Source organism: Apodemus sylvaticus, chromosome 17 (assembly GCF_947179515.1).
Source record: "Apodemus sylvaticus chromosome 17, mApoSyl1.1, whole genome shotgun sequence".
Taxonomy (NCBI): Eukaryota; Metazoa; Chordata; class Mammalia; order Rodentia; family Muridae; genus Apodemus; species Apodemus sylvaticus.
The window spans coordinates 52,817,177-53,102,737 of NC_067488.1; the positions used below are offsets into that span (position 1 = coordinate 52,817,177).

Consider the following 285,561-nt stretch of genomic DNA (forward strand, 5'->3'; position numbering starts at 1 on the left):
GTAGCTACACCCTTAATCCCAGTACTTCAGAGGTAGAGGCAGGCAGGTCTCAAGTTTGAGGCCCGCCTGGTCTACTGAGTGAGTTCCAGACAGGGCTACGCAGAGAAACCCTGTCTTGACACCTCCAACCCCAGCCCAACCCCATTGGATCTCACTTTGATTCTTAGTACTCACATGACAGTTAAAAGCTGGCTGTAACTCAGATCCCTGGGGAGCTGATGCCTTCTTCTGGTCCCAGAGAGCACTTCAGGCTACACAGACATTTGGGCACTCATATATATTGTCTTAGTCAGGGTTTCTACTCCTGCACAAACATCATGACCAAGAAGCAAGTTAGGGAGGAAAGGGTTTATTGAGCTTACACTTGCATGTTGCAGTTCATCACTAAAGGAAGTCAGGACTGGAACTCAAGCAGGTCAGGAAGCAGGAGCTGATGCAGAGGTCATGGAGGGATGTTCCTTACTGGCTTGCTTCCCCTGGCTTGCTCAGCCTGCTCTCTTATAGAACCCAAGAGCACCAGCCCAAAGGTAGTACCACCCATAAGGGGCCCTCCCCACTTGATAACTAATTGAGAAAATGCCCCACAGCTGGATCTCATGGAGGCACTTCCCCAACTGAAGCTCCTTTCTCTGAAAACTCCAGCCTGTGTCAAGTTGACACACAAAACTAGCCAGTACATATATACAATTTTTTTAAATCTAAAAAAACAAAACAATGGAAAAACAAAAACAAACTAAAATCAAACTGATCCCAAGTCACACAGTGTGGGTCAGAATCTCTCTCTCTCTTTTTTTCCTTTTTTGGTTTTTTGGATTTGGTTTTTTCGAGACAGGGTTTCTCTGTATAGTCCTGACTGTCCTGGAACTCACTCTGGAGACCAGGCTGGCCTCGAACTCAGAAATCCGCCTGCCTCTGCCTTCCAGAGTGCTGGGATTACAGGCGTGCGCCACCACCACCCGGCTGGGTCAGAATCTCTTGTGCATGAGATGTGAGCACCACATGTGGTTTGTCCCTCCACGTGCTGGGATGTTTGAGCTGGCTGTCCCTCAGGCACCTTTATGATCTGTCAGGTGTACCTGTGTCCCTACGTTGACTGAGCCATAAAGCTCTAAGTCGCAGCCTTTCCCCGGCAGGCCTTCTTCCTAGTCTTAGAGAGCTAGAACCTTCTGCATGGATGTGGTTTGGGCTGTGGCACACTGCTTTGGTCATCTTCAACCACACAGCTGGGAAGAATCCTGCTGGGATTTGCATGATCTGCTTCCCCAAAACTGCTCTGTCCACAGTTCCTTGAAGAAAACACTAAGTTTCATATGTTAAGTGCTGATAATATTCAAAACCACTGATGTTTGAATAATCTTCCTAAACCTTGCGTTTCACTGATTACCTTGGGAATCTGAATTGTTGACGGTACTGGGAGAATTCCTGGCTCTGAGTTGAACTATGTCACACACTTATGATTTAAGAGTGTTGCCTGGGGCTGGAGAGATGACTCAGCAGGTAAGAGCACTGACTGCTCTTTTGAAGGTCATGAGTTCAAATCCCAGCAACCACATGGTGGCTCACATCCATTGGTAAAGACATCTGATGTTCTCTCCCTGATGTTCTCTCCTGGTGTCTGAAGACAGCTGCAGTGTACTTACGTATAATAAATAAATAAATCTTTAAAAAAAATAGTGTCGTCTGCTCACAGCTGCTAAGCAATCGACCTCTACCAGCGGTCCGCTGAGGGGTGTCTGTGTGTTTGTGTATGCTTGTCTGTATGTTTGTGAGTATGTGTGTTTGTGTGTATGTGTCTGTGTGAGTGTCTGTCTGTGTGTGTGTCTGTGAGTGTGTGTGTCTGTGTGTGTGTCTGTGAGTGTGTGTATGTCTGTGTGTGTGTATCTGTGTGAGTGTGTGTTTCTGTGTGTGTGCTGTGTGTGTGTCTGTGTCTATGTGTTGTGTATCTGTGTGTATATGTGTGTGTTGTATATCTGTGTGTATGTGTGTCTGTGTATTTGTGTTTTGTGTCTGTGTTGTGTTTCTGTGTGTGTATCTGTGTATGTGTGTGTTGTGTGTCTGTGTGTGTGTCTGTGGAAGAGACGCTGACTCCGGGGATGAAGCCCCATCCCTTCAGTCAGGCTGCGCTGTCAGCCACGGTCGGGCTGTGCTTGTCTGGGTATTCATTTTCCCAATCAAGATGCATTCTAATTGGTTTGAAATCAGGCCTGTTTACTCTTCATAAATGTGTTTCTTAGAGTTCTTTTTTGCATCAGCAGATGAAAAGGGCTCAAACCAGCTGTGTCACCTAGACAAACTATTTCAAGGTTAAGGATAGAGCTTTCAGACTCAGGGGGAGCTTAGTATGCAGGGTGCCCTGGACTACACCCCTAGCAGCCCCTCCAGAATTCAGGCTTCCGTTAAGATACACATTTGTCTTTAAAGCCTGTTGTTACAAGCCGTAGAAAATGGCTCAGTGGTTAAGAGCACTGGCTGCTCTGTCAGAGGACACAGGTTTGAGCTCCAGCACCCACTTGGCAGCTCACAACCATCTATACCTCTTCTTTCCAGGAACTGAAGGCCCTCTTCTGACCTCTGAGGACATCAAGCATACATGTAGTACACAGACACACATGCATACAAAACACCCATACACATAAATAAATATTTTAAAAAATTGTTATTATTGGGGGTGCACATGTACCAGACAGCTTGTAGACATCAAAGGGAGCTTTTCAGGATTCTGGAGGTCAGTCTTTACCTGGCTGTTTCCAGGTAACTGTGGGGCAGAGCTTAGACAGCATGCTAACTAAGAGCCCTTGTAGACCCTGTCCTAGACCACACTGGCCTGGGAAGTGATGACTTCCCAGGGTGCTTTGGTTTCCTGATCTCCAGCAGTCTGGAGCAAGTTCACACCCCAAAACTCACCACACCCCCTCAATTCTTCCCACAATTATTCATCATCCCTCCTTCCACCAAAATACTGTTCTCAAGATAGAGAGGAGGGAGAGCCTCTTATCTTGTGGACCAGTGATGTGGGTGTGGCAAAACAAATTCAGACTCAGGGGAGAGTATTTCTCCGCAGGGCACTTGTCTTCCTGCCCACAGAAAAAGCACTTGTCCTTTTCCCTTTCTTTGTTGGTGGAGGGGGTTCTGAGTAAGGGAGGCACATTTAAAGGAACTCCCTCATCTATCCTTTTAAAAACTAAGGGGAAGTCTCTTCAGGGATTGCCACGGAAGACCAGGTGCCAAGTTAGTCACCCATTGCTCATCTATAAATTATTTAAGAGCATGAAGTGTATTCGTGGCTTCAATTGCCCAGGTTTGCAAGAGGAAAACTGCAGAGGGCTTTGCTGCCAAATGCAAATGTGTGCTGTCTCCGCGCTGCGGCTTCTAGAGTCGTTTGGATGAAAGGCTGTTGGTCTCTCCCACTTGCTCATGAGACGAGACGTTCCCCCACTCTCGTGGCGGTGGGGGAGAGTGCTGAGGCAGTTTGAAGATGCCAGGCTGTCTTGGTTGTCTTCTCATGCACTTAGCCTTTCCAGTGAAAATCACGGACGACTCTCCTGCCAAATCACTAAATTAGCAAACTGATTAAATAACATGGCTCTGAACGCTAGTTTAGAGGTTCTGATTACAGGAGGCTCCGGAACGCCACCCCGAAGTGCAGTAAGATTGCTTCCGTGGTGTAATCTGGGGAATCAAGCATTTTCTCCATCAGCAAATCCATTAGCTCTGCCCGTCCCTTCTCGACACACTTCTAGTGCTGCCAAAATTGCTTGGAGGTTTGGAGGTGAATCTCAGGGTGTCAGATTTCTGCCCCTCCCCAAGGCTCCTCCCCTCACCCCAAACCTTTAAAAGCTGTTTGTATAAAATGTATGTATATTTGGAACTTTTTAGTCATAGGAAAAATAAACGAGAGGAAGGTTACCATTGTGAAGCGGTTTGGATGTGACATCTTCCCCCAGGCAAATGTGTTTGCACCCTTGGTTCGAAGTTGGTGGCCGGACTTGAGAAGTCCTCTGAGACGCTGGGTCTAGCCACTGGAGATGGCTCACTGGGGGCAGGTTTGTGCACATTTCCAGGTCTGGTTTGGCTCCCTGTTTTCTAGTTGGCTTCAGTGATGTGACCTTGTGCTCTTTCCAACATGCACCCCTCCTGGCCTTCACAGGTGGAAATCCCCTGGAGGAATGGTGACCCTTAAGCCCCCTCCCATGGGCCTGGAGAGATGGCTCAGCGGTTAAGAGCACTTCCAGAGGCCCTGAGTTCAATTCCCAGCTACCACAAGTGGTTTACAATCATCTGTAGTGGGATCTGATGCCCTCTTGGCTTGTAAGTGTACACGCAGATAGAGCACTCATATACATAAAATACACACATTAACCAAGGAAATGAATATATAAACAAGTCTTCCTTCTTTAAGCTGTTTCTGTCAGGTATTTGGTTGCAGCTGTGAGGAAGGTGGGAGACTGATGCTGCACACACGTCAGTAAGCGCAGAGCCCTAACGTGAGGGAAGCGAACCGTAGCTGAGTTGAGCTGGCACTCCCGGAGGGAAGACGTCCAGCCACAGCCTGCAGGTTATCTGGCACAGAGATGCCACCCACTGAGCTATTTTCAGCAAGGCATTATGGAGGTTAATTTGTGTGTGTGGAAATGCCAACACAGTGGGGCATACCTGGGTGACTTCTCGTCTCCCTTGAGTATATATACACCTGTGAGGTTCTCTCCTGGGCTGTGCTAGGAATATGTGTTCAGCAGAGCTCACTGGCGCTCCTGTACCAACCCTACCCCCACCGCAGTAACCACCTTAGCGGATAATGGAGACCTGCTGTTAACTGCTAGCGAGGGCGTTCATGCAGGCAGAGTTCTTTTGTGTGCACCTGGCTTCCTGTTGTCTATCAGGATACAGATATGGCCTTGATGGAAGAAACGTATGGTATTGAGAGGTAGGCTCCACCACTGTGGACTCTAACCCTCTAGAACAGTAAGCCCAACTAAACTCTTTTCTTTGTTGCCTTGGTCATGGTGTTTTTCACAGCAATAGAAAAGCGACTAATGGCTGAAAAGATTGCTCAGTGGTTAAGAGTACTGACTGCTTCAGTAGATCCTGAAGATCTTGAGTTCAATTCTGAGCAACTACAAGGTGGCTCACAACCATGTGTACCAGGATCTGACGCCGCCTTCTGGTGAGTCTGAAGACAGCTACAGTGTACTCATATACATAAAATAAATAATCTTTTTTTAGCCGGGCGGTGGTGACGCACGCCTGTAATCCCAGCACTCTGGGAGGCAGAGGCAGGTGGATTTCTGAGTCTGAGGCCAGCCTGGTCTACAGAGTGAGTTCCAGGACAGCCAGGGCTATAGAGAGAAACCTTGTCTCAAAAAAACCAAATCCAAAAAAACAAAAACAAAAACAAAAACAAAAAACAAAAACAAAAACAAAAAAAACAAAAAACAAACCAAAATCCAAAATCCAAAAATCCAAAAAAAAAAAAAAAAAAAGGAAAGAAAAGCAACTAATCTATACCTCTATACCGCCACTGAGGCCCAGCCCCAGTCCGGGCATGGATGGCATATTCATTCAGGGAGATAATATGGTATGCAAACTCTGGCTGACTGCTCATCCTTCCCCCACCTCTAATCTCTGTCTGTTCTGCTTATGCTGAAGTTTGGGGCCAGGTGAGAGGTGCTAGCATTTGAAATACCGCCATCCTAGGATTCCTGTTCTTATAGCAGAACTCCAGTTCTGCTATAGCGGGTTATCTGTGTGTATTGCCCTGTGACTCTGGGTTTATGGAGAAGGTGACAGGAAGGTAGATAACTAAGGTTTGGCAGAGACCACACAGTGTGGAGCCCAGTGTGGGGGCCACTGTGCAGCAACAGCTCTTAAAGTGTGGTTTTCTGTCCTTCGCTTGGCTTACGGGGCCCGGCATCTCTGGAAACCACAGATCAAAAGCCAGGCAAGTGGATTCTGTGACAGGAGCAGCTGTGCCTAACCCGATTTTCCTAATTATCCTCTAAATGGGATGCATCCTCCGAGTCACGCAGGCTGTGTGCGCTGCATACTAAGAGGCAGAGGACCGCCTCTGCGGAGACAGGAGCGAGATTCTCATTTATGCATCCCTTTACGTCCTCTCTTTAGGCAAGATTAGTGTTTATGTTCACTGAAGTCTGGCATTTTGGGAAGTTTTCCTTGGGCCACAGATAGGTAAGCCAGCCAGGAGGGAGAGCTTGAGAGTCCAGTGGGGGCAGTTAGGCCAACATTTTCCTTTCTCTCTATAAAGAAAATGCAGATTAAACCACAGCCATCAACATGTGTGTTGTGCATGGGTGCATAGGTGCATGTGTGTGTGCATACACACTAGTGTGTGGAACATATATGTGCACTCACACATGTACATGGGGAGGCCAGAGGTCAACCTCAGGTACCATTCCTCAGGGCCCATCTGTTTTTTATTTTATCTTTTTGATTTAATTAATTAATTAATTAATTAGTTTATGAGTACACTGTAGCTGTACTGATGGTTGTGAACCATCATGTGGTTGCTGAGAATTTGAATTCAGGACCTCTGCTTGTTTCGGTCAGCCCTGCTTACTCCAGTCAGCCTCCTTCACCCTGGTCTAAAGATTTTTATTTATTATTATAAGTACACTGTAGCTGTCTTCAGACACACCAGAAGAAGGCATTGGATCTCATTACAGATGTTTGTGAACCACCATGTGGTTGCTGGGATTTGAACTCAGGACCTCTGGAAGAGCAGTCCTGTGCTCTTAACCCCTGAGCCATCTCTCCAGCCCCAAGGTGCTCTTTTTTGTTTATTGTTTCTTTTTGTTTGTTTTGTTTTTGTTTGTTTTTGTTTGGACAGACAGGGTTTGCTCCTTGTAGCCCTGTCTGTCCTTGAACTCACTCTGTAGACCAGGCTGGCCTTGAACTCTTAGAGATCCTTCTGCTTCTGCCTTCCAAGTGCTGGGATTAAAGGAGTGGGCCACCACCGCCTGGATATAGCAAGTGCTCCTAACCGCTGAGCTGCGTCTGCCACCTGTCCATCTGTCTCTTTTGTTTGTTTAAAGGAGGGTTTCCCGCTGGGACTGGGGCTTGCTGAGTAATCCCGGCAGGCTGGACAGTGAACCTCAGGGATTTGGAGTATCTTCGCCGCCTGCCTCAGGGCTGGGATTACAGGTGTGCACCTCCACACACTGCTTTAGATATAGATGTGGGGGCGGGGCTTGAACTCAAGTCCTCCTTACTAGCCGGCCATCTCCTCAGCCTCTAAGGCTGTTTTCAGTTGCTGTCCGTGGCATTTATGGGCTGAAAACATTCATTTTTAACCATTGCAAGAGTCTCAAATCACCTCCCAAACTGCACTGGCTAAAAAACCACCTCATTCCGCAGTGCATGAAGAATAGGGTGAACATGCGCCTCTCAGCCCTCACCAGGGAAGGGTGCTACATCCTTCACCAAGAAGCAAGTATTACAGACTTGTATTTAACATTGGATTCTAGCCTCTGCAACTCAAATGCCAGGACCCCACTGTCCTTATAGCGCGTGTCAGTTTTCCTGACAACAAATATCCCCTGTCTGTGGGTTCTCTTCTAGAAACACAGGGCCCCTGTCAGAAACTGGAGTCTGAAGCCCCTTTGTGATGTAAGGCATTTTAAAAAGCGGGACTAGGGCTGGAGAGATGGCTCAGCTGCTAAGAGTGCACACTGCATGTCTTAGTTACTTTTCTATTGCTGGAACAAAGCACTCTGACCAAAGCAAGTTCTCTCCTCTCCTCCTCTCCTCTTCTCTTTCTTTCCTTCTTTCTTTCATATTTATTTATTTATATTTTATGTGCATTGGTGTTTTGCCTGCATGTGTGTCTTTGTGAGGGTGTTAGATCCCCTAGAACTGAAGTTGCAGACAGCTGTTAGCTCTCCTGTGGGTGCTGGGGAATTAAACCTGGGTCCTCTGGAAGAGCAGCCAATGCTCTTAACTGCGGAGCCATTTCTCCAGCCTCTGACCAAGGCAACTTATAATAAAGGAAAACAAAATTTAGGGCTTATAGTTCAGAGGAGCATGGCAGCATGCAGACAGGCATGATGCCGAGGCATGTGATCTGCAAGCATCACACACACACACACACACACACACTCACACACACATACACACACATACATACATACACATACACACACATACTCACACACATACATACACATACATACACACATACACATATACACATACACACATACACACATGCATACATATACACACGTACACATATATACACATACATACACATACACACTGTTTCCACACAGTTCGCCTGCCTACACCATGCAGGTCACTTGTTTGCCTGCCACATGGGCCACGGGGATGCAGTGGAGATGCGGGCCGCAATGAGATCACACCCGGCCAAATAGTTCCCCCATATGGGGCTTTATTTAAGATGGGGAAAGGTGTAGCGGGCAGGAAGAAGGAAGGAAAAGAAAGAGAGAGAGGAGAAATGCTACCCAATTATATACGGGTGATGACGTAAATTACAGGTAAAGGTGGGCCATCGAATTCTGGGTATATGGCGGCTGTTGCCTTGACTAATTGTCGCATATATGATGTCACAGGTCTCACAGGTCTCAGTACTAACACACACATACACACATACACACATATTCACACACATACATACACACATACACACATATACACTCACACACTCTTACGCACACCCATACATATACACAGACACATACACACACATACACATACACACATACCCTACAGACAGACACACACACACCCTACAGACAGTCACACAACCTACAGACAGACACACACACACCCTACAGACAGTCACACAACCTACAGACAGACAGATACACACCCTACAGACAGACACACACACACACCCTACAGACAGACACACATACAGGCACACACGCTATAGACAGACATACACACATAGGCACACACCCTACAGACAGACACACACACCCTACAGACAGACACACACCTTACAGACAGACACACACACAGGCACACACCCTATAGACAGACAGACACACACAGGAACACACCCTACAGACAGACAGCAGACAGGCAGACACACACATACACTCACACACACACAGACACACACACACACACACACACACACACACACACACAGACACACACAGAGAACTAGTAGAATGGCATAGGATTTTGAGACCTCAAAGTCAGATCCCAGTGACACAGTTCTTCCAACAAGGCCACATCTCCTCATCCTTCCCAAACAGATCCACCACCTGGGGTCCAAGCATTTCAATATATGAGTCTGTGGAGGCCATTTTTATTTGAACCACCACGCTACTGTTATAGGGGCCTGGGTTTGGGTCCCAGTAGTCACACCAGCAATAACTTCAGCTCCAGGGAATCCATACTTTTCTATAGGGTTGTGAGGCACCTGCACTCCTGTGTATAAACCGACATGGACAGACACTCACACATATATGTAATTTAGAGTAAAATCTTTTTTTTAAAAGACAGGATTTGATCTGTCTCTACAGTATTCAAAATAAAAACTAACAAAGGAATTTGAGACTTCCGTGTGCTTGCTGGTCTCAGATAACATAGTCTCATCGATTTTTGAGTCAATGTCCCCTCCCTGTGCCCAGGACAGCATCTGATGCCCGAGTCTCCGACCTTGGTTGTTCTGTACCCTACTAGGACCAAGACAGCTCTCTTCCATTTTCTTTCCGGTTCCCAGTTCCTTCTCCTTTGTTCCACCCTGGTCAGTGATCCTCCATCTGGAGTGAGCTGGGGCCTCCCAAAACAGTATGCATGTCTTATGGGAGCTCCTCTACTGGACTCCAAGACGCCATGGGAGCAGGGAAGCCCGACAGCTTGCTCCCAGCTCTGAGGCCCCACAGTCTCTGTCCTGGTCGGCTGTGTCCCCATCTCACAGGGGGTCAGGAACTACATTTATGGTCTGTCAATGTTCTCGCAGTTTGTTAGCAGCATCCATTCTATGCCTTTGGTCCCTTTGACCTTCCTGTCCCCTAACCCTGGCATACACTCTGAAGGAGTTTGCCAATATCCTCTGAAAGTTCTCTTCCCCATGTTTCCTCCCCACCCCACCCCCCACCATCCCCACCCCGTTCCTCTGACACACCTTTGTCAGGTATATTAGTCGCTTTGCCTGTTACAAATGCAATTTAAAGAAGGATTCATTTTGACTTGCAATTTGAGGGTGCAGACCATGGAGCTGGGGTTCTATACAGGTCACTTTTTCTCTTCTCTTCTCTTCTCTTCTCTCTCTCTCTCTCTCTCTCTCTCTCTCTCTCTCTCTCTCTCTCTCTCTCTCTCTGTGTGTGTGTGTGTGTGTGTATGTGTGAGTGTGTGTGTGGCCTTCTATGTCCAATATATAGCTGCCCACAGAAGGTGTGACCCAGATTAAAGGTGGATCTTCCCACTACAAAAGATCTCAATTTAGGATGGGTCTTCCCCCCTCAAATGATTTAATTAAGAAAACCCTTCACAGGACCGCCCAGCCGTCACGTAGGTTCTTGTTAACTCTAGAAGTAGTCAAGTCAACAACCAGGAATAGCCATCACACCTTTTTATTCATTTTGGAGTCCAGCTCCTGGAGGTGGGGGTGGGGGTGGGGTGGGGTGGGGTGGGGGTGCAGCCCACAATCGAGGCTGGGTGTTGTCTGTCCCTCCTCAACCCAAAGGAGATAGATAATCCTCTGGGTACGTCAGAACTTTGTTTCCAAGGTGATCGGAGTTCTAGAGAGGTTGACAATCAGATTAACCATCCCGTGGCTTTTAGAGTAGTTTGCATTTCTGAGATTTCCGGGATCCTGGGGTCGGTCTCCGGCTACCCCGCGGTTAAGAGGGAAGGCACCTTAGCATTGAGGAGCCGGCTAGGGAAAGCCAAATGGCCTGTGCTGCCAGGAGGAGGGTGGCTTCGTAGAGATAAGGGCGGTCAGGAACTGGGCCAGGACGAGAGAGGCCGGTCCTAGGCCTGTGAGTTTTCTTCCGACCCTAGTGGAGGGAGGTGACTCCTTTTTCCTGGTCTTCAGAAACCATGCCTCCCCCGCAACTCTGTCTTCTCGATCTCTTCCTAAATCCTAGCCCTCTCTGACCCTTCTCCTCCTACTGGGATCCCCGCTGCACCCATCCCCGCCATGGGCTCTTAACTCTTTAGACACTGGGCACCCTGTTTTCCATGACAAATTCCAGGGAGAGCCCGGGCGCATCGCAGCTGAAGGGCCAGCTTGGCTACATCGCTTCTGCCAACGTAAAGTGTGAGTATTTCCTGCACTGAACCGAAACCGCTCACCAGAGGGAGTGAGGCTCTGAGCCGGTACAAAGGGAGAGGAAGAAACACCTCCCCCTCACCCCCATGACTGGATGCAGCCCGCGGCTTTACGCTCGCCCGGGTCCTGATAGCTCCTATCTCTGCCGAGCCATGCGCCCAACCTTCTCCAAGAGCCACAGGCCATTTGCTTTCCCTCTGCCTACGCCTCGGTTCCCATGCTGCCTCTACTCCTCAGCGTCTCTAGAACCACGTTCTGGTGCCCTCCTTGTTCCTCACCTACTGTTCCCAAAGCAGCAACAGTCAATTTTGTGTAACACAACCCCGGCCATGTCTGTTAGCCTAGCATCCTTCTCTGGGCCGTGCTGTCCCTCTCTGATTCTTCCAACCCGTGGCCCCCATGGAAGCCTTTGCCTGGGCTTCTTTTGGTGGCAAGGGTCACTGTGTATGAGGCTACTGTCCCACAAAGGCACCCACTACACCCCCAAGCATCGACCCAAGGGATGCCCTAGTCCTGCGGCAGGATCCTGGCCGACAATCAACATCTGACCGTACTTGTTTGTGGGACTAATTGATTCCCGACTTCCAGCACGGTGAGGCCGCATAAAAGGGGGCCGGTCGTGCCTGGCACTACGCGCAGGGTCCCGCTGAATTGCGGGCGGGGAGCTCAGCTGCAGCACCGGGACCTCGGGGTCAGTAGGCAGGGGCGGGGAAGCCGCGGCCGCGCCCTCCTGGCCACTCCCCGGCCGGCGGTGGGTGGCGCGCACTCGCATATGTCCTCCGCGCCACCACGATCGCCCACCCCTCGGGCCCCCAAGATGAAGAAGGACGAGTCTTTCTTGGGCAAGTTGGGCGGCACGCTGGCAAGGAAGAAGAAGACCAGGGAGGGTGAGTGTGCCCCCGCGTCCCTTTGGCGCCAGCCGGGTGCCAGCGGTGTCCCCCGTGTGTCCGCTCCCTGCCCGCCTCGGCGGCGCCAATGAGCCCTCCCGTCGCGTCCAGGCTGCGCGACCTTTGAGACAGGCCGGTCCCTGTCCCTAGGACCTTTGCGGTGCTGGCCCGGTGCCCAGGACATGCGTCCTGCACTGGACACAGGCCTAGTAAGCTACGGTTCCTGTGTGACACTCTCGTCACAGTGATTGGACACATGCTGGCGGAGAGGATCGGCTGCCGACTGCGTGATGCCTGCAAGCAAGGCTCCGTCCCTAAGCTGGGAGTCAGTGAAAGGGCACAGGACCCACAGGCCAGGAGCCTGGGAAACCTGGAATCAGTGCAAGGGTGGGGGAGGGGCGCGCGGGGGTTAGGTCATGCCCCGTGCGCTGGAAAGTAATTTTAAAACGACTTTTAAATTTTAAACTTTAAAAAAACAAAACTGCAAGGGATCTAAGTTATGCACCCTGGCTAGTGCCCTAAGACATCGCAGCTCCCAGCACTCCTCTTTCAAAAACATTCCTGAATTTTCTATTGTTTTGACCTGGAGGCTTTTGCCCCTAGGCTGAGATTCTGGGCGCTCACCCAGAAATGGGAGGAGGGGCTTGCTGAGAAAGGACAGGTAAAAAGAAGCTTCTGAGACACATTTCCTGGGGATCATCTGTTAGGGACCACCAAGTTAGGGTGTGCTGAAGGTCTCCCCCAGCCATTGGAGCCAGACTGACTCCTAGAAAGCCTGCCTGGGCCTCCAGAGACAAGCCCTGCCTAGGAGGTGACTGATAATCATCCCGTGGGCACAAAGGACAGGGATGATGTATTTGCTCTTAAAGGAGCCTCCAGGCCCTAAATTATGGGCAGATTCATTCTGGCCTTTCAAGGTATGTTGAAAGGCAGGGCTTGTAGGGAAATGCAGAACTTGTCTGGAAGTGTGGTACTACCTACACTTTGATAGAACCCGTGAAGATACCGTGGCCCCCACATTCTGCCCAGACTTGCCTTCCCAGGCCTTCCACCCCAGAATGCCCTTTACCAAATAGATTGTCCAGTTCCCTGAGGGCAGGCAGGCCTGATCTTCTTCTCTAGGGTTTATCCTAGGGTTTATTTTTAAGGGAATGGACTCTTCCCATCTCAAGTCTCCCATTGCAGACCCTGTGTCTCCATCAGATCTCCTAAATGAGACTTAAGTCACCTCCCTTGGTCACCCACTGCTGTCGTTGGTTTCTCAGTGCCGTCATTTCAATCCTGCCTAGAAATCCGTTTTCTTCTCACGGTTAGGACGGCAACAGACCTGAGTTCTTTCTGTCACCTGGTTTGGTTTTTGGTTTTGAGCTGGCATTTTGCTGTGTCATTGAGTCTGGACTCAGCCCTGGGTTCCAGTGATCCTCCTGCCTCAGCCTTGCCTGAATCCGGAACTGCAGGTGTGTGCCACCCTTTTGTGGCTTACCATCTATGTGAATCTGATGTGGTTTGGATACATCAAGGCCTTGGAAAAGAGAGGGGAGGCTCAATTTTTCAGGGCCCTGGGAATGGGTGCCTTAGGGTCGAGGCCTATGGAAGGCCCAGGATCCTAAGCTGTGACTGTCTGAGGGCAGGGCAGTGGGGTGGCCATGTTGTAGATTAAACCTAAGAAAGAAAATCTTTCATAGAAAACCTTGTTTAAGCAGTGGTGGCGCACGCCTTTAATCCCAGCACTTGGGAGGCAGGGCAGGCAGATTTCTGAGTTTGAGGCCAGCCTGGTCTACAGAGTGAGTTCCAGGACAGCCAGGGCTACATAAAGAAACCCTGTCTCAAACAAAACAAAACAAAACAAAACAAAACAAAACAAGACAAGACAAAAACCAGAAAAGCATGTGTAAGACTATGAATGGTTAATGCTGCTGTGTGTTTCATGTGTGTACACACACATATACAGACCAGAAGTCAATGCTCGGTATCTTCCTCAGGTTCTCACTATTATCTATGTATCTATCGCCTATCTACCATCTGTGTATTTATGTGTCTATCTATGTATCTATAATCTATGTATCTATAATCTATGTATCTACATATCTATAATCTATGTATTTATGTATCTGTGTATCTGTCTATGTATGTATCTATGTATCTATAATCTTTGTATCTGTCTATTTATGTATGTATGTATCTATTATCTTATCTATCTATCCATCTATCTGTTATCTACTTGTCTATCTGTCTATCTATCTGTCTGTCTGTCTGTCTGTCATCTGTCTATCTCATCTATCTTTCTACCTACCTACCACGGCTGGCCATGGAATTTATAGACCAGGCTGGCTTAGTACTTAGAGACCTGCCTGGTTTTGCCCTCTGTGGGCTGGCATTAAAAGTGTGTGCTTCTACACTGGGTTCCTTCTTGTTTTTTGAGCCAAAGTCACCCACAGAACCTGGAGCTCTTTGACTGGGATCAACTCGGGTCCTCTGTTTTCACCTTCCCTGACTTGAGGTGACAGGCAAGCCACACCTGCCTTTTGACTGTTTTTAAAACTCACCAGTGCTGGGGATGGAAGCACTCATGCCAGCCCTCTGCCAACTGAGCTGCCTTCCCTGCCCCTGTTACAGCTTCTCCGAGGTGGCACTTACACTATTGGAACACAAGGGCCGCACCAGTGAGGTAATGAGCTGGCCTCAGTTTCCAATTGCAAGTGCTTCTTTGCTTTCCTTTTATGAACTCTTGTGTGTCCAGAAGATGGAGGGCCAGGCTGGCCCAGTTTACCTGCACCTGGAACCCCAAGCAACACCTCCCCCTGCCTGCTGCTTCTGCTGGTATTGCCATCCCGAGAGTTAGCTTGGCCTTCTGCCTCAGTTCTCAAGGCTGGGGTACCTGTCACCCCTCTAACCAGAAAGTCACAAACCCTAATTGGTCTCTGAGGCAGGAATAGAGGAAAGGCTCAGCCTCAGAAGGGCTGAGTAGCTTCCTCGTGGTCCTTCCTCGGGGGAGTGGAGAAGGAATGGAGGGCTAATGTGAACACTGTGTAATGAGGTCTTGAATAATTGAGCACTGAGAACGGCCAGTATTTCTGCCGACCTGTTGCCTTGGCAACTGGCCCTCCTGACTGCTCTTGGCCTTAACTTTGGGCCATGGGAAGTAATGCACCGATGCCTGCTGGGGAATGACCAGCGGATGGGCATGGGGCTTCCCAGCCTGCCAGTCAGAACACCTAGCTGTGCTTTCTCCTTTGTTAGAAAGTCCAGGGTGGACTCTGGACATTTCCTGAGCTGAGGACGCCGGGAAGGGGGAGGGGATGGCTGGTTAAATTCAAGGTTTGGGGATGTATGGGCATTCGACCCCACCCTGCCTTGCAGAGTCGCAGAGATGGGAGGGACCAACTGGGACAAGTGCTTTGTCCCATTCCAGGAGGTGGGGGTAGGGTGTGGGGTGAGTTAGAATACCCAGCCCAGGAAGTGTCTAAGAATGAACAGGGCGTGATTCAGCCCAGTGGAGACTTGGTGGTGTCCCAGGGTGGCCCGGTCAGAAAAGGGAAGTGTGACTAAACTGTGCACATTGGAAAACGGAAGGGACCGCCTACAACACTCAGGCCTCCCTATAGGGAGTCTCAGTCCGGGCCCTGAGAGGTCAGGGGCCAGTGTAAACCTCTGGAGGTCAGGGTGTGTGTGTTTGCGTGCATGCGTGTGCGCGTGTGTGTTTGGGGGAGGGAGGACTAGGTGCTGAGGAAAGATACACCTATCTGTTCTATCAATTGTGTATGTATGTATGTATGTATGTATGTGTGTATGTATGTATGTATTGTCTGTGTATCTACTCTACCAATTGTCTATCTATCTATCTATCTATCTATCTATCTATCTATCTATCTATCTATCTATCTATTTATCTATCTATCTACATGCACCCTTGTTTCCTAGCAAACTGGAGTGAAGAATGGAGTTTGCCCTTCCTACCTCATCCATTCTTCCAGGCAGTGTGGAACTTCATTTCAGTTCTAAACCAGCTTGAGAAGTTTTCGTCTCAAAGCCCACAGCAGACAGTAGGCCTGCTCTCACAGTAGGCCTGCTCTCACAGTAGGCCTGCTCTCACAGTAGGCCTGCTCTCACAGTAAGACTGCTCTCACAGTAGGCCTGCTCTCACAGTAGGCCTGCTCTCACAGTAGGCCTGCTCTCACAATAAGACTGCTCTCACAGTAAGACTGCTCTCACAGTAGGCCTGCTCTCACAGTAGGTCTGCTCTCACAGTAGGCCTGCTCTCACAGTGTGTAAGGATCCCTCCTGCTCTGCCTGTCTGGCCCTCCCTTCTTCAAGGCCCCCAAACTCTTGGATTTTTTTTGGAAAAAGATTTTATTTATTTTATTTATTTGAGTACACTGTAGCTGTCTTCAGACACACCAGAAGAGGACATCAGATCCCATTAAGGATGTTTGTGAGCCACCAAGTGGTTACTGGGAATTGAACTCAGGACCTCTGGAAGAATAATCAGTGCTCTTAACCGCTGAGCCATCTCTCCAGCCCCTGGTTTTGGTTTTGTTTTTGTTTTTGTTTTTGTTTTTGTTTTTTTTGAGACAGGGTTTCACTGTGTGGTCTTGGCCATCCTGGAACTCACTCTGCAGATCAGGTTGGTCTCAAACTCACAGAGATCCGACTGCCTCTGCCTGCCGAGTGCTGGAAGCCACTCCTGCCTGGCACCTCTTTGATTTTTTTTAACAATCTCCACAGTTTGCCTTTTCTAGACTCCTGGACTGGAATCCTAATGCTTGACTCGAGGCTTTTCACATTGGCTGCCTTCACTCACTGTCCAGTCTCCTCCCTGTGTCTATGGGCTACTGCGCCTGGCTCACACGGTGCTGAGAGTCCCATCCTGAGCCTGGTGCGTGCTGGGTGAGCGCTCCACCCCCAGAGCTGCATCTCCAGCCCCAAGCTTCTGAAATTTACTCAGCGCTGGCTGTGAAAGAAGAAAATATAATGCAACCAACTTGTCGATGTCCCAGGGGATTCTAGTAGGAAAGGGGGAGGGAAGCCAGTGCCCCTGAGGCCCAGACCTTAGGGAAAGAGTTGCTCCTAGATCTGAGGGCATCAGGAAACAAGTGGCAGACAGCTGGCTGTGTGCTGGGGACCCCGGGAGCCAACCTGGCTCAGGTCCCATACTCAGGAAAGCAAGGCTGGTTGGGGGAGCAGTGAGTAGATGTGGTGACTGGGCTTCTTGGGGATACACAGGTAGATTTGAGGGGCTGGGGTTCCGGCTGGAGCTAATGACCTGTTGTATTGTACATTGTATTGTACATAAAACATTGACCAAAAACAACTTGAGGGAAGAACGAGTCTATTTGGCTACTACTTTGTGAATGTTTGAATATGCTTGGCCGTGAGAAGTGGTCAAGCGTGGTCTTGTTGGAGTAGGTGTAGCCTTGTTGGAGGAAGTGCGTCGCTGTGGAGGCGGGCTTTGCGGGCTCCTTGTGCTCAAGCTCCGCCCAGTGTGGAAGAGCCCCTCCTCCTGGCTGCTTATAAAAGAGTCCCTTGCTTCTGCCTTTGGATCAAGATGAAGAACTCTTGACTCTTCCAGCACCAGGTCTGCCTGGACACCGTCATGCTTCCCACCATGATGCTAACGGACTGAACCTCAGAAGCTGAAAGCCGGCTCCAACTAAATGCTTGCATTTGTAAGAGTTGGTCATGGTCTCTCTCTTCCCAACAATGGAAACCCTAAGACACACTTCCAGGTTACAATCCATCACTGAGAGAAGTCAGGGCAGGAAGAGAAGAGGGAGCCACAGAGGAAGGCGGCTAATTGGCTTACTTGCTGGCTTATGATGGGCTCAGCTCATAGAGCCCAGGCCCGCCCGCATCAATCATCAATTCAGACCAGGTCAATCTGGTCAAGGCAGATCCTCCATTAAGGTTCTCTCTTCCCAGGTGTGCCAAGGTTGACAATGAGACCTAACCAGGACTTGTCTTTGCTTGAGAATAAAAGATGGCCGGGCGTAGTGGCACACGCCTGTAATCCCAGCACTCTGGGAGGCAGAGGCAGGAGGATTTCTGAGTTGGAGGCCAGCCTTCTCTACAGAGTGAGTTCCAGGACAGCCAAGGCTACACAGAGAAACCCTGTCTCCAAAGAGCCAGAGAGAGAGAGAGAGAGAGAGAGAGAGAGAGAGAGAGAGAGAATAAAAAGATGGCTGGCTGTAATTAGGCGGAGGGAGGGGAGAGTGCCCAGAGAAGACCCCTCAACAAGGCCCTTTTGGGGGAGTGCAGGGTGTGCCTTGTGTCTGGGCTGTGTTTTGACATGTGGGGCCACGGTCAGCCACAGAGGGAGATCCTGGGGGTACACAGCAAGAATGACCTATTTGAGTGACATTCATTAGTGGCCTTGAAGGCCAGTTTGGAAGCCACCTGATGTGGATGGAGGAGGAGTCTGCTTCAGCCCTGTAGCCTCAGTGGGGTGGAGAGAGGAGGGGGCAGGGGGATGCCAGCAGGTGAGGAATGGAAGCATGTGCGCTGTGGTTTCTAGAATGTTCTGGTGGAAAGAGGAACAGGGAGCTGCGAGGCTCTAGCGACCTAGCCAACAAAGAGAACCTGCTCCACAGAGCCTTTCTCTGGGTACTGGGATGGAGTCAACTGTGTCATGCTAAGTCCTGGAGTACCAGAGAGCTGAGCTGTAGCCCTTTTCTTCCCTGATGATCCTTAAGGAGGCCATCTTGCTGGGGCAGGGTGGGGGGGCAGCTCCTGGTTCATGAAGGAAGGGCCAGTTAGGTGGACCAGGCCCTCACTCCTGTGTCCTCAGGCTCTCCAGCCATCCCTTTTCTGAGGTGAGGTCCCCAGTACACAGCCAACGCTATCCGCCACCTGTTTTCCCGATGCTGTCAGGTCCAGGAGCACTGCTCCCTTGGGGCTTGGGCATCTCCCGAGAGGACATGAGGGGGGTTTTTATGGGAGCTGTGTGTGGCTTCATCAAGTTTCTTGTCATTATTTTTCTGACCATAACAGTAACCCAGGCATTTCTTCGAGTGTCCTGGTGAGTTCTGTGGTACTCAGAGAGCATCTTGACCTGTTGTGGGTGCTTTTCTTGACTGCCTCCTGAGAGGAACCAAGGCTTCAGCTGAGAAAAAGGTCCCTCTTGGCCCTGAGAACTTCTCTTTCAATCTCTACCTCTCTGAGCTAGGCCTTTTCTTCTATTGTAACACCACGATTCTGCTGCCTAGAGGTCATGGTCTCCCCAGAAACATCCAGTCCACCAAGCCATCAACCCAGTGATCCTTAGAGGCACCCTGCTTTGAATTTCCATCTCACCTGTCTGGAATTAGTATTTACGGAACCCTCCGGAGGCTGCTCACCCAGTTGCTCTCATCCAATCCTCAGAATAATTAACGGGTGTTTAGACACTGTAATGGGCCAACACCTGCGGCGCTGGTTCTAAAGTGCTCCTTTGATTGATTCCGCCCTGCTGTGCCTGGCCGAGGTCAACTCTATGTACCTAGCTATTTTCTTCTTGGCAAATACATGATTCATCACAGGAGAAAAAAAAAAAAACCTGCACTCGAAGAAAACGTTTTCTTCTCTTTACATTGGCTGCGTGTTTCACTTTTTAGGAAAGTAAACGCCTAATGAGTGCGTTTGGGTTGGAAAACATCCCAGTCTTATGAAGTGGAATATAAACTCAGCTTGGCTTAATGGTGTTAATCTTATCTATGCAAATGATGTTGGGGGTAAGAGAGTGCAGTCATGAGCAATCCGTTGCAGGCGTCTGCACCATTAATTCTTAGTAACACATACTCAAAAGAGGGGCGTGCCTTGCTGTGGGGACCCACACTCCATGCTGTGGGATCTCACCTTCATTCTTACTGGGTGGGGCGGGGTGGGGTGGGGCGGGGCGGGTCGGGGTGGCAAGGCCAATGGAGGTTAAGTGAATACTGCTGAGCTGGCAGAGGTAGAATCACTGTCCTGCTGAGCTGGTGCTAGTTGGTTTGTAGAGGCACAGCTGTTGGGCCTCAGGGGCATCACCGTGAGGGTACAGAGTTTACAACCTGGCTGCCGGGACCCGTGACTTCATCTCTACCAGACTCCATGTCTGCCACCCTGAACACAGCAGCCTCTTCCTTAGGATTCCAGGAAGGAGCCATGTCAGCTTGGGGCGGCTGCTAAGAAGTGTTCTTTACTGATGGATGCTGATAAGTGGTTGCTTTGGTTTGGTGGTAGAGCAAGGGGTCAAGTGGATTCCCACTTGGGAGCAAACTTGCCTAGATAACAGAATGTGTGAGGGTGTGTCGGAGCCTTTGAGAAAAGGGTGCTGGAAAGCCAGGGTCTCTCCACTTATGTGAGTGGTATTGCTGGAACAGAAACCTTCCTGGGCTCAGATCTTTTCAGTAGCCCTGGCTGCGCTGTCCTTCAGAGCTCCATCGGGATGCAGGTGGCTGGATGCTGAGTGGCCAAAATCTCTGCCTCAAGGAAAGCCAGGACCCTGACTGGATTCTAGTAACATTTCTGTCGCTCTGGCCAACACGCTAACAAACACAACACAAGGATCCATTCTAGGTCACAATTAAGTTACAGCCCTCATTGGTGGCAGTCGGCAGGGACTTGAAGCAGCAGCCACAGCCAGTTAAGCACAGGTTCAATGCCAGCTCAGTCCTCAACTTTCTCTCATTAATGGTTCCAACCAGGGAGTGCCTGCCCACTTTCAGGCTGGGTCTTCCCACATCAATTAAGGCAACCAAGACAATCCCCAACAGCAGTGGTTCCCAACTTTCCCAATGATGCATCCCTTTAATAAAGTTCCTCATAGTGTGGTGACCTCCAACTATAAAATTATTTTCCTTGTTACTTCATAACTGCAATTTTGCTACTGTTATGAACTATGATGTAAATGTCTGTGTTTTCTTAACGGTCTCAGAGGACGACCCCTGTGGAAGGGGTTGAGACCCCACAGGTTGAGAACTACTGTTCCACAGGACCAGCATGATGGCTCAGTGGTTAAGAGCATAGGCTGCTCTCAAAGAGGACTGGGCTTGGTTTTCAACACCCTCATGGTAGCTTACAACCATCAGTAACACCAGTTCCAGAGGATCTGACACCCTCTTCTGATATCCATGGGCACACAGCACCCATTACCCCCCCCCCAAAAAAAAGACAGTTCCCCTCAGACACACCCACAGACCAATGTTGTTGTCTAGAGAATCCCTCATTGACACTATAACCAGGCAATTTAGAGTATGTCAAGTTGACAATGAACTCTAAACACAATGTCCCCCCCCCCTGTGACCCGGAAGTACTCTCTTGGAAGCCCTTGCTCTGTGCCTATGGTTTGTGCCACACGCAACAGATACCCGAACCCTCTGCTGGGTACCACAACTTGAGGCCAGTGCCAGGAAAGCTGGAGGTCTTTGCTCCAGCCTGCCTCTCCATGGGGTGTCAGTCAGCCCAGCCAGAGGGTCAGGGAGCCTTAGCAGATGCTGGGTTATTTCCTAGGCTTATGTGTTGGTTGGGGAACACAGGGGCCTCAGACTTAGCTCTTCTGAAATACCGACTCTGGCTTGCTATTTGAGCTCTCCTTGCTGGCTGACTAGCACACATCCTTCACATGGGTTTCCCCAGGCAGCGCCGCCTTGGGAGTTTATTCTTTTTAAAAAGTGTTGCTCTTTAGAAAAGTTATGCCTTTTTACACTTCTTCTCATTGAAAAACTTACAAATCCCAAGAATCTAGGCTTTACTGTCAAGGTATTGAAAAGTTAAAGAGGCCACAAAGATTTTTACATCTCCTAGGGCTTGTGTGTACCACGTGCTTAAGTCTAGAGGCTTCTGGAAGCAGCTGCCTGCTCGGTTGCCAAGGCTCAGGTTACTGCAGGGAGCTGGAACCCCCCCAGGCCTAAGCCTTAAATGTTCGGATGGAGCGGTCTCCAGCTCAGCCCACGTGGTGTGGCTTGACCGATTTAGTATCAATGGGATTTGAAAGACATATTGCCCAAAGATTAATTTGTACTTTTCTTTCTCCTCTTCCTCCTCCTCTTCTTTAACATTGTCTTTCAAGGTAAAGGTTATAGGTGTCCATATTTGAAGTGTGTGTGTGTGTGTGTGTGTATGTATGTATGTATGTATGTATATGTGTGTGTATGTATGTATGTGTATGTGTGTTTTAGTTTCATTTCTGTCATTGTGATAAAAATATCATGACTAGAAACAGGTTTATTTGGCTCCTTTTTTTTTTTTTTTTTTCTGAGACAGGGTTTCTCTGTGTAGCCCTGGCTGTCCTGGAACTCACTCTGTAAACCAGGTTGGCCTCGAACTCAGATCCGCCTGCCTCTGCCTCCCAAGTGCTGAGATTACAGGCATGCGGCACCATACCTGGTTTTATTTGGCTTATAATTCTAGAAAATTTCTAATTATGTGCCATCGGATAGCTGGTCACATCACATCGTATCCACAGTCAAGAGCAGAGAGAAAATGAATGCATGCATACTTAATGCTCAGCTCAGTTTCTCTCCTCCGGTCCAGGGCCCAACCCTAGGGCATGGTGATGCTCACAGTGGACCATGTCTCCTTACAAACCACAGTCACAATGTGCACGCGTACGAGCTTGAGTATTTATGCTTATACGTATAAATGCATGCATGTGTGTGTACGTATTTTTATTTGTTTGTTTATTAATTCCTTTATTTATTTGTTGAGACAGGGTTTCTCTGTGTAGCCCCGACTATCCTGCAACTCACTCTGTAGACCAGGCTGGCCTTGAACTCACAGAGATCCACCTGCCTCTGTCTCTCAAGTGCTCGGACTAAAGCCATGCACCACCACCACCAGGCTTATGTTTATTTTTGATAGAAGACTACCTAAATTGTGAGAGAAACAGCACATGAATTGAAAAACAAAGCAAGCCAGAACAGAAGCCAAGTGGGTGGTCACAGTGACAGGGTCACTGAGACTCTGGGTCCCCTGCCACTCATGGCCCATGCTCACCTCATGAATGGCTGGAAAGTGACCCCATATGGTGATTCCTGCCTTATGGAAGGACAAAGGCTGGGTGCGGTGAGGGTCTCTTGTCTCACCTCAGCTGGAGGCACCCTCTCCTTTAGAAGATCTAGCCCTGGCATTTGTGTGACACTTAGCACCAGAGTCAGAAAAATGCTGTGGGAGTGACTGGCTGCATTATTATTTTTTTAAGATTTATTTATTTATTATGTATACTTCTTTCTGCCTGCATGTATATGCATATACATTATGTACACATCTTTCTCCCTGCAAGTATATGCCTATAGGCCAGAAGAGGGCACCAGATCTCATTATGGATGGTTGTGAGCTGGGATTTGAACTCAGAACCTTCAGAAGAGCAGTCAGTGCTCTTAACCGCTGAGCCATCTCTCCAGCCCCACAAGAAGGTTCTTCTTGGAGGAGAGTGAGAGGTGGTAACCAGAGAGGGGGCTATGGAGGGGGCCCAGGAGCTGAATGAGGAAGCCAGAAGCGAGAGTTCCTAGTAGTGTCCTGTGCCTGTTCCATACCCTATCCCCTCCCCCCTGTTCCACCTCCTACCCAGAGCCTGGAAGGCTTCAACTCTGTAGTCTTCTGACGTCCAGAACTCCAGGTTTGCAGGTCTCTGTGGTTTTAAGTGTCTGATCATTTCTCAACACAGTCAACTAGATTGTTGGGTGGATCCAGAGATGGGAGCCGGGGAATATGACCACTGTGGCCTCCTGCAGAAGGCAAGGGAGTCTTTATATGTTCCTGCAGGCTTGTGGATATTAACATAAGGCCTTGCGGGAAGTGGGAGGGGGGTCACATGAGTCACACAGGTGCCGACATCTTTGTGTTTGTATTTCACCCTCAGCCAGCCCAGTGTCACCCCTTCCCATCCAGCAGAGAAGAGATGCCAGGAGGGAAGAAAGGCTGAGCTGCTGGTCCTTGGAGGGAAGCCATAGAGACACAAGGGGACCACCTAGCATGGCTGCTTTGCTGCGGGAAGGCTTTAAGGAGGTCTAAGGACTGAGAGCAGGAACTGGGTCCCCAGGGCTCATCCCTGCCTTCTCCTTCCTGGGATAGCCTGCTCCAGGCATGCGTATGCTTCCACAGAGACAAGGGGAAGGTGAGCCTCTCCTGGGGACATAGGACGCTCTTCAGCTTCCTGTGTGGCTGTTTGAAAGCCCTTTGCCGGGGGGGGGGGGGGGGGGGGGAGTGTTGTCCTGAGACGGATGCAGGAGACTTGTTATTAGTGTAATGAGATTTTAATGATTTGAGATGTTGTTGGAGCAGCACACATGGAATTTTAATCTCGTTGTAGGCAGCTGCTGGTGTTTTTGTTTTATTTGTTTGCTTGGGCCTCATTGTGAGGATGCATTTCTACAATTATTAGTTAGTTTGCTCTCACAGAGATCTGCCTTTATGCTGCTCTTAATGTTCATGTTGAGAAAGTCTTGGGAGGGAAAAGAATATATGCTTTAAAATTGTACATATATAGTAAATATATTTATGTTATATATAAAACATATATAAAATTATATATGTATTCTTTTTAAAGCTGGAAGCTGCTGGGTGGTGGTGGTGCTCGCCTTTAATCCTAGCACTTGGGAGGCAGAGGCAGGTGGATTTCTGAGTTCGAGGCCAGCCTGGTCTACAAAGTGAGTTCCAGGACAGCCAGGGCTACACAGAGAAACTCTGTCTCAAAAAAAAAACAAGCAAAACAAAACAAAACAAAACAAAACAAAAAAAGCTGGAGGCTGGCTTGACCAGATCTAGGATGTGAGGGTTTCAACTTCTGTTCCCTATTCATAATTGCCACAGAGTGGAAACAACCCCAGAGCTGTTAACTGAAAACAAAATGTGGTATAATCACAAAATGGAATAGTCTACAGCACTGAAAAGGGAGGAAATAATGATATGGGCTACAACATAGATGAACCAGGAAGATAATAAGAATAAGAATCTGTTCACAAAGGATGACTATTGTGTGATGAAAAGAATCCAGAGTAGCCAAAATTCATAGGTCCCAAAGTTAGACAAGTGGTCGTTAGGGGCTGAGGGCTAGAGAGTGAGTGCTCGTGGGTGCCTTGGGGACGAGGAGGATGTTTTACGTTGAGGTGGTGATGGGCACATGCTCTGAATATTCTGAAAGTCACTGACTCGGGTCTTCAAACAGGAGAATTATACAGAGTGTGAATCCTGCCACTATTGAGCTAGTTAAATGTAGAACTTTACAAACATGGAGTTCTGGCTTGCCAGCATCTTCCTTAAGTTGTGTGTGTGTGTGTGTGTGTGTGTGTGCATGTAGCCACATGCACACAGAGGTCAGAGGTTTACCCTCAGGAGGTGTTCCTCAGGTGTTGTATACTGTGTGTGTGTGTGTGTGTATTTGTTTGTTTCATGACGGGGTCTCTCTGGAATTTGCTGATTGCACTAGGAAAACCCTGTGGATCCTCCTGTCTCCACTCCACCCCACCCCCACCCCCACCCCAGGCTGGGTGTTTCACGCTGGCTGGAGGTGAGACTTGACGCGCTGAGTGGATGGCGATCTTCACTTAGTGTGTGGCTTTAAGCAGACACAATCTTCTCGCTGGGGTCTCAGAACAGGGAAACCCCGGCCGTGATGTGGTTCTTTGACCCAGTGTTGGCAGTCAGAAACTAGGTCCAGCACTCATTCAAACGTAGACGGTGACTGTCACCTCTCTCCCCGCTGACCTCTGTCTCTTTAGAACTTATGATTGAGCTCAGGACATTTTGCATTCGAGGCAAACACCAGATTTCCAGCTGGGTCCGCACCCAGGAACCAAACTTTTTTCTTTTTTACTCTTTTCTTTTCTAAAATTAATAAATCTCAAAAAAAAAAAAAAATCCTGTTCCAATCATGTATTTATCTGGGTCTGTCTGCCTGAGTATGAAGTGGCCAAGTGAGGGGTGCATACCTTTAATCCCAGTGTTCAGAAGGCAGTGAGCTGGCCTGGACGCTGCCCTCGGGCCAGGGGAAGCTAAGGCTGTGCCCAGCTGCTGTGGGTTCAGTCTTGCCCATGAGGCAGAGAGGAGTCACATGGAATATGGAATCAGCCTCAGGAGAGGCTGACCAGAGAGGGAGACAGGCACTTTCGTCTCTTCGCTGGACAAGGTATCCAACTCTCTGAGGGAACAAGTCAGGAGAGCCTGCCTCCCCGGCTGGGTAGAACAAGGCAGAATGGCCTCCCTGGGTGGGCATTTTAGGTCTCTTGATTCTCTGGAAATTTAATTTTTATGTGTACGGGTGTTTTGTCTGCCTGTCTGTCTGTGTACTTGTGTGCAGTGCTTGTGGAGGCCATAAGAGGACACAGAATCATCTGAGACCCAAGTCACAAACAGTCTCAAGCTGCCGTATGGGTCCTAGGATTTGAACCCAGGTCCTGTGGAAGAGCAGCCATTGCTCTTAGCCATGGAGCCATCTCTCCAGCCACTGCTGTGGGATTTTTTTTTTTTTTTTTTTGGTTGAGGGGAGATGGAGCCTTTCTTGGTTTTGGTGACCTCAACCCAGAGAGCTAGGTACTGGACACTGATGGTCATCAAAGATGCTCCAAGCTAGTGGTGTCCTGATTTGTCTGATGCTCAAAAACAAACAAACAACAGCAACAAAAACCCAACAGGGTTAAAGAGTAATAAGCGATCAGAGTGAGATTTATTAAAGTGAGGAGACTCCAGGAGAGGGAGAGGCTTCCGGGGAGGAAGCTGAGGGACTGGCCCGGCCATGGCTTTCAAGGGTTCGCAGCAGGGACTGGACTGCGGATTGTCTTCAGGTCATCTTTATTGACATTGGTCATTTTGGAGCACATCACAGGCTGAGTGAGTGAGGAGCCCATGTGTTCTGCGCATGCTCTCTGAGACCAACAGAAGACTGGAGACCCCCCCCCCCACACACACACACACACTGGGGATGGGGTCACATGTGCTGTGTGACTGACTCATGACCTCCCGCGGGTCCTCGGCCTTCACTTCCTATAGGATGCTAACTCCTAGCTAAATATGAGTCTGGCTATTTGAAATTTTCAGAGAACCAATGATATGTTTAAGGGATCTTGGGAATCTTAAGCACCGCCCACCCTCCTTCCCCCTCTTCTCTCTCCCCCTCCCCACTGCCTGCTGTGGAGCCCAGCTGCCAGGCTAGGTCTCTGGTCCAAGGACTTTGCTGCCTTCTTCAGCCTGAAATGAATTTCATTTTACAGATAGGGAAACTGAGGCCTTGAGAGAGGCAAGAAGCCTGATCTCTCATTGAGTGATCTCACAGAGTCTTGTCCCCATGGGAGACTTCTATGAGGGGTCGGTGGCGCCAGTGAAGGGCAAGCAACCATGACCTCAGTCTCTGAGCCTGAGTTTAGCCTCTGTCTGAGAAACTGACTATTGCTCTACACTTTGGAGGAGGTGGCTAAAAATCGAATGGGGGCTTCACACAGGCCAGCCAATCACCAGGACACAGAGGTGTGTGCCCGCCCCATGGGCTTTCCTTTCTAACGAGCGTATTTACCCACCATTGTGCGATGGTGGTGAAGGCCACACAGGGTGAGCGTGTGCTGAGGTCGACAGGAGATATTGCATTCCTCTAGCGGTAAAGAGCCCTCTGAGGCCGTGTCCCCGAACCGTCAGCCCTGTTTACTGGTTATTATTTTCCTTGTGTTGGAGTGATCTAATTTTAAACACCATTTCAGAGCACATTGTAGGGAGCCCAAGGGGCCGCAACAGCCCTAGACAAGGAACTGGAAATCAAACTCCAAGTGGCACCTTGTATCTGTGAATGGAGGCAGGCGGCAGCCTGGGAGGTGGCTCATCAGGGGCTTAGCCGGGCACAACGCAGAGGGAGGGTGTTGTTGCTGTTGTGGTTGTTATTGTAGTTGTTGTTTTTCCTACACTAGAGACCATGCACGAGGCTCTAGTGCAAGTCAGGTGAGCACTAAGCCATTGATCTGGCTGCCTCCTGCACTTTATTTTGAGATTTGATCTCACCCCATTCAAGGTAGCCCAGGCTGTCCTTGAATGTCCCTGTCCTCTTCCTCAGCCCCACATAAGCTGGGATCTCGGGTGTGTGCCTGCCTCCTGAGATGAGGGAGTGGGCAGAACAGGCAGGAAGTTTGCCTTTCCACCTGCCCCACCAAGAACCAGCCCATTGGACCTTTGGGGTTCTATTTCATGTCTGCTTTGACTTCTAGGTTACACACAAGGCCCCAGGAACCTGCCAGCTTCCGGACTTCCTGTCCCTCGCTGTCTGTAGTTATCAGTGTGAGGACAGTTGATCTCACTGGATTTGCCTCTGGCCAGGGTGGGGCTAATCAAGAGATGATCTCAAGGCCACGCCTTGTCATGCCTTCTTGAGTTTATTTATTTTTTAAAGATTTATTTATGGGGCTGGAGAGATGGCTCAGGGGTTAAGAGCACTGACTGCTCTTCTGAAGGTCCTGAGTTCAAATCCCAGCAACCACATGGTGGCTCACAACCATCTGATGGAATCTGATGTCTTCTTCTGGGGTGTCTGATGAGAGCGACAGTGTATGCACATACATAAAATAAATCAATAGATCTTAAAAAAAATTTATTTATTATTATATGTAAGTACAGTGTCGCTGTCTTCAGACACCAGAAGAGGGCATCAGATCTCATTACGGATGGTTGTGAGCCACCATGTGGTTGCTGGGATTTGAACTCAGGACCTTTGGAAGAGCAGTCAGTGATCTTAACTGCTGAGCCATCTCTCCAGCCCCCTCCCTTCCTTGAGTTTACATTGCTGTAGATACTGGCCTGGCTCTTTGAGCCCACGTTCTTTTCTTTATTCTTAATCTTTATCTACAGCTGGGGTCTTCTGTAAAAGGTACAATCTTCAAAGTGCATGCCAACTCTATTGCAGCCACTGAACTGTGCTGTGGCAACTATAGTTGGTGTGGAAACAAATGAGTCTGGCTCTGTTTCAATAAAGTTTTATTGACAAATACCGGCTGAGGGCCAGTTGCCCTGAAGCATCATCAGCAGAGTCTTGGTCTGAGCCATAGTTTTGATGCCATAGATCAGAGGCTCTAGTTAGTCCTCTCTCCTTTTCAGTGTGTGTGTGTGTGTGTGCGTGTGTGTGTGTGTGTGTGTGTGTGTGTGTGTGTCTGTCTGTCTGAGCCTGTGTGTGTGTATGTCTCTCTTCCTCTCTGTGTGCATGTATGTGTGTTTGTTTAATGCACTCTCCTGTGTTTGTGTGTATCGCTGTGTCTGTGAGTCTCTGTGTGTGTGTTTAATACAGCTACCTATGTGTGGCCAGAGATCAATGTAAATCTTCCTCTATTGCTTTCCATAGTATTAATTAATTAATTAACTAATTAATTTTTGGCGAATGAGTGCATTGCCTGCATGTATATCTTTGTAACATGTGTGTGCCTGGTGCTCATGGATGTCCCCTGGGACTGAAGTTACAAGTGCTGGGAGTCAAACCTGGCTCCTCCGGAAGAACAGTTAGTGCTCTCAACTCCTGGCATCTCCCCAGCCCTGCACCTTATGTTTTGAGACAGTCTTTCACTGAATCTGGACCTGGGTATTTAGGCTGGGCTGGTCGACCACTGAAACCCCAAGATCCCCTTCCCCAGCGACGAGGAAGCACCCAGCTTCCGTGCGGGTACTGGAGACCTGAACTCGGGTCTGTGAGCCTGACAGAGTCCTTTATCAACTGAGCAACCCCCCACTCACCCCCAGAGCGTGGGTACTTTCTGTGGACTGTCTTCAGTAATTCCAAGGCTTCTGTGTGAGTCACCTGCCTGTGACAAGCATGGTAGGCATGATCCTTGGTTAGAAGTTCAAAACGTGCAGGGCATGCAAGCATGAGGACCTGAGTTCGAATCTTCAGTAGCCATGTAAAAGCTTGGTTCCAGTGTGGCACTTAATCCTCCGATACACTTCCCAGCCACCTCTATTCTGCTTACCTAGTATTTACAAATAAGTTCAGACAGCCCTATCCCCCACGCTGTTCTCCGAGGACTCATGTATTCCAGCCTAGAGGCTCAGCAATCTGGGTGGGGCTCAGCCTCTTTCCACCTCCCTTGCCTCCCAGGGTTTTTATTTGCTGTGTTTTGAGATAGCCTCGGAATGTAGCCCCCAGCTGGCCTTGAACTCAGAACCCTCTCACTTCTGCCTCTTGAGTGCTAGGGTCAGAGGATTTCCCTCCGACATTATCTCTTTTCATTTCTTTGCCGCCTGTTTCCGCACAGCAGAGATGCCTGGTTTCGAAGTGTGTGGTTCTATTATGAGAAAATTAAACACATTTAAGAGCAAATTAAATTAGAGGATTCGTGATCATTAGCTAAGTAAATTATTTATTTTTTTTAAGTAATGAGCCAGGCAGGGTACTGCGTGCGGTGGCATGCTCAATAAGTATTTATTGGTGGGAGCGATCGTTGCATGAGCCTATCAAGTTGCACGGGAGGGAATTATTTGCCTCTGAAACTAATGGGATAGCTGAGGGGCAGTAACGGCTACTAAAAATACCATTTGTGTTTATAAAGCCTTCAAAGACAGAGCACTCCAGAGCACTCCGTGCTGGATCTTGGCCAAGGGAGACGTCTGGGGACAGCTGGCACACTGAGTCTTGTGTCATCTGAGAGACTTTGTGTCCTTGGTTGGGACTGTCCTTGCAGCCCTGGGGCATTTGTCAGTACTATGAGGAGATTTAGCCTTGCAATGATTTTCCCTTGGCCACACAGGGAAGGGAGATGGTGCATAAAACTGGGTGCTCTGGAAGGAGGAGGTAGTTAAAAGTGTGTGATAATTCAGATACGGGGCAGAGCCATTCAGAATCGAGACCTGCCTGGCAGAGGAGGGAGGCCGGAAGCCAGAGAGCTTGGGGTTGGGGCTTGAGAGCGTGAGCCCATAGGTTTATGTTCTAGGGAATCACCAGTTCAGGTGATTCTAGGGAATCACCGTTCAGTCAGACATGTGAGGTAGGACCCAGAATGGTGGGTGACCATTCTACCCAGCCTCCCTGAGCAGGTGCCTTGCTTAAAGTTCTCACAGGCTCTCTCCTAATTTTTAGTTGCCTCCTTGTCTAGGATAGGGGTCATTCTTGGTTATATAGTGAGGTTAAGACTATATTTCAAGCCGGGCGTGGTGGCGCACGCCTGTAATCCCAGCACTTGGGAGGCAGAGGCAGGCAGATTTCTGAGTTCGAGTCCAGCCTGGTCTATAGAGTGAGTTCCAGGACAGCCAGGACCACACAGAGAAACCCTGTCTGAAAACACCAAAAAAAAAAAAAAAAAAAAAAGACTATATTTCAGGCCGGGTGGTGGTGGCGTACGCCTGTAATCCCAGTACTCTGGGAGGCAGAGGCAGGTGGATTTCTGAGTTCGAGGCTAGCCTGGTCTACAGAGTGAGTTCCAGGACAGCCAGGGCTATACAGAGAAACCCTGTCTCAAAAAAACCAAAATCAAAAAAAAAAAAAAAAAAAAAAAAAAAGAAAGAAAGAAAAAAAAAATCCACAAGACGGCTGGAGAGATGGCTCAGCGGTTAAGAGCACTGACTGCTCTTCCAGAGGTACTGAGTTCGATTCCCAGAAACCACATGGTGGCTCACACCATCTGTAATGGGATCTGATGTCCTCTTCTGGTGTTCTGAAGACAGTGGCAGTTGTACTCACAGACATGAAATAAATAAATAAATCTTTATAAAAAAATCCACAAGAAAAATAACAATAATTAGAAAAATAATAACAAGACATTAATGACAGTAATAATAACAAGACATTATTAGCTCTGCATTAGCACCCAGCACTGCTATCTGGCTTGAGGAGTGGGGTTCGCTCCATTCTCCTTCTGCAGTGACCACCGGCCCAGCTACCCAGTGAATCCTTCCTGTCTCTTCTAGCTGCGGCCTTTGTCTGTAGTCTGCCTTTTGTGACACGTCTTTCCGGTATCTCATGGTGTTCTCCTGGGTACCTCTGCCACTGTCACGATATCCTCTCTGTGCATCTGTGGGCTGTGACAAGCGACAGCCTCTCTATTTAATCTGCTGTCACCTCATCTGGAGCCTATCTTTAAATGCCTTATTTTCAAATAAGTAGATTCTCAGGTCCCAAGTGGACGTGAGTTCCAAAGGGCATTTATTCAACCCACAGTGACCAGGGCTCTGTTAGTGACTAAATCAAATCACCCCTCAACTCTAGTGCATCCAGGATGGCCCTAAATTCACTATACAGCCAAGAATGACCTCAAACTCCTGCTCCTCTCTGCCTCGTGACGGGTTGACGGGCACCTATTGCCACGCCCCTACCTTATTATTGGTTTTCTAGCTATTATTTCCCACGATGGGAGAAAAAGATAGTCAAAACAGCTGCTTATAATTATCTGGGCTCTGGTTTGTTTCAGACTCTTGAGCCCCAAGGGAAGGAGAGAGGATTTGCCCTTGTCTAGTGAGGAAGACTGAGAGGCCCTGTTTGCGCCCACAGTACCCAACCCCAGCCGCTGTTGGGTTCTGTTAACTTCCCTCTGCTGTGCTGTTCTGTGTGATATGGTTTCAGCCGTGAGATAAATAATCATTTTTCTGACATGCACGCTGTTAAAATGAAGACGGTCCATCGCCAGCCTCGGGGACCTGAATGAGCTGGCACAGCACCCAAGCGTGCTCTTAGGGACACAGGGATACCCCTGGCCCTGATGCGAGGGTGTGCCCTGTTGAGGGCTGAGTGCCGTGCATTGCATGTGGATGGCCTCAGCTTAAACTTCACGAACAGCTTCCTCCCAGAAGTTCGGCGAGACTTCTGAGAGGTTGTTTGACAGGCGCAGGCTGTGTGTCATTAAACACAGGCGAGACCTGCTGTCACACGGCTTTAAATAGCGCTTGACATTCTGCCCGTGGCAAGCATGCTGAGCAGAGTTGGGGGGTAGATGTGACATCCCATGACACACTTTCCTCCTTTCTAGACTTCCTCTGCTTATCCTGTTGGAAGCTCTGTTCTTCCCTGGGTCACAGAGGCGGGAACAGTGGTCAGAGATACGATACGTGGAGCTCACTGTTAGGACTTCTTGACTGAGTGTCACGGAAGCATCATTAACCTCGGTCTTAGGCCGAGAGGAATTAAGATCCTTCCTTCCTTCCTTCCTTCCTCCTTCACTTCCTCCTTCTTCCTTTTTTTCCTCCTTCCCTTCCCCTCCCTATTTCATTTGAAGCCCAGGCTGGATTTGAACTTGAGACCTGCCCACCTCCTTCCTGAGTGCTGGGAACATGAGCATGCTCCACGGTTCCCTGCGGGAGGATTTCTACGGGTGACCCTTGAAACAGCCAGGCAGGAGAAACTAGGGCTGAGCTGGAAGATGTGTGTGTGTTCTTAGGATGCCGCGTGTTTCTATGTAGATACCACAAGCACAATGTCAGCCACCTGTGAAGAAGCTACTTAAGAGGCTCTGGGCTTGACTTAGGCAGATCATCGTATAACCAGGCTGGCTTCCTGTGCTCCTGTTAAAGACATTTTCCTTAGCGCATTGAGCCTGTGGAGAGCCTGGAGTGGAGGTGACCTGTGACCTGTGTGACACCTGTGAGCACATCGCTGGGCAGGTGGAGGCCAGAAGCATGGGGAAGATCAAGGCCATCCTTGGCTACATGGTGAATTCAAGCTTGGCTCAACAGGAGACCTAACACATATCTCCAAAAACAAACTCTCTCTGTCTCCCTCTTTCTCTTGGTTCATTACCATGGAAACCCCAGATCGCAGTTGTCATTGAGGCTACCTAAGGCTTCTCCATCAGACCACTGTTGGCCTGTGTTTGGGAGCCGGCGGTCACCCACCCAAAGCACAACATGTTCAAAGACCACGGCACTAAACGGACACCGACACGGATACTTCCTCAGAAGTAAAGGCTGACAGCGAGGAGGCAGAGGGCGTCCATTTGACTGTAGCAGGGTGCTTGTACCCCAGGAACTTAAGCCTCCCGCATCACCGAGATTGTTCTCCAGGGTCTGACTCAGTACCGTGAGCACGCTTCTTTCAGCCTGGATTTTTTTTTTTTTTCTTTAGCGAGTGGGTTTGTAAATTCAAAACTCATGGAACGATTTGGACAGCATTTGGCCAGGTTGTTGGGAACTTCAGGAAAGCCACTGCACGGACAGGGCCACAGGTGCCTCTGTGCCTCTGTCACCACGGGGAGGTGTGTGGGGATCTCTTACCACATCAAGCAGCTCTCTGGAGACACCACCAGGGTGTCCTCCAGGTCACTGTGTACCCAGAGAGCGTCAGAGCTGAGGGTTGAGGCTCAGCCCTCAAGACTCCCTCACTTCCACTTCAGGTACAAGCGCAGGCTGCTGGGGCTGCGTTTGCTTCATTTGTGGAACCCCGGAAAGCGGTTCTCTTTGCATTTTTTTTTTTTTTAAGATTTTTAAACATTTGTTTTATGTATGCAAGTACACTGCCGCTGTCTTCAGACACACCAGAAGAGGGCATCAGATCCCATTACAGATGGTTATGAGCCACCATGTGGTTGGTGGGAATTGAACTCAGGACCTCTGGAAGAGCAGTCAGTGCTCTTAACCGCTGATCTGTCTCTCCAGCCTCTCTTTGTTTATTAAGAAAGATGAGGATAAGCCGGGCAGTGGTGGCGCACGCCTTTAATCCCAGCACTTGAGAGGCAGAGACAGGTAGATTTCTGGGTTTTTTGTTTGTTTGTTTGTTTTGTTTTGTTTTGTTTGTTGTTTGTTTGGATTTTTCGAGACAGGGTTTCTCTGTATAGCCCTGGCTGTCCTGGAACTCACTCTGTAGACCAGGCTGGCCTCGAACTCAGAAATCCGCCTGCCTCTGCCTCCCAGAGTGCTGGGATTACAGGTGTGCATCACCACCACCTGGCTGACAGGTAGATTTCTGAGTTCAAGGCCAGCCTGGTCTACATACAGAGTGAGTTCCAGGACAGCCAGGGCTATACAGAGAAACCCTGTCTTGAAAAAAACAAAAGACAGAAACAAACAAAAAAAAAAAGGAAAAAGAGAGAAAGAAAGAAAGAAAGAAAGAAAGAAAGAAAGAAAGAAAGAAAGAAAGAAAGAAAGAAAGAAAGAACAGAAAAAGAAAGAAAGCGACAAGGTAAGAGGAGGCGGTGCTGGACGACTGAACACAGGAGCATGCCTTCTTCTGGAGTTCAGACAGGCCACTGTCCCAGCATGAGGGTGTGTCTTGTCAACCAGGGAGCCCTTCCAAACTGCCCTAGGTCAGGGATTTTATAGAGGCAACACACAAAGGCAGGACAGAAGACGCAGGGAGCTGGGGTTTCCATGCTTCCCTAGTCTCTCCAGGACCAGGAACCTCCACAAGCTGCCTCCTTAGAACAACAACAAATGCTCCTGTCGCTTGGGCAATTCCAAGGGTTTTAGGAGCTTGGGTCAGGAACCCAGGTACAGTCTATATATGTATTAAGGCAAAAGCGGTTTTATCAGGCTCTGCAGTGCCCGAGATACTGCTTCCAACCTCGATCTTGTACAGGCTAAGAACACCATAAGCACCCCCACCCCCACTCCTGCATTTCTCCTCCTGATGCTGGGTTAATGTTCTCAATTCATCAACAAAACACAGCCCAAGGCAGGAGACGTTTATGTGGGCTTGTGGGGCAGAGGATTTGTCCATGCATAAGGGAAGTTGCAATTGCTGCCTTGCATGTCTTGGTGGGCCCTCGCCCCTGGCCCTTGTCTGCTGTGGGGCTGCTTAGGACCACCTGTCCCAAAGCTGGGGGAGGTCGACCTCCCTGAGGGGTGGCTCCCCCTCTCCTTGCTGAACCTACCTGGGCTGTGGAGCGTCTGTGGAGCACCGAGAGCCCACTCTCAGCTGATAGGCCAGGAAGGCTGATGGGGCAGAAAGACCCTGTGACTGTTATGGTGGGCGTCATGACGTCAGTGCGTCTGGGCAGACACTGTGTGAGCAACTCCTGCTCTTCCAGTGGTATGGAGGTTCAGCGTGTGTGCCACACGCAACATGTGGTCTCCTGTGGTGTCACTGAAGTTCTGTCACGCTGCACTTGGGTTATTAATACCAAGTGTACCTGCTGATCAGGGACAGCTCACTGTGAACTAGGGGGACAGCAGCCCTGTCCAGTCTGTGTTTGTCTAGCATCCTTTGGTGGCTTTGGGAGATCATGTGGAGTCATGGATCCACGATGTCTAGGTGCTTTTTAAGCATGGTCCTTAGTCTGAAATTGCCTGCCAGGGTAGGGATGCACATGGTTGTGGTTATACTTACAAGTGATAGCAGCTGGCGATCTTCTGAGATGCCAGGCATTATGTGAGTTCGTTGGTCACAGAACCTGAGAGGTGCGTGGGGGTTACTGTCCTCACTCTACAGTTGGCTGCAGAGTGGCAGGAAGGGCTCAGAGCCCAGAGTGTTCTGCGACTGCAGAAAAGCGGATATATTGCAGGCAAAGAGCATAGAGTTCTACCGTGCTTCCTCTTCTACACTTCCAAAACCTTCTTTTGCAAAAAAACAAAAGCAGAACCAAGAAGCTAGGACCGCTGGTACATACCAGTAATCCCAGGCTGAGGCAGGGGGATTAGGGGTATCAGGGCATTCGGAGTGCATATAGAGATCTGTCCCCACAAAAGCAAAACACAAAGCAGGCGGTTCCGCTTGACTTAAACTGCTGCTCAGATCTGATTTCTGTTGTCGTGGTAACGAGTGACAGGCGCTCAGTACCCTCGTGTTTGGTCTTCTGTGTACTTGACAACTAGGAGATGCTTGTTGCCTGGCCCTCCGTGCCTGTGTCACGTCACCTTCCACTGGGGCTCATAGAGGTGTCCCCAAGCCAGGGCAGACCTCTGCCCTGACCCAGTCACCAGCCCAGACCTCAGGAGATACTTGGAGTTGGGAATTTTCTGTTTACTTTCTTATAGAGTTTGGTGAGTCTCAAGCCACCCCATGGGTGTGGTTGGCCTTCTCCATTCTCAGTGCTGAGCCACCGGGGTTTATGGGGCTGGTGGGTGGAATTGCTACTATGGTTCTGAAGTTGCACATGATGTGGCCAGTGGCGCTATCTTGTTAAACAGCCCTGGCCTCTGTGACTTCCTCAGGGACTCCGCAGTTGCAAGTCATGGTGGTGACCCTGGGATCCTTATATGGTACATTTGCATCCCCCCTGCCTGGGCAGCGCCAGTAGCTGCTTGCCTTGGGCCTGGAGAGTACTGACAACCCTTTGGCTGCACGCTCCTGACAGACAGTGAGTTGTCCTCTTTCTCAGCAGAGGCTAGGCTCAGCTAGCCCTGCTGTGGCCCTGGTCTGTGGGAGTTGCTTTGCAAGAGTGAACCCTGGGCCAACCTTTTCCTGGGAGGGTGATGGGATGCTAGGGGTCGGGGGGTGATGGGAAGGAGGACCCTTGGCCGTCTTGTGGCAGTCAAGGGAGAAGACGACATGGTTTGTGGGCTGAAGCTTTTGTCACTCTGGTGGGCTATGTGGATCTTTGGCGTGAGAAGAATGGGAATTGGGACATTGTCAGGGACAAGCCATGGTTAGCATTTGTGTGTGTGTGTGTGTGTGTGTGTGAGAGAGAGAGAGAGAGAGAGAGAGAGGCAGGGAGGACTTTGTGCTCCCTACCTCAGTGGTCCTATAGATGGAACTCAGGCTTGGTGAATTCCATATTTCCCTGCAGAGCCATTTCTCTAGTCCCATCTTGTCACTGGAGTGGCAGGCCAGAGAGAGGCATTTAGCAGGGGCAGGCCTGGGGAGAAGCCTGGCCTCCTGTCCCACTGCAGGGTGGCCCAGGGTCCGTTTTCTCTCTTTCTTTCTTTTCTTTCTTTCTTTCTTTCTTTCTTTCTTTCTTTCTTTCTTTCTTTCTTTCTTTCTTTCTTTCTTTCTTTCTTTCTTTCTTTCTTTCTTTCTTGTTTTTTTTTCAAGACAGGGTTTCTCTGTGTAGCCTTGGCTGTCCTGGAACTCACTCTGTAGACCAGGCTGGCCCCAAACTTAGAAATCTGCCTGCCTCTGCCTCCCAAGTGCTTGGATTAAATGCATGCGCCAAACACTGCCCAGCCCAGCCCTTCCTTCCTTCCTTCCTTCCTTCCTTCCTTCCTTCCTCCCTCCCTCCCTCCCTCCCTCTCTCTCTCTCTCTCTCTCTCTCTCTCCTCTCTCTCTCTCTCTCTCTTTCTTTCTTTCTTTCTTTCTTTCTTTCTTTCTTTCTTTCTTTCTTTTCTTCTTCTTTCTTTCTTTCTTTCTTTCTTTCTTTCTTTCTTTCTTTCTTTCTTTCTTTCCTTCTTTCTTTCTTTCCTTCATTCTTTCTTTCATTCTCTTTCTTTCTTTCTTTCGTTCTTTCTTTCTTTCTTTCTTTGATGTGGGAGCACTGACCTCTGAGACCTTGTAACAGTTCTTTCATAGTAGAGGAAACTGGAGCCCAGAGAGGTTAAACAACCATACTCAGGTCCCTCAGCAAGTGGCAATGGGAGGTAGGATCTGGTCCAACTCACTGGCTCTTAGTAGGGGCTCCCAGCCCCTCCCCCCACCCCCAGGCTGTTAACCCCTTGTGTGACTGATACCATGCCTATTTGGCATATGAGATGTGTGGAGTTCTTGTTGCTGCTTTGGAATCTCTGACAAGAGCCGCTTAAGGAAGGGTTATTTTGAGGGTTCAGTCCATGATGGCAGGAAGGCACCCACAGGCAGGAAGCAGAGAGAAGCTGGTATTGAGTTCTTATTTGTTAGTGTGTGTGCGTGTGGGTGTATGGGTGTGTGCGCACTCAAGTGCAAAAGTTCTTCAGAACTGACTTGGCTGAGAGTCAGCACTTTCCTGCCTCCCCTCAGCCCATCCCTGCTCCTGGTCAAGTGGCCACACCCTTCCAGCCTGCTGTGGTCCACAGCAGGGAGGAAGTGGGTGGCAGGCTTGGGTAGAGGTCTGCTTCTTGCTCCTTGGAGCTATCCTTGAAGTCTCTGCTCCTCCACCCCACCCCCCAGCATCTCTCTAGACTGGGGACTTCTAGCTGGATGCAGGAATGGGATGAGGAAAGAGGAGAATAAAGATTGGGCGGCTTTCTGATGGGGACGTCATCGGAGCTGCACTTCCCACCCCTGGCTTATGACACCTGTGCAGGCCACAGGCCCTTATGTTTCCGTGGTCGTTCATAAGTCCCCCACATGCCAGAAACAGGAGGATGGAATCTCATCTTCCTGGCAGGACAACCACCTTCCAAACACGGCTGGCCGGGGCCTCAAGGAAGCCTCAAGGAAGCTGGTGGCTTGTGTGTGGATGTGAAAATGTCCACACAGTTCTCAAGAACTTGCTACCCAGGGAATGGAGCAGGGTAGAGAATACGCCCCGCCCTGTTGGTTAGGGGCCAAGGAGGTTATCTTGGGAACGAGGAGGAGAACACAAAGTTTCAGGAAGAGGGAGGTTTGTGGGGCTCAGCTGTGGCTGCAAAGGGCAAGCAATTAGCACTCCCCCACCCCCACCGACTGCTCCTGTGAGCTAAATGGCCAGGCAGGGTGGAAAACTGGAGGTAGCCTGGTCCCAACCGCCCTTTAGCCCAAGGCGGCTAAGCCCTGAGAGGCTAGCTCAGGGCAGTGGCTTCAGGTGCTGAGGGTGGCCATCCTGTGGTGTCTGCACATAACAGCCAGTGCCTGTTGGGAAACCTGTTTTCTAGAAGATTGACTTCCCCTGACCTCAGTGTCTAGGAGTAGGACCAGTGGTTGCCATGCTGTGAGGATCAGGGAGGGGCGGTGTTATCTACAGTGAGGTCAAACCGCTCTTCCTTGCTGTCTAAAGTCCTGCTTGGGCTGTGTAAGGTGCTGGTGACCACTCTTCTTGTCTGTTTTCTTCCTTTCCTTCTGGTTGTTGGCATTTTTTTTTTTCTGAGACAGGGTTTCTCTGTGTAACCCTGGCTGTCCTGGAACTCAGTCTGTAGACCAGGGTGGCCTCGAACTCAGAAATCCTCCTGCCTCTGCCTCCCAGAGTGCTGGGATTACAGGGGTGCGCCACCACTGCCCAGCCCTTTCCTTCTTTTTGAGACAGGGTCTCTCTCTGTAGCCCTGGCTGTCTTGGAATTCTCTGTGTAGAGACAGGTCTGGCCTTGAACTCACCAAGATCCACCTGCTGGGATTAAAGCAGCCTGTCACCATGCCCTTGTTTGTTTCTCTAGGGGTGTGGCCACAAGGCTCCAGAAGCTCCTTAGTTAGAACCGGAGTCTGTTAACTTAGAGTCCGGAAATCATCAGTCAGGATCAGGGCTGGGCTTTCCAGCCTTCTGGAGGCTTCTCTGACCTCTTCCAGTTCTGAGAGGACCTGAGCTGTCCCGCTGCTACCCGGGCTAACTCCAGCATACAAAGGCCTTTTTTTTTTCCACCCAGAAGGGGAATCACCATGCAGCCATCAAAGATGCAGGAGAAAGAGGTCCAGGGAGCTACAAAGAGAGTTGCTAGGAAGGAACGTTAAGTCAGGCATGGTGTCAGATGCCTGTAATCTCATCTTTTGGACCAACGAGGCAGGGCGGGGATTATGAGTCTGAGGCTAGCCTGGGGTACGTATCAAGATTCTTCCTCAAAGACCAAAATAGGGAAAATAAAGGCAAATAAAAGGCTGGCTCGAGCTGCAGACCGCTAGCCCAGTTGCTCCCGAAGTCACCGACGTTCAGCCGGCTGGTCTCCGAGCAGTTTGTGAGCACTCTGCGTGACGCTGTGAACCAGGAGACAAGCAGGCGACATGCCCGCCCTTTACAGAAGTGATGGCAGCTAAACCTTTGTCGCAGGTGTGCCAAACCGTGCCAATGCCTCGGAAGAAGGGTGCCGGCCAGGGAGCAAATGTGTTGGGGGAAGTGCGTGGGGTGCTTTGGTTCCAAGAGTGTCAGCGGCAGACAGTGTGTCTACATAAGGCTCTTAGCCATGGATCCTCATCTGTCAAGCGTGTAGAGTCCAGTGTTAGCGTTCTGAGCACCCACCCCCACCCCCACACACTGCCCCTAATCCAGGTCATTACTTTTTTTTCTTTTTTTTTATTCGATATATTTTTTATTTACATTTCAAATGATTTCCCCTTTTCAACACCCCCCCCCCCCCCCACTGCCCGAAAGTCCCGTAATTGCTTTTTATCTCAGCAAAAGAAGATAAACCAGACTCAACTCCCAAACCGTGTCTCATCAGACTGGTATAGTGAAGATGACCACTAGAGGGCGCTATGCACACGGCGTTCCTGCTCTCAGCCCAGTAGGGCGGGGGCGGGGGAGGGTGTTGGTTCTCCCGTGGCAGGTGTACAGTAGAGCCCTTTTGTTGTTGTTGTTAATGCCTTAATGATTTAATTTTCTTATTTTCTCAGCAGAACCGCTCTGGATTTCTGGGTATGTGGGGACATTACCGATCAGATTAATTAATGCTAGATCCACAGCTGGGAAGCCGGCCTCACCGGCTCTGCTGAGAACTTACTCTCCCGCTGCCGTTTCTGTTCTCTCTTTCCGGTTCTGCACAGCGCGTTTCGCTATCTGTGTTGAGCTTGACCAGGCTTGTTCTGCTGCTTGGAGCGACCAGCAGATTTCATTCCCAGCCTGCCTTGGCGAGCAAGCACCGTGTGCAGTTTTCTCAGAGGGACGGTGTGATTTGTAATCACCGCAGGCAGGGAAACCTGCGTTCTGCTCTTTCATTGTTTCTTTCTTTCTTTTGGGTTTTGGGTTTTGCACTCACTCCCCGCCCCCGCCCCTCCCACTCATCTGCACCCCCTCCAACCCCAACCATGATTAAAATCACTTGTATCATTGTTGAAAAGGCAATGTGATTGATTGAAAGGAGTGGGAATCAGAAACAGCCCTTCATAAACCAGGGACTCCAAGGCTTGCAGCAAAAGGCCTGCTCTGGCCTGGGGTTAAAATTCATTGATCACCTGAGCTGAGGGTCTGGACCAAGAGAGTGGGTGATGAACAGTGGAGCCCTTCTATGCAGGGCTGAGGTGCGGGGGAACTTGAGCTGCTCGTCAGAGGTGGGGAATCAAATCATAGGGCTGAAGTCCTCTAGACTAGTTAGTATGTAGTGTGACTCTGGCTGGGCATGTGTCACATACTGTAGTCCCAGCACTTTGGGAGGCTGAGGCAGGAGGATTGAGAGTTCTGGGACAGCCTGAGCCACCGGGCTGGCTAGTTTTTTGGCAGCTTGACACAAGCTATAGTCATCTGAGAGGAGGGAACCTCCAATGGGAAAAGGTCACCATAAGGTTGGGCTGTGGGCACACCTATAGAGCATTTTCTTAATTAGTGATTGATGGGGGAGGGCCCAGCCCTCTGTGGGTGGGGCTATCCCTGGGCTGGTGGTCCTGGGTTCTGTAAGTAAGCAACTAAGCAAGCCAGTAAGCAGCACCGCTCCATGGCCTCTGCCTCTGCTCCTGCCTCCCGGTTCCTGCCCTGCCTCAGTTTCTGTCTGACTTCCTTCAGTGATGAACTATGATGGAGAAGCATACACCAAATTAACCCTCTCACCATAGTAATAGTAACCCTAAGACAACCTCAAAAAAAAGAAGGGGCTAGGGACATAATTCAACAGCAGAGCGCTTGCCTAGGTGTGTGACTCCCTAGCGGCGACCTCGGCACCTGATGGTGAGGTTCCAGCGGTCTCTGACCTTTCCCAGAGGCCTGCTCCACAGCTGAGGCCCTGCCCTTCCTTTCCCCCTGGACTGGGCCTGCATTTTCAGCTTTTGAGCCCAGGTGGCCCTGAGCCTCCCATAGTCACTGCGCTTGCTCCAGTCTGACACCCGCTCTTTGCAGGGACTTTGGAGGGCCTATGCCTTTGCAGGGCTGTCTGCAGCCAGCACCAGCCGTGTTTCGCCCTGCTTATCCCTGTAGCCTGGTGGGCGTCCGCTGGAGACCTTACTACCCACACTTCAGGTGCCTGGGCAGAGAATCCAGGAGCTTCGGAATTGGTTGAGCCTCGTCTTTAGGGTGGGTGTTTGACACCTGGGTCCTTTGGGAATTGGTGGTCTTGGCACCTGCTCCCCGAGTCCCCTGAGCGTTGTTTGGTGGTGAGGCCCTCTGCCCTTGGCACTGGCAGAGAACTGAGCCTTCCAGAACGTCGACTTGACTCAGTTCTCTTCAGGTGAGCTCAGGTGGAGTGGGTGAGTCTACGAAGTGCCAGATGTGGCCCAGCTGTGTGAACGGGCGAGGCGGAGACAGAGAGACCTAAATCTCATCCTTAGGCACAGACAGTTGTCACAACAGCCCGGTGATCCTGCCCGCCTACTACCTATCCTCTGTGGTAAGAGAGGCCATGTCCACAGCTGTTCTGTGAGGCTTTCCTCCCCATTTGTCTGTCTGTCTGGCTTGTAGGGACCTTCAGAACTCGGAGATGACTTCTGGGCATGCACAGGCAGACGGAAAGTTCTGGATACATTTTCAGCAGTAGCCATGGGATGTGGGGCCAGGGAGGGAGCACAGGCTGAGTAAAGGCACTGTGGTCTGAGCTCTTCTCTGAGGGGAGACAGCTTCCACCAGAGGCAGCAGAGGAAAGGGGGCTGGAAATGCCATCTGGGCCAGGTGGCTGGTGACACTTGGCAGGTGTGGACTGGATTCTGGAGACAGTAGAGGACTGTGTTGGAGGAAGGACTGGATGGGTCAGTGGTTAGGGAGTACAGTGGGTTAGAGTAGGGCATACCTGATGTATTGGAGACCAATCAAAGCTCACATCTGGCTGACAATGGGCTAGCCTCCAGAATTCTCCCTGTAGTGTCTAGAGCAGTGGTTCTTAACCTTGCTAATCCTGTGACCCTTTAATATAGTTCCTTGTGTTGTGGTGACACCCCCCCCCCCAACACAAGGAAATATATTCTTTAGTTGCTGCTTCATAACTGTAATTTTGCTACTGTTTTGAATGGTAATGTAAATATCTGATATGCAGGATATCTGATAATGCAACCCCAAATCACAACCCTCAAGTTGAGAACCGATGAGATAGCGGGTGGGTTGAAGAAGACCACGAGGCTTTGCATGTGAGGAGACAGCTGGGCTGCCTTTTATCCCTTAGAAACCATGTTCTCTGTAAGTGAGCTGCCTTGGTCCTCCCGTCTCTGATTCAGCCTGCCCAGGGGGCCTATATGGTAAGCTTGACATTTTATTGTGAACCTGGAAACCTTCTTCCTATTCAAGTCATTTATCTGTAGTTCTAACATTTTCCTCATCACCCTGGGGAACAGAGGAGAAGAAAAAGACTCTGTTTGGGGCCTGAAGGAATTGTCTATTTAACCCTAGCTCCGAGCTTCAGCTACACACACACACACACATACACACATATACACACCACACATACATACACACATACACCACACACACACATACACACACACATCACACACATACACACACACATCACACACACCACACACCACACACACACACATCACACACCACATACACATACACACACATACACATATCACACACACACACCACACACATATCACACACACACACATCACACACACACACACATACATCTCTTTCTCTTTCTTACACACACACACACACACACACCCCACACTACCCCCCCCACATCACACACACCACACACACATACATCTCTCTTTCTCACACATACACACACATCCCACTAAGCCATGCACACACAGACCACACACACACACACACACACATACCCCATATCAGGCATCAAGCAGTCATCAGACCCAGCTCCTGAGAGATGCATTCTGCCGGAATGGGGGTCTCTGTGTCAGGGAAACCTGTGTGAATAGTTGGCCTGCCCTTCCAAATAAAGGAGGCTGAGATTGGCTCAAGGCTGGCTGCCCCAATCAACCCCTGATCTCCCGGTAGTCTCCTTCCCCTGGCCTCGTCAAGGCTGCACCGTGGTAACTGGGTTCTTGGTGACCCACAACTGCTGGGCTAATGTGCTATAATGGGAGGCCTCTTTTCCATCAGTGAAGTGGCCGGAGGTGAACTGTAGGTGACAGCCACTCTCTGTGCTCTGGGTGGCTGTCCCCGGCTGAAGCTCTTTGCTATCTCTACTTCCCATGCATCCTGGGTACACATGTGCTGCATGCGTGACCATGGGGACGCTGTGAGACCTGGTTCTGGGAACAAGGAGGAGAGTATGTCCCTAAGCTAAGAGTTTGCCGCTGTCACATGAACAATGAACTGTGGAAACCTAGAAGGGTGGCCGTAGCTCCTTCCAGGGTGGTGGGTACATTGAGAGTGTATCCTAGGTCCTTCTAAAGAGGTGAGATAAGAGAAGGCCTCTCCCAGTGTCTGGAAGTGTAGGGCTATGGTCTACAGGACCTGACTCCAACCGGCTTTGAGGGAGAAGGTTCAGGAGAGGGGAAGGAGAGGGCACTGCTGTATTTGTGGGAGTTTGGTCTCTCATCAGGAATCTTTGGGAACCCCCACAGGCTTTACTCGAGCTCTCCACCTTGGGCAATGACAGGGACAGCTTGGAGTGTTGGGAAGATGGCTGAGTCTGATGGGATTAGTTAACCGAAAGGCCCAGAGCGTCCCCGGTGTCAGGTATGGCTATCTGAGCCGGAGCCTGACGGCAGAGCACGGGCCCCGCCCTCCAGTAGCCTTCCTGGATCCCAGAGGCTCTCAGGAGTCTCAACTGGACGCCATCTGCAGCAGTGGCTCCTGATGTGGGCCGCTGGCCTCCTTTTCAATGTACCTTATTAAAATGCACACACTTTTATTTTTAGTGTCTGAGCCTATTTTGTCTTGTGAAGTAGAATGGAACCTTATGCCCCAGTGGAACAAGCTCATAAGTCAATGGTTCAAGCCCCCGGTGCATCCTGTTCCCAGGCCTGGCCAATGCAGCATGGAAACTACCCCGTCTTAGAAATTTCTGAGTTAACACACTGGAGCGTCCTACGCTCAGTACCCTCGGTCTTGGTCTGTGTGAGAAGACCAAACCCATCTCTCATGAACAGCAGGCCAGCTGGGCCTCTTGGTGGTGAAGAGGCCATTTCTCTGATGTTTACCACACGGTGTTTGAATATCATTCCTTCTTTGCCGCATCTGGGTCAGACACTCTTCTTGGGCTCCTAGCCTAATGGCCCTTCATGCTAGGTGTGGCCTTGCCAATCCTGCATGCTGTCCTCGTGTTCTGTGCTGAGCCTGGTAAGTGTGCGTGTGCAACTGTCAGGAACAATTCCCCTCCTTGAGTTCTGTCCCTCACCTTTGGCATGTCTGTGGATGTCAGAAAGGTCACCGGCAGCGGTCCGCTCCAGCTGCCCCGCCTGCGGATACTTCCACTCATACTTAGATCTTATTTAGGTCAGATCTTGACTTGTCTGAGCTGAAAGAGCCTCCCAGTTTTATTGTTTTGCTTTGAAGAAGCTCTTCATGGATGGTGAATCAGACCGGTCTCCGGAGTTAGGAAATTCACAGAAAACTCTTGTTTCCTGGCCTTGTATATCAGAGGCGCCCTGGGCTCTCTGCTGCTGGCTCACGACCCCCAAACGCCCCTTGCCGAGAGCGGAGATGGGCTTTTTGTCCCATCCATTCTTCTGAGGGCTCTGTCTTTGAGCAGATCTGTACAGGGCACTGCTGGGCGCCAGCCTGTGGCGGGCTGGTTAAGTGGCCCAAATTGAGGCAGCTTTGCCACCGGTTTCAAATTCTTCTTTTGATGTGTGGCAGGTGTGGCACGGCCCTATTTTGTGAGATTTTTTTTGCTTTGATCCTGGTCTGAGTGGGTTTGCTGAGATTTTCCCCTGCCACGGTCCTTTGTGAACACCAAGACGGTGTATATAAGGTCTCTGGGCGGTGTGATGCAGATGCTGTGTGGATGTCAGTAAGTGGGGTCACTGTGGCTCTGGGTCCCAGAGCCTGCATGCCCGAGCCCCCCTTTAGGACTTTGTGTCCTAGCAGATACCTCCTTTCACGGCGAGGGTCTTGCACCCAACTCTTCCAGAAGACGTGCTCTATCCCTTGGTCTGGGAAGCCGAGAGAGGGTGCAGGTACTGGCCAGCGTTTCTCCTCCACCTAGAGGGAGGCTTGTTCCCCTCAACCAGTCCGTTTGCAAAGCCCTGTTTTCCTAATAATGTCAAAAGGAAACAACAAAGGCTGCCAAAAAAAAAAAAAGAATCCTTTTTTTTCCTTAAAAGCCTGGGTATAAATAATAAATAAATAAATGGAGCCATACAAAGAGAAGGATAAAAAATAAAATCAAAGCTGTGAGAGCTGCACTTGGCCTGAGGTATAAATAGCAGGCTCTTAGGAGGCGCCCGGGTGAGCTTCTGAAGTCATCTCTTCCGTCAGTGACTGTAAGTCAGGAGAGGAGGGGGCTTTTTTGTTTTCCTTTTCTTCTCCAGGTTACTTTCTTTGAGGTTTTAATTGAGAACTATTTGAGACAGGGTCTTCCGTAGCCCAGGCTAGCCCCCAGCTCACTATGGGTCTGAGAATGACCTTGAGCTGACCCTTCAGCCTCCATTTTCTCCATGACAGGGTTAAAGGTGTGCATCCCCACGTCTAACATTTTGCTTTTTAAGCCTCGCCAGGTCTTTGGAGACCTGTGGGCAGAGCAGAGGCTTGTCTCAGTCACACTCTACGTGCTCTTTTCTTCTCTGTCTTCCCCTCCCCTTCCCTGACCTCCAACTCCTCTGCCTTCCCAGGTCTCCCAATCTCTCTCTGGCCTCCATCTCCCTCCTAGCTTCCTCCTCTAGGTCCTCAGTCCTGAGGCAGGGTTGTTAAGGCACTCACAGGACCTAGAGGAGGAAGCTAGGAGGGAGGTGGAAGCTCTCCAAGGGCCCTGCAGACTCGGTGCAGTAAGAGGGCCCCTTGGCCAGAGGACTGGGGTGGGTACCTACTCCTCAGCTCTGGCTGCTGGGTGGCTCGTGGACAGGAAGCTCACCTCAGAACAGTGAGGATGCTTGGGAAAGCCAGGCCAGCAGGCTCCTGTGAGTGCCTTAACAACCCTGCCTCAGGACTGGGACTGGGCACGGCCAGCAGCATCTCACATCTTTGAAGTGTGAATTCACCCTTCTGGCATCTGGACCATAACTTTAAACATCTCGGCATTCCCGAGACTCGCTGAAACCCACTAGCTCGTTGGGCTGGTTGCTGGTGGGGTAGAAGGGACTGGCTCTTGGCGGGCCCTCTGAAGCTGCCCATTGGCTTAACACTGGAAACTGTTCAGTGCAGCGTGGGAGACCTAGAAGATCCAGGCTGGGGTGATGGACCCTTCTATGCTTGGCGTCTGTGGGTCCCTGGGCTGGGTCCCTCCCTCCACACTTTGCTCTGCAGACCCTAAAGCTGTTCCTGAGTCTGGCCTTCTTTCAAGACGGGTTGTTGGATGCCTCCCTAGGGAGTCTCCCGTGGGTCTCCTGTGGATCTTCCGTGGGTCTCCCGTGGGTCTCCCGCATGACAGACCAGCACCTCCTCCTTGTTCTTCCACAGCAGTGGCTCCCCTGAGCCTCCTCTGGTACCCACCATCAGTCACAGCCGACCCTGCAGGTTATACCGTGTGTGCAACCCAAGTCATGTCCTGAGTGCCCCAGACCCCATTCCTCTAAAGACTTCTGTGAGCAGAGGGTCCTCCCACGGTTGTGTTCCACTGGGGAAATTGAGGCTTAGTATGTGGGACAGTAAGGTTTGAGCGGGGACGTGGTGGTTTTGGCCAAGTTGGCAGTGCTTTTCCTGGACTCTGAGTTTGTATTTCCCCAGAGGCCTTGAGCAGGAAGGACCACCCTGGGGAGAGCGTGTGGATCGCAGCCTGGCAGGCTCTGGAGTGTACTTCTTGTTTATTAAGGTCACGCAGTCCCTGGCCCTGTTTAGTATTGTTTTTGATGTTCAAGGGCAGTGTGGAAATTTTTATTTTATGTAACCTAGTTTGGGGGCTTTGATAATGGCATTCCACCGCACCCCACCAACTCTGAGATTTCCGAATCAGGGTCACAGGCCCACCCGTGCACCAGCTTCATGCCCAGGCCTAGGTAGGGGGCTGATGTGCGTAATCGCTTCAGGGTCTTTGTTGCCGTTGTTTTAAATTTCATTTGTGTTTCTGTGTCTGGGCGTGTGCAGGTGGCCCTTTGAGGGCCATCCATTGGCTTTTGAGGGCTTTTTGTGATGAGATCTGTCACTGGGACTGGGGCTGGTGGGTTAGGCCAGGCTGGCCGGCCGGTGAGCTCCAGGAAGCCACCTGTCTCTGCCTCCCTAGTCCTGGGATTGCAGGGACCATCATGCCTGGCTGGTTTTTGTGAGGGTTTTGTTTATTTGTTTTTGTTTTGAGACAGGGTTTCTCTGTGTAGTCCTGTCTGTCTGTTTGTCATGGAACTCACTCTATAGACCAGCCTGGACTTGAACACAGAGATCCTCCTGCCTCTGCCTCCTCAGTGCTGGGATCAAAGGCTTGAGCCAGTACCACCAGCTATGCCTGATTTTTGCGGGTTGGGCTTGGCCCCTCATGGTTTCTCAGCAAACACATTGCCCACCGAGCTATCTCCCTAGCCCAGTGCTCTGTGGTCTTTCTGAGAGGAATGGTGGGCTCCTTTGTGTGATTCTCCTGTTGGCTTACTGAAGTCTCCCTGGAAGACCTTTTTATTCTTAACCCAAACTGGCTGTCATTCTTGGGTTTTTGTTGTTGTTGTTTTTGTTTTTGTTTTCCCCCAGAGACTGGGTTTCTCTGTGTAGCCCTGGCTGTCCTGGAACTCTCTCTGTAGACCAGGCTGGCCTTGAATTTAGAAATCCGCCTGCCTCTGCCTCCCAAGTGCTGGGATTAAAGGCGTGCGCCACCGCTGCCGGCTCTTTAATTCTTCTTAGACGGTTTCCCTAACCACTGCACATGCCTCGACACGGGACCGCTGTGTTTTTCTCTGGGAAGTTAGCTGGGTGGGATTGGAGAAACGCAGGTCACCAGGCTGCTGTGGAGTTGAATTTCCTGGAGAGTTGTCTTTTCTTCCTCATTCTGACACTCTCCGTCTCATCCATGAAGCGCAAGGAGTTTTTTGGAATTTGGTTTGTTTTCTAAGTGAGCCTATGTCCCAGGAAGGACTTCTGTGTATCTCTGGGAGATGGGGCAAAGGGAGTCCACAACCCTTTGGTGGTCACCCACGAAGACCCATGAAGCTGCTTGATGTCTTCCTACTTCCCTCTAGAGTCATGGCAAGGATTAGGGGATTAAGAAATGGCTCAGCGGTTAAGAGCCTTTTTAAGACTGAATCACATTTATGGATCCCCATGAGTGTGGCCAGCACAGTTTTTCCCTTTTTTTTTTTTTCCTTTCTGAATCTGTGTTGTTTTCTATTTTGGCTGTTGTGAATAATGTGGCCTTGAACATGAGTTTACAAGAGGGTCTCCTTTTCCAAAAAAAAAAAAAAAACCTCTGACCATCAGCCTCTTTGAGGACGTTAGGGTTGGCTTTGTCCTTTGGAGGCAGAGGATGGCTTATCCCAGAGCTGCATTCACAGCCATGTCCCGTCCTGTTCCAAGCTGCGGACTGGTGTTCTTCAGCCTGCCTGGAGACCTAGGAGAACAAACAGGAAACGCCAGCTGAGGCAGTAGGGTCAGAACAGTTACCAGGACTGGCTTGGGGTCTCCCAGCCAGCAGGGCAGGGACTCCTGTTCTGAAGCCTTTGTGGTATACGTTATGCTGACTCTACCACCTGCTGTTGTAGGTTCTGGGTGACCAACATGTAAGGTGCTAAAGCATTGAGGTGACTGGTATTTCAGGAAGAATTTAGAGGGGTTGTCTTTGTCTAGGTTCCCCTGGGAAATGACAAAGTGGTGGGACACTTGTTTCTGGAGACAGGATATGTGGTCAGCAAGTGCTTTATGCCCCCTCCTTCTCTCTCTCTCTCTCTCTCTCTCTCTCTCTCTCTCTCAGGTCTGTAAAAAGTGGCAGGTGGTAACCTGTCTCTGTCACCTCTGGATCTGGAGACTGACCCACATTTTCTGCTCTCAGGGCTTCAGATGTGGTAGAACTTTCTGTAAGCAGAAAAAAGCCAAGCCTTGCGTCTATCCAAGCTCTTGTGTCACACTGTGTCTCTTGGGCCACACACATACCTCATGGCTGTGACCAAGGGCCATCAGAGTTTCTGGGGAGATGAAGGATCCTGTGTGGTACCATAGGACTGGGGTGCACACTGTCTGAACCCTGCAGCCACTCCCTACCCCAGCCCACATACCTAGTTTATGTGCAGCTAGCAGTCTCCGGGCCTGTAAACCACCAGCGTGGAATCTGGGCTCGCTTCCTTAGGCTGTTCTTTTTCCTACTGGCCCTGATCCTGATCCTGTTACCTTCTATAGAGAGTTAAGATCTTAGGAGGAGGCGCGCCCGTCCAGGGGCCAGGAGAGATGGAGATGGTCATAAAGATTGAGTGACTTATTGCCTGGAGCACATGTGTCTGTGTGTACACCTGCAGAGTATGTGGAGTATCTGGGGAGAAAGAGGGCTGTGGACCATGCCTTTGCTGAGCCTTTGCTGAGTTCAGGACATTGTCTGAGCAGATTTCCATGCAGACCCAGCTATCAGCAAGTGAGGGCTGGTTGGTATCACTCTGTGGAGTCCACGTGGGGAGTGAGGTGGGAGGGGACATCCAGGCTGCCTGTGGGTGGATGCCCTCTAGGAGGTTAACTGTTCCCAGGGCAGAGAGCTGAAAGGGTTGTGCCCAGCAGAGAGAAGGGATGTGTCCAGCTGAGGTGGCTTCTGGTCTGAGACTCTAGTCTGTTTAAAAATAGATGTAAGGAAAGTATAGAACACAAGAGTTTGTTGCACCTTCATCAGACTTCCGTCCCAAAGCACGTGGCACACTTTAAATTCTGGTCACCCTTGTATGCAAGTGGGCCTGTTTATACCTCGGCTCTAGGACCCCAGATACAGCTCTGCCTAGAGAGAGAAGAAATTTCTATCCATCTTCTCTGGTCTTCTCGGGGTCTAAGCTTTGTCTACCAAAGCAGCTTCAGGCAGGTCTGGAAACCATTAGAAACAACCAGAAGCTTCCAGAAGCTTCCAAGTCTCAGTTACATGTTACAAAGAACAGTGTGGACAGGTGGCCATGCTTGGGAGGCATCAAGAGCTCCTAGATGTCAGGTAAAATGGCGGACATTCTGGGCTGGGAGGACTTTCGCCGTTCCAGGCTGCCCAGCAGAAGGGGTGTCTGTGTCAGTGGCATGTTAGACGCATGGGACTTTCCTCTTGGGCCCCCTGCATCCTGACCTGGTCTCTCTTTGCTCAACAGTGACTGACTTACAGGAAGAAGGCAAGAGCGCCATCAACTCTCCAATGGCCCCGGCTTTGGTGGATATTCACCCTGAAGACACCCAGCTAGGTACCATGGCCACTTGGCTTCCTTCGGGGTCCCTCCCTGCTGTGGGACTCTACGTGGGTGGATGGTGTTTGAGAACCGGAGTCCTATTCCGAGATCTCTAGGGAGAAGCTGGCTTCTGCCCGACTCTTCCAGCATAGGTTTTATTGATACCGGGTGTAGATGACTAGCATTGGGAGCACGGCTGCTTATGGTCCCTGATCCTGGGAGTGGCTGTGCAGGGCTGAGCGAGCAGTGGAGGAGACGGAGGAAGAATTGGCTTGGCTACTGAGGACTGGATAGTGTTACTCCAGGAGTTCCAGGGACAAGGTTCTGGCTTGAGATAGCTGACGGCTGGCCTAGGAGGTGAGGAAAGATGAGCGTTGGCTCAGAGTGTGGACCCTAATGATCCCCTAGAGGAGGAGGAGGCTAGGGGACAGCCACCCCTGGAGGACAGTCTCCCTGAGACGAGTGGGCCTGTCTTAGTCAGGGTTTCTATTCCTGCACAAACATCATGACCAAGAAGCAAGTTGGGGAGGAAAGGGTTTATTCAGCTTACACGTCCACATTGTTGTTTGTTACCAAAGGAAGTCAGGATAGGAACACATCACAGGACAGGAACTCATGCAGGGTAGAAACTTGGAGACAGGAGTGGATACAGAAGCCATGGAGGGATGTTACTTACTGGCTTGCTTCCCCTGGCTTGTTCAGCTTGCTTTCTTATAGAACCCAGGACCACCAGGGATGGCACCACTCACAATGGGCTGTCCCCCCTCCCTTCGCTAATTGAGAAAATGTCTTACAGCTGTATCTCATGGAGACATTTCCTCAAGGGAGGTTCCTTTCTCTGTGATAACTCCAGTTTGTGCCAAGTTGAGTACAGGGTCAGGACAGGGCCCTAAGGTCTCAAAGTATGAAGAAATTAAAAACCTAGGCACACCCTATATATCTCCTTGGCTGCCACAAAGAGCCATCCATGCTGGGCCTGTGACTGGCCATGTGGGAACTGTGATTGGGGAAGACCCTTGGCCCCTTGCAGGTTGATGACAGGATGTCAACCAAGGTTCTCACTCTTCCCTGGCTTTGTGTTTTGGCAGCAAGTCAGTGTGGAAGGCAGGTTTGGGACACTGCTTATTTCCAAACCCTGGTGCAGAGGGAGATCCCTGTCTACCCAGATTTTCCATGACAAGGTCATTAGCGTCTCATGGCAGAAGCAGGTGTGGCCCAACCTGTGGTCCATGATGTCTCTCCCCGCAGAAGGGCGTGCCTCTGTCACAGCTTCTGCGGCTGCTTGTTGCAGCAGGTGCTTCCGGGCTATTCTTCGCCTGGGAAGCCGGACTTCCCAGCTCCCCACCATGGTCAGCGGGCCCACGGCATCCTGGCTTCTGTGGGACACAGGTCTTTTCTGTTCTGGTTCCTGTGCCTTCATTCCCTCCCCATCTTCCTGTCCTGCTCTCCCTGTGAACTCCATTGCACTCTTGTCCGTTAGAGCCAGACATGGAGGGGAGACGCACGGGGGAGATGGGTAAAAGGTCATCTCTCTGTGTGTTTTGGCTATTTCTAGTACTTCCGTGCAGATACTGTTTTGTATATGACACTGCCTGCCCATCTGTTTCCTTGTGTGTTCCGAGGTCCCACACAGCCTCCTGTGGACTAATGAACAGTGGCCCAGGAGGTATTGCTGCTCATAGCTCTCTTCAGCCCTCTGGTTCTGGCAGGGCACTTTTGAAGCCACTGTGGGTGCCACCCTCTGTCTTTTCTCTACCCATGCCATCGTGGCTTAGACTTGCTGCTAAAGCAATTTGAGCCCAAGACTGAGGAATAGTTTGGCTTCATCTCCTGCTGCCCCATATGATCTATCTCTGATCTTGGTGTCTGGCTGACAAAGCCGTGTGAGCTGTTCTCACAGAGAACACGATGGCCTCTGCCTTTCCACCAGCTTCCTGACTCATGTGAGTGAGCAGAGAGTCCCCCACCCCTGGCATCTCTGTCAACCTTCTCCCAACCGCCATTCACTCTGGTCCTTTCTGTCTTTGGTAGAGGAGAATGAGGAGCGTACCATGATCGATCCCACCTCTAGAGAAGACCCCAAGTTCAAGGAGTTGGTCAAGGTGAGTTATAGTCTGATGTAGTTGGAACATCCCTGATGGTTCCAGGCCTTCTTCTGGGGGAGCAAGATTCCTGTGGACACAAGAAGGACCTGAGCCTCCAGGCTCTTGAGAGGGCCATTGAGGCCACATTAGAAAGGGGTGGTGAGGGGTAGAGTGGGCTGAAGAATGGATGCAACATGAGTCTTCTAGGTGTGTCCATGTGCTAGGGCGTGCTGTCCAAGACCTTTATGGGCTGTCGCATGGTCCTCACTAGAGCTGTGTTGGGACTGTTTGGAGCCAATATAGCCTACCTACATGTGTGGTTATCTATAGCTTCATGGGGTGTGGATTTAAGATGTTTGGGGGAGCAGGTTGTTGTCTCCCCCTACTAGAGCCTCATCTGAAGAGGCCTTGGTGTCCTAGTTAGCTGTAACTGTCAACTTGACCCAGCCCTGGAGCTACCTGAAAAGGGAGTCTCAGTTGAGGGATTTCCAAGATAAGACTTGACCTATTACATATCAATGGGAGGCGGTCTTCATTGTTAATTGATATAGGTAGACACAGTCCACTGTGGGTGGCACCATTCCCTCGGCAGACAGTCCTGGATTATATTAGAATGTTAGCTATGCACAAGCCTGTGCGTAATCCAGCAAGTAGTGTTCTTCCAAGGTTTCTGCTTCAAGCTCCTTCATGTGTTTCTGCCCTGCTTTCCCTTGGATCGACTGAGATAGTAGTGTAAGTCAGTAAAGTCTTTCCTCCCCTAAACTGCCTTTGGTCAGAAAGTTTTCACACAGTGTCAGAATGAAACGAAAACACTTGGGGACCATGTGTGGTAGTGTGAATATCAGCCAGGTAGCTTTGTTCTCAAAGGTCACCGTAACCAGCAGGTGAGTGTGTGGCTTAGTGATAGTCAAGGACATCTGTCTCCTCTTCTCTAGCACGTGGCTGATCCTGTCCAGGGGCAGCCTGAGGCTTTGATTGCTCAGATCTAAGCCACAGTAGGGCTCCTGAAGGCCACCCACCAGAGACAGAGGCAGGCAGATGGTGTCCTGACTTAGAGACCCAGAATTGGCTTGGGTCACCTAGGTGTTCTGAAATGTTGCGTGTGACAGACAGTGTCCTGAAATAGATGGCTCTCTTCTGGCTGTCCCACCTTTACTGCAGCAGAGAGCCTGCTGCCACTCCTTGTGACTGAATTTCATAAGGGCTGATTCAGGGGAATCAGGGTTGCTTGAGAGCTAGGCCCTTTGTAGAAACATGAACTGGAAATGTCTGTCATAGCCATCCAAAGACAGTGACTCATTTTCTTTTTAATTTTTCTTTTTTGGACAGGGTCTCACTATGTAGGAGAGAAGGAATTTATTTAGTTTGCAGTTCTGGGTTACAGTCCAACACTGTGGGCATGCCAAGGTGGCAGGAGCTTGACGTAGCTAGTCCCACCCACAGTGAGAGCAGAGAGAATGTAGGTATGCTTCCTTGTTTGCCTGATGTGCTCAGCTGCCTTCTCCATTCTTATCCTATTTGGGACCCCATAGGTCTAGGGGTCAGTGCCGCCCACAGTGGGCTCAGTCTTCTCACATCAGCTAATTAGGACAGACCCTCACAGACATGCCCATAGGCCACCCCAATATAAGCATTCCTCTCAGCTGATTCTCTATTGTGTCTGGTTGGCAATTGAGAGTGTATTACCATTGTATTGGGCAGTGGTGGCACATGTCTTTAATCCCAGTGGTCTGGAGACAGAGGCAGGTGGATCTCTGAGTTTGAGGCCAGCCTGGTTTTTAGAGCAAGCTCTAGGACAGATTTCTCTACATGGAAAAATCTTGTCTCAAACAACAACAACAACAACAATAACAACAAAACCAAACCAAAACCAAAACAGACAAACAAGCAAGAAAAGGCAGAATAACCGTGGCACCTGCGCAGAGGGGCCTAGGCTCTCTGCAAGTGGAGATGCCAAGAAAGGGGAAGCGAGGCTCCAGCTGCTAGGTTGGATGAAGGAGGAAGCTGTGTGCCAAGGTCTGTGGGAGCCTCTAGAAGCTGGAGGAGGTTGGGAAGCAGGGTCCTCTCAGAGCCTCCAAAGGGGACAGCTCTCCTCTCCTGACGTTTGACCTCAGCTGTGTAACAGGGGTTCTGGGCTTCCTGCCTCCAGCACGTGAGAGTCCATGGGATGGTTGTAAGCCACCAGAGCTGTGGAAGTCCCTGGAGCAGCCACAGGAAGCTCCTCCACTGTAGCTGACCACCCACCCGGGCCAGGTGGAGCGTCTCCACACCCTTGGCAGTGGCTGAGTTCCTGAGATGCCCTGTCCTTCCAACCATCCTGTTGGTGGCAGCTACGCATACGGGAGATCAAACTTCTCAAACCAGCCTGAGACCTCCTCTCAGAGCAGGCCGGTCTTGACCTAGCACTTTCAAATCTGAATGAATGTAAATACCGTGGTCAGGAGAGCAATCTGGGGGACTCATCAGCTGGTTTTGTGGTTGTGTTGGGGGTTGTGCAAAGTGTCAGACTCCTCAGTCAGGGAGGCCTCTGAGAGAGACAAGTGTTGGGTATAGGGTTATACCTCTAGGTATAAGGTTAGTTTCCTAAAGCCACGGGCAATTTCAGGGGATCCCATGCTACCTTAGGGTTGATAATTCACCAAAAGGACACCAGGCCCTGTAGGAAACTGTTGTCCTTTTGGTCACAGTTATCTGGGGGAGGGAGGCATACTTGGGAATCAGGATCTAGGAAATGGATTGTGGGAGAAGGGGAGAAAGGGTAGGGGCTGGGTAATTGCTCCTCTATGCAGATGGTTCTAGAACCTTAGTGCTTAGGGTTATCATGTGTGTGTCAGTGTTTCAAGACATTGTCCATGCTGCAGACCAGTGGCCCAGCTTCCAGAGGGTCTCTGTGGGGATCCCCATGGGTGTACACTGTGGAGGTGCTGTTCAGGAGCAGGCTTTGTGTTTTGTCTTTTAACATTTCCTATAGCTGGGGGTAACACCTGGGACTCGGCTCCGTTGCTGAACCATGTGCCTGACCCCACCCCTAATGAGATTTTTTTTTTTTTGCGTGTGTGTGTGTGTGTGTGTGTGTGTGTGGTTTTTTGGTATTTTTTGAGACAGGGTTTCTCTGTGTAGCCCTGGATGTCCTGGAACTCACTCTGGACACCAGGCTGGCCTCAAACTCAGAAATCCGCCTGCCTCTGCCTCCCAGAGTGCTGGGATTACAGGCGTGCGCCACCACCACCCTGCAAGATATTTTAAAACTTAAATCTGTCTGGAATGTTGGTCTGAGCAGGTCAGAGGAAGATCTGGCTGGCAATCTTGTCCTGGTGGATATGGTCATTGTGGCCGTCTGTCCTCCACAGCCTCTCCCAGTCTTTGGGACCAGGGCTGAGGTTCTGAGGAAGCCTGGCTGGCCTTGTTTCTCCCTCTCCTGGTGTCTGCCCTCCCTGACTTCCCTCTGGCATCTTGGTGGCCTTCTCTGTCACCCACTACTTTACGATTATCATCTTCGCAGTGCTGCAAGCTGTCCTCTACCTTTTGTCTGAAGTCCCTGGCCCTGGCTGGGCAGGCACTGGAATGAGGTTGACTATTAAAAACTATTTTGAGCATCTGTCATGCTTATTGGGTTGTTAAGGGGCGAAGGTCTAATCCCGACTCAGAGGAAAGTGGAGTGCCTCCACCCCCGGCCATTGACTGGGTGATGGGCACCGAGAGGGACCAGGTCTGTGGGGAGCTGGGCATTGACCATCTGGGCATCACTTTAGAAATGGACCTGTATTCTGTGGGTCCAGGAGCCTCAAAGACCCTGGTGTCCTCTACTGGGGTCTCTTCCTAAGGCCATTTACTGGAATCAACAAGATTCCCTATAGGGGGACAGGGTGTTGGAGGCTTATGGCTGAGATACTTTGTGGTATTAACCGTTCTGTTTAAAAGTGTCCTGCACTGCTTGGGAGAGGCCTCTGTGCTCAGTGTCCGATGGGGGATGCCATTTGGACCTTGTCCCCAGGGCCTGGCCCAGAACTTTGAAACCCTCAGAGTTGGCTGAGTGTGAGATCTTCTCCATAGCACACACTCTTGGCCACACTTGGGTCACTGATGATGAGGGCATTTGGAGAGGCCCCAGTTAGCTTCCGACGCAGGATGAGCCTAAGGAGACCCACGCAGGCATGGTCAAGGGCTTGGCACTATTCATCTCTGGGAGGGAAGCGGTCCGGAGGGGGGGTTATTTTTTTATTTTTTTTGATGACCAGTGACTGAGCTGGTCACCTGGGATGCTCGACTTTAGGCAGTGAGTGTCACAGCACTCTGACTACAGACCCCTGAGGTCAGAGAATTGCTGTCGGGATGACACATTTTGAAGTTGGAAAGGAAAACCCTACACAGCCCTTAAATTAAGCACCTTGGCCAGAAGCATCTAGATATTTCACGCTGGGGTGTGTCTCCTTCCAAAAGCAGATTTCACATCTCACTCTTCAGTTACTGGGCAAGGCTCACCCTTGTCCTGAGACTGTTTTCTCTCCCCTGGGGCCGGGGTCCTGTGGAGGTGCTTTGCCATGCTCAGGGCCCTCCGACTCCCACTCTTTTCAGTAAGGTGCGTCTCCATCCCTTTGGGGACAACACAACCGGGACTCTGTTTGGAGGTGATTAAACCGTAACTGTCATGGCTCTAGGGAAGACAGACTGCAGACCCGATTATAATTCAGAGGGAACTAAGGGGAAAGTAATTTTTTATTCCGGTTAGAGCAAGCTCATAGAGCCGGCCGTGATCGAGTGCCGTGTAAGGATGTAATTAATATATGTCCTCCTTATTCGCCCGCAGGTCTTGGAGCTCGCCGATGAGCGCGTCCCTAAAAATAATGGCTGATGCTATCTTTAAAAGCTATTTTGTAAAACGGAAGATTAAGAAGGACAGCCTGGAGCAGAGTGATGGGGTGATGGGTGGTGTCCCCAAGTCAGAGCCACCTCTTGTGGGAGGAGGGTGAGACTGGAGAGGATTTTTGCCTCCTATACCTGAGAGCCTGACCTGTTGTGTAGACTTTGGTTTTTTTAATTTGAGCTTTGGCCTTTTGTTCTTGCTTCTGGGCTTGGGGCAGGTCAGAGATCTAGCTATGGGGCTGTTCATTTTGTTGTTCTTCTCTAAGTTTTCGATTCTCGTAGAGGAAGCATTCTCTCGAGATTTCCTAGCAGGGCTGTGTTTGAAGAAGGAAGCAAAGTCCTATAGAAAGGCCTAAGCCCTTTCTAGATGTGAGTTTCCCTAGGCGGTTCTTTGGCTTGTTTGAGACCTCGAGTCTGCTCCTGTTGTAGCCACTGGGGACAAACAGCTCACTCACCAGCTCACACAGTGTACCTGGGAGAAAGGCATGATGAGGGCAGAGTGAATATGCAATGTAGTTAGGTAGCAAGGGGGTGCCCCTCAGCCTCACCCCCTTCTGCCGTTCCCTGCAGAGAAGTCAGGGAGCTGGCATTTAAGCAGACCTGGTCAGTACCTAGGCAAATATCATAGCCAACTGCCCAACAGCAGGTGCAAAGGTCCTGTGGCATCCAGGTACTTGGCATGTTCTAGTGATTATTGAGATGGGCAGAGTGACGAGAGCCTCGTGAGCATGCAGGGGGAGTGGCCAGAGACACGGCGATAGATGTCCACCGTGTGCACCTTCCACACCTGCACCTTTCTCAGCCTAACACCCATGACAGGTAACTGCCCTTGTAGGCAGGGACTGTACTGCATCTCTTCATTCTCACAGCCCAGGGTGGCACTTGGCGTGGACACTCATTCACATTTTATCCTCAGGGGAGACCTGAATGAATGAAGGCAATGAAGACTCAGCAGGGTTCGCAGCTGGAGGTGGGGACAGCTGGTGGAGCACACACTTTCTTTCCCTTCTTGACGACAGGCAGAGAAGACGCACCCTTCTCTGTGTCCTTCGAGGGTTTCTGTTGCTTTGGAGGACACCATGACTGACAGTACCTTTGGAAAGGGAAGACTTACAGCTCACAGTCACTGTCTGGGAAAGTCAGGGCAAGAACTCAAAGGCAGGAGCTGATGTAGATGCCGTGGACAGATGCTGCTCCCTGGCTTGCTCAGCCTGCTTTCCTGTTGCACCCAGGGCCACCTGCCCAGGCGTGGCATTATTCATAATGGGCGGGGCCCTCCCACGCCAATCATCAATCAAAGAAATGTACCACTGGCTTGCTTATAGGCCAATCTCGTGGAGCCTTTGTCTCTGTTGTGGTTCCTATTCCAGGAGACTTTGGCCCTGTAAATTGATGTAAGCCCAGCCACCACAGTAACCATGGTAACCTCATCACGCCGTCATTTTTTTTTTTTTTCATTCCTTGTGAAGTTGAGATCTTACCATTTTGCAATTTGGAAATCCTTGCTGTGGTCTGCAGCCCCCAGTATGAGAACCACCCTTAGACCCTTGAGCATGAGGGGACAAGTGGGTAGCCAGGATATGGTCCTTTGTGACCTGTTTCTTCCACCCAGGCCCGACCTCTTAGCTTTCATTGCCTAGAGGAGACAGCCAAGTGGTCAGCGAGCACAAGCCAGTCTGGTGCCCAATAAGCCAGAGAGCTGGAAGGGCTCCAACTCTGTCTCCTTGGCCCTTGTGCTTGGACAGGAGGACTTCAAGGGTGGCCCTTTACCCTAGATACGCGTGAATCATAGGCTCTGGGCTCCCTGTGAGTATCTGTCTGGGCTGCTCTTCTGTGGTCACTCGGAAGCTAGTCAGGACTTGATGGGTCAGGACTTTGTTATGAGTTTTTCAGGTCACTGCTGCTTCGGGGAGGTAATGAGACATTGCTTTTGGGTTTTGTACACTTTGATCCTTCCGAGAATGGTCACAGACCTCCCCCTCGCAGAGGCTAAGGGGTCCGATGAGGTAGCTTAATTCATTTTGCTGGCAAGGAAAAGGCATCGTCTGAGAGTCATGGTTACAGCCTGGGTGAGCATTTGCTTTATTCTGGGTGTTGACAGTGAATGAGTACTGTCCTTGGGAAGTCCCCTGTCCAAAAGACACTCGACAGCACAGGTGGCTTGCTTCCATAGTGTGTCTCCCAATGCGCAGAGTGGAAAAACCTGCTAAGAAAAGCCTTTTGGAGGTGGGTCTGGAAAAAATGGAAATGGACACCTTGACCATGAGTGTTCCCAGCAGTGTGATGAACAAAAAGTGACAAGACCCCAATGGTCTGGTGGTGGGGGAGACAGATAAGATGTACCTATGTTTGTGTCATGTGGTGGTAAAACATTCAGGCAGAAGTTAGGGAGAGACAGGAGTTGTTGTGGGATGAGTTTCAAACATTGCGCTAATGGAGAAGCCAGGCGTGAGGGAGGAGTTGCATTCTGCGGAATCTCATTGACTACAGGAGAAGGAGAGGGGCAGAGCTGTGGAGGACAGGCCTGGACTCTCTACGGGACAGGAACCATTTTAACGTGGATCGGGGCGATCACCACACAGCTCTGGGATCTGAGGGGTTCAGTAGGTCGATTCTTCATTGGTCAAACAGTCTACAGGGTGTGGTGAACAGAAGCCGTGCTGTGACTTCTCAGATGAGCCTGGCACTCTGGACTCAGAGCTGCTGAAGCGCAGGCCAGGAGGGGACAAGTGGCTCATGGTCCCCTTTCCTCTCTCTTCCCAGCATTTACTCATTTAGCACTTGCAAATGGAATATCTTTACTATAAATGTAGCAGTTAATGAATCTGGCGGCTCTATTTCTTTATCTTATTCTATCCCCCAATAATTACACAGAAAAACCAGTATTTGTTTAAAACTACACCTCAATAGCCTAGCAGTTAAATGGTGGATTCTAAACTTGTGTGCTAATCTGGTCACCCCCACCCCATGATACTTGCGTATTATTATTGATCTGGCTACTGGGGCTTCAGGTGTGTCTCCATGATCTCTTACCAATGCCTGTCCTCACGGCTTCGAATCCTCCATCCTTGCTCCTTCCTCTCTTTGGTGGACATCCCACCCTCTTCTTAATTCTGCCCAGCCATTGGGTGATCGGCATTTATTGACAAGGCAGAGGATAAATGCCAAGAACTGTTTACACAAACTTGAGACAGGAGATTCTTAGTATAAGCATTCCAATGCCATGTCCAGACTGAAATAAGATCTGAGGGCAGAGAAATCAACATTTGAATATCCTAAAGGTAAACTTTACACAGTGCACAAAAATGCAGTACCGTCAAGCGCCCACTGCTTGAAGGTGGACTTGTGAGCTCTTCTGTGGGGAGAAGGAGAAAGGTGTCAGTGTCATCCTCTCTCTACCCATGCCCTCTGCAGGTGCCCAGCCTGGTCCTGGCGGGGTCCGCTGGGAGCTGTTAGGAAGTCCTAGCTCCGTGCATGGGTCTAGCTCTCTACTCCTACCTTGGCCATGGACCAAGAGATACTTCTTGTCTTCCGTGGTCACCAGGCAGGTGTCAGGTAGCCCGTGTGTGTTTGGGCCGCTGCCCACCTGCACCTGCTCTGACCCTGGCTTTATTTAGCAACTCTATGACAACGCCTCTCTCCGGCCCCAGGTGCTTCTGGACTGGATCAACGATGTGCTGGCGGAGGAGCGCATCATTGTAAAGCAGCTGGAGGAGGACCTGTACGATGGCCAGGTGCTACAGAAGCTTCTGGGTGAGTGCCAGGACCCCACCATGTAGCACGATCCTTCCTGCCCCGGGCTCTTGGGAACAGACCTAAAGCTTGGCTTATACCTCCTGGTGGCCCCATCTGTGGTTTCATTGCTGTCGGTCTCCATGGTTTCTCTGCTGGCCAGTGCACACCTAGCCCTGGGGCTGCAGCAGGTCCTTTCGATGCTCATGCCATCATGGACCAAAGAAACGGCCATGGTTCAGAGAGGGGTCAGGTCCCTTATCTCATCTCTCAGGCTTGTTGCAGGATATATTAAAAACAAAACAAAACAAACAAACAAACAAAAAACGGAACCTGCCAACTCCCCGTGCTCCAGCCGCCAGCAACTCTCTCCTCTCTCCAGCGACACCTCACCCCACCCCACAGCATCTGACTCTCTTGTCCCTTGAGCTGCTAGTTTCCGCTCTGCAATCGGTGGTCCCACATTCCAGTAACCAAGTAAATCAAAACTTAAAATTAACCAATTAGATTTATGTATCAATAAATTCTCAATTTACAAGAGTCCAATACAATAATTTCAGAACCAATTGATAATGATAAAAGCTTTATCCCAATTATTCTAACCTTATGATATCATAACCACCCCTGGCTGGTTAAAGGCAAGCTGGTTCAAGTCTACCTCCATCTTGGCCTTTCTCCTTTCTCCTCTGAGACCTTCTCTGTCTTTGCAACTCTTAGCCCCCTCCCCTTTCCCTGCCCAATCACAGGCCTCCTGTTGCCCTAACGTAATTGGACATGGAAAATCCTGCGACACAGGCCACCGTGTTTCATCTAGTTATAAACACTGTTAGGATGGGGTGGGGTGGGGGGCGCAGAGGGTTGGTTTCCAACAAACCCATGTGAGAGAACATGTCATTGTCCTGACTCAGAGCGTGTCATTGTCTTGACTGATGCCTTACTGTCCCTAAGTCCTGGCTGAGGATGATTGAGTGTGTTCTCCAGAGAGATGGGTGGAAGAAAAGATGGTCAGGTGGGCAGCGTCTCCATCAAATGTTCCTAAGCTTTGCTGAACACTGGGTTCTGGGTCAGTGAGTCACGAAGCAGACGTCGATCTACCCTGCCCTTCTGGGGCAGGCAGTCTGTCTGAGCAGACAGTGACAGATGCTGTGGGTCTCAAGGGTATTTAAAGGCCATACAGGTGTCATATGGCTAAAGTGGGTGGCCTTACAAAGCACTGGGGTCTGAGCCTCAGGGGAAATGAGGGAAGAGCAGCCAGGGGAACGGAGAAGAACAGAGTCAGGCAGCAGGGGAACGGAGAAGAACAGAGTCAGGGCTGAGGAGCAGCAAGGTCATACACGATGCTTCATCCTGGTGCAGTGACTCATTCCTGATGTCCTAGCACCTGAGATGCTGAGGCAGGAGGATTGCTAGTTTAAGATTAGCCTTGTACATATCAAAAGCCTCTCTAAAAAAACAAAAAACAAACAACAACAACAACAACAAAAAAACCCCAAAACAACAACAACCCACAATGGACGGCAGCCACAGGACCGGCTCTGACGGTGGCTGGCCCTGCTGTGAGCATGTCTTGTGGCCTATGCTGTCATCTCTGGCCACCTCCATGGCTGGGGGAGGTGGCGAGGTATTGGCTCTCAGGCTTCCAGCTTCTCTCTCTCAGCTGTTTGTCAGGTGCCTTGGGCACACGTCCTGTTCATTTAGGTTCTGCTTTTCCTTACCCCAGCAGGTTCTCATCGCAGCCCAAGGGCAGGCCCAGGGATCCAGCCTTTCCAGATGCCATTTCATCCAGGGCATTTTACTCCCCCCCCCCTTCCCGTTTCTCTTTTCTATCTCATGACATCTTTGAAGGGCTTAGGCATCTTGTTCTATAGAATATGGACCAATACAAGTCATATGATCACTCTTCTGCTTTTCTTTTTTAAAAGTTTATTTATTTTGATTTTAAGTGGTGAATGTTTCCAGGGTGTCTGTGTACCGCTTGCCTGCAGTGCCTAGGGAGGCCACAAGAGGGCATCAGATCCCCCTTGAACTGAAGGTTATGGTCGGTTGTGAGCTACTCTGTGGATGCAGGGAATTAAACCCAGATCTCCTGAAAGGCAGCCAGTGCTCTTAACCACTGAGTCATCATTCCAGCTCTAGGTGCTTTCCTTAGCATTACCAAATATGCCTTTTTGCCAGGACCGGGGCAGAGCCCACGACTTCATATTGCCTAGCGTGTGCAGTGTCAGGTTATTGACGGTGATGGCGAAAGTCAGATCCTTAACCAGGGTGATGGCTGGCAAAGGAGGGGGTAGCGAGATTAGATTATGGGGCTCTGAATGGCTGTGTGGCCATGGTAGCCCGTCTGGGGAGCTCATGGCCCAGCAGAGTTCCATATACAACCTTGGAGGCAGAGGGTCTGTGGCCAGACGAGCAGGACACGGAAGCTGAGGCAGGTTTGTGGAGCAGGGAGGGAGATGGGATCTAGAATTTGGCTGGGCTGGGAAGATAGACAGGGTCAGACCTGGTAGACAAAGGCTTTCCTTCCATGTCTGTCACAAGAGCCACTGGGGGTTTGAGCAAAGCCATACCATGACTTGTCTTTACAAAGGTCACTTAGGCTTCTGGGTACAGAGTGGGTAGGAAGGAGGGTTTGGGGTTGGAGTTGGGTGAGGCTCAGAGTGCTGTTAGCCGAGCCCCAGGCTTCAGAAATGGCTCTATGCAGACAGGTATTGGGAGAGCAGAGCTGCCGCAGGATCGGAGCGTGGAGGCCAGAGATGTGGACTGAGCAGCTAGTGAATGATGGGTAGGATTTGGGGTGAGTCTATCTGTGCGGAGCCCATTGCTGGGACAGGAGTACTCCCACCGAGAGCAGCCACCCAGAGGTGGTGGTTCCTGGAGAGAACCGTTTCCTGGAGAGGAGTTCCAAACTCCTCAGTGGGCTGAATACCAAACAGCCAGGAGTGAATCCCAGACTTTGAATAAGGCTCCCTGGCTCAAAAATGAAGCTGGAGAGTTGGTAAGATGCTTGAAGGGCGCTAGCCCTAAGCTGATGGCCTTTGATGCACGAGGTGGTGGAAGTAGAGAGCTGACTTCTGAAAGCTGTCCTTTGGCATTTATGTGCCTACTGAGGCACGCATGCCGAAAAACACAGGCTCTCCCACACCTAATAGATGAATTAATTTGGAGACGGAGGTTGAGACAGGTTTTCTCTATGTAGCTCTGGCTGTCCTGGTACTTGCTCTATACACCAGGCTAGCCCCGAACTCAGAGATCTGCCTGCCTCTGCTTTCCGAGTGGTGAGATCAAAAGGGTGTGCCACCATTTCCCAGTTAATAATTTGATTTAAAGCATACGACTAGACTGTGAGGATGGTTTTGTAGATGCCCAGGTTTTATCATGAAAGCATCAGAGCTTGGCTTTGCTCTGCAGTGTTCCTCTACAGGCACGGGTGTGCTGGAAACCGTGTGTGGTACTCTCGTTGGTTCTGTCTGCTGCCAGCTGCTTACCACATGTTCAGACTGAGCATCTGAGATGACGGACCCCCAGCTGAGCTCCGAATGGTGTGTCACAAGGTCACAGTGGATGGTGAGGCCACCCTGGGTGGTCCACCTGCCTCCTCTCCAGGACTTTGAGTGTGGCACCGACTTAACTTCTTTCTGACTTTTGGACCTGGTGATTGGAATGGTGATGTCAAGGCATGAGTGGGCGTGTGTGTGTGTGTGTGTGTGTGTGTGTGTATGCACGTGTATGTGAGTGGAGGTCAGTGTCAGATGTCCACTTGCTCCCTAGCTTATTTCTTGAGACACAATCTCTCACTGAACCTGAAGTTCACCGGTTTGGCAAGATTAACTAACTGGCCAGTGACCTCTAGGGAACCTCCTGTCTCCACCTCCGCAGCCACCCCTATCTGCCAAGATTACCGGCAGACATTGCCGTACCCAGACTTTCCTCTTGGAGCTGAGTTCAGATATTTTTGAGCCACCTGACTTGGGTGCTGGAATCTGAACTTGGTCTTCATTACTGAGCAGTAAGCACTCTCAATCTCTGACACACACACCCCCAACTCACCACAGCAATGCCTTTTCATTAGAACAATCCCTACAGTTAGCCCCTTCTCTCAGCATCACAGGATATGCTCTGACTTTGCATCTCTACTGGCCAGGGTTGATTATCAACCACATTGATGTGTCCCTCTTTTGAGAGCAGGTGTTGGTGACCTCTTGGGCACACCCTTTTTGATTCCATCTTCTGCTTTCCGGGAAGCTACAGCACTGGCCTGCAGCTGAAGTGGCTGGGAATCCCACCCTGTTGCTTCTCCAGGCCCTGGAGGCTTGAGGCTAGAGGCTTGCCCAGGCTCTGCTGTCTTTGTATTGTGAAGTGCTTTTTATCCCCTCTCATTTGAATATCTCCACTCAAAAAAGCAGCTTGCAAGCCTCTTATGTCAAGTGGGTTGGACGGAGAAAAGGACAATGGGAAGAGTATTCAGGGATGTAGAGGGTGGCTGAACATCTTTGCATGGTTGTGTGGGCAACACTCTTTCTGATAAGATGCCAGGCCTCGCCATAGAGACCAGAAGATTCCAGAAGTGACCTTGATGTAAGTGGTGGCCTCTTGGGCTTCCCTAAAGCAGAGCTAGATCAAATAAAGTGGCGCTGGGCAGAGCAGCAGGGCCCAGGCTGATTTCAGTGGCAGAGCCAGGACTGGTCAGGATGAGGAGCCAGCAAAGAAGTCCGGTGAGGTGAGCTCGGCGTGGGGAAGGGACCCCGGGAGTGTCACGTGGGAGGAGGAGGAAGTATTCTTTAATTTTTTGATTTTTTTTTTGCGTGGGTGTGTACATGTGAATGTGGGTCTGTGTGTGCTGTGGTGCGCGTGTGGAGGTCAGAGGGCAACCTCAGGTGTCATTTCTCCTTCCCCTGTGTATGAGGCAGGATTTCTTTGCTTACTTCTGCTAGATGACCCATAAGCCTTAGGGGTTTCTCTTGTCTGCACCCTGATTCTTGCTTCTAAAGGAATTCTGGGATACAGATGTATACACACACACACACACACACAAATGTATGCACACATGCACAGACACATCTGGTCTTTTGTATTCTGGGGATAGAAGTCAGGTTCCCACACCTCACAGAGCAAGGGTACTACTTGCTGAGTCTTGTCCCAAGCCTGAGGAGGTGTTTCCAGTGGATGAGGCCTTTGGACTTGGCTGTGTGGCACTCATCAAGGGTGAGCCACCGGGACACTGAGGGGAGCCCCTATTCTTGAGAAGGAATGCTGGGAACAACTGGGGAATCCCCATGGCAGGCTGGGTTTCACTTCAAGGCTGGGTGGAGTGTCCTGGGTCAGCTGGTACTCACTGGGACATCTTTAGTCCTTCTGAAGGACGCTACCGCCCTCAGGTGCATGCTGTGCTTTCTCTGTCTCTTCCGGGTTGGAAGATGAGGCCATGGCACATCTGCCACCCCAACTAGATCGCTGTGTGGTTGATATGCAGAGAACTCTCTCTTCCCTGCCTTGTGGAGTTGCGGCATCAGGGACACCTAGGGCAAGACCATGGAATGCAAGACCGGCCTTTTTGGGCTAGGTCATCTCCCCTAATCCCACATTGACATATTGACATCAGTGCTGGCTAGTTTTTAATGTCAACTTGACTCTATCTGGAATCATCTAAGAGGAGGTGCCTCTCTGAGACTGGACTGAGGTAAGCCACAGGGCAGTGGTTCTCACCTGTGGGTGGTGACCCCTCCGGCAAACTTCTAGCTCCAAAAATATTTACAATGCGATTCACAACAATGACAAAATCACAGCTATGAGGTAGCCATGAAAGTAATTTTGTAGTTGGGGGTTGGGAGTCACCACAACTCAAGGGTAGCAGCATCAGCTAGGCTGAGCCACTGCTTTAGGGCATTTTCATTAGTGAGTAATATCTCCAGGTTCCTGCCCTGTTTGAATTCCTGCCCTGACTGCCTTTGAGGGTGGACTATGATTGGGATGTGTAACAAATAAACCTTTTCCTTTCAAGCTGCTTTTGGGTGTGGTGGTCTGTAAGACCCCAAAAACTGAGGGTACCCCAGCACCCCACACCCTGGAAGGCGACACCCAAATCACTCTCGAGAAATGGTCTCGATGCAATAGCATGAGGATTTCTTTATTCCAGAATTCTGGGTTCCCTAGCCGTGCACCACGCAGGGTTAGAGGACTATGGACCCTGAGTGCCGAATTGCGACAGCTTTTATAAGTTTACAACAGAGCCCGTGAATCACAAACCAATCATTTCTTAGCATGGAGAGCCTGTGAAATGGGAGCCAATCGCGACAGCTTTTATAAGTTTACAACAAAGCTCTTGAATCACTAACCAATCATTTCTTAGCATGGAGAACCAGGGAGCCAATTGATTTGTACCACTCCATAGTTTTTAGGCCAACCAGTTTAAATTATCGGAGCCCCGCGCTCAGTGAACCAATTAGTTTTCTATAATGTCTACAGCTGCGTGAACTCTTGCTTAGGGGTAATGGCGTAAGTTTACAGAAGATAAGCTTAGCCCATTTCCAGTTACCCTATGGGGCCAGGATCACCTATTCAAGGCCTTTCTGCTAGGTCTAAACCAAGGGCGGGCTCTGGAATGTGACCTTTTACCTAGTTTCTAACAAATGAGATAGCATTTTAAACTCCTGATTTCTTGGGGTCATTAGAGTTAGGCTGTATTATTTTCTATCCTTTCAGGTCCACCACAGTGACCTTAGCTAAGGCAACATCCAGACCCTCAGACCTTAGATTGTGCCTGCATTTAGAGACAGATTTTAAAGAAGTAATTAATTTGAAATGAGGTCATAGCCATGCTGCTGTGACTAGAGTCCTTAGGAGAAGGGACTAGACGGGAGGTGTTGCATACCCAATCCCAGCATGTGAGATGCTCAGGCAGGAAGACTGAGCGGTCAAGGCCAGCCTCAGCTACAAAGGGAGACCCAGTCTCATAAAAAAAGCGTGTGGGTGGGAGCTTAGAACACAGCCGCACACAGTGGGGACACAGAGAGAAGCCATTGGCAGAAAACAGCCAATTCCTTGTCTCAGACCTCTGGGCACAGAGGTGGGAGGAGCCTCTTGTAGGTCAACACTTGGTTCTTCCTCATAGCCCTCGCTGACTGGTGCAGTCTCCTCCCCTCCTCTGCCTCCTCCTTGCCCTTCCAGGTGACAGGGCTGGTGGCGTGGGACAAGAGGGCCTTCTGGGTTCTCTTTGACCCTTCTTCCCCCACAGCTTGCTTTGTTCTGTCCTTGGTTGCTGCACACCCGTGGGCCTGGCTTGTGTGTATTTTCATGTTGTTTATGTATGTAGCCGTGGGTGTCTCTGTGACACAGGTGACAGGAGATGAGAAGCCAAGGACACAGGCACTCCCATTCCCAGAGGCAGCGTGGCATCACCAATGTCTTCTCCGTCACGCCCACCTCCGTCCTGTGTCTGTTTATGATTCTTGACTGTCACATCCATTGTCTGTCCCCCGACTTAGGGCCTCTCTGGTTCATGCTTTTCCAGCACCTAGGGTAGCCCAGAGCTGTTTGTGTAGTGAACATGCGATTGAGAGGCTGTTCTGTGTGCAGTAGACGGTCGTGTGCCATCTCATCCTGCAGACTGCAGAAGAGCTGACACAGCTAACTGCAGGAGCCAGAATTCGGGGGTCAGGAACACTGAAGTCCTGGACCCGGTTTAAATGTGTTGGACAGAGCTTTGTGTGACCTCAGCGGGGTTCACAATCTCAGTGACACGGGGCTGATGGTAGGCGTGCATCCATGGCTAAGGACGCTGTAATCACACTCTGGGAAATTGCCTCCAGCCACCCTGGGTCTGGGCCTCTGCTAGTTGGCAGAGGAGACCTGTCAGGAAACATCACATCTTGGAATTAAAGACTAGGAGGGAGCAGGGCTCCCTGCTTTGAGCAGGGGCCCGGAGTGGAGCAGCGCGCTGGCGGCCGGCATCTGCGGCTACCTGCTCTCACCTGCTCGTTCCCAAAGGAAATTGAAGGCGGCTGGGTCTCGTCCAGGTAATTGAATTCCGAGTGAATGTGGCAATTCTCACTAGAGTTCTTCCTGCTTGCTCTTAGAAATGACATAGTCGCCAACTCGGCAAATCTCCCATCAAACTTCTCACGGTGTGAAAATGTTAGAGTCAGGGAAGCGGAGCCTGCGAGTGCAGGGAAGCAGCACGAAGATTTTCTTACTGTGTTAATGAAAATCCTCAGCGTGGGACCCCACTGGGGCACCTCACCTTCCCACACCCCCTGCATCTCCCCCCTGCAGCCAACCCAGTAACTTCCTCTCCTGCACCCACAACTACACCTTTTGCTTTTGTTTTAAAATTATTGACAGCACTAGTGCCTTTGGATGGTGTTTTGAGGGAGTGTGTGTATGTAAAAGGTCAGATGACAACCTTTCTTTTTTTTTAAGATTTTATTTATTTTATGCATATGAGCACACCACCATTGCTCTCTTCAGACACACCAGAAGAGGGCACCAGATCCCATTACAGATGGTTGTGAGCCACCATGTGGTTGCTGGGAATTGAACTCAGGACCTCTGGAAGAGCAGTTGGTGGTCTTAACCGCTGAACCATCTCTCCAGCCCAACAACCTTTCACTATGTAGCCCTGACAGACTCAGAGTTTGCTATGTTGTTCAGGCTGACCTTGAACTCACAGAAATCCACATGCCTAATTTTTTTTTTGAGAATTTTATACTATCTTAACACCATTTCTACCTTTCTAATTCTTTCCATGTTCCCCAGTCCCTCTCAAGTTCATGACTATTTCTTCATTATTTTTACTTCTCTGTCTGCTTGCCTGCCTTCCTGCGTGCATGCACATGCACGTTTGTGTGTGTGTGTGTGTGTGTGTGTGTGTAACCCAATGAGTCCATTTCCTTCTGTTCACGTGTCTGTGCATTTAGGGCCGACCACTCAGTATTGCGTACTCAATTATGGGGCTCCTTCTCCATGGAGAAGACTGGTATTCCTTCTCTCAGCAGCCATGGGTCTTCTAGGGGTGGATGGGGCTTTGAGATGTCTCCATCCATGTTGGCATGTCACCTGGTGCTGTCACTGTCAGGTCTCAGTCATGAGGTCAAGGTTTCCTGTGTCCAGCTTTCTGGACACATCCAGAAGGTCCTAGCTAACAGCAGGCCACAGGACAACTTTTGAGTCAGCAGCTCTCCTTCCACAGTGGCTTCTGGGGCCTGACTGTCAACACACTTGCTCCCCAGATATATCTTGAAGGATTCATTTCTACTTCCTGCACATAGGCTGTCCCAGGTGCCTGCCTCATCCTTAACTAACCCCCTTCACTAGCGGCAGGACGATCTCTCAGTAGAAATGGCTACCCTAGTCCGGAACTTCCCCGCCCAGCACAGCACCACTGGCCCAGGGGTTTGGACTAAGAGGCTGGACTCCTAGTGCTTCTGCTCCAGCCAGGGTACAGGTGGCTCCAGCCCTTCCCCCTCCCACCCTCTGCCTAATGGCAAGTGTCCTTGTCTCCACAGAAAAGCTGGCGAACTGCAAGCTGAATGTGGCAGAGGTGACACAGTCCGAGATCGGGCAGAAGCAGAAGCTGCAGACAGTTCTGGAGGCCGTGCAAGACCTGCTTCGGCCTCACGGCTGGCCACTGCGTTGGAACGTGGACTGTGAGTGGCCTCTGCATGGGGTCGTCCCTGTGGCCATTGGGTCCCATGTGGCCTTGTGGTTGAGAACCTGTCCTGCCAGAGGCCAGGTGGCAAAAGAGAGGTCTGAGGGATCTAAGGTGGGGAGCTCCCAGTTAACAACACAATTACACACCAGTGCTCAGTGCTCCCCCCACCCCGCCTGTCCTTCAGAGGGCCAGCTCCAGGACTGGTTTATTTTGTGTGGGTTTGAGTGCATGTGTATGGAGGACAGAGGTCAACCTCAGACAGCACCCCTCAAGAACACACACCTTGTTTGTTTGAAGGCAGCGTGTGTCACCGAGACCTGCAGCTCACCAGTGAGGTGGTGCTGGCCAGTGACCTCAGGACCGCTGCCAACTCTCCAGTGATGGGATTACTCCGATGGGGTACCACAGTTGGCTTGTTTTAACTCCAACTGGAGTCCTCATGCTTGTGTGGCAACCATTTTTAAGAACTGAGTTGACTTCCCAGGCCTTGTTTTGTTTTCAAGAGTCTCATGTAGCCCAGGCTAGCCTTAGACTCAATAGGTAGCCAAGGCTGGCCTTGAATTCCTATTCTCCTGTCTCCACCTTCTGAATGTTGGGATTACCACGTTTCTAGTCCAAGGAATTCTAACCACCAAACACCCGGTACAGTTGAACAAAGTGAACCTATCTGGGGGTGGCCCACTGAGACAGATGCCCAGGAGCCCATGATAGCCCAGGAATGTCACTTGTCCACTGGCTTGACAGGGTTTGTGTCATCACAGAGGGAGGGGGGGGGGGCGCGGGGGGGGGGGCACAAGATGACTGGAAAAGGCAGTTGCTTCTGTCCTATGTCCCTACTGCCTCTGGCTCTTTGCAAGGCAGATGTGATATGGTAGCGTGCCAGAGACTGCCCTTCAGGGCCGGGGATCTGTGGCCTGCATAGAGAGTCCAGATCTTGGCTATGGGGATGGGGCTGGCTCTGCCCCTGATTTCTTGGCATAATTTTGGGTAGACCCATCCTTCCTCCCCGGGTGCTGGGTCGGTGGGTAGGAGATGTACCACCAGCTGCAAATCTCTCTAAAGGTTTGCTCCAACCCAGCCTGAAGCTTTACATTCAGAGAGTCAGGGCAGGCAGCAATGACTGACTGCAGCCTAGAGCAGTCCCTATCCTTGTCACCCATCCCCATGGGGACAGCCGACTGCCTAGTGGCAGAAGTTAGTATAAGTTAGCCCGGTGCTAATGATAATGATGTGTTATTACGGTAGGTATGTGGCTGTGACATGTCCTCTCTGTAACCTGCAATTCTTGTCTTTAAAAGAGTGCTCTTAAAAGTGACTGTCAGGGCCTGGCATGGTTTCAAACATCTTTAATCCTAGCCTTTGGGAGGCTGAGGCAGGTGAATCACTCTGAATTTCAGGCCAGCTGGTGTAGGCCAGCCAGGGCTATATAGTGAGACTCTGCCTTAAGACAACAAACAAAACAAAACAAAAAACTAGAACTATGGTTGTCAAGTTGCCTTGGAGAAACAGGAAAGGAATAGAGAGGAATCAGGCATCAGCAGACAGGTGTCCTGGGACCTTGTTATCCCTGTCTAGCTGAGGTCTCTTTGTACTCCCCCAGAGGTCTCCTTAAGAGATACCCTCGAGGGGCTGGAGAGATGGCTCAGTAGTTAAGATACTGCCTGTTCTTCCAGAGGTCCTGAGTTCAATTCCCAACCACATGGTGGTGGCTCACAAGCATCTGTAATGTGGTCCGATGCCCCCTTTCTGGTGTGTCTGAAGAGTAATCATAACATAAAAGAAATAAATCTTAAAAAAAAGACATACCCTTGAGATGGGTTCCTTGCTCGATACATCATCTGACCTGAGGCCTCTTGTTTTCCTCCCTCTCTATCCCAAAGCTATCCACGGGAAGAACCTGGTGTCCATTCTGCACCTCCTCGTGTCCCTGGCTATGCACTTCAGGGCCCCCATCCATCTCCCTGAGCATGTCACCGTGCAGGTGGTGGTCGTCCGGGTGAGTACGCTGGGCCGTCCCTTTGCCCATCTCTGCTGGCGAGGCAAGCCAGCTCCTTCTTCTTGTAGTTTTCCAGCCCCACCCCCCATTCCAAGAACCTACCTTTCTATTTTTCCCTCTTGATAAAATGCATATCCCACCCCGGTTCTTCGAGAAATGATTGGAGCAGGGACAATGGCGTTGATTTCAAGAGTGGCACACGGGCGTTGAGGTCTGATTTCCCAGATTTCTGGAGAGAGCGTTCATTTCTCTCCGAAGCCACCGGAGTCGGAATTCAATCCCCTTGAACGGGCTGCTCATTACTCGCTGGAGGAGGCTGTGACCGGCAGAATGAAATAGACGCCCAAATTAAAGGCTCTCCACATTTGCTCCGTATTATGAGCCATCATCCCCCATTATCTCTTTTTTTTAGGTTCATTTCTCTTGATTTACCCAGAGAAGAGAGCCAAGACCTGGGGTCCTGCTAATGGGGCTTGGGGGGCAGGCGTGGATGTGCCGTGCGGACTGTCCTGTGCTTTAGAATTCAAGCATACAAGAGCTGACCAGGCTTGGCTCCTGTGCACAATTTCATCGGGAACCGTGTCTTAAGCGCCTACTGGGTGCCAGGCATTTGCCTGGACTGCTGGGGACCCTGAGTGAGGATACCCCATTTTGGCCTAGAAGAGCCATCCTATCTGCCAAAGGGCTGAGGTCACATTTGGGACCTGTATGTCTGTGTTTACATGTCTGAGGCACTCGGCTACACCCTGTTCTCTGGATTTTTAACTTATCTGTTTTGTGGTCTGTGGTCCGCGGGGACCTGGCTGAGCCTGTGTTTTTCTGAAGCCATCCTGGCCTCTCTACCACCCTGGGAGCTTAGCGGTACCCTGCCGGGAAAACCCTGTTTCACTCGAAGCGGAAGGTCACCTGCCGTCTGTCCCCCTTCCTTCCCAATCAGGATATTTGTGGTCAGCGAGCATGACGCAGACTCAGGGGGACCATTCCTGTGGCCCTAGGCTTGGCTGCTGGCTCCTAGGCAGTGGGCCGGGAAAGGCTTCCCAAGGACACATGGGAAAACGGTTCCTAAACCTACCTACGTCAGCCCAGGCCTCAAGAGTACTGAGCGGGCTCGCCATCTGGGTATTTTCTTTCAGTCTTACACGCTGGTCCAAGACAAGCTTGGGTTTTTGGAAAATATGACTGTCCCTGCAAGCCCCCTCCAGCGTGCTATGCCTTGACTTGGCTTCCTGGGTTGTCTGCACCTAGCCCAAACTAGAAGAAACTGGCCAAGGAGGCCCAGCTGGGTGGCAGATTCTCAGCTCCCCAGGCCCTACTCAGAGCTTCTTTCTGCCTCTCCTGAGAGTCTCCTCCGGACTGTCTGTGTGCTTGCCCGGGTGACCCTCTCGCTTATTTGAGATGGGGCGAGGTGAGACTCGTGGCGTTTCGTGGCTGGAAGGCAAGAGAACCGAGCCTTGCTTAATCGCCAGCACTGGAAGCAGAGGGCAGACCTCTCGATTTCTCAGGGCTGCAGTGATCAGCCTACAGACTCGGAGTGATGTTGCTAACCTTTCAATTATCCAGCTCCTAGTTTACCAACGGCGTCGCCAATGCCCAGCAACCAACAGGCACCTCATTCACGCTTATGCAAATAAGCGAACCAAATACCCAGACTCCTCCTTGGCGGACTCTGTTGAGTGCCGGTTAGAACGGGACAGGGAATGAGCCACGAGAAGTCACCAGCTGCATTTACTTGTTAACAAGGACCAGGCCACAAGATCCCTGGGACCAGCTCAGGGAAGGGTGACAGGGCTGCCTGGTTAGGACTCAGATTCCTGTCCCTCAGGACCTTCAAGCAGGGACCTGTAGTTACGGCTTCTTTGGCTGGCCTCTGGGAACTTCCGGAGTATGTGGGCTGCCACCTCTCTTCACCTCTGCTCTCCTACTGCTGCCCCTGTGTACCCACCTGGCTTGCTGGGATGAGGGACCACTAACTGGAGCATCCCGTGGCGGGTAGATTTCTTCTTCCAGCACTTCTGGCTTCAGGAAAGCAGACCTCTTTGCCCTCTTCTGTTTCTGTCAAGGCTGGCTGTGTTCAGCGTCCCTCATTCATAGCCATGGCCCTCTGTTTCTACTCTTTCCTTTTGGGGTGACCACTCACCCCAGCTGCATCACTATGTGGTCACTCTTAACTAGTCTTGGAAGCTGAGAAGGAAAAGCAGGTTCTGACGTTCTGGGGGATCATGTTTGGGGGAGCCCATTTGACCAAGTACCCACATGTCCTTTCTCTGGACTCTCCCCAGCATGACTCGTGTGTGAACTACCCATCTCCCCTGACTCAACTGAAGAACATGGTCTTTACTTGGTGTTCCTTGCCTGAGATGTTTCTCTCAAGCCCTGCCTAGTGACTGTATTCCAGGGTACCACAGAGGACAACTTGGGGGTAATCCCAAGCACTGAAAGGGTCTCCCTTGTGGTCACCTGGAGTATATCTGTCCAGGAGTAAAGTATGCACTGGAGTACGTGGCCCTTTCTAGGCTGGCATGCTGTCCAGGGTCACCCGTGAGGGGACTTCCCATGAGATCAATATGTGTTCCCTACGTTGCTCCTGCTCTGTGGTCCGTGTCTTGATGACTTGTTTGCTTTGGGGTTTTCAGAAGCGGGAAGGTCTGCTGCACTCCAGCCACATCTCGGAGGAGCTGACCACGACCACAGAGTAAGTGGATGGCGGCCGTGCCTCAGGGTTCTACCTCACACCAACTGGCCCTCAGGGACACAGGCCTCATGCAAGGCCCCAGGCCCCAAGCTCTGACTTCAGCCAGGGACACTAGCCTGGGGGAGCCTGTATTCTTCCCTACTCTTCAGTCTTAGAGTGGGCATTTTTGTGGAGGGATTTACCTGCCTTCTTTCTCCACACGATTCCTCCCAGGCTTTCTATGTCAGTCTCTCACCTCAGAGAGTCTCTCACCTCAGAGAGAGTCCTACGTTCCTCAGCACCTATGTTATAAAACAAAACAAAACAGTTCAGGTACAGGGTTATGTATCTATAACCCCATCATGGGGGGTGGCAGAGACAGGGGGATCTCTGGAGCCCATTGGCTAGTCTTTCTAGCCAGATCAGTGAGTTTCAGGTTCAGTGAGAGACCCTGCCTCAAACGTAGGGTGGAGAGTCAGTCTCTGGCCTCTACATGTACACACAAACAACACACACACACACACACACACACACACACACACGCACACACATACACACCACATACATTATACACAGTTTTAAAACAATTTAAAAGTTTCAGGGGATACTGTTTCGTGAGACACCACCCCTGAGTCACTGCATTTCCTCACAAGCCCACACTTAACCATAAGAATGGGCTCAACCAGACAGTTCTTGCTGTGCCTGGTCCTGTGATGTGTACATCTGAGGGCTTCCCAGAGTCTGGTGGACCAAGGAAGCGTCTCTTACACACTGCTAAGGTCAGATGCCAGCCCCAGAGGCAGCCTCTGGAACACAGCTTCTGTGGGCTGACCCTGAGGAGACACTTCCCAGATTTCACCTTAATGATGCTGGTGTCTTGTTTATCACGGCTGATTCTTCAGTCCCAGCTGACCAGAGCCACGGATTATTTTTAAAATATCGCATAAATAGCCCCCTAGAGTGTTTGAAGGACTCTTAAAATTCCCTCTGAAACTTCACCAGCCAGGTCTCCCAGCCTGTTTTCCAAGTTCTTACAAATGCTCTTCATCTTTAAGGATTCAAATGGCTTTTCTAGTCATTTCCAGACTCCTTCCATGGTCACTCTCCATCTCAGTGTTCCCCCCCCCCAATGCTGCGACCCTTTAATACAGTTCCTTATGTTGTGGTGACCCCCAAGCATAAAATTATTTTTCATTGCTACTTCCTGACCATAATTTTGCTACTATCATGAATCATAATGTAAATATCTGATATGCAGGATATCTGATATGCGATCCTGATGAAACGGTCATTTGACCCCCTAGAAGGATCTCAGCCCACAGTTGAGAAACACTGCTCTATCTGGTGGGCGTGGCTGCCAGAATCAACGTGCTCCCAGTTCCCATGATGAAGGATGTTCCAGGGTGGTCAGGAACGAGGGCAGTTTGCTGTCAGTCTTGTGCTGATTTAATCACCCGCACATGCCCCTTGCCTCTGTTAGGCTAGAGCAGGGCATGTGTGTCCATTCCTATTGGGGGCCCTGGGGCTGGGTGCCAGTCTTCCCCTCAAGACTTGGTCTAAGTGTCCATCTGACCCTTTCTTCTCCTTCACAGGATCATGATGGGCCGGTTTGGTAAGTACCCTGGCTTGGAGTGGGACAAGGTGAGACCCCTGGGTGCGCACGGGTCCAACATCGAAAGCTCTGGGGTTCTCAAGGTCATACATGTGAATCAGTAAACTTGGGTGGGAGGAGCAAGGTTTAGGGAGGGAGGGGCCAGCCTGGTGAAAGTCTCTAGTTTACCTGCAGGGAGGGAGGGAGAAAAGGAGGGAATTACCCTCTCATCTGACCCTGTCCCCTGGGCAAGAGAGAGCTGACAAAGGGATCAAAAACCTGTGGCTTTGTTTAAGTTCTCAGAGGTGATTCGGACTCCCTGCATAGGCTGGGAGGCTGATGTGGGCAGAAGTTTAAACAGAAAGCTACAGTAGAGTGTTCTCTAGCTGGTGGGAAGGGGAGAGGCTGTTAGAGGGAAAATGGAAGCCAGATAGAAGCTCAGGCTCATTTCCGGATGCGTGACTGACCCCGGGGAATCCTTGGGAGTGAGGGCAAGTGCCACCTCCAAATCCCAGTGCCCTTCTCTGACCTGGAGGTTGTAAAGAAGGGCAGGAGGAGGAGTCATCTTAGCACGCAACTCTGATGGTCTGGAAGCTCTTGAGTTTGAGAGAAATCTGCGGCCACGTGGTCCCTGAGCCTTTTCTGATGGACAGGTGCTATGCTTGCTGGGAAATTTCCCAGGGGAGCTGGGGTGGCAGACATGGGTCATGTAGGGTCCCTTTGGGTGTCCAGGTGCAGGCTAGTTTAGAGATATGTCTCTCTCCCTGTCACCTCCTCTAGGCAGAGGAAGCTCTGAACCCCTGGGGATCGCAGAGGCGGGAGAATGATGAATGGGGACCTGGGCGTGTGGCTTTGGCACTTCTGTGTTGGGTTGGCCCCTTTTTCAGGTTCAGAGGATTTGAAAAGACTTGGCTCGTTTTGGGGGAGGTGACCCTGGACCCTGTTGGTTTCTGGGGAGCCCTGACAGCTGGGAAGAGCACCTGGTCAGGTACACAGGGTCTGAGAGCCAGGTGCACCAGGACTCGGTCACAGTGCTGGGGACATCTGAGGCCACAAGAAGCCTCCTCTGAGGCTGTACTCACTTCACTTCTTGCAGGCTCTGGCGTAAGATGAAACAGGCTATTAGCTACTGACAGGCAATTAGTTCCGCCCCCGCCTCGCACTTCTGCTGACGCAAGGAGGTCTCCTGGTTACGCGGCTGACAGCCTTAGGTTTGGTACAGCGAGCCCCTGGGCTCCCAGGCATCCTCCTGGGGGAGCAGCCCATGGCTGTCCCAGGATTTCTAGTCACTGCTGATCTCACTGACCTCGCTGCCCTGCCCGGGTCTGGTCACACTACTACCGCTGGGGTATAGTTGATTCCCACCCAGCATTTATTTTCGTCTTAAGTACGTCTTAAGGAGGAAGGTCAAAGCATCCCAGGATTCCCTCCAGTGTTGGCTTAGCTATCCCTCACCAGGGATCCCCAGTCACAAACCAGCATGCACCCGCCCTGCTACCCTTGGGTTGTCTTCGTTATGCCTAGAATCATCTGACAAACCTTGAGCCAGCCCCGCTCCCAGGAGCCTCCGGGTTTGTGTGTGTGCTCCCCTTGCCTCAGCACACTGGTGCTTATGTTATGTTTGTAGGCACATCCATGCCTCTTCCTCTGTTCAGGGCTCTCAAAGTATCCTGTAGGCAGCCACTCACCCCAAGCCTGCATGATCTCAGCAGCCCTCCCTGAACCACTGTCAGGCTGTGAGGAGGGTCTAAGACCGCAGGCTGATCCTCCTAGGCTGGGCCTTGCTTGAACGGGTTCCTTCGGCCTCCTTGGCCTTCAAGGATTGTGCAAAGGTAGAGTGTTTCCTCTCTGGTCACTCTTCCCTAAGGCCAGAAGTTAAGGGGTGCTCAGGCTCTTCCCCTCGGCATCTTGTCCCACATGAGGTACAAGCAGGTTTTTCTCTCCCTGGAAACCAGTCTCCTGGGAGCTGGGAGGTTAGAGTCTGATCTCCATAGCAACGCCTTCGCCAGTTGCCTTTTCTCTAGCTAGTGGCCCTTCCTTCCTGGTTCCCCTCCTCCCCCTGCCCCTTTCCCACTCGGGAGCCCTTTCTAGTGCTGACAGGATCAGGTGGGCAAGGGCAGAGGCCCCTTCTTACTCCCAGGCTCAGATTGCTGTGACCCAGCCGCTAAAGGCTGCAGCTCCTGTCAGCGGCCTCCCCCTCTTGTTCATGGGTGCAAGCTTGGGTGCTGCCAGAGACTGACCTGACAGTCAGTCAAACCCCAGAAGGTGAAGGTTATAGGAGGAGACCTGTGGAAAATAGGGCCCCCCCATCCTTGTGGGGGGTGGGGCGGCGCCTTGATGCCAGGTGGCCTTGCTCACTGTGGTCCCAGCCTCTACTGCTTCCAAGAGGAGTCAGAAATGTAGATTAGGGGAAACCTTCTAGTGTAAATGAGGCTGAGTTAGGCTCCAGGTACTGATCCGGGACCCTCCTGTCTGCCTTTCCAAACTAGTGACTTATTCAGTACAGGAGGGGAATTGATGGGGACCCAGACATGCGCAGGAATTGTCCCTATGTCCCCACCCTGACTCTTGATGCTCCCAGAGGTAGTGGGGGAACAGACACCATCATTCCTATTTACAGAGGAAGAGCCCTTTGGTTAGGGAGATGACCTAAAATCTATAGGCTTTCTTGTCACACGGGGAGGATTTGAACCCAGCTCTGCCCTGTCCCCACCATCCCACATCTGCCCGTATGGAGCCACATTTTGTGTCCTCTTAGGCCCAGGTACAGGCAGCCAGCGTGGGAGGCGCCCAGCGGCCTCCCACACAGCACTCTGCCAGCCCAGCAGTGGCCCAGCTAAATAAACCGGTGACGTCAAGAGCCTGAGCTCTTGGGGCCTTGCCTAAGCCGCTTTGCAGGGCCGCACTTCTTTGAGAGGACTAAGCTCCTTTTGCCCCTTTACAGATTGTTTTCTGGGGGATCATCTGACTTAGCTGATTATGGAAGTGAGTGACATCTGGTGCTAACTGAGGGTGGCTTTTTGTCCCCATCAGCCCTTAGAGGAAAGCACTACCTCCCTTCCCCCGCCCCTTCCCCTTCCCTCCCTCTTCAGAAAGACGTGCACTCATGAATACAAGCAGATGCAGAAGGTCCCTTCTCTCCCGATAGCCCCTCCCCCTCCCAGAGGCTGAGGAAGCGGTCCCAGGTTAGATGGAGCTGCCTCCAGACCCTGGCTGGAATCTCTGGCACCTTTAACTACCACCTTTGCCAGGTTGGTAGGGGCTTTCTTTAGACCATCCTGTTTGGCTCTCCCAGGAATCCTGGCTTTCTCAGCTCACCCCAGCCTCTCCTCCTCCTCCTCCTCCTCCTCCTCCTCCTCCTCCTCCTCCTCCTCCTCCTCCTCCTCCTTTTCCTCAGCAGCCCCTACCCCCTGAGGCGGGAGAAGTCTCCCAGTGCCCTACTCCTCTGGCCAGAACCCTGTGTTGGAGCTGGGAGTGAAAGGCCTCTCTGCTAGCTCCTTCCTAGAAGCGTACAATTTCCCAAGAACCAAGAAGACAGAAGCCAGGGCCCAGGCCCTCTCAGTGCCTCCCTTCCGCTGCAGTTGCAGCACGATGTTGGTTCTGGAGCCCCCCAGGCCTGTGCTTGACCTGGGGTGCAGCCATCTCTCCCTATAACTTCCGTGTTCCCACTTCTTCTAGATGTAAGCAGACATTTGGGTTCAGGGGGGCACCTCTGGAGGGATTCCAGGTTCTTGTGTCCCAGACCAAAGAGCCGAGCAGAGTCACACAGAGTCAAGCCAGAGCAGACTAAGGGACACCCACGTCTAAGTGAGAAAGTGGCCGCCTCCAATTGCAGAGCTGGGCTTTCCTGTTACCTTACAGCCGGCTTCCCCTCCTTTACATAGCGAGGATGTTTTGGTTCATTTGCATAGAGTAGCCTTTTCTGAGTGTGTGCTATTTGTCACATGTAGTTCACACAAATTCATGTGTCAGCATGTCTCAGTAGCATCTTAAATCTGCCCCCAGGGGTGTGCCACACTGTTACAATGAGCCCTAGGCCACCCGCAGACACTTTTTCAGATCTCATTTGTTTTTCTTTGTCAGCCCTGGTGGGCTAGGGGTGTCCATTGTGGTTAGGGAGGGCTTTGGGGGTTCCAGTGTTCCTCCAAGCCAACTTGTTCTTTTCAGATGCTAATTTTGCAGGGGCCTTCTGTCCTCTGGTGGCCTCAAGTAGGGAATGATGGGGACTTCTGTGCTGATTGTTTGGGTGGCAGCTTTGCAGTTAGAGTGAGTAAGTAGGTCATGGTTCACCAGGGAAGAGGGAGGTCATGGGCTACCTCAGGGAGAAATAAGCAGCCTTCAGGTATCCTGCCGAGGACTCCGAAGGCTCAGGTGCCTTCACTGTTCTCCTGTGCACCTCTGAGCTTTCCCTGTCGCAGGAGTCACAGGCAGGGCTAGGAGTAGGAGAATCATCTATCTCTCCTGGAGAGTTAGGAGCTGAAGGGTCGGCAGACAGTACTGCAAGGAGAAACTGTATTTTCAAGCTGTGTTATATATAAGCCTGGGCCCTTCAGAAGAGGTGACCTTGGAGAGCAACCTGGGGAGTAGTGAGGCTCTGTCAAAGGCAGGTTAGTGCTTGAGGGATGCAGATATGCAGAGAGGCCATTTTATAAAGGCTGGGAGATGTGTGGGGGCGTGGCTATCTTGGTATACCCACGGGAGAGAGGATGGACCACAGTCTAAGAGCTATGAGAGGTAGCGTTTTGATGGGCCAGAAGGGAGAAGTTGTCCAGTTGCACATCTAGAGATTTCTGAGGTCGCGGGGCAGGGGTTACAGTAGAGTTAGAGGCTGTCATCATCCAGAGGTAAGAGGAGATGGATCAGGCATGGGGACAGCAGAGCTGGCCAAGTAGTAGAAGAAGGGGGAGTCATGGTTAGTGACATCGCTTAGGAGAGGATGTTTCAAGTACTCCTTGAGAACATGCAGGCGCCCGAGTGTGACCTGATATCCCGTACCCAAAGCTTTATTGCTGTCAAGGAAGCCCCGAGCTGCCCCTGTTCATAAGGCAGATCATGACTGCTGATTTACTCACACTCGGAGGCAGTGTCAGCCTGCAGGCTCCTCTGCTCTGGCAGAAACCAGAGGCATCAAGCAGGCTGGAACCCCAAGGCAGAGCATCCAGAGAGGTCTATTTCTAGAACTGATAGCTGAAGGTTGGGGATCAGGGCAGCCGAGCCCTTTCTAGAACTCTCTGTGTTCTCTCTCGAACGTCACGCAGAGCGGGATGCCTTCGACACACTTTTCGACCATGCGCCGGACAAGCTCAACCTCGTGAAGAAGGTAGATGACCTCACTCCCCAGACTGCCCCACCCCCCACGGGACCTGTGCCCATTCAGACTCTGTCTAGACTCTTTGCAGACAAAGATCAAGGCAGGCCGAGATGGGGATGAGAGACATTTGGAATTTCTCAAGTTTGCCTTGGGTATTGAGACCCCTCTCAACAATGTGTGCTGTGGAGGTGCTCTCTTACATGTAGACCAGACCGAACACACAGCTTGGTTCTTGTTGGCGCTGGCTGTGCCATTAAAACTGGGGCTGGCTTAAAAGCATGGGGTTTGACACAACCTTTTTGCCATAGCCGTCAGAGGAGGGTTTGCCAGCCTGCCTACTGGGGGCTCAGGGTGAGCGGAGAGGTCTGGAGAAGGTTGCTGACACTGCCTTTGCCTCTCTGCCTTGACAGTCCCTCATCACATTTGTGAACAAACACCTGAATAAGCTCAACTTGGAGGTGACTGACCTGGAGACCCAGGTAAGCAGGGCTTCGGCAGAGGGTCCCTCTGGCTCGCGCTTCTTGTAGCTCTCAACTCAGGTGGGGTGTGGGAATAGGCAGGGCCACCTGGTGTCTCTCCAGGGGAGCTCCAGCCTCACCAAGCTGGCTGCTTAGACCCTCTCTAGCTTCCTGTAAACTGTGGCAGGCAGAGACTGAAGACCGAAGCCAGGGGGTCTGCAGGGTGGGAGTCCAGAGTCACAGTGTGGGCAGGCTGGCTCCTTCCCACTCTCGCTGGGGCTTCTGCTGCGTTTCTGCAGGCAGGCTCCGGTGTTCTTGCATCCGTAGATGTATTTCTTCCATCGCCGTGGCCTCCTCCTGTGTCTGTATCTGTGTCTGCATGCCGCACAAGGCTCTCTGTGTCCCTGCTGCTTCCCAGAGTTAGGGTCTAGAAATGGATGCCTGACAGCAAACAAGTGGTCTGCTGGGATAGAGCCCACGCCAACGACACAAGGGCAGCTGACACCCTGCGTCCAAGCGAAGTCACAGGCACAGGGGCCAGGGGTTAGGATTCCAGCTTATTTTGGAGAGAGACAGTTCATCTTTTAGCGCCCAACCCTAAGACTCCATCCGACCCTGCCACAGGTCCTTTGACGTGAGGGTCTCTGGGTCTAGAATTTTCTGTGCCCTCTGCTTCAGTGGTGGAGACATAGCGGCCTCATATTTTATCCTTCAGCAGTATGGAGACAATGCCCCATCCAACCTGGGGCCAGCGAGATGGCTCAGCTGGTGAAAGTGATTGCCAAGCAAACTTGACGACCTGAGTTTGATCCCCGGGGACACACACAGTGGAAAGAGACAACTGACTCCTGCAAGTTGTCCTCTGACTACATAGGGATTGTGACACTAACCTGATGCCCCGCCCCATAGTGCTACAAGTTCCAGCAATAGTAATAAAATTAGCATCCATTTGAGGACTAGGGACAAAACACTTCTGCCATCTGTACCTCAAACACTCCCTCCTCAAGCTAGAGTGCCCTTGTGGTAACAGTCTCCAAGCACACAACACACCATGAAGGCCCAACTGAATTTTCCCCCTGGCTTAGTTGTGTGGTTGAGTTTTGAGCCGGAGTCCTTGGTGCAGACATTCCCTAGTACGCAGCTGATCCATTCTAAACCCCTGGGCATTTTCTTCTATTGCTTTCTCTTTCTTTAACTTCTTCTCATTTGCTTTTCTAATTAAAAAAAGTAATTCAGGTTCATCGCAGAAATGTCTGAAAATGAAGATAAGGAAAATAAACAAAAGTCACCCTAATCTATCACCCCGAGGGCGCTGCACCCTGACTTTGTTCCAAGCCCTTCTCCTGAGTACTCTGGGTGTGGCCAGCACTACAGAGTGGATTTTGTGTGGATGTGTGTGTGTGTGTGTGTGTGTGCGTGCTTTGCAGATGCATCTCTTATTCTTGCCTGTTTGCTCATGCAGTCTGCTTGCTGTGTGACACTTTAGATTTCCTGAAGCTGGGGAAGCTAAAGCGAAAAGCTGTTTCCTCTCCCTCCCTGATGTCCCCCACCCCCAACTCTGCCTGGGTCTCTTTCAAAGTGCTCATGCATAAAACAACACACTCCCTTTAATAACAGTCGATCACACCGGACAGCTGTTGTGTAATGGACTTTTTTTTCTCCCTAAATACATGGGCATCTTCTTTCGAGAGATGGATATCTCTGTCTGAAGCTATTTAGCTTTTCAGTCTGTCAGAATATTCTCCCTCCCTCCATCTCCCTCCCTCCCTCTATCTCCCCAGACGGGGGATTCACCTTTGCCTTGGATTCACTCTGTACCTTGGGCTGGCCTTATACTTTTGGTCATCCTCCTGTCTCAGCCTCCTGAGTGCCAGGGTTATAGGCATGCACCACTATGCCTAGCACTGGTCTCTTTTAACAATAACTGTCATTAGGTTGGGAGGTACAGCTCAGTAGCGTAGCCATTTGCAGAGCATGCTCGTGGTTCTTGGTTCCCGCCCCAGCGCTGTTAAAATCATTTCCTTCCCTTCAGGTGTGAGGCTGCCTTGGCGTAAAGCAGCCCCGTGATTGGACCCCTTCCTCTTCCTGTGCATGGCGCATGGCAGGTGTTCTACCCACAGTTATTTGTGCCCTGCCTGTTTCCTCGGGGGGTTAACATCTAGAAATGAAATCAGACATGGAGTTGTAAGAACAAAGCAGCTGTAGCCTGCCCCACATATCTTATGTGACCCCACAGAACACACAGTCAGGGTGCCTTAGATCAGGGGGAAATCTGCATTTTTGCTTGATTTTTTTTTTCCCTTCTGGGCTATCATACAATGAAAGGCACTGGCATCCAATTACATCTGGGCTTGGTGGCTGGTCCCCTGAATAGACTTGATGCCCTTTGCTTGTTAGAGACAACTCCCCCTACCCCCAAGCTCCTGCTTTTTAAAATCAGATATTTGTGATGTTCCCTTTGCCATGTAAATGCTGCCGGGTGAGTCTCCAGAGGGGTCCCTACCCTTCTTCAGGTTCTCATTTACGAATCTGGAGATGCTAGTCTCTGCGAGCTGAAGGCCTTCAAGGCTATCCATCCCCTCTTACCTCTCCGGGAGTCCTGCCTGGAGTCTCAGAAGACTGGTGGAGGTGTTCTGTGGGCCTGCCACACACTCGTGTAGTTGCTGGCCGCGTGTTGTGAGGTCGAAATATGTCTGGGAAATATGTCTTGCTTTAGTAGAGGAAGAACCTGGGTTTAGTTTCCAGCATCCACATGGCGGTTCACAACCATCTTTAACTCTTCTGATTTCCATGTATATATACATACATACATACATACATACATGTATACATACATACATACATACATACTTGTAGATAGAACACTCATACACAAAACAAATCTAAAAATTAAAAAAAATTCAAACTCAAGACTTTTGAATATTGCTTGCCCACTAGTGATGTTACCACTGTCTTAGGGGTTTACTGCTGTGAACAGATACCGTGACCAAGGCAGCTCTCTTACAAGGACAACATCCAATTAAATCTGGATGTTTAACTGGGGCTGGCCTACAGATTCAGAGGTTCAGTCCATTATCATCAAGGCGGGAACATGGCAGCATCCAGGCAAGCATGGTGCAGGAGGAGCTGAGAGCTCTACATCTTCATCTGAAGGCTGCAAGGAGAAGACTGACTTCCAGGCAGCTAGGATGAGGGTCTGAAAGCCCACTTCCACAGTGACACACCTAGTCCAACAGGGCCACACCCTCTAACAGTGCCCCTCCCTGGGCTGAGCATATACAGACCACCACACCTGCTGTCTACTTTGAGCGGTGATGATGTATAAATTGCCACAGTTAAAATGGTCAGGCAGGGGACGAAGTCACCAGAGGTTGGGTGGGAGAGGACAGGCGCCACATGACCTACATGTGTGAGGTCCCCCAAGAATAAAACCCCTAGAGACAGAGGCGGATGCATGTATTCCAATTATCAACTCCCGTTACCCACAGAGAGGCTCACAACTGTATGTGACTCCAGTTCCAGGGTATCCAATGCCTTCTTCAGACCTCTGGGGGCTCCAGGCATACATGTAGTACACATATATACATGGAAAAAAAAACCTCATTTATATAAAATAAATCTAAAAAAAAAGTATTAGAATTGTTTTAAGGGGGTTAAGCTGGTAAATTTTGTGTAATATATCTCGGGCACTCATGGCTGCCTCTGCAAAAGGAGCCATCACCTCTTCCTGGCTTCCTCAAGGAGCCTAGGTGTCAAGAGTGAGGGCTCCTTTCTTCTCTGCCTCAGATCCCCTCCTGTGGGTGACTAGGATACCTACCTCCTCTCCTCTCCTCTTCTCTCTTCTCCCCTCCTCTCCTTCCCTCCCCTCTCCATTCCTCTTCTCTTTTTTACTTTATTTTTCTTCAATGAATTTATTTATTCATTCTAAATCTGAATTGCTGCCCCTCCAGACCCTCCACCAACCCTGTGGCCTCTTTTCTTGAGCTCTGCTGAGAGTTCATAGGACAGGGTGGGAGTGCTGGGTAGAGTTGGGATCCTGGGGTGGCCACTGCAACCTATAGGCCAGTCCCACATTCTCTTGCACACACAAAGGGTGTCTGTCCACTGCACACACAGAGGGTATCTGTACACCGCACACATGCACAGGGTGTCTGTCCACTGCTCACACGCAGGGTGTCTGTCAACCACACACACGCAAGGTGTCTGTTCACTGCATGCACATAGGCTGTCCACATAGGCTGTCTGTCCACTGCACACACACAGGGTGTCTGTCCACTGCACACACACACAGGGTGTCTGTCCACTGCACACACACAGGGTGTCTGTCCACTGCACACACACAGGGTGTCTGTCCACTGCACACACACAGGGTGTCTGTCCACTGCACACATACAGGGTGTCTGTCCACTGCACGCATGCCCAGAATTGTCATTGAGCTTTCTCTGCAGTTTGCAGATGGCGTGTACCTGGTTCTACTCCTGGGCCTCCTTGAAGACTACTTTGTACCCCTCCACAACTTCTACCTGACCCCTGACAGCTTTGACCAGAAGGTAAGTGCCTTGTCTCTTGGGAATGGCCCAGCCATGCTCCCTGGGGGAGATAGAAGGGATGTCCCTTGGTGGCAATGGGCAACTTCAGCTCCTCGGCATTCTTTAGAACGTGAAGCCACACAACTTCTGGGATTCAATCTGAGCTCTCTGGAGTCAGACTGAGAAACCCCTTAGTGGCATGCACGCCACTGTATGATGCAAGTGCGTTGCTTGGTCATGTCCCTGACATGTCTTTCCCACAGGCTAATATTGTTTTTAATGACACTGGTCACAGCTCCCCCCTGAGTTTCCCCATTTTGGGAGCCTCCAAATGTCATGTCCCAGGATGACACACATGTGACTTTGCAGCATGTGGCTCCTGCTTCGAGCGCTTGGCTACATCAATTTGCTCCTGTTTTTCCTCCTGCCACATTGGGCTTTTTCTCAAATATTTACAATAGTCCTTCTGAATCTGCTGGGGATGGGTTCTGGGGCCCCCTTGGGTACCAAAGCAGGCAGATGCTCAAGTCCCACATGTGAAATGTCGTATAAAGCATAAAGCCTACACGCTTCCTCCTGTAGATGTTAAATCCTGTCTGGTGGCTTATGATATGTAATGCAAATATGCAAATGATATGCAAAGTAGCCCCTTTCTATATTGTTAGGGAGCAACAGTAGAGGATGTGTGTTCAATATGCTGCAGAACCCCAGACACTGTCTGTCTGCTATTGATGTCATCTGAAGCAGTGTGTGTGTGTGCGTGTGCACATGCACACGCACACGTATCTGTATGCATGTGTCTGTATATGTGTACATGTATGTCTCTCTGGGTCTATATATACATGACTGTGTGTGTCAATGTGTGTACTTATGTATGTGTGCATATGCCTGTGCATAAGCATGTGTGTATATATATGTGTCTCTATGTTCATGAGTGTGTATACATATAAGTATGTATGTGTATTCATTTATAAAACTATGCATGTCTATATATGTATATATATATGTGCTTATGTACTTATGTATATAAGTGTCCTCATATATACCTGTGTGTATATATGTGTGTGTGTCCTCATATATGCCTCTGTGTGTGTGTACATATGTGTATGTATGTGTACACGTGTGTATGTATGTGTTTGTGCGTATATATGTCTGTATATATGTGTGTGTGGTGGGACTGTGTGTATGTATATTTTATTTTTGAGGTTGGTTTCCTAGAACATTCCTCCTGCAGGGCCCAGTGGGTGGGGCCGTGAGTGTGTCCCTGTGTCTTCTCTTCCTGTGCTCTCTGTCCTTCTCAGGCTCCCTGCAGTTAGGTCTGTCACTGAAGAGTTAGTGCCTCACTTCTGGGGACTTGGCAGAAACTAGTCTGGGTTGCTTTGGACTCATGGCACCTGCCACTTTATTTTTCCAAAGTGCGAGGCCCATGAGGCACGGAGGCAGACGGTGGCAACGGCGGTGGGAGCCAGGGTAACAGCAGAGAACGGGCCAGTGTTTATCAATCTGCCGGTTCCTGGCACCAAGCAGTCTGTCTGCTCGTGGCCAAATGTCGTTCCTAGCGTGCCTGCAGAGATAGAATTGGGCAGATTAGAGAGGTCTTGGCATGTTGGAGTCCACACTGGGGATGGAGGGAGATCGAATACAGTGAGGAATGAGCGGAGCTCGTCAGGACCACGGGGCTGTTGCAGTTGTAGAAGCCAGAGGTTAGACTGTCTGGTGAACAGGTTCATGCAGATCCAGGCCCCTACATGGCTGCATTATCTCTGGGAAATTGTGTTTTTCTTTAAATTAATAAGGAGACCGATGAGACCAGTGGATTTAAGCAGTAGAACTGAGTCTTTGTCCAAACAAGTCTTTGTACAGATGGCAGTAAGTATACTCCTCTGTGGATGAACCGTCTATGCAGGCCGCTGCCCTGACCTACAAATCAAGGACACCTCTGCTGATGAGCACACAGCGAGAGGGCCCTCCCGCTCTCCAGGGAGATGGGAGGTCAGGGAGTCGGACTCTACAGGCGTCTGGGGCCTCCTCCTCAGGCAGGCTTGAGGACTTGTAGTCACATACCTGTTCTGACCTCTTCCTCCCCGGGGGTAGTGGTGAGGGTTGTCACAGGCATGAGTGCCACGCCTCTATGAACCTGTATATCTGTCTCCTAGTCCCAAGGGAGGACCACGCCCTGCACTGAGGCGGGCAGCGTCTCTCATCAGCTCTGTGGCTTGAAGCTGAGGGTCCTTTGCTCTGACCCCAGGCATCTTGGTGGCATCTCAAGAGCGCTAAAGGAGGCAAAGATTTGGCAAGCAGAGTAGGGGGTGTCTGAGGGGGTGCCCCCTCAAGCATCGCAGAAGCAGGTATCTTTAACCAAAGATATTAGGCTGGGGTCTGTCGTTCGGTTGGCAGAGCACTTGGCTAGCAGACACACACCCTGGGTTCGATCCCTGGCACTGTGTAAACAGGCACAGTGAGAAGCATCATAAGCATCAGTAATCCCCGCACTTGACAGGTGGAGGCAGGAAGATTAGAAGGTCAAAGTTATCTTCCTGTGCTTAGTTTGAGGACAGCCTGGGCTAAAGGAGACTGTCTCAGATCAGAAAACATAAAGTCAAGAGCAAGCAACATTTAGGTTGGAGGAATAGCTCAGACGCAGAGCTTGCGCCCACTGTACAGGAAACCCAGGGTTCACGCTCAGCACTGGGGTGGGAGTGTGGGGTGGGGGTGGGGTGAGCCACAGGACTGGGCAGCTCAGACCCTGCAGGTCCTTGCCTTCTGTTAATTCATAATTGACATTTTAAGGGCTGGCATTCCTGGCTCACTCACAGTAGAGTGACAGACAGTGCCACTACTGGAGAGACAGTTGGTCACTATGAACCCTAAGGCCTGTCCAGCTGGCCTCTATGCATTTGCTGGTTTGCTGGTCCGTCTTCCTACCCTCCTGTGCTCAGGGCGGGTGGAGGCTGCACGTGGTTTGCTTGGTCTTGACTCCTGTGGACTTTAAATAAGACCAAGAGTCTCCCACTTGGAGCTTCTCCAGCCTTCAGCAGAATGAAAACCTCAGTCGAGTGTTCAGTTGGATAGACAGGGCAGGGCAGGGTGGTCAGGCAGACAGAAGTGAGGGGGACCAGGGCCAGGAATCTGCATGCTGGTCCTTGAGCTAAGCTCAATTCCAATAAGGTTCCCCAGTTGCCTCGAGGGTAGTGTACCCCCACAGAGACACAGCTAGGCCTCCAGGAATGCCCGGCTTGTCCAACTCTTTGGTTATCTGATAAGGTAGCATGAGGCTACCCTGTGCACAGAGGAAGCACCCTCAGGGGCTGAGCACCTTTGCAAGGGACTTGTCTTCCTTCAGCCTCAGTTTCCCAGTCTGTCATTTCTCACCATGTGGTAGATACTGGCTCAGAGGGAGCACTTGGCTATGAGTCCTGTGTGGAGGACGACAGGCTGGGAGTCGTCATTCTTCTATCATTCTTCCAGATCCCTGACGAGGGGAGGAAGAGCTGCTGAGTTATCCCCATGGATACCCCCTGTGTGTGCCTTCCCTGTGTCCTGTGCTGTGTCCTAGTGGGCTTTGTACAGAGAGAAAGAGTCAGTCTTTTCCACATAGAAGGAAGGATTGTGTGGACACGGTGCGGAGCAGGGGATGTGGACCTTACTAGCAGTGACCCTGCTCCTGTCTCTCCCCTGGTAGGTGCACAACGTGGCCTTTGCCTTTGAACTGATGCTGGACGGAGGACTCAAGAAGCCCAAGGCACGCCCTGAAGGTAACCCCCCCTCCCCAGCTCCAAGCATAAGAGAGAGGAATAGGATGTGTCGGGGCCCCAGGCAACCTGCACGGCCTGTGGCTAGGTGGCAGGCAATACAGCCCGCAGTTCCTGAGTCTGTCCTCTTCAGTCAATGCTGTCTGTTTCTTTTTGCAGATGTGGTGAACTTGGATCTCAAGTCCACTCTGCGTGTCCTTTACACACTGTTCACCAAGTACAAGGACGTGGAGTGACGGAGCCACTGATCTTTCAGGGACAAATGCTAAGCACGAAAAAACGGGTGCATCCATCCCTGGTCCCTGCTTTCTCAGCAAACATCTCCCCAGGGAGGCCGCAGGCTTCTCAGGCCCAGCTGTGAGATGCCTCTGCTCCCTGCTCCCTGCCTGGTTTGGTTTTAAATCCTTTCCCCGTGTGGTTTTCTAGCTGGTTAGGTCGTTGAGAACTTGGTGCTTCAGATAGCCTCTCTGGTTTGAGGTCTCACTTCCTCTTTTTCTCTGCTTCCCTTGAACGATGAAAAGAACAGAGGCCCAGCCTAGGCCTCAGCTGGAGAGGGCTGTCCACCTGTGCTCCAGCCCACGGAGCAATTACTGCAACAGCCCTGGCTCCAGGGACTCCGCCCCGTTTGTCCTCAGGAATCCCCTGGGCTGGGCTCTCCTTGGAAGCAGGGTCTCGGCCTCAGTAAAAAGATCCTCTCAGTTTTTCACTCCTGAGTCTCAGAAGATTCAGCCTCCTGACACGTGTCTCCACCCCCATCCGTCTTGCGGTTTGCTGCTTTTAACTGACCTTTTACACGAACTCTCAGGACCCAGAATGCCTTGGGGCCCCAGGGCGGCTCTTACAGGGCATGTCTGGGGCTCTTGCTGGCTCTGAATGTGCAGCTGAGCTGGCTTGGAGTCGAAACCTTCCGTCTCTGAGGCCCTGTTAGGGAATGGACACATTTTTAGAGACTTTACAAGAGGGTGGGAATCCATTACGAGGACTGCCTGACCACAGGCTACCGGCAGCCAGAATTACAGGGGCGTGCATCTGGCGGCTCTGGAGGCCAAGGGTAGGAGATGGAGGTGCTAGCAGGGCCTTTCTCTGCTTTCACACCACTCCTCCTCCTCTGTTAGTTTCCTCTTCATTCTGAAGTGGAACCATCCCCTGTATGACCTCGCTGACCCCATGATATCTCCCTCCGACCAGCCAGGAGTAGGTTTGTGGGGTGTGTCTCAGCGGGCAGTGGGACATATGAAATGTCCACATCCCTCCTAGATGGCATCCTCCTGCCTCTCACCTGCCTTCCAGCAGCATTCATGGCAGCTACAGGGAGCCTTCCTTTCCTGATTCCCACCTTACCACAAACCAGGGCTGTGGGGAGAGGTGTTGCTACTGAACTAACTGAACGCCAACAGTGATGTTCCAGGAAACAGTTTAATATCTTCTCTTGGTTCCACTGTGGCTAAGCTGGGGACGGGGCTTGGAATAGCCTCTCAGGTGGAGGAGGCTTCCCAGCAGGGGAGAGAGATAATTAAAACGGCATTACCGGGTCTCCCTGTGGGATGCGGTGACATTAAAGGGCCACACTGACAAAATACCCGGGACTGGAAGGTTCTGTGCTTGCCTTCCTCGCAGACACAGAACCACAGCGGCATCTGGGAAATGCTGGGACTGGTTTCCTCTGCTCTTAGATGCAAAGACCTATGGTGCAGAAGGGAGGGAAAGGACTGGTCTGGGAGGGGTGGTGGCTTCCTGGGGTTCCCAATCTGGAGGACAGGAGTCCTGCTTGGAATCCAAGCAGGCTCCCTTGCCTGAGGCAGAACTTGAGAAGCCAGGATTCCTAGAAGGCGTGACCTCCCCAACTGACTGAGCATGGAGGTGTGGTTCTCACACACCAGTGAAGGGCTGTCCTTGCTGTCCCCTCACTGTGGAGCTGGCATTTATACCATAGCCTGGACAAAGACACCAATAGCTGTCTAGGCCAACTTCAGGGCTGCTTGTGTAAGGCAAGACTTTCTTCAGAGAACAAAGGGAGATCCCCCCCCCCCAACACACACACACAAAATGACCTCAACTAACCAGTGCCACCCCAAACCTTCCCATTCTCCCTGGGGGCCCCCTGGAATGCAGATACTTCTCTTTGAGCTGTTAATTCAAGGACCTTCTGGAACCTTCTACTGCTTGGATCTTCATTCTCTCCTGATATTGTTGAGAGCTCCGGCCACTAAAACCGGTAGAAATGTCATCATCTGTCACTCCCATGGGGTCTTGAGGAAGGGACAGGCAAGTCTGCACCCCCCTGCCCCCAGGTCTGCAGGCCAGGGCTGGGTTCCTCCCTTCTGTCCCACACTGATTAGCATGTCCCTCCAGCTCTCCAGCCCTCTGTGGACCTGCAGGCAGCTCTTGTGCCACCTTTGCACCCAGTTGTGCAAGTCCTGAGCTCAGGGCCTCCCACCCAGTCCTTCCTCATCGCCCGGCAAAGGGGGATCTTATATCCAGGCAGCCAAATCCGTGACACACACCCCCTCCCCGTGCGGCATCGCTTCATTGTCTTTTTAATTGTTTAAAGCAATGTGTCCTTTGGATTTCTGGATATTAAATAAAAACCACTAAACCCCCGGCTGTGCTTTGATCAGACCCTCCTGGCAGACAGCAGGGCCGGCCGTGCTTGCAACAGCTCAAACTCGTGGCTTCCTGTACCAGACGTTCAGGCGGGAGACGCGGCTGCGGGTGTCACAATGTACTCCGACTTACTACGATACACCAGCTGGCCTCTGGCTCCTCACAGGGCGGCTGCTCACACATTTCCTGCCCCTTCTCCCTGCCCAGAACTGGGGCTGCTTCATTTCAAATGGCCAGGCTGGCTTGAACTCTCCCCTCTGATGCTACCAGGCAGAGGCTGAAGGAAGAGACTGGTGAGGAGCAGAAGGGCTGGGGGATGGGCCCCCTGCTCTCTCTGTGGAAGGACTAGGAAGTCAAAGCCAGCCTGTAATGGCGACCTCAACTTGGCATTTTTGTAGCCCCTCCCTACATTTTCTCTATGGAGTGATGCTCACTGGGAAACCAAGAGTTCAAGGCCAGCCTGGCTTACATAGTTCAGGGTAGCCTGAGCTATAGAGTGAGAGCCTGCCCCAAAACAGTTTCCCTTACCCACGAATGCATAGCTGGCCCGGACAGCAAGTCAATGATATATTTAAACAGACAGACTAGGGTTGGGAGATGGCCCGTGGGTGAGGTGCTTGTTGGGTAGTTGGGAAGACCTGAGTTTTAATCTCCAGCTTTATCTGCTGGGTGTGGTATTGACAGTCCACAATCCAAAGTTGAGACAGAATCTCTGGAAACCCAGGGGCCAGCTACCCTGGTGAACACAGCATGGGACATCACAGCTCCTGAGAGCTGACACCTGAGGTTGTCCTCTGACTGTTACACACATGCCATGACCTTTGTGTGCCCTGAGTCACAGCAAAAAGAACATGTGTGCATACACATAGGCTTTTTTAAAAAGGCTAGCTAAAAAGGACAAACTGTGACTGGGAAGGACTTAGGCATCGCATGGGCTTTCGGGCTCTAGGCCGGCTTTGTTTTTTTCAGTGACTGCTCGTAGGTTAGTTTGCCAGAGCCTTCCAATTGTGAGGGAGAGAAACCAACCATCTTCAATACCATGTCCCTAGGCGATGTGTTGTAATGTCTGGATTAGCTCTCACAATTCTGAACTATCAGCCTGTTGTGGAGGCCTGGCTCGCTCCTGACATCCTACAGCTCACCACACAAGAAAGAATTAGTGTCTCCAAATGTTACCGTGCTCAGTCCAGGACACCCTGAGGTAAACTGCCAGTTCCTGAGGTGGTCAGTTCATCTTGACTTCTTTTGTCCAGGCTTTATCTGTTCCTATTAATGCCAAGGAAATCTGTTTCCTTGGCAGCTGGGGCCACAGATCCCTTGGTAGAGTTCTTGGCTAGATACTTCAGGTCTTTGTTTAGGAGGCTGAGACAGGGAGGGAGCCTTGAGTTGAAGAGCTATATCAAACCCCAACACTGTATAATCAGACATGGTGGCATAGGTCTATAACAGCCCCACAGGGGTGGAGGCAGGAGGATCAGGGGTTCAAGATTACCCTGTGCTATGCAGTGAGTTCAAAGCTAGCCTGGGCTACATGAGACCCTGTTTAAGGAAAAAGGTGTGTTTGTGTGTGTGTGTGTGTGTGTGTGTGTGTGTATGATGTCTCAGTTTGCTTTCTATTGCTGTGATAAACACTGGAGCCAACCTGCAGAAGAAAGGATTCATCTCAGCTTAAACTTTTCCGTGACACTTCTTCCCTGAAAGAAGGAAGACACATAGATACTAAAGTGGGGCAGGAACTCGGAGGCAGGAACTGAAGCACACGCTGCAGAGAGACACTGCTTACTGGCTGGCTCTTCATGGCTTGCTCAGCCCTCTTATAGAATCCAGGGCCACCTGCCCAGGGGTGACACTGACCACAGCGGGCTAGCCCCTGACGCATCAATTATGAATCAAAAAAATGTCCCACCGGCCAGTCTGGTAGAGGTGTTTAGTCAGTGGAGCCTCTCTCTTCCCAGGTGATTCTGTTTGTATCAAGTTGACTCAGGAATGTGTCAAGGTGGGGAAAAAAAAAAACCCAAACCCCTAATTAGCACGTACTAGACACCAGTGTTTTGAGATCAGCTGTGACATGTGGTCTCTCCAGGGATCTTCTGATTGGTTCTTCTCAGCGGGTCTTTTTCTGGGGTTTGGGAGGTGGGTCCTAATTGATCAAAGCCACTGAATTCGAAAGAGAAGGCTGAGTCCTGGATCAGGAGACTGTATGGATGATTCCTGGTAAACTAGGGTGACAGGGCACAGCAGGGCGTGGTTGTGTTGGAGCTCAAAGCCAGCTCAGAGGAGAACCCAGAGCTGAGGGCTCGGTCGTCTGCCCAGGCCTTTTTATCCCTTAATTCTCACAGAAAGGTTTTGTTCCGTTCTCCCAGGCTGATTGTTGTCAGGTTCCCGGTGAAGCCTCCTAGTTCAGGAGCCTCTGGGCTTGTGTGGGGTCCCTCCTTCCTTTGTCGCCTGTCTGGAGATTGTGGCCACAGGGAATTCAGACAAGGAAGGGGCCACATGCTGTGACCTGTACAAGCTCCCCCAGACTAGAGCTGGGCCACTGCTGCCCTGGGACAACCTCTTAGAGCTGGAAAGGTGAGGCCGGTTGTGGAGGCCCCATCTTTGAGCTTCAGGAAGTTACTGTCAACACCATCAGGGGTAGTCTTTGCACTGGGCAAGGTGTGGGGACCCCTATATAGGCCCCACACAGAAGGAACTATTTATTGAACATCTACTCTGTGTCATACTTGCTCATGAACTCCGCATTTGTGATGAAGGTTGTTGGAGGCTGGCTCTGTGTGTGTCTCTCCCCGTTGACCACGGAACATTTTGACTCACTGGCTTTGTGGGCTGACATATCAAATGTCACGCAGTGCCTGGTGAACAATTCAGAGGCCGTGGTTGCTTGGGGTACTGTCTTGGTTTTGTTTTCTGTTGTTATGACAAGACGTCTAAGACAGTAATTTATAAAACACAGAGGTGGGTTTGGCTCCTGGTCCTTGAGGTTGGGGGCGCATTCCCCAGCAGTATTGACATCAGTTATGAACTTTCCAGGACAAGAGGGCAGAGCGCATCTTACGGAGATGCAGAATAAGAATTCTTGCTTGGGTCCCTCCTTTTCCTTACAGCACAGAGCCTGAAAACCCCACTTTTAGAACTTCATCCAATCCTGCTTCTCTCCCTTAAGCCCCGCCTCCAGACACCATTAGCGTGTGACTAGGGTTCAGTCTTGACTTGTGAACTTTCTGTAAGGGACACATTCAAGCCACAGTCTGTTCAGGTTTTAGCCTAGACTAGGACTGCTAGCAAGCTGTTTGGGGCTGGGGGGTTGACTTTCAACAGGAGGGAGTTATGAAATAATTGGGCACCATTGTGCCCACAGCTCTGAAGCCAGGACTGAGGCATCTCACTGTCCACTGTCCAACATCCTGGTGTACTTCGCATACAGGGAGCCTCCATAGACTCACCGGCTCAGAAGAACCAGGTGCCTGTGCGGTGGGCACTACTACTATGGTCAGGTGTAGATCTTCTGTCTCCAGTAGGCAGCCTTGCAAGCACTGAGGTCCACGCATGGTATACATGGCCTTGCCTTGTCTTCTAAAGAGCCTCTGTTACCAAGCACGAAGCCTCCTCCTTAGCTGCAAGAGAAGGGTCAATCAACCCTTACAGTTACATTTGGAGGGATTGTCCTTAGAGTTCTAGACAAGTAGATCTCTAGAGGGCCATGGACTAGCATACAGATGTCCCCACAAGGCATCTAGAACAAGGCTGTCCACTGTTGTCGTGCCAGAGGATTTATAAACAGAATGTTCAGGGCGCACTGGGTGGATAGATAGTCTCTCATAGACAGCAATGAGGACCCTGAACACTCTGACTGCCCCGCGCACCGGAAGGTGTGGTCCACATGTGGGAGACTTACCTGCTGTGGCTTGCCCACTGGCTCTTGTTGACTTGATAGCAGCCATAACGGAGAAGAGCTAGGTGTTTCGTGGATGATGTCATCCATCTCTGCCGCTGCAGTCTCTGTGTGTGTGTATGTGTGTGTGCACGCGCCCATGCGCACATGTGCATGTGTGTTTGTGTGTGTGTGCATGTGTATGCGCACGCGTGCACGTGTGCGTGTGCATGCATGTGTGTGTTTGTGTGTGTGCGTGTGCCCGCATGTGTATGTGCATGTGCGTGTGTATGTGTGTGCATGCGTGTGTGTGTATGTGCATGCGTGTATGTGTGTGCATGTGTGTGTGTGTATGTGTATGCGTGTGTGTGTGTGCGTGTGTGTGTGTGTGTGTGTGTGTGTGTGTGTGTATTGCCTGCCTAGCCCTGTGAGAGCACCTGTTTTCTGGACTGACTTGGATCAAGAATCACTCTTGCTGCCTAAGTGTCACGTGAGGAGCTCTGGTAAGAAGATCCCACAGAAGCAGCTGAAGCCCTTGGAGCCCTACTGGTGAGGTTCACTCTCCATCTTTTTCTGCAGAGGCAGTAGATGCACCCGTGGAGCTCTAATTTGCTCTTCAGATTGGGCAAAGATGGAGATCTCAAGGCCAATATATATAAAATATATATTGGGGAGGGGGTTCAAGACAGGGTTTCTCTGTGTTGCCCTGGCTGTTCTGGAACTCACTCTGTAGACCAGGCTGGCCTCAAACCCAGAAATCTGCCTGCCTCTGTCTCCCAAGTGCTGGGATTAAATGAGTGTGCCACCACTGCACCACTGCCTAGCCTGGCTTTTTTTTTTTTTTTAAACAAAAACAAATGCTTTATCCCTCCCCCAGGGGAGCAAGCCATTCTGTGGACCTGGTCTGGGACTGGTTTGGTATCATGGTAGTTGCATTTAAGGCTGCTGAACTTGCTTAGCTTTCTCTGCTGACAAGTGAGTAGATCCTTAGTGGGTGGCCATCTGTTTCAGTGCCAGATCAATTGTCCACAGGCTCTGGGCTAGACCCTGTCCAGCATGGCCCTGACCCTGCATCTTACCACAGTGCCCACATTACAGTGCTGATTGCTAGAAATGCCACAGTAATCCCCACCCCCTCTATCCGTGCCCTTGGGTAGCACCTTCCTGGGCTGACTCTTGCATTGGGAGTCTGGCTTGCTTTGCCCATAGGGACAATAACAGAAGTGACACTGAAGATTTGAAGAGTCTCTGGGCTCTATCTTCCCTGCTGAGGACAAAGGTCATGCAGTCAACAGCCATAAACCCGGCTTAACAGGAGCCTGGAAGCGAAGCTGTTATATTCAACTGTCAGCTGGCTACAGATGTGGAGAGAGCCAGTCAGGGCCATACTACCTAACCCAGCCCTGCTCAGCCTACTCAAAACCATACAGTAAAGAGGAGGGGTACTGGGTTGAGCCTCCAGACAGCTCATCAGCTCCCAGACTGGATGGTTCCAGGAAGTGTGGGGTTCTGGAGTCTGGAGGGAGGAGATTGGCATTCTCTGTAGGGCAGACACCTCAGATGGCTGCTGGGACTTTCCGGGGCGGGCAGGGTCTTTTTCTCTTGATCTGAGGTGGGGCTCATGGTTACAGGCCCTTCCTGGGATTTGGAATGCTCAGATCCTCTCTTTCTGTACACAATGCCCTGCCTTCCTGTGGGAACTTCGTGGGCTGTGACTTTAGATTGTCACAATTCCATGGTTCACAGATTGAGGTTCTACATTGGTCTCTCAGCTGCACCTGCCCTGCAGCCCTGATGCAAGGACACCTTTAGCACCATTGTATGTCTCCTTGGTGTGCTGACAGAGCTCAGCTGAGAGTGCAAACCCTAGGCTGGTTCTTTTCATGTGTTAGGCTGTCCGGGTGCCCCCGAGGGCAGGCCCACCACCATGTTGGAATAGCCCCACTCATGTTATTTTGTGCAGAAGCCCCAGCTGAACCAAGACTGCGGACTAAGGATTCTTGGCTGCAAATGATTCCCAGGGCTTATGTCATCACATCTGTGGGGCTTCTCCCAGGATTCTTTTCTCTCATGGTTGCTGGGTTCTCATGCTTCTAAGTCCACCAGAGCAAGAAGCCAACCCCCAGTGGCTATTCCTAAAGACACACAGCCTGCCAGTGAGATTGACAGAGAATTCTTTAGGGACCCAATCCAGTCCCAGAAAGTCTGCGGTGGCCCGTGAAAGGCTGTGGGTGGTAGTGATGTGCGGGGCGGGGAGGGGGTGGAGCAGGCTGCAGGTGGCTCCTGTCATCGAATGGTACCAACTGCAGAGTCAGCTCCTAGGGAGGAGCTGCCAGGGCCAGGGAGCCGTGATGACCACTGTCCCTGCTTGTCCTGCCCACCTGCTCTTTGTACCTGCTCCTGTTCCATGTCCTGATCCCTGTGGACCCCGTTGCTGGTCTTTCTTTGGGGGGAGGGGCTGTTGGCAGGGAAGTGTATGTGGTGGGTATTGGGGGGCATGTTCCTGTTTCTGTGCCCTTTGCCAATCATCATGTGTGACCATGTCCCTAGCTCAGCCTTTCTCTAGTGATTTCCTCTTTCTGGGTACAGTATCCATTGGTCTCTGGCTTTCTGGGCTTCAGAGTCCCCCACACTGCCGAACTAGATACAGTGTCATCCCTTCTGGCGAGCCCATCTGGTGTTGCGTTTCCTTCATGAAACCATGGAACACAGGCCAGTTTCCATGTTTGAGTGTGCTGACTGCACCATCCAACACTGACTGCAGGGGTCAGCGGGCTCAGAAAGCACCCAGAACATCAGACCTGAGTTCTGGTCCAAGCTACTGGGCCGCCCAGCCACAGGGATCCTGAGTGTGGCTTTGAGGGTCAGGGCCAGCTTTTATGTTCTCACACCTTTGGGGCTGCCTTTACCCACATCTTTGCCATCAGGGCCAGCTCCACTTGTGTTGCCCAGGTGAGGTACAGAGCTGGCTCTTCTGGCAAGTGCAGCAGGTGGCAAGGGGCAAGGGGAGGAAGGCATCACCCCTGCACCCACGCCACTGTTGTGTTTTATTTAAAAGAAGAAGAAAAAGTAGAAGAAGCCAGGGATGTGTTTGGTGGAGACACAGTGTGGTGTGGGGGAAGGGGTACCTCTGCAGGCAGCCTTCCCCTGAGGGACCAGCCGCACAATGGTATAGTATAGAGTTTATTTAGCATGGGGAGGGGAGTTGAGGGAATAGTAGAGACAGAGAAAGGCAGAGAGAGGGGGGGGAAGGAGGAGGAGGAGGAGAGGATGCTCATGAGCATGTGGAGAGAGAGGAGGAGGGGAATGGGGAGAGAGGGGAAAGAGGGTAAGAGAAGGGGGGGCAAGCAGCTCCTTTTATATTGAGTCAGGTACACCAGGCTGTTGCCAGGTAACTGTGGGGTGGAGCCTAGAAGGAATGCCAACCGCCACCTCAAGGCAGATGCATGGCAGGGCTAGCTCTCCTGAGCTCTCACCCTTAAGGCTGGTCCACCTGTGCCCCCCCCCCCCACCAGGGTTGTCTCTGCTGTGCTGTCCAGTCAAGGTGCAGGGCCCACTCTCCCAAACGCTGCAGCTGGAGAGGGGCAGGGCTAGCTCTCCTGCCCCCATGACTCTGTGGCCAGCTTTCCCTGCTGTTGGAGGTGGTGAGGGGCAGGGGGTGTCAGGGTAGACGGGGAGGGGTCAGCTCTTCCACATTCATCACCTTGAGACCCGCTCACTCACACCCCCACCACCAGGGCGAGCTCTACTGTGCTGCCTGGGAGAGGCACACGGCCTGCACCTAGTGCTGCCACCAATGAGAGGTTGGGGCCAGCTCTTCAGAGCTGCAGCCAGTGAGTGTCAAGGCCAGGTCTACACAGCCCCTGGACATTCATATGGTACCCTGTGACTGTCTTGACTAGGGATGTCCCTGTGTTCTCTAGTGGCAGGGCAAATATCAACATTGAGCCCTGTCACTGCCTAACCATGGACCCAGACGTGGCCCTCAGCAGCATCTTAGGCTGGGACTGCACCATGGCCTCAGATGGCTGGGCTGGCCACTCACAACAGGCTTCTCCTCTCTGCCCTCAAGTGTCCAGTTCCATCTCTCCTCACAATGCCCAAGCTGCTCCATGTCTCTTTCTCTCACCTGTTTACCACATAGTCACACATTGTGTTGGCTCCCACTGAAGACTGGTCGTGTGGATGGCGGGCCCCTGGGTGACATCATCCATCCATACTTTGTGGCAATGGTATCCACGGCCTGCTTGTGCTGTGGGCCCGAGGGCTGGTCTGTGGGTAGCACAGCTCTCTGCAGGTCTCCGTCTTCCTCCTCCAACACTGGGCTCCACAGTGGTAGGCAGGCTCTGAGTGTCTATGACCCACCCATGCTGTTGGTCAGAATGGTAGAACACAGGTCTCTGTCTGTCTTCCTTCTCCCATGATGTGCCACCTGGATTTGATTTTATTTTTATATGTCCTCTACCCCTGACTGATATAAGAACACCACCACCAACAAGGTGTCTCTTTGCCCAATGCCAGGGGGATTTTCTTTTTCTTTTTTAAAGAGAGTGTCTCACATACTCTTGAAGCCTAGGCTTGCCTTGAACTTCCTTTTTTTTTTTTTTTAAGATTTATTTATTATATGTGAGTACACTGTAGTTGTCTTCAGACACACCACAAGAGTGCATCAGATCTCACTACGGATGGTTGTGAGCCACCATGTGGTTGCTGGGATTTGAACTCAGGACCTTCAGAAGAGCAGTCAGTGCTCTTAACTGCTGAGCCTCTCTCCAGCCCTGCCTTGAACTCCTGATCCTCCTGCCTCCAGCTTCTGAGAGCTGGGTTACCCATGTCAGCTACCTGGTTTATGAGGGGCCGGGGATTGAACTGCTTATGGGTGCAGAGACTCGGACTGAGACCTGTAGACTGGCTTTTATTTAGGAGCTGTTGGCTGGGTGTGGTGGCTCCTGCCTGTAACCCAGGCATGTAAGAGACAGAGGTGGGAGAATCAGGAGTTGAAGGTCCACCTCAGCTTGGTGAGTTTGAGGTTAGCCTGGGCTACATGAGACTGTCTTACAGTCAGTCAGTCAGTCAGTCAGTCAGTCAGTCAAGCAAACAAGCAAGCAAGCTTGGTTGGAGTGTCACACAGGGAACCAGAGGTGCAGGTTGGACACCATGAGAACAAAGGCAGTGGAGAGCTCATAGTTTGCTGTTGGGCCCTATCCTCTGTGGTTTTGCTCAGACAGCGATTGCTCAGACGTGGAGAGGCAGGAGCCGGGAGGGAAGTACTGAGAGACTCCAAGATACCACAGAGCCTTGGAAGACGAGGGGCAGGGCAAGGGCTGGGGTTCTGGCGGTCTCTCAGTGGATCTGGGGTACCTTGCTCACCAGCAACGTAGAGGAGGAAGCTGTCTGGAGCCACCAGAGTGGCAGAGGAAGTGAATACAAACCCTGCCTTCCCCCACCTCCGGACGGACGGACGCGGAACCTGTCTCGGCTGAGAACCTGGTCACCCTCTGAGCTAGTGGGCTCCATTTCCCGGTTTGAAAAGCAGCAGGTGAGTGTATCTAATGCTTGGCCTGTGGGATGCCCGAGCTATTAGAATCTTCTACCTGTTCATATGCCGGCTAGTGGATCTCAGAGAGGAAGGTGGAGAGGTTCCTTAAATAGGGGCCCAGAGGCACATCTCAGCTGGGACCTCACAGTAAGGGGCTCTGCCAAAGGGGAACCCCGAGTCCTGTTATGTTGCTGAGGCCATCGCATCATCTTACTGAGGAGCTCTGAGACCCATCCCCACAGGAAAGCTCTGACTATCTCCCCCACAGCCAGATGGGCAGTTTTCAGACCAGGGCCCCCAGAGCTTCACTGTGTGAGAGAAAGCTACCGCTCCCCACAGTGAAGAAACTGCCGTATGTGGCAGGGAAGGGACCCACCTGGGACTGGTCACCAGAGGCAGTTTCAGGTCTGTGTGCACTTGTCTGGACACCGGGTCTACCCTCTCTCTGTAAAGTTGCATCAGGGCCAAAGAGAGAGCATGCTAGCCTATAGTCACCCAGCCTGAGTGGGAGGAGCTGGCTGGGGCCCAGGCTCCCCACCCCAGCCCAGCTCTCCTTTCTCTTGTTCAGTTTGTGGGGTTTGGAACTCATTCCCAGGGGCTCTGTCCTTTCCGCTCCTGGTTTCCTGGTAGGACTAAGGTTGTCAGACTGTAGCCAGTTGGAGAATAGTGGCTCTCAGGCCCTCCCAGTGCCTCTTCCTCAGCACAACTCAGGTTCCTTGTCTTAATTTCTTCTGTTTTGACCCCAGACCTCAAATATCTGAGCCAGCCTGGGAATCCCAGGCTCATGCAGAGGCTGAACGGGGGGGCCATGAGGGAAGGGTCAACGGTGGTCATGCAGCAAATGAAACTTCCAGAGGGGAAGTGGGCGGAAGAACCAGAAGTAGGTTAGGGAACCAGAAGGGGTCCCTTAGCTTCTGAATCCGATCCTTTCTGGGTATGGGCAGGCCTGACACCACTCGTCATGAGGCTGGCTGTGGGGATGGGGAGGTGGGGTGAGATGGGACTGCTGGTCTCAGTTTCAGGCCTGGCACTGCTCATCATGAGGCTGGGGCGGGGGTGGGGAAGACATGACACACTTCTGGTCTCCTTCCTGACAGTGCCTATCATGAGGATGAGGAGAGACGGCTGGTTCTTTTTGTTTCCCCTTTCCTTCTCCCTCTTGGGTTTTGTTGTTGTTGTTGTTGTTTGTTTTTTGTTTTTTGTTTTTGTTTCTCATTATGGATGGTTGTGAGCCACCATGAGGCTGCTGGGATCCGAACTCATGACCTCCGACCGAGCAGTCAGCGCTCCCAACCGCTGAGCTGCTATCTCACCAGCCCCAGGGACTGCTGGTCTTTCACAAGGAGCATGTGCTCTGGGCTTCATGAGCAAAATCCCTGACAGACTACACCCCAAGTCTGGGGGTGCCAAGACAGTCGGAGAAAACCTCCTTCAAAACTGGAGGCCAGAGGGTCCAGGCTCCCTCTGTATGCCAAACCAGCACGGAATGGGGGAACATGTCTGGGTGGCTTTGGCCTTTAGCCTGGTACACCCCATCTGCATCTGGGAGAGTCTGGTCTGCTTTTACCCGTCTTGGATTCAGGGACCCTGAAGAGGTGGGCGGCCACTCCACCCTACTGGTGGGTGCTTACCCTCACACAGATTAGCCCAGAGCTCCCTTCCCACACTTGTCTGATGCTCTGTGGGAACTGGGGTTCTGACCTGGATGTAGAGAAAGGGGTGGGGCTCCTGGCCATGGGTAGAGAGTAGGCTTCCCTGTGCCTGGCTGACAGGAACTTGCTTGCTTACCAAGTCTTTGCTCAGACTGTGCCCTCAGCCTATGCATTATTAACTCTCCTTGCTGCCATGAGAAACTATCCTGACAACAGGGACTTAAGAAGGGGAGGCTTTCTTTAGCTCCCACTTTGAAGGCACAGGCCCCTTCAGAGGGATCAGGAGGTTGATGGTCAAACTGCATCGGGAAGAGGAGAGACAAATGAGGCTTCTTAGCTTGCTTTCTCCATTTTCATTCAGCCCAGGACCAGGCTATGGGACGGTGATTTTCTTCTTAGACTGAGAGAATCTAGGCATTGCCCAGAGCCTTGCTTATCAGGTGAGTCTAGATCCTGCCAAGGCGAAAATCAGGATGAATCATCATAGCCGGGTAGCAAGTCTACCCTTCAAGGCTTGGCTGGCTTCAGGCCTCACTCCTCACACTTGGTCGGCCCTCAGTGTCTTGCCCACTCAGAGTCACGCTCCCATCCTCCATCTCTCCCAGTCTGAATGAAAGAATGGTGAGTCTTGGCTTTGGGGACAGTAATGAACTCTCCTGTCTCTTCCAGGGAAGGCAAGGAAGAAGATGGAGTCTGAATTCCTCTACGACCTGTTGCAACTCCCAAAGGAGGTAGCTCAGCCTACAGAAGAAGAGCTTCCACGAGGTGCTGGTTCTAGTGGGACAGAGTTGTTGGATCAGGGGAGGGAGGAATGTGTGATCAGCTCACTAGAATGAGAAGGCTGTATCTGGTGACCACCCATGTATTCATCCATCCATCCATCTATCCATCCATCCATCCATCCATCCATCCATTAACTATCCATCCATAATCCATCCATCTACGTACCACCCATTCATCCATCCATTCACCTATCATCCATCCATCCATCCATCTACCATCCATCCATCCACCATCTACCCACCCATCCGTCCACCATCTATTCATCTACCATTCTTCCATCCACCATCTACCCATCCACCATCTACCCATCCATCCATCTACCATACATCATTCATCCATCTGTCATCCATCCATCCATCTATCCATCCACCCACCTATCCATCCATTCATCATCCATCCACCCATTCATTCATCATCCATCCACCCATCCATTTATCATCCATCCATCCACCATCCATTCATTATCCATCCATCCATCTTCTATCTATCATCCATCCACCATCCACCCATCATCCATCCACCATCCACCTTCTATTCTCTACTCATCTTGTCCACTCACTCATCCATGAACCATCCATCCCTTCATCCACACAGCCATCCACACATTGATCCCTCCCCTTTTCCTTCCTTCCCTCCATATTCCTCCATTAACTCACTTGTGTTATCAGAGCTGACCCTAGGCCAGCAGCACATGACTGCAGTGTTCTGTGTCTTCTCCCATCAGGAATGGGTGTGCTTCTGGGCTTTGGGAGATTGCACATCTAGCGGGTCACAGAGTAGGTTATATTTTCTGAGCTTGAGCAAGTAATCTCCATGCCCTGTCTCAGTTTCTTCATGTTCATTGAAATCAGCTGACCCAAAAAAGTCCCTCTGGGCCTGGTGCTTTGTTGGTTCTACAGATTTAAAATGTGGGGACCCTGATGACCAAGGCCTCAGGGAAAGGAATGACCAAGCCAAAGTGGGCACAGGGGGCCCTCAGTGATACACCCTGGCAAGAGGTGCTTGGCAGCATAGGTGATACCTACCTCAGCCTAGCATGCCCCTTGCTCTCTTAGGCTGTTTTTCACCCTAGGTGGGTAGGCAGGGTTTCTAAAAGGTGCTACATATCTGACTTATGACTTTCAGGGTAAGGGGTGACCTTTGAGTTTAAGGGTACATTCCCAGTGTGAAGTGCTCATGAGGAAATGTGGATGAGAGGCAGGGCTAGGCTCTACCAGGGCCCTGGGATTGGTGGGAGACCTGAAGGGAGATAACTGCCAAGGGCCTTCAGGGTTCTCACACATGTCATCCCCACCTCTGCTTCTAGGAGGAAAGAAGAAATATCTGTCACCCATTTCCAAGAGGAACCCCAAGTTTGAAGAACTGCAGAAGGTATGCCACCACCATCCCCAGTCCTGATGTCTCTGGAGCCGGGTTTGGTGCCCCTGACTTATAGATACCACACTCCTGTCCACACCCCACCCCAACACCACTCCTCTCCATTCCAACAACACACCCCTTCTTTCGTCTGGAAACCTCTATGTTTCTCCAGCCCTCTACTGGAGGCAGCCTAGGCTTTGTAACCAAGTGTCCATTGGCAGCTCTTGCTGTCACCCAATTCCCCAGTCATGCCTCCAGGTTTAGATGTTTGCTAAACAGCGATGGCGACTCCCAGGTACGGAAACCTCACATACCAAGATGATAGCTCCTCAGGGCTCAGGCAGGTGTCTGGGACATCTGGGGCTGGGGTGGGGGAGCGGTCTTTAAGAGCTCAGAGCAGGTTCCAAATGACTGGGGAGACCAGGGAGAACCTTCTGGAAGAGCTATGGCTTGACTAGACCTTGAAGAGTGGGTAGGAGTTGCTGACCTGGCCAGGGGATTCTTAATTCTGTCAGCTGTCCCTTGTGATCAGTAGGTGCTGATGGAATGGATCAACGCCACACTCCTCCCAGAGCACATTGTGGTCCGCAGCCTGGAGGAGGACATGTTTGATGGGCTCATTCTGCACCACCTGTTCCGTAAGCCGCAGCCTGGGCCCCACCCCACTGCATTCATGTTTCCTAAGCAACTGCTTCCGGGACTTTAAGGCCAAGTGTGCCTTCCTTGGCCTCACAAGTAGCTTCCTGCACCACCACAGCCCTGGAGGAAGGGAACCCCCCATGGCTCTCTAGATTGTAGGGCTGCGGTGGTAGAGACTCCGCCCACACCCTGACATGGCAGGGCAGAGCTGTGGATCCAGCCAGTGGCTACTGTCTGTGCTGCCACTGACTTCTGCGGTACTGTGGCTTCACCAGCATTTAAGGAGTGTCTGATAGTTCTAGGAGCTGGGGCACCGACTGCCTCTGACCTTACAGTGTCCTGTGCTGCTGGAAGGACCCAGGATATCTTGGGTGAGACATTCCAGAGGCAGAAGCCAGGGTGGCCCCGGTATGCCTGGAAGTGATATCCAAAGTCAGGCCACTTTCCTGCCTCTGGCTGTTTTCCTATCCATTTCTGGTCTGTAGACATCTTATGTAAGGAGAGGGGTCCTGGTAGCAGTAGGGCCCAGAAGCATATTTTCAAAGCCTGCCCTAGTTACAATTGTATAGAGCTTAGCTGAGAGGCTCCATGGAGGCTTCTGGGTACTTCTCAGGGAGCGGGCGCTGTCAGCTTTCCGAACAGTTCACTACTATTCATTCTTCTACCTGGCTGTGGGTGAGCGCAAGGCTCCTAGACACAGAATGATATGTATGCCCAGGTCTCAGTGGAGAAAGTAGGGGTTGGCATAGTGGGCTAGGAGTGTGGTGTTAACGACTTGGCCATGTTGCCCTGTGGGAATGTCATGGCCACCATAGGGCAGAGACTGAGGTGTGGGCAGAATGGACAAGGGGAGGTGGGACAGAGAGGATGGCTCAGAGGGCTACAGCCTGCCCACATGCATGGTCCAGGTCCCCTGTTGGAACCCCCATTTCTTATGTGGATGGGGGTTCCTTGGATGATGAGTATGTTTGATTGAAGCTTCTGGGCTTGCCCAGGGCTCAGCACCATACACCCATAGCTCCATGTACTCCATGCTGCCCGGGATTATGCTCATAGACAGTCCCCACAACAGCTGCTGGGCCCACTTCCTGGCCCTGACTGTCCTTTCCCTCTCAGAGAAGCTGTCATCGCTCAAGCTGGAAGTGGAGGAAATCTCTCTGACCTCGGCCAGCCAGAGGCGCAAGTTAGGGGTCGTCCTGGAGGCTGTCAACCAGAGTCTGCAGGTCGAAGAGCAGCAGGCCAAGTGGGGTGTGGAGAGTAAGTGGGGCTGAGCCAGGCCCGGGGTGGGCGGCGGGGTGGGGGCCGGCTCCACTGATTTCTCACTTAACTGATAAATGACACACTCATCTGCGTACGAACCATCTGTGGCTGGAAAGGACGCAGGGGCCTCGGGCAGCACCTAGAAGAAACACAGATAGACATGAAGCCAGGCGTCTGGTGGAAGAGAAACTGGCCTACACGCATGGTCCTGGGGGCATCACTGCAGCCCATGTAGCACAAGGACAATGACTTCCCAGAGACACAGCCACTGCTGAGTCTAAACACACACCACACACACTTCTCATCCTGAATGGAAGTCAGACCAGCTTCATTCACTTTCTGCCTGCTAACAAATGAATGTGCCATGTGGATATGACTCCAACCCACCCCTCAGACACACACATACACACACACACACACACACACAGAGATACACACACATACACAGAGAACAGAGAGAGACACAGATACACACACATACAGAGAATAGAGAGAGACAGAGAGAAAGACACACAGACACACACAGAGAGAACAGAGAGAGAGACAGAGAGAGACCCATACACAGAGAACAGAAAGACAGAGACACACAGACACACACAGAGAGAGAACAGAGAGAGAGAGACAGAGACAGAGAGAGACCCAGACACATACACACACATACACACACACACACACACACATACACAGAGAACAGAGAGAGACAGAGATACACACACGGAACAGAGACACAGACACACAGGCACACACAGATACACACAGAGACACACACAGACTCACACAGACTCACACACACACACACACACACACACACACCGATTCTGTTCTGACCACAGTGGCCTACACAGGACAGTTCTGAGGGTGGTTACAGGTGTCGGTGGCCCCTCAGCTCTGACTCTCTGTCCTCTCCTCTCTAGCCATCTTCAACAAGGACCTGCTGGCCACCCTGCATCTCCTGGTGGCCCTGGCCAAACGCTTCCAGCCAGACCTGCCCCTCCCAGACAACGTCCAGGTGGAAGTCATCCACATTGAGGTATTTGCTGGGTGGGGGATGGGGCCTGCCAACTGACAATATTGCTCCATGCCACTGTGTCTACATAGGGCCATTGTGTGGGAGTGACTCCAGAGGGCTGTGAGGACAGCAGTTGGGGGCTGGGCTGGCAGAGACCCAGGAAGGGAAGGGGAGGGTATTGGCCGATAGCCAGCTCTGCCTGGCAGAGGCAGGAATGGGTGCACAGTAGGGAGGTCAGTGTGCCACCGTAGTTCCTGGGGCATAGATAACCATCTCTCCATGGTCACCCTCAGGAAATACCTTTTATCTGTCACCCATGACCACATCTTGTCTCCTCTTCTGAATAACCTTTGTTCTCTGGCAATGATAGCTTGTGTTCTATGGTGTGTGTACACGCATGTGTGTACATGTGTGTGCATATGTTTGTATGTGTATATATGTGTATATATGTATGCATGTATATATGAGTGCATGCATATATATCTGTGTATATGTGTGTGAATGTGTGTATATGTGTATATATGTATGTATGTATATGTATATATGCATGTATATACTGTATATGCATACATATTCATGCATGCATGTATGTGTACATTTGTATATATACATGTACATGTATGTATGTATGTATGTATGTGCATAAGTGCATGTATGTATGTGTGTGCATGTGTATGTGTGTGCATGTATGTGCATGTATGTGTGAATATGTGTGTATATGTTTGTCTGTGTTCCTTCTACTCACCTTGTACACGCAGCTGTGTTCAGCTGGGCCTGGTCAAACCCATTCCCACCTTTCCCAAGCCTTTACTGAAAGTTCAGTATTGAGTCTTTTCATGGTTTTCTCAAACTTCTGTAAATCAGAGGTAAGCCTGGTAGATATAAGGGTGTTTGCTATCAAGCCAGACAACCCGAGTTCAATCCCTAAGACTGTCATGGGAGAAAGAGAGAACTGACTCCTGAAACTTGTCTGTGACCTTCATATGTCAAATGTGGCATGTGTGTACACATACGTGTGTGCACACATGCACATATACACGAAACAATAAATGGAAAAAAATCAGAGGTGACCATTAATTTGTCCATTCATTCATATCAACACATATTCATTCACACACACACACACACACACAGAGACACACACATGCACGCACACAGAGGAATCTAGGGTGTCTTAGAAATGAGGCATCCATAGTGCTATCTTCATAGGTCCAATGATCACAGAGAAAATGGACGGTGAAGCTGCCTCACGGCAGCATCCATGGTGGGGACAAAGCAGACCATACCAGATCCCTTTCCTGTGCTCTGGCCCTGTGGACTGGGTTCTGGGACTCTCGGGGTCACACAGTTCCCCTTTCCCTGTTGTAGAGCACCAAGACGGGCCTGAAGTCGGACAAGCAGGTGGAGCAGCTCACAGAATGCAAGTGAGGACGGGCAGGGCCTTGGCTGGGTGTGGGTGCAGGGGGAGCTGGGCCAGGGACGCCCTCCATTTGCCTGCTGACCTTCAGCCCCGAGCAGGCAGCGGGGACCCCCAGCCTAGGCATCCTCAGCTACACACTGTCCAAGTGTTGTGCGGTGTGTGCGTGCAGGGCAAGGCTGCCAGCCTCTTAGCCTTGCTTTCCACCTGTGTGTGTGTGTGTGTGTGTGTGTCTGTGCCTCCCCTGCCTTGATTGCCCAGGAAAACGAGCCCATCTCCTTGCCACCTGCTGGTGCCAAGCTCGTTACCTTAGGCGATGAGAGGGCTGCGGATTTTTTGCTAACTTTGATTGCTTTTCTGTCTCCCGCAATTTCTCCTCTAGCTCGCACAAGGACCAGCCTTCACGTGAGTAATTTAGTGACTGAAGGAAACCTTTTCCTTCTGATGGGGGTCGAAGCATCTGTGATGGAGGGCCCCATTCCACTGTTATGTTACTTTTCTGTGACAGGATCTGTTCATGAATTTGTCCTTCCTTCTGTTTGCTTGGCCTTTCGCTACTTGGTGTTATGTCCTCATCTCAAACACCTGGTGAATGATGCCTACCAGCCTGGGTCATTCTACAGGTCCGAGTGGGGGATGGGCACGCATCTCGGTGACTGCAATGGGATGTGTGGATGGGTAGATAGAGGGATGGATACTTGGGTAGGTATATATCTGACTGGTTTTGTATAGATGGATGAATGTATAGATGGTTAGGTTGTGTGTATGTGTGCATGTATGAAAATGAATATATACTCACATATGTATGAATGGTGAATATGCTTGTATGATGGGTGTATGTATATTTATGAGTGGATGGATGGATAACTTGTCAGGTAAACATATAACTGGATGGATGGATAAATGGCTGGCTAGATAAATAGCCGGATGTATGTGTGTATAAATAGATGGATGGGTGGATGGCGAGATAGATGGAGAGATGGTTAAATAGATGTATATCTGGATGCATGGGTGAATGGATGATACATAATGAATGCATGGATGGTTGTATAGGTGTATACATGGGTGGATGGATGGATCGTAGAAAGATCAGTGGATGGGTAGATTAATAGATAATCAGAAGAAGGGGTTGTAATGAATAATATGTAGGTGAATAGTTGACTTGATCAACCAACTGAGGAAGAGATAAATGAAATGAGTAACATCTGGTCAGTGTACCAACTGGTGAACTGCTTGTCACACCGGTAGCAGCCATGGTAGTGCACACATACCATTGCGAGTGCCACATGTGTCGAGTACGCTCACAGATTACCTCCTTTAGCCTCACCTCCAGCTTAAGAGTGGGGGAACTGAGGCACAGACACAGACAGGTTACAGCACCTGCCTACTCAGACTTACAGAGCTATGAGTGAGGGGGGCTGGTGGCATTCACCATCACCACCGTTCTGCCCTTGCTGTGTGGACCATGGATCTGTCCCCATAGAAATAGTACTAAGTACCCAACCACTTAACCATCTGTCCATTCATAAATACACATATTCCCACCCACAACACATATCCATCATTTATATGTATGTATGATGTATGTATCTTCACCTATCATTCATACATGCACATGCACACATACACACACCCAACCATATATATGTACATATACACATACACATACACATACACATACACATACACATACACATACACATACACATACTCATACACACACACACATACACATACACATACTCATACTCATACACATACACATACACATATACATATATGCCCAACCATCCATCCCTCTATCTTCCCACCCTCACCCCCACCCCTGTATCCCACTGCAGCCATTTAGATGTGTCCATCCCCCACTTTGATCTCTAAGGTGACCCAGCCTGGCAGGCATCATTGACCAGATGTTTAAGATGAAGAAGCTGAAACACAGAGAGGGAAGTGGTGTGTCCCAAACCCAGGCCCGTCTCATTCAGGAACCAGAAGGTCTAGCTGTAGCTCCCACGGGACTGGTTGTTCTGAGAAACTTTTGTGTGAAAACATTCTGTTTGGCGCAAAGATAACAGCGTGGTAATGAGCTGTTTATCACTCTGGTCTGCAGAGGACGCCTTTGATGAATTATTTAAGCTGGCTCCAGAGAAAGTGAACGCAGTCAAAGAGGTAGGGCAGATCAAAGCTTCCCACCCCCAACGCCCACCTGCCTGTGTCTCAGGGTGATGGGGGAAGGCACAAGTTTCTCCCCATGTCTGCTGGGTGCTGGGGGATGGAGGAGGCCTTCTGTCACTCCGGGTTGGAAGGAGGCATGAGGGTCCCGAGTGGTTCTGAGACACTTGCTCTTCTGTCTTAGGCCATTGTGAGCTTTGTCAACCAGAAGCTAGAGCGCCTGGGCCTGTCTGTGCAGAGTCTGGACACCCAGGTAGGGACACTTCTGGGTCTCCATGCGGGGATGGAGACCCGAGGGCTCGTGAGCTCCAGGGATTCACTCCTGTGACTGGATGTGAGCTGTCACACAGAGATCTCAGGGCCCTCTCTAGTGGGGTGTGCTGCTGGCAGGCAGCGTTGCTAGAGGGAACACCTGGAGACCCTGGGCAAGGGGCTCTGGGAAGCCGTGAAGGGGGAGCCATCTCTACTGCAGTCTTTCTGGGATACTCTAGGTCTCAGCCTTCCCAACACTGCGACCCTTAATACAGTTCTTCATGTTGTGGTGACCCCGAACCCTAAAATCATTTCATTGCTTCTTCATAATTGTGATTTTGCTACTTATAAATTATAATCTAAATGATCTGAAATGCAGGATATCTGATAGGCAACCCCCATGGGGGTTATGTCCCACAGGTTGAGAACTATTGCTTTAGGACATTCTACCACTGTAGTGAGGGGCCTCCCCTGCAATTATGTTTATTAGATGTAGCAGTGAGATTCATGGTGGGGCCATTTCCTAGCACAGCCCTGCCATCGGTGGGCTTTGTCACCACCCAGAGCCCTTAGAGCTTAACCCATGGGGACAACACAAACTCAATTGTCCTAAGGTAGGAGCAGAACCCTGCAGATCCAAAGCCCCTCACCTAGCCATGACCTTCATAGAGATTCTCCGTCTCTAGTGTTCCTACAACACAAGGTGACAGAAATGCAGAGATCTGACATTGCCTGGGCCAGACAGGGCGGTGACAGGGTCTGATGGACCCTGGGCAGAGGCCTTCTTGGACTGTGGGTATCAGCCATGACTCAAGGCCTGTGCAGAACCAGATTACAGAGGGCCAGGCCACATATTCCTGAGTTTGGAGTCAAGCAGCAAAGTGCTTAGTAACTGCTCAGTCTGGAGCAAAATATTCTCTGCCATCAGCTCTGCACCCCCTCCCTCCCCAATCCCCTATGTGAGAAGTCATAAAACCCCACTCAATAGATGACACTATTAAGACACAGAGATGTTAGGTAACTTACCAAAGGTCACACATCAATGAAGTGGTGGCCCTAGGATTTGGACAGAGACAATTGGGGCCCAAGTATACACTCTGTACTGGCTGGTTTTGTGTGTCAACTTGACACAGACTGGAATTATCACAAGGAAAGGAGCTTCAGTTGGGGAAGTGCCTCCATGAGATCCAGCTGTGGGGCATTTTCTCAATTAGTGATCAAGGAGGGAGGACCTCTTGTGGGTGGTGCCATCCCTGGGCTGGTAGGCTTGGGTTCTATAAGAGAGCAGGCTGAGCAAGCCAGTAAGAAACATCCCCTCATGGCTTCTGCATCAGCTCCTGCTTCCTGACCTGCTTGAGTTCCAGTCCAGTTCCTTTGGTGATGAACAGCTGTGTGGAAGTGTAAGCTGAGAAAACCCTTTCCTCCCCAACTTGCTTCTTGATCATGATGTTTGTGCAGGAATAGAAATCCTGACTAAGACAATGCTCATTGCAACTGCACATAGTAGGTGGCCACGTGAGCTTTGTGAGCGCTCTGGCAACATGGTGGGGTGAACCCGCAGACTTCAGAGCCATATGCATATACATTTTCATCTTGTGCCTGCTGCTCTGTGCCCTTGGGCTCTGAGGGTATATCCCCGTTGGCTGTGTGACCTTGGGTGATTTATTGGACTTCTCTGAATTTAAGGCTCCTTGATTTATAAAGCAGGGGCAATTCTACCTCATAGGATTGCGAGCGTGTGTTGGGGCGTTGCTATTTAGTAACATTCATGCCATCTGACTCACTGTGGCTTTCCCTGAGCAACGCACCCATCTCTGACTGCATTTTCTGTGGGTAGACACAGCACGACAGCTCAGGCTTGCAGTCCACGCCCAGCATCCTTCTCTTCTTCAGTGAAACAGTATGTGAGTAAGGATGGTAGGCATGTTGGGTGGTAGAGGAGGTCTTGGAATTAGGTTTCCCAGCTACGTTTTGGGGACAGCAGCAGAGGCACTTCCAGGCCCAAACTAATAACATCAGAACAGACTTAATCAGGGAAATTCCATTAAAGACAGCACAGCATCTTTCCGAAGCAAAGAGATCCAGCCGGATTACATTAGCATTTGACGTGCACACTGCAGCGTTATCTCAGACTGCGCAGACAGAACAGACGGAAATATTAATGGGCCCGTGTATTCTTCTTTCCCTTTCCTGATGGGAGGGTTTTATCCTAACTCTGTTTTCACAAATGTGTCTGAAGTCCGTGGAATAACTTGTCATTTAAAAATAGACACAATGGGGGTGGTGGTGGAAGATGCCTCAGCGGGTGTAGTGCTTTCCTGACAAGTCAGAATCCCAGGCTGTGGTGGCACACGTGTCTTTTTTATATGTCTAAGTGCTTGCCTGCAAGCCTGTATGTGCAACATGTGTGCTTGATTACCAGGGGCCAGAAGAAGGGGTCAGTCTCCCTGGAACTGGAGTTATACATGGTCGTGAGCTGCCGTGTGAGTGCTGGGAACTAAACCCAAGTTCTGTGTGAGAACTCAGAGTGGCCTTAACCGTTGAGCCATCGCTCCAGACCCTGGTACATATTTTTAACCCCAGTACTAGGGAGGCAGAGAAAGGAGGATCCCTGGGGCTTTCAGGACAGCCAGGCTAGCCTACTTGGTAAGTTCTAAGCCAGTGAGAGATTGTTCTTCCCACCTCCAAATAGGAATAATGCCCTAAGTTGTCCTTTGGCTTCTGAGTGTACCTGCATAGATGTGCACCGGTTTCCACACATACACACATACCTGCCCATACATGAACACACACACACACACACACACACACACACACACACGAGAGAGAGAGAGACAGAGAGAGAGAGAGAGAAAGACAGAGAGAGAAAGACAGAGAGACAGAGACAGAGAGACAGAGAGAGACAGAGAACATGAGGCTATTCCATAGTACGTTTGGAAACAGGCTTTTTAATTGAATGTATTCTGAGAGCCAGGCAACCTACAACTGCTTCACACAGCTGTTGGTAACCCCTGCAGCTGGGAATGCCAACCCCACTTCTCAGAAGGAGAGTGAGGCTCGGAGAGGTGGCACGACTTCTTTCAGCTCACACAGCATGTGAGAGGCAGAGTGGAACCTGTCCAATGTCAGCGTCCCCCACACCACAGCCCTGGTTCATTTCTCTTGTTAGTTCCTTATATGGCATTGTGACAAGTGCCTAAGACAAGGAGGAAGGGTTTCTCTCACAGGTTCGTGTTTGGTCCCTTTGCTTGGGCAGAATACCATGGGGACAGGGGTGTTTGGTGGGTGACAGCTGTTCACACTGTGATGGACAGGAAGCCAAGAGCCCAGCAGTAAGAATCCAGGGAAACTGTAGCCACTAAACTACTGTACCCCAGTAATCTACTTCCTCTAGCCAGGACCTACCCCATAAAATGTCCAAAACAAGGCTCTGACTGGGGCACCGGTGTGTGCAGTGTGCTGTGGGGATAACAGACTGAAACACAACACCTGCAGTTTGCAGATGGTGTCATCTTGCTCCTGCTGATTGGACAGCTGGAAGGCTTCTTCTTACATCTGAAGGAATTCTACCTTACTCCCAGCTCTCCCACAGAAATGGTAAGCTTCCATGGTCTACCTCCATGGCATTTGGGGGTGGGGTGTAAACAGATTTATGACCTTGGCCTGACATTCTTTATTCAGTCCTAAGTAATGAGGAAAGTAGAAAGAAAGTTTGTTGATATGCCTGTATACTCATCCATCCTTGCACCCATTTACCCATCAATCCACCCATTGACCCACTCAGTCACCCACCCACTCATCCATCCATCCATGTGTCCATCCATTCATTTATCTATCCATGCATCCATTGACACCACCCACCTAACTATCTACCTACCAGTTGATCTACTCATTCACTCATGCAACATCTACATACCTATTTATACATCCCATATACATCTATCTACTCATCCATTGACATATCCATCCATGCATCCAACCATCCATACATCCAACCATCCATCCATCCATCTAACCATCCATCTATCCATCCATCATGCATTCATCCATCCATCCATTCCTCCATTTACCCACCCATCCATTATCAGTCCATCCACCCATCTACCTACCCATCCATCCTCGTACCCAGTCATCCCTCTATTCATCCATCCACCTATTCATCCATCTATCCATCATCCACCCTCCACCCACTCATCCACCCATCCATCCATCATCTGTCTGTCCTTTTGCCCATCCATCCATCCATCCATCCACCCAGCATGTATACAGCCATCCATCCATCCATCTACCCACCCATCCATCATCAGTCCATCCACCCATATATCCACCCATCCATCCACGTACCCAGTCATCCCTCTCTTCATCCATCCATCTATCCATCCATCATCCACCTATCCATCCATCCATCTACCCATCCATCCATCATCTGTCTGTCCTTCTGTTTGTCCATCCATCCACACATCCATCCATACATCCATCATCTGCCTATCTGTCCATCCATCCATCCATCCACCCACCCACCCATCCATTTTTCTACACATCTATCTATCTATCTACTCATTCACCTGCCTGTCTGTCCACATATCTACCCATCTGCTTCCCACAACTCACCTAGCCACCCACTCACCCACCTGTGCACTGGACTCCCCACTCCCCAAGGGTCTGCTTAGTGCCATGCCATGATGTCCAGGACACAGGACAGTCCCTCACAACTCTGGCTTTCAAGATCCTCGTCTCTACCAGCTGTTTTCCTGGGATAGTGGCCTTCCAGGGCATCAAGGCAAGGCACTGGCTTCTGGTGTGCTGGGCAGAGTCGCAAGAGAACAGTACTTGTTGCAGTTTGTTTTACAGAATTGAGGAAGATGGAGGATGTCTTAATGTGAGGGAGCAGACTCAGCAGAGGCTCAAGAATGCTTTGGGGGAACGGTCTGTGGTTCACGAGGGCTACAAGGACTGGACAGAGCAGGTTTGGTAGACAAGGCATTTCTTATGTAACCTGAATCCAAGAGCTGCCAAAAGCCATGCCTCTAGTCCAGGCAGGCAGCGAAGTTAGACCCCAGGAAGAAGGATGAGGAGTGCCAGGCCAGGGAGCTGAGGAGTGCCAGGGTGTGCTCGCCTTGAATATGCACCATGCACCTGTACACTGCTGCCCATGGAGCCACACCCTTCTTCTCTGCCCACTGGGCCCTGGGTCCAAGCTTTTCTTTCATATCCTTTGGGTTATGGTCCAGGGTATTCCCTGAAGAGTCATTTTCAGAGGTGTTCTGCCTAGGGAGAAAACTCCCACCACCTTTTGAAAAGAACCCTAGCAAGAGAAGGAATCTATTCTCCTGGGGCTCAGCCTAGGTTCTCTCCTGCTGGTCTCAGGCTTCTTGTCTCTGAAATGGGTTGCCAGCCCTGCCCTGCCCACTGCCAGGTTATGTGGGGACTAAACAGCAAGCATTTCTATGGAGAGCCAATGGGGATAAGACTTGGAGGGGTGCATATCCCTGGTCCCCTGCCCTGCGCTTTCTGGGGCTACTGTAATCTTCCAATCTTCAGGCACCCATTGAGAGGGGTGACAGAGGTGAGATAGTTGGTGGCCTGCCTGGGACTACACGGCCTGGGACTACAAGTTTATATATATATATTTTTTTAGGTATTGACCTTTCTTCCTGAAGTAATACCCAGTTAGGACGCCTGTCCCCAAATGTGTCACCTGCAGGCTCGGTCCTCTACACCCCTAGTCAGGCCCTTCTTCCAAGACTCTTTTGCTCTGTCTGCTGTATCCTCTGCCTGTCTTGTCCTATTACAAGGTCCCTACTAGTCCCCAGAGCTCAGCCTTGGTCATCTTGACCTTACCTGCCCTAGTGTTGCTGTCTAGATGTTTCTATAGCTACCAGCTCTGCCCCATTCTTGTTTTCTTAGAGGTCCCCTGGCACTTAGCAGGCCTCTATGAAGTTTTGCCCAGCTCCCTTGGCATTGCCCTCCCAGGTCTGACCTCCCCAGACCTTTCTTATGAAGAACTAGAATGAACTGTGTCCCCACTTTACACAGAGCAAGACTGAGTCCTTGGAAGTCTGACAGGCTCCCCTGGGACCACACAGGTCATGGATACAAGTGACCTCAGGGGTAATCCATCCCTGAGTCCTGCCTAGGAGCAGGGGGAACCTGTGGGAGGTTCACAGTGTGGGACAAACCTGCATCCATCCAGCGGGACATCAGGGATGAACCATCAGATAAGTCTGAGGAGGGAGGCAGGCACCATAGGATGCCAGGCTCAGAAGCATGGGCCCATCCCATGTCACTCAGCAGCCAGACTTCCTGGGACACAAGGCCTGTGCTTGCCATGTCTCAACACCCCCATCCAGGCCAGGCCAGACACAGGTCCAAGGCTCTCGGCACAGCTAACTTGGGAATCATTAGAACCTCTTCCCACTCTGCGTGGGAATTGATGCAGAAACATAACATTAGCTCAGAGCTCAAAAGAGGGGGTTGGGGCTCGTGGAAGAGATTCAGAGCGGAACATGGCCGACCAGAGCCACAGGCCCTTAGCTGGAGGCTGGACTCCGGTGCTTCTCTTTAGAGCAGCCTCCCAGGACTGACGTTTTTTGTCGGGTGGTGTTTGATTGCAGTGTAGATACAAGGGAGCTAGCATCCAATTTAGAGTGAAGTTAGCGACGGGGAGAGAGGCGGCCATTTGCTCTATAGGAACCAAAGCGCAAGAGGCAGGAAGCTCTGGCTGGGCTCCTCCCACGTTCAATTTTCTCTCTCAGGAAGGTGAGAAAGCATGTCTTGGGTCCTGACCTTCCTTGGCTCCACAGAGTGTCGAGCTCTCTCTCCATCATCTCAAATTGCTCAGAAGCAAAGGACAGGTGGGGGATGGGGGTGGGGTGGGGGGTGAGCATAGAGGATGGGGGTTAGGGGTAAGGGAGGCCTATCACTTATCAGGAGCCTGACCAGATCTTATGAGCTTCAAGGAGGAAGGGTATGCTAAGGGGAGCCCCATTTTCTCCCAGTCACTCACACACGTCCTTCAGTGTGGACTCTCTGAGAGCAGGTGCTAGTGTGATTCTGGGCTTTGTGCATGGCCTGCCCACAGTTGAGGGTCAACAAGTATTTTTAAATTATGAGAGTTGATGGGCAGATGGCTCAGTGTAGCTGCCGGCAAGCCTGTTGACCCCCAGTGAGTTTGATCCTCAGAACCGTGTGGTGGAAAGAGAACAGACTCCCGTAAGTTGTCTTCCAACCTCCACACGCATGCTGTGGCACACACTCCCCTCTGTATATAAATAAGTGAGGAGAACATGGTAATCGCTTAGCTCAAAGCCCGGAGAGGAGGGAGCCAGCGGAGGGAACTGCGGAGTAGACCTGATGGTTGGTGTAAGCTTGCAACTCCAACCGTTTGAGAGGCTGAGGCAGAAGGATCGCAAGTTTGGGGCTAGCCTGGGGTCCAGAGTGAGGTCAAACCCAGTTTGGATAACTCAGTGAGACCCTGCCTCAAATTAAAAGTAGATCTAGGTCTGGACACATAGCAGTAGAGTAGGTGTGGGAGACCCTGCAGCCCCTCCCCCGGAAGTGTGTAAATGAAGGATTTCTCAAAACTGACCACATGGGGTGTTGTGACAAATGGAGTCTGTGGCTTCAGGGAAATATAAATACCCTTGAAGCTTTTGCCATGTGAGGGTGTATTCAAGGCTCCGAGAGGTTCTGCAGTGAAGGACCTAAGACTGCAAAACTAATTGGCCACCGATCCCCTCTCCCTCGATACCCTGGGTCACTCTTTGGAGATAGTGGCTTGTCAAGAGTGTGCACAGCAGAGCAGGGGCCAGACTCCCCTCTTACTGTTACTTACTCCCAGGCAGCCCGCAAGCCACACTCCTGAGGAGAAAGTGTCAATAATGGGAAGTCCCCCTTCCCAGGAGATTCCTCAGGGAGGGACTTGGGAACATGGAAGAGGACTGAGCTGTGTGCTCTAGTGGGCATTCACTCAAACTACTTCCCCTTTGGCCTGGACCTTACTGAGGATGCCTGGCCTTCGGAGAGCTGTGGGCCAGAGACCCATCTTTCCAATGCTCTTGTTTTGCATCAAGGCCCTTGCCTGGCCTCGTCTGTTCTATATCTGCTCTGCTCCTCTGAGGCCCTCCAAGCAGAGACGGAGTGCTTTCCACTTTCTAAGGGGACTCTACCACCTACAAGCCCTGGTTACCTCACCTGACAGGCTCTGCATGCAGGGTGTCATCTCCACCAAAGTCCCTCCCAACCTCTCAGTGAGGCTCTTTCAATGAGATGTCTTCTTGACCGCGCATGTCCAGTATCTGCTAAGGGCGGTGCTGATGAGGGCCTCTGTGTGAAGGACGGAGCTCTCCACTTGCAGGGCATAGGTGGAGATGGCTGGGTGCCCTGTGATGGCTGCTGTAGTTTGGGGATTCAAACCATGGATGGACAAAGAGAGATGCCATTGGTGATAGGAAGGGCCTCGTGCCTGGCCCCAGGGTCTCCATTGTCTGACATCCGATTGGCTTTATCATCATAGCTGCACAATGTCACCCTCGCCCTGGAGCTTCTCAAGGATGAAGGCCTGTTAAGCTATCCTGTCAACCCTGAAGGTGAGTGCACAGCTCCCCTTGCCTGGAGGACCTGGCTCCAGTGTGACTGAGCACAGTTGTGGAAAGTGGAGAGGCAAACATTGTTAGCGGGTGTGTGTGTGTTCCCTGTTTGCTGGTCCGTAAAGAGATACTATTTCCTAGGTGTCCTAGGAGGGATGCTGTGGTCACCATGCCTGCAACAGGGACTGAAGTCCCTCAGGATGAGTGTTCAGAGCACCCAATCACTGTCGGGGGGTGGGGAAGCCCAGACACACCAATCTATGTCATTTGTTTGGCACTGGGTCTTGAGTTCCTTGTCCCCATTTGCAGGAGATTTTTCTTGTAGCATGAATCCTCCCGCATCCCTGAGGACAAATGCTCCTCCCTGTCCTGTCCTAACAGGCTGCCTCTCTCCCTCTGCCCACAGATATTGTGAACAAGGATGTCAAGAGCACACTGCGGATACTTTATGGCCTATTCCGGAAGCATTCACTGAGGGTGGAGGGCAACAGAGCACATCATGGTACCCCAAACTAGTCGGTTCTACCTCCCTACACTGTAGGAGGTGCTGCCACCTCTGGAGGACCCAGCAGTCCCAGATCTCCCGTGCCAACCTCGTGACTGTGGGTTTGTGGCATGCTTCCCTTCCACACCTGTCTTGCTTACCCCACTAGATGGGAACCTAATTCATGCCCACCCCTACTTTGCTTCATGTATTTTGACATCTGTATGAATTGTATTTATGTAGGGGAGGGCGGCTCCGCATGCCCGTGGAGTCCTGGGCTAGCCTTTGATTGTGGTAAATAAGAGTTTGGTTCCCAGGCTAGAATAGCTCTCATCAGCCTCCAATCTGTCTACTACGGCTATACCTTGGTAGTTAGTGGCTTCTCAGACTCCGCAAAGCTGATCATCCCCAGCCAGAGGCTCTTTGGGGTCAAGGCTGATGATCTCAGGCCATGGTCTCTGTATACGTAGTTCCTGGTCATCTACCTCCCACTTGGGGTGATGAACCGAGGACCATTACCCAAAGACCAGAGCTCCATGTGGGAAAAATGAATTCTGGTTCTTGTCAGAGAACCCTGGCCAGGCTATCCCTACAGCTGCAGTCCTGAGCTTAGCCCTGAGCCCCAGGGAAGAGAACCTGGAGTTGGTTCTTGGATTCAGGTTACCTCTGGTCTGTATTCTGTCCTGGGAGACTTAGTGTCTTCTGCAAAGAGAAACAGCTGGAGCACTGAGCTGGGTCCAGGCCGGAGGAGAAGCTGTCAGGGGAAATGCAAGGCATGGGGTTCAGGGGCACAGAGACATAGGGGTGTAGGGATTCAGGGGTGCAGGGCTGTAGGGATTCAGGGGTGCAGGGCTGTAGGGAGGTTGGTCTAGTTCTTACTCCTCTGGACTTCTCCCTGCTTGCCCAACTCCAGTTCCCTGTGAGGAAAGTCTTCTAGGTTTGGGGGTGTATAGCCAAACAGCTTTGCCTTTGGGGGACTTTGGAGCAGAGTCTAGGCAGGGCAGGCCACCCCTACAATGACAGTAGGTAGATCTAGGTGACCTGGGGCTCTGGTGTCTGATGTGAGGAGGCCTGGGACTTCTCTCTCCCCAGCTCCAGTCCACTTGTCCCTTTGGCCCTAGGCAGGGCACTCATAAGTCTTAGGCACCTGTCAGATATCTCTTCTGTCCTGCTGCCTCTGGGACTCGTCATCTTCCATATCAGGGGCAGCCCCACAGTAGCTGGGGTCCAGCTATCCCCTCCGGCTCAGGTAATCCTTCCACAGAGACCTTCCTTTGTGCTTCATCTCCTCTCTGGAGCATCCCCAGCCATGGTAACAGCTGAACCCCTCTGCTGAGTTACTAGAGACTTGGCAGGTCAAAGCCGGAGTCCACCCTCACCTCCTGTTTCCCTGCTTCCCTGCTTCCTTGCCCTCTTGATCCCTCCAAGTCCTCACCTCCTGTCTGATAGGAGATTCAAATCATAAGGAGAATCCCTTTGTAACTTTATTGAGGAATAAATAACATTTACCAGTTTAAAGGCACGACTTAATGGCAGTCAACAAACAGATGCAGTCACCTCCCTCTAACCAGAAGGTTCAAAGCCTAAAACACCCGGCCACCTGCTGTCCTGCTCATTAGAGGCCTGGCCTTAGAAAGAAGTGGAGATCCGCTTTCTGTTGCTGCCTTTTCTGCATCTTTTAGAAAGCGCATCAGAGTGGAAATCAGTCTGGAGGTTCCTCAGAAAACTGGACATGAGACTTCCAGAGGACCCTGCTATACCTCTCCTGGGCATATATACCCAAAGGGTTCCCTGGCATGCAATAAAGACACATGCTCCATTATGTTCATAGCCTTATTTATAATAGCCAGAAGCTGGAAAGAACCCAGATGCCCCTCAAAGGAGGAATGGATACAGAAAATGTGGTATATTTACACAATGGAATACTACTCAGCAGTTAGAAACAATGAATTCACAAAATTTTTAGGCAAATGGTTTGATCTGGAAAATATCATCCTAAGTGAGGTAACCCAATCACAAAAGAATATACATGGAATGCAATCTCTGATAAGTGGATATTAATTAGCCCAGAAGCCCTGAATACCCAAGGCACAAATTGCATAACAAATGACTCCCATGAAGAAGTATGGAGAGGGTCCTGATCCTGGAAAGTATTGATCTAGCATGGGAAGGGAAAATAAGGACAGAGAAAAAGGAGGGAGGTGATTGGAGAAGGGATGGAGAGAAGAAGGTTTATGGGACATATGGGGAGGGGGGATCCGGGAAAGGGGAAATCATTTGGAATGTAAACAAAGAATATAGAAAATAAAAATATTTTTTTAAAAAAAGAAAGCGTATCAGAGAGCAAGTGACCTTCCTCACGGTGCTGAATGAGGTTGGCTCTGCTGGTAGGTATTGCAATGCCAAGTTCTGTATGCCAAGCCAGTTGCCTCAAGTGAATTCTCACGGTTACCAGCTTTTGTTGTGCAAACTCTGCTCCTTAATTTAAAACTGCTGGATGACTAAAGATGCCTGTGGCCTGTGGCTGGGCAGAAGAGAGGTAGGTGGCCCTTTGGTTCCCCTGCTGGGGGTTTGGGGCAGAGACCCCCAAGGAGAGGGAAGAGAAGAAGGAAGAAGGCACCATGGGTAAGTGGATCATGAGCACACGGCCATGAGAGCTGGCCTGTCAGAGTAGAGTGGCCAGGCGGAACACGCAAGGGTTAGTGACAGGAACACATCAGGGTTAGTGACAGGAAAGATCACAAAATATCCCAGAGGGTTGACACCTGCCCAGTTCTGATGCTTTAAGACTTATTATAAATATAAAGGCTTGATGTCTTTTATTTGGGAACTAAGTGATCTAATGTGGGGTAGAAACCTCCAAATAATATTTACAGTAGCAGTGTGGGTTTTTTTCCCTGATGTAATTCTGCTGTCTCCACAGTGACCCTACAACCCATCCTTCTGCTTGCAGAAGACAGGGCCCCCTCAGTGGGTGCAATCACCCATCCGTGTGTTCGCTGCCTCCGAAGCTTGAGGGCTCTCGATCCTCTGGTTTTTATGTAGTCTGCAGGGATTGCTGTTCATGGTTCTCAGACTGCTGTGCATGTTCAAGTCTTCGTGTGAATACTTCCTATCACCTCCTGAGCTGAATACACAAGGCTGACATGGCTCATTCACACAGTGAGTCTATGTTTTGTTTTCTAAGATACTGAGAAATGCAATAAGGTCTTTCTCTGCTGGTGAAATGAGCCAGTCCAAGCCTGAACTCTATCTCCTCTCTGTCTCTATCTCTATCTCTGTCTCTGTCTCTATCTCTATCTTTATCTCCTCTCTATCTCATCTCTCTCTCTCTCTCTTTCTCTCTCCTCTTTATCTCTCTCTATCTCTGTCTCTATCTCTGTCTCTGTCTCTCTATCTCTCTCTCTCTATCTCTCTCTCTACCTCTCTCTATATCTCTCTCTCTTTATCTCTCTCTCTCTCTCTATCTCTATCTCTGTCTCTCTCTCTTTCTCTCTTTCTCTCTCTCTCTCTACCTCTATCTTTCTCTCTACCTCTATCTCTCTCTCTCTCTATCTCTGTCTCTATCTCTGTCTATCTCTATCTCTGTCTCTGTCTCTGTCTCTGTCTCTATCTCTGTCTCTGTCTCTGTCTCTATCTCTCTATCTCTATCTCTGTCTCTGTCTCTGTCTCTGTCTCTATCTCTATCTCTCTCTCTATATATATCTCCTCTCTATCTCATCTGTCTCTCTCTCTCTCTCTATCTCTCTCTCCTCTCTATCTCATCTGTCTCTCTCTCTCTCTCTCTCTCTCTCTCCTCTCTATCTCTACCTATACCATCCTATACCTATACATATATACATACGTGTGTATGTTTCATGTGTGTATAAACATAGATTTATTGAGAAGCTGCTCTCAGGCAGGCAAGTTCACTCCCCGCCCCCCATGAAGGAGGCCAGGGAAGTTGAAGTCACCATGGGTGCTGCCTGAGCCCTAGACTGCTCCCTGCCTCACCCTACCTGCCCTCGGGGGTTGTAGGTGGGAGCAGGTGGAACTGCTTCTGCAACCCCCTGACACTGCTGCAAGCTCCTTTAACACTCTTCACCGAGGCCCCATTGGTCCCAAGAAAGCATCTCTTCTAAACAGCAGTTCCTGATTGGCTGGCATTGTCTGCGGCAGCAACCCTTAGCCTTTCAGGCAGTCGAACCCAATTAGGTCCTCCTGCAGGAGATTCTTTTGTGCCCCACCCCATTTAATAGAGGCAGCCATCATTCCTGCTACAACCATGGGAAGGAAGAGAGAAGGCAGAAAGAAATAACACGTATGCAGAAAGAGAAGGAGAGAGAGAAAGAGAGAAGGAGACCAAAGCATGTGGATTATATAGGGCAGAGCCTCTGGGGGAAGGGCAACCTAGCCTCTGGGCTGGAAAGTTTAGGGTTAGGAGCAGGATGTGCCAGGTAGGGACTGAGGCATGCTGGGAGAACCTGGAAGCCAGGTCTGTTTTGGTATATAAAATATGCATCTCAGCCCCTTGTCCCAGGGTCTGAAACCAAACAAAATGGGTTTTGGAAGTAAATATACTGTCTTCAGTCCCACCTGCACTGCCTAAGAGCTCCAGTTACTCTGTATCTTGTGAGCACTTGGTATTATCTATCTTTTCAACGTTAGCCATTCAAGAGGGTGTGGTAGTATCGCAGGGTGGTTTTGATTTTTAATGTTATTCCTTTAATGGCTAATGTTTTTGAGAATCTGTATTAGGCAGTTCCGGATACTGTAACAAAATTCCAACAGACTAGGCAGTTGAAATCACGGGTAGTCTGTCCAACAGTTATGGTGTCTGGGACTTGTAAGATGGAGGAGCTGGCAGATGCTCCTATGGTGGCTGGCAAGAACGCTCCTCCTGGCTCAGAGATGCTCCTCTTTCTGTCTTCATGAGGGTGTGAGTAGGATTGGGTGGGGTCTGTCAGAGAGGAGAGAGAGAAAGAGAGGGCACCACCCTGTGACTGCCCCACCTTCTTCTTCTGGGGACCCCACTTTCAAGGCTTCCTTTGAATCTAATTACAGTAAATTTGCCTCCACATAGCACAGGTGGGGGAGGGGCAGCACGCATCTCGGGCAGCATCTTCTTTTTCCCACTGCTGTATCATCCTTGGTAAAGTGCTTGCTTAAATAATTCGCCCTATAAAATAATTGCATGTTGGATCCCCTGGGGCTGAGGTATCTGGCCCTCTGGAAGAGCAGTAAGCTCTTTTAGCGACAGAGTTATGCCGCCCCATTTGCCGTTTCCCCCTCTAGTATAGGAAAATTATTGCACTTTAAGCTTCCTGTGTAGTGCTGGATGCATTCCGAGTTAATTTTTGCATAGAGGGCAAGGGTTGAATTGTAATTTTCCCTGGTGGGTACCTCGTCGTTCCAGCCCAATCTGTCCTAAAGACTTCCCTTTGCCCACCAAATCTCCACGGTGTCACGGTGAGAAATCAGTTTGCCACGCGTCTTCCCTCCCAGGGCTGTGCTGTGCTCATCTTATGTGCAGTGTGCACCACGGTGCCAGCACCAGTGTCCTTGCTGCTGGGGAGTCCATGGAGTCATGAAACTAAGCGGTGGATGCCCAGCTCTGTTCTCTCTTTGAGAAGCAGCGTTGGATCCTGAGAGACCTTTGGATTCATTTGATCTCAGCATAAACTTGGGATCAGTTTGTCCTTCTCTATTTTGTTTTGTTTTGTTTGGTTTTATTTTTTTTTTCAAGACAGGGTTTCTCTGTGTAGTCCTGGCTGTCCTAGAACTCACTCTGTAGACCAGGCTGGCCTCGAACTCAGAAATCCACCTGCCTCTGCCTCCCAGAGTGCTGGGATTACAGGCGTGCGCCACCACCGCCCTGACACCTTCTCTATTTTTAAAAGAGCCTTTGAGATTTTGATTGGAGTTGGGCTGACCTTTCAGTCAATTGGGGGGGGGGGGGGTCAGCTGATGGCTCAGAACTCTGGGAAGCTGGGTCACTGACTTGGGGACCATCCCTACCTGTCACCTTCCGCTCCTCCATCTCCTCTCCGTCCTCTTATCCCTTCCTCTTCCTTTTTTTTCTGTTGTAATTTAAAATATTTTATTAATACTTTGAGAATTTAATAAAACGTATTTTGATCATATTCCTTCCCCGACCTCCTCCCAGGTCAACCCCATCAACCTCCCAATTTCATGTCTTCTTTTTTAAAAAAATAATTCACTTTGCTGCCCAAACTCCTGGTGTGATCTTGTATTAGTCAGGCTGTTCTGTAGAGGAACATGACTTATAAAATGAATCTCTCTCTCTCTCTCTCTCTCTCTCTCTCTCTCTCTCTCTCTCCATATATAAATAAATATATATACACACATATGTATATATACATATATAGTCTATATACATTTAGATATGTATTTATACATATGTAGTCTATATGTATGTGTGTATCTCTATATGCATGTGTATGCATGTGTGTGTATGTATATAGAGAGGGTATTTATTTGAATAGCTTAGAGGCTGTGATTCAACCAGTGCAATAATGGCTGCCTGCAAAATGGAACATCCAAGAATCCAGTAGCTGTTCAGACCATAAGGCTGGATGGCTCAGCTGGTCTTCAATATGCACCGGAATCCGGACAAAACGGGCTCTAATTTTTCAAGGAATGAACTTGCTAGTGAGAGTGAGAACAAGGGAAGGCAGGCAGAGAGCCAAAGCTTCCTTCTCAGTGTCCTCTATGTAGGCTGCTACCAGAGGGTGTGGCCTGGGTTAAAAGGTGGCTCTTCACCTCTCAAAAGATCTGGCTTAGAGGTGTAACTTCTCACCTCAAAGATCCCAGTTAGGAGCGAGTCTTCCCTCTTAAAATGATTTAATTAAGAAAAAAAAAATCCCCCACAAGAGTGCCCAGCCATTTAGATTTTAGTTCATTCCAGATGTAGTTAAGTTGACAACTGAGAAGATCCACCACAATGGCGTGTATCCCAGGCTGGCCTCTGGCCTCGCTGTGTAGCCCAGGAAGGCCTTGCATTTCTGATCGTCCTGATTCCACCTCTGTGTGCTGGTATTACGGCCGTGCGCCATCATGCCTGAATCTCAACACCCTGCCTTTTGGTGACAGTGTCATTTACATTTTAAAAAGATTTATTTTTTAATTCTGTGCATGCCTTACAATGTGTGAGTGCAGGTGCCCACAAGGTCCAGCTAAGGGGGCTAGATCCTGTGGAGCCAGAGTTACAGGGCCTTAGGAGCTTTCTTGATCTTGTGATGACTCTGGTGTAAATCCACGCCACTTTTCCACGGTTCCAAATGCTGGAAGTCTGGAGTCAAGGTGCCGGTAGGGCTGTGACCAGGGAGGACATTTGTCCCTTGCCTTTTTCATCTCCCAGTAGCTGCCTGCATCTCCAGGCTTGTGGCCCACATCACTTCCACCTGCCCACAGCCATTCATTTCTTCTTCTTGCCTGACTTCCTGCTTTCTTCTGTCTCTGTCTCTCCCTCCCCACCTCTCTCTCTCCCTCCTTCTCCCCTCCGTCCCTCCCTCTCTCTCTCCCCTTCCCTCCCTCCCTCTCTATCCCCCTCCCTCCACCCTCTCTTCTTCCCTCTCCCCCTCCCTCCCCTCTCTCCCATTCCTCGCCCCCTCTCCCTTCTTCTCTCCCTCTTTCCCTCTTGCTCTCCTTCCCCTCCCCCTCTCTCCTTTTTCTCTCTCTTTCAACAAGTTCTCACTATTTAGTTCTGACTGTTGTGACAGTCTGGTCTTAAACTCACAGAGATCTGCCTGCTTACCCCCAACTCTCACCCTCTGATTCTCTCTCTGGACTGTCATCCTGGGTCTCCCATAAGAACACTTGCTACGGGATTTAAAAACTCCAATGACCTGAGACCATTTCATGCCACACCCCTTCACTTGGAAATGTGAAGATGATACAGTTGCTAAATTATAGGCTTTGTAATTGTGAGGACCTGAGTTCGGTTCCCAGGACCCGTATAAAAATGCCAAGTGTGGTGGTGTATATTCGCTTTCTGTTGCTATCACAGAGTCCTTGGGGTTGGGTGATTTATCAAGAACATAGGTTTGTTTCTTAGAGTTCTGGAGGCTGGGGAATCCAGCATGAAGGGGCTACACCCTTGGGTCTTATCTCATGGTGGAAGGCAGGTGGGTAAAGAGGGGAACGGACCTTGGAGAGGCATCCTCGAGCCCTTTTATAATGGGGTGCATGTACTCATGGAGGTGGACCCCAGTGATCTAAAGCTTCCTATTAGGATCCTCTCCCAACACCTGCATGGGAGGATTATGTTTCTAGCCTGTTGGTTTTGGGGACAAACTTAGCCCAGAGCAGAGCAGCGCTATCAGCCTTTACCACAGCGCCAGCCTGCTGTAGGGAATCCATACCTTCAGGAGTGGATTCACTTTAAAGAAACAGATCTTGGGTGGTAGTGGCCAGCCTGGACTGCAGAGTGAGGTCCAGGACAGCAAGGGCTCCAGAGAGAAACCCTGCCTTGAAAAAAAAAAGAAAGAAAGAAAAGAAAGAAAGAAAGAAAGAAAGAAAGAAAGAAACAGATCTCTGTGTGTAAAATTCCAAATGGACAGGAATTTCTTTTTCTCTTTTTATTTATTTTTAAGGTTTGCTTTGTTTTTAACTATGGCTATGTATCCCTGTGTATCTGTGTCTGGCTATGTGCATGTGAGGGCAGTGCTTGTGTCAGCCAGAAGAGGGCGCCAGATACCCTGGAGCTGGATTCACAGGCTGTTGTGAGCTGCCCTACTATGATGCTGAGAACAGAAGTCCTCTAGAAGAGTGTCTCTTTGTTCGTTCATTTGTTTGTTTGTTTGTTTAGCACTTGTTTTTACCTCTTTGCCCTTCATCGTCTTTTGCTGCTTCTCTTTCTTTAAACTGCTTTTGCAGGATTTTCTTATGGAGTCTTCCAACTTTTAAATTTCACAGCAAGAAGATGGCCATTCCTCCTCTCTGATTTGCTGACTGTGTCTTTTTCTATTTGCCTGTTTTATGTGGCTTTCAATGTACCCTGTTTTTTTTTTTTTTTAGTCATGTGACCCTGAAGAGTCTTGGCATGAGTTTGTACGTTTGTCTTGTGTTTTGAGTCTGTGGAGAATTTAGGTTCTGTGGGGTTATGATTTTCTTACGAAATCTGGGAGGGCTTTGGCCATTATTTCTGCAAACAACCGTTTTCTGTCACCTTCTCCCTGTTTCTTCCTCAATGTCAGGCTTTGGACCTTGTCACACTTGGATGATGTATTTTTGGTTTTCCTTTGATTTCCAGTGCTGGGGATCAAAGACAGGGCTCGCACACACCCGAGAAGCCAGCACTCCATCTGTGCTGTAGCTCCGTGCAGCCTTCACAGTGTCTCAGTCTGTCCTGCTTTCAAGTCCATCCGTCCACCGCTTCTCAGAGCAGTCGCCACCGCTTTTATCCCCGTTGTGTTTCCAGCCTGAGTCACTGAGCTCTGTCATCTTGGGAATATCCCCCGGTTCCCACCATGTCATGCTTTCTTCTGCTTCCGATGCACCCGAGGCCTATTTATACGTGTGCTTAAACACTTCTATCTACTCATCTGGGATGTTTCTGGGCTTCTCCCCTTTGATCGATTCTTCTGGGCATGATTTATGGCTGTCTTGTCAAACAAAATTGCACGCCCAGGAAAAAATGTACATCATGGATTTTATGTCGCTGAGCACTGAGTTTCTTTTGCAATATTTCTTGGGGCCTGTGAGATGGATCAGTGAATAAAAACAGTGGACAGCCTGCCTTTGGGCTGGGGGAGGGGGTTTGGTCTCAAGCACAGTACTTGCCAGGGAAGTGCCCCCACCACGGAGTCACACTGTCACCCTCATCTGGTCTTTGGAGGCATAACAGGAGCCTGTTTGGTGGCTCAAGAGCACACTGGTCCACTGGTACCACTGAGGCAGTACTGACCTAAGCACCCTCCCTGTGGTTGGCGGTTGGGCTGCCTGAGCTCTGAGACTGTGCCATTTCTGCTTGCATTCATTTCCCAGTCGGGAACTCTCTCCCCGACTATGTGATGAGGCTTTGCTGGCCTTGGGCCTCTCCCTGCAGTTCCCACTGATTAGGGGGGGCCCACAGATTATAGGGGGGACTTGATGATTTCAGTCTCTAATCCCCACTTCTCAATCTGGGTCCTGACCTCCCGCTGCAGACTTCACCACTTCTGCTTCCCTGGAGGACGGGGTGTTGGTTGGGTCCTCCGTCCTCTACAGTTCCCACCCCTCCCCCACAAGGGCCACTGTCCCTGCTCAGCCCTGTGTTGTGCATGTGAATGTCTGAGGACATAGTGGGCACCTTTCCTCACTTGCTGTTTCTTTCTTACTTTTTATTTTATTTTTTCTTTAGACAGAGTCTCTTTTTGTTGTTACTGTTTCTTTTGTTTGTCTATTTTTCAAGACAGGGTTTCTCTGTATAGTCCTGGCTGCCCTGGAACTCACTCTGTAGACCAGGCTGGTCTCATACTCAGAGATCCACCTGCCTCTGCCTCTTAAGTGCTGGGATTGAAGGCGTGCACCATTACCACCTGGCTAGACAATCTTTTAATGGCCTGGGTCTTGACAGGTAGGCTGGACTGTCTAGCCAAGAAGTCCTGAGATTAGCCTGCCTCCATTCCTCAGTGTCAGTATTATAAATGCCCATCACTGCATCAGCCTTTGAAAATAGATTCTCGGGGTTCTGTGCTGGCAAGTTTTGCCAGCTTGACACACGCTAGAGTCATGCGGGAAGAGGGGACCTCACTTGAGAAAATACACCCATCAGAGTGGCCCATGGAGAAGCCTCTGGTGCATTTTCTTAATGATGACTGATGTGAGGGGCACAACTTACTGTGGGCAGTGCCACCCCTGTGCTGGTGTATCTTGGTGCTATAGGAAAGCAGGCTGAGCAAGCAGGTCAGCTGGGTTCCTCTATGGTCTCTGCTTCAGTTCTTGGGTTCCCTTGACTTCCCCGAATGATGGACTATAAGCCCTAAGATGACTGCTTCTGGTCACAGTGTTTTACCACTACAATGGAAACTTGAAGGCAGGTTTGAGTTCAGGTCCTTATAATTGCGACTCCATGGTTTTAGCATCCGGACCGTCTCCTGGTCTCCATGATGGGCTGTCTCTAACTATGTGGCTCAGCAGTGCTGGGTTTATTCATGTCACTGAAGGACCATCACCACCCTCTCCAGATTCTTTCCACACAGAAGTCATCCTTATCGGTTAGTAACTCCGCCTCCTTCCCTCAGCTCCTGGAAGCCACCAGGCTGCTTCCTCCTGACTCATTTGTCTTTACTATGCAGTGCCTGGCTTCTGTTGGGGTGCCAGTTCAAACTCCTCACCTCCAAATCAGGGCTTACTGTCCCTGCCCCTGCCTCCGGCCTCCCTGTATGCTCTCTCTGATCTAATGTCATGGTTCCCCATTCTTGAGAGCTGGGGTCCATCCTTTCCCAGCCTTCAGTTTATACTCTCTCTCCTTGCACCCTGAAGTCTGGGTCACTGGTCTCCCTGCCTCATCTCTGTTAACTTCAATCCTACACCTGACCCAGTGACCTTGTTTCAGGATCCTGGTGTCTTTGAAAGCTGCTCTAACCCTCCGTCTAGCCTCTGGGCATGGCGGAAGCTGCTCACTCATTGTCCAGTCTCCCTTGTGCCTCTTTCCTGCCTTGCTTGCTCGATGGGTTAGCGCCTGTCATCCCCCAGGCTCTCTCCAGGCTGATGTCATTTCTTCTCAAGAGGCCTCATGCTACCCAGCAAGAAACACACTATGCCCTGAGGGAGTGGGGTGTGCCTGGAGCTTGGGAGACGATACTTGGGGTGCATGAAGGAAGTGGCCCCACCGGAGGCTGAGGGGAGGAAAGCCCTTCCCAAGCCTGCTCCACTGTCCAGAGGCTGCTCCCTCCTCCTCTTGCTCCTCCTCCTCCGCGATGTGAAATCTGACTCCAGTTGCGACTGCTGTTGAAGAAGAGGTTAGAAGCAGGATAATTATAGTGGGCTGAATGGGAAGGCATCCAAAGCTAGAGCTGGAGAAGGAGCTGGCAGCCCCGGTCGGCCGGCCATGCAAACAGCTTCACGAGTGACGGGAAATGCCTCGAAGGCCGGGGTGCCTCTGGGTTGAGCCGCTTCCCAAAATAATCCAGGGGCAGCTGTCTCAGCTTCTGAAACTGGGTCTGGCCACAGGAGCCTGGGGAGCCCCCGGCCCCAATGCAGCCCCGCTCTGGGAACAGATGGTGTTAGTGATTTTTCTTTCTTTTTACCAAAGTCAGCTGGTGAGGAACAGCTTGTCTAGAGAAGTGTTGCCCACTCCCCACTCTTTTGGCTATGGATCAAAGCCACCCTTCCTCCACTGCCTCTGTCTCCTTCCCTTATAAGTCTGGAGGAGGGGCCTGCAGCCCCTTCTATTCCAGAACTCGCAGAGTCCTCACCAGATGCATGGAGGGTGCAGCCCCGGGGACATCCTGGTCCTCTCTATCAGTGGGGTGGTGGTGCACAGATTGTAAGGAGGCCTGGGTATGTGGAAAACAGAGAAGGAGGATACCCCAGAAATGAGTTTTCCAAGGCTTGACCCCAGGCTGGCCAACAATTGTCAGGATTCTTTCATTCATCCACACACTTTTCATACTGATTGAGAACCCAAAAAAGGTGATTCGCTACCCAAGAGCTTTCACTGTCTGCGCTGATCAATAGGCCTCTCTGTGTGTACTTTCTGGGTGCAAGGCTTAGAGCATGGGTAGAGGGATTGTGGAGTGAAGAGTTTGGGGCCCATTGCTTGGCATGATGGTTTGGATGCAATGTTTGGGCCAGCTTCTGCCATGTGGTCCCTATATACATCCTTTTCCTGCAGGAAACTCCAGATAGGTCCCTTAACTCCCTGATCACAGAGTCCTTGTCTGTTAAATGGATGCAAGAAGCAATCTAATCTTCATGAGGTTTTAGTGAAAGTTACTAAGAGAATCCATCTAAGGAGGTTGAAGTGTGAGTGGACACTCAATAAACTATTACATGATATCATTAGCACCACCATCACCATGAGCACCAACAGTACCATCTTCACCATCACAATTACCAGAATCACCCCCATCTTTACTGCCACCATCACCATCACTGCCATAATCTCTATTACCATCAGTAACAGATTATCATCATCGTGGTCATGGTCATGGTTGTCGTGGTCGTCATAGTCATCATTGTCATTGTCATCATCATCACCATCACTGTCATCATCACTGTCATCACCAGCAGCAATACAATCATCATTATCACTACAATTGTCACCACATCTCCGTCTTTATCACCACCATCACTATTATCAACACCATCATCATCAGCACACTACCAACATTGTTAACCTCTTCCTCCTCCCCACTACCACTACCACCACTTCTCTAAAAGACAACATTAAAGGTCCCCTCCTCCATTCCAGTGACCATGCAGTGACATGAGGCATGTGGCCAGGGGCCTAGATCACAGTTGGCATTTAGAGCCAGGAACCGAGAAGCATTCTATGTATCTGTAGTGGTTTACGTACGCTTGGTCCAGGGAATGGCACTATTAGAAGGTGTGACCTTGTCAGAGCAGGTGTGGCCTTGCTGTAGTAGATGTGTCACTGTGGGTGGGGGCTTTAAGACCCTCATCCTAGCTGACTGGAAGCCAGTCTTCCGCTAGCAGCCTTCAGATGCTTCAGAAGATGTAGAACTCTCAGCTCCCCCTGCACCATGCCTGCCTGTTTGCTGCTATGCTTCCCTCCTTGATGATAATTGACTGAAGCTCTGAACCTGTAAGCCAGCCCCAATTAAATGTTGTCCTTATGAGAGTTGCCTTGGTCACGGTGTCTGTTCACAGCAGTAAAACCTTCAGCCTTGTCTGAGTCTTGCCTGTGGACACACAGGTGGCATTGTGTAAATACTTGGCGGAAGACACACTGGTGGTGACCTCTTAACTCTTACAGGTCAGGCAGATCTGGGCATGCTGCCCTGCCACCCTGCTGCCCAGCCCCCAACCTCTGGCAACCCTGGCACCTCAGGATGCCACTGTTGAAGTGTAACCAATTCCTGACACTCCCCTGACCCCTGGGCTGGACTTGTGGGATCCTCAGCTCAGCCAAGAAAACAGGGATGATGGAGTTCACTGTTTTATCCTCCCCTCACCCTCTGCTGTCTAGAGGGAGAGGCAGGAGAGTGAGGAGGCTGGGCCCCATCTCCAACCAGATCTCTTAACAGCCATGTGCTCTTGGGTAAATCATGGCCTCTCTCTGAACTGGAGTTTCCTTCTGTGTAAAATGGGGTCAGACGGAATCCGTTCCTTATTGTGCGTTCCTGCCTTTGGACCCTGACTGCAGTCGCCATCTCTGGATCACAGGAATCACTTTTAGCTTTGGTCTTGAAGTGGGGCAGAAAATGCCGTGTCTTAGATCTTGTTATATGTGGTCTGTGGCCTTGTTAACCACAGTCCCATCCACACTGTGAAGCCATGATGTGTCTGGGGGTCTTGGGCCAGAAGCGGCTCAGCCTCCTGGCTGACTGTGATGTTAACCCAGGTTGGATCAGTGAGGACCTGCTGAGAGGCCGGCTAGCCTGGGTCCAGGGGAAGGAAGGCTCTGGGGTATGTTGGCTACTCCTGTCTGTTGCTGACCTTCTGGGTAATTGAGGGTTTGACATATGTCCTTCTGAGCTACATAGGTGATGGATGTCCTGCCTGGGTGACAGCTTATCCTACCCCTAGGTCAGATACTGTTGGTTCAAATAGGGCAGGTTAAGTGAGTTCCGGGGCCATGGTGGTGGTGGTGGAGTCAGGCTCAGGGCCAAGGGAAAGTTCCACATTGCTGGCCCCAACCCATGACCCAGGGATCCTTGGAACATCTCCTTCCAGGTCATGTCTTCACTTTCTAAGTTGTCATGGTCACTTGTAGGATAGTTCACCTCAGCAGAGAGGGCCCTCTGGCACACCCCAGCTCTCTCTTCTCAGTGAGAGGATTCTCCTTCTGTTCTGCTGTGTTCTCACCCTCTAGCAGATGTCAATCAAAGTTAGCTCTACTGCCGCCATGTTGGCCTAGAACATCCTAGCAGCTTCTCACCTTCCCACTACCCTGCCTTGGTTTCCACATAAGCCTAGCTCAGCTTCGAGATAAAGCACCAAAACAGCACTGGGGACAGCCTGGAACCCTGTTGGAGGCCGGTGACATTGCTTTGCCTTGGGTGTTTAGAAAATGTTAAGATCTGAGGGTAGAAATTGGCATCATACCACATAGTACTAGAGCCAGCTTACCCCTGCATCATGGCGGACCACTCTTGAGCATTTTATAACTGATGCCATGAATCTTTTCCCACTGGCACACTTGGCCATGTGCTGAGCATAGAGGAGGTCTCTCTTCCAATAGCCCAGAACCAAAGGACCACCAGGAGATGAGGATATGGGCAGCAGAGGGGGCTTGAAGCCCAGCGGGAGATGGAGCCCCACTGGGCTCAGTAGGCAGCAGAGTGGGTCATGCTGTCACCCCTAGGTACCAGCGTAGTCTTTCCTTAAGTAAACTGAGAGTGTGTTGGACCTGGGTCTCCTCAGAGCCCAGATTTGAGAACATCTATGGGCCAACATGCCGGGCCCAGAAGGAGCTGTGCCAGATGCTGGGAGTTCTAGGCTGCTTCATTTCCGGGACAGGCAGGGTTTCCGTTCTCTCAGGCCCTAGAGAAGGAGGAGGAGGAGGAGCAGGAGGAAGAGGAGGAGGAGGAGGAGCAGGAGGAGGAGGAGGAGGAAAAGGAGGAGAGCCATGCCTGCTGCCCAGCCGGACTTTAGCTGTGCAGTGTAAGCAAGGCCATCCTATCCCTCACTTTCTGAATACCTCTAAGGAACATCTTACGTGAGAGTAAAATGTTTCAGACACACTTGGCGACACATTGGTCAAGCAGCCTCTGTGGGAAAGAGGAAAACCACACATGAGAAATGTCAGTCTCAGGCAGAAATGTCCTGGGTTTGGTGTGACATACAGAGTAGTGACAGTTTGTCGGGAAGGTGGAGGAGAAACATTAGCACTTGTTGCCCACACATGTGCTGTGGCTATGCGTTCCCCCTTTGTCGGACCAGGAGCCCACACATGCATATTTACCAGGAGTCCCAAGTCCCCCGGTCACAGACTGACAGGAGAACCATGCATGAAAGATGTGAGGGCAAGGCTGGGATTTCTGAGGGAATCAGATGAGGGGACTCTTGGTGTTAGCAGCAGGAAGGCCCAGCAGAGAGATGCTTGGCTTTGTCTGTGCTGGGCCAATCACACTTCATGCTAATGTTTGCAGAGCCCTGGCCTTGTTAGCAGGTTTTTGCCCTTTTTTATTTATTTATTTATTTATTTATTTATTTATTTATTTATTTATTTCCTCAGTGTTGGAAATGAAACCTGGGTCTTGCCAATGCTAAGGCAAAATCTCTGCTGCTGAGCCTCAGGTGTGCTAATGAGCTGAGCGGCTTCATAGAACATGGCTGGCTTATGCTCACAGCTCTGGCGGTTAGTGGCTGCAATTCAGGTATTTCCCTGGAATCCTTGAGGGGATCTGTCCCAGGCCCTTTCCAGGTCCTGATGGGTCCTTGGCTCTCTGCCCCATCTCTCTGCCTCTGCCCTGTCCTCATTCACCTGCCCACTGGGTCTCCTCCAATTGTGTGGCTCAGAGCTCGGTCCCAAACTATAGATGGAAATAGAGTAGTGCAATGGGAGATCTGCCCAGTCTAGGCTTATAGCTTGTTTTGTTACTGATTGAGTTGAGATTTCTTTTACCAGGGAATTGGGTAGGAAACAAAATAGCAACACCAAACACCCATTTTTGCTGTGGTAAAACATAAAGAAGGGGCCTGGGGAGATGGCTGATTTAATAATGTGTTCTCTGCCCAAGACCCGAGTTCGGTCCCCAGCACTTATGTGAAAGCAAGTTGCTGTGGCAAGCGCCAGTGCTCCGAGCTCTGAGGGGAGAGACAGGTGCTTGCTGTCCAGCAAATCCAGCTCAATTGGTGAATCCCAGGTTAGCGAGAGACCCTGTCTCAGAAACTGAGGTAGAGGGTCATTGAAGGATAGCATCCAAGGCTTCTCCCTGGATTCCACACACACATTAGAACACATGCATACATAACACACACACACACACACACACATGCACGCACGCACACACACACACACACATACTAGAACACATGCACACACACACAAGCACACACGCACGCTATGGCATATGCACAGGCATGCACCCATAAACTAGGCTGGGCTTGGTAGTCCCAGCACTCAGAGGCTAAGGCAGGAGGATTGCCACAAATTGGAGGCCAACCTGGAAAGTCCCAGGTTAACCAGGACTGTATAGCAAGACCCTCAAAACTCCCAAACAAAACCAAAAAACCAAAGTTGAACTATAAAGAGGGGTCCTGAGCACTCCCTGCGGGAAGGGTAGTGGAGACGGGACGGCCCCATGAGGGGAGTGCAGCTCAGTGGTGGCAGATAACAAAACGAATCTCAGAATCTCACGAAGGTCTGTATGTCCACAAAGCCTGGGTCCTCACACCCGTGAGGCTGATCAGAGTCCCGGTTTCTGTAGGCTGCCTGGCCTTGTGGGAACAAGCCTCTCCATCCTCAGTTGAGGCCACACAGCTCCCCCCACCCCCACCCCACCACCCCTTCAAGGTGGCACTAAGAATTGAGGCTCCCCAGCCTAGCTGGTGACTGGCCTGTCACCAGGCACTTGCATACATTTCATTCCCGTTACAAGAGTCTGAATCCCTTCTCAGGGGGACATTTTAATCAATGTGTTTCATAGGAGAAAACTCTTTGTTTTGAAATGAACGCTTCGTGGATCGAATTTAACAGCAGAGGCTTTAATAGGTGAACAATTCTGCACCGTTCAAAATGATTCACGGCTACAGGGAAGTGTTCTATGTAAAAAACACAGTCAAGGTAAGAGGGCGGCTTTCTGAGCAGTGGGATACTAGAAACCAACGCGCGATGGTCTGGCGGTGTAGGCCTGTATGTAGTCTTAGTCCCCGGAGAGGCTGAGGTAGGAAGGAGGGTCTCCGGTTCAAGTCCTGCCTGAGGACACAGTGAACCCCTGTTTCAAAAGAAAGAGACAAAAGAAAGAGGCGGGGCGTGTAGTAATGAGCTTTGATTACACACACAGGCCCCGGTCCACTGGCTGCACTGGCTAGGTTTCTGTCAGCTCGACACAGCGAGGGTCATCTGGGAAGAGGGAAGATCAGTTGAGAAAATGACTCTCATTTTAGCCCGTAGGCGAGTCTATGGGACATTTTCTTGATTAATGATTGGTGTGGGAGGACCCAGGTCTCCATGAGTGGTGCGGCCTGGACTTGAATTGTATAAGAAATCAGGCTTGAGCAAGCTGGTAAGCAGCAGGACACCATGGTTTCTGCTTCAGCTCCTGCCTCCAGGATGATGAAGATGATGATGATGAAGATGATGATGATGATGATGATGATGATGATGATGGTAAACAACCTTTCCTCTTCAAGGTGGCTGTTTTTGGTCATCGTTTTATCACAGCAATAGAAATCACACCAAGATGGAGGTCCTGGGTTCAGACACTAGTACTGCAAATAAACCACAAAACCCCAGCCAGTCACGGAGTAACCAAGGCAGCTTCTTCTTGGTGGCACTGGGTTGCATAATGTTAGGGACATTAGCATTATCCTTTTTGGGTTTTGGATGTTCTGGTGAGTCCTCACCGCCCCCTCCTCCCCCCCCCAGCCATTTTCTCAGCACCACCTTGAAAAAGTGATTTACAATTATTAGTGAGAGGCCTGGCAGCCCCAATGCAGGAAGTGAAGAAAATGGCCAGGCAAAGTTGGGCAGCTAGTGCCCATCACGTGTGGCAGCCGTTGCGGGCCATCATCTCTGACCAGAAAGAACACTAATAATCGCTTTTAAAATAATCTACTTGGTTTTATTTATGTGTATTTGTGTTTTGCCTACATACAGGTATGTGTGGGGGTGTTGGGGCCCATGGAACTAGAGTTACAGACAGTTATGAACTGCTGGGAATTGAACCCGGGTCTCTAGCAGAGAGCAGTGAGTCCCCCTCCCGTGGTAGCATGTAGCCTGTATCACAGGGACAAATGACTCTGATCTGTGTCTCCTGCCCCTCAAGACTCCGGGTGACACCTAGTCTTCCTCAGGCATTCCTGTAGTTCTGGAAAAACAAGAGACAGCAGCATCCCCGTGCCTGTAACACGCAGACACGCGCTGCAGAAGGAAGGGCAACTATTCATTATCAACTCCAGACATTAGACGGAGAACCACAAATAGACATCTCTAGCAACTGTTCCTGCCTGCGGGCCCGTGCCCTCCTCCCTCCTCACGTCTCGCCACCTCCTGCTCTGGGAATTGGATATCTGCCAGTCGCTTGGTTATTTCCTGGGGGGATTAATGAGAAGGCAGGCTGTCCGAATGCTGGCAGGATGCTATTCTGAAAGCGCGTATGTCCCCCCTCATCTGAGCAACGAGGCCCCACGTACAGAGGCTGGCCTCCTTTTGGAATTGGCAGCAGGCAGAAGAGCTGTGGATGTTGAGGACCTCTGACTGGGGGGCACCCTGGGCAAAGCGGGTCTTCAGCTTGGGGGCAGGGCACGGACATCACTCTCTTCTGGGCACTCGGCTGGAGTCCATCCGCACCCGGCTCAGGACAGATGTGTCCCAGCAGCTGTGTCCACACAGCCTCTCTTTCTTGACCCTTACCTATCCTTCTCTTACCTGCCCATGCCCGTCTCCCAGCAAAGTCCCATAATACAATGCTGAGACCAGCTCCTACGGGGTGGCGGTCAGGGATTAATCTTCATGATATAGGAGAAACTGGAAATAATAACTGGATGTTATAGAGGATCTACTAAGCTGTCTTAGGTTTTTTTTTTTTTTAATTTTTATTTATATAAAATAACCCAAAGTCTAACTTAGCTAAGGGAGTGCTCAAAGCCAAGGAGTGTATGGAGGCAGAGGTGGGCGGATCTCTGATCTTGAGGTTACCCTGGTCTACAGAGTGAGTTCCTGGACAACCAGGGCTACACAGAGAAACCCTGACTTGGAGGTGGGGAAGTCTGGAGTGTGTGTGGTGGGAGTCGGGGTGGGGTGGGGGTGGGGAGGGAGATTCGTTCACTAAGATTGCTGCTGATTAGGCTCTATTCACACGACAAAGGGAGACACCCTTGGCTCACAGCTGGCCATCAGGCCTGTGAGGAAAGAACCTCTACAGAGCATCTCAAAGGGGACAACTCTGGGTCAGGGGTTAAGTGGGTCCCGCTCCATCATTAAGCCCTGTGCCTCGCATTAGGAAGAGTGTACTTCTGCCAGCCAGGTAGGACAACCCCGGTGACAGCCCAGGAAAAGCAGCACTGGTCTGTCTCCGGCTAACTATGGCAGTGTGATAGTTTGGATATGCTTGGCCCAGGGAGTGGCACTATTAGGAGGTGTGGCCCTGTTGGAGTAGGTGTGTCACTGTGGGTGTGGGCTTAAGACCCTCACCTTAGCTGCCTGGAAGTCAGTCTTCCACTAGCAGCCTTCAGATGAAGATGTAGAACTCTCAGCTCCTCCTGTACCATGCCTGCCTGGATGCTGCCATGTTCCCACCTTGATGATAATGGACTGACCCTCAGAACCCGGAAGCCAGCCCCAATTAAATGTTGTCCTTTATGAGACTTGCCTTGGTCACGGTGTTTGTTCACAGCAGTAAAACCCTAACTAAAACAGGCAGTAGTTCTGCATTGCACATCTCACTTCTGTCTCTGTGGACCATGGGTAACTGCTCAAAGTGTAACTTGGGGCCATGAACCTGAACAAGCAAAGATTTCTGTTCAGGGCTGGTTCCTTTTTGTGTATTAGCCAGAACAGGTCGTATGCTATTATTACAGAGTTCTTCCTTTATTAACCTCTGTGTGCTTGGAAGTTTCTCCCTGGGAAGGCAAACTAATTCTTTAACACTAACCCAGAGATCCACAGAATGCCTCAGCCACACCAGCCTTCAGGAGCATTTGCTCCCATCCCTAAGTCCCTTCCTACCTGCCCTGGGACTCACAGTGTGACTTCCTCCAACCCCTCTGGTCAGTCTTCCTCGCCCTCTGTCTGCATCTCCTGGTCCCTTACCTTGAATGTGTCGGTGTTCTTTTGGTTTCTGTATCTTTGTTTTTAATTCCTTCCCTCACTGATCTTATCACGCTTGGTGGCTTTACGTGGTACCGAGATGCCCAGGTCTTGGCTGTCATCTCTAGTTGGCCTTGCCACTTATACTAAAAACTAAGGCTGCACAGTGACACTGACGCCCTCCTTACCTGGCCAGACAGCAATTTCCAGCTTCCTGCTTTTCAGAGTGTAAGAGGCTCATATGTAAGAGTATAAGAGTATATGGAAACACAAAACAACACCCCTAGTCTCCAAACCTTCTTGAGTCATCCTGCCTTATACTGGGAGTACAGCTCAAGTTCTTCCCAAGGTCCCCAGAGCCTACTTTATGGTCTCTGTGTCTTCTCTCACATTACCTCTGGGACTCTCCCCCCTGATTTTTAACAACAGCACCCATATTGAGATTTCCTCAACAATGCACAAGGCACCCCCACCTCAGGATATTTGCACTGGACATTCCTCTTCTTGGTTGCTGTGGTGGTTTGAATGTGATTGGCCCAGGAAGTGGTACTATTAGGAGATGGGGCCTTGTTGGAGGAAGTGTGTCACTGTGGGGATGGGCTCCTCCTAGCTGTCTGAGGACAGTCCATTCCTGGTTTCCTTTGGATGAAGATTGTATTGGCTGTTTTTGTGGACACAAGCTGGAGTTATCACAGCTTTTGAGGAAATGCCTCCATGAGATCCAGCTGTAAGGCATTTTCTCAATTAGTGATCAAGAGTGGTTGGGCCCATTGTGAGTGGGGCCATCCCTGGGCTGGTGGTCTTGGGCTCTATAAGAAAGCAAGCTGAGCAAACCAGGGGAAGCAATCCAGTAAGGAACATCCCTCCATGGTCTCCGCATCAGCTCCTGCTTCCTGACCTGCTTGAGTTCCAGTCCTGATATCCTTTGGAGATGAACAGAAATGTGGAAGTGTAAGCTGAATAAACCCTTTCCTCCCAAACTTGCTTCTTGGTCATGATGTTTGTGCAGGACTAGAAACCCTGACTAAAACAAAGATGTAGAACTCTCAGTTCCTCCAGCACCATGCCTACATAAATGCTGTATGCTTCGTGCCATGATGATAAAGGACTGAAACTCTGAACCTGTAAGCCAGCCCCAATTAAATTCTTGCATTTATAAGAGTTGCCTTGGTCATGGTGTCTGTCCACAGCAGTAAAACCCAAACTAAGATAGTTGCCATGCTCCAAGATACCCACTGGGCTCCTTCACCATCTGGGTGTGGCCCTTCCCCACACTGTACTCTCTTGTCTTACTCTACTCTCAGAGTGCTCACTGCCTTCTATCACACAATATTTAGTTATTGTTGCTTTTCTCTCTTCTATTGTTGGGGTGGCCACTCCTTCAAGGGCATGTAGAAGGCAGTCACTATACATGGATGGATAGATGGATGATGGACAGACGAATGGATGGATGGTTGGATGGTTGGATACACAGATGGATAGAGGATGGATGGATAGATGGTGATTAGATGGATGCATGATGGATGGATGGATAGATGGTGGATAGATGGATGCATGATGGATGGATGGATGCATGATGGATGGATGCATGATGGATGGATGGATGGATGGATGCATGATGGATGGATGGATGGAAAGATGGATGGTGTATAGATGAATGGAAATATGTATAGTCTAGGCAAGGACAAGAAAACTAGTTTGTCTTATCCATCAAGAAACTAGAAAAATGGACAGCAAATGTTTTGTCTGTAGACTTAGCTGGTGTCTAGTCTCTATGGACACATTTTGCCTTCCCCTCTTTTTTTTAAAAAAATTTTTTTATTCAATATAATTTATTTACATTTCAAATGATTTCCCCTTTTCTAGCCCCCCACTTCCCGAAAGTCCCGTAAGCCCCCTTCTCTTCCCCTGTCTTCCCACCCACCCCTTCCCACTTCCCCGTTCTGGTTTTGCCGAATACTGTTTCACTGAGTCTTTCCAGAATCAGGGGCCACCCCTCCTTTCTTCTTGTACCTCATTTGATGTGTGGATTATGTTTTGGGTATTCCAGTTTTCTAGGTTAATAACCACTTATTAGTGAGTGCATACCATGATTCACCTTTTGAGTCTGGGTTACCTCACTTAGTATGATTCTACTAGTTCTCTAGCTCCATCCATTTGCCTAAGAATTTCATGAATTCATTGTTTCTAATGGCTGAATAGTACTCCATTGTGTAGATATACCACATTTTTTTTGCATCCACTCTTCTGTTGAGGGATACCTGGGTTCTTTCCAGCATCTGGCAATTATAAATAGGGCTGCTATGAACATAGTAGAGCATGTATCCTTATTACATGTTGGGGAATCCTCTGGGTATATGCCCAGGAGTGGTATAGCAGGATCTTCTGGAAGTGAGGTGCCCAGTTTTCGGAGGAACCGCCAGACTGATTTCCAGAGTGGTTGTACCAATTTGCAACCCCACCAGCAGTGGAGGAGTGTTCCTCTTTCTCCACACCCTCTCCAACACCTGCTGTCTCCTGAATTTTTAATCTTAGCCATTCTGACTGGTGTAAGATGAAATCTTAGGGTTGTTTTGATTTGCATTTCCCTAATTATTTATTATATGTAAGTACACTGTAGCGGTCTTCAGACACTCCAGAAGAGGATGTCAGATCTTGCTACAGATGGCTGTGAGCCACCATGAGGTTGCTGGGATTTGAACTCAGGACCTTTGGAAGAACAGTCTGTGCTCTTAACCACTGAGCCATCTCTCTAGGCCCTTGCCTTCCCCTCTAGAGATTCATTTCCCCATTACCAAATGAGATATTTGACCTGGATATGCACTAATGTTCCCTTCATCTCCCAGTCTCAATGAGTCCATGATTCTGTGTGCTGAGGGCTGTGGGCCTGGATGGCTGTGGTGATTTCCAGAGGGCTTCACAGTCTCTCCTACCTTGTGCAGTCTTACTACTTCCTCACCCAACATAAGTTCTGTTTTCCCATGATGCTGAGCTGGCCCTGAGGCTGATAGAACCTTGAAATAAGTGACCCCCCCTCCAACCTCTGCCTCTTGTAGTGGTCTCCATCAGGACCCAGCCGTCACCATGTGAGGAAGTTCAAGCCATCCCAGAGAGAGAAACCCATGGAAGAGAGCTAAGGTCCCATCCCCTAGCTGCCAGCATCAGCCACGAGCCAAGGGCGGTCCCGCAGAGACTCACCCCATCATACCCCATGCCCCAGACATATCCAACACAACACAGAGTGACAGAAGCACGAGCATGGCCCACGCCTTTGTCACGGTGCATGGTTACAGATGACTGCCTACTCTGTGTCATGCTGGCTCAGCAGAAGTCTCCATAGCCAATACTTTAGAAATGAACAGAAATTTTTGTGCTTGCAGTTCTGGCCTCTGGGAAGTCAGAGATGGGGTCCAGCATTCTGCTGCATCCTGAAATGGACGAAGGCAAAGAGCAGAGAGTACAAGGGTACCCGTGCTTGCCCAGGTCCTTTTATGGTGGCATGAATCCAGTCCTGAGGTACAGCTACTGCGATTTAAGCATGTTCTGAAAGCCCTCCCTTCACGGCATGGTCACACTGGGGACCAAGGTCCCCTCCAAGGAATGCTTGCGGCATTTCAAAGCCAAGCCCTGGTTTCAACTGGAATGACTCTCGGCACGGGGACAGACTAAATCACTGTCCAGAGGAGGCCTTGGCTGAAACATGGATTTTTAAGCAACATGAATAAACTAAATACATCCATAGATTTCACGCAAATGCCAAATGGGTTAACATATGCATGGTTTGCTTTCTTGGCCGCCTCTTCGGGTCTGTTTTTCTATTTTCTTTGGCTCCCATTTCTCTTTCCCACCCAGCCCATCCTCGGGCCAACCAAGCTTTGATTTATTCTTCTGAAGCTTATGGTGTCGTGCACCAGTGTTCACAGATGCGTTTAGAGAGGCAGGCACCAGGGGTCACCATGCTGTAAAAACATGGCTGACAGTGTGCTTTTTTGCACACTGTCTTAGTCTTAGGCCTGCTCTGCTTGGTTTATTGACAGGTCCTTGTGACAATCCTTTTACGTCCACTGCGTGATACCCTTCATTCATCCCTCTAAGTGGTTGTATGGAATTTCAGGCCCCTCCATCCATTGGCAGTGGTCTGAGCCAGCGTGGGACGTCTGTGATGGTGGATGGTATATACCCTAGGGAGTTTGAGTTGGTTCTTAGAGTCAACAAAGGTTCTGCCATTGCCGGGTCCCCATCCCATCCCTCAGCTCAGGGAATCATCCTGAAAGAGGGGGATGGGAAGACTGTAAGAGACAGAGCTCAGAGAGGATTGAAATGAAGCAGTGTCTTCCAGTCACAGTCATGATGAGACCACTGCACACACGACCACACAGCAGTTGTGGTTGTCTGCATATGATCAGGCTAGCTAACTTTCCAACATGGAGAGAAGGAATGCAGAGCCCCAGCCGAGGAGCTATGGACACTCACTTGGTAGCCTCTGGGGAGGGAGAGTCAGTTTTCTTTCAGGGCGTCACTGGCCCCTGGTAGGCCAACCATACTTCCATGTGTGAATCGCAGCACATGAAAAAGTGTGTGCCTGATCAGTGGATTTTCTTTTTAAAGAAGAGAGAGGGCATGAGGTTGAGAACATCTGAGGAGGTGATGGTGGATCTGCAAAGATTTGGAGAAGGAGCAGAGAGAATATATAATCAACCTACATTGAACAAAGTACTCAAGGAATGAGTAACATTTTCAAAAACACATTATATTGAAAACAAACGTAATAAACGTTCAGAATATTGATTGTGTCTCCTTTGCCATGGTAGGCATTCTGGAAGTTGTTGACTGTTACCGTGGAACACGACCCAGTGGTGCACGGCACATCTCTCCCAAGATAGCACTAGGGGATGACATGTTGACATTTCAAGCTGGCTATGGGCCGTGCGTGCCCCGCAGAGCCTGGCAAGCGCTGCACCTCGGGGCCAGATGGGCTGTTTGCTTGACTGTCTAGACTTGAGTAAGTCACAGAGGGAGCATTACCAACCCGGTCAACTTCAAGGTGCTTCATGTCTGTGGCTACTGCGTCGTGAACAGCAGGATGAAGCTGGAAACATGTTCTGAGATCTGGAAACTCTTACTCTCTCCAGAAGGAGGTCGCTTATGCCAAGGAGTGAGTGAGGCACCTGCCCACACCATCTCTCCCACTTACACCTCCCTGCCAGAGTGAAAATCACACTGAGTGTTCTGGGTGGAAAACTGTTTATTAGTTACTAACACATCCTTTAAACCTATCCCCTGTTGATAGGACACACACACACAGACACACACACACACACACACACAGAGTTAAACTGTTCCCATCCAACACAGAATTCCATTCTATTCATGCTGAATCACAGGGCATATTCATTTTGAATAAATATCCTCAGATTGTTTCTCCAGTCTCACTGTTGAGAGGAAAGGGCTCTATGACCCAGCTTTTCCTCCAGCATCCTGCTACCTCTTTTTATGTAGACCAGGCTAGCTTCCAACTCAAGATCAATCCTTCTTCCTCTGCCTCTCAAGTGACGACCTACCACTGCTTATATCTTGTTGTCCCTCTTAAGAAAAAGCTTAACCTAAACACAGAATACTTAGTTGATATGACAAGGAAGTCTAGTTTATGCTATAAAAACGATCTGACTTTATATGGAACTATCAGCTCTGAATCTCTTCTCTAGAATTCAGAACAGTTGCTCTACTCGCGGACTGGCCCACAGAGGACTTGTAAAATTGTTCCTGGCTGTCTTGTGGGTGCCCAGCACAATCTCATTGTCTCACTTGCTCCCCGATCTGCTGACAGATCCTTGTGGTTAATGCCCCTCCACACCCCTCACACTTTCCTGCAGAGTCCCTTGTTCCCTTCTGCCAGTGTGTCTGTGTTCTCAGTATGTTACAAACAAGCCTCGCTTGAGGGTTTTGTGTTCCAAGTCTCTGCTTGTCCTGATGTTGACTCTGTCATCTTCCATCAGGTAAAAAAACCAAAAAATTATGATCTAGTGTTTTCTTTATGACCAAGTGTTCATCCTGTCTCCTGTAGCTTCAGGGCATTGAGGCTTGGTAAGGAATATCTCCCCATGTTCAAGAATTTTATGTCTCTGCAGGACTTCTTGCTTCACTTTCAGCCTTAGTCACTTTTCTGTTGCTGTGATAAAACACCATGACCAAGGCAACTTATACAAGAAAGTGTTTAGCTGGGCTTATGGGTCAGGAGGGTTAGGGTCTGCAATGGCCAAGTGAATGCATGGTGACAGAAACAATTGAGCGTTTACTTCTTGTAAATAAGTAGGAGGCAGAGAAGGAGTGAGAGGGAGAGATGTGGTCTCTTAAAACATCAAAGTCCCACCCCTAGTGACGCACCTCTTCCAACAAGGCCACACCTCCTAATCCTTCCCAGACAGTTCCAACTCTAGATCAAGTGTTCAAATATATGAGCGTCTCTCATTCAGAGAAGCGCAGGTCATCCAGGAGACAGGACAAAGTATGCCCAGCTCCCTGAGCCTAGTGCAGGAGCAGCCTCTCACCAAGCTACACTGGATACTTGTGGCTACCTAATGAGCTTAATTTTATCTTCAATTATTTTGAATTTTCCGCCTACATAATCATGAGAAGTTTTCAGGACACAGGCAGAATGCAACCAGATTCTTGGCTCCAGCCCAGTTCCTGGTAAAGTTCCCTCCCCTTCTCTCTGACACTTCTTGAGTTTTTTTTCCCTTGACATAATACTTTTATTGACTATTCGGGAATTTCATACAATGCACCCTGATCACACTTACTTCCCATTCCTCCTAGGTCTGTTATCTCCAAAGAATGGAAAGAAAAACAGGAAGGAAGAAAAACAGATACAAAGTTGGCGTTTCTTATACACTCACGGGAGCATGGTCAAATTCCCAGAGGCTAGCCCCTTAAAGATAGCCATGTCCTCCCTCCATGCCCCGCCAGAAGCTATCGACTGTGAGGAGCTCCATTCAGCGTCTTTATCACAGTTTTTAAGGATATGCTTTAATAGCTTCCTGTACAGACTGATTCTTTGGGGGGAGGGGTAGTGGGAACAAAGGTTGTCACAGAAGCTTACAGTGTCTCTCACCCTCAGTGATGAGTCTGGAGTCACCAGCCCCACTGCAAAAGAAATTTTCTTCCCCATAACAGCAGCAGCAGCAGCAGCAGCAGCAGCAGCAGCAGCAGCAGCACAAATCGTGGACTTCCACGTGGACTTTGGTGCAGCAGGTACCACAGACATCGATTCTGCCTCCAGCGGCTGCACAGAACACACACTTCAGTAAGGCCTTCGGCGGCAGCACACACCATGAGCACCTGTAATCTTTATTGCTGATACTTTACTTGGTGAACTCGCACATGTTCATCTTTGCTCAAAGCATGCTAGGACGTATCTACCTCTGAGCTGCAAACTTGTCCATGTTCCTTCCATGACCCAGTTCAAAGGCCCAAGAGACACATGACCATGTCTGTCAGCACCTCTCTTCCTCCTCTTCCTCCTCTTCTTCCTCCTCCTCGCTTCTTTACATCAACCAGTTTCTCTGTGCTTTGAATGAACACGGGCAGCAAGTCTGAGAAGAGAGATTTATTTTGACTTGTGGTTGAGGTGGCACAGTCCACCAGGATGGAGAAATGGCAGCAGGTGGCTCTCTGTGGTAATTGCAGATGTTGGTGGATATCTTAGCAGAACAGGAGACAGAAGGCTGGAAGAAGGCTAAGCCGTAACCTTGGAGACCGACCCTGCCTGCTAAAGGCACTGTAGCTTTCCCAAACAGAATGGATCAGCAGCTAGGGGCTAAATGTTCAAACATGGAGCCCCCGGGGGCATTTTACTTGCAAACATTTCTGTATTTATGAACAATAAAAATGTATGGAGTTCTCGATCCTTCCTCCAACTCTTCTACACGATCCACTAAACTCCGTCTCATGTTTGGCTATCTACAAGAAGAGCAACAGAATCAACTAACCCAGACCCTTGGGGGCTCCCAGAAACTGAACCGCCAGCCACACCCTAGGCACCCTGCACATATGTAGCAGATGTGCAGCTTGGTCTTCATGTGGGTCCCCCAGCCCCTGGCCTGGGGCTGCCCCTGACTTTGTTGCCTGTCTGTGGATTCTGGTCCCCCCTGGGCTGCTTGTCTGACCTCACTGGGCAAGGATGTGCTTAACCCGTCAGTGATTTCAACTGCTTGCTCTGAGACTATGTGTGACTGCATTAGTCAGGGTTTCTATTTTTCTTTTTCTTTCTCTTTCTTTCTTTCTTTCTTTCTTTCTTTCTTTCTTTCTTTCTTTCTTTCTTTCTTTCTTTCTTTCCTTCCTTTTCTTTCCTTCCCTTCCTTCTTTTTCTTTCTTCCTTTCTTCCTTCCTTCCTTCCTTCCTTTCTTTCTTTCTTTCTTTCTTTCTTTCTTTCTTTCTTTCTTTCTTTCTTTCTTTCTTTCTTTCTTTCTTTCTTTCTTTCTTTCTTTCTGGCTTCTTCGAGACAGGGTTTCTCTGTATAGCCCTGGCTGTTCTGAAACTCACTCTGTAGACCAGGCTGGCTTCGAACTCAGAAATCCACCTGCCTCTGCCTCCCAAGTACTGGGATTAAGGGCATGTGCCACCACTGCCCAGCAGGTTTTCTATTTCTGCATAAACCCCATGACCAAGAACCAGGTTGGGGAGAAAAGGGTTTATTCAGTTTACACTTCCACACTGCTGTTCATCACCAAAGGAAGTCAGGACTGGAACTCAAGCAGGTCAGGAAGCAGGAGCTGATGCAGAGGCCATGGAGGGATGTTCCTTACTGGCTTGCTTCCTCTGCCTTGCTCAGCCTGCTCTCTTATAGAACCCAAGAGCACCGGCCCAGGGATGGCACCACACACAGGGGCCCAACCCCCTTGATCACTAATTGAGAAAATGCCCTACAGTTGGATCTCATGGAGGCACTTCCCCAACTGAAGCTCCTTTCTGTGTGGTAACTCCAGCCTGTGTCACGTTGACACACACACACCAGTCACTTGCACCCTGAAGAGTCTTGCTGGGGAGCCATGGGGTTCTAGCTTCTCTAGAAATTCCTCGTGGCCCTCCACAATGTTTAACTTCTCCCCCTCTTGGCTGTTTATCACCATTGCTCTTTTCCTTCTCTGTTTCTTTTAACAATCTATTTTTAATCTGTGGGAGGTGTGGCTTGCTCATTAGCTTTCTGCCAGCTAAACTCCAGCATCAATTTGGACACAGTTGCTGGCTCATGAGCTGTCTGTTTCTTAGTCATTTGAACCTCCCCTCTCCCCTCCTCTTTTCACCTCCCCTCCCTTTGCCTTTCACTCCCCTCTCCTTTCCTGTCCCCAGTTTCATCAATCCAGGCTCTGGTTAGCTCACTGGCTTGGGTAGGTGAGCATGGTGCATTTTCCCCTTTCTTAATTTTCATTTTCTACCTCTAGACTCGTGCCATGAATATCTTTTATAAATACATGGTTTTTAAACAATCTTCTCATTTATTTATTGTCTATACATGCACACATGTACACGTATGTACATTTCACATACGCATGTACATGCGTGTATATGCCATGGTACACGTGTGGAGACATTATGCTCCACTTAAAGCTCTCCATTCACAAGTATTTAATGTGATCACTGTAGAGCTCAAGCTTAAATATTTTAATTATGTACTTGTACTGACTGGTTTCGTGTGTCAACTTGACTCAGGCTGGAGTTATCACAGCGAAAGGAGCTTCAGTTGGGGAAGTGCCTCCATGAGATCCAACTGTAAGACGTTTTCTCAATTGGTGATCAATGGAGGAAAGCCCCTTGTGGGTGGTGCCATCCCTAGGCTGGTAGTCCTGGGCTCTATAAGAGAACAAGCTGAGCAAGCCAGGGGAAGCAAGCCAGTAAGGAACATCCCTCCATGGCCTCTGCACCAGCTCCTGCTTCCTGACCTGCTTGAGTTCCTGTCCTAACTTCCTTTGGTGATGAACAGCAGTGTGGAAGTATAAGCTGAATAAACCATTTTCTCCCTAACTTGCTTCTTGATCATGATGTTTTGTGTAGGAATAGAAACCCTCACTAAGACAGTAATCTTATATTCTCTGTTGTTTATTTTGAAACAGATCTGTAACTATGTCGATCAGGCTGGCCTTGAACTCTCAGAGATCCCCCTGCCTCTGTCTCTTGAATACTGGCACTAAGGGTATGTGTCATTTTTGCCTGACCGCTCTCATAACCACTCCCTCTTCCCTCCTGCACACCCCATCTCCTTGACCCCTGGCAATCATTAATATGTTAACCATGTCTTTGATAAGCTTTAGGCATGTCATAGAAATGGAACCATACAGTATATAATTTATATATAATATACAGTATATTACAGCATATAGTTTTTTGCCTCCAAATACTAATTCTCAGATCTCTCTGTATATAAGCAGCTCATTTGTACTGCTATCTAGTATTCCACAGGGTAGACATACCACAGTTTGTCTAGTCACTGGCCTGGAGAAGAAACTCTGTTTCCTGTGTGATGCTTTTTCCAGTGTAGCCACTGTGAGCAGTGAGGGTTTTTATGTGGATTTTAGTTTTGAATTATCTGGAACAAATACCTGGGGCATGACTCCTGGGCTATGTAATAAGTAATAATAAGTAATAATTTGAAATTTTTAAAAAGAATTATTAATTTTATGTATATGAGTACACTGTTGCTGTCTTCAAACACCAGAAGAAGGCATTGGATTCCCTTACAGATGGTTGTGATACATGTAGTTGCTGGAATTGAGCTCAGAACCTCTGGAAAAGCAGTTAGTGCTCTTAACCACTGAGCCATCTCTCTAGCCCCCATGTTCAGTTTTTAAAGATTGATTCTTTTTCTTTTTAATTACATATAAGTGTGTGTGTGTGTGTGTGTGTGTGTGTGTGTGTGTGTGTGCACTAGGGTGCAGTGCCTGTGGAGGCCAGAAGAGGGCATCATATACCTTGGAACTGGAATTACAGGTCACGAGCTGCTTAATGTGGTTTCTGGGAACTTGAGTCTTCTGGAAGAACAGCCAGTGGTCTTAACTACAGAGGCATTTGCTTCCACCATCCCTGCCCTGTGATCCTTAAAAAGAAACTGACAGATTATTTCCAGCCTGGCTGGTTTACACTGTACTGTAATGTGAATACCACCCTCTCTTCCACATCCCCATCAATGTTTGCTGTAATCCTTGACTTTGCTGTTCTGTTGGGTGCTCTGTGATGTTACATTGTGGCAGTTTTCAGCTTACCATTCTAGGTCACAGTCCATCACTGAGGGAAGTCAGGACAAGAACTCAAGGCAGGAACCTGGAGCAAAAACCATGGGGGAATTCTGCTTACTGGCTTCCTCTCTGGCTCACAGTTCAGCTGCAGCCGAGGACCACCTAGGCTATTACCTAGGGATGCTATTACCCACAGTGGGCGGGGCCCTCCTACATTAATCTTCAATTAAGGCAGTTCCCCATAGGCACTCCCACAGATCAAGCAGTTGGAGGGAATTTTTCTATTGAGATTCCCACTACCCAGCTGTCTTGACAACCAAGATTAGCATCACAAAGGTTATGACTTGGGCTCTGAAAGAGATAACGAAGCAAGATCTGGGCAAATGGGAAGACATCCCATGTTCATGGAGTGGAAGACGTGGTAAGGTTCAGATGGCCATGTTCTCCAGGATGAACTGTAGACATGACAGAGTTCCCCTTGGCACCCTAGATGGTTTCCCTGCAGAGACCTCGCATGAGGCAGATCCTAAAGTTCACAGGCCCCATGAGGAACTAGAACAGCTCAGTCAATACTGACTAGAACAGAGAAGGCTCAGCTGTCTACAACACTCATCAGGACTGTGTTCTTGGCACTGGGAGATGTATTAGTCACTGGGATGGAATTTAGAAATAAACCTCACATCTATAAATAGTTGCTTTCTGACACAGGATGGTGTCTCAAGGTACTCAGATATCCACATGCAAAAGAATAAAGTTGGAACTAAACTTGGCCATGTGCAAAATTAGCTTAGGATGACCAAAGGCATATATGGAGGGGTTAGATTGTCAGACAGAGGGTCTTCACAAGCTTGATTAAGAAGTAGTGCTTTAGACACAAGGCTAAAAGCACATCCAACAAAATTAAAATAGGTCATTGGTGTCCATCACAATCATTTGCCTTCTGTGCTCTTGTACAGTTTGATTTTTCTAACTATTTTCCGCATGTCTTCTTCTCTTCTCTTTCCTCTCCCCCCAACTTCTCCTCTGACATATCTCAGGCTCATCTTAAACTTACTGTATCACTGAGGATGATCTTGAGTTTTTCATCCTTCTGCCTTTGTCTCCCAGATGCTGAGATTACAAACCATGCATCCTCATGCCCAGGACTGAACACTCGGACTTGTGCCTGCTAGACAAGCATTCTACAGACTGAGCCACATCCCCAGCCCCTCCTTTGGAGGCTCCAGCATCCTGATGTTTAGTTCTGAATCATCTTTATGTGTTTGGCTACTAGTTCTTTGTTGCATATGTGTTTGCAAATGCTTTCCTCTTGTCTGTGGCTTGTCTTTTTTTCTTCTCAACAGGAACTTTCATAGAGCAGAGCTTTTGGCAGGATGAATCGACATTTTTTATCACGTTGGGTCTTTCGATGTATGATCAAGGCATTTCTTTCTTTGGTTTAGATTGTCTTTGGTTTCTTTCAATGTGTTTTTATTTTGTTTTGTTTAGTTGTTTTGTGTGTGTGTGTGTGTGTGTTTAAGTCCTGTACGTTACATTTATATCTGCATCTAAGTATTTAATTTTGGGAGAACCCATGGCTGTTACAGTAGTTTAAACTTTCCTGTTCATATATCTCAATAATAGTTCTCGATATTAGTTCGTATATAATCAATATTAGTGTGTAGAAATCAATTGGTTAACAGCTTCACATGCAGTGTTCTGAGGCCCTTTGAACTCATAGCTCTTGGTTTCTGTAAATTTCTTGGCATTTCCTGTCACAGGCAAGCAGGTGACTAGGTGTAGTCACCCTGGCTCCAGCATCCATCACCACCCTGAGCTAAAAGGATGGATGCAGACCTTTGGCCTTATTTCTGGACTCATTTGGTTTCTATTTTTTGAGCAAATATTTTTAAGTGTAGCTTCAAGTTCACGACACCTCCAGCCCCCACATGTGTAGTGTCCCCAGATCCAACATTCCGCTGGAGTCACGTCCATGACGCAGTCAGTGACCCACATTGACAAATCATCACCACCCGGCTTCTGGATGTTCCTGGAGGTCCGTGCACTCGTGGCTGTGTGTCCTGCTGGTTTTGACGCAGGTGTGGAGCTAGGGACCCAACCTTAGCACCATGCAGGGCAACTTTACTGCCTTGGAATCCCTGGGCTCCTCCTCCCTTTCCAGAATGTCACAGAACTGGGAACCATGAACCACCATTCTCTTCAGAGGAGCCTCCTGCACTCAGCGATATGCACCTCAAGCTCCCCTCCCTCTCAGTCTTTCCTAGCATGATAGCACATGTTTCTTTAGCACTGCGCGACATCCCCTTGTCTATTGACTCATTCTTCTGCTGAAGTATGCTTGGCTGCTTCCAAGTTCTGGCAGTTTGAGACTATGGTGGCCTGAATAGGCTTGGCCCAGGGAGTGGCACTATTAGGAGGTGTGTCCTTCTTGGAGGAAGTGTGTCTCTGTTGGGGTGGGCAATGAGACCCTCCTCTTAACCACGTGGGAGCCAGTCTTCTAGCAGCATTCAGATGAAGAGGCAGAACTATGTGTTCTTCCCACGCCATACCTGCCTGGACTCTGCCATGTTCCCACCTTGATTATAATGCACTGAACCTCTGAACCTGTAATCCAACCCCGATTACACGTCATCCTTATAAGAGTTGCCCTGGTCATGGTGTCTGGTCACAGTAAAACCCTAAGACAGGGACAAAGTTGCTGTAATACCCCCAAGGCTGTGTGTGGACAGGCTGTCGGTGTCTTTGAGTAGAGTGAGAAGTGAAACTGGTGAAAACACATTATTTGTTTAATCCTATTTATTGATCTGTCCCCGGGGTGGGGGTGGGGGCAGGGGCAGGAGCAATGGACTCAGGTTTGGGATCTAGGGGTGGGCTGTGAGGGCTCATGCCCTCTAATCCCTGGGGAACAGGGATCCATAACTATCCCAAATTCAAGGCCTGGCAGCCTGGGCTCATCCTGTAATATCTCCTCAGTTGTCCTCCATTATTTTCTGTATTTGAGCAAATGTCCTCTAGGGTGAAGGGTGTGTCTGAGAGACCCAGGCAATGCTAGCTGCCAAGTTCCTTTCCCCTTGTCGAGCACTAATGATCATGGTCCAATAGCGAAGATGAAAAAACTCTTCCAATAGAGGGAAGAGAGGAAATGGAGGGGTGAGGTACCCTGACATGGATGCTGTGATCTAGGTGGCTGACACCTGTGTGGATAAGGGATGACGGTCCCAATTGTCTCTTGGTCTGGTTGCTGCATGTAGGTACCTCCCTTGGGAAGCTGGTCTGCCACTCTCCTCCTCAGAGAAGCACCTGGCCTGTGGGAATCCCGTGTGACTCTAGTGTCCATGGTCACCATTTGGCTACCAGGAGACCACGCCTGGTTGTCTTTCCAAGTTCAAAACCCACTAGATGCCCCAGAGGATAGACCTGTGAAGTCTGTCTACCCCAAGCCTGTACCCAGCCTACTACCCACGCCCCATGTCACTCAGCTGCACTTCCTGGGCCTGAGGCTTCCAAGGCCAAGAGTGTATGGTGTCCTCCAGGTGAGGGACCAAAGGAGAGGACAGTGGTTCTTCAGGAAAACAATGCTTACTAATGAAGGCTACTCTGTGCCCTCACTGGACACACAAGGAGTATTACTGTGTTCACCTAGGGGAGATGGGGATGTGTTCCTGTGTGAAGCCCGTGCCCTGGTGTGGGAACTGTGGCAGAGAAGATCCATTGTCTTCTCCTAAGAAGCTCAGCTGTTCCCAGGGAGGAGCCAGAACAGGAGGACAGCCACGCCTAGGCTCCACCAGCAGGAAACCCAGGGCATCAGACTTCCACACCCAGGTTCCCCCAGGAGGGTACCCAGGGCTTCAGGAAAGCCACACCCAGGCTCCCACGCCTTATCTGGCTGTCACCCTTCTCCTCCTCATGCAACTCAGGCTGCAGCCACTCAGGACAGGGTCTACCTGGCCTTATTTTTGGTCCTTGACCTTGAACAAACCTTGAGTTCTTCACGATGGACCTAGTGACCCCCGATGCCCCCAGGCTGAGCCCCCCAGCCTCTCCCTCCTCGGGCAACCGCAAGAAGTTACACTGCCCAGGTTCCCCAGCAGGCGTATGTTTCAAACCAAAACCAGCTTCAACCAGGGAAAACAGTTGACTCGATTTCTCCTTTATTAAAACTAAGGACGTCATTATAAAAACCACTATATAGAAAGACAAACGCAGCAAGACAGCGCCAGTGTAACACACACTGTTATTACATCGGATTAGGAAGAGGGAGAATATTGATGCCAGTTTTTTTTTGTTTTTTGTTTTTTGTTTTCTTTTTTTTGGTTTTCCTGGTCGTAGGCTCTGAGAGATAGCTATCCCTGTGCCTGCTCAGCAGGAGCCTGGCATTTCTAGCCTCGAGATACCTTCCTGCTCCATCCTGCCTACCTGCTTTGTCCCACTGACCCAGGGAGGAACAAGTCCTTTGCAGGAAGGCCTCTTGCCTCTCCCGAGTGGCTGGGCTCTGGCCCTGCAGCTTCTTTGTTTATTGCACGTCGCCCATGCGCTCACCTATGGATACCAGAAGGGGACATTTCCCGCTAGTTAGATACAGACAGTGGGGAGAAATGGGAAGAGACTGGATGTAAGAAACTGAGACACAGGCCTAAAAGCTCACATTAGTCAGGCACTAGCTGTAACCAAATGGGAGGCCATGGAGGCCACATGACTCTAGCTGCTGTCCCTACACTTAATTTACAGTTGACACTAACTACAAGGAGACTCTATATGTATTAGAGGGCAGTTCTAGTTTGTCAAGGGTAAATGGGTTAGGGCTTTGACGTAAAGATAGGAGTGTTAACCACCCGAGTGACTGACTCACAGTTTAAATCCATTCACTCATCAAGCATTTCTAGCACCGACTGCCTGGCAGGAGTCTGGACTGGAAACGGTGGAGTGGGACAGGCGACACCACCTCCAAGGTCACTTTTGTGGGAGGGACAGAGAAATGGTCTGTATTTTTTTTGGGGGGGGTGGGAGTGTTTCTGTTAGGCACAGAGTCAGGTCAGCAGTGGTAGACCACCGGCCTGTGGGGGGACCACCGCATGTTTTCTGATGCAACACCTGTGTCTGCACAGGAGCGGTTTCAGGTGGGTGCCAGTGACAGCAGGAGCAGCCGGAGCTGCTCAACAAGTGTCTGCTGAACAGATGAGGATTTGAGCAGCGTGTGGGTGGTACGTGTCCCTGCACTGATGGCCTTAGCTGTCAATCAACCACAGCCATGAAGTGCAGGCACATTGTTGAGGCCGAGGAAGGAGCAGGAAACCATGGTTGTACCTGACACACAATAGGCACGAAGCCTCATTTTCTAGAGGGTACAGAATACCACCTTCGCCCCAGGACATCATCCCCTCGTGGTCCTCTGACCAGACAGCTACTGGCACACACACGGTGAGCTGTGTGACTCAGCCTGAGGCTGCCACTGCCCCAGGAGAGGTCCCCCCTCCCCCCATCAGGCGTGTGCTGGCTCCATGCCCTTCACACACACAGGAAATGCTCAGGAGGTCGTTCAGGTTGTCACCTGTGCCCAAATGCCTGGGGAATCTCATGTTTACCTCCCAAGCAACTCCCGATAGTGGAAACCAAGCAGGCAGACTGAAAAATTAAAACAAGCCACTAAGTAATGCCTGGAAGCCCAAGGATCTTCTCACAGCCTCTTGCCGAGCATGTATGTGTGTGTTCACATGTGGGTGCATGTATGCACATGCGAATGTATTTTTGGACACCTGTGGACATGTGTATGTGGTATTCCTGGGTGTGCAGGTATGCATGAGTGCCTATATCTGTTCTCAGTATACATATGTATGTTCACAGGAGCATTACTGAACATGTGCAAATTACACTCACAGGTGTGAGTATATACACGTGCACACACGGATGTGTGCATTTGTGAATACATTGTGTGTGTGCATCTGCATGTGTGGGCACATGAACAAGTGTAAGTTATGTTCACATGTGTGTGTGTGTGTGTATACATGTATGTTTCCTGGGTATGCACATATATGTGTATATGTATGTGTGTGTGTGTGTGCGCGTGCGCGCGCTCCTGTTTGGATTAAAGCCTGTTGCACACTGGTTACAGTCACCTTCAGATGCTTGGCCACTCCCACAAGCCATTTCCTTGGTGAGTACAGCCAACCAGGGAGGAGGCACCAGAGCACACAGATGACAGGGTGTGGCACTGATCACGAGGGACATACAGTTCCCACTGGGAAAAAGTCAGACAGACACGAGAACATTCTGTACTCCTCCGTGGGCACACAGTGTCTGCAGCTTCTCTGCTTCCTGTGGCTACTTGTTGCTGCCGCTGTGTACTGCAGCCCGAGGCTCATGGGAAGAAGACAGACGTGGCTAGAGGAGACAGCAGTGGGAAGATTGGCAGAGACACAGCTCAAACGGGACCTTGTCTCTACATTGTGTCCTCTTAGCTCATGCCATTAATTGGCACATCTGTCACTCACAGACACCACGGACAGGGGACAGATTTTCATCATGGCCATCTGGGGTCCTGGAAACCCCCCCCCCAGGTGCTCACACCCACATGGACACAACTCTTGCTTCCGGTAGCTCTGGAGCCAGCATTGGGTAAGACCCTGACCTCTAACCCGTTTGCCCGCTGAAGAGAGGAGGCTCAGAGAGGTTGGGTGGTGAGTAAACCAGTGTCAACCAGCTGGGAGGGATCAGGGTCCCCAGGGCCTGTTGAGTCAAAGGCTATGCTGTCCTCTGGGGATGAGGGGTACTTCTGTGTCCTGGACGCTGTCTAGATTCTTAGCCTCAGACACATACATGAGAGATTCATCCTAGCAGATGCCAACCAGAAGCCTCGTGGGGACCTTTAGCTATTCCCTAACAGGCCTCTGATGGGGACCCCCACACCCACCCAGTACCCTGAGTCTGAGGAAGGAGGCGTCACAGAGGAAGTAGCTCTGAGCCCTGTGCAAGCAGCTGCAGGAGTGTCACCCAGAACCACCCCAAACCAGAAATTACCTCAACATCTGCTATAACTCCTTCCTCTCAGGACTGGGGAAACTGAGGCAGGAGGGCCTGTGATCACTCTGCTCGTGTGCTGTCAGAATATTTATCTTATGAGCCCCAGGATTTTTTTTTCCCAGTAGAGGCTCTCCCTAGGGGCTTTAAGTGTGACCTGATCCAGCCAGTCCACTGCTAAGAACCCTCCAGGGTGATGGCTGCCCCACACCCCAGGATGTGGGAGAGGAACCACGCCCATTTTTAATCAAGATCCAAACATAGGCTCTCTAGGATGTGTGAGGAACACAGCATCTGAGAGAAATGGGCTGGGGGCAGAGACAGGCTAGTAGGCCCAATAGGCCTCTAGAGCCATCAGAGTGACACCTTTCATGCCTACAGATGGAGCTATCCCTCCCTTGTGTGGGCTGAAGAATACAGAGCCTGCCAGATGGAAAGAACTTAATGTCCTAGAACACGGCTCGGCGCTATCAATGATGAAGCATCGCGTGTGTAAACCACTAGGGCGAGCACAGAGACCCGCATGTGGACCCATCCCTTCACCTCTGCCGCTCCTGGCCATCCTGGATTGTTTACCCCTAGGAACCTGACAGGCAGGAGACTCTTGTGGCTTTCGGATTGGCGGCCACTTGCCTGGGCACACTCCTCTTATGCAGACCCCGTTTAGACCCTGGCTTAACCATCTCTAACCACCCAAGCCCCACTTGGCCTCCATGAAATAGCTCTGTGGTCTTCACGGGCACCTCCATGCTGGCTCTCCCTTCCTCGCTGCCCCTTGTTTATTGTTCTCCACGGTGTAGGGGAGGGAAGGTCACCAACCCATGCGGGGACAGCACTGATCAAGCGAGGATGCAGCTTCAGGAAGAATTGGCCACAGGGCGGGGACATTTTGGCCTCCTTCGTAGGGGCAAGATGGCCGTGTCTACATTGGCAATGTGGCCTCTGGAGATTTACAGGGTCCCTTCTGGGGGTTGTGTGCCCCAGGGCAGTGGGATTTGGGGCAGGGATGATGAGCTCTTTGGGCAGATGCTATGAGGACCCAGGCTTACTTGCACCCCCCTCCCCCATTTTAAGTGGATAGATTCATAGAACCCTCTGCTCTGGATTTCCATAGGACCCATCAATGAGGCTGTGTGGTTTCCTCCCTTCAAGGTGTGGTACCCCAGGGCAAAGCGCAGCCCCCACTCACCCTCTGGACCTTCTCCCTGCCTGGCCTGGTGCATAGCAGGCATGTAGCTAGTGCCAGCTTGTGGGTGAGGCTCAGGCAATGACAGTGGAGGACCTGGGCTGAGAAGGTGTTGCCCTCACTGGGAAAATGTCTGGTACATGCCCCACTGACCACACTGGGGCACCTGGGTTATGGAGCCTGTTACACCCTGGGAATCAAAACCTGGACTCGGGTTCCTGTCACCTTGGGGCCAAACTGTGGAGCTGATCTCTTTCCACCATATAAATGTGGCACCCTCCCCCAAGCTGCACTGTTTCCAATGACATTAGCACCCCCACCTCCCAAGGGCTGTGACGGTTCACACCACACATCCAGCCTGGGCTGCCCAAAGCCAGTTAAGATGCTTCCTCTTACTGCTGCCAGGGGATCTGATTCCACCAGCCTCAGCTGTCACAGGTATGTTCCAGTCCCCACTGCTTGTGGGCCAGGAAGGCTGGACTCTGTGCCTACCGACTCCACCCGGCTCACAGTTGCTGGCCACAGCAAGAGGCCTGAGCCTCAGACAAGGACACGGGCAAGACTCCTCAGCCACACGGCAACTTGTGCTCACCGGAGAACCTGCGGCCAGTGGCAATGGAGCCCAATGAAAACCTAACTGACTGAACATATAGAAACACCCTGATCACACACGTGTGCGCACACACTCAAGTTCAATATTCCGACATGGATAGGCCTAAGGGGGCCGCTATTGGAGGGGGGTGAAGGCAGGGGAAACATCAGTGTTTGGACCACGGTACAACTCACGGCCCCAAATCCCTCTGGCCGGGATTAACCAGGGTAGCTTAGTGTTGGTCACCTCAGTCCACACCGAGTCTCTTCTCAGAAGTCACCGGCCCCAGAGAGAACTATTGCTTGCAGACAGGTGGCTCAGAGCCCCGTTCTTGCACCCTGTCCCCGGACCCTGAGTTTGCTCCTAGTCTCAGAAGTTCACGGAAGGGGGTTCTGGGCACAGGTGGTATTTCCTCTTTTGTTACCACGCCACTGCCCCAGCTCTCCCTGGTGTCTTGGTTGAAGCTGCTCTTGGAGGCTGCACCAGGTGCTCTGGGTCTAGCCTCCTCCATCCTGAGGCACAGCAAAAGGGTTTTCTGGAGAGAGTGGAAGAAAGAAGCGTTAGCGTGAGGAAAAAGCCAAGATCGTATGGCATTTGTACTCTGGATACGAGAAAGTCTGTGACACTGCGGTTTCACGGGATACTAGAGCTCCTGGCCCGTGCAGTAAGATAAGAAAATCAATCGGAGTGTCAGACTTGTATACAAAATCCTGAATCCCAATTAATGGTATAAATCTATCTGGAAAAACCCAACAGAGCCAGCAGGCTGCTTATTAAAACAGGGATTGCAGAGGTAAGCACAGTCCTCACTCTTTAACTCATCAGATCAACTAAGAAGGCCAACGACATTCATCTCCCACAGCTTGAGTCAATATCTTGGCTTGAAACAGGTCCAGTGAACACGTGTCATTGAACATAATTTTTTTTTTTAAATACCCTTTAGCCTTCCAAAGTACTTCAATTTGGGTGAACATACATCCTTGTGTGATGAGCTAACAAAAAAAATCCCATTGATGCCTCTTGGACTCAAACCTTTGGATGGGTCTCAAACCATGGCTTTGGGTCAGATAAAGTCATGAAAAGAAACCCAAGACTTGCCTGGACCTGGGATGAGACAGAAGACAAGAGAGGCCTGAAGACGGAGGACTGAGGGCCCTGGGCTGAGCCAGGTCGCAGGCAGGACAACAGGGAGCAGGGACAAACTCATCTATGCCTGCGCCACAGATCACCATGCCAAGGACAACTAGCCAAGGCCAGTGAACTGGCTCAATGGTAAAAGTCCCAAGCCTGATACCTCAGGGAAAGGGAGAATCAACTCTCAAAAGTTATCCTCTGACCCTCACACATGACTGCAATGTATACACACACACACACACACACACACACACATGAAATAATGAAATCAATGTAATTTAACCTCCCCCCACCACCACAAACGACAACATAAAAACAGCTACCCAATTGCAGATCCCTGTCTTCTCAGAGACCTTTGCAGATGAGGGTAACCACATGATGGGGTGACTGGAACAGAGAAGTCAAAGTCTACCCAGTTACGAGAGGGCCAAGGTGATAAGCTGTTTCTTTATCCTGAACTTCCAGGGCCTAGAATGGCAACCAGCACACAGTAGAACTCAATAAATATTTGTTAAATGCATGAATGAACTAAGCAGTTTAGAGGCTGCGCAACAGAATCATCTTTCAAGCATGAGGTCAGCAGAAAGATTTTCTTGATATGTATTTGAATTACTATCACCGTGAACCCTTCTTAAAAAAATCACCAGCAGACAGCCTCGGGCACATGAGTGGGCACAGAGAAGGCTCCCGTTCTAGGAGCATGTTTGAAAAAGCCCAAGGGTTCTGACAAGAACACAAGAGAACAGGAATGAAAACAGGGAAGTGGTATAAATAACAGATCGTAGGAGGGATGGGGTGAGGAGGAGGCGGTTTAGATAAACGAGGTCTGACTCATTTAGAGTTGGGGGTCTGAAGGATTCTTCAGAAGTATAAGTCAAATGGAAGTATGAAAATGCTTAGGACAAAGGAGAATGGTGATCGGGAGACAACAGGAGAGGAAGGCTAAGTCAGCGAGTACTGACTTTGTTGTGGGGAGAAAAGAAATACCGTATCAAGAAATAAACAATTAAGCCTATCACATCCCATTATAATTATGGAGGTAACCATGGTATCCAAACACAGCTTTCCGAGTGATCAGAAGACATTTACACGGAAAATAAAACAAAGAAAACCCAGGCCATATGGGGGAAATTGACAGCCCCCACCAAAGCTATAAACGCGAAAAATGTATCATAAACCAGGACGACAGAAATGGGGCTGAGTGTGTTTGCTGCAGCAGTAGACATTAATGAGCCGTACGAACTAGCTAAAAAAGAAAAAGATGCTTAGTGGGGATTGCAGAGACATTTCACTTCAGGCCAAGTGACTCAGAAAGGCCCACACTTCAAGCCGCTGGAGCCAGGCTTCAGAATGGTCAGATGGTAAGGTCTGTGTGCTCTACTGCATTTCAGAAGAAAGTGTGCATGGTGATACACAGTTGCAAACCAGGAGGAACTGAGGGTCATGGTGGAAACCCCAGACAAAGGTGAAGTTGGGTTTAACTCAGAGCCCTGCTGAATGCTTTCCTGATGCACAGTCCTGGGGTCCATCCTTGGCACTGAATCAACTGGGTGTGGCGGGAATTCTAGGCTACCTAAAACAAAATGGAGGTGTGTCGGGGAAAGAGGCAGAGAGAATAAGAGAAGCAAGGGCAGTTGTGAGGACGGTAGGGCCAGTGACCACCAAAGTCCAACACTGGTGGATCCCTGTGCACAGTGCAACATAGCCTTGGTATTTGCTTCATATGAACAGTTGGGAAAGAGAGGCAAATGGACTATCATCGGTACCCCCCAGTTCTCCTCTCTCCACGATACATGGAGTGGCCAAAATGTACATAAGGGAATCCCTCTCCGCTCTCTCTCTCACACACACACCCCTCACACAAGCGTATATTAAATGGGATCTACTCTTTATTCAAATGTTGAAAAAGTGTCTAAATTTCCAAAAGCAGAATTAAAACATTATCTGTTCATAATACAACAGAATTTAAACGAACAACACAAGTCATGTATAAGAGGTGCAAGCAGCGCACACTTACAATCTCAGCTTTCAAAACACAGTTTAAGGCCAGCCTGGGCTACACAGCAAGACTCAAACAAACAAACAACGGGACCTTAGCTGGTACAGTACTTGCCGTACAGGCATAGGAACCTGAGTTCAGAGCCCCAGCACCCACGTAAAAAACTAGGTGTCATGGCACACTCTTATAACCGAGGAGACAGGCTCTGCTCGCTGGCCATCCAGTCTAGCCAAATGGGTGAGCTCCAGGTTCAGTGAGAGACTTTGTCTCAAACAGTAAGGTGGAAAGTGACTAGGGAAGATGCATGGTGTTATCCCACAGCCTCCACATGCACGTGCACACACATGTATACATATATATATATATATATATATGTATATATATATATATATATATGAACACACACCCCAGAGAAAAACAACAAAACAAAATAAAGACTACTGCTGAAAACATTATAAACTCTTTAAAATAATCCCTGAGTCAAAAAGTGTGAGGGGGCTGGAGAGCAGGCTCAGTGGTTAAGAGCATCGGCTGCTCTTCTAGAGGTCCTGAGTTCAATTCCCAGCACCCACATGGTGGCTCACAACCATCTCTAATAGGATCTGATGCCTTTTTATGGTGTGTCTGAAGATAACAACAGTGTACTTATACATGAGTTAAATAAAGAAATCTTTTTTTTAAAAAAATGAACAAGAGAGAGTGAAGAATAAAAATTGTAAAACTTCAGGCAAGAAAAGTGGGAGTTTCAAAAGTGGTCAAAAGTGAAGATAACATCTCCAAATCTGAGTGGTGCAGCCAAGGCTGCACCGAAAGGTGGTTTCATAGCCTCAGAAAAGCCCTTCAGAAACATGAAAACACAAGTGGATCACCAGACTCAGACAGGACAAAAAGCAAACAAAAGAAACAAAACTGAGGAAGTCACAAGAAGCAAGAAAGAGATTGAAAAACATCAGCCCAAAGATGAAGCTCATAAGCAAATCCAGCTGTTGGTTCTTGGAGAGCAATGGACCATGGAAACAGCTGGGGTTTCCAACACAGCAGAAGTGAGGAGAGACAAAAGGGAAGATTTAGCTGGCAAAGGAGGACTGTATGCTTCCTGTCCAACTCCATCCTCTAACTAGACTGGCTCTCTAGAGACCTGCACGCTGCTAAATCTGTGGTCATCAATTACCAACCCCGGTACTGGCCTAGTGGTGCCGCCTCCATGATGCCTCCTGGTCTTGCATCCTCCTGGCCTTTCTGCTGATCATTCCTGGTTTCTGAGGCCACCGCTGCCCAGGTCCCTGATGGCCAACCTTCCCAGACACCTTCATCTCAGACTGTATTTCCAGTCACCTTCAGCCTCGGTGTTTTCTAAGGACTTCTAACACCACCTACATGGTACTGTTCTAGTTTGTTTTCTACTGTAGTAGACTCCATAACCAAGATCAACTTGGAGAGGAAAGAGTTTATTCTAGTTTACGGTTACAGTTCCCCATGGAGTGAAGCCAAGGCAGGAACTCAAGGCAGGTGTTTGAGAAAGAAAGAACGCTGCTCAGTGGCCACTCCAGGCTCACCTCCAGCTACTTTCCTTAATCAGATCATGGCCCCTTGCCTAGGAAAGATACCGCCCACAGTGGGCGGGGCCCTCCTACACCAATAGATAATCAAGAAAATGCTGCACAGACATGCCCACGAGCCAATCTGATGGAGGCAATTCTTCAGCCGACCTTCCTTCTTCCTGGGTATGTCAAGTCAACAAATCAACCACTGCAGGCTAATATTATTTTTCCTGTTTCAGTGACTGTGAGAAGTAAAACATGAAAATGGACCATCTTGATTATGGGATCAGCTACACATGATTAAGAAATACTGGGCCTGCTAACACCTGTTCATCTACCTTCCCCACTCAGGCTAAAAATTTAGAGTAAAAAAATTGCTAACCGCCAAGCTTGCCTAATGACTCAAAGATGCAACTAAGCTGTGTACCCCATAGGCTTTGAAATAACCAGGGTGTAGGATGTACAGATAAAGCCACGTGCCAGCTTTGTGGGTGACCGATGGTGACATGTGCCAGTGTTCCCTGATTACTCAGCCAGTGAGGAAAAGGAGGAAGGGCATGGGTTGGGGGCTAAAGAAACAGTCCTTTGCTGCCCAACTTTATAAAGTTGAAATAAACTAACCCTCTTTGCTATTCAGTCACTAGTGCTTATTGCAAGTGGGGTTCCCCGTTCCCCACGGTGACCAAATTCCTGAAAAGAAGCAACTTAGAACATGGCAGATTTATCTGGGTCTCTGGTACGGTTCATCATGGCGGAGAAGGTCATGGCAGATGGAACAAGCTCTGTGGGCTGCAGCCCACAGGAGCAGGAACCTTGTGGCTCAGCTCTGGGAGGATCCAGAGGCAGACGGCAGACAGGAAATGGAGGCCAACCCCAGTTACCCACTTCCACTGAGACTCTGTCTCTTGAGGTTAGTGTTTGAATGGGAGATGAGTGAAGGGAGAAGGGCTTGTCACTGTGGCCAGCCATGTCCCTCCTACAGAGCCTTGGGGATGGGAGATCACCTCTGCTGAACGTCTCTGAGCTGGGACCTTGGTCTCTTGCCTTCAGAACCCGCTGGGGCTGACACTCATCCCTTTCTGTGTGTCATGGTTAACGCGCACTGTGGACTTCACAGACTCTCAAATGACCTAGGAGACAAACCAAGGAGCCTGTCTGTGGAAGTTTCTAAATGAGCTACATTGAGGTGGGAAGATCTGTCCTAAATGTGGGTGGCACGATTCTATGAGTGGGGTCCTAGGTGATTAAAAAGCAAAGGTAAGATGAACAGGAGCTGCCTTTCCCCCTTTTTCCTTACCAGATATGGTCTAACCAGCCATCTAACACTCCCACAGCCATGCCTTTCTCACTATGATGGAATGAACCCTTCCATTCTGAAGTGGTGTTTGTCAGTTTGTCACAGCATTGAGCAAACTGATACAGTGCCCCTGATTGCCACCCCCTCACCTGGAGCCCTAACTGCCCTGGCTTGCTGAGTCCTGTCTTAGGGCCTCCTGGTCCCCATGTCATGTGATCTGCCATTATCAGTCACACTCCACACAGGATACACACGCCATCGCTCAGTATGCTCTGCCCATTTCCCCCCAACGGTACCTGTTGGCTGCCACGGTTAAACCATAACTCCTCCTTCTTTCACTCAGCTCAGGCTGCTCTCTCTGTGGCAGCTGCTTCCCTGCTGATAGAGACACAGGCCATTTACACTGTGTCTCTCCTTAAGCCGAGCTTGGTGCTGGTTTGGCAACACTGAAACCCCCAGGGCCATGATGTTACCCAGCACATATAGAGCACAGATTAACTTGAGTGACCCAAACAACCAACCAACCAAACCAACCAAACAACCAACCAACTAGCCAACCAACCAACTAAACCAACCAACCAAATCAACCATCCAACTAACCAACCAACCAAAGAAACCAACCAACCAACCAAACCAACCAACTAACCAACCCAACCAAACCAAACAACCAAACCAAACAACCAACCAAACCAACCAACAAACCATCCAAATCAACCAACCAACCAACCAACCAACCAAACCAACCAAACCAACCAAACCAACCAACCAACCAACCAACCAAACCAACCAACCAACCAACCAACCAAACCAACCAAACCAACCAACCAACCATCCAAATCAACCAACCAACTAACCAACCAACCAACCAACCAACCAATCAAACCAACCAACCAACCAACCAACCAACCAACCCAACCAACCAACCAACCAACCAAGAGGGCCAGACCCAAGAGACAATGTTCTAGTCACCCCAGCTTTATCAGAAAGCCACCATGACATAACTGTCTTTCTGGGAAAGAGGCAATATGAAAGCTTGTCAAAGGCAAAGGCATCTGCAGTTGGCGGTGGGCGGATCAGAGCCCAGACTACCGGGAGAGGCCTATTTCTTCACAATCCCTCACTCACTGGACAGGCCAAGTTCAGAGAGGGCGCTCAATTTCCATGGCAGCTGGAAGGATCTGCACCCATGGGACAGATGCTTGTGTCCTGATCCAGATGCCACTCAGTCCCTCCAGTCACCCATAGGGTAAGAAGAGACCTCACAAGGTCATCTGTGCAGCAACAGGGGCCACAACTGAAGGCTGTGCCAGCTCAGAGGCATTGACTCCCACACCAGGGGTGGTGGGGACTGAACCAGAAACCAGAGTAGCTGGGTTGCAGAGGTCCAGAGGCTGCAGGTCCAGGTCTGGTTGTAAACATCTTGGTCTCCTTCCCAAGGGATTGACAGTGACCTGCACGCATTGATACAGGCTGAGTGAGACCTCAGCAGGGAGGGCTCAGCCTCCTCTTGGATCTCCCCTCCCCCTGGTTTCCAGGCATCTTACTCTTATCATGACCCACAGCAAACTCCTCCCTGTCCCTCTAAAGTTAAACTTGCTCCTTCCTCCCTCCATTCTGGCTTCTCTAATCTCTGCAGCCCCAGCCCCACCCCTGTCATTCATCTCCAGGTACAATCCATTGCCAGGCTCACTGAGCTCACCTTCAAAACTGTCCAAACATACCAGGGCCACTTTACTTCTTCAGCATCTGGGTACCACTGCCTCAGGGCCTCTGGTCTCTCTATGTGGACTGCTGGCCTGGCCATTGATGCAGGACTCGATTTTCATCAGCCTCAGGCTCCAGTACAGACAGCTAGCTCTCTCTGCCTGTCTCTCTCTCTCTCTTTTCCTCTTTGTCTGGCTCACGATTTTTTTTATGTATTTCTTTCTTTTTCTAATTTATTCTTCTCTCATATATCACATCCTGGCTTCAGTTTCCCCTCCTGCCTCTCCTCCCAGCCCCTCCCTGCCCCCCACCTCCTCTCTCCCCCAAATCTACCCCTCCTCTCTTTCCCTTCAGAAAAGGACAGACTTCTCAGGGATGTCAACTGAACATGCATGTCAATTACGTTAAGACAAGGCACACAGCCCCTCATGTCAAGGCTGGATGAGGCAACCCAATAGGAGGAAAAGGGTCCTGAGAACAGGCAATAGAGTCAGAGACAACCCTCTGCTTCCACTGTTAGGAGTCCACAAGAACACCAAGCTACACAACCATAGCATAGATGCAGAGGACCTAGGTCAGACCCATACCTGCTCCCTCCCTGATTCTCGCTCAGTTCAGTCCCTATGAGCCTTGCTGAGTTGATTCTGTGGGTCTCGTTCTCCTGGTGTCCTCGACCCCTCTGGCTCCTACAATCCTTCCTCCCCCTCTTCTGCAGGATTCCCTGAGCTCTGTCTAATGTTTAGCTGTGGGTCTTTGCATCTGCCCCACTCAGTTTCTGGATGAAGCCTCTCTGATGATCATGCTAGGCTCTGGTCTATGGGCATAGTGGAGTATCTGCTGGGCATTAGCCACAGCAGAGACCATGCGTGTTAGGATGCCTGGCCTTGCCCTAACTTTCTGGAAGGAATGCTCATAGTGATCACAGCTGGTCACACGGAGCCCAGGATGAAGAAACTGTCCCCGACTGGTTGCTGGCTCCTGTCCCACAGCAGTGCCTGTTCACTATATGTCTTGCTGGCTCCCAAACCCCCACTAGCTCCAGCCCCAGAAGAACTAGGGCCAGTGGCAGCCACACTCATTCACTCGGGGCTGATGCCACAGTCTCCCACATGACTTTTGGAAGCCCATCATAATAGTATCTTCTGTAGCCCGTTGGAGCTGGAGCTGGGATCATGGGACTAAGTCATAAGTCACTGCCTCCCTCCAGGACTCTGAGCTGAGACAGAGCACAAGGGCCCCAAACAGGATCAGGGGATTCCTTGCTATGAAGTGGTAGCATTGAAAATTGGGTCCTGGGAGACCTGGCCTGGTCCTCAGCTCAGTGGGGCCTGATCAGGACGTTGGTTGATGCTGGGGGATGGGTGGTTAGGGAACAGCCTGGTTAAAAACATCCAGAAAGCCATAGCTGACCTGGTAGGAAAGACAACAGCCACTACAGACCTTGACTCTAGGTGAAGGTCCCCGGACTCCATCCCAGGGCCCAGGGATTCTAGAATATTCTGAGGAAGGCAAGTTAGGGCCAGAAAGTGTTGGCTAGGCTAGGCCTTCTCGAAGTGCTCTCCCCTGTGCTCCCCATCCTCAATATCCCACTTTCAAATTGTACTAGGAAAGGACTTGGGCTCTGAGGGGACAGTTGATTCGCCCAGGCTTAATGTCCAGCCAATGCTAGGGTTTGGAGTCTGGCCTGTGCCGCTAACCACTGAGCAACACAGCCTCCAATCTGCACCTGAGCCAGGCAAGGGGCGGGGGGCGAGAGAGGAGAAGCTGTGCAGCTGGCAGGCAGGGTAGGCCAGCGTCTGCAGCCTGGTTGAAATGAGATAGAGCACCTGGCAATTTGAATAGTAATGAACGCTTCCAGAAAGCCGGGCGAGTCTGGAACAATAACAGCGAAGGAGAGATGAAAGCCTTCTGCCTAACTGCAGGTGAAGTGTGGACGCGGCTCCCGGGATGACAACAGCTCATAGCCACTTAGCGCCGGCTGGATGCCGGGCCAGGGCAGGACCGTGACACATTTCCTGGGGTGTTCTCCCAGCAACCCTACAGTTGGGACAACTTTAAGCACATTTTACAAGGGAGCAGAAGGCAGGGATGCTGAGAGAGCTACAGGGTGCTGACGGCAGATGCAGTCCCAGGGCACAATGGCAGCCTGGGCAGCAGATGTGGTCCTGACAAGTGGCAGGTCTCCAGTAGGGGGCGCTATCCATGCAATGACGCAAAAGGCACTCAGATGCCACTGGCTCTCACTGGGACTGGGTGAGGGTGTGAGCAGGCCGGCACACACCCTTAAACTGCAGGAGAGCTGAGCATACACCCACCCTGACGGCCACACCCTGGCCTGTGCTGCTAAGCAGGGCCTCTAAGCAGGTTCCTGCTCCCACCCCTGAGAGCTGTGATTCTGCCTTGAAGTCAGGGAACTTGCTGCTGGGATTCTGTTCAGGATCCTAACAAGAGGCGTGGCCAGTCGAGCACAACCGGGATAATGTTAGAGAGGAAAGGTCTCAGATGCAGTTAGGGCACTGGATGCTCTTGCAGAGGACTCTGATTTGATTCCCAGTACCTCCATGGAAGTTCACAATTGCCTGTAACTCCAATTCTGGGGTGTCCGACTCCCTCTTCTGGCCTAAACAAGAAACAGCTTTGCAAGTAGTACTCAGACTTAGGCTAAGCACCCACACATAAAATTTAAATTTTTTTTTAAAGAAAGGAAACAGAAAGAGAGGTCAGACGGCAGCTGCCATGGGTAGGGAGGGCTGTGGGCAGTGAGGGCGGGCGCCTCAAGACATCCCTTACAGCCTCCTGAAGGAGTAGGAGTATCAACTTAATATTCATGTCAGGTGTGCCATGGCTCTGGGGTATCTCAGTTCTGGAGTCCCTGGGTTCCAGGGTCCCTTGGCTCTGGTGTCCCTCAGCTCTGCCCCATATTGTAGGACTTTGTAGTTTGCCTCTGCACCCAGCCTCTCTGCACCTCAGTGTTGTGTTCCTTCTTTGTTTCCAGTAAGTCTTGGGTGGTCAGCGAGGCCTGGCCGCTAGCAGTGTGGACCAGGTCCTGGATATCCCCTAGGACAAGTCATCGCCTCCCTGTCCCCCAATTATTGTCACCTGCTTCCACGAGCCTCCTCCCTCAGATCTGCTCAGCTGGGCTCAGCATGGATACTATGTAAGTAGGGAGACACCCTGAAGGACAGGAGTGTCCTTCAGAAGACGGCGGCTGATGCCACCTTCACTCAAAGGGGTCCACGTCAGCGGCCACAAACCTCCAGCTCCTGGAGCAAGGAGATTTCCAGGTCCAAGTTCAAACAGCAAGAGGTAGGGTAGCCCAGGGGTTCCAACGCAGGCTCCAGAGAGGAATAGGTGTGTGTGTGTGTGTGTGTGTGTGTGTGTGTGTGTGTGTGGTCTTGGAACCACTTCTCCTTGGCTGTGCTCATGACCGTTCAGAACTAAAGTAGCATTAAATGGCAGGAAGAACTCCCACCATGGGGAGGGTAAGGTAGCACCCCTTTCCTTCTCCTCACTCGAGGTCTGGCTCCCTTTCCCCATTGGGTCTCCCTTGGGGTGGCCTCACAAATGATGCCGTCGGCAGAGGGGTCCAGTGACTCTGCCTGAGGACGCTGTGCTACTGTGAAGGATTTGATGTGTGAGATGAAGGTGTGGATCGGTTGGTGGAGGGCGAGGCTTGCATGCGTGAAGGCCCGTGTTCCACACCCAGAACATCATAAAGTGGGTATGGGAAGGCAGGAGGATCAGAAGTCCAGGGCCAGCCTGGGCTACATGAAACCCTGTTTCAAAACAAAGAGTTTTTAACATGATCCCAGTCCTTTCCATCAGAGGGAAGCTGTCTGGAAGCTGAAGGGATGTCCTTGTCCTACCGGCCAGGGAGCCTCTGTGGGCCAGGGAGCCTCTGTGGGTCAGGGAGCCTCTGTGGGGTAGCTGGAGGATGAGCTAAGCGGTTTTTTGGCATGGGGCAATGGTCAGCATGGCTTGCGGGTGGGGCTACAGGTGGGTTGTGCACTCTGAAGCTCCCTTATTGTAGTCCTTCCTGCTACCTTCCCCCTGTCACATTCTCTGTCAGCCGTGGGAGGCTCATGCCTTTTAACACACACATATCTTGGCTGTTAATTTTTAATGTCACGCTGGTCAATAATTGATGGTGCCGCTTTAACAGGAAACCCGTGTTCACCATCAGCTGTCTGTCAGTGCCGCCCTTCCCTCACAGGCCTCTGTCTGGAACTGCCCACTCCCCGCCCCAGGGGAATCAAGACTCCTTCATCTCCTGCATCAAAGGTTTTAAACCACTTACCCACTCTTGTCCCATTAGCATCTCCAGCAGCCAGGGAAGGTCAGGAGCTCTGTGGGAAGGTGGAACCGAGACACAGAGGGTCACGGCTGCTCACAGTCAAACAGCAAGAAGGGGCAGAGAGCAGAATAGGGTACCCAGGACTCTGCCCTGGCCCTGTGGTCTCTGATGATTCACTTATGCCCTGTTCTCCTGGGCAGGGTGCAGACCAAGTGGTTAGGGATCTTACTGCAGTAGACACAGGGAGAGAGGTCTGCAGAAGTAACACCCCATCAAAGAAATGGCCTCTGCAAGGTTCTGAGGGATGAATAGGAGTTTGCTATGGCTGGAGAGCAGCACTAAATGCTGGGATCAGGTCTGTTGTGCATCCTCAGCTATGACCTGCAGCCCAGTCTTTGGCCTATGTCTTGTGAATCGTATGGAATATATCTACAGCCCCTGGGGTGTCATCCTTGTCCCTGATTATCCACAGCTATCTGTCCCTCTGATCCCACTTGCATTCTTTTACACCTGGGTGTAGTCTGGGATCTGTTTCTGCTTTCTGCAGTCTAGCCTGTTAGTCACCCAGGCCCAGCACAGACTCTGTCACGGTTAGCGTTAGCAGTCAACTTCACACAAGCCTAGAGCTACCTGGGAAGAAGGATTCTCAACTGAAGAAACGCCCAGATCAGACCAGCCTGTAGGCATGGCTGTTGGGCATGTTCTTCATTGCTAACTGTTGTGGATGGGCCCAGCCCAGCCCACTACGGGCGGTGGCATCTCTAGGCAGATAAGCCCGGGTTGTATAAGAAAGCTAGCTAAGCATGCTAGGAGCAAGCCCCTAAGGGACATCCCCCTGTAGTCTCTGCTTCACCTTTCTGCCTCCAGTCCCTGCTTTGACTTCCCTAGATGGAACCTGTAAGCCAAAGTTTCCTCCCTGAGTCGCTTCCGGTCAGTGTTTTATCACAGCAACAGGAAACAAACCAGTCCACCCTCCTAACGCCCTCTCATGGGTGGGGCACGAAGAGAAGCTTCATCCAGGGTCAAACCCAAGCACAGCATGTAAACATGTTCACTTCCTGCCTGGCACGCAAGGACATACTATGTCGCATGGACCCCACAGCACACCCACATGCTGGTTCACATTCAACTGTGAATCAAGAGAACATACAGACAGACACAGACACACACATGCAGACACACACACACACACACAGAAAGACAGACAATCTCTCACACACAGACACAGAACACATACATACAGACACATGCAGACACACACACACACAGAAAGACAGACATAAACACTGGCACACACAGAAAGACAAACACACAGACACATACACAGACAGTCTCACATACACAAACACAGAACACACACATACAGACACACATAGACACTGACACACACAGAAAGGCCGACACACACAAAGAACACACACAGAGAAAGACAGACAGACAGACACAGACACACACACAGACACACACACACACACACACACCCTACCCCTCATCCTTGTTCACTGCTGCCAAAACAGCCAGAGACAAGCCATCTTTCATGGGTGGTAACCTCCTCAGCATCCCTGCTGGGCCCCCATGCCTGATGGAGACCCCACCTCTCCTTTGGGCATCTCATTCCTTTTACACCTGAGACCTGCCCTGGCTACTTAGGATCCATCCTACTCTTCCTCTTCTCTCCCGAGACCCAGAGGGCCCCGTCTTCAGTACACTGGCCTACCATGCCATGCCCACGTCTCTCTGGAGTCTGCTATGCTCTCTTGCCTGCCCTGCACCCACCTCTTTCAGGTCCCATCCACTCCAGAACAGCCCCTTGCAGCCCCCACCTGGCCTGGGCACAGTCACTGTACCCCTTGGCACCACCCACCCGTTGTGGTGCATGGCCTCCCCAACCCCCACCCAGAGGCTCAGATTTCTCAGACTAATGGACTCTGTTCTCTTGTCTCCAGGCACCACAAAGAGTCCTGCCTCTCCTCCTGCTGTCAGCTGGGAGACACACTACTGCCATCGACTGACTAATGGCTTTCAGGAAGACAGAGTATTGGTCCATTACATGCATGTATCGATCGGGACCCATCTGGACGGGAGCTCTTCGAGGAAACAAAGATGTGCGTCCTTGGAAACACAGAAGCGGCCCAGTAGAGGCAGGGACACAGTGATTACAAGAGGGAGACTTGGAAGTGCTCCTCTGGCCAAGTGTCATCTAGCCCTCCACATACCCTCTGATCCTGACCCTGTCCTACGGAATAAGGTGTCTTATCTGGGAGTCGGTTCCCTCCCCATGAGGGCACTGGTCAGGAAATGTCTAGAGGGGCCATTGGGCAGCTCAGGTCAGGAGATCATGGGAGGAGGAGATTGGGAGGGGCAGTGGAAGCGAGACCTGTCCCCATGTCAAGTAGCAGCCAAGGGTCCCTGGATTGGAGGTGACACTGGTCTCCCTAAGTCTCTGGTAGAGTGTTAGGTGGTCACTTGGCTGGGCCGGGGTGTTGCGTAACGGAGGCTGTGGGCCCTGTATAGCTGTGCCTCCTGGCTCTCCCCACCCAAACCCACAACGCCTAGCTCCCGCTGCCGAGTCTGAACCCAGCCCGTGGCAGCTGGCATGACTGAGGAAGTGGGTGCTGGGGTACAAAGATCCAGGGACCAAGCCGATGGCAACAAGTTCAGCCCCAGGTTCCCTTCTCCTGTGTAGCTGAAGGAGCAATGACAGCTGTCCTCTGTTTCTAGCTGGGGTGGGGCATGGGTGTAGACCCCCTCCTCCAACTCACATGAGTGGGGAAGGACAGGTGGGTGTGGGCTTTCTTGGGGTCCTTCTCATGAGTAAGTCGCTGTGGCTCAGAGGATGATAGATAATAGGGATTCTGTCATGGACATGGAGGGATGTCCCCTCCCCTCATGGAGGGTCATACCTGGCCTTTATGAAATGCCTCTCATTAATGACTCATGGGTCTGGTATCTCTGCTTACACAGTTTCTGTTAGGGCATTTGAATGAAGTGTGTGACTTGGGTTACATCGGTCCCCACACCAGGGCACAGGCCTCTGTGAGGGAAGCAGGCCTGCTGGGAAATGGATGCCCTGTTGTTGCCAAGTTCCCAAGCTCCCAGCATACCTGTCTGCACTCCCTCACAGTCCCTGCTTTCCCCATGGGGGCAAGTAGAGGCTTACTCAAAGACACAGGAATCCAGACCGAAAGCTGCACCCCTCCCCCAGCCTGCTGAGAGGCTGCTAGTCTTTCAGACCTACAGTCTGCTGGGAACTGAGGCTGGAAGAGGCACCTGTCACCTCCCTGCTCCATCAAGGTCACCCTGGAATGGTCTTCAAAATGGCCTCCCTGCCCACCTCTCAGATGTGCCTGCCCTTGACAGAAGGCATTGATTTTTCAAGCAAAGCAGCTGGGGGTCAGTGGGGGCCTTCTCTGAGTCAACGGTGGCTTCTAAAGGCTCTGAGGTCCATCTTCTTTGTCCCTTGACTCCTAATCCTCAATATGGGGTGTGGACCCTGTAGGTGGCCTCCAAAGAGCACTGGCTGTCCAAACGAGGGTTCTGTGATGTCTGTGGGACCCTTGGTACTAGCCAGACTGGCATTGGCGCAGGGCTGGTAAGCTGGTAAAGAGGGCCCTAGGATGGCCCCACCTGGGGCAAAAGACCTGGCAGTACAGAACCAGTGGCCAGTCCTGCTTTCTACCCTCCCCTCTTCCCTGTGTCCTGGAATGGACTGGAACTGACGAACTGTCTTCTAGAACGACGGTGGCCCCACGTGCTGGCCATCAGCCGCCTATCTGGGGGTGACCCTGCAGACAAGTTATTTTTTAACATGAACAAAAGAGACATGTTTGTCCCCAGAGAGGTCATGGGTCAAGGGGCAGGTGAGGCTTTTTGAGGTGACAACATTCCAGCACTAGAGTCTGAATGCCTAGTGACAAGGAAGGAGTTGGCAAGCACTGGACACTGTGTCCTCCGGGGCCAGCAGAATCCCTCTACACTGCCTGAATCCCAGTATCCTGGGCAGGCACATGCTGCCTGCTTTGGAGGCATTAAACACCCCAGCTCATCATTACTAAATGCAGAAGGGATGCCCTAGGCCAGCCCATCCTGCAGAGATCTCCTGGGCAGATGAGATGGACCAGGACATGCATTCCCTATCGCAGGAACCCAGTCGCAGTCAACACGGAAACATAACAAGAAATGTGGAGTTTTGAAGGGCTACCCTCTCCCTGTCTGTTACAGTGTATTTAATCACCAGCTTATACACTGTGCTTGTTTGTTTGTTTGTTTGTTTGTTTGTTTTGCCATTTAACAAGAGGCTCCCAAATTCCCATTATCATCGTGGCCACTCCTGACACGGGACAGGGAACCCCGTGACATGTGGGACACACATAGGAAACACTGAGCTGTGCCACGCCGGGCAAGCCTGTTTTTTCCAGAAAAGCAACTTGACTGAAAGTTAATTAAAAATGTACTCAGTAAACAATCAGGGTGTGTATGTGGAGGAGAACCCCAAGGAACCAAGGTTTGAGAAATAAATGCTGCTTTATGGAAACAGAGACAATTATCAACGGTCTTAGAGGCGCAGTAAAATAGACGGGAGGCTCGCGGAGAGGGGAGACAAAATGGATTAACAATAACACCATGACAATTAAAGAGATGGCGCCCCAGAGGTGCATCATGAGCCCATCTGTAGTGCCACCAGACCCTGCAGCTGTGCAGGAGCGAACAGACTGTGAGCCCAGCCTCAGGCCCAGGCTCCTTCCTGCCTGGAGTCCACCCGGAAGTAACTCACTTCAGGGAGAGGCCAGAGCCAGCGAGGTGCTGGTGCACCCTTGTTTCCCATGGCCTTGCCACTGTCACTGTTAGTTGTCACAGCAAAAGAAGAAAGAAAAGTGTGAACCGTCTTAAATGTTGCTCTGTGGGGAACTAAGTTAAAGCCAGCACGAGAGAACTTCACAAATGATGTTTAGAGACATTAAGGAAATTCGCATGATAATGGCCAATTTACTGTGAATAAAACTGAATGCAGAATCCCACACAGCCTTTCAGGGAGGGCAGAAAAGCAGGCACAGGGGGACAGCAGGAAACAAAACATCAGCCAGGTGCGGCCTGATGGCCTTCCCCCTCGCCATCAGTTACTAATTAAAAACAGTAATAATAATAGCTCCTATTCACAGAGACCTGGACACATTGGAATCCATGTGGTGATCTGGTTTATACCCATTTTCACCTATGAAAATACAGAGATTCCATGAAGCGAATTGGCCTGAGGTTCTCCACCGTGAGGTGGGTGTGTATGAACCCAGCTGCTCTCAGCCCTTCAAGGTTGCCTGAGTTTGACCAGGAAATGTGGGGAGTTCAGGGGGATGAGGGATGAAATTAACTAGAAATAAGCATGCGTGCTGCACGGCTGCGGTGCCTGGCCTCCTGCAGTGGGAGGAGCTAGCTGGAAGATAGATAGACCCGAGGGCAGGTCGGGGGCAGGTGGTTAGCTAGTTGGGTGGACTGTCAGGAGGGTGTGCAGATGGGTGGGTAAATGTGTGGGTTAGTAGGTGGGTAGGTAGGTAGTTGAGTGGGCAGGTACGTGGGTAGGTGGATGGGTATTGGGTAGCGAGTAGCTTGGCTGGAGGGTAGGCAGGTGGGTGGCTACTTCTGCTGGGACCTTGAGTGCTAGGAATAACCTTGGTGCTGGTATAAGAGAAAGGACAGAGACCTTAAACCTAGGCCCCTGGGCCAAGCATGTACCAGGACAATCCATCAGGGCTCTTCAGCCTTCAGGAAAGGGCTGGAACAGCAGGAGCCCAGGCTGAGTTCAGACCACTGCTGCCCCAAGCCAGAGAGAGCTTTTTATGAGGCTACTTGGAACCCTAGACTTCCTGTGGTATAGGGGACCCTTGGAGTCCCTCCAGGGATGGATGAGGCTGGGAAGCCACACTCTCCAGCTGGTGACACACCCAGCCTGAGCCAAGTATCCCAGGTATCTCAGGAGGCAGATGTCCCAGTAGGGAAGGAACTACATTCCCAGGCCCCGGGCTCAGACATCGGCCATGCTGAATTCCCCTGTGGTTCTCCCAGGGCCTCAGTTTCTTGGATTGCCCGGATGGCACTCATGCTGTGAGGCTGCTGGGAAGGGTCAGCCCTGTCCGTAGGCGCTGTGAAGCTCTGCTGCCTCAGCCTGCTGTGCACTCTGTAGTTCACTCACTGATCTTCGCGGGGGGCCTTCAACACACCATCCCAAGAGACACAGGCCATTCACTCAGAGTGTGCCTACCACAAACTAGGTGTTTGTTCTCAGTGCCGGAGCTCTGTAGAGTCCAGCTTTCCAGGGTTCCCTTCCAGTGGGGCAGACAGACAGACAGACAGCAATCAGGAAGCCAGACACAGTGCCAGGTGATGATAACATATCAAAGGTGCCAAAAGTGTTTGCCGAGTTCAGTGGGATGGTGTTGGGATACAGAGGAGGGGGAGGGGAGAGGAAGGGTGAGGACAGTCTGTCTGGGAGGAGACTCTGGGCTGGAACCTGCTGGGGGGAAGGGAGCTAGCCCACAGGTTACTTGGGTGAAGTACTTCTTTAGATTGGGAGTAGCAGCTGAGGCTCTGGGGCAGGGAGGCCGCTGTGCTGGGTGAACAAGCGAAGAGGGTTTTGATTCCATTAGCTGGTCGTGATTGTATTAAGAGGGTCACTCTGATGCCAGTCACAAAGGTTAGGGACAGGAGGACAGGCAGAAGGCTCTTGTCTCCGTGTGGGCAAGACAGAGATGGCCAGCCAGCCAAGCATTCTTCCAATCTGGCTAGAGTCCATCTGCCTGCCTTCAAGTACTGAGCGTGAACTTGCTGACTGACCCTGGGCCAGTCACCAAATGGCGATGTGCCTCAGTTTCCTTGTCTACAGACAAAAGTGGCAGAGTGTTGGGCAGGGAGCCCAGTAGATGGGCTGTGCAGATGTTTGAAACACCTGCTCTTGGAGGAAGGGGAAGGAAACAGAAAAATTACAGGACTCAGAGGCCCCAGCAGGAGGTGACAGAACAGAAAACCCGTTTGTTGCTGGGGAGAGGAGACTCTTCGGTAGAGCTGACTGGGAGGTGCCCAGAGTAGTCCAGGGAGCTTTGGGAGTCATCACACATATTGGAGTGGGCTTTTTAGTGATGAAGCTCCCTGAAAGATCCGTGCTTCATCTCTGTTATCGGCACTCACTTGGCCCAAGCCCACACAAGGCCTCATTTTCCCCATCCATGAAACGAGGACAGTTTAACCTTGAGGCCCTGATAAAATAGATGCCAAGTCCCACTGAAGCTAGGAAGAGTGTGGAGCATGTGTGTGTTCTCTTGAGTGTGTGTGTGTGTGTGTGTGTGTGTGTGTGTGTGTGTGTGAGCGTGTGTATGTGCATGCATATCCCACCTATATATGCGCCAGTGACTGCAAGGACAAGGAAGGGGTGGCCAACATGACAACTGACCTCTCTCTACCGTCACAGGACAGGCAGGACACATGCTGAACTTGATGAAGAGCACCAGCAGCTCCCTCCAGATGGATCTGGGGGCCTGGGCGGGAGGGGACCATGCTCAGCCGGCCCCTGCCCTGCGCCTGTGCACCGGCGGACCTGCTGCACCGTCAGAGCATGCTCACTGAGTATCTGTTGTGAGCCAAAGGCAGCCCCAGTGTGGGCTGAGAGCCTGGAAGCACCAGAAACCACAGGAAAACAAGCTGCTGGGACCGACCATCAGCAGGGGTCAGGGCCAGAGAGGAAACCTAGAAGCCTGGGTGGGGGCCGGTCTGAGGACAGTGGCCACTGTCATCTCCAGACAAGGAGAAGGCTGGAGCACTTCGGCCTGAGGAAGGCCGAGCCCCGGGGAAGGTAAGGAGAGATTCAAAGTGTGGAGGGCACAGAGGATGCAAGGAACAGAGATGTCTCAGTCATCTGAACACAAGTTCCTCTGTAAAACTCAATGAAGGCAGCGAGTCTCCAACTCACCGGCGCTCCATTACTCCCTAACTCAGTTAGAGATACGGGGAGCTGGCTGAGGCTCCGTATGCCTGGTGGCTTAATTTGGTACCTGGTTTTGCCTTCAGCCAGCCAGTCAGACTGCTTAAAAGAGAGATGATTGGAGTGATGAGCTGAGAAACTGTTCACAGGACCTGGGGGCCAGGGTTGGCAGGGCCAGACAGTTGCCGGGGTCTTTAGTATTGCTGCAGAAGTAACAACTTAGGGGCCACCCAGGGCTTGTCACTTATCAAGCCCCAGCTGGTAGCCAGGGGCCTGGTAGTGACCCTGCTGGCTATCTGGGCGGCTGGTAGTACAGCTCTCCTGCTTCCCCTATAGCAGGGCAGGGGTACCCTAGAGCCTGGGTAGCCAAGACCACCCACAGCTACCCGGATCTCCATCTTGCAGGAGCTTTTGACCTGCTCTGCTCAGCTGGTCACGTGGCCTTGAGCCTCCCAAAGCAACAACACGGGGGTCAGCCACCGTGACCCTCTAGGTGACCTGGCTCCTCTGCTAGAAGCCTTGTGCCATAGAAGCCAGAGAATCAGACAGTCAAGATGCAGAGGTCTTCTACGCAAGTCAGGAGGGAAAGGAGAGAAGCCACGGGCTGAGCACAAAAGATGTCCTCCAAACACCCTGCCTCTCTAGTCTCCCAGAGGACCCTAGGGTGACAAAGCAGGAAGTCCCACAGAGCTTCCCAACCCTCTCCCCTCTCCTCTGGGGGAAAAAAACCTGAAGCCTCATGCAATGTCACAGCATATCCAAAGGCAGAAAGTGACTGGGAGGCGGTGTGTGAATGTGACCAGTAGCTAGAACATTCCCCGACAACACATCACACGTGGGCTTCGGAGCCATGGTTTGAATGGGCAAGCGGGTGGCCTCAGGCACAACTCCCCAAGTGTGAAGAGAAAGGGGGGCGGGGACGGTTGGGCTCCATGCTAAGTATGCCCCATACATCCTGACAGACACCTTCTCTTACACTCCATAAACTCTAGAGCTTCTGTATAGTTCCAAGCTCAGGGAACACCCCTGCCACCTCCTCTACGCCTGTATCTCAAAGGTACAGCAAGACGCTCGGCATACAGTAGGTGCATAATCTGCCCATGTTGGAGAAAACCAGTGTGGGGGAGTGGGAACACCAAGACAGACACAGAGCTCACAGCAGGTAACCCCAGGACATCAGGAGAGAAGTTGAGGTTGGGTCTTTTTTTTTTTTTTTTTTTTTTTTTTTTTTTTTTTTTGAGACAGGATTTCTATGTATAGCCCTGGCTGTCCTGGAACTCACTCTGTAGACCAGGCTGGTCTTGAACTCAGAAATCCGCCTGCCTCTGCCTCCCAGAGTGCTGGGATTACAGGCATGCACCACCACCGCCCGGCTGAGGTTGGGGTCTTTAACCTATCTCCTGGCACTGTGGGCCTCCAGATAGGCAAACACTGCAGCCGTGAGTATAGAACACTGGTAACCTTCAACGCCCTCCTGGGCAGCAGGCAGGGACCCCAAAGGAAAGGATGGAGGAAACCTGTTCCAACTAAAACCAGGGTTCCCATAGGCACCCCCACTAGGCCCAATTGGCCAGTGGACTCCGGATGTTCTGTGACACAGACATGGGAACCCTCACCATCAGGTATAGTAAACAGACTGCTCACTGTGTAGCTTTCCCTGGGTCCAGGTCTTGCTCTCCATCTGAATGGTGGCTCTCTTCATCCTCACCTCCTACCACAGGAGTCAACCCAGGGCTTGTCCAAGGGAAGACAGACAGTGACTGTCCCCTGCATGATAGACAGGCAGTTCCTTGTTCCACCAGCACAAGAGGCTGTAAGTGCATCTGATTAATTATTCACGCCATTCATTATTGAAAAGGTCGCTACCTGGGAGCTGCTCTAGCAGTGGCTAACAAGCTCGCCTGTACCTCCCAGGAGAAGCAGTCAAGGGGCACTGCGTGCCTACTATGCACCGGGCAGTCCCAGAATAACCCGAGGAAGGTACACCGCCCTGGCTTCTCACAGGGATTGGAAAGTCAAAGGATGATATAACAAAACTGGCCAGCGTGCGGTGGCCAGTCTCCTGCAGAGCCCAGTGGTCACTGTGCTAGGAGGTGTTGGTGGCCAGTCACCCAGAGCCTGGTGGTCACTGTGCTGGAAGGGTCAGGTCACCAACAAGAGGACTCAAGATGATCTTGCAGGCTGGGCCCTGGGCTATGACCCCCAGAGATGCTGTGTTCAGAATCTGAGTACTACGGCTACCACCGAAGCCCCAGACACCGACCACCCATGACCCTGGGCCAAGGCATGCTTATCTCTGTCCTTGGGCTAGCTGACCTCATGAAACACCTGTTCTCAAGTTCTGGGCAGCAATGCTGCCACCCCCTCACCGTCAACATCATACTGGAGTAGGACAGAGATGACAACTGTCCAGATGAGACCAGACCTGGTCACCCCCAAAGCCAAGCCTTTGATAGGTCACCCCCCCCCCTGCCAGCATCCTTCTCTCTCCCGAGTTTCCATGGGAGAGACTGCCTGAGTCACCTGCAGGTATGTATGGCAAAGGAACTAAAAGATGGATTTAGATTTATTTCCTGACCTCACAATGGAATCTCTTCTCCCCATCACTAATAAACTTTCTTTCCTTTGATCAGACCACAAAAACTTGAAAAGCCACCCAATTTCCCCTTTTGCCTTGGCCACTAGGAAACTCAAGTGACAACCTGTCTTTTTTGGCTTCTTCTCTAGACACACATGTGCTGCCACACATACGTGAGTGGCTTTAAGTCCTCCTTGGCAAACAGTAAGGACAAAGAATAGCCAGGTCGCCTGTGGTCCAAACGCAGCAGCAATACTAGAGTCCAGGCCACCCAGGCTGCTCTTGCAAACACTCACCAGGCAGATGAACTCTGGAAGGTCATCAGGGGTGGGCTGTGTGTGTCTCCCCGCAGAGTGTGCACAGCCTGGGGGGCTTGTGGTAGGGCACCAGGGGGAGGCTGCGGCTGTGGGGCCGGCTGTCCTGGCCGAGGGGCTCGAGCAGGGTTCCCCCACCGCCGGGGGTCCTGTTTCATCCACCGTCCCTGGATCCCCCACCTCGTCAGGTAAACCTTGCAAATATCGTAGTTCATGGCAGAATAATAGAGCAAATCCAGGACGAGCAGCGTGAGCACAAAGAAGCCGTAGATCCACACACCCAGCAGGGCCGTGTAGTTGCTGGGGAAAGAGAAGCAGAGAGGCAGAGAATAAGCCACACTCCCGGAAGCCCCAGCCCTGTCTGCCAGCATCCACCACAGGTTGGCAAGCACATACTTCAGGCACAAGGCTCCACCCCCCACCACCCTGTCGCTCGCACCCCACTGTCCACTGCCCAGGGCCTGCCCTGTGCTCTAGGCTAGACTCCCCGGGTCCTGCCCTAACAGGCACTCTACCAGACCTCTGACTTTTCTCAACTGAGTGCTGGGGCCTCCCTTACCCCACCTCTCTTAGTATCTGCCAGGTTCCCTGCTGGCTTTGTGCTTACCACAACTGCCCCTGGGACACTCCTGTTCCATCCCTCCTGGCCTCACTCCCAAGGACAGATGCTGGAGGCCCGTCATGGCTCTGAGGAAACGGTAAACCAAGTCACACCCCATGTGCCTCAGAACCCCAATGGCACCCCTGCAGGAATGCAACACCTTCAGAGCCTCTGCAGAACCCCCTACCCAGTTGTCCATGACTTCTACCTCAACTTAGCCACTGCCCTTGCTAAAGTTTGTTCCTTCTGACCACAGAGAAATCTTAATCTCAATGACTTTTTAATTTTTTTTTTTTTAAGATAAGGCCTTAGGTAGTCCAGGCTGGCTCGAGCTTGCTATCTCAAGATAACCTTGAATTTCTGGTGCTTCTGCCTCCACTTCCAGAGCATTAGGATGATACCTGCTTGGTTTGTAGGCAACGGAAATGGAGCTTGGGGCTTTGTGCATGCTAGGAAAACACCCTACTAGCCAAGGCACATGCCTGGCCACTCTGTCACCACTCTGTTCCCCTGCAGAGGCTGCAGCCTCCTGGCAGAGGCAGTAAGAGGCCTTAGGATTTAATACTTCAAATGCTCCCAACCCACTGCAAGCTCGGCTGACTGTCTCTCTCCATGTTGCTGGGCACTGGAGCACACAACTGGCCACCCCCTCCCCAGTGTCTGTGCACAGGCCAAGCCCTCTGCCAAGTAGCCTTCCCCTCACCCCTACCTCCTTCCCTTCTGCCCCACTGTTTGGGCTACCCTCATGTGAGTCTGCTCCAATCCCCCAAGTCTTCATGAAGCCCAGCCTCTCCTTTGGCCTCCATCACTTGGCATATCTGTGCCCCTGATGCCCCCGCCCCAGGTTGGGGTCTTAGTCCCCTAGGGTGGGTTGCCTCAAGATTTGGCAATGGCTGGATTGCTGCCTGGAACTCACCAGGGACTGGGCTGTTTAAAGGGACTGGTTTATTAACTGCTCTAGTGACACCCACCTCAGTCTGTTCCCTGCCACGGACATCTGCTTGAGTGGGCATGGGCCAGCCAGGGTGTGGGGAAGAGGCTGCTGACCAGCCTAGAAGAGGCGAGCTGGAAGCCTCCACTCCAGAAGGACCTGCAGCTCCTGCCTGCCTGAGCTAGGAACTGAGGGCCTGAGCTTGGCCTGATCTCCCGGGTCTGCTCTGCTGTGTGGTCTGTGAGAAGCCCCGCCCATCTCCAGGTCCCCTCAATGTAAGATGCCTGCCTCTTCATCTTCCAAGGCTGATCCCTAGTTCCAGCTGTGGCCTCTGGTGGTAGAGTGGTGGCTATCCCCTGGCCAGCCCTGCCAGGGTAGAAGCAGAACCAATAAGCCCACTTTCTTTCTCTATTCAGGAGAATGTTTGCCAGCTGGCCGATTTCTTAGATGGAAGACTTCTCTTGGGAGTCAGGGCAGCGGGGGCTTAGAGGGAATGGTTATTGGTAAGGCTCTGCCATGTTGTGCACACGGAGCTTGACAGCTTCAAGAGAGGTGCTTAGAACTCAGTACCAGTCAGTACTTAGACTCAGTACCCAGAAAATCCTAAACAGGGAAGTCTTAGCTTCTTTCTACAACTCCATCTCTTAGCTAACTAGTGCCATGCAAAGGTGTAGATGACTGACAGCCAAGCACTGAGCCTTTTATTAACGGACACTACTTTTGCCTGAAGTGTCAGGGCACAGCAGAGAGTGCCTGGCAGAGGAAAAAGGCCAGGAGCCCAATAACTTACAGGCTGGAGTCTCATGGGAGACAGATGTCTAGGTGGGCTCTGGTCCCAGGCGCCCATCTCTCCCCAGATTTCTCCCTCTTGCAGCCCCCATGGCAGGGCTCTGAAAACCAGGCTGTTCCCGTGGTTCCCATGGCAGCAGCCTGGGGGCTGAGGAGGCGGGGAGGGAGCAGGGCCGCTCTCTGCAGATGCTGTTTGGCATCCAGAGCAGGAGGGCTGTTGGCCCTGCCTGGAGCCAGAAACACTGGAAAAGCCATCACAGGGCAAGGGACAGCTGAAGGTCCCCCAGCTCTGCATAGTGCTAAGGTAGAAGGAAACAGACCTGTCGTGTCTAAGGTGGAAATTGGGCAGGGAGAGGCACCTCTGGGGGACCAAAGTCTTCTCTAAGATTCCCCAGCTGTGACAGCAGTATCAGGATTTGAATTCCCCAGAAGCACCTTGGCAGCCAAGCCCAACACAAGTAGTTTCAAAGGGTACCACACGAGGCTTAGAGAGGTGCCCATGATTCACCTCTGCCGAGCCAGCTCCCTGCCTCCTGTGCACCGGCAGACAGAAAGCCTCTTTAAACTTCATGTGGGTTACAAGGTCACTGGGTTTCTGAGACCACCCTGTGGCCTGTTTTCATTTGTAAGACTGTAGGTAGCCCCATGAGACTGCCAACTCCCCCAAGGCAGGTTAGAATCAGACTTGTCCTTGCATGCCAAACACGCCCATGTGGTACTGCTATAGCGAGAACTGGGGATGGGCAGGACACGGGCGACACGATAGCAACCGGCACTGGCCAGGTGTGATAATTGTGTGATTGGCACACCAACGATGAACAGGGACACTTTCAGTTCTGACCCTGCAGCATGTGCTCTGGGCTCAGAGTGAGGACCCCATTTTACAGATGAGCCCCATATGGGCAACCATCACTCACAGTGATGAAGAATTGGAAAGTGAGGCTTATCTCCTTAAGACTATGGAAAAATGAATTTTAAAGAGCTGAATCTCCATTGTCAGGCTGATAGGGCCACTTCCACAGAATGTTCTGTGTTTCTGCTTTATGAATGAAGTCTGCAGAGGGATTTTCACATTTCCACCTACCCAATCCAACCAGCAGGGCGGGGACTTCTGCAGCCAGGGTCTTCCTGTTCTGACTGACAGGCATCCATGACTTCCGGGGGGGGGGTGGGTGGGAAGCGGGAATTTCCATCCCAGGCCAGGAGTTTGGAACCAGGTTCCTACAACCTCAGAGTGTGCTAAACCCTGGGAAATCCCAAGATCAAATCTAAAACAGACCCAGAGAGGGAGTCCCCAGCATCTGTACCCCCAACTGGCTCCACCTATATTAGGAATTAAGAACAAATCCTGTCCCCTCTCGTCTGAGCATTTTGTCGAATGAAAGGTTGCTGTTCCATGGGTGCTGGCCTTAGGTCTTTGCTGCCAAACAGTATTCCTGCCTGTCTGTTGATTTAATCCTGCAGAAGGTGCTGCCTGCAGGGGACACACTCTCTGTGTGGTGGGTGGGGTGCTAGAACCACAGACTTCACGACAATTTGCAACCCCCTCCCCACCCCCCAAACCCCACCCCACCAGGCCACACTCTCCAAGGCCTGCCAGCTGCAAGGATTTGAGTCTTTAATTTTTAAAATGCCATTTAAAATATGCAATCTGGAAATTAACTGCACCCAGATGCCAGGCCTTGGCCATGCCTGTGTGAAGGGCAAAGATAAAAGACAGATGCTGAGGTGGGGCTTCTGTGACCGCCCAGCCCCAGACAGTGGCAGGCGCCGCGTGCAGGTCTGTGTGAGTCAGCTTCTTTGGAGTTTCCAAAGCGATAATAGAACCTTCCCACTGGAGGACTCACAATGTGTCTGCGGAGCAGAGAAACCATTAGCAGACAGTTGTACCCTGGACTGGCCTGGGATGAAAATCCCTGTCCCATACAGGGAAGTCATGGGAGCAGTGGTCCAGCCCATCAGTCAGAGCAGGAAGACCCGGGCTACAGAAGTCCTGTCCTGCTGGTTGGGTTGGGCAAGTGGGAATAGGAAAAACCCTGAGCAGACTTCATAAAAGGTGTGTGGTAATACATGCCTCTAACCTCAGCTTCTGGAGGGTAGAGGCAGGAAGAGGTCTTTGAGATCATCCTTGGCTTCAGAGAGAGTTGGTAGCTAGCCTGGGCTACATGGGACCCTGTCTCAAACAAAACAAAACAGATAGAAAAGAAACCTATGAGGGTAGGCTTATGTGAAGCACAGAGGTAGCCAGGTGTGCTGGTACACACCTGTGATCACAGAGGAGGCCAGGTGTGGTGATGTACACCTGTGATCACAGAGGAAGCCAGGTGTGCTGGTGCACACCTGTGATCACAGAGGAAGCCAGGTGTGCTAGTGCACACCTGCGATCACAGAGGAGGCCAGATGTGCTGGTGCACACTTGCAATCACAGAGGAGGCCAGGTGTGGTGGTGCACACCTGTGATCACAGAGGAAGCCAGGTGTGTGGTGCACACCTGTGATCACAGAGAAAGCCAAGTGTGCTGGTGCACACCTGCGATCCCAGTACTCAGGAGATTGAAGAACAAGCATCTCTAGTTCATGGCTAGCATGGGCTACAGAATGAGACCCTGTATCTAAACAATCACAAATAAAAATCACTGAGGATACCTCAATAGGTCTAGGCACAGACAAGCACAGTACCATGCCTAAGGTCACATGTCCAGGAAGAGGGTGGCTGGTGCTGTCACGGGTGGCACGGGTCTTATGTTTAAGAACCTGGGAAGTAGAGCTCACTTGTATAAGAAGTGTCCCTTTCCTTGCCAGGGGATGTCCCAGTGGGGTCAGCTGCTGTCTCTTCTAGCCCTGCTGCTAATAGGCTTAACCAACGGGCAGAACCACAGGGTCAAGAGACAGGATGCTGCACACGGAGCCAGTTAGACCCAGTGGCCCACCCAGACTCAGTCCTGAATAAACATGCAGATGCCTCTCTCCAGGACTGGGGCAGAATTGGGTGCGATGCGGCCAGCACTGGCCAGAGCCACGTGAGCAGAGCCACGTATGACTTTACTTTTGTGGCTTTTCCTCTGCCACAGATCATCCTGCTCTAGGGTGGGGACCACCACACCAGCCTGGGCCATGGCATTCCATGTGCAGAGCTACAAGTGTCCCATGAGGGTGCCACCTCAGTACCGCTGGGTCCAGATCGGTGTTGCTATGGTCTTGTGAGCTGTGTGGTTTCAGGCACACGTCCACCCTCTCTGGGTCTCAGGCCTGCCTATTAGACTTGCTCACAGGTAAAAACTCTATATGGGTGGCAAGGAAGTCCAGGGAGGTGTCTATTTATAGGGTTAGGGGAAGGGGTGTTCAGGTAAGAAACTATGATAGTTCTAGAAGGTCCTCTCAAGAATGATACTGTGTAAGGAGATTTTAAACCTGACAAGCCTTGGTGAGACTGTGACTCAGTGATTCCCACCCTACTCTGGGTATCCAGGGTCAGAGTTCAAAGATAGAGGCCATGGGAGAGGCCACATGGGGTCAACAGGGTGCTGGGACTCAGGTTGATAACTCCATATTATAGAAGCTTCACTATGACCGCTGAGAGAGGAGGACTTTCGCAGAGCCCAGGAAGAAGAGGCCTTGACTTGTCTGTGAGGTCCAGGAGCGCCAACTCCAGCTCTCCTGGAGACCTATCTCCACACCTGCAGGCCCCTCTTCCCTAGCTACTTCCTGGCATCCTGCCCCTGGGGAGGGAGGGAAGGAGGAACAGAGAGACAGAGACGGACAGAAACAGACAGAGAGTGAAACAGACACCCACACAGAGAACGTGCAGGTAAGAGAGAGACAGAGAGGCAGAGAGAGACAGAGAGACAGAGTCAGAGAGACACAGAGAGAGAGACATACAGAAACACAGAGACAGACAGAGAGTGAGAGAGAGAAGAGAGACAGAGAGAGAAGGCACTGATTGCTTTCTTCTGCGGCTCTGAGCAAAGGTCTCCCCTGACTTGTCAGGAACAAGGCCAGCCTGGAAAGGGTGCATGGTGCCTGGCTGACCCTTATTTGGCCCCTGGCTGCCCGCTTGGCTGGAAGCAGGCAACTTGCTGCAGTGGTGGAATTGGCAAAGCAGCCTTTCCTTCAGTGCCTTGCCTTTCCGCCAGGCAGCTGGGATGGCCACACAACACACTCTGTTCATCCAAAACCCACAAATAAATAAGACCAGGTCACCAGCCCACCCCCTGCTGATTCACTGCAGTGGAGGGGAGGAGCCCACACTCTGACCAGGGCCCTCTGGGGGTCACAACTGACCTGAACCCTCAGGCTGAGCCTGAGATTCTAGCTCTCCAGCCTCAGTGGAGATGGGGTAGCTTCCCCGGCTCCAGACAAGGCCCAGCTTCCTGGGTCCATGGCTGGAATGTCAGAACAAGGGTGTCTGTGTCCCCAGTCTCAACTCTTGTCAACCTGCTGGGGTCTAGGACAAGGGACCTCATCAACATGTTTTTGGTCCCTCCCTTCTTTCTCCCAGAGTGTCTGAGGCTGGTGGAGACCCAGGGTGACTGTGACCTTGGTATGGCAAAGGTCCTAAATGGTCGTGAATCCACAAGTGGTCTCCATACTGTGAGCCCACCCTACAGTGACAGTGACCTTCTTTGGCCATGTTATCCTGACTTCTAACTCCCAAAGATTCAACTCACCCCTCTATAACTGGAAGCCAACCCCTGCTACAGGTCCCAGGGCCCGGCTCCTCTTCACAAAGCCCCTGAGCCTGGAAACCGGACAGAAGGATCCCACTGCCCCTCTGTGGGCCTTGATTCCCTTCCAAGCTAAGTTCTGGCTTTTGTGGACTGAGTAGGTTCCCAGGGTCCTCATCCCAATAGCTTGCTCTATGATACAAATGCTGCAATTCCTATCCCTACCAATTGGGAGTTCCTGCCTCTGGCTGTGAAGCCCCGCCCCTGACTGAGAAGCCCCACCCCTCGTGGGGAGGCCTCTACCTCTGACTGAAAAGCCCCGCCTCTGGATAAGAAGTCCCGCCCTTAGTTGGGAGGCCCCACCCCTGGCCTGAAAGCCCCACCCCTAGCTGGGAGACCCTGACCTTGTCTAGGAAGCCCCGTCCCACCTGGGAGACCAGGCCTAACACAGTCTCATCCATGTCCATTCCTCCTCTGCGAGGAGTCCGCCCAGAGCCCAGAGTTACTTATCCCCACACGTGTCTACTCCGCTTTACTTCTAGGTCTGGCTGCCTGGCTCCCTTAGAAGGAGTGCTGGCTTGGAGGTGAGGAGACAGCAGGGGCAGCTGTCTCACCCTCCGGAGAGGAAATATCAGGAAGACGGCTAGACACTTACAAAGGAAGATACCCTAGGTCAGCAGGTCCCACATCTGTCAAGGGACACTGGTGTCAGTGGGGTGCGTGTGGGATGCTCCTTACACCTGGCAGGTAGAGGCTGGAATAGTCCTACCCAGGTCCGGGTGATCTCACAGTAAAGGAGGACCAGACCCTAACATCAGAGTGCCTTGTGGGTAATCCCTGCCTGGGCCTCCCCACAAAGGTCTGCCTCTATCAGAAGATTCTCCAGAGTTTCTAAGGGAGTTTCCAGAGCCCTAGGATGGCTGTGGTTCCCACTATCCTCAGGTGTCAAACTAGCTGTGGCTGGGAGTCCCTGTGACCAGCATGGCGGGACGGACAGCACAGAGATTCGCAGATGCCTTGCTCTGGGAGTGCTTCTGAAAGCCAATGAGCCAAACTCAGAAAGAAGCTTCAGAGCGTCACAGTTCCCACTCCCTCTGGGGGAAGGCCCTTGATACTGGCAGCCAGCAGCAACAGCCAGGCCCCTGTGCCTGCTTTGTGGGAAACCCTGTGGGAGCAGATTATAGAAACCTGTGGGCTTCTAAGGGAGGCTCCCAGACCCCAGGCGCCAGACCTCGAGGAAGTCTAGCTGTGGGGCCCAGCCTCTGCCTGGCTTTCACAGGGTATCTGTAGCACTCTGGGTCCCAACCCCAGTCCTGGCACTACCCTCCGCACTCATGGAAATAGCCCGTGGTCTTACAAAAGGCTTAGGCCAAATTCCAGGCTTGGTTCCAGCTCCTGCTATGATGGACGGGGCTCACTGAGCCTCTTCACACGCAGGATTATTCCGAGGCCCAAGCAGATGGCAAGGATATTCAGGGGAAGCACCAAGCATCTGAGAACGGAGCTCTCAGGAGCTGGTCATGGTGGGAGGAGGAGAGGTTTGGATGATAGTCAGAGAGTCTGCATCTCCTGCCCACCCAAAGGAAAGAGGCACCTTCTCCAGAGTGAGCAGAGTCTGGTAGCAAAACCTCAAGCTCCAGAGGCAGACAGAGCTAGAGGCTCAGCACCAGCAAATCTTATCAATAGCCACTCCATAATAGTCCCATTCAGTACATTTTTCCTACCGTGAGAAATCAACCCCCAGGGAAAGATTTGAAGCTTCCCATAATGTCAGGGAGAGTAAGAATGCCTGACTGTTGGCGTGTTTTAGAGACACTAGCCAATGCAGCTGCAAAAGGAAAACCAACCAGCCAACTAATCAACCAACCAACCAACCAACCAACCAAAAGCAAACAAAACCAAGAACAACAAAAAGCTAGTTGGTGGTGGGGCGTGCCTTTAAGCTCCGCACTGGGGAGGCAGGGGCAAGAGGATCTCTGTGAGTTCAAGGCCAGCCTGGCCTACAGAGAGAATTCCAGGACAGCCAAGGCTACACAGAAAAACCCTGTCTGGGAAAACCAAACTAAACCAACCAAACAACCAAAAACCTGAGGCCAGAAAATGTGAAAGTAAGGCTGGCATCAGGACTCAGGAGGCTGCATGCAAGTTCACAAGTTCAGGGCCACCCTGTGAACTCCTGTCTCACAAGAGAGGAAGGGGGGATATGGGGTTATTCCTTCCAAGTGGTATAACTGGAAGAGAGAGAGAATCAATTGAAAAAGTGTTACACAAACTGAGGACAGAATTCATGAATAAAGATTCCTAATTTTTGATCATCCACAGTCAGGAGGGTAAAAGGAAAAGAGGCTATTTCTGAGAGCAGCATGAAAAGAGCAAGCTAGAAACAACCGCAGATGTCACCCACGTCTTCCCTGCATAGAAAACCAAAAGCATTACAAAAGAAAACCCGATGGGCTGGGGATAGCTCAGTGGTGGAACACTGGTGTAGGAAATTTGAATCAATCGGTAAACAGGCTGTGTGTTCCTGACTGGAAACAGTCAGCACCAAAACATGAAAAAAGAAACAATATCACAAAAAGTTGTTCCTTATGTGAAGCTAACTGCAGTAGAGGATATAATAGGACCTTTTGGTTTTGTTCTGATGGAGCCCGCCCGAGGAGCAGGAGAATCACATGAGCAAGTTCTAAAACTCAGGGTCTAAAGAGCCAGGGGAGATTAAACACAGAGACATGAAATCAGACCAGAAGCTTGCACAGTGTAACACTAGCGACATATGACATGGGCCAGCGAAGGCCACAGAGCTATGACACTCTGCCCTGGGGCTCATGTTAATGTGGGTGGCACGTTATAGCATAGGGCGAGCGTGACTGTCACACCAGTAGACAGAAAGAAAGCAGGAGCTTGGGGCTCCACAGGCTCACCTGCTGAGACTCTTGGCCTCCAGCTGGTGGCGCTGTTGGGGAAGGCTGTGGAACCATTAGGGCAGGGAGCCTCCAGCCAGGGGCTGGCCTCCCATCCTTTATAACCCGGACCCAGTTCCTCTTCACCCCCTGCTTCCCAGGTACAATGTGGCCAACCAGCACCCTTCTCTTTCTGCCAGACTTTCCCTGCCTGCTGCCATGGTTACTCTGTCACGATGGACTGGGTTTCCAGAAACCGTGAGCCAACCAAACCCTTCTCCCTTAGATTGTTCAAGTCTTGTCTTGCCACAGTGATGGGGGGAAAAGAAACTACAACATTCTTTGCATGTGAAAGATAATAAAAACCCAGTTCTTGTTGGAATATTTACATTAGAATTAAGTCTGATCTGAACAACAGATAAGGGACTGGGAAGCTAAATTTGAAACATGAATTAGAAGACAGGAGAATTCTTCAATGCTCTTAGAAGGAAAAGCCTTTCTCAGAAGGGTGAACATTAGACACTGTAAAAAAGAAATTAGGTATCCCATGATCATAAGACTGCCAAGCATGTGAAAAAGCCACTTCAAAGTGAAAGGCATGCTGGGAAACATCTGTATTGCATTTCTGTTATATATCAAGATTTCTTGTTAAAAATTAGCAAAACACCAAAAATGTACTAGGAAAAGAGATTGGCAAAACCACACCAACAGCCCACACACAAGAAATGGAATGACCTTTGCCCCCCCCCCCCCAACACGGTAAAGGATTGTCAACTCCATTCAAATCGAAGTGTCTACCACTTTGACCGACCATGCCCCACACAGTATGGCATCTACTTCTGTGCCATCCAGTTCCTCTTGGAGACCTGCTCTCCATATGTTTTCACTATCTCTGAAGGATCGATCTCAGCATCAAAGTGATTGATTACCAATATTATTAAATGAAAGCCATCAGACAGTCCTGGGGAGTGCCAAGCTTCACAGACATGACCTCAACCTCAGCAGCAGGCCCTGCCAGGTGGGCACCCTGTGCCCATTTCTCAGATGGGAACTGTAAAAGCTCAGAGAGCAGTCAGGCCAGGCCTCGCAAAGCTCCTTGGAGGCCTGCCTCCTTGCACGTGTTGTCTGGAGCATCCCCAGGGCAGGGGTGGCCAGCGGCCAGTGGCCAGAGCAGTAGGGAGGTAGTGGAGGGGGAGGTACTCACTTGTGCATGTAGCCCTCGGGGCCGGCCGTGAGGTTTGCCTGCATGACCGCCTGGAACTCCGTCTCGTTGCAGCAGTATTTGAAGACCGTGTTGTTATGGTGACAGCAAAGGATGAAGGTTTTGTTGTCCGAGAGCCGGGGGCAGTGGAAGCCAAAGTGGTAGCGGCCTTTGTGGTCCGTGTAAGGCTCACAGACCCGGAAATGTGCAGACAGGACTGGAATACAGAGACACCAGGTTTGCCAGGGTCCCCTTGGCAGCTCACAGGTGCTGAGCGGAAGGGATTGGCAGTCTGCTCCAGGGTCCTACTGGCCCCTCCCTTCCCTAGGAATTCTTCAGGATTCAGAAAGTCTGGCTTCTGCCCCAAAGCCTCCTGGACCTCTGATCCCCAGCTCTGACACAGTAACAGACAGCCCTAATAGCCCAGGCTGAATGTTCCCTGGGGCTCCTTGAAGCTCACCCGTGGGTGGGTAGCCTCCGGCATCTCAGCCCGTAGTGACTAGGCGCCTATTCTGTGTCCTGGAGGGTCTCTTCACTAAATCCATATGGCAGGCTTGTGATGATGTCACTTTGAAAGTGAAGAAACTGAGACTGAGAGGCTGAAAGGTCCTGGCAGGAGTTCATCAGTAGTGATGGCACAGGATTCAGTCAGCCTCTCTCTCTCTCTCTCTCTCTCTCTCTCTCTCCCCCAGAGCAGGTTTCCTGGGTGTCAAGCCACAAAGGAGTGTATGACCTGGGGTCCACCTATATTGAAAGCAGTAACTTCATTACAGAAACTGTTGTCCTAGACCTGAGCAAGGTCCCCTCTGGCTTCCACTCATACGGCGAGCAGCCGGCTGTGCTGGCCGGCGATCCTCTCTCCTTGGCCCATGAATGAGGCCTCTTTTCAGCCTTCTCTGCCGCAAAGCCGGATGAGCTGATAGCGATAAACAGGACGGAATTCGAACAAAGCAACAATGGAAAGGCAGAGCTGCTGTCTCGGGCTTAATTAGCAGCTTCATAAAGGGTTCGCTGTATCTAATTTGTATCACTGAAAAGGGGCTCCTTGGCACAGGCAAATCACAGGCACAAAGGCCCTGGCTTCTTAGAGCTCCCACAAGAAGCTCTGTCTGCTGAGAGGTTATTAGATTGCAGCCCACACAGCACCACCACAGGGGACCCCAGCGGGCCAGTTGGCAAGGGGGCGGGGCAGACACCCCCAGAGCTGATGCCTAGGCCAGCTCCAAAGGCCCTCCCTGAAGGATAGTTCCTCCTTCTGTGGACACAGTGGCGAGGTGGGGAGGTAGTGACTCTCTAAGCTCCAGTCCACCCCCGATCTTCAGAAGAGTCTATCCAGGGACACAGAGGCCATTAGTGTGGTACCCCAGGGAGACATACCACCAGACATACCACCGAGTCCCATCTACTCCTATCAAACAGAAGAGGTAAGGGAGGCTCAGAGCCTTGACCCACCAAGCATGCTAGTCAGAATGGAAGCTCTTTGATCCTAGCATAGCACTGAGCTCTAGGGTAGGGAACTGGGGACATGATCTCTTCTGGTAAGCCCATGCCCTGGGTCTTGGGCTGGGGACCACTGCCCCAAAGCAACTGCTCACGGTGAGACTAACAGTGAGAGGCACAGCAGTCACCATCCTCTGTGACTTGAAGCCCTGCTGTGGCTCTGTGTGTTAGTCAGAGCCAGCACGGGCACCTAGGAACGCTGGACACACCTAGAGTGCTAACAGAAAGACCGAGTCTAGCTCTGGGACTGGCCTCTTGACTATGAGACACAGCATACAGCAGGGGGCTGTCAGGCTTTGACAGAGGCAATTGTGGACATAGGAGTAAGGCTAGCAGGTCCTGTCCAGGATCCAGCTCACAATCCCATAGCTGTCCATGGCTTAGTCATTAGCCAGTGACCAGAAGACCCTGCTGCTGCTTCTTCAGGGACAGAGGAGCCCTGAACTGGGGACCAGGATTGAACCTCCCCCTTGCCTCTTTCCTCCTTTGGAGAAGGATCAGAACCTTGCGATGGGGCTCCGAGGAGCTCTGGACACTGGCGGGTGCAGGTTCACTGTCTCCAGCACTCAGGAACTTATGTGAGGCATGGTGAACCCCAGCTCCGGTGGCCCAGGCGGAGTCAGTTCTTATTCAGCTATGTGACCACCACCCACGTGCCTCCTCTGAGTCCCTGTCCCCAGTGGCAATAAGAGGTGACTGGGCCCTCACACCAGAATAATGAGAACCCTCTACCATACGGGGGACAGCTGAGGAGGTGAGGACCAGCCCCTTACCCCCCATTTCATGGAGAAGAACTGGGAAGACACAGCATATATCAGGGAGCTGTCAGGCCCCCCTCCATGGGCCCGGCTTTACTTAGGAAGAACCGGGGTGGTGAGGATCAGGGTCCCCATCCCATGGGAAGATCTGGAGAGGTGATGGCCCCAGACTCTTACCTCAGTTTGGCCTTTATTCTGCTCCCCTGGGAGTCCTATCACAATCTCCCTCCAATCTACATCCCAAGCAAAGGACAAGGGAAGGAAGCCACCAGTCCCTGAGCAACGGCTTGGCTACCGCGTAGGGAGGGTCAGAGAGACCAAGACAGAGCCACACATGACAGACAGGAAGAGACAGAGAGACAGGCGACTGAGGAAGAGCTCTGAGACATATGGAAGAGATGTGTGTAAGAAACAGGTGCACATAAGAGATGCACAGAGACCTGGGAAAACATACAAAGTAACAGAAAGATGCGGAGAAGGAAGAGTGAGGCAGACAGACGGACAGACAGACAGCGCCACGAGAGCCTTTGTGAAGGTCCAGGCTCTGACTAGGTCCTCCTGACTGGCTGTGCCAGGCTGACTCTGGTCTCGGCTCTGCTCCAGTTTGGAGGCATGGAGGATCTAGTTTCAGTGAGTCTAAGCTTGCATGCAAGGCCAGGTACCAGGAGGGTGTGGCTCCAGTGACCGGGCTCTGAATCCTGGTCCCTCCACTAGCTGTGATTTCCAGGCTCAGTTCTGACTTGCAGAACTAGAGGAGCAAATGTGAATTGCAGGCTCCCTGGAGCCCCCACTGCCCCGCAGCATCCAACTGACCTCAGCTCATCTCAGAACTGGGAGACATCATCCAGAGACTGAGGTACCCTTGCCCTGCCAACATGCCGAGCCCCAGAAGCAGTTCTACCCTGGAAGGTTCACCCCCCCCCCCCCACACACACACACAATCTCCCTCAAGCCCCTGAGCCCCACAGAAGTTTTTACCTGCAGGAAACAACAGGGAGAATACTGCGAGCACGTTCCGGGACCGCTGGCCACAACTGGTCATCATCCGGCTGGCATTGACCCGTCCGGCGCTGCCTGTGTAAGACAGAGAGTCTCGGCCACTGGCTCCCCACCACTTGCTTTGTTACCGTCAGAGGAGGGATGGCAGACAGGCAGCAGCCAGCAGGAGCTTGCAGGAGGGAGCCGGGGCGGGCGAATGGAGGATAAAAAACACCTCCATCCAATTTCCTCTCTGGAATGAGTGACCTTCCCCGGCAGCCCCAGCACCTCCTATGCTTTCCACGGCAAAATGAGACTTAATCAAAGGATGCTGGCGGCTCAGGTGGTGAAATCACCACCCATCCAAACTGTCCAGGAAGAGGGGGATGACAAGTCCTCTACCTCTGCCATCTCGGGGCTAGGGACCCTGCCTCTCTGCTCTGTCTCTAAGGGTGACTTCCATTTACCATTCTGCAAGCACACACTGGCCTGACTACCCTTCCAGGCACCAGGGACACAGCAGCCAATGAAATAGAAAGTAAGCAGTGGAGAAGGAAACCTTTCCTGATGGTGTGTGTCCCAGAGTGGAAGCCACAGCGCTCACAGGACTGCACGGGGAGACTCTGACCACAGCAGAGGCTCCACCGTGCACCCACAGCCCCATAGCCACTACTTTTGTTTATAGTGGTTAAAATAACCCAAGTCTCCACAGACAAGAGGGGATAAACAGACCACATGTATACATGCAGTGGAATATTACTGAGCCTTAAAAAGGAAGACAGTGAGCTGGGGATGTAGCTCAGTGGTAGAGTGCTTGGCTGGCATGGGAAAGGTCCTGAGTTCGAGTCTCAGTTCTGCACAAATGACAGAAAAGGGGTCTCTGAAACAATGTACCCTATGGAAGAATTTGCTGACCATCATGTTTGTGAAAATATGGCAGACCCAGAAATATAAACACGAGTAATGTAGTTTATTGTCACTCAGGGAAAGTGCCCAGAACAGTCACATCTACAGAAAAAGGGACCCAGAACTTGGTGACTACAGCCTACGTAATGCATAGGTAGGAGACTTTCTGCCTCTCCCCAGGTTGGCTGTAATTATGCCCTCCGCCCAGTCCCTGCCATCTTCAGGACAGTCCACAGCTCCTTCACAGGGTTCTGGTGTCTCCACAGCAAGGGCAGTCTGGGATGATGCCCAAGTGCACTGTCAATAAAACAGTTCAGCGTGGGAAGGGCCATGGCCAGGCGACAGAGAAGTGCCTCTCTCAGCCCACATTGTCCCAGACCCTAGCTCAGGCTTCTGCAACGAGCTTCGTGCCATCTTGCCCTCAGACACTCTCATCCTGGTTGCAGAGGGGACACCTGGACACCAAGGGTTTCTGTTTTTATCGGGATCTCAGAGCCAGGGTTGGCTGATGGTCACTGGGATGATCCAGAGGTTGACAACTAGCTCTAGGCCAGGCATATATATGTGATGGGCCCCACTTCTCCCAGTAGCCTGAGCCTTGAGGTGTGTGTGTGTGTGTGTGTGTGTGTGTGTGTCCCTCTAGGGACAGGTGCTGATCTTGGGCAGTTTAATTTGTCCAAGGAGAGGGAGGACAGGCTTGACCATTATACTAATGTCACCAAAGCTCAGCACTGAGTCCTAATGGTGGCATGGTTCCCCTAGCCCTGGGGAGGACTCCTCTAGCCCCGGGGAGGACTCCTCTAGCCCTGGGGAGGACTCCTCTGTACCCTACTTGCCTTTCCATTTCCTCTAGCGTCCTAAGCTGCTTAATTGCTCTGTGCCTGGCCTCCCGCCCTGGCCCTCCTGGGAGGAAGAACGGAGATTAAGGCTTTTGAGAACATTTAGGAAAGGATTTCCATGTGGAAACCCACAGGGTCAGCTCTGAAAAATTCACTGTGAGGAAAAAGTGCCTCAGAGATGCCCACGTCCCTCAGGGTTCCTGACACGATAGACTCAGGTAGGGAAGGTTGAGGTTGTCTGAAGGTTGGACTCTAGAGGCTGTCTGGGTCTCCAGATGCCCAGCCCCTCCTCCCAGCCTGAGAGGCCCTGAGAACTGGGGCTGCCCCACTTCTGTCTCTGTGTGGAAGAGAGGATTGGAGAGATCTGAATCTGAGATCTGCTGGGCTTGAGTGCGAGGTGTTCATCTCAGCCCTCTGGTCAGTTTCCAGCCCCTGCAAAGTCCCAGTCTGTATATTGACTGCTGTCGAGGTTGTCATTCACACTGGGGAGAACCCAGGTCCCGCTATCTTGGAGTCACAGAAGTATAGCCCCCTCCAGGAAGTCTGCCCTTATTTCATCTTGCCCCTAAACCCATACCCATGAGACCCCATCTTTTCCTGACACCAATCGCTCCCCTGCTAAGCTCTCCTCCCTCTGCTGGCCACTGAGACAGGAGTGGACTTAGAACACACTCTATCTCCCGCAGTGAAACAGCATCCGTGGCCTGTGAGGCCTTCTGTGGAACGCACGGCACTGACTCCTCTGAGATTTATATTCGTGTATCTCAGTACTTTGAAGATAGACCAGACCCTGAGTTTGGCACTCAACACATTGAGGTGGAAGTCACTGTCCAAGGGGTGGGGGTGGGGGATTCCTGGTGTCCAAAGTTGGACTTTAGAGGGCTCATTCCTGGGTTTCTCTGTCAAGTCAGAAGGGTCCTAGGCTAGGGCCTGACTGTAGGTTTCAAGCAGGGTCTTAGCTTAGGGTTCCCAGGCCTGAGGGAGTCCTGGCCCTACAGGATCCCAACCTCATATCCTCAGGCATCTCTGGGACAGTGGCATGACACCATTCTCAGGGTCAGCTGTATCCACTTCAGCCTGTGGCCCAGCAGGTCCTGCCCAGGGTAAGTGACCCTGTCTGTGGCTGAATCTGACTGTGACCCAGCCTTCAAAAGTCTCAATGGTTTTCAGCTCCATGGTTCAACTGAGCCCTTCATGCCTCATCTGAGTCTGGCCTCAGAGAAGTCTACCGGGATTGTCATCCCTGGTTGGGAGAGAGAATCACTGTTAGATGCCCTGACCTGGGACATGCAGGAAGTGACACCTACTGGATTTCACTCCACTGGAAAGGAACAGAGACTGAAGGAAGTCTGTCCTGCTCTGAGGACCTGTGATACCCTTAGAGGTTGCTGCCTTATGCTGGCTGGGTAGTCACGGAACACGATCTACTGTGCACACAACTTAATTGTTATCGATTATCAATTATCAACTTAACAATTATCTTGGCTAATGTCCACACTAACCCAATACCCACAGACCAGTTCATCACAGAGGAAGCAAAGGCTCAGAGAGGTAGAGTAAACTGTCCAAGACATTTTACTCAGACACTCAGCCCTGAGACCTGAGGCAAAGAGCATTCTACCTCTGAGCAGCAAAACAGCATGAAGGCCCGAGAGGCCTCCTGCGGAGCACAAGGCGTAGGCTCACCCGAGATTTCTCCCTGTGTGTTCCAGCACTTCGACAAAATGGTCAGCTGCCTAAGCTGGTAGCTAGCTCTGCCACCAACAGTAAGACCTGGGTATTTGAGAGTGACTGAGGTTTGACAGGGTCCAGGACCATGGCCGACATGCACCGCCACGGCCACGGCCCACCCTCTCTGTGGGGTCAGCTGGGGACTGCTGCTCTAAGAGCTCAGGGTTATTTTTAAACACTGAATTTGCCGAGGCTGGGAGGGGAGGGACAAGGGCATGTGAAGAGAAACAGACCTTGGTGAGACAGATGAGACCCCACCGCCAAGAATGGATCTGTTTTCTCATCAGCAGGGCTCGGCAGGGCAAAGGCATGCTGAGAGAGGGACAGCGGGCCCTGAGGGAGATACTGGAGGGCCTCATCAATGGCCTGGACACTCAGCAGCTACAGCGGCTCCCTGCTGCCTGTCTTTTAGCCTGCCTTTAGTCCTGATTCCAGCCTGCTGGGCAGGAGCAGAGTACCCCTGCCCCCCATGGCCTAGAGGGTCAAGGTCAGCCAGACTTGTGGGTGGAGTCCTCACAGTCAGCCACTCTGCCTAGGGCTACTTTCTGACTCTGCCACCTCTTGTAACCACACCTGTAGTGACTGGAGAGCCATCTTCAGTCTTATGTGCCCTAGAGCAAACGTAGAAATGGTGCAAACTCACATGATCACTGTGCTATCTCAAGACTCTTCCTGTAGCATCAAGCCCTCATGTGGCTACAGCCACTGTCCTGGCCTGTAGCTCTTCACATGAGAGCCACCCATCACCACAGCTCCCAGGTTGCCACGGTCCCCATTCCAGAGAGCACACAAGACCATTCACCCACTTGAGAAATCAAGGCCTTGCTCCATACTGGGGCCTTGGCTCTGCCTAACCACCTGTGCCACCTGCTGCATAGATTTCTGCCTCCAGGGCCCGTGGCTCCCCTGAACCTTTACAATTGCTACCTCCCGAGCCCAGGCCACCCTCCCGAGTCCTGCAGCCAGGGCTAGAGGCTCAAAGGCTGGAGCCCACTTGAAACTTTCTTTCCTGATTCTCACCCCTCAAGCGCCTTCCAATATGGTGCCCACCGTGACTGTCCAGATGCTCAGTCTGGGCAGGGGCGGAGTCACTCATGTGGTTTATGTCCTGTCCTGAGACTGAAGTGAGGGGTCAAAAGGTTGCTTCTCTGCAGATAGGGGCCTCAAGAACAAGTCCCCGGTCAACTCCAGTCCCCAACTCCAGTCTCGGCCCGAAGAAGCCGAGAGCTACGGGGAGGACGGACTGCTCTGCTTTCTGGGTCCCAAGTGGCCTCAGGGAGGTCCAGAGTCTTGCCTGTGTCGTAGCCTGCCATGCCCAGGCGCTCTCTTCTGAACCATCTAGGAAGTCCCCATCGGATCTGCTATGTGGCACAGGTTGATGTCATCTTGCCTCTGAAGCAGCCATGATATCCTATGAACACCTGATGAGCTGCCACAGGAGTCAAACAGACCTGATAGGCAAGGTCCCCTGGCCATGGATGAAGGGCCTGGTGGGGACAGGCATTAAAGCAGTCACGTGATGAGCTAGTGATTGAACTTGGGCAGTACTAAGAACAGTCGTGACATTCGTGTTCATATAAATAATTCCACCAGGCCGAGGCCCTCCACGGTCTCCCTGTGGATAGCAGCGCTCTAGCCAGACATAAACAAGGGAACAGAGGAACGACAAACAGGGGATCACAGGGGGCAGTTGACAGGACCCATTTGTGTTAGGACAGGGCTCAGTATCTTTTCTCACCTTGGTTCACCATCCTTGTCTGTGCCAGAGCCTGTGCAGATACGGAGGGAATAATAGGCCAGAAGATAAGTGTCCAGCCTGGGTCTATATGCTGGAAACCAGGATGTGAGGGTCCACGTGTACTCAGAAACACACATCAGGAAAACGCATATGCCCTCATGACTGCCTGGCGTATATACAACCCAAGAAGCATGCACTCATGCATGCACCCACCCACACACAACCCAGAGGCGTGTTTATGTATACCCTATGCCCAATAGCCCACTTGTGTATATGTGTCACCAAGGGCAGTTGTCACTCAGATTCCCAGCAGTCAGCCTGATGTTAGGTGCCTGAGTTTTGGTTTTTAGGACAACACATACCTGGGACTTTGGACACGTCACTGAGTGTTTGAAGACAGATCAGAGGCTCACGCTTTGCCTCTGATCTGTTTTGGGTAGCAGGAAGAAAAACGGTGCATTCCCTCACAGTGTTAGCCAGAGTCTGGATGGGGGGAGAGGCAGGAGAGAGGAGTACCCAGCTGCCACCAGGACACATGGTCCACAGTGGGAGGGGCAGGCCAGTTCGTCATACCCTAGGACAGCTACTGTGTGTCTATCTGTGTTGGTGCCAGCCCAGTTCATCCCGTTCAGATCAGTTTGCTTTGGCTCTTTTGTCTTGTGGGGCAGCCAGTGTGGGTCACAATAGGCATCTTACAAACCCATGGTAAGCTGGTTGAGGTCATCCTCTCCTCCCCTAACTCCAGACAGGGTTTCTCTGTGTAGCCCTGGCTATCCTGGAACTCACACTGTAGATCAGGCTGGCCTTGAACTTGCAGAGATCCATCTGCCTCTGCCTCTGCCTCTGCCTCTGCCTCTGCCCCTGCCCCTGCCCCTGCCCCTGCCCCTGCCCCTGCCCCTGCCCCTGCCCCTGCCCCTGCCCCTGCCCCTGCCCCTGCTCCTTCCCCTTCCCCTTTCCCTTCCCCTTCCCCTTCCCCTTCCCCTTCCCCTTCCCCTGCCTCTGCCCCTACCTCCCAAGTGCTGGGATTAAGGGTGTGCACCACCATCCAGCCCAGTCTTCTTTGATAAGATCCACAGTTCAGAGCTTGGAGAGGCCTAGGGATGTGCCAGAGCTCTAGGCGGTGCACCATAAAAGCTGATCTGAGGCTGGGCAGCCCCAACTACAGGGAGACTCACGCTGGATTCGGGGTGTGAACGTGTCTCTCTGCATCAGCACAGATACTTTGGCACTGAACTAGCCAGGTGAGGTGGCACACTTTTCACCGGTCTGTTTCCTGGTATATGTGACTAGACCCATGCCACCCACCTTGAGGACCATGGTAAGGCTAGACAGAAGGGCTGTAGCTAGCAAAGCAGCGTACGCATCAGCCACGGCTCTGAGCTCACAAGTGGACCGGTTCCCAAAGGCATCGATTAGGTCCTGAGAGGTCCCCTTGCCCTTTAACAAGTGTGTGACAACCACGCCGGATGCCACTGTAGCCCGGCTCTGCTCAGTCTTTCCAAAGCCCCTGCTACGTTTTACTGTGCTTGCTGGAGATAGGCTTCCCAGGCTGGCAGTCTCCCCAATTCTTAATGCCACCTATATATTCTGCACACAGTAGGCACTAAACATTCCCCCACACTCCTCAGAGTAGGAACCCTGCTGACACTCAGTGTGGACATTGGCAAAGCTTTAGAAACGTCTAGATAGGAAGAAGAGAGGCCAAACAGAGGCATGGTGAGAATGACTAGTTCCTTCTGCCTAGCAACTTGGCTTGGGGTGATGGGCCGGGCACAGGGCCCAGAGCCCCCATGTGTATGAAGCCATCTTCTCCAGGAGCCCCTGTGAGGTGAGGGAGCGGAGAAGTCTCTGAACATGTGGGCCTAACTGGGGAAGAGTGCTGCAGTGTGGCTGCCTCTGGTCTCCCGAGGCCCTTCCTTCCAGAGGAGAGTTTATCCCCATTTAAGGCTGCCTTTCCTCAGTCACTGCTCCTCACCTCACAGCCAACCAGGCTCTAGAGGGTTCAAGTTCTGAGCCCAAGCAGGGCTGTCCCTTCCAGAGGCTTCCCACGCTCCACCCATCAGCGGTCCTGTGCTAGATATTTAAGGCGGGTTCCCACTGCCATCCCATTTCATAGGAGAGACAACTAAGGCCAGAGGAAGTAGGTAGCGCAGCAGCAGGTTACTGTGGCTTTCCAGGCCTGCTGGAGGCCCCTGGTGCTCTTCTCTTTTGGGGCCACCACCAGCTCCCCAATGTGTCTCAGTATCCCTCTGCTCCCGGTTAAAGAAGATTCTGGCTGAGATGACCCTTGGCCTTTTCACTATGGCCAGCCTCTGCCTCAGGCCTCCCAGCAATCAGCTGTTTAGAGGAAGGGGGACCAGCATGAGGAACCCCAGGTTCTCAGGAAGAGGTGCAACTTGAGAAATGTCCCTTACAGAGATAGGCAGGAGGAAAGGCCGGCACTCTCACTGCCTATTGGAACGCAGTCTGGTTTCTCTCCCAAGACCTCCTTGGTGTCAGGGCCCTTCACCAGGGAGTGCAGCTAAGGCCCTGAGCCTGTTTCTTCTCATAATGGGGCAGCCCACACATCCCAAAGGATATATAAGGAGGAGATGAAGCAATGACTGACTGATTCATTCATTCATTCATTCATTCATTCATTCACTCACTCCTCCACACAGCGTGTGAGATTAGCCTGGGAACCACAGATCTGCGGGGGTGGGGGTGGGGGGGGTGGGGGTGGGGGTGGGGTATTTGGAATCTTGAAGAGGGCAGAGGGAGGGCCAGGACTGGTCTAGTCAAAAGCCGTAGAAGCTGAGGTCTGGTAGGTAAGCAGGCCAGAATCAGACCAGAGATGTCTGAGTCTGTATGCTAGGACACACTGCCAGCAGTGAGCCCGGTAGTGCAAAGGTCCTGAGGTGAGCATACTCACCCACTGCCCCCTGGGGACATGATTTGCCCCCACTATGTTGGCCTACTGAGTGAGCACAGAGGACTAGAAAGCCATCCCTGGATACTGGGTAGGGAGGGGACCACGTGGTACAGTGCATTTGTCTAAAGCCAGTTGTCACCAGGGTCAGGACTACGAAAGGTGGTCAACCTTCCGGAAGTGGGAAGGCCTGGGTCAGAACTTGATCCCCCGGCCACCAACCCATTACCATGTCGGGCTGGTTCACAAAGCATCCAACTTACCCCACCTCAGAACACACACCAGGCCCTGGTCTTTCTACCCCTGAATACCCAGGCTCCCACTAATGACCCCAACTGTCTTTACCTTCTTCTGGACACTTCCATAAGACTTTCCCTATTTGCAGAGTTCTGTAAGGCGGGGGCCAGAAACATCTGCATATACTGGCTGTGATGCCCCTGCAGCGGCTGGTCTCTCTCCTGGCTCTCCAGTCACTGTCATCCCTAAACCCCAACAACGGCAAGTGGCTGGGTATAGGCAAAAGAGGCTCCCAGTCTGCCAGCCTGCCACCCCACCCACCCACGCTGCGTGTGCCGGAGGGACTCCGTCTGCTCCCAGGGATGCAGAGGCTAGGAAGGTGTCACTGGTGACCCCTTCCCTTACTCTACATAGGCCAGACACTGGGCTCACCGTCCCACGGGGCCTAACAGCTCCCGGTAAGAGTCAGTTCTCAGATGAGCATCCCTGTGAAATGTCCCAGCAGGGCTGGGGTTCTGAAGCCTTTTAGCTGGGGCTCAGCACACATGTGAACCCCAAGTCTTGGCTTAGAGAAGGCAGATAGGAGTTAGGGTGCCATTGTGCGGACCCCTCCCATACCCTCACAGCCCTGAGGCATGCAGGGAAAAAGTAAGATTCAGTAGCAGCAGCAAGGACAGGGGTCTCCGGAGCCCAGAGAGATGTCAGGGATCCTAGGCAGTCCGTCATCACTGGATGACTGCATATTGGCTTGGCCTCCCTGTCCTGATTCCATAATAACTGTCATCTCTCACCCCCCTCCCCAGCCCATTTCCCAGGGTCAAGGTCAGCATCCTGCTTGTTCACAGAGCTCTAGCATGCATCAGGGTCTGGTCTCTCTCTTCCCATCACCTTCCATTCTAGACCCTTGCTATAAGGACACTGAGGTACAGAGAGGGTCAGCACAAGCCCAAAGTCACACAGCAAGGACATGGCCAGGCCTTAGGGGCTTGTGTATGTCTTCTCTGCAGGAAGAGCCACCCTTCCCTGCTCTTTGAGATACTTCAGGCTGGGCACAACCCTAGACCCTGTATCCCAGTTTTCACATCAACCCTGTTCCTGCCTGCCCCTCCCCACATCTCCTCCACCAGATCTGTGTGGTTCAGTGCCCCCCCTGGCATTTCTACAGCAGCCTGCACTGCAGCTTCTGGGTGGCATCAAGAGCCAGGCCATAAAGGAGGCCAGCTCCCTGCGCTCCCGCCCGCTGCCCCTGGAATCCAGCCTCCTGAGCCAGGCCAGAGATAAAACTTTTTTATCCATTCTGGCAGGCAGCACACATGGGTCTGTGCGCCCTTATCTAGCCATAATCCAGATGGGCCGTGGCAGCCCAGAGGGCTGGGGGCCATGTAGGGCACCCATGTGACAGCCTTGTGGTAGGGCTGGCAGGTTATATCATCCTTAAGGCTAAGGGGTGCTGGGCTGATCCTCAGTATACAGGAGGGAGCACAGGGTGTGTGTGTGGCATACCCAGTTAGCTTGTGACAAAGCTGAGACCCAAACCTAAGTGCCTGACAAGGAGCAGGAAGTACTCTGAGTCTGAACACAGGTTCAAGTCTCAGTTCAGACACTTCTTAGCTATGCTGCTCTGGGTGAATCCCTTTGGCTTTCTGAACTTGGGCCACCCGGCTGCTTTTGTCACTGTCTTCTGAGGACCCTGGTGGTACTAAGTTGATGCCTCATTAGGATCTTCTTCTTCCTGCTTGACAGATTCATAGCCACACAGAAACCAGGTGCTTGTCAGCCAGCCGAGAAAGAACCCCAGGAGGAGCCTGTGAGGGAGGCTCACTGTGTCATATCCTGGGTTCTTCCCCTTCTACCCACCCAGACACCAGGGATGACTGACACTCTTCTTGGCTGAGTAGAGGCCCCACTGATTCAGGGACACCAGGTTCTAGAATGGTCTCACAGAGACCTAGAAATAGTTCAAAGGCCAAAAGATCAAAACGTGTCTCAAGATGGTCAAATGCAGGCACCTCTTCAAAGCAAAGAATGGTCACACTGAACATCCCAGGCCGCCCCAGGCTGCCTCAGGCTACCCCAGGCCACCCCGGGTAGCCCCAGGCCACCCCAGGCCACCCCAGCCGTGCGAAGCCAAAGGAGGTGCTTACAATCCGCAAACTGAACTCAGATCGACAGTCTTTTACAAGGCTGAAGAGAGCTCTAACATGTATATCTACTAGATGTATCGGAACACATCCGGCTGTGACAAGGCCTGCAGGGGAGAATGGGGGACTCTGTGGGACACACAGCAGCTGGCAGCTGGCCCTGGTGAAGACTGACAGGGATATTTGCTCTATCACTGACCAACAACAAATGGGCAGCTGTCAAGGCTACTACCCGGATTTAGGTAGGAAAGAGCTAGAAGCCAGGGGCAGCAACAGATCTAATTCCACGGTCTAGGTCCCTCAAATAAAATATAGAGCAATAGAGAAAATCCCTATATAAAAACCAAAAGGGGGGTCGGGGGACACAGCTTAGTGGGCAAAGAGCTTTGTCACTCACATGAGCACAAGGATCCAACTTTGGATCCCCAGCACCTGTGTAAAAAGCCAAGTGCAATAGCGTGTGCCTATCACGCCAACACTGAGCAGGGAGAGATGGGGGGAGCCCTGGAGCTCAGCAGACAGTGCAGCTGAATTGGGGGTCACCAGGCTGAGTTAGCAAGTGACATCCCCACCGCCACCCCAGTCTCAAAACATAAGATGGAAAATACCAATGTGGAACTCTGGCCTACACAGGCATGCACACACACACACACACACACACACACACACACACACACAGATACACACAGAAACACACACACATGTACACACACATATACACATGCATGCACACACATGTGTGCACTCAAGCTTAAAAATAAAATATAAATGATCATGCTTCCTTAGGCAGGCACACGGGACACTGGATCCTCCTCACTGAGGTCTTACTTCCTGGGGGCCGGGCTCAGATGCTCTTATCCCAAGAAGGACTTGTTTCCTAGTGATTTCCAGCCTCCTTCAAGGAAGCCCCAGAACCCTGTCCTTTGGGAGACTCTTTGGCCAGAGACTCCGTGCCTGGGTTCCCTCATTTATCAACCAAGGCCGACAGTAACACATGTCTTCACATCTCAGTGCTTTGGTCATACGTGGGGGATTCTCCTCTCAGAGCCCAGGTTACCTCTTAGGCAACCCCACCAAATAGCCAAGGAATACCTGGCCTCTTGGGAGCTTACTCCTTCCTCTGTAAATAGTCCCTCTCAGCTCACAGGAGAAGGCTGTGTTCTGGTCTCCTTCTTGGCCTTCCAAGAATTCACAGCTCACGGGGGTGGATACCTGGACAGACGCTGGAAGCAGAAATCCAGGTCTGCAGATTGTTAGAAGGAGGGAGAAAATAGCCCTTATTGGTGCCAGATCACATGCCTTGCCCACATCCCTAGGGGGACGACATAGGTCATTCTAAGACCTGCCTGAAGGGGGCACTATTCCTAGCAGAGGCCTTTGGAACCAGACTGGCAAGAGGTGAGAGTGAGTGGTCAGCTGGCTGGCTGGTGCTCTGGGGGCAAGGAAAGTGTGCTGTGGATGCCAATGAGCACGGCTCTCCAGCTTGGGGCCTTGGACAAACGAGGAGCCTCTTGCAGCCTCTGTGATCCCATCTGTCTAATGGGATGGTGCTCAGGTCCCACAGTTTGATGTCCATGCACTGAAGATTTTTCTCTTGCTTGGCACTATTGGGAGGTAATAGTCAGTTACGAGGTAGGGCCTAATGAGGACATGTGTGAAAGAAAGGGCTGCTGAGACTCCAGCCCTTCTTCTTACTGTCTTTTGTTCCAGTCAGAAGCAATTTCCTCTACCATACATTCCTACCATGATGCTCTGTCTTACCAGAGACCCAAAGCAAAAAGGCCACTGACCATGGGCTGATGGTCCAAAAGGATGAGCCCAGACAACCTTTCCTTGTTTTAAGTTGATTGTCTCAGGTGTTTTGTTACAGTATGGACAGCAGATCTTCAGACATGGCTGATCACAGGACCTGGAGTGTGGCTGTGGCAGATTATGAGGGATGGGTCAGGAAGGCAATGTCACTGCTCCTAGACCTGCTCTAGCTCCAACACAGATGGTCTAATCAGAGGCTGGGCGACTTCCTGTAGAGGGTTGATCACCTAGGTCTCTGTCAGTGCTGTAGTCGAGAAGCAGCTGTAGACAGAGCTAGTGAAAGGCAGATGCTATGTTCAATAAAGCTTTATTAACACAAACCAATCAGCCCAAATTTGCAAGCCCCCAGGCCACCCCTGGCCCAGCAAGCCCTCCTCTCCTGGGAGCTGGTTGGAGGTGCAGGCTCTGGGTCGGTCCATTCTGCCTGGGAACCTGGCAACTTTCTAACCTTTCCCAGTGTCCGCAGGGCTAATGCTGTCCTAGGCTGGAGTACCCTTGGGGTACCACACTGGATCCAGAGAGAGAGACAGGGAGGGAGTGTGAGGAAGAATGACAATTCCAACCATAACAGACCAAGTCACCACAGCGGCTAAGTCACACAGTGGCTGCTGTTCCAACCAGAGGCTTGTCATCTGTGATAAAGTGAAGTTGCCTCTAGGCCAATCAACCTCAAATTTATGCAAATAGGACCTCCGCAGAGACAGCAGAGCCCCTCTAGCTAACAGTCACAGTCAGTCTCTTAGCTGGCCTGGAGGACTGCGGCCACTCACACATCTGTCCCCAACCTGGTCAGTGACTGGAATTAATGAGACTCCAAGCATGCTCCCCAAAATTGGCACCAAAACAGCCACCATGAGCCAGGCAAGACTTGAATGCTCTTCTCAGTGGTAGCAATGGCTCCGGGAATGACCTATGACATGGTCACAGCCCTCAGTGGGCCAGGCCTACCTGTTCTCATTAACCGTCATCCAGGATGGTTTCTCAGAGGCATGGCTGGGTACCGAGAGGACCAGGCACCAAGGGCCACAAGGAGTGGCTCTTGATCCCTTGGTGAGCACATGTACGCTCTTACTGGCCCAGATCTGAGCAGGCTTGCAACCCTGAAGTCCCTGAACTCCAAATGAGTCAAGCCCCCAAAAGAATTCCTTACCAGCCCAACCCCCAAACTCCTCTATCTCCGATTGCTACCTCCCTGACCTGCCTTTCACCCCAGGACGAGTTACTGGGCTGAGAGGAGTGGGGGCTGTAGAGTAAGTAAAGGACACCCCCATTTATACCCCCCAAAAGAAATACCAGCTAAGACCCAGGTGTCCTGTCGGAGCCTAGCACATGGGGCCCTGGTGCCTCCTTACCCAGGCATGGCTGGAGTCACTGGTTCTAGTTGATAGCTTCCCTCAGGACCAAGCCAAACCTCTGATTTTTCACACCTAGAAGTGGGAGATACCCAGCTCCCAAGGGTGTCCTTTTCCTGCCTGTGCCTCCTCCTAGGTCAGATCCTAGCACTCCTGCCCCATGAGTTCTCTCTTCTGCTCCCTTGCATCAGCTGCGACCTCTTCCTTCACGGTCTCCTCAACCACAACCCTGCACCACCAATGGAGACGAGAGAGCTAATCACACTGTCACAAGAACACCAATATAGCATCCCCCTGTGGGCACCAGGTCTGCCCCTCCCCACCGCTGCCCAAGATGCCAAGGGCGGATGATGGAAGGCCCATTCGGCAACCTACACAGCTTTAGGGCACTCACCTTGAGGAGAGCTCGCCTTGGGGGAATACCTGGGGAGTTTATTTGGAGGGGACACTCACCTTAGGGAACCATCTTAGGGACCACGCCTGTTAGATTTTCATCAACTTCACACAAGCTAGAGTTATCTGGAAACATCAGGTGAGAGAAGGCTTCCATCAGATTGGCCTATGGGCGTGTCTGTGGTGAATTTTCTGGAATGGTGATTAATGTGGGAGGACATCAGTACACAGTACCTCCCCTGGGCAGGTGGTCTTAGGTTGTATAAGAAAGCAGGATAAGGGCTGGAGAGATGGCTCAGCAGTTAAAAGCACTGACTGCTCTTCCAGAGGTCCTGAGTTCAATTCCCAGCAACCACATGGTGGCCCGCAATTGCCAGAAATGGGATCCGGTGCTCTCTTCTGGTGTGTCTGAAGACAGTGACGTGTACTCATATACATTAAATGGATAAATTTAGAAAACTAAAGAGTAAGGCATGAGGGATAAGCCATTAAGCAGAGTTCCTACATGGCCTCTGCTTCTGTTCCTGCTTCCAGGTTCCTGCCTTGAGTCCCTGGCCTGACCTCCCTCAGTGACGGAGTGTGACTTGGGTGGGGGGGGTGTGAGCCAAAAACAAAACAAAAGCATTTCTTCTTCTTCTTCATGTTGGTTCGACTTTGTGTCTTATCACAGCAACAGGAAGCAAACTTAGAAGCTCACCTTGGAGGCTGCCCCTGGGGGGGAGACCTGGGAGTGGGCAGAGCCCCACCATGCACACTCAGAGGGAAACGTGTCCCCCTGGTGCACCCTAGGAAGTGTGTCCTTTCCCAACTGGAAAGCGTCTGGTTGTGGAGAGGAAACTGCTGTGTCTTGTGGCCTCGGTTGCTGTTTGGGTAAACAGCAAGCACTTTGGAGGTCTAATTAGCACTGCTTTGGGGTGGGGGTGGGGGAACTGTGGGCCCAGAACTTCCTTCCACCCAGGAGGTAGGATCAGAGGCTTCTGTGAAAGAGCTTGGTCAGCAAAAACCCAAGGAGAATCAGCAACGGGAGGGGATCTGAGGTGGGGGCTGCCCGCAGACGGCGGCCACGGCTACAGCTACAGAGGGCAAAGCGACATCAATCTGGGAGGAATTGCACACATGACTTAGTCTTTAAGTAGGGTGCCAATTCTGCCCTGATGTGGGGAGGCTTGAGGGTGGATTTTGACCTCGGGAGTTGTCCCTTTTCCTGCCTGGCCCCTGTGTGTGCTTAAGGGACACAAGGAGTAGCCAGGACCACTCGTGGGCCTCACAGGAGGCCACAGGCCTGATCTGAGACACGGACACTCTCAGGACCCTGTGTCAGATCACATGTGGCAGATGGGAATTGGAGCCACATCTCAGACTCTGGGCACAGGGTATTTCTACACCGCCTCCAGCAAGTCCAGCCCCCATCCATGCGACAGCTGCATGGCTCAGAGTGGGAACTCAGATACTTGGGGCCCAAAGGCTTCCTGCGCTCCGACATTAATCCTCTTGCCTTCTGGGGAAACACCTCCTTATCCCAGAGACTAAAATCTGTAGAGTCAGGTAGAAGTTTAACTGCTTCCAGTGGAACCAGTTAGAGGGAAAGACAGACCTACTGTGTGCCCAGCTCTGCCAACCTTGGCCCCTTAAATATTCAAACATAGGGCCCTGCTCTCCGTTTTCAGAAGAGAAAACTAAGGCCAGAGAGACAGCCCTGCTCGCCTAATATCACACAGCAGCTGCGCTCCTGGGCTTTAGACCTAAGCTTGTCTGAGCTCCACGGTCCAGAATCTTTCTGAGCCTTGGCTCTTGGCTTTGGGCTTTAAGGGAGAAATGGGGTTCAGGGGAGATAAACTTAGTCCTCCGTGTCCCAAAACCAACTGGTTTTGGTCACCAGGAGTTCCCTCCCATCCCCGTGACCGAAGAAAGAACAGGGCTATTTGAACCACTAGTGCTCCCAATGCCAAGAGGTGCCTACAGACACCTGCAGACAACAGCTCCCTACAGCCCTTGCTCAGGACATCAGGGAAGTGTCAACTTTCTAGCTCTTTATTCCGTCACTTTAATTAACTTAAGGTTCAGATTCCAGCTATGGGGTAATAAAGATTGGGGTGCCTCACATGATGGGGGAGGGGATGCCAAACACAGAGGCTCTAAACCTTCAAGGCTTACCTCCTGGCCTCAGAGACGAGGCACTGGAGACTCACCTGGGTTTGGTGCCACCCCCTACCAGGAACAGTGTGACCAGAAGCAGACCCTTGAATTAAAGCTTCATTTTTTTTTTTTTTTTGTCTTTCCTTCCCTCCCCTTGCTCTTCCATTCGCCATTCAGATTAGAATCATTTACTAAATAGCTACTACATGTGCCCCCCGCCCAGGGCCTGGGGAAACACGTCAGACTAGTCTTGGAGAACACTGGCCAGCCTGAGGTCCTGGTGTGCAGGGCCTTGGGTCAGTGGAGGGGCAGGGGATGTGCTTTTTCTGGAAGCCGCCCCCACTAGGTGCCTGGGGAACACAAGGCCCACGGCTGTCTCTACAGCCTCTGCCAGTGGAGACTTCCCCGAGGCTGAAGCAGACTGATGTCACTCAGAGAGCCCCTCCCCCAGGTGTGCAGCTGGAAGTAGGTGCAGAGGAGGCGGCTGTGGGCAGGGAGGGCTTGAGTGGGCTACGGGGAGGGGAGAGGCCTGGCTAGCCCTGGCCAGGTTACAAATAAACTGCAGCCCAGCCGCTCCCCAGCCGTGCCGGAGGGAGAGAAAATAGCTTTCACACTGTATTTGCTGATTTTTTTTTCACTCTGCCGCTTCTAAATCGATCCCGAACAGATTGTCCGATTGTTTGGATTTCAGGAGAGAAGTCGCACGCCTTTGGCTGGTCTCTCTCCGGGTGACATTCTCCCCCTCCTCTTTTAGACCGACACCCAAGGCTGTCTGGACTCATCCTGAGACCTGGGACCTGCAGGTGACAGGTGAGGGACCGGCTCAAGAGGGAAGGTTCTGCCTCCGCAGGGTCCCCCTTGCCTTGGAATCTGTATCAACACTGTGTCCCTGGTGGACTATCTCTGTTTCCCTAGGAAGGACAGGATCCTCTAGGCCTCGGCCATGACGCCACACCCTCCAACTCCCTTGTCCAGGAGGGCACTGTAGGTGTGGAACTGAGCCACAGACACAATGACTGAGGCCCCAGTGCCCACGGCAGGTAGGGTAGCTACGTGCCCTCTTAGGGATTAACAAGACCATAATGCACAGAAGACTGGGTTACCTGTCCTGCTAGGATGGGTTTGATTAGTAATGTCTGCTCTGAGCACAGCAGCAGGGGTGGGGGCATTCGTGTCATTCTAAATCTCCAGAGTGAAACTAGAGCTCCGTGCTGCATAGTGAGGGTCAGGGGAGGAGTTCTATGCCCTCACCTCCACTCAACTTTCCACGGATGCTCAGGGATAGCCAGGTCACAGTGTCGAGAGTGTCTCCGACTCATTCCTCAATGCTTCACTGTTTCTCGGTTTGCCTCTCTAGTCTCACCAGCACCTGGGTTGCAACCTCTTCCAGACAGGCCTCCTTGATAACCTCACCTCTGCTAGGTAGAGTTGCTCCAGATCAGAAGAACTCATGACACATGGGACAACTGGCCCTCCCAGTCCTGCTTCCCTGTCCTGCCTCTAGCCATCGAAACCAGGTTTCAGTGTAACAGCCCTTCCTCATTTGTCATACACCCCAGAAAAGCCAGAACACCCCAGAGCAGGGTTCCATGCCTCTCATACAGGCCCGTCCTTCCCCAGGGCTGGTTACCCTGTCTTGCTGTCCCGGGCATTTAGATAACAGGAGGTGACGAATGGACCCTGTGCCTTCAGCAATCTGATGTGGACCCACTTTACAGAGAAGGAAACTGAGGTAGGGAGGTGAAAAAAGCACCAGCATCCTGAAGGCTGGGACCAGGGCATTCTCCTGCAGGTAGGAGAGGGAAACTGGCTGGGCTCTGAGTCCTGCTTTAGAAAGCTCCTCTGCTGGGACCTGCTGTTTGCAGAGTGGCAGACTAGGGCTGTGGTCAGGAAGGGGCTCTCCCAACCATCCGGGCCCCAGGGTAGCTGGCTAGGCTGCCCAGCCCCGGGCATGCCTTTCAGCATCTCTGCTTTCTGCCATCCCATCTCTGTTCTGTCCCCTGGGCTCTTGAGAAGAACTGTCATTGGGGGCTGTGTGGCCCGCAGGCTGTGCCATGATGCTCCTGAGCCTCCCCTGCCCCCATCGCTGCAGCCCTGAGCCCAGGCTCCCCCTCTGACTGTGTTCCCTTGCCGGTGGTACCTGCCCTTCGAACACACTGTTTCTGCTCCCAGGGCCCTGAGCAAAGACAGCACATGGGAGCCTCTTGCATGATGGGGAGAAAAGAGTCAGAGCCATTCCACGGCAACGGGGAGGAAGGAAGTTCAAGCCGAGTGTGGTTCTGCCCAGCGGCAGGACCAAACTCTGGGACCCCAAGGGGCCTGGCCCCCAAGCTGGACCACCAACCCAGTGAAGAAATCATGACAGGGAGAAACACAGGGGGTATTGCCTCTCTGCACTAGCTGTTTGAAGTTTCTCTGGGCTGCCCTGACATGAAGTTGTGGTGCTTCCCCTGCTATGATTCACTCACTCATTCATTCATTCATTCATTCATTCACCCATTCACTTGGCCATCTCTGTCTCCCTTCAGTCAGAGCAAACCTGTCCAACCTGCTGGGTCTAAGTAGACAGAGAAGGCTTCTCCACCCAGAACAGAGAAGGCTAGCCCTGCCCTGACTTCTGTGGTATTTATGTCACCGTATGACAGTGTGCACTGAGCATTAGAGCAGGCATCTAAATCCCACACGAGCCCCAAGACAAGGAAACTGAGGGTCAGAGGGAGTCGACGGTGGGATTGGACAGAGGAGCCATTGATGGAACTGGTGGGGTACTCAGAATGCTACGGTCCCTGCCTCCACCCTCTCTGCATGTGTGTGACAGTTGTCGCCGTCCTTAGAACCACTAGATCCAAAGTCAGATCCACTAGACTTTGAAGACACTGGAGCTCAGAAGAAAGCACAAGGTCCCTGACTGGCTGGCAGGGGTGGGGCTGGAATAGACTCCTGGTCCCTCACTGCCTCTTCACCCCCTGCTGGGCAGTTGCCACTGTGCTGGGACAGGGATAACCTGTCCATAATGCTTGAATATCCTTCCACGGCATTCCAGGTACCATTGTGGATACCCCTGCTGCAGGGGTCCAGGCACCATGGGGCTGCTTCTTCAGCGTCTCCTCAATGTAGGGCAACCATGGCCAAGGGGTAACAGGTTTATATCACCAAGTGGGGCTTCTGAAAGCTCTCTCTGGGCACTGAAGGCCACAACCAATACATTCTAAACAGTCACCCATTTCTCAGGAGAGGAAACTGAGGCTGCGGGGCCACATAACCCAAGGTCCCCCAGTGAGCAAGCATGCAGAGGAGACACTTGTCCGGAATGGAGCCCAGTACAGCCTCCGTGACTCCCAGGGCTCGTTGCCTTGGTGACAGGCCCCAGCACAGCAGCTGGGCTCAGTCCCAAAAGGGCTCCAATTCCAGGCAGTTACACCCAGGAATGTTACATCCCAGACCTGCTCCCAGGAGCCTGAAGCATCTAAACACCACAGTGGAACAAACAAGGTGATGATGCAGGGGGCTTCCTGCTATGCTGACAGGGCCAGTGGGGACGCCAGCCCGTCTGCCGATTCACAAAGGCTCCTTCTGCCTGTTTCCAGGTGTGCAGAGAGTGGGACTCAGGCGGCCTCAGGCCCACATCCTGAAGGCCCAGCCCTGCCATGGCCCAGGGGAGGAGGGCTTCAGAGCCCATGTCTAGAGCTCTTCAGTTTAGTATTGAGTTTCAACAGCGGCCTGTGTGCTGCCCCCAACCCTTCCAGAGGCCACTCAGTCCAGGGTCATACCGGATCTGACTAGAACTGGCCACCTTCTCTCCTGCTGTCAAGATTCAGCCCTCCTTAGAGAATCAGAGATCTGCTTCAGGCTGTCTGAAGGTGACAGGTGACAATGGGCACAAAGGTCTAGGAAACAGACACATGTCAGGCTAGATTGTGACAAAGGAATGTATTCAAGCCTGAAGATGTCACTTTGGGGCCAGGTCTCTATGGGACATACAGAATTCCTTCCAGAAATGTCCTTTGCCTCCCCTGCGGGGGATCACTCCTGCACACCCTTCAAGATGCCAGCTAAAGCTCCCTTTTCCATCATCCCTCCCCCCCCACCCCCCAGGTACCTCTGTTCTTCTGACTCCAGTCTATGCAGCAGCACAGCACGGCCGGGCAAGTGGGTCAAATTCTCTCTGCCGCTCTGAGCCTGGCTCACGGAGCGAGCGAGCGGCTTGCAAGGTGCTCTGGGAGCTGGGAGTGAATGGACGCTAACTATGCTTGCTCTCAGCTGGGTTCCAGCTGCAGGTTTCCCACAAGCCTCTGTGAAGCGGTCCCATCGCCGCTGAAGCACGCCTGGTAGTGTGGATGAGAGGCTGAGAGGGATGTGCCTTTCATTTGTGCTGATGTCTCAGAAAATGACATTTTATCCTGAGCCCCTCCTTCATCCAGGAGCTTCGGGACCTGGCACGGGAGTCAAGCTTTCCCAGGCCCACCTCTCAACGCAAGGCTCTCGGCCAGGGCAGCTATGTCCCTCCTCCAGCCTTCCCTCTCCCTGTTCCTAAGAGGCAGCCAGGCAGGAATAAGCAGATTAGGGAGCTGGCTTCTAAGAGACCACGATTGGTCTTGTTTTCCATGGAAGTGTGAACAACAAAAATAATTTTTTTTTCTCTCCCGGGCACACTGAACTTAATTCGCTGTTAAACAGGTGTCATTTGAATCGTGTGAGGACTAGCTCTCTGTTCTCCGGGGTGTGTGTACCCATGTCTGCCGAGCTCAGCTGTACTGAGAACTGGGGGGGGGGTGCTCAGTGCCCCTCCCCCACTCCCAGGAAGGCAAGAGCAGGGTGCTGGGCGCATGGTGACATGTACGCCCTATTCATGGAGGCTTCCTTGAAAACACAGATGGATGATTGTTCCCATGGACAGAAAAGGGATTCCAGAGATGACTCAAGAGTTGGCCTGGGGTGGGGGAGGGCGTAGAGAAAGTTCATACTTTATGAAGTATCCACGCCCCTCCCCCAGGTACTGAGTGACACCCACCATCTCCGGCTAGATAACCTTGGTCCTCAAGGATCTCCTGGGGACATTTCCTGTCCGCTCAGAGTTCCAGTGCCCACATCTACCTATCTCCATTATAGGCTACGGAGGGCAGGATTCGCAAGCTTCAAATCGTCAGTGTCTCCGACACTTTCCAACGCAAGGTGTCTCCAACCTGCCTGGGACAGGCTAAGTCAAGACACCCAGGGAAGGTCACTGAATATCCCCAATAGAAGGGAATGGTCTGAGGAGTGTGTCTATGGGGGTAACATCAGCAGGACAGGGGCAGCAGGGACAGCCAGGGCCCAGTTGGAGATGGTCTGTTCAGACAGCCAATGCTGAATGAGGACCTGGCCCTGATTTTAAGTGAAGCTTCTAAGGGGTAAGTCTGAGCGGGCCCACCCAAGGTTCCTGCCACCATCCCAAGGGGGTATCATCTAAAAGTGGCCCCAGTAAGGGCCCTGCGATGTGATGTGTTTGCTGGAAAGAGGGAAGGGCAGAAAAGGAGGAGGAAAGAGACAGAACTTCACCCACACAATGCACTGTGTGACCCAGCACAGGCGCCTCAGCTCACCAGCACAGTGACTCGCCCTGCCGCTGAGCTTCTAGTACCCACCATATAGGACAGCGGCTGAGAAATAAGGCCCCACTGTGTCTAGGGATTGTCATAGCAATGGAGGATGAATTAACACAGGTAGAGGACAGAAAGATAATATCTTTGAGCACAAGAAGAGTCATATTCTGAGACCATCCTGAGGAAAGCCAAGAGGATAATACTGGAAAGACGACGCCCCCACCCTGCCCCCTCCCCAGTAGTCACACAGCGTCTGCAGGGTCAGAGGGTCAAAGGCTGAGTTCCAGGCAATGTGACCTGGTCCTCAGTAGCAGGGTACATGCTGAGCTCTCATTAGCAGCCTCTCCTATGACAGGTCCTCCATTCGTAGAGAAGAACCAGCAAATGTACCCTTGGGGGCCCGTGTGAGAGTCCGTAAGACTCCAGGCACAAGGCTGGGCTTTGCTCTGGACAATGGTCCTGTGTGTCCCCCGCCGGCCAGCCTCATGGAATCCCAACGCTGCAGGCACAGCTTAGAGTCTGTGTCAGCGAAGTCCCTTCCTGCAGGCACTGGCAGCTGACACAGCCAGGCCTAGAGTCCACCTGCCTCCTTCCCCCAGAAGCCAGGCCCCAGGCAGCAGGCAGCAGGAGTGGGGCCGGCCAAGGGCTACATTTGAGCTAGAGGGATACATCCCTTCCTCTGGGCACCTCTCCTCCGTGCTCCTCCGTGCTCCCCTGTGCGAACGTTGGGAACTAGGAAGCTTCTTTCCTCACTGACCACCCTTATGCCCTAGCTCCATCCCTAGACTGTTGCTAGGGCCCTCCTAAGAGACCTCCCGATCCTGTAGTGTAGCCTCCCAACCCCAGGCTGCCCCCTTCTCACACTTTGCAACTCTGCTGTGGAGAGTTAGGTTATCTCCTTCTAACTGACCCACGCCTCTCGCAACCCTCCCCTCTCCCCTCTCCCCTCTCCCCTCTCCCCTCTCCCCTCTCCCCTCTCCCCTCTCCCCTCTCCCCTCTCCCCCTCTCCCCTCTCCCCTCTCCCGTGTGCCCACCTCTTGTGCCCCACAATTGAATGGCTTAGCAGGGCCTCTCCTCAGCTGCTTCCTCCAGAGCTACCAAGTGGCATTGCACGGGGCCACTAAAGAAGGGCAGGGCAGGAACAGTGGATGGACAGATGGATGACAGGTGACGGGGGAGTGGCCTTCAGCTGCTTTCCATTTTGGACAGGTCCCAACCGCTTTCTTTTCTCTCTCCACTCCATAAAAGGCTGAGCAAGCAGAAATGCTCACAACCCCAACCATGCCCCTCCTTCCTGCCCAGTTGCCCCCACAAGCTGCAAACTGGATGGCCCAGGACAGCAGGGTGGCGGCTCCCGGAAGCATCCCCTCTCACTCCCAGGCTACTGGTTTTGCACTCACCCTGACAGAAACCTGAGTCAGCAGGAACCCAGAGTGACTGTGAGGTTAACACTACCATCCCCCCCCCTCACCTCCACACCACCCCCACCCTGGCCGGCCAGCAGTGGTGGCCCCTGCCTGTAATCCCAGCCCCTTTGAGTCCGAAGCAGGAAGATCACAATGGATTTGAAGCTATCCTGAGCTACATCTTGAGTTTCAGGCATTCTGTGTTACAACGGGAAACCTTGTTTCAACAAAACAAAAAACTAAACTAAAACAAAATTTAAAAAGAAAACCTGATCCTATGCTTTTGGCTTAGCTTGAGCCTATAGGTTGGGGGGGGGGGGTTTACTGGGTAACAGAACTTTCTAGCCAGCTCTGTTCCAGATTCTTCCTCCATCAGGACAGGCCCAGCAGGAAAGAAAGATCTTCCCTAGGGAAGTCTCAGCATTGGGGAAAACCTAGGTTCTGGGCAGCCCTGACCAGCTTGAGTTGATAGCAGGGACCAAAGTCTCCGTTCAGAGTCTGGTTCCAAAGGAATCTCCCATCAGCCCCCTCAGCGGTCAGGGGTAGACAATCTCAAAGGTTCCCAGGCACCTTTGGGCAGTTGGAACCCAGCAGGAGAACAAAGGGGTGGAGGGGGGAAGTTCTGGGTTGACTGGCTCTGGGTGGAGCCCAACTTGCAGTCACAGAGTCACAGTGGCCAGGGCATCTTAGACAGCATCCTGAGAAACCGGTCCAGAGACCCACCTGGGGTCACAGAGCCCATAACAACTTAACCGGGCTTGTCATCTCGCTTTGCCCTGGGTTACAGCAGCCTCTGCTGAAGGGAACCACTCCCCTTCTATCTTAGAGGTGAGGAGACAGGTTCAGAGGAGTTGAGAGCCCTGCTCAAGGTCACACAGCATCAAGAGAGGTCCCTCTAGTTTCTCACGCAGAGCACTTTTTTTTTCCTATGCAAGGCTGTGGCTCCCTGGCAGGAGCACCCACTAAACCCAGGGCGCCAGAAAACAGAAAAGTCGTGTGTGTGTGTGTGTGTGGGGGGGGGGGGGCAAGGATGCTTACATGTAAATACTCTCGGGACAAATTATGTAACTCTGGTTCCTGGTCCCTCCATGGCCCCAGGGGTATGAATGGGGCAGTTAGCACCCACTTCAGCACCTATCCGGGGACCCTAGTCTAGGGGACCCCAGTCAAGAATCAGACTCTGCTTGGCCCATCAGGCAGTCAGCGCTGCTCCTTCCAAGGAGAACAGTTGGAGGCGCCAGGACGCACTGCCCCCTTTCTTTTTCCCCCCTCTGGCTGGATAAGAAATACTAATACTAATAATGATAATAATAATTAGAATAAATAGAACCAGAAGACGCTGGGGTCTCGTTGCTATGACAACAGCTGGCACTAATGAGCTTTTCGGAGGCCGCCGCTGGCCACCCAGCCTCAGGCGCGGGATCACTATGGATCCGGCCCTGGGAGGTGGCGGCGGCTGAGCCTCGGGGTTCCCGATGTCGCCGAACGGGAACCCAGGGCAGCCAAGCGTCTCCCAGCGCGGCTCCAGCGCCCTGCCCCACGCGCACTGGCTCCCCAGCCGTCCGCGCTCCGCAGCGACTTCCAGCCCGGTCCCGCTGCTGTCCCCCGCGGTCGCCCGGTCCTGGCGACCACCACCTCGCCCCGCTCGGGCTCCTCCGACGCCGTCCCGCCCGCGCTCCGCAGCACTGCGTGGACCCCGCAGCCCCGCGCCCAGCTCACCTCGTGCTCGCGCCGGTCTCTCCTCGCTATGCAGCCGGGAGCCGGCGCCCGCGGGAGCCGCCTGCAGGGGCGCGGGGCTGCCCACGCGCGCCGCCGCAACAGTTGTCCGCTAGGCTGCGGGCGCGTGGGGCTCCGGGGCTCCGGCCGCGCTCCGCCCGCTGCGCCCCACGCGCGTCCCGCGCCGCGTTCAGCTCGGCCGCCGCGCCCTCTGCTGCCCCGCGCCGGCTCGGCCTGCGCTTCTCTCTCTCTCTCTCTCTCTCTCTCTCTCTCTCTCTCTCTCTCTCTCTCTCTCTCTCTCTCTCTCTCTCTCTCTCTCTCTCTCTCTCTCTCTCTCTCTCTCTCTCTCTCTGTCTCCCTCCCCGCGCGTCCCAGTCGCTTCTCTTCTCCACCTGCTTTTGCTCCGCCTTTGTTTTTTCTCCATCTCTCTCTCCTGTTTTTCTCTTCACCCTCCGTTTTCTTTCTTCTCATCCTTCACTTTCTTCCTAGCTTTTTTACTTTTTCCTCCCTCACTCGGTCTCCCACCTCCCTCCCTCTCCAGTTTCTTCCTTCTTCCTTCCCTCCTTCCTCCTTCCCAACCTCCACCAGAGGGTTCTTCTCAATCCCCCCATCTCCTTTCCACCTGCTTCCCCCAGCTTGGGTACCTGTTCCCTTGACACCAGCAACTGCCTTCAGGGATGCAGCCTCTCCTTCCCGGTGGACAGATCCCTGCCCCATGCAGGCAGCGACACTCTGCCCCCACCCACCCTGTGCATCTCCCCAGCCTCTGGCTGGGAGATCTAATCTGCCAGCCACACCTGAGGCCCGCAGTCCAGGGCGGGGGGGGGGGGGTGTCTGCGTTTTTGTTGGGGGGAAGCCCTCCTCCCCAGCCTCCTGGTCCTGAGTCTAAACCCTCACCACATGTCTCACTCTCCCCAGCACACCCTTGTTCTGACTTCACCCCTATTTCATTACTGACCTGCAGGACAAGGAGGGTACCGGACTCCATCCTCAAGCTGTGGGCCTATATTTCCCCATTGCCTGGACTACCTCGGACTGGGAGCAAGTGGTAAGTCTGCATTCCTCCCAGGGGACAGCCAGGACGGAGTTTCTTCACTGTTCACTGAAGGAGAATACCCTTGGGCATCTGGGAAGGCAGACCCCTAAGATCCACCCCTCCAGGCCCCAACTGCTGCCACCCACATTTTAGGTTCACTGTTTGACTTTTGAGACCTCAAGGAAAACGGAGCTGAGCCCTTGATCCTCTGACCTTCTTGCCGCGGCACTGAGTGGTTTCCTTTGGACTCTGCAGACAGACTGACAGGCTCAGAGATATTGAGAAAACATTGAGAAAGCTGGCAAGGGACAGAATCAAAGCTCAAACCGAGGCCCAAGCAGCAGCTCCGTCTCCTCCACAGGTACCACACTGACATGGAGGGATTCTTCCAGAACAGGCCTTCTTCTTCCTTCACTGCAGGCTCTAGAACTCCATGGAATGCGGGAACCTGCCTGGCTCTTGCTGCGTTCAAGGGTAAGGGGCTCAGGGAGGTGCCAGCTGGGGAGAACCAGGGCTTTCTTTCACCCAAGCCTGTGCAGGCGAAGGGACCTTGATTCCAACCTGTCACAGCATCCAGACCCATGTTCCCTTCATGGATGTAGCCTGGACTGACCTACTGGACCCACCTGAGACAGAGGCTGTCCGTGCGAACTACTTCGGCCAATGGCCAAAGCACTGAAACTGCCAGGATAGGTTAGGCCAGGCTCTGGAGAGGGCCAGAGGGGAGACAGAGCCTGCTTGGTAACTGGGGGTGGGGGCGGGACAAGAAGTGTGTGTGTGTGTGTGTGTGTGTGTGTGTGTGTGTGATTACACAGCACTCAGGGCCATAGACACAAACCAAAGCACTTCTGTGTTCCTTCTTGCTGATACAAACCTTCCAAAGAGTAAGTTGAGGAAAACCTTACTTCAGCTGAGGTCGAAGATGGCAGGACGCTCCTCTGAGCCCTCTGTCTCACTCCATGTCAGTGTGGGAAGCAGACAAATAGAGGCAACTGCAGGTCTTGGTGAAAGCAGGGTTGGGTAAGGTTTGGACTCTCTGGCTCCCATTGAGACCCTGGCCCCAAGCTCTCTGCAGTGGAGGCTGTGACCAGAGGCACTCTAGTGTGGACATCAAGGGAGCAGGGCAGGCTGGGAGAAGTGGGGCGTAGCAGTTGTGTGTGATGCCTGTGTGGCATCTGATATGCGTGTGTTAGGCATGGGCATTGTGTGGTATATGTTGCGTGTGTTGTGCCTGTGTTGTATGTTTGTGTGTGATCTGTATTATGTGTTCTATGGTACAGTATGGAGTATTTGCGTATGTGATGTGATGGGGGTGTTAGGTGTCATGGGACGTGTGTATGGTGCATGTGGTGTGTGCAGGGAACCTTATGTAGCATGTTTTGTGTGTGTGTGTGTGTGTTATGGTTGCAGGTAGCATGCTGTGTGTACATGGGTGGTATGGTGTAGATCATGGTATCTGAGGGGATGTACAGCAGATATCCAGACACGAGGGGTAGATGGGACTCATGGGCATCTCACTTTGCCCGTCACTCCCATGTGACCTCCATGCATGGCCTGTCTGTGTGTGTTCCCACATGGTGCCTTCTGGGTGCAGGTATCCCCTCCCTCCCTCCAACACCGATGCTAAGCAATGGGTGGACGCACGTGAGGACATGGTGGCTAGTGACCACTGATCCCCTGCCTCTGGCCAGACCAATTCTGCAGGACACAGCCCAAGCCCCTGTCTCCTTCCTTGTCTACTGCCTCTGTAGCCAGCCTGTGCCAGCCACATGGAGGCCAGCATGGGCACATGAGATCCTTCACACTTCCCTATACGCGTACTTTGTCCACAGGTTCAGGGCCAGATTCTGCCCGCACCCTGTTACCCAGGTGTCCCTGCCCTGAACAAAATCCCTTAGCTTACTTGAGCCTCTGTTTCTTCGTTTGTAAAGTAGGATGACCACCAGACCGCAACCCATCAGCCCTGTTAGGCCAACAAGCAAGTGCTGGCTTAGTGGGTCCTTGGTCCTGACAAGGTCCTCTTGTCCTCTAGGCGGAAGGAGGCCTCACGGCTCCGCCCCATTTCCCTTTTTGTTGCCTCTGCATCCCAGTGCCCTGTGGTGGCTTTGACAACAACCACACACTAAGAAGCCTACTCCACTCCCCACAGTTCTGAAGTTTTGTTGCCCTGGACCAAGGTGTGTCGGAGGCCATATTTCCCTGAGGACCTGAAGGAGAGGGCCATTGCTACACCTTCAGTCCAGCCAACCCCGGTATCCTTCAGGGGTTGCTGTATTGCTGCAGCCTGTACCAGAGGCTAGCCCAACTATCCCTGTTAACTTCTCATCTCAGTATCTTAAACTTAACCCCACTCAAAGCTATTTCTTCTTTCATTTGCTCTTTCTTTTCCCTTCCTTCCTTCCTTCCTTTCTTTCTTTCTTTCTTTCTTTCTTTCTTTCTTTCTTTCTTTCTTCCTTTCTTATTATTTTAGATAGGATCTGAGCCAGGCTGGGCTCAGACTCTCAAGGGTGACCTTGAACTTCCTGATCCTCCTGCCTCCACTCCCCAAGAGCTAAGATTATAGGCATGCACCACCATGCGCGGTTTATGTGTTGCTGGGACAGAATCTAAATATGTATGCTAGGCACACACTCTTCCAACTGAGCCATGCCCCAGCCTCCATTTCCCTTCTTTTTATTACCTTCTGCGTGTTTGTGCATATGTACATATGTATATGTGCACACATACCCACATGCCGTGATGCACGTATGGAGGTCAGAGGACAGCTTTCAGGAGTCAGTTCCCCTAACACTCTATGGGTCCCAGGGATTAAATTCCAGTCAGTCTGACTTGGCAGGAAGGCCTTTGTCCATTGAGCCATCTTGTCAGCCCTCAAGGGACCCACCACAGGCTCAGGAATGGGGCTGAAATGCCAAGGGGAGAGGAGAGCAGTCCTTGGCTTTCTTCTCCCTTGCCCATGCAGAGACAGGCTGCCCTAGCAGGGAGGACCAGGTGAGGCAGGCGGCTCAGGGGTCGCGGATGGAGCCATCAATACATCTGTGCAGAGTCCCCTCCCCCACCCGGCGGCGAGCTGGAAGGTGGTCTTGGTTTCTTCACAGCTGACCGAGCAGCTGCTCTCACCCCATTTCGGCACCTGCAGTGGGGAGCCCTGCTCTGCACCCCACCTTCATCCTCCGGCCTTATTTACTACGTCTCAGCCTTCGGGAGGCCTGCTCCCCCGCAAAAGCAACTGCTCACCGGGCAGGAGGGCGGGCGAGCAAGCGAGCGAGCGGCAGGCGGGCCGGCCTGGCGATGACTCATGCTCTCTCGGTGGAGTGCAGCCTTTTCAAAGGGCTGGCTGGGGAGGAAGCTAAATTTAAAGCCAGGCTTCCCGAGAAGATCACCTGCCACGTCAAAATCGCTGCCATTTAATTAGAAGTTGGGGGCATAAGGCTTTCCACCCAGCTCTCTCTGGAATCCTCCTGGGGAAGGCTGAGGGGGAGGCACAGCCCCAGGGGGCAAGAGCCAGCTGGTTCCCCAGCTGTGACATGTCCCTTCATCCCCTCCCCCCACGCCAGACCTCCTTCAGGGAGTGGCCCCCACCTTCCAGAGACCATCAGTCTCTTCCTTCCTCCTCTTCTGGGGTTCTAACCCTGGCCCCAATTCCCCGGTGTGCATGCGTGCAGTGCATGTAGAAGATGACTCAAGAGGTCTAGAGGTCCCTGTTCCCTCCCCCCCAAAAGGATAAGGCCGCATCAGGCCTCAGCTCTGTCTTCAGACACATGCTGGACCAGGGGACTTTCCACGGGACTTTCTGATCTTTTCATGGAGGGGGTGGGGGCTACGTTGTCTTGTTTATCCACAAAGGTGAGAGGCCTTTGCTGGAACAAGCACTTGAAGGAGCCCTGGAAGGCTTCCTGGTGGGAGGCAGAGACCCTGAGGTGGAAGCTCCCCAGATACAGCCTCTTGGCCTCTGAGGCCTTCCCCACTTTGGACAGCTGCATGCTTGTTTTCTGAGTCTCTTCCGGAGCCACAGATCCCAGCACAGCCCTGGCTTCCCTGTGCTGTAGAAATAGGGTTGCCAAAGCCAGGCTGTCCAGAGGCTTGGGAAGCCAGTTCTGACATCTGCTCTCCGACTCCAGTTCTGCGATTCCGCGAGGAAAGCATGCCTTCCCTTACTACGCTTATCCACTTAACCGGGAGGTACATGCAACCAACAGAGCAGGACAGGCAGATGCCACAGCCATCTTGGGGACTTGGGAGCTCAGACTTAGAGAACTGACCCAGGGACCCAGAAAACTTCCCAAACCACATGCCCTAAAGAATGGCCAAAGACCTGGTTGTCTGCATTAGGACTCCATGGAGATCAGGACTCCCAACTCTCCCTACGCTCCTGCCTCCTTCTGACTGCAGACATAACAGCCATATAAGAACCATGCTAGTCCTGAGGGAGGTGAGGCAGGACACTCCCAGGCCTCACAGCTATGACCCACCCAGGTCCAAGATGGACCCAGGATCTTCCTCCTGCCACTGACCTGGAACTTTGGGAGAAGGAAGAAGGAGGGAGGGTGCAGACATCACTAAGGATGTTGATCTGTTGCATGCAGGATGAAGAAGCTGTAGGGTTTGAAGACTGTTTGAGCCCTGAGAAGCAGAGGCTATCCCCAATGTCCCAGTGTGGGAGGGACTGGATATGAGATTGACTGGTGCTGATGAGGTTCTCCAGACAAGAAGTGGGGGTCGGGGGCTCTGTGGACACTCTGGTCCCAGCAGGGAGACAGATCCCTGATTCCACCTGAGGATACCACTCTGACAGCTTGTGTGGCCTGAGCAGAGGGACCCCAAGAGCCCAAGTGAATATCTGCCCGCTGACCACCAAAGGATGAGGCGGTCTACTAAGTGTAACCGTCTAACCAGTGCACTGAAGAAAGGCTCACGCCTGTGGCTTCTGCAGAGATCCTTCCTGGTAGTTCATCTTTCCTGTTACAACAGGATAGTACCAGCACAGATCTGACCTGTCTATCCCCTTGCTTTGCAGACCTGTGGTCTAGCCTGCTGAGTGGAGTGGGCCCTGGTGTGGTGCTTATCCTGGGAAGCTAAGGCCCTGGGCCTGTCAGTTCAGAGGCAGTAGCAAGGTCCCTCAAGCTCCCAGTTTATTGTGGTGACTAGGTCAGGCTCTACTGTGTGGGACATAAAGCTACCTAGGCCTATCTGCATGTAGGGTCCGTAGGGAGCTGAGGGACAGGTCACCCACTTCATTGCCCCAAACTGGAAAACAAGAGTGCCATGCCTCAGTTTCCCCATTTGATATCACTGATAGTTCCCTGCCCCTCACCCCAATATATACCCAGGAAGTGCCAGGTTTCATTGTCAGGATAGAAAGCACATCAATTTGTTACAGGCCCAGGAAAGGTGTTGTTACAGCCTATCTTCACAAATAACTTCCCAGGTGACAAGCCAACAATAGGGGCAAGCCAAGGTATGGGAGTCCACGCAGGCTTTGGTGACACTCTGAACCCTGGGCCTGAGCCACAGCTCACTTTGGGCCAGCTAGGGTCTCCCAAAGCCCCACCTCTCGTTGCTTATTCCTGACAGGAAACTGCTGACAGAGGGGAGGCCAGCCCTGGCCTTGGAGATGTCGGTTTGTATCAGCAGTGGTAAGGTCCTTCATTTGGTGCACATGGCGTTGGATTCTTCACAGCTGGTGGCTCTCACAGCTTGTCTTATCTCCCACAGAACCAGCACAGACCCAAAGCAGAGACCACAAAAATGAATATGGTATTCATCAGCTGGCTCCACAGAGAGCCTAACCTGCCCCCAGCCCTGACTCTCCTAGGCAGACCCAGAATCCCTGTGCCAGCATAAGGCCAGTCATGGCCCTGGCACAAGCAGAAACTTTCCCAGCTCACCAAATGTCCTTGATAAGTACAGGGACCAGGGCCAGGGACAACCTGGTGCTTAGACTGTGGGAAGGTCAGAGAAATGGTATAACAGGCCCTAGGCCACACACCTCAGATGCTGGGCAAGAGGGGCAATCTGAGGATTTCCAATGGCCCAGGATATCGCTTCTTGGCGTTGGTGGTTCTGTCTTGGAAGATTAGACTGAAGGGTCTTGTTCTACAAGCCAGTTGTCCATTCTGCAAGGGCTGAGCAAGGCATTACTGACCAGGACAGAGGTCTTGGCTTGACTGTGTGGCCTTGCATCTCAAGATGACGATCTGCCTCTCTCTCTGACCTGTTTGTTGGGGCAGGAAATTGTCCTCTAGGGTTAGGTGAACGCAGGTAGGGCAATACGTTCCCCCCAGTACCACTCAGATGCTCCCCCCAAATCTTCATGACTGTCATGGAAGTCACTTCTGTGTTTCTGTTAGGGAAAAAAGCAAACCCAGACAGGTTTAGAGCCACACAGCTGGGTGACACCACTCCCACTCCAGGCTGCTACCCTTGATAGAGTACAAGGCCCTTGAATGGGGTCGTATCTATCTTTGCCTTCCAGACCTCAGTTTCCCAGATTGCTCCTTGATTACCTGCCAGCCAACAGTGTGAGGTTCTGGTAAGTTTGCTCTTGGTGGCTTCTAGACAGCTCTGTCCAGGTATGGAGATGCAGGATACAGGCCATCCAGGGTTTAGTGGCACAAGCCCTGGGGCCCTAGAGGGTCCCAAGCCCCCTTTAACATGCTAAACTGTTGGCCTGGCTTCCCCAGGCACCTTCATCACTGAAAAATTATGTTAACACACAGCCCAGGGAGTGCATGACCTAGGGAACAAAGGGCTTGGAGTCTATTCTGGGGAGGCCCTTGGTAGAGAGCCAGCCATGGGCTGGGCAGCAGGGCAGAGTCATGATCCAGGCCAACTAAGCACTGGTCAGCTTCAGTAGCTCACATATGTCAAGATTATAAACTTACAAAAGGCCTGATGTAAAGTAGGAGGCTGAGGGAGGGTCCGTCATGGCCAAGGGTTTAGGGACACTTACATGTCCTCTCAGAGGGTTTTCCTAGCTGACCCACCAGCTCAGCCTTAGTTCCTTTGGAACAGGAGATTGAAAGGAAATGCAGCCATTCAGAGCCTGGGTCCACACGCCTTGCTCAGGCCTTGTCCCTGCACAGGTTTCCTCGTGAATCTCACTGTCCTACCAAGAACAAGATATTAGTTCTGCCTACAAAGATTAGGGAGGACCAGGAAGGTTAAGTATCTCTGAAGGTCTCACAGCTGGTAATCAGAAGATGGTACCTGTGCTGTATTAAATCATAGCCACAGCCTTTGTGTAGAGAAAAGTGGAGCCCTACCTTGGAGGCTTAGAGGAGCCCTAACCTAGCCCTCCCCACCCACCCTTTGCAGGGGCCAGAGCTATGTGGAAGGTTGGCGCCCAGTCAGTCTCCTTTGTCTACCAAATTCCAGGCTAAAGAAGACAGGTTGACTTCTGCCCCCAAAGCACTATGGGAACATCCTGCCAAGATGGAACCCAGAGTTGGAGCCCACCAGTGAGGCTGTGGCTCTAGTTACAGATGAGGAAGCTGGGGAGCACTTAGGTATTTGCCCCAGGCTACCCCGCTTTGAGGTACCAAGCATCCTTCACATCCTTTCCAGATGTAACAGCCACAAAGTAAGCCCAGGCCTCTGGGCTTGGGACCCAGTCTCTCCCCTCCTCAGTAAGCTCATCTTGGAAGCACACTCATCACTGTTTCTTCTTCCCGGAGACCCTGAGATGTGGCTGTAACCTATCTTGGTAAGATGCGGGATGCTGCTGGCCCTCAGTGTCCCTAGCTTTGTGAAGGCACACGCTCAGAGCTTGTCACTTCATTTGCACCAGCTCCCCTGTGTGGAGAGCCCCTGGTGATGCATTACTATCAGTGACAATATAGTCATGTGTCACTTGATGACAGGGATGCCACAAAGAACAAGGCCACTAGGAGACTTGTCACAGTGCAAACAGCCCACAGAGAGCCTGTTGCTCCCAGGGTCATGATGGGCAAAGCCACACTAGGGTGACTCGAGCATAAGGTACAAACGGTGACATCAAGAGATGTCGTCAGCACAGAAAGGGCAAAGCTGTCACTGGGCCCCATCCACTTTTCCTCCGTGAGCAGAGAGTGCATGAACAGTGTCGAGTGTGGCAGGGCTGGTCACCCACGACCACCACCCAGTCCCTGGAACCCAGCTACGCACTGGCCACGTGTTCACTACTCCCAGCACCACAGATTCACGGGGACCCTCCTGCCTGCGGTGTCACTAGATGACAGAAGCTTTCCCGCTGTCATAATCCTATGCAGTGGATGCTGCCATTGAACAACACGTCTTCACATTATTGTGACCGTAGCCAAAGCTGCTGGTTGGGTCATGTGTTAGGTACCACCCAAGCAGGATCCAGACGTCACCTGCACAACCGTGAGGTGGCCTCCATCATTTGCCACCCCATCCTCACAAACGAGCCAAGGCTGAGAAGCAGCATGCTTTGGGCCACAGCCTGGTGCCCTTTCTTGTCACTGTGACAAGTGCCCAACAAAAGTAACTTAAGGAAGGGTTTGAGCTGGCTCACAGTTTGAGGGTCCAGTTCATTGAGGTGACAGAGGCACGGAGGAGGCAGGAATGTGAGGCAGGTGTTCGCTCTGGTCCCATGGGACGCTGAGAGAGATAAAGGCTGGTGTTCAGCCTGCCCTCTTCATTCAGTCCAGAACCCCAGCCCAGGGACGGGTACTGCTCACATTCAAGATGAGCCTTCCTTCTTCAGTGAAACTTCTCTGGAAAGATTCCAAGAGACAAACTCAGGGGTGCGTCTCCATGGTGATTCTAAATCCAGCCAGGTTGACGGTGGAGATGAGCCATTGCACCTCACCCCCTTGCAAACTCAACACAAACACATCACCGTAATCCACAGCATCCCTTCGTGGCCCATAAAGTCTCTCTTCCACCTCAAAATGGAAGATGCATTTTGTCTATCTCTGAAAGTTCCCCATAACCTTTACAAGTTTAAAACACTGCTCAAAACCACAAAGTGCTTCTGAGACCCAGGCCATCTCCTACCCATGAACCCCTATAAAAACCAAAAAAGTAGTTACATATTTCTAGTAGTGTTATAGAACCAATGTTCTTATCCCAAAAGGGAGGAATGAGAACACAGCCAGGAAGGCCAGGTGTGGGCAAGACGCAGATCCAGCGAGTCATACACTGCAGAGCCATATCTGGCACCTGGGACTCCGGATGGAATTTTCTGTGTGCCTACACCCTTGGGCCACCCCTGCCCCTCTAACCCTGCCGCCTAAGCACGTCTGACCCCTCTTCTGGGCCAGCTTCACTCTGTGCCTGTAGCTTTTGTATCTTTCGTGCCTGTAAAAATCATCTGGGCAGTGCTGCCGGCTGGAGATGTAGCCCAGCCCCCTTTGGACCGCAGATGATCTGCACTCATCTTCAAGGCTGACTCCTGAGTACAGATCCCTGTGAGGGCCACCTCCCCTGGGGCTCTTTCCTTTTGCATTTCTACCTGGACCCTTTAATGGGTGGAGCCTTTGCCTCTTGCCCAAAGTCCCGGTGGAGATAGGAGCTGCTTTCTCTGAGCCTTCTGGTCTGCCGGGTGAGCTCTCTCTTTCTCTCCTCTTTGCCAAATTGTAGGTTTCCCATTCTTTCTCACACACCGGTTGCTTTCTGTTACTATCGACCTGGATAGAAGCCTTGAGCAATTACCCCACCACTCCCTGGCACTCTGCTGTCTGGAAATGTCCCCACCCTTTACTTTTGAGTCCAGTCTCATCTGAATGTTCAGGATGCAGGCAGACATATGGGCTCTAGCACAGTTCCTGTTAGAGTCCCATGGCCCCCCTGAAACTGCATGACCCTGCTAGGCTCAGCTTACAGTTCTTTGTAGAGCTTCTTAGCCTATCGCTCCAAACGGCTCCGCACCCCTCCACAAACCAGTCCCCGAACTCTCAAAACCTCACGCTTGGTACTCGGGTTTATCAAAGTCCTACTTCTTAGCGACAATTCTCTATTTTTGGCAAGTGCTTTCCTTGTGGTTCTGACCAAATACCTGAAAGGAATCAGGTGAAGGGAGAGAGGGAGGGAGGGAAAGAGAGAGGGAGGGAGCCTCGTGGTTTAAGAAAGGACAGATTCTGTGATGGTGGGGAAGGCAGCAGGGGTGTGGGGCAGTGGGTCACAGGGCATCTGCAGTCAGGAAGCAGAGGGGAAGGAAATAGTGGTGCTCAGCTAACTTCTCCCGTCCATCCATCCATCAATCCATCCATCCATCCATCCATCCATCTATCCATCAATCCGTTCATCCATCCATCCATCTATCCATCCATCCATCCATCCATCAATCCATCAATCCATCCATCCATCCATCCATCCATTTATCCATCCATCCATCCATTCATCCATTCATCTATTCATCCATCCATCTATTCATCCATCCATCCATCCATCCATCCATCCATCCATCCATCTATCCATCAATCCATTCATCCATCCATCCATCCATCCATCTATTCATCCATCCATCCATCCATCAATCCATCAATCCATTCATCCATCCATCCATCCATTCATCCATCTATCCATCAATCCATTCATCCATCCATCCATCCATCCATCCATCCATCCATCCATCTATCCATCAATCCATTCATCCATTCATCCATCCATCCATCCATCTATTCATCCATCCATCCATCCATCCATCCATCCATCCATCCATCCATCCATCAATCCATTCATCCATCCATCCATCCATCCATCCATTCATCCATCCATCCATCCATTCATCTATTCATCCATCCATCCATTCATCCATCCATTCATCCATCCATCCATCCATCCATCCATCCATCCATCCATTCATTCATTCAGGGACTCAAGCCCATGAGATGGTGCCTCCCACATCCAGCGTTACCTTCCTCAGTGAAACCTTTGGGAAACCCTCACAGACACACCCAGGGCTGTGCTTGTGTGCCTTTCTAATCTAGTCAGGTTGACAATGAAGATTTTATTATTAATTAATTAACTTATTTATTTATTTATTTAATGTACGTGAGTACATTGTTGCTGTGTTCAGAAGAGGACATCTGATTCCCATTACAGATGGTTGCGAGCCACCCTGTGGTTGCTGGGAATTGAACTCAGGACCTCTGGAAGAGCAGTCTTAGCTCCTGAGCCATCTCTCCAGCCCGACACTAAAGATTAACTCTTATAGTTGTAGAGCCAAGATCCTCCTATCCCTGTGAGAGACAACCTCTGCCAGTGTGGGGGCTCTGCAGCAGAACCTGGCATAGCAGGAGAGACAGCAGATGCAACAGGAAAAGTGGGGGAGGGGTGGGGATGCCCAGGACCTCCCCCATGGGTGTCAGAAAGGCTGGGGAGCCTCCCCAAGGTCCCTTCCCAAAACTACAGTTGGAACTCAAAACGGGAGGTTTGTGCAGTGGTGTGGGGGTTGCTCTGAGAATGACAGGAGGGACTCCCCCTTGCCACCTCGGGCTTGCCCCCGTCACCCACTGGCATGTTGGCCTAATTGAGCAAAGATCTTCTCTGGCTTCCAGCTCTCATCTCTCAGTTATCACTTCCGCTTGATACCCACAGGTGCCATTTGACCCTGTGGGAGTTGGCAAGACTTACCCCCCAACTCCATTCTCTGGCCCCTGAGTTATCAATTAATTATAGCTCGACGATGTATCTGAAACTGCTCCAAAGTGTCACTCTCCTGCTCACAACCCTTCTTTGACTCCCTACTGCCCTCAGTTAAGGCCTACAGTGTACCTGCTGCTCTACAACCAGAAGGTATCCTCCTAGCCTTGTGAAGATGGGTCCTACAGGCCCCAGGGCCCAGTCTTTGCTAAGCCTCTTCTCAAGTCCTTGTTAGTCTTGGATCACTCTGCCCATCTGATTCCTGTGAACTCCATTCAGGGCACCCAGATGCCCTTGGACCTTCTGCCTGTCCCAACCCTCAACCCTAAGCATGGAGTCTGTCTATGTTTCTATGTCACCATCAGGAGTTTCCTGAGGACTCAGTGGTTCCAGTGTTGCGGGTGTCACAGGGATCTGTGTGTGTCAGGCTTCAGAGTGTCCTTGCAGGCCCAGGGCTCAGTGACTCCGCCCAGAAGAAGGAGCACGTGGCAACCCTTGAAGCTCCCAGGCTGTCCTGTCCAGTCCAGCCAGTGTGCAACTAACTGGATGCTGGTGGTTTATTAGCGAGTACATGCGCTGCTGGCCTCACACCTTCTCCCTTTGACTGTATCCTTGAGTTCAATTACTTTTACCCACACCCTGCTGAGACTCTTCTCTTAGGCAGATAATGACATGTGAAGAAGTCTCTTTATGTAAATGAGCTGTAATGAACGTCACAGGATGTTAGGATTCTCTTGAGCCTTTTGCCTTCTGGTCTCCCCACTAACCCACAGGTGGCCTGGTGTGGGGGGGCATCCAGCACGGGTGGGTGTCAGCATACCATGCTGTTGCTATAAATCCATGAACAAGATCACTGCAGCCAATAGAAAGATGATAACTGGAACAGAATTCCTGCAAGTCACTGGATCTGCTCAGGGGACAATGGGAAAGCAAACCTTCCCTCCTCCAGGAAGCCTACCAGGCCTGGCCAGTCCACTCAGTGTGGCCTCATACTTTGCAGCTTTCTCTGTTCTTAGAGCAGTGAGGCTTGGCTTCCCTGACTTCACTCAGAGGCCTCACTGTGGATTCAGATTTCCATGTCTGTATATCCACGGAACCGATGACAACTGGGAATCCAGAAGGTGATGTGTATGAGTAGGGGAATGCAGGAACAAGTAAATGGTACTCAGGAAGATGGATGGAAGATGGCTATGTGGGTGAATAGATGAATAGGTGGGGGGGGGCAGGTATGTGTGTGTGTGTGTGTGTGTGTATGCATGTGTATTGGTGGATAGGTGGGTGGGTAGGTGGATGGATAGATGGATTAATGAATGAAAAGATGGGTGGATGGATGGATGAAGAGGTGGATGGATGAATGGATGATGGATGAAAAGGGTGGTGGATAGGTGGGCGGATGCATGGAAAGGTAAAGTGGAAACTTAAGAGTTCTTTGGAGAGTTGGTCTGATGGAGTTTTGCTGAGGCAAACGTGTGACGGAACATTTCGCTGAAGTGGACACAGGTGAAAAGGCTAAGGCAGACTCTTGAAGGAATGTTTAGCTGAAGCAGACACAGGAGAAAAGATGTTCTGCTAAAGCATGCACATGAGAGGACATGTGATGAAGGATTCTTCAATAAAAACACGTGTATTGGTCTGTCTTACACTGTGTAGTTGAGCTGCATTTGTCAGGACTCCATAGAGAGAAATGCACCAAAAAACCTGGTGGTGGGCTGCAGTTCCTTGCCCCTCCATCTCCTGGCATAGCCACCATCACCATTTAAAAGTCAGCGCAACCTCTCTTTCATCCAAGGCTGTGGCCAGCACTTGGTGGTAGGTAACCTTAGCTTCTTCTGTAGCTTAAAAACCTGCCCCAGCCACACAGGAGAATGGGAGTAATGCCAGCTTGTGCTGTGTCATGTGGCCTAACCAAGAGCAGCAGCAGGCTACGCTTTTGCTGTTATCATAGCACTGGGACCCAAGGCCAGGTTCTCACACATGCTAAGAAAGTGTTCCATCGTGAGCCACATCCCCAGCCTTGATTTTGCTTTTTATTTAGAGACAGGCTTTCACTAAATTCCTCAGATTGTCCTTCCGCTCACTGTGTATCCCAGGATGACCTGCAACTTGCCTGTCTCTGTCTCAGCCTCTTTCTTGAACAGCTGACATTACAGGTCTGCACCATGCACCGTCCACATCGGGCTGTGACATGGCTGCCTTCTGCACCAGCTGGTGGGCTTCTGGGATATCAGCTTCCCTGCTTCCCCAGAGGTGTATGGTCACGTCTGACAAGCATTGGTGAGATGCCTGGGGGTGGGCATCCCAGCGAGTATGGGCCATCCCAAGACATGGTCCAGGCCATGCTACCTATTGAAAAAAAAAAGGTGACCAAATGGCAGGATCTTGGATCATGTGTAAATGATGGCAAATGGGACAAGGCACGGGGTCTAGTGGGCCACCCCTCATCTGGCTGTTCACCTGTGCCAGTTGCTAAGCCTTGAGCATCCCCCCTTCTGGAGCAGGGCAAAGCCACAGCCTGAGTCTTCCATCAGAGCATCCCAACCAAAGCCAATTGCTCCCCAGGAATAGAAGGTGACACTGTTCTTTAGCTCAAGGATCTGAAGCTGGCTTGGGACACTGCAGTCCCATTACCCACCCCCTCTGTGTGTTATGCCCCCCCCCCCACAGTGTGGACAGCTGCTGCTAGAGGCTCTGGGCGCATGGCTGAGCCCTGCCAACTGTTGAGAGACAAGAAAGGCCACCTTCAAATGTGCTGAGCCAGCACCTGGTTGTTAGTCCTATTTCCAAAGTCTCTGTAGGATAAGGACATCCTTCTGCCACTTACGAAGGGGTGACCTTTAAGCCTGTTGCCCAGAAGAACCTGGCCTTGCCTGGCTTCAGGGTGTGACTCCCCACCACCTAGATTCTGCTCCCGTTGAGTGACTTGAGGATGGGAGCCCCCACTCAGCACCCATGCAGACTTGCAGCTGTCCAGCCTTGCTAGCTGCAGGCTTGGTTTTGACCTCTCATATCTACTCGCAGAAACAGGAAGGGCTATTTGCTAAGGGCTTCCCCGAGCCCTGGGCCTGGAGCAAAGCTCAGGTCAGACAATCCAGTTCCTGGTGACTTTGGAGGAGTCCCTGGTCCTCTCTCAGACTTTCGTCCTGCATCAAATGGGGGTGTACATACAGAAGGAGCTTCAACTCAGCGGACGCCTCCTGCTGCCTCACGGGACACTGCTTTGGTGATGATGTTTAGAGAACAGAAAGCAGCCTTTCTCACTGTGTCTGAGAGCAGGGGAACAAGAACCCCAACAATTACTTTCTGAGCTGGAAAAGACAGTCTGTATTCTCTGCTACCCCTGGTAAGATGGTCCCCATTCCTAGAGGCTGCCCAACATCCTCTGGGTCTCTGCTTGGGGACATCACAGCGCAGGTACACATGTGTGGGTCAGGGACTGTCCTTGCAGGTGGTGTAGCCCCAGGAGTGACACATTCAGACCCTACAGCTCCCAAACCCCCTAGTCCCTGTTTGAATTCTGTGTCTGGAACTCAGTTATAGGCTGGGCAGTGAGTGACATAGGTTTGCCCTTCAGAAGAGCCAGTGGACAAAACAGAGAAAAGATCAACAGTCTAAACGGAAGCAGGAAGAGATCTTTCTTCATGTTGGCCCGAGGGGTAATATGCTGACTATAGCCCCGCCCACTATACCTCTTCTAATCAGTAATTGGCCCCATTATATTTACCTGCAACAGAAACGCCCCAGAGGCTTCTGGGAATGAGGCGGCCCAGGGATGCCAATGGGGGAAACAGAAGTGAAGTAGAAAGTTATGGTTTGGAAGTTCAGTTGTGTCACAGGGCACTTTGCCGGGGCAAACACGTGAAGGAGTGTTTTCCTGAAGCAGACACTGGTGAAAGGACTCATGATGAGGGATTCTTTGATAACGACAAGCACATATGGTTCACCTTACATTGTGTAGCTGAGCTCCATTTGTGGTGACTCCATAGAGAGAAACACACCAAAAATCTTCTGGTGGTGATCTGTCGGCTTCTTACCACTTCCGCGGACTCAAGGTGCTGGGCAGAGGGCTGCTAGCGGATACAGACTCATGTGGAGTTTTGCTAAGACAGATTCACGTGGTGAGGCAAGACCTGTGGAGGGCACACGACGGTTGGAGGGAGTATAAAGAGGACGCAGGGGACAGGGACGGAGGGCTGCTGCTTGTGGAGGTAGCTTTGCAAAGATTGGTTGGTCTTAGTCTTTGCTGACCTTCACTTCACTCGAGAAGCACAGCAGAGAACTTCTCCTGGGGTCCCTGCTGGTCTTGTTACCTCCTGCTGACTCGTGCCAATTCGGCAGAGGCCTGGCTGTTTCTGCTAGGCCGTGCCACCGCTGCGATCGTGTTTGCTCTCTGGACACTACTGAACTGGACCGCTGGTATATTCATGAAGTGGATCTAGCTGCCGCTGCTGATTCCTGTGCACTGAACTGCCGATTTCCAGACGATGCAGATGGGATTTGCTCCAAAGAACAATTTCTAAACAGGTCCACTTCCCCCGTATCCTAATAACCTTTCCTTCCCACTACCTCTGATGGCTGGGTGGGCTAGAAGGGGGGTTAAAGCATTTAAGAGCTGTCATTAAAAGTAGGGTCTAGGGCTGGAGAGATGGCTCAGCGGTTAAGAGCACTGACTGCTCTTCCAGAGATGCTGAGTTCAATTCCCAGCAATCACATGGTGGCTCACAATCATCTGTAATGGGATCTGATGCCTTCTCCTGCTGTGTCCGAGGACAATGATGGTGTACTCACATACTCATATATAAAAAGTTTTAAAAATTATAAAAAGCTAGGGTCTGAAAAAAATCTGAAGTTTACACGGAGGAGCCCACAGGTGGGCTACCTGGACACCTGCGATGATGATGGCAGGTCACAGGCTAAGGGACTTCTGCAACCAATTGTTTCTAACTGGCCACTGAGCAGATTGGGGGAATCTAAGGAAAGGGTATTAGAGAGATGGTATACCTGGCTACTCAGCCCTCCATGTTCCCTGTGTGGCACCAAGCCAGCCCACAGGCTCCTTCTTTAAAAAAAAAAAGTCCCACGCTAGGGCTAACTAGATTGGCTCATAGGAACCTTCCAAAGATGCCAGTGTCTCGTCAGGACTTGGGTGCCACTCGCCTACCCCATGCCTTCCCTTCTGTGTCTTTCCTCCTGTCACCAGTTGCTTAGCCCAAAGGCCTCCTCCCAGCTCCTGGGCAACTTGCTTTTTATCCTTGTTATAAACTCTGGCTTTGATCTAGGTTTGATCTTCAGAGTCGGTAGGCTCTGGTGAGTCTGTGTGTGCCTCTCATGAGCCTTAGGGACAAGCCAGCTGATGAGTAGATACACCCTCGGGGACCACTTTGAGGGCAGCAATTGCCTGGGGCTCTGGAACCTGGGCGGAGACCGGGGGACAGGTGGCCTCACTCAGGGACTAACATTTTCTCGTTTCATTTATCAGCACCTGTAAATCTAAACACAGTAACCCGTTAGCAAGCCAGGGATGCTTGGTGGTAATTAAGGTGAGGCCAGAGGACACCAGGGAAGTCTGTGGATTCTTTGTGGTTTCTCTAGAGAGGGGGATCTGATTCCCACGCAGCTGTGGGCTTTGTTTCATTATTTCTTGGGTTTTCTTCAGCTCTCTGATATTATAAAGTGATCTCAATAATGAAACTCAAGAGACTTGGTTCTTGCTGGTGTAGGCCCAGCTCAGAGTGTACAGACAACAGCCGCTGGGGCTAGCATGGGACCCAGGATTGGGATCTGAAGCTTCTCCTGACATCGGGGAGCAGGGAGTAGAAGGGATTGGGCCCTGGAGAAACCAAGTCCTGGGCTGGGCTGGGATGTGGTCTCCTGTATTCAGCTCCGTGAGCCTTCAGCTAAGTGCTCTGCTACCTCAGGACCTTTGCACAAACTGCCCTCCTCCCCTCAGGAGAGCATATCTGACACACCTACTTCTCATACGTTACTCTCTTCCTTCTCAGCCACCATTCCTTCCCCATCCTCACCCCCACTCACACATTTACTGAGTGAGCAACTAGATTCCAGAGTTCTTTAGAAGATGTGGAAGTGGAGGCAGAAGGACGTAGGAATGAGGCGTGCTCCCCTAGTTTCTGGTTTCAGAGAGTGAGGTGTAGGTGAAGGCATTTACAAAGGTATTCTGAGACAGCACTTGCCTGACAAGCTCAGGTTTCTTATGTGCCTCAGTGGCCTCAGTGACCCATGGCCTCCCCCCAACCTGGGACGAAGCTAGTTACACATAATAATAGACTTAACACAGGGCCCCAGACCTTAACACAACTGACACCATGATGGAAGTACCATCTATCACATGATACTCAACACGTGGACAGCACTACCGGCCAAAACTAAGACAGACCTAATCCAACAAAGTCCAGAGTTCTGGGAAAGTCTCTATAGGTACTAACCTTGATTTTTGGCTTCTGTAGTTATCCCTTTGGATGTTTTTGCTAACTGAAGTATATCATCCCACGATATGGTTTTGTGCTTAAAAGATCACTCTGGGAAAGATTTGGGGCTACTCTGGGATCCCAAACACCCAGTGTACTCACTGGCTGGTTAATAAAGACTTTCTATTGGCTTAAACCCATGGCCAAATAGTCTTCTTTGGCGAAAATCTGGTAACACTAGTTGGCTTCCCAGATCTGCAGCCGGTTTCCTGCAACAGTTGCATGCTGCTGCCTGGAGTTACAATGTCTCAGGATTCACATGCAGAGAGAGACCCAAGCCCTGGGCCTCAGAACAGAGCTTTGTGTAGACTGAAGCTCCTGCCCTGTAGCTGATTGAGGAGAGCATCCCAGCTACCCCCTTACCCAGTTGGACTCAGGGCCTCACAAAAGCTCAGTTTGGACACAAGAGCAGAAAACCATGCACATGAGTGATAGGGGTGTGTCTGTAGGACCAGGAGGGCAAGGGTAGACCCTGAAGGAATCCTAGAAGGCTGCTTTCTCCATGCCACAAAAGGAACTTCGCCTGTCCTTACTTTACCAATTGATTGTGGGTGTTGTACCGTATACCCCTCCACCAGTGGTACCCAAGAAGACAACCTCAGGAAGCTAATGGAGCTGTCATCCTGAACGGGGCTCTACCCAGTCATCCACTTTCTGCCCTGCTCTGTCCGGGCAGCTCTCTGTGCGCTTCTGAAATGTGTGGAGAGCCCAGGAAGCCTGAGTGGATATGTACAGAGCAGAAGGAAGTCTTGAGTGAATGTGTTTTGTTGACAGCCATATCAACAATCGAATGCATCAGACCCAAGGGGATGACAAAGCCTTCCCTCTGGGTCAGGCTTGGGGGATGGTGGGGGGAGGATGGCAAACTTCCTCTGATCCAAGTGCAAATGTTGACTATGTGTGAAAGCTAGCAACCAAAGCCAGAGAGAAGTCTAGGAGCAATCAGGGGCCTGGGTGAACGCCATCTGAGGCTCTGCACCCTCAGAGACCTCCTTCAGAGCCCCTCCCCCATGCTGTACCTAATAAATGTGCTGGGGTTCCTGGAGTTGTGTTCATACTATGCTATCAGAGTGCCACTGGGCACCAGCTTTTCTGCACATGTGTCTGTGTGTCTGTCCTTTCTCCATTTCCTACCTCCCCAGTGGGGTCAAGTCCAAAGCTATGTAGGACATACAAATATCACCATCCATGGACTTAGTGCCCCAATGCCAGCTCATTGACACCAGCCTCCGAGGAGAGAGGCATGTCCAAAGTCAGCTCAGATGATCAGGACTCTGAGGGTATGACTTCAGGGGCTTTGAAGGCCTGGGGAACTAGACACAGTTTAAGAGAGGCCAGGCTATTCAAGGAAGTACCACAGAACGGGCAGTCTTGAATGTTCTACAACAGATAAAAAAACAGGAACAGCCCCCCCCCCCAAAGTCACCTGTTCCTCTGGGAAAGGCCCAGAGAAGGCATACTGGTTGAGCCTCAGTGTCCCCAGGCCCTGCCCCTAAAAGTCAACCCACCTAAGGATGGATACTTACTAGTCACCTGTGAGACACTCAGGCAAGGTTAGACCTGCTCTGCTGACTTCACAGTCAGAGCCCAGAGCTGTGTGCCTGAGGATAAGAGACCGCCCCCTGACCAGCTGCTGAACATTCCCTAACAAAACACAGAGCTGGTCTGAAGGAAGACCTGTGCCCAGCGCTGCCGTGGCCGCTGCCGCTGCCAACAGCCTCCAGCGCTGATGAACAAGGCTGGCCACCCACAGGTCCTTTTGTTGGCTGAAAGGAAAGGCTAAATGGGGAAGCTGGCAGATGTGGCCAGCTCTGAGAGACGCCACCTGGGATTTTGCTCTCCCCATTGAAGACAGAATCCCCCAGCGACACACAGTCTCTCTTTGCTGGCAGGTTTAAGGCTTTGTGTAAACAGGAGCGGGAGAAAGAGAAAGAAACAAGCTTGCCAAAGCAGGATCCCGGCCAGGCTCTGGGCTGTGAACTCCACTGTGGTTTCTTCGTTCTGATGCGATTTTAAAGAAAACAATGTAGGAACAGGAGCTGAGTCCACTTAAGAGGGTCGCAGCCTGGATGTGGATTGAGAGTGTGTCCCATGAGGCTAAGATGTCATGAGGTTGGTCTCTAAAGCAGATGGGTGTGTAAGAGGTGAGGGGACCTTTAAGAGTCGGGGCTTAGTGAGAGGGCGTTAGGTCTCAAGGATTAGGGAGATGTCCTTACCCCATTAAGGTCATTTTTAGGGGCTCTCTCAAGCCTAACCCCAGCCACACTGGGCTGGTTTCATCTCTCTTCTCACCCCCACCCCCGCCTGTACACACACCCACCATCTGCCTCATAACCTTTACTAGACACAGCCTTATGCTGTTGGGACTTTCAGCCACCAAAACAGTAACCTAAATAAACCTTTGTGCCACACACCCACCATCTGCCTCATAACCTTTACTAGACACAGCCTTATGCTGTTGGGACTTTCAGCCACCAAAACAGTAACCTAAATAAACCTTTGTGCTCTTCTTTGTAAAACAATCAGCCTTGAGTATTTTACTATAGTAACAGAAACCAGATTAAGATAGGGTGCAAGGGTTAGGTAAGGCTACCCCTCTGAAGGTCAAGCCCCAGCTAAACCTAATCACGGACTAGTTTGAGGGACTTTTAATGAAATGTCCAGGCTACCGGGGGACTCAGGGTTTGTCTAAGGAGGAGAAATGGCACTCAGAGCTGGTTAAAGTAAAGCAGTTTGGGAGTTCAAAGCCAGTCTCAGGGATATAGCGAGTAGATCCAGGATTGAGCTGGGGAAGAGGGAATGATCTGTTTCAAGGAATCCTGCTGAGCGGCTGAGGGCTCAGAGGGCAAGGTTGGGAAACAAGGAAGCTGACTGAAAATGGGCATCCCCAGAGCTAATTTGGTAAATAGGGCTCTAAGTGGCAGGGAGCAGCCTCCTAGAGAGCTCTGGGCAGCTGCTGGAGCTTGGGTCAGGCGTGGGGTAGTGGTAGGGGTAGGGGTAGGGGTAGGGGTAGGGGTAGGAGTAGGGGTAGGGGAAGGGTAGTGGGGGTGATGTTTAACCAGAGATCTGACCCGGTATGACCAGCCAAGACCTCCACAAACTTAGCAAGGCTCAGCTGTATCCTAGATATGGTGAGGGGGTGGGGAATGGGTGTCCAAGACCAGGAGGAAGATGATTAGGGTCACACTGAGGCACCCAGCACTTTGGGGCCTCCATGGGTTCTGACAAAGCTGAGGTTTCCAGTCATGGATGTGAGAGGATTAGGGGCTGGGATGATGACTTAGCCAAGGGTGAGTTGGCAAGGGGATGGCAGTAGGCTCAGGATTGGGTGTGGACAATCACCCAGGTCCCCAGGGCATCAGCCCTTTCCTACAGCTGAGAGCACTTCTGGGGGGAGAGGTGTTGGGGGATGGGCTAATCACCCCCCCAAGCAGCTATTTCGTTTCCTGCTAGCAGAAAGCAGATTTTGGTCAGGTAGCAATGTGCCTGGTCCCATAGGGAGGAACCAGGACAAGAGATCTGTCTGGGGTTGGGACATGGCCCCTACCTGCTACCTCAGGTTTCCCAAAAGTCTGGGTCCAGAGGCCCATCCATCACTGCCATGCTTAGGCAGGGGAACACAACATTGGCCCAGGTCCTGCAGAGAGAATTGGGGCACCTGTTCCTTGGGAATTGTCATGAGGTTTACATGTCCTTAGCCTGGCCCAGGAAGTGACTTCAGGATACTGAAGACTTAGCTCACCTCACAGGCTCATGCTGGGCAAGTCTGGTTGATATAGTAGGTCCCTCTTCTGTGGGGCTGTAGAGCAGTTTGTGCAAAGGACCGGGGGAAGCTGGCGGTGACATCCTTTGGCACTTTTGTTTAGAAAGCCGTTCCCTCCTAGTTCCTGTCCATCTTCCCTTGGTAGGAAGATGATACTCACTAGCCTCTAGCCTATGATTGTTCTCTGGAGGAAGAAATTGAGCCGGTGTGGGATGATGGCTGCCCAAGTTCCCGACAAAGGACACTGGGCTTTAGGACCCAAGAGGGGCTTCCCTGTTCCCAGCAGGGGCTGATGTGGGCTGAGGGAGAACAACCCAGACCAAGAAGGAAGGAGCTGCGACCTGCAAACGAGGGGCAGTTGTGAGAAATGGCTTCCACCGGAACATACTCCAACTAGCCTTCGAATGTTTCTGTCCCCTTGACAAAATCCACTCTGTTCTGTCCTGGGGCAGAGCCTGGGCTATTGAGTTGACCCTCTGACACAGGGTTTTGACAGCCCAAGTGGGTGGCTATGAGCACTTTGTACACACAAAAGAGACTCTGTCATTTGTCCCCTGCTGGCCCTCTTCTGCCCAGTAGCTCCGGGTTTTGCAAATTAACTGTTCACAGAGCAGGTCCACCACAAGCAATTCGATCTGGGGAGAAGATTCTCAGTGGGAGGCAGGCACGAATTCCTCACTACCTCAGCTTCATGCCCTGCAGTGGCTTGGGCTGCTGACAGCTGGCAGGGCCTGGGGACCAAAGTGGAGGAATTCAGGGCTGGGGCTAGCACGGCATGTCCTTCCAGCCAAGACGTGTCCCTGATGCATATTTCTGGTGGTGTGTCAAGTGGCTCCATCCGGCTGGTGAGGAAGGGGCAGAGAGAGCATTTAGGGATCAGATTTCCATGGGGAAGGCACCATCTTCACGGTGACTCAGTGAGAGCCTGGAGAAGGGCCATTATGGGACCAGACTAGACTCTAACTCCAGCTCTCAGTTATCCTTGGTGCCCAGCGTGGACACAACCTACCATGTGGATGACTGTTTGCACCTCTTGAGGCCGGAAACCAGCACCGTGTCACCCACAGATTCAGCCAGCAGCTTCCAGGCAGCAACTGCTGCTGAGAGAAGTGTGTCAGGTTCCCTCCTCATCCTACCTGCAACCTGTGCATCCCTGTCATGGCCCTTGCAGGTGGCTTGGGAAACTGTGGCGCTTGGTAGAAAGATGACACAGTCTTTGTGTCCAGTTGAGCCTCATGAGACTGCAGGCCTGATGGTACAGTTATAGGCCTTACTGGAAGCCACTGTTGGGACCTCCATTATTGGTACCTCATAGCTCTAGAATCCCTATAAATCCGGTGGCTAGGGCCACCCTGTGTGCCTCCCTCAATGAGATGCAGCCCCCAGCTCCTGAGGAGGTGATGATGTTAGAGACAGGGTCGTAGGGAAGAGATGAGTCAGAAAGAGGTAGTTAAACAGATCGGGTCCTTATAGCAAGCGGTCAGGACACCAACCAACACAAACTCATCAGGACAGGGATGAGGTGGTGTCCACTGTAAGAAGTGGGGCTCCTGGCCATGCCTCGATCTTGAAGTTGGAGCCTGCAGAGTAAGGCAGTGGGATCTGTCTGTCATTTAGCCAAGCACGCAGACTTGGGTGTTTGTGGTGGTGGCAGATAATGGAGGATCACCGTAGCGAGGGGAGGAGAACGGTCTGGATATCAGAGCCGCTGGCGCTCACCATGGGCATCACTGGCATCACTCCCAGGGTCCCAGGATGGGATCTACTGAGCAGAGGAGGCCGATCCAGCACGTGTGAGGCTCTGGGATCCATTCCCAGCAAGGCAAAACCAAGAAGTGGCTTGAGGCATAGGTTCATTCACAGTGACATCATCCTGCCCTCAAAACCGCTGGGGAAATGGGCTACATGGATACAGTTTGCACCAGCTCAAACCAGAAGGATCTACAAACTATACTTGGGGAAAGAGTACTTACTGCATGGACTCCCAAGTGGCTTCTGGCCTCCAACTCACCCTTTATCTTATGTATTTTGTTTTTAATCATGTGAGGATGCTGAATATATATATATATATATTTTATCCTTGCTTTACTTTACCAGGCTGAAAAATACATGCTAGAGCATGCAGTAGTTAGCCTCAGCTCTGGGGTTAATTCACTGACCCAGGGGAACAGATTTAATCCAGGCACAGGGGAAGCAGTGAGAACTTCACAGTAGCATTTTGGGGAGGAGAGGTGGTGGGATTTTTTTTTACAAGGGCAGGGAGGGGGCTCTCTTTCTCAAGCACCCCCCTAACAGACACAACAGGCAGAGTCAATAGATCGTCTCCATGAGACCACTCCCACCCAGGTTCACACTGCCTTCTGTCTGCCAGTATCACTGCAGGAACAGTGACTCTCTCCCCATCCCATGTCCCTACCCCCTACCCAAGGCTCCATGGCAGAAAGCAACTGGGAAGCAAACACTGGGCAATATCCTACTATGTGCTAACTCATATTCAGTGCACAGTGTGGCTAGGCCCATTGTACAGATTCGGAGATGGAGTCCAGAGAAACAAGTGACCCGCCCAAGGTAATCACTCAAAACAGCCAGAACGTGTGTATGAAGCACTTGTTTTCTGGCTCTCAGTACCTGCCTGCTGACTGACTGAGTGCGAGGCTGGGATGCTGAACAGCCCTGGGACCTGTGCAAGCCCCTTATCCTCTCTTGCTAATTGGGCCTCTGTCTGTCCCCACCAGAGCCTCCTCAGGGCTCTGTAGGGCAAATCTGACAGGAATTGGTGACACACGGACACGATGTCCAGTTGTATGGGTGGCAGACTTGGAAGCAGAGAGGGTGGTGGCCATGAAAGCCCATCAGTGACTTGGGAGCTTGGAGCACAGCTTTCTGCTCCTTTGGTCCATCTGCAGTCCCAGAGTTGGCTCAAGGGATCTCCACTGGGACCATATACATTATTAGCAAGTCCTGAGGGCCAGTCAGGCCCATTTCCAAGCTGTGAGGTCATGGTGACCATACCCTGTCCCTCTGCCCAGGACAGCCCTGGCTCTGATGGCTTCCAGCTCTCTGGAAGGAAAGAGCCTCCTCCCCTGGATCTGGGATGCTGGCGGGTGAAGGATTCCCTGTGAATGAGAGAGATTCCATTCGGGTGATGATGGGGCCTGGGTGGTGCCCAGAGCCTTCCCAGGGCATTCCGGGAATCCCCCGCTGGCACTCCCAGTCTGACGAGGCTGGAGTAGGGGCTGGAACCAGCTGGCTCCCAGCTGACCCAGAGAGAGTACTGGAAAAGGTCACAGCCCTGACGCAAACCTCCCATTTCACAGATGTAAAGGTTAAGGCCTCGGGCCTGCCTCTGGCCCTTTATCCCCATCTTTTCTCCTCCTGACATATGTAAAATTGGATTACCTGTACCCCATCTCCTAATACTGGAGACTCACTCAGCCCTGAGAACAGGAACTTTGGGCGAGTGCCCTGTAAGGTCAGCATAGGAAACCAAAGCTGGGGGGCCATAGCAGAGGCTAGGACTTTCTCAGGATACCCACCCCTAGTCCAGGTTCCCTGGGCCACACTAGGTCTGACTCCTTTCCCGAGGAGTTTTGGTTTGCATACAGAAGCTGAAGCCTTCAGTTGTCTAAGAACCCGTTCATCACTGGTCCAGTCCTGTCCAGGAAGGTTTCTTTGCCTTGACACCTTCTTGTGTGGCAGTGTGATGATCTCTCAGCACCACGGGAAGGACACAGTGTGACCAGGCAAGTTAGGGTGGGAAGTTTGAGCTCATCCAGAGAAGACACCCTGTATGACTAGCCCTTCCATGTTCTCTGGCTGCTGCCGCTCCAGCAGAAGCCACAGCCAATGGCTACCTGGGATGGTCCGCAGTGGCCATGGGCTGTGAGAGGGGCTGAGCTCAGCCTCCTGTCCAGCCAAACCATGGTGAGGCTAGAGGAAGGACCTGGCTGTGTTTGTCCACATCTGAAGCAAGCTCTGGAAGCCATGCAAGAGGGTGGGGACAGCAAGCTACTTAAGAGCTAGACACCTGCGCTGGTGGCCGGTGGCATGCTAGAAGCTACTAGACAAAGGGACTGTGTCCAGTCTTTAACCAGTGTAGATTTGGAAAAAGCCAGCAGATCCTGGATAACGGGGACACTGACCACCAGGGTCCAGTAGAGAAGGATGGAAGAGAAGGAAGTCACACTCAGTTCTTGTCCCCACCCCTGAGTCCATGATGAGAGTTTCAGGAAAAGATGGTCCCTGGGAAGTGAGAGGACAGGCAGAGAGTCTAGGACATCAGAGTTCACCTGTGGTGGCCCTCACCCCCCTAGGCTGCTATGAGGAAAGTGACCAGGTTGAAGCAGAAACTTAAGGGTCCTTTGGAATGCCAGTTGGGTCGGATGATGTTTAGCTAAAGCAGTCTCGTGAAGGAACGTTTCACCGAAGCACAGACTCAGGATGTTCTGCTAATGCTGGCCTGTGAAAGGACCCGTGAGGAAGGATTCCTCCCTGAAGTCAGGCATGTATTGGTCCTCCCTACACTGCATACTTGAGCTCCATTTGTAATGACTCCATAGAGAGAAACACACCAAGAACCTCCTGGTAGTGTGCTGCTGCTTCTGGACGCTTCGGCAGACTTGGGCTGATTGGCAGGGTAATGGCAGCTGAGACAGATGTACATGGAGTTTTGCTAAGACAGACTCACGTGCTGAGGCAAGACGCACGGTGAGGAGACCTGTGGAGGACTCGGGATGTTTGGAGGGAGTATAAATAGGACTCAATGGACTGTGGGAGGGGCTTGTTGGTAGAGCTAGCTGTGCAAGGCTTCTTGTTCTCGTGTCTTCGCTGATCTTCCCTTTGTTGAAAGAGGCGGGGAACTTCTCCTGGTGTCCCTGCTGGTCCAAATCCCTCCTGCTGACTTGTGCCAATTTGGCTGAGGCCTGACTGTTCCTGCTGGGTCGTGCCATTGCTGCTGCTATCCTGACTCTACTTGATGTATCTGTGAAGTGTTTCTGAGTGGATCGAGCTGCCTCTGCTGACCTATGAACTGCTTGCTGGCTTCCTGACAACACAGATGGGAGTTGCTCCAAAGAATAATTTCTAAGCAGGTCCTCTTCCCCCATATCCTTTCCTTTCCACTACCTCTAGTGTGTGGTGGGCTAGAAGGGAGGTTAAAGCATTTAAGAACCTTTATTAAAAGTAGGCTTTGAAAGATTAAAGTTACACTAGGTTGCAGGGTGGAGCCCTTTGAGGATTGGGTCCCCCCCATCATAAGAAGAGATAACAGGGTGACCTTCTATGAGCTGGCAAGCTGCCCATGGTAGCTACCCACTGCCACAGCCTGGTGCACAGAGGGCCTATGCCAGTCAGGTATGGGGAGTGGGAGAGGCAGCCTCTCACCCCAGGGTGCCCAGAAAGGCAGTCAAGACAGAGCCAGCCCTTGTCCCAGGAGACCTAGAGCCCACATTAACCATGGGGCTGCCTCTCAGGGTCAGCTGTGGTTGGCAGTGTCAGGCCAGCATAGAGCCACTCTTCCTTACCACCTGAGTACCCCACGCTTCCTGAAGCTGTGCCTTTATGACGGGCCTTTTCATCTAAGCCAGGGACATTGAAAAGCGGCTCTGGTCTTCAAAAGCTTTTTGAAGCAAATACATCTTTTCATGGCATGAATGACTATTTGAAAAAGCCAAATCTGGTTCGCAGCTCTGATCTATCCTTAGGTTTCTTACACAAGGGAGGGAATGGCTACACACACACACATACACACATACACACACACACACACACACACACATGAGCACATACACACATACATGTGCACACGCACGCACATACATACATATGTCCATGCACACACACAATATGCTCTCACATATGTACACATGCACACACATATACACATGCATGCATGTACATGCACACATGCACAATATGCTCACATATGCACACATGCACACAGACACACTTATGGTCAAAATTATGCTCATTCATGCATACACATGCCTGTGTGTGCACACACACATATATATGTGTGTGTGTGCCACATATGTTCACACACTTGCACATACATTGACATGCACACAGAAGCACATGTATGTATATGTGCACACAAACATGTTCACCCACAGATACCCACATATTTTTTAATGCTTATCTGAGTCATGTGGTCACCACTAGTAACAAATTGCCTATTAACTGAAGCACAGCATGAGGAAAACAGCACATAGTGACCTGCACCAGTCCAAGCAAAGAACCTTAAAGCTGAGACCCAGTGGGTAGTAAGGGACCAGCTGGTTGGTGGAAGAAGGGCTGGGTTGTGCAAAGGCCCTGAGGCAGGATCTTGGGATATAACTGAAACAGAGGAAGACCCAGGGTGGCCCAGACAAGACTGGGAAGGCTTTATGAATTCTATTGAGATATTTGGTTTGTTCTGAGAGTCAGGATCCCTTGAATATTTCTTGTGGAGATGTCACCAGGCTCCTGGGCTCTCAACTACCGTCCCCCTGGTATCTGGAAGCATTTGGAGCCTTTCTCCAGCACCATCCAAACCAGATGCCATGGGCAGCATTAATGAAGTGTCGATGCTTGAACATCCGGAACCAGTTTCCTGCTTGAAAGAGGGAATGGACTGCAGCTGTCTCTGGCGAGGACAGCTGTGAGCATGGACCCTGCAAGGTAGCCTTGGGGAAAGTGACCTGGCTCCGACTCTGGGGGAATTGGCCAGAGTTGGGTCCCCAGTGCAGGACCCTATGGGAAAGGTGTGATAGTTCCTTGGTGGTGACATGTGACAGCATACTTTCTCTGGCTCACTTGTGAACAACAGCCAGGCTCTTGGGTGAGGTGACCAGGGTTCCAAAACCACCTGGGAGCTCAGTCTGTGAGTGTGCTTGGCGTCCCCATTTCCTGTCTGCTGCTGTGACAAACGCTATGGCCAAAACTACTTAGGGGAGGAGATGGTTCATGTGGCTTTTATTTCCAAGCCACCGTCCATCATCCTTTGAGGGAAGTCGAAGCAGGAACTCAAGGCAGTCCTGCTTGTTACCCAACCAATGGACAGCACTACCTCCAACCAATGGACTCACTTGATAGCCAAAATAGTGTGGCAGGAACCACAGAGGAGCTGCTGGCTAGGTTTCTTATACAGCGCAGAACTGCCTGCCTAGGGAATGTTGCTACCCATAGTAGGCTGTGCCCTCCTTCATCAATTAGTAGTGGAGATAATCCCCCACAGACACACCCACAGGCCAATCTGATCTGGACCATCTCTCAACTGTGACTCCCTTCTCGGTGACTCTGGGCTACATTACACTGACAGTTAAAGCCCACTGAGAACTTGGAAACAGGCCCCTGGCAGGTGGTGTTCATCAAACAAGGTTGTGCTGAACTTGGGGAGTCCTATGCCCATGACAGAGACACAGAGCTAGTGAAGGGACAGGCAGAGACTCAAGCAACACAGGGGCATTGCAGCCGCTGGAGTCTAAAAGGAATAGGAAGACTCCCTGGGTCTTTCAGAGGGAACCAACTCTGTTAATACCTCGATCTTGATTTCCGTGTCCAACACCATGTAACATTAATAATTTGTCATGTCTAGCCTCAGGTTTGAGGTCATTTATGCTCATAGCTCTAGACAATGACTATAGGTGCCAAGCCACAGGAATACCTGCATTTTTCTGACAAGAGACCTCCACCTGAGGACTCCAGTTGTCTGCCAGATGACTGGGGCCACAGCACATGAGCTCCCACCCGCCTCAGGGAACCCACAATCTTCTGCCTTTTCTACTAAAAATGTCTCATCAAGGGATGGTGATCATGTGACCAGCTTAGCCGATCAGAGGCTCACCAGAGCTTTGCCTGGAGGTGAAGAAACAGGAGCTGTGGGCTACTGGAGGAGATAAGACCATCAGTGGGAAATACCTGAAAGGCATCCAGGGGCCCAATAGCCACATCTGCCTAGGTCCTAGGCCACTAGGAGCCACCACATGGTTCTTCTTCCTTTGCTGCCTAGGAGTTAGGATTGCTGCCCAACACTTCCTAAGGGTGTTGGGACTGGAGAAATGAATCAGTGGTTTAAATCACTGACTGCTCTTGCAGAGGTTCGATTCCTAGCACCCATTTCATGGCCTACAACCATCTGTAACTCCAGTTCCCCTGATGCTGCCCTTACTTGGGCTTTGTCCACCTATGATAGATTCAGAGGTCTGTATGTGTCCTATTTAGTGTACCATGCAGCCCCTAAAGAGTGTACCATTGCTGCCACCAGAGGAGGGGGCCTGAGAGGACCCACCCAGGGTGTGCATCCCAGCTGTTGTTGGATGGATCCAGTCCCTGATGATGGCTGTCTCCTTCCCCTGTTGCCTCCAGCCTGTCTCCTCCTTCCATAACCTCCAGAAACAGAAGTTCTGAGCATGACCAGTGCAAGGATTGGGAGTGCCATGGATATGGAACAAAGATGGGATAGGATGGAATGGGGATGGGATGAGGATGGGTGGGATGAGATGGAGATGATGGAGATGGGACAGGGATGATGGAGATGGGAGGGGGATGATGGAGATGGGACGGGGATGATGGAGATGGGATGGGATGATGGAGATGGGGCAGGGATGATGGAGATGGAACAGGGATGATGGAGATGGGACGGGGATGATGATAGAGATGGGACGGGGATGGTGGAGATGGGACGGGGATGGTGGAGATGGTGCGGGTATGATGGAGATGGGATGGGATGATGGAGATGGGACAGGGATGATGGAGATGGGACAGGGATGGTGGAGATGGGACGGGGATGATGATGATGGAGATGGGACGGGGATGGTGGAGATGGGATGGGGATGATGGAGATGGGATGGGATGATAGAGACGGGACGGGGATGATGGAGATGGGATGGGATGATGGAGATGGGACGGGGATGATGGAGATGGGATGGGGATGATGATGGAGATGGGACGGGGATGATGATGGAGATGGGACGGGGATGATGATGGAGATGGGATGGGGATAGTGGAGATGGGACGGGGAGGATGGAGATGGGATGGGGATGGTGGAGATGGGATGGGGATGGTGGAGATGGGACGGGGATGATGATGGAGATGGGACGGGGATGGTGGAGATGGGACGGGGATGATGATGGAGATGGGACGGGGATGGTGGAGATGGGATGGGGATGATGGAGATGGGATGGGGATGGTGGAGATGGGACGGGGATGGTGGAGATGGGACGGGGAGGATGGAGATGGGATGGAAACAGGATGAGATGGAAATGTGCTGGGGGCCGAGCGAGGCTTCCCAGAGAAGGCAGCATCCAAGCTCTGATGGATGAACAGGAGTCACCAACACCTGAAGATGATTAGGAAGTAGTTAAGAGCTTGGCTGCAAAGAAAGAATTTTCTGGAACTTTAAAAGAATCAACCATCCTGGGTCTAACCTTGTCTCAGCCCACCTGGCCCCAGACAGCCATTCTTCTGGTCCCACCTACACACCCATCACAGGTCCTCAGAAAGTCTCCACATGATATATGTGAGTGGGTCCTGATGAGGGGGTCTTCAATGGGTGGCCTTGTATGCCCTGCTCCATCCATCCATGTGGACCCTGTGCCACTTCCACCCCTGTGTCCTTGTATATTTGTTCCACTGGGGCCCACCCCACAGGTGGCTATAGTAGCCCACCATGCATGTCACAGATAGTGATGACTGCCTTTCAGCTTTCCCAGGCTGCTGTGAACACAGGCTCCCCTCAGTCTCTCCAACCTGAAAGTGGGAGGAGGCTTGGCCCAGAGTGCTCGGAGGCTGGGGGGCAGCCCGGAACCAAGGGAATAGCAGAATAATAGGCTTGGGACTCAGTGGCCCAGTTAGAGCTGGGTCCAGGCGTGCCAGCTGCCTAGGGGACAGATGGTATGGGATCTGGGGATCATCCAGCTTTGCCACGCTGACTCAAGCCTGGGTAGGGTGCAGAGCAGGGGTTTCCAAGAGCCTTGGGTCTCACCACAGCTCACTGTTCATCAAATCCTCGTATTTTAAGCACTTCATTCCCTTCCGGTGACCCAGTCTGGCTTGTTGTTCGGAGCATGTTGGGGTGGGGGTGGTTAAACCAAGCTCCCTCCAGCTGACAAGGAGACAGACAAGGACACACATCATGGATACACGGAGTGGTTGAAGATGTGTGCGGAATTCAAAGAGGAGACGAGGAGCTCTGCTGAGCGGGGCAGGCACTTGATATAAACCTTTATCTCAAAGAGATAGGGGGCATTCATTTACAATGGACCCCTTCCTTTCATGGTGCGAATCCCCAGAGACAGAGTTGCCCCCTCTCTTTCTCCCTTTCCCTTCCTCCCTCTCCCTTCCCCTTCTTTCCTAGCAGACAAAATTTTAAAATTTGAATTTCTTACAATAGCATCAGAAACACAGAGCACCCCATAAATGCATTTAAAGAAAGCTGCCCATGATCCATCATGAAAGTTACCAAGAAAACAAAGGCTTCATAATAACAGAGATGCCCACCTGGGAGAAGACTGGGTCCTGTGACAATCCCCTCTCACCCATGGTGACCTATGCATGTGACACTCTCCCAATCCCAGCAGGCTCTGGAGTATGCATTTATAAACTGATAAATGGCTCCTAGAAGTTACAGAGAAGCAAAGTGTCCTGTCATATCCAAACCAGTAGAGTCGGATGTCACAGCGCTGGATCTGAGACTTCCTAGTGAGTCCAGGATGCATAGCTTTGAACATGGAGGACCAGGAGAAGAAGGTGCAGAGACAGCAGCAGTAAGGGCAGGTAAAGGGAGGGTGACAAGGACATCTGCTATTTGGAACACCAGGACACACTTTATAAAGTGGGCATGAGCATGCGAGTCATTTGTAGGACCACTCGTTTTCCCATTTCATAGATAAGTAAACTGAGCTCAGAGAGTGAAAATCACCCACCTCAAGTCACCCAAGATTGGGATTTTTACAGATCAATTGCAAAAGTCTAGGCCTGGACCAGAAAGGCGTGTCAGGAGTGATTACGGGACAGCCACATGGATGGAACAGCATCCTTCCTTAGAGGTGAGACCCTCTTGAGAGGTAGGTACAGTGTGCCTGAGCTGTCTGCACTGTTTTCCTCCTATCAGAATGGTATGGGCTCCTGTGGCCCCTGTAGCTGGATAACACATAGCTCAGGTGTAGCTCCTGTCTACACCTCCTAGGTCTGGGAGGGAGGTGAGCTGTGAGAAGCTGTGAAGAAGAGGAAGAGGAAGAGGAAGATGAAGAAGAAGACGAGGACAGGGAGGGGGAGAGAAGGAGGAGGAAGAAGAGAAAGAGGAGGAAAAAGAAGGGGAGGGGGAGGAAGAACAAGAAGAGGAAGAGGAAAAAGAAAAAGAGGAGGACAAGGAAAAGAAGGAGGAGACAGAGAAGATGAAGAAGGAGGAGGAGGAGGTCCAAGGGTGGCTTTCACATCTACATTGACACCCCCGAAGTAATAGTTAACATTTCGTTTTTGTTTTTTCTGTTCATTGTTGAACCAATAAAGTCTGTGACCCCTAAGGAAAAGAAAGAAGAAGAAGAAGATGAAGGAGGAGGAGGAAGGAAGGAAGGAAGGAAGGAAGGAAGGAAGGAAGGAAGGAAGGAAGGAAGAAGAAGAATTAGAAGAAGAAGAAGAAGAAGAAGAAGAAGAAGAAGAAGAAGAAGAAGAAGAAGAAGAAGAAGAAGAAGAAGAAGAAGAAGAAGAAGAAGAAGAAGAAATGGTCCCTTGCTGGGCAATTGAGATGGTCAGCCACACCCTGATCACCAAGACAAGCCCTTCCTGTTTGCCAAGCCCAGGAAAGCAGAGCCATGACTTTGCCTACAACAGCTCCAATGCCTGTAGCTCCTACAAGTGTACTTATTGCTGCTCTTATTGGTGCTGTCACTGTGGATTTTGTCCCAAGAAAGGGTGCAAAGGACTAGCCAGGGGTGCCCGGGCCAGGAAGGCTTGTGACTCCGCAGCAAGGAGTCATCTTACCAGGTGTGGAGCAAAGGGTGCAACAGAGGCAGAGATGGGAGAGGCCCGGCCAGGCAGAAGGCCTTCCCCACCCCCACATGGGCAGGGCACCTGGATTACCAGAACAGTGGGAGATTGAGAGTGAGCCTTCTATTAATTAGGGTGCATAAGCACAGGCTGGGAGTGTGGGAGGGGCTCCTGGGCTGAGGTGACTCTGATTTTCTACTTACATGTGGGATGGTACGAAATAGGCAACGACTCCCAGTTTAAGGGGTTGCTGTGAATCCAGGCTACACCCTCATTTGCAAAGCTGAGGCAGCCTGCTGGTGTGCAGGGGAGGCTGGCTGGGGCCATTGTCCCATGCTTGTGGGCTCCAGATAGATGGCGATTCCACCTGCTGCCAGGTCCCTCAAGACATTAAAGCGCTGGGTGGGGGAAGGCAGCTTGTCTCGCCTTGGCCGGCTCGGCCCTCAGAACATTCCTCTTGATCCCAGATCTCAATTAGCGTTGCTAGACCGCAAGGCGGCTTTATGGAGTGGAAAAAATCCATTAAGGATTTTAAAGCAAAGCTCAGGACATAATCACCTCATTGCCGGGGCTTCCACATGGGCTGCGGTCTCCGCCAGCTCTCAGGAGGCCCACGGCCTCCACCCGCCTGGATCAGGTGTGGGTTGTGCCTTGGGGACTAAATGAGCCAGGCAGCAGCCCTCGCAGCCTGGGCCACGCTCACAAAGGCCATGTGTCTCTGAACCTGTTCCCTGCATAGGAATTCAGCCAGCCAGCTCCCTTCCCCACCACCGAAGGCAGCCTGGGACAGTTCAGACGTGACACTGTCATTCCCTTGCCCAACAGGGACACTGCTGTAGCCAGTTCTGTCAACTACTAGTGGCCATCCAGCCTCTCTGGACCTCCAGACTCCTTCCCAGGTCACGGTAGGAAGAGAGGAACTGCCCAGAGGGGGTTGCTAAGGAAACGAGCGAGGTGACAGTGCAGTGGACAGCGCGGTGACAGGCCTCCTCTGCCTTGCTGCCTCCACCTTTCTCTTGCATTAGTTGTGTCTGCAGAGACTGTGCTCCATTGCAGGCCTGGCTGCTGTGCAGGCTTACCCAGTCATTGCCTCCAGGAAGCCCTCCCTGGTTCCCTAGAGCAGCCTGGCAGTATGGAACACACAGGAGGGATGGGGGTGATTTCCAATGGCCAGCCTTTTATAAGGCAAGACCCAGGTTGCTGTCCCATCACAGAAGGTTTCTCAGGGATTCCAGAAGCTTCCGACATAGCCCTGAGTCTGGCCAAGCCCACCCTCCCTTTGTCCCTTAGCTGTGGGCTCACAGGCCTCAGCCCTCTCCCTTTCCTATCTTGACTCTGTTTACATCCTAGTACCTCCATCTTTTACTCAGGCTAGCCCTTCTCCTACTCATTCCTCCTGCCCTGGCTTTCTATCTAGGTGTATGGAGTCCAAGCCCACCTGCTATAGGAAGCTCCTGGTTTTCATCATGTTAAAGCAGGACACACACACACACACACACACACACTGTTACCCCCAGACATGGGTGCTTTGCTCCAAGAACAACAACGGGGTCCCCCAGAGCTCATCCAGACAACCCAATGTCCCCACCCTGTCTCCACACATCCGAGCTTGTTCAGAATCACACAGTAGGCTTCAGCGTGAGTTCACCCAGCTCAGCCCTGTCTCCTCCCACACTCAGACCCTTCCTCCACCTCCCACTGCCCACCCCGGGCGGTGCCAAGTCCCTGGGGCCATGGCTCATTGTGCTAGGCTGAGTGAGGAGAGGAGCTCTTGGGGCCCTAGAGAAAGATGAAGTGCACTTGCCTGGAATTAATGGGGGGAAGCAGAGAGCTTCTCCCTAATTGCCCTCCTTTCCAGTGTTTACAAGCCCTGATTTCCCCTGGCTCCAGGCTGCCTGTCTGTGGGGCCAAGAATGCAAAACCTCCAGGTTCTTTTGAGATTCTGGGCTTGGATGCTCTCAGGTGTGCTGTGGGCAGAAGGGGGAGAATGGTCTGCCTTGAAGAGGGCCTGGGGGGTGCCTTCCAGAACCTTCTGGACCTGGAAAGCTTGAAGAAGAGCTAGGCCTCCCAGTGGCTTGGTCCTGGCTGGAGGTGTGGGGTGGGGGAAGGGGACAGGACTATGGAAGGTCCACATGCTGGGCTCCTGTGCAGCCTCTGCTAATGGCCTGATGCTGGTGATCCTGAGGACCAGGTCTAACTCAGAGGCAGTGTGTGCAGATCTGTCTTACACACTGTAAAGTGCCGATCCCTGCCGTGAGTGAATTCAGAGACTTCTCACAGTACAGGTGAGGTGTCCCGGTCAGCTCCCAGACTCTGAGGGTCAACTTCACGGGCAGTAACTATTAGTGCGCTTTACTGCCTGTGCACACTGTAAAGTGGCTTTCGTACAGTGGTCTCTGTACTTGGAATCCCCGGAAGCCGTGAATGTGCACCCTTCCAAAGGTCACCATGTTCTTTCTCTTTTCCCCACTAGGATGAAGCAAGACCCTGGTCCTCATCAGCGGGGACCCATCCGGTCCTCAGACTGCGTGTAACCATAACATGGCCTGGGGGAGCTGTGACTGCCCTCTTTGTGACAAAGGGACATTCCAACTGGATTTCAGGAGGAGCTTCTTGGTGGGAAAACTGGGCCTTGATGTCTGCCTGAGGTTGAGTTAACTGTGATCCCTGGAGAAGGAAGCGGGAAGGAAGGTTAGGTGGGAAGATGGGCAGACCTGATCTCCAACACTGGCCAGGACACTGTGGAGGAGCTCACTGTGTGAGCTGGGGAGCACGGGCTCCTTCTGGAAGCTGAGAACAGCTCTCTGCCTTCATCGGGCAAGGGCACAGGGGACCCAATCCTCTGCCTGAAGGAGCAGATTGCACCCCTCCCCCCCAAACCCCTGAGTTTACAGAAACTTTACAGAGGAGCATGTCTGCTCATCTCTTGATTTCAGCCAGGGAAGGTGACCAGGCTTCTCCACAGACCGGTGGGAGAAAGTAGAGCTGGGGTGTTTGTTTGTTTGTTTGTTTGGGGTGGCACAGGTGATGGAACCTGGGGCCTCACGCCTGTTAGGTAAGTGTTCTCTGAGCCATACTCCAGCAGGAAGTACTGTTTAACCCTCTGTGTTTGTAGTTGTTCGAGACACAGCAAAAAGAAAACAATCCACCAACAAATCCCTCCAGAATGACGCTGCCCTGGAGCTTGGGGTGAGCCTCCCTGGCCGCTGGCAGAGACCCTGAGGTACATGTAACCTCAGGGCAAAGAGCCAAGGAGCCATTGCAGACGCTGGCAGAGCCCCAGGCAGTTAGTGAGGACAAGCCGAGCTCACTTTGCCGGGCTCATCCTAATCCCTATGGTAGATGATTCCAGAGGCTTAGGAGCTGAGGGGGAGGCAGGGTCTGTGAAGCTCTCCTCTGCCTCCTGCTTGAGTGTTGCTGAAGACAGGTGGTTCTGACACCAGTGGGTAGCTACAGAGAGACTGCCCTGGTGGCCATGGGATGCTTTGGCTTGTCACTGGAGATAGGGTTGTCTGAGCAGAGAAGACCCAGAGAGGTGAGCCAAACCTAGAACTCTGCACAGCCGAGATATATCAGTCGATCCATACTTCTTTTCCCTCCCATTTTAATCTGGGGTCTTGTGTCTCTTGTCACCAGGCACTCCTGGAGGGCGGGGGATGTACTGGTGCCCATGTGTCTCCTATCTATCCCATGCAATGCAATAAGCACCCAGCATACGCCAGGTCCTGGGCTGCAGGAAATGTGAGTCAGGGGGTCTCTCTCGAGGGGTGCTCAGGTCTGGATGCTAATGATAGGGAGAGGCAAGTGTCAGTGGGCATGGTGAGCAAAGTAGCTGTGGGCATGTCGGGAAGACACGAGCAGCTGATGGGGCACGCGGAAATGGTGATGGTTAGGAGAGGGAAGAAGCAGGGATTTCCTGCAGAAACAGAGAGAGGCTTGAAAACAAGCAGGGGCTGAGCCTGGAGGAAAGAGGATGTCCCAGGTGTCGTGTCGGTGGAGCGAGGTAGATGGGCTGCAGAGGAGGGAGAGGTGGCGGGGTACAGAACCAGATCCCAGGCCCTCAGAGGAGTTGAGATTTAGGTGAGTGGATAGATGGGGGATAAGGAATAGACTCTAGGGAGAGCGTCCTGGACAGCTTTATGTCTTGAGAAACTGGAACCGGCCTTCCCACAAAAGACTGCAAGTACTGTTAACTAGAAGTGCCTGGGCAGCCCTATTGTAAGGAGAGATTCGGGGAAAGGGTAGGCCCTGGGCTCCATCAGAGCAGGAGGTCCAATCAGGCCCAGCTGCTTCCTGGGCTGCCTGCCGCATCTCCCTGACAAGTTGTCTGAAACTGTTCTTGATTAAAAACAGAACACCAAGCGACAGAATTCAAACAGCCTGTCAGTCCATCTCTTCACAGGATTAGCTGCCGGGAACTAATGATTTTTATTAATGCCATTGGTTGTCACAAGTCTGATTACAATGACCACAGCCCACAGTCTCTCCTGAGGGCTTGAAAGGAACATTAATCACACTAGATGATTACTTCTGAATGCTGATGGGCTGAGCTCAGAGCCCACGGCCAAAGGCAGTGACTAGCAGGATAGCCAGGCGCCTTCTTCCAGGCACTGATGGCGGCGGATGAATACCAATTCGGCCACAAACGAACTGCCTCTCCTTGGGCTCTGGACTCATTTCACCTTTTGGACCCACATCACCACTTCTACTAGAGAGAATATTGTGTTCTCTGGTGAGCTGTGGTTTCAGAGAGGTCATGTGTCTTCCTAATGGTCACACAGCATGTTGGTGCTCAGTTGTACAAAGCCTGGAAACCCTGGGTGGTTTGAATATGCTTGGCCCACACAAAGTGGCATATTAGGAGGTGTGGCCTTGTTGAAGTAGGTGTGGCCTTATTAGAGGATGTTTGTCACTGTCGGGGTGGGCTTTAAGACCTTCCTTCTTGCTGCCTGGGATACCAATCCTCTCCTAGTTGCCTTCAGATGAAGATGTAGAACTCTCAGCTCCTCTTGCACCATGCCTACCATATGCTGCCATGTTTCCTGCATTGATGATAATAGACTGAACCTCTGAACCCTTAAACTAGCCCAATTAAATGTTGTCCTTTATAAGAGTTGCCTTGGTCATGGTGTCTCTCCCACAGTAAATAAACCTAAAACTAAGACACTGGGTCATATTTCATCTTCCTCTGGGCTAATGCAGTGAGAATTTTGGTTTCTTTAAAAATCCAGGTATGGGGGATGGAGAGATGGCTCAGCGGTTAAGAGCACTGACTGCTCTCCTGAAAGTCCTGAGTTCAAATCCCAGCAACCATATGGTAGCTCATAACCATCTGTAATGAGATCTGATGCCCTCTTCTGGTGTGTCTGAAGACAGCACAGTGTACTTACATATAATAATAAATAAATCTAAAAAAAAAATCCATGTATGTTATGTGACTATGTCTTTGCTTGAATTCCAGGTGTGGGATATAGGGCTGCTTCAGACTGTTCGTAGACGCTGTGATGCTGTGATCCGTCTCGTGCTCTAGGAGGGCAGTGGTTTTTGTCAGCTGCAGATAGTTTAGGTTTGGAGTTCTGAGGACTCTTGAGAGGATATAAATGTGAGCACCCCGAGAGAGCCTGTGATGGCTGCTCCTTCTGCTGCTGCTGCTGATTCCATGCTGCTGATCCTGCTGCTGATCCTGCTGCTGATCTCTGCTGCTGCTGGGTTTGCTATTGCAGGATTGGTGAATTGGTGGATTGGTGCATTGGTGCATTGGTGCATTGCTGGATTGCTGGATTGCTGGATTCCTGGATTGCTGGATTCCTGGATTGCTGGAATGCTGGTTGGAGATATTCTGGCGATGAAGATTGAACTTGTCCCAAGGAACCGGATACCCCTAATCAGCAGGAAGTAATCTAAAGAGGTCCACACTCCCTTTCCCCTCTAACTTCTTTCTATCCTACCCAGTGTTGGGGGTTGGAAGGGATTGGGGTGGAATGAGGGTAGAAGGGTGGTAGATAATAGAGCCTAATAAGGCAACCCCCAAAAGTACGCCAACAGACCGATTCTCGGGAAGCGGAATAGGTCGAGATGGTTCCCTCAAGGGAAGATGAGACACAGAAAGGAAGACAAAAGGAAGTGACGGGCATCCTCTGTGCTAGCGACCTAAGGGGACCATGCATGAGTCCTAGGTGCTGGCTGGTGTCACATGATGACACCGATCTCATGCCCATCATCCCTGTATACTATGTGGTTTTAAAAATGTGAATGTCATATGGTACTTTGAGTTCCTCCTGGTACCCAGTCCTGGTCCCTGAGCCTCAGAGCAAGCCAGTAAGCAGCATCCCTTCATCATCTATCTCTGCTTCAGCTCCTGCTTCCAGGTTCCTGCACTGGGCACGTGCCCTAGCTTCCCTCCGTGATGAACCTTGACCTGTAAGCTGCTCCCAAGATGCTTTTGGTCATGGTGTCTCTCACAGAGACAGAAAGAAAACTAGGACAGGCTGCTACCAGGGCCTCAAGGAACTGAGGCAGGGGTATTACTGCTTGGTGGAACAGACATAGGTAAGCTGAGGCTCAGAGAGGGGAGGTGTCAGAGTAAAGTGAATACAGCAGATGTCCCAGGGACACTGGACCCTGGACAGATGGAGTCCAGCCTTGACCAGAGGTGCTATTGAAGGGTGAAGCAGGGGCCAGCCCTGATGTCACCAGCTATTGCCTGATGAGGGACACAGGGGCAGAAGGATGACTGAACGAAGAGTGACAGTTGGTCAAGCAAGCTCAAGTGGCCCAGGTTTGAAATCAGGGAGCCAATTAGACTCTGTAAGGGAAAAAAACAACCAACACTGCAGAGGGGGGACCGGGCAGCAGCTAGATAGGAGGATCGGATCATGGAGAAAGCCGCACTACAGAGCAGAGGACCCAGGTGTGTTGCTGAGCTAGTAAGATGTGTGGGAGTGAGCTGTTAAAGGTAGAAAGAGGACAGACAGGATTCAAAGCCCAAACTGAGAACAGCCTTCAGCTGAGGAGAGGGAGCAGGTGGGGGAGGCTGGCACACTCTGTTTTATACTGTCTGCGAGATTTGCATGTGTAATCCGTGCTTGCTCGTGGGTAACTTTTTTTTTTTTTAATTAAAAAGGAGGGGAGTTGAGACGCTTGGAAGACGTAGCCAGGGCCCCCTTCAGAAGAATCACGTCTCTAAGGCTAACTCCATGAGGGGAGAAGACACGGCTAGCAGTGTGACCTTGAGACACACAGCTGTGACCTTGAAGCAGATGGGAAGAGGTAATCCATCCAGGAAGCCAGGAGCCTAGAGGATGTGAGAATGCTGGTTGGTGAATCTTGGGGAGGTAGGAGATGTGGGGTCCAGAGGATCCACAAGGGTGTGGGGGACTGCCACGTGGGGCAAGTAGGGAGATAGAGCAGGAGAAGGCTCTGGCCTGGGGTTGGAAGGCGTCCTTGAATTTGCGGCTGTTTGGTGACAAGCTTGCCACCATGGCTGTGTCTGACAGTCACTGTGGGCAGATGCTCTCTGTGTCATACCCACACCAACCTTAGGACACAGGCGACCTCTTGACTCTTTGAAATGGGCACAATTGTACCCACAATTGTGCCCACTGTGTGGAATAACGAAGCTGATGACCAGCCTCTGAGGGGCACATCATCTCCCCCAGAGTCAGAGGACCTGTCAACAGCCGACGTAGGACTCGAACCCAGACAGCTAGGCTACAGGCTTTCCATGGGCAGCCCCTGCTGCTTCCACCAAGGGCCAACGCCACCTCTTGCAGCCCCCACCTACAGACAGGTGACAAAGGCAGAAACAGAAGCCCAGCAACTAAGCCGTGGCAGTCGCACCAGCAGGGTCCAGGACTCTCCAGGTAACAAACTTTAGTTCAAATTGAAAATACAGCAGCAGAAGCCTTGGGGCTGTGGAGACCCCAGAGCACAGAGGTAGGAGGCAGCAACCAGTCCTGCTTCCTAACCAGTGCCCCATATCTCAGCTTAAGTGTCCCTGGCTCCCTGAGCTGGAATACTCCTTGTCCCTACTTATATAATGACATAGCTCTTTCTCATGCTGTCCTCTGCTCTTTGAATGTCCAGCTCCTGTCTCCAGACCCTATGCTAGCTGTAAAGACACATGAAGAAACAAGACCCAGGCTTTGCCCTGAAGGAGTAGACCTTGAACAAGACATTAGAGTCACACAGGAGGACTAACGGAAGGCAGGCAGAGTCGGGGTTCAACAGACATGGAAAGGCATTCCAGGAACAGGGGACATCCTTGCAGAGGCACAGAGCTTTCTGACTGAACCAGTAGCACACAGTCTCCCATGGCGGCTTATGGTGTCTGTGTACACTAGGACAGTGAGTCTAGACACAACTTTTGCAAAGTCAGGCCAAAGTGGAAGGTAGCATCTTGAGAGCCTCCATGGTTCAGACTGCACTGTAGATCGTGGAAAAGTGTCCCAGAATGAGTCCCGAGGTCCAGCTCCTTTTGGTCTCATGTTTAACCCCTTATCAAGAGGCTGTGGTGTCCAATACCAGATCCAGGTTGCCTGGTCCTGAGTGGATGATGGGTTCTAAGTGCCATTTCTGGGATGCAGATTAGTGAGGCTCACGATAGATGGGCACGGACTACCTGGGGAGAGACTGGGTGTGCAGGAGCTGACTGGAGGAGCTGGGGTCCCAACGGAAGTCAAAGCTGAGGCCTTGACTCTCTGGAACAGAGCAGGGCAGGGGCAGAAGCCAGGAGCTGATGGACCAGAAAGGCAGGCTACAGAGCGTGCGATGTACCAGAGCGAAAGGCCAAGGAGGTGCTACCCAGTTCTGAGCCGTGCAATGCTGGCTTAGGGGAAGGGGAAGGTTTTCCACCACTGAAATGGATGGACCTCCTTATACACATGGTGCGTTCGGGTCACAGATCACACAAAGTCATACAACCAAGGCAGCCTTCCTTCAGAACACATCCTCCTGTCTCCTGAATGGTACCTCCTGGGACGGACCACAGAGCTCTACACAGAGACCAACATGAAGCCTGTCTGATGCCCTGGCCACACATGTTCATTAACACGTATGGGTTCTAGCAACTGCCTTTGCTGTCCGTGCAGCGCTGCTGACAGCAAAGCGTCCGACTGCTTATCACATGAGATCTGGACAGCAGCCTGACAAAGTACAGCTTATTCTGCTTCCCAGATGAGAGGCAGGACCTGCCCAGGTATACAGGGAGCCAGTTACCTATGCCTGTCACCTCACTCACCTCATAATCAGTAGCTGCTTACTAAGAGCTGTCACCACCAACTTTGTTGGCCTTTTGGACCTTGCTCTCCATCTCAGTGAGGATGGAAGCAAGGTGAGGGAAACAGGCCAGGGCCAGCATTGTGCAGCTCCTGTTCTGTTCCCCTACAATGCTAGGATTACAGGCATCTGGAACCACACCTAGCTTCTAGAACTCTGATCATAAGTCAAAGAAGATTCTGGAGCCTCAGTCACTTACCAAGGCCACAGGGCACCAAATAGATGAGTCCACTCACACCTCAGCCCCAGACTTCCCTCAGCACCCTGCTCTGAGAGGCCAGATCTGACAGCAGGGTGAAGCTAGCCCCTTGGGGTCCCCTTGGCCCTGCCCACCCTCAGAGCTCTAACCTCAGACCTGGGACATCTAGAGCTTTGACAGTGCTCAGAATCCTCAGTGAAGTGGCTGTTCTGAGGAGCAGAGGAGAGAGCCGGGAGGCGCAGTGACCCTAATTGCTTCTGGGCTTTTATTGTGTGTGGTGTTCTCTCCGCCGCATCTACAGGGCTAATTGGCAGGCGAGAGGAGCTTTTCAGAAGCAGCTCTTCCCTCCAAGTGACTGATCTCCAGGAGATCAGAAAGCTGGGAGCCACCCTCTGAAGACACTCTGAGCAGGCTTGGTGGCAGGACTACGCAGTGCTAGGGAACGGTTTGCTGCAGAATCACTGATGTCCTGGGACTCGGGCACAGAGGTGGCAAAGGGATTGATAACTTGGGGCTACCAGCTGAGGCACTGGAGGCTTGACTCTGAGGTTATGTTGCCCAGGTCAAGGGGAATTGGTTCCTGACTCTAAAGTGACAGGGCACAGTGCAGGTTAATAGTCTCTGTGCATAGGAAATTCTGGATCTTTGCTATGTAACCTAACCCCAGGGAATCACCAGCCCCATGTCTACTGGGCCCTAGTCAAGGGAATGGTAAATGAGCAGGAGTGGGCCACAGAAGATTCTGTCCTTGGGCTCATGTTCTCAAAGGACCAGAGAAAAGAGTCCAAATACCTCCCTACCCAGAACTCCTCATTTCTTCCCAGATATAGATGTATTTATACACAATGCAGACATACACACGCAAATATACATGCTATCCTCTTCTAACAGCTATCTCAGGCCCTCTTGCATATCTCAGGCTCTTTTACATATCATTTGAATACCGCCTCAGTCCTCCTCAATGGGGATCTAGCTTTTTCTCTACTTCACTGACTACCAACTACCATGGAGAATAGCCACAGTGAAGAAGGCTCCAGGATGGACCCAGCTCTCCCCTTTCTCCTGGTTCAGTCCTGTTACCCAGAACTCATCCTCAAATCCTATATCTCAGAGATGCAGGGACCAGCTGTCCTAAGGGCTATGCAGCTTATGGTCAGGGCTCCTGGGCCGTGGGCATTGTGCTGTTGGGGTTCACGGAAGCTCAGGCTACCCCCTCACCAGGTTCCATGCTACAGGCCCAATCAGCCGTGGCTCCTGCCCTTCAGCAACAGTTGAATGAAGACTAAATATTTACTATAAAGACAGGTGTCCTTGGAACAAGAATAGCAGGGGTCAAGGGACAATAGAGGGAGTAAGACATGTCTTTGTAGTATCCAGGTATGGGCTGCTCTTTCTGGGTCTATATAGCACATCCTGGGTCTCTTTAGCTATTGCCACTAGCTAAGTGGCCAGTAAGGTCCTTTCCACCTTGGTCCTTATCAGGAGAAAGAACTGATGGAACGTTCTGTAAGGAAGAAGCTAGCAAACAGCTTAGCCCCAGTAGGATCCCCACACTGGACAGAGCCGCCTGTGTCTGAGACCCTGCCACATTCTGCTCCCAGTGTACCAAGGCTGAGATCCACAGGACAGAGGAGAGGGGAGGTCTGTGCTAGGCTGAGCTACGAGGCTCTGCAAAGGGTAATGAGGCCAAGCACTGTGTGTCCCTCACCATTGTCATAAGCACTGCCATTCCCCATGACAAGGAGAGACCCTGGGCAGGCCTTTGGACCCAACAGGGCAGTTCCCAGCATTAAGTACCTCTTACTGAGGAGGATTAGCATGAATGAAGGAAGGCCAGAGGCCTCTCAGGGAGGGCTGGAGGACGGCTCAATTAGCTCGGGTGAGTGGCTTTTATTGCGCATTTGTGAGACAAGAGAAGAGAAAATGCCCCACTCGTCCATGTTTCAAATCAAGAAGAGAAAACATGCCCTGCATTTGAATTGCTGAAGAGGCCAGTTGGGATGAGAGAAGAGGAAGAGGGGTCAGCAGCGGAGAGAGGCAGGTGGAGAGGAGGAGGGGCAGGCAACCCACACAGGGGCCATCTGCGGCCATCTCCAGGAACTCAGAGGTACAGCAAGAGGACCCCAGGTAACCCATCTGCTCACACAAGTCAGATGGTGGCTCCTGTCACCTCTCCTGTCCCCTTGACACAGCTCAGGGGGGTGTGGCAGGGCCCAGGGAAGGCTGAAGACAGAGGAAAGAGACCCAGGAAGGAAGGCTTTGAGCTCTTTGTCTCCTCCAATAGTCTGTTGTCCCAGAGTCAGATGCACTTCCTGAAAGAGATAAGCTCAACCAGGAGTTGTCATACTGTCTCTAACCAAGAGTTCAGTGGGTGACACCCACATAGAAAAGCTGGCCCCACATCATCTCATAAGCAGGATATTAGATGATATTTGAAAACCCATCAAAAGGACTCTCAGTCGCCTCACGCTACAGTCCACTGGATCCAAAGTCAAGGTCTGTCCACCCAAACAAGACCCTGAGACTGGCTTCCCACAGCAGCTGTGAGAGGGCTTTGTTCCCTAGGACTAGGAAAGGTTTCCTGAGTGTCAAAGAAAATCCTTGGTTGGTGTTGAGACAAGATCTCATGTAGCCCAGGCTAGCCTTAGATTTACTTTGTAGCTGAGGATGGTCTTAAACTCCTGTGTCTCTACCTCCAGAGCACTGGAATCGAGCTCAGGGCTTCAGGCATACCAGGCAAACACACTCCCAGCTGATCCACGACTTTGAGGTGCGGGGGTATGCTGGGCGCTGCTTCAGTGATGTCACTAAGAGGAAGAGTGGCCACCAAGCTCTCGTGATGACAAGTGGCAGTCTGGGGCTGTACCCAGCTTGATTCTGGAGCCCCTCACTTCCTGAGCACAGTCGCTGCAGATGTGAAGTGACCAAGTTCCTGACCCTCCTCCCCTTGTGCCCACACGGGGCACCACCACCCAGCTGGCCCTGTTCCTTACATCTTTACCCCCAGAGCCTCTGCCTCTTAACTCTCTCTGCCCTTAGAGGATGGTCCCAAGTGGAGAGCATCCACCCATTCCACATATGGATAAGCAGAGGTTCAAAGGGGCTATCGATACACCAAGGAAACATTCTCCTGGGCTCCACTTCCTGGGTTTCACAGAAGGCTTGCATAAGGAGGAGGCACCTCACATAAATGCCTTTGTCTCAGATTCATGTCCAGAGTGTCTGCGCTTTGCCCAAAGCCTCGAGGTCTTGGGGGACTGGGGAGTCTAAATAGGCAGGAAAAATAACTCCAGTTTTCTCCGCCGTCTGCACAGGCTGGCATTAAACACCTTCGCCGATTAAGGACCCTGAGCCCTGGATTCTTCATGTTGTGGATGAATGTGGAGCTGTGCTGGCACGTGCGTGACCTTTAAGCCACAGGCCTCTCTGCTCAGCCGGCTGGTTAGCTCTCTGGAGCCCAGGCTGTACTGGCATGCATGATTTAAGAGTGGGCAATTCCAGTTCCAGGACCGGGATCATGGGGTCCTGGCACTGAATCCAGGGCTGGAGCCACAGGGCTCACAGAAGTTCTGAGGAAGCAAGTCGGGTGAGAGCTACAACATTCACTAAGGTCCTAGGGTGGCCCCTCTGCAGTGTCCACACTGGAGAGAGATGGGCCTGCTCAGCACAAGGCAGCAAGAGTGCCGGAGTACAGAGAGCCTCCCAGTTCATCCCGGTCCACCATTCTGCCTGATCTCCCCATTTTGGGACCTCCCTGGAAAGAGACTTCTGTCATCTCCAAGGTCTTCAGATGCATGCTGGACTCCATTATTCATCTTGGGTATTGTGTACTGGGGGTGGGGATGTTTCTACCTGTTGGTGACTCTGAACTTTGCCCATCGCAAAGGAAGGCAGTGTTCTAGGGTACGCTCCATCACGCTGGTGAAGGCACGGTGGCAAGTGCCCGAGGTAGCTGGTCACACTGCATCCAGTCAGAACCAGAGAGAGATAGACAGTGATGCTCAGAAGTCCAGGACCCCAGCCCAACCCACGACACTGCCCAATGTTTAGATGGGTCTTCCCTCCTTAGTTACCACAATCTAGAAACTTCCTCCCAGGTATGCCAGGCTTGTCTGTCTCCTAGGTGAATCTAGATCTGGTTTAGTTGTTGATTTCAACCATCACACTTGCTGACCTCTGCATCCTCTGCTTAAGATACCTCTATTAAGATAAAGTGTTGGAACGGTCCCCTTGGAGGTTCATGGCCAAGGTATGGCGCCAAAAGAGCACTTTACCCAAACCTGCATTACATAGGAAACCAAATGTCGGATATAAAGCCATTGTTCCCAGAATGGCAGTGGTTCGAACTGATCCACTCTCAACATGAACCTTTCTCCCATGCAATGGAGTTGTATAAGGCTGTGCAACAGCCTCTGACTACAGTACTGGCTGGACTCTAAGGGCAGAGTAGCAGCAGAGGGAGGAACTGCTTCCAGGGCACTGTCCTGACCAGGTGGGGTTGGAGTGAAAGTTGGAACCAAAGAGAAGAGGCCCAAGGAAGAATTGTTGCTGTGTGTGAGTGCGCATGTCCATGTGCTGTGAGCGAGCAAATGCTCATGCTCACCAGGCTTTTTGAAGATCTACGACATGCTGAGAAATGCTGGCCCTGGAGGTACAGGATTTGATCAGAAGACGGGAACCATTGTGGCAGAAACTGAGACAAGAGGACAACCACCAGCCAGAGCTACGTCACAAGTTCTAGTACAGCCTGGATTATAGAGTCAGACCACCACGGCTAAAATAAAAATCCCATAGAATAGAAGACTGCCCGGTAGAAGATAATACCCCTCCTTGACTGCCACCCTGAGCCTAGTGTACAAAGCACACTTCCCCTCTGGGTGTGACCCCATGCTGCCCTCCCCATCCTGCCTCTGGTACCTGAGCTGCTGCTAATCCTCCAGGTCCTCGATGGCACGATGAGAGCCTTGCCCCCTCTTTTATTCATGAGAAGACTGAGTTGCAGAGGGACCAAGGGCTTTGTCAAGTTCACAGAGCAAAGGTATGCTAGCTGCAGGAGCAAGCCCCAAGCCCATGCTGGGAGTTTAGCTAAGACGAGAATCACCTGGTCTTAGTCATGCATGTCACATACAAAAATTGGACATTGTGTGGGAGTGTGGACTGGGACAGTCAGAGGGCTGGGCCCCTGAAGTACAGAACCAGCCAGAGAAGAGAGAGCAGGTGCCAAGCCTTAGATGACCTTGAGCAGGCAGCACGGGAGGCGTGGGAGGGGCACGGGCATCTTCGGTATGTCTAGCAGGAGCCAGGCGCCTAGCTCATTCCTCAGCCCCAGCTCTTATGCAGTCCCGCCCCAGTTCCACCATTGCCTGCCTGCCATTTCTCACCTGACCACTTACAGAATGCCTCCCTCCCAGGCCCAGGCCCCTTGTTACAGTCACATGCCTGGGCCAAACACTACTACAAAGCCTCTGCACCATCCTTTCTGTCCCAGCAGCCAGACTGGACCCAGCTGTGGAAACTGCCAGCTCTTCCACAACAAGGAAAACCAATCACAGCTCGTTTCTCCCTCTGAGTTCCACTGAGTATCATCCCAGGCCCCTCAGGCCTGCCCACAGCACCCGCACCCACATCCACAGAACCCATCAGCACTAATGGCCTCCTCACTGGGGGAGGATGCTATGTGTCCAGGGACAAGGCACAGAAAGCCAGGGAGGCAGAAAGCCCAAGCTGATAGCCCTTCAGAGTTCCGATGCATGATGGGTCACATGCTTTTACATCAGTCCCCTTGGACCCGGCTTAGCATCCAGTGCAGACCCCACTGAAACAGGCTCCTCCTGATGAGCCTTCAAAGTTGCTAGAATCAGAAAACCGGAGACTCAGGCCCAGAACAGCCTCTATGACTTTAGGGATCAGTAGCTATTCCCCCAACAGAGCAGACCCTCAGCCGAACTTGTCCCACTCTCCCTTCAGAACAGGAAGGAACCCTTCTCTTCCCAAAGGCTCAGGCCTCTTGCCACTCACTAGGACATCTGAAACCGCACTGCTGCTTCAGCAGCGCATCTGCAGAAGGGGACAGGACTGTGATGCTGGGTAGTGGCTAAGAGTCGTGAAAGACAGAAAGGACATTAAGCAGGCACAGACATTAGTCCCTTCCCCAGGAGCTGGATCCTTGTACTCAGCTTCCCAAGTAAAGTAGGGTAGATATTAGAACCAGGGGAAGCCACCCCTTCCTCCCACTGAGTTCCTTTTATCCCAGGGCCACAGGCAACCACTTCCCCAGGAGCAATACCTCACTCCTTACCTGTACAAGATGGCGGTCACTGTCCAGCAGAAAGAGAAGGCTGCCTCTCTAAGTTAATCCAGGAGTTCCAGGGCCAGGCCACCCTCCCAAGGCATGCACATCTCATGCTGGGGCACACATGTACAGGTGCTTGCGGGGGTGTTCAGACCCCAGGTTAGATATTCCTAGTGGTCATTGGCCACCAGCCCACCCAAGGGGGCCACTTCCCTAGAGCAGGGCTTCACAACCAGAAGTGGCCACTGTCATCTGTATAAGTGTCAGGCACTGTGCTCAGACTCCAGATATGCTGGCTGCTCTCTGAGGCTGGGTTTATTTTTAGAGCCCGGCCCTTCCCCAGACGCCAGGATCCCAGCTGAGATTTCCAGCCACTCAAACTGGCCCATATGGGCAGAACTGTCCCTGATTGGGGAGTGTTCTAGAAGGATGAAGAGACCTTAAAAGACTTGGTCCTGGGTGTCCTCATGTAAAAATTGGGGGGCTGGACCTGAGTCCCAAGGTTCTTGGGATGATAGGGGTCCTTCTGATGATAGGTTAGCGAAATCTGGAGTGAAATGAGGCAGGGTGCTCCCTTCCAGGGACTGCTTCAGTTTCTTCAGTATTCCTCAAAGGTGAAGCAGACCAGACCCACCTGTCTGGAGCAGGTCTGGACTGGAGTCACCAGAAATTCCTACTCCATACTTTTCCCAACTGGGGTCACACAGATCCATCCCGGCCCCAGTCACAGCCCCTCTTGCAAACATCACAGAAAGTGCTGGAGAATCTTTAGTAAATCAAAAGATAGTATGTTTCCCCTCTAGTACACTAACTTCAGTCTCCTCCTATCCTAGGAAAGGGAACTTGTCCAGGGTCCCCACCAAAGGGTGGCAGCGTGGGTCTCCCAACGAGAGAAAATTGCTAATCCTTACAAACTGGACTCTGCAAGCTCTGGCCTCACTGCAGTAGCAAAGTGTTCTGACTGCAGGCACTTGACCCTGAGCTGAGGAAACAGGATCTTCATGGCCTGCCCACCCGCTCCTGGGCAGGGATTGCTCCAGAGTTTAGGAAGTCTCTTGTCTTCCTCTACTACCTAGAGGATGCTCAAGGGTCTCCAGGCTGACACCACTACTTCTGTACTTTGAGACTAGTTTGTGATCTCAGAGGGCTGGAGTCAGAAATTCTTGGTGCCCCCCTCCCCCAGGGTCGCCCTCCTGCTACCCTCTTGAGGAAAGGGAAGCTTGATTGACCGACCGGATGCTGTAGTGGGGCAGCTGGGGATACAGGCAGAGATTGATGCCCTTCCAGATAGATGTCAGCCCATTCCAGCCTTGCAACAGGAAATGGGGAGCCCCTTCATCCTCCCCCAATTCCTCGACCATGCTGTGCATTCCAGCATGGCTCACCAGGCTCAGCTGAAGGACTGTCTTAGAGAAATGCCTGGGGAAGTAGTGACCTGTCCCCCCCTCACTCTGGAGGAGTCAGGAGAAGCAGCCCCACCCCCACCCCCACCCCCACCCCCACCAGCCGTCCTTGCAGGAGTTGCTGTCCTGACTTGACCCACCCCGCTCCTCACAACAGGGGACAAGTCCCCATGGCAGGAGCACAGCCTCAAAGGGCCCCCAAAGGCCTGTCGTTATAGTTCAAGGACAGGGTCTCCCAGCTGAGGGGGCATGAAATGATGGGCTCCCCATGATGTCATCACCCCCACAGGACCATTTCAACTTGTTTTCTAAAAAGTATTTAATATCCTGGGGGAAATGTGGCGAGGGAGTAAAGTAGATTACAGGCTGTAAATATAGAATGATTTCAATTTTTGTCTAAGGCGTGTATTTATAGTTGGCTACGGGGAAAGGAAGAGGCAGCTCCCAGCATCAGCCTGGTGGGAATGCTGCGCCAGGACACTTTCCTTTTCCTGTTGCAGTTCCGTGTGTTTTCCTTATTTTACACCCTAAGGGGGGCTTGCTTGTTCAAGGATTCATAGAAGGACACCCGATACACTCTAAAGCGGTCTCCTCTGTACTGCGGTCCTTAAGTAACCATCCCATCCCTAGTCTCTCGACTCAGAGGAGCTCTTTCTGACAGGTGACAGGAATGGTAGCCATGGCAACCACAGTGACCTCTGACCTCTGGAAGACATGGCTCCCAGGGTCAATGCTTAGTCACCTGCTTCATCCAGGCAAGAAGTGGCTGCTGATGCCTCTGCCTCTGACCCCAGGATATGGGCACAAGTCTTCTTCCCTGACCCAGTGACCTCAGGAAAGTGACAGCCAGGCCTCACTGTAACTGGTGGAGAAGGGGTAGCCTTGAGAGATCCCTGGGGACAAATGGGAGGGGTGGACACTCGGAACCAGGGTCTTCAGGGGAATGATTTGGTGCTGTCATACTGAATGTGTGCTGTGAGGAAACCGGTGTCTCCAGGGCCACTCAGATTGGCTCTAGAGGGAGGTGGGTGGGGCAGTGTCTTGATGGACAGACATCCAAAGGTGGCAGTGAGTGAGGAAAGGCAGAACCAGCCATGGCAAGTGGGAGCTGGCTCTAGAGATACGCGGTCCTGACAGAGTGTAACACAGGCAGGTAACTGGCCTCTCTGGCCTCAGTTTCCCCATCTGTTCAGCGAGGGAGTCAGACTGCAGGACCTCTGAGGCCGTGCACTGCTGATTGTGTGAGGCAGGCTAGGGCTTCACTGGCAGGTGTCCACACCAGCCCTAGCAGGAAGTTAGATGTTAGGGGGAGGGCTGTGTACTCACTTGCCTGCTTGGCACCAGACATTCACCCGCCTGGCACCTATTCTGTGCCAGCTCTTCAGGGGGCACAGTGGGCCAGTGTTCTGCGTGCTGTTAGCACATGCTTGTGTCTTTCCACAGAGTCAGAGTTTATCCGCTAACCTTTCACGTGGTTCGGCGGTTTCAGTGGCAGCAATGTGCCTCATGTTCCCATTCTCCTTGATGGTGAAGAGAGTTCAGACTTTCGCTTCGAGCTTAATTACTAACAAGGCAAGGTGTCCCAACGAGGCCTGTGAGGCCAATGCTGGGAAACAGGTGGGATGCAGGAGTCTCGGTACTGATGACAAATCCTACTGAGGTGGAAAAACTGCAGGCCACTGGTTCAGGCTCCAGAGTCGGAATTAAATCCAGGACCAGGACCAGACAGACAATGGATGGGTGGACAGCAGGTCCTGGTGATGAATATGAAGATGGACAGGTGGCAGTTTGAGGAGGCCATAGGAACAGTGGGAACAGCCGAGCTGACAGGACAGTCAGGAGTTCTCTGCCTTCCAGTCCCTTGACACAATCAGTGGGTGGTCAGGGAACAGGTTGGGGACATCACCTCTGCAATGTTAAATGTCTATGGGTCCAGGTGAGAGCTTTTCCTTGGTCTAGCATGACTGATAAGTTCATGTGCTCCTACATGTCAAATTGTCCCCATAAACATACAGGGTGGTACCCTTTCTACTCTCAGGCATAAGTGGCTGGCATAGCTCGCTTGCCCAGTGTCCCGTAGCTTTGTCCACCTTGTGGCACGGGGTGTGAATATACACATGTCTGTAACGTGCTGTGTAGCACACTTGCCCACCTACTGATGGACCTGGAGGTCATTTTTGCTCTCAGTATCACGGATGGGGCTCTGACTTCCATCTCTTTTCCTTTGGTTTTCAGTCTGTGTTCAGGATAATATACTGGGGCCCAAGGTGGTGGAGAGAGGATTAGACAGAAATAACGTAGTACATGGAGATTGGAACATGATAAGGATCTTAGAGGAAGGAGAGGAGTCCCTTTAAAGCCTGGAGAGGAACTTCATAAAGAATTAGAGAAAGGGGGAGGAGAAGGGAGGGTAGGGGAGGGGGAAGGGGAGGGGAGCAGAGGAGAGGAGAGGGGAGGGGAGAAGGGAGGAGAGGGGAGGGGAAGAGAGGAGAGGAGAGCCTCTAGAAAGTATTCCCAGAACCATCTCCCAAACAGAGAAAGTATCAGCCTTTCATAAGTTTAGGGAAGCTGGCGAGAAGTTCCACATCCCAGGATTTAGTGAACATTAGTCAATATGGCACACATGACAAAGAAGGGGAGTCAAGTGCTGCTTAGTTAGGGTCATACCTCAGGGGCTGCTTGTAGGTACTGCGCTGGTAACTTTTTAACTCTGTCCTGGGTGAAGCTGCCTGGCCTGATCTCTTCAGGCTGTGGGTGTGGTTTTTGGGGCGGCATGCCTGTGTTCTAGCACTCCTCAGTGGGGTGGCCTGGCCATGCCTTACTTCTCTTTGTATGTGTTTGTGGGACCCCCATACTGCCTACCATACTGCATGGTCCCTACCGCCAGCCTGCTGTGGTCAGGTGCTGCCTGGAGCACTGGTGTCCTCTGGGCTGGGAGGTGTCCCAGTGACCGATGGTAACGTCAACGCTGTGTGTCTGCTGAACATACTTCAGGGTCATTAATCTCTCTTTTAAAAAATTTTTCATTTTCGGATTTGTTTTGTTTTGTTTTCAAGACAGGGTCTCTCTATATAATCCTGGCTGTCCTGGAACTCTGGAGACCAGGCTGCCCTGACAGGGACAAATTGGCAGTCTAAAAAAAAAATTATTTCTTTATATTTTTTGCATAATGCATGACTATACACCATGTGTGTGCCTGGTGTCCTCAGAGGTCAGAAGAGGTGTTGGATCTTCTGGAATAGGAGTCACAGGCAGTTGGGAGCCACAATGTGGGTGCTGGGAACTGAACCCAGGTCCTCTGGAAGAGCAGCAAGTCTCTTATCTGCTGAGCCATCTCTCCAGACCCAGCTCTTGGTTTTGTACAATACTTTTGGTGACTGTCAAATTCCAGCCTGATAGAATTTTGTTTTTCATTTCAAGTCTCTCTGCACATTACACTGTTGGTGTTTTCGTTCCTGTTGCTTCTGATTAGAAATCTCCCACATGCACGCTCACCACGCTTCCCTGCACGCTATGAGACTTCCTCTCTCCCGCCACCTCCTCCTCTCCCTCCTCCTCCTCCTCCTCCTCTCCCTCCTCCTCCTCCTTCTCTGCCTTTTCTTCTGATGTGACTTACTTTCTCTGGCTTCTTTTTCTTTTCCTTTATTCTTTAAAAAAACAGATCTATTCATTTTTATTTTATGTGTATGTGGATGTTTTGCATATATACGTGCATTTTCACCATGTATTTGTCTGGCCAGAAAAAGGTATTGAATGCCCCAGAGCAATAGATGGTTGTGAGCTGCCGGGTAGGAGCTGGCAATTAAACCTGGCTTTCAAAGTACTGTGCCATCTCTCAGCTCCTCGCATGCCATCTTTCCATTCAGTTTTGACAGCTTCCATATGATGCAATGTGTGTGTGTATGTGTATATATGTATACGTGTGTATGTGTGTGCGAATGTGTATGTGTGTGCGTGTCCAGCTTAGTTTTACAGACTCATCAGTGGTTTGTTTTTCCCTTCTTAATCAATTTAATGTTCAGTGTTACTTCTTCAAGAGTTTTCCTCTGCAATCTAAGTCTTTACACTACCAATAATACACAGATTATCTGATGCTATTTTTCAGCTCCCTCTCTCTCTCCCTTTCTCTTTCTCGTGTGTGTGTGTGTGTGTGTGTGTGTGTAAAATAAATAAATAAATAAATAAATAAATAAATAAATAAATATTACCCCTGTAGACAACACCTGAGATTGACTACCGTGTACAGTTGTGCACACATGTGGAGGCCAGAGACCAGCCTCGGGAGCTGTCTCTGGGTGCCCTTGCATGGGTGTGTGCACACACGTGTGGAGGCCAGAGGCCACTCAGTTCTGTGTATTTATACACATGAGACAGGATGCCTCTCTGCCTTGGGGCTCAATGGTGCGGTTAGGCCTGATGGCTTGAAGGGAACCCAAGGGTGCCCAGCCAGTAGGCTACCCACTGCAGCTCTCGCCCACCCAGGTCTCTGCCTTTCAGTATTTATTTCTGGAAGTTTTGCATTTGCAGGATTTTTATAGAACCGGCACAGAGTTCTTGTGTACCTCAGGCTGCTTCTCTGTGGTCACTTGTCTTGTCACATGGGGAATGGCTTACTGGGACTGAACATATATTACATGATTGTCAAACAATGAAGACACTTTATGCATGTTCCGTAGTCCTTACTGCCCCAGGATCCTGGCAGGAGGCCACTTTCCAGTTTCTTGTCCTTCCTTCCTTTCTCCCTCCCTCTTTCCCTTCCTCCCTCCCTCTGTCCCTCCCCCCTCTCTTTCTTTCATGGTTTCTAAGTGACTCCAACCTTGTTTCTGATGCCCTTATGATGTTAAGACTTAGTGTGCAGATATTTCATAGACTGATCTTTAAATGAGGACAGCTTTTCTCATGGTTAAATTAAGGGTACAGGCTTGGAGGAGGAGGGGGAGGAGGGGGAAGAAGGGGGAGGAGGAGGATCATGAGGGTGAGGTGACCACATACCATCAATGGGACATTTCTCTGTTGCTGCAGGCTATGAGACTTGATCATGTAACTGATACAGCAGCTGCTGGTCCCCGCCCCCAGCAAGGTCACTCCTCTCATCTGCCCACCCTGTAGTCTTTGGGGGAGAGTCAACATGTTCCTCACCCCCTTCTGGAGGGAAGAGCTCCCCAGACCCTTTTAGTGTGGAGCAGCTATGTGGTTATCTTGGAAACCCTCAGCCTGGGAAACTTCTCTACCCATTTACTTGTGGCTTGCATGGGTTGGGCACAGGTACTTGATCACCCTTGCCTTACACACATGGGCATCAGTACTTTACCTTATGACTCTCACCCGTCTATCATCCTTGTCTGCTCTCTCATTGGCTGTGTGTTCTGCATCCTCTCTTACTTCCTGACACACAGATGTTCTAGGCTCATATTGTGTTTCCTGACTCAGTCCCGAAACTGGCCGAGGCGCCCTGATAAGATAACAGAAGGTCAGACTTTGTTACTTGGTTGGGCCTCTCCAGTACATTACTGCCTTTAGGTGGGTACAGCTGGCAAAGCGAAGGACATACGTGTGCTTGTGCATGAATGTACAAGTGTGTGTGTGTACACGTGGATGTGCATGCATGTGTGCACACACATTAGTGGAAACCAGAAGTCAACATTAGGTGTCCTTCATTGCTCTGCCTGCCTTCTTGAGACAAAGACCCTCACTGGTGCGGATCTCCCTGATTTGGCATCGAGTTCCAGGGATCTTCCCATCTCCACCTCCACAGCATTAGGGTTATAGATGGACATGACCACACTGGCTTCTAATGTGAGTTCTGGTAATCCCAACTCAGATCCTCATGCTAGCTGAACAAGCAATTTACCCACCTCCCCCCCCCCCACACACACCCCATCCCACT

The 285,561-nt window shown here is 51.4% G+C and overlaps 3 protein-coding genes, 1 long non-coding RNA gene and 1 pseudogene across 10 annotated transcripts; 2 read left to right on the forward strand and 3 right to left on the reverse strand.

Moving 5' to 3' along the window:
• Positions 1 to 11,016: 11,016 nt before the first annotated feature.
• On the forward strand, positions 11,017 to 95,492 carry Parvb (parvin beta). Of its 3 annotated transcripts, none has more exons than XM_052160749.1 (13): positions 11,017 to 11,251; positions 52,184 to 52,273; positions 54,290 to 54,360; positions 62,856 to 62,958; positions 72,438 to 72,578; positions 74,464 to 74,579; positions 77,213 to 77,271; positions 78,843 to 78,862; positions 84,100 to 84,161; positions 84,563 to 84,631; positions 89,059 to 89,160; positions 92,822 to 92,894; positions 93,051 to 95,492. In XM_052160749.1, exons 1-13 carry the CDS (start codon positions 11,173 to 11,175, stop codon positions 93,125 to 93,127), a joined length of 1,062 nt encoding a protein of 353 aa, XP_052016709.1. In that variant the 5' UTR covers positions 11,017 to 11,172; the 3' UTR covers positions 93,128 to 95,492. The 3 variants fall into 3 exon arrangements, with proteins under 3 accessions (XP_052016709.1, XP_052016708.1, XP_052016710.1); XM_052160748.1 differs by lacking the exon at positions 11,017 to 11,251 and adding an exon at positions 11,993 to 12,150; XM_052160750.1 differs by lacking the exon at positions 11,017 to 11,251 and adding an exon at positions 37,187 to 37,280.
• On the reverse strand, positions 74,573 to 82,737 carry LOC127667615 (uncharacterized). Its single transcript, XR_007973900.1, has 3 exons — positions 82,643 to 82,737; positions 77,454 to 77,552; positions 74,573 to 74,895 (listed from the first exon to the last, which is right to left on the reverse strand). It is a non-coding gene; the product is annotated as an uncharacterized LOC127667615 (long non-coding RNA).
• An 8,324-nt stretch (positions 95,493 to 103,816) lies between the features above and the next one.
• Positions 103,817 to 103,892, reverse strand: LOC127668252 (uncharacterized; annotated as a pseudogene).
• Positions 103,893 to 104,519: 627 nt separating this feature from the next.
• Parvg (parvin gamma) lies at positions 104,520 to 126,339 on the forward strand. 5 transcript variants are annotated; one of them, XM_052160745.1, is made up of 15 exons: positions 104,520 to 104,905; positions 106,919 to 106,997; positions 107,227 to 107,322; positions 108,647 to 108,711; positions 109,235 to 109,337; positions 110,455 to 110,595; positions 111,513 to 111,628; positions 112,976 to 113,031; positions 113,407 to 113,429; positions 115,132 to 115,190; positions 115,378 to 115,446; positions 116,780 to 116,845; positions 118,941 to 119,042; positions 123,961 to 124,033; positions 124,440 to 126,339. In XM_052160745.1, the coding sequence occupies exons 3-15, from the start codon at positions 107,244 to 107,246 to the stop codon at positions 124,547 to 124,549; spliced, it is 1,062 nt and encodes a 353-aa protein (XP_052016705.1). In that variant the 5' UTR covers positions 104,520 to 104,905; positions 106,919 to 106,997; positions 107,227 to 107,243; the 3' UTR covers positions 124,550 to 126,339. The 5 variants fall into 5 exon arrangements, with proteins under 5 accessions (XP_052016705.1, XP_052016704.1, XP_052016703.1 ...); XM_052160744.1 differs by lacking the exon at positions 106,919 to 106,997 and having other exon boundaries at positions 104,521 to 104,905; XM_052160743.1 differs by lacking the exons at positions 104,520 to 104,905; positions 116,780 to 116,845.
• A 36,573-nt stretch (positions 126,340 to 162,912) lies between these two features.
• Shisal1 (shisa like 1) lies at positions 162,913 to 227,777 on the reverse strand. The gene is made up of 5 exons (XM_052160752.1): positions 227,671 to 227,777; positions 202,771 to 202,866; positions 199,538 to 199,751; positions 188,432 to 188,749; positions 162,913 to 166,157 (listed from the first exon to the last, which is right to left on the reverse strand). Coding segments are annotated over exons 2-5 (600 nt in total). The 5' UTR covers positions 202,838 to 202,866; positions 227,671 to 227,777; the 3' UTR covers positions 162,913 to 166,156.
• Positions 227,778 to 285,561: the final 57,784 nt, after the last annotated feature.

Bases quoted from the DNA above. Each gene is read 5' to 3' on its own strand.
- Parvg (XM_052160745.1), top strand. From the start codon at position 107,244: ATGGAGTCTGAATTCCTCTACGACCTGTTGCAACTCCCAAAGGAGGTA. The intron at 113,032-113,406 runs GTGAGGACGGGC...TTTCTCCTCTAG, and splicing joins GAGCAGCTCACAGAATGCAA to CTCGCACAAGGACCAGCCTT. The intron at 115,447-116,779 runs GTAGGGACACTT...CTTCTGCATCAG, and splicing joins TGCAGAGTCTGGACACCCAG to CTCCTGCTTCCTGACCTGCT.
- Parvb (XM_052160748.1), top strand. From the start codon at position 12,036: ATGTCCTCCGCGCCACCACGATCGCCCACCCCTCGGGCCCCCAAGATG. The intron at 52,274-54,289 runs GTACCATGGCCA...TGTCTTTGGTAG, and splicing joins CCCTGAAGACACCCAGCTAG to AGGAGAATGAGGAGCGTACC. The intron at 54,361-62,855 runs GTGAGTTATAGT...CTCCGGCCCCAG, and splicing joins AGTTCAAGGAGTTGGTCAAG to GTGCTTCTGGACTGGATCAA.
- Shisal1 (XM_052160752.1), bottom strand. From the start codon at position 202,837: ATGATGACCAGTTGTGGCCAGCGGTCCCGGAACGTGCTCGCAGTATTC. The intron at 199,752-202,770 runs GTAAAAACTTCT...TCTGTATTCCAG, and splicing joins CTCCCTGTTGTTTCCTGCAG to TCCTGTCTGCACATTTCCGG. The intron at 188,750-199,537 runs GTGAGTACCTCC...CTCTTTCCCCAG, and splicing joins CCCGAGGGCTACATGCACAA to CAACTACACGGCCCTGCTGG.